The 239,732-nt window shown below is 43.0% G+C and overlaps 13 protein-coding genes and 2 non-coding genes across 22 annotated transcripts; 8 read left to right on the plus strand and 7 right to left on the minus strand.

The window, feature by feature from the left end:
- The first annotated feature begins 441 nt into the window (after window positions 1-441).
- On the plus strand, window positions 442-1,634 carry her5 (hairy-related 5). The gene is made up of 3 exons (XM_071923936.1): window positions 442-525; window positions 852-947; window positions 1,104-1,634. Exons 1-3 carry the CDS (start codon window positions 478-480, stop codon window positions 1,632-1,634), a joined length of 675 nt encoding a protein of 224 aa, XP_071780037.1. The 5' UTR covers window positions 442-477.
- Window positions 1,635-5,950: 4,316 nt separating this feature from the next.
- Window positions 5,951-8,022, minus strand: pfdn6 (prefoldin subunit 6). The gene is made up of 4 exons (XM_071923929.2): window positions 7,847-8,022; window positions 7,541-7,611; window positions 7,319-7,443; window positions 5,951-6,267 (listed from the first exon to the last, which is right to left on the minus strand). Exons 1-4 carry the CDS (start codon window positions 7,908-7,910, stop codon window positions 6,147-6,149), a joined length of 381 nt encoding a protein of 126 aa, XP_071780030.1. The 5' UTR covers window positions 7,911-8,022; the 3' UTR covers window positions 5,951-6,146.
- Window positions 8,023-8,311: 289 nt separating this feature from the next.
- mmgt1 (membrane magnesium transporter 1) lies at window positions 8,312-10,814 on the plus strand. Its single transcript, XM_071923925.2, has 4 exons — window positions 8,312-8,412; window positions 8,761-8,813; window positions 8,909-9,012; window positions 9,956-10,814. Exons 1-4 carry the CDS (start codon window positions 8,334-8,336, stop codon window positions 10,110-10,112), a joined length of 393 nt encoding a protein of 130 aa, XP_071780026.1. The 5' UTR covers window positions 8,312-8,333; the 3' UTR covers window positions 10,113-10,814.
- Window positions 10,815-13,729: 2,915 nt separating this feature from the next.
- On the minus strand, window positions 13,730-27,825 carry ints6l (integrator complex subunit 6 like). 2 transcript variants are annotated; one of them, XM_071923891.2, is made up of 18 exons: window positions 27,549-27,825; window positions 27,355-27,432; window positions 23,785-23,934; window positions 22,061-22,150; window positions 21,286-21,469; window positions 20,975-21,103; window positions 19,748-19,911; window positions 19,036-19,188; window positions 18,594-18,726; window positions 18,093-18,187; window positions 17,841-17,951; window positions 17,041-17,256; window positions 16,780-16,906; window positions 16,077-16,219; window positions 15,712-15,940; window positions 14,695-15,072; window positions 14,353-14,446; window positions 13,730-13,976 (listed from the first exon to the last, which is right to left on the minus strand). In XM_071923891.2, exons 1-18 carry the CDS (start codon window positions 27,657-27,659, stop codon window positions 13,874-13,876), a joined length of 2,688 nt encoding a protein of 895 aa, XP_071779992.1. In that variant the 5' UTR covers window positions 27,660-27,825; the 3' UTR covers window positions 13,730-13,873. The 2 variants fall into 2 exon arrangements, 1 of the variants encoding a protein (XP_071779992.1); XR_011785477.2 differs by lacking the exons at window positions 13,730-13,976; window positions 14,353-14,446; window positions 14,695-15,072; ... (2 more) ...; window positions 16,780-16,906; window positions 17,041-17,256 and having other exon boundaries at window positions 17,901-17,951; window positions 18,093-18,212.
- Window positions 27,826-30,095: 2,270 nt separating this feature from the next.
- Window positions 30,096-34,419, plus strand: mospd1 (motile sperm domain containing 1). Of its 2 annotated transcripts, none has more exons than XM_071923903.2 (6): window positions 30,096-30,193; window positions 30,934-31,209; window positions 31,313-31,388; window positions 31,760-31,992; window positions 33,264-33,425; window positions 33,607-34,419. In XM_071923903.2, the coding sequence occupies exons 2-6, from the start codon at window positions 31,056-31,058 to the stop codon at window positions 33,636-33,638; spliced, it is 657 nt and encodes a 218-aa protein (XP_071780004.1). In that variant the 5' UTR covers window positions 30,096-30,193; window positions 30,934-31,055; the 3' UTR covers window positions 33,639-34,419. The 2 variants fall into 2 exon arrangements, with proteins under 2 accessions (XP_071780004.1, XP_071780003.1); XM_071923902.2 differs by having other exon boundaries at window positions 30,104-30,193; window positions 30,914-31,209.
- Window positions 34,420-34,858: 439 nt separating this feature from the next.
- On the minus strand, window positions 34,859-42,341 carry pabir2 (PABIR family member 2). The gene is made up of 10 exons (XM_071923900.2): window positions 41,254-42,341; window positions 41,050-41,128; window positions 40,898-40,951; window positions 40,369-40,412; window positions 40,196-40,250; window positions 39,753-39,854; window positions 39,538-39,623; window positions 38,481-38,545; window positions 37,541-37,637; window positions 34,859-36,816 (listed from the first exon to the last, which is right to left on the minus strand). Exons 1-10 carry the CDS (start codon window positions 41,376-41,378, stop codon window positions 36,681-36,683), a joined length of 843 nt encoding a protein of 280 aa, XP_071780001.1. The 5' UTR covers window positions 41,379-42,341; the 3' UTR covers window positions 34,859-36,680.
- LOC139930698 (small nucleolar RNA U109) lies at window positions 39,943-40,094 on the minus strand. Its single transcript, XR_011785479.1, has one exon. It is a non-coding gene; the product is annotated as a small nucleolar RNA U109 (small nucleolar RNA).
- A 1,059-nt stretch (window positions 42,342-43,400) lies between the features above and the next one.
- hprt1 (hypoxanthine phosphoribosyltransferase 1) lies at window positions 43,401-50,315 on the minus strand. Its single transcript, XM_071923855.2, has 9 exons — window positions 50,121-50,315; window positions 47,270-47,376; window positions 46,573-46,756; window positions 46,066-46,131; window positions 45,383-45,400; window positions 45,207-45,289; window positions 44,935-44,981; window positions 44,651-44,727; window positions 43,401-44,467 (listed from the first exon to the last, which is right to left on the minus strand). Exons 1-9 carry the CDS (start codon window positions 50,145-50,147, stop codon window positions 44,420-44,422), a joined length of 657 nt encoding a protein of 218 aa, XP_071779956.1. The 5' UTR covers window positions 50,148-50,315; the 3' UTR covers window positions 43,401-44,419.
- A 1,199-nt stretch (window positions 50,316-51,514) lies between these two features.
- phf6 (PHD finger protein 6) lies at window positions 51,515-60,559 on the minus strand. 2 transcript variants are annotated; one of them, XM_078289174.1, is made up of 11 exons: window positions 60,456-60,559; window positions 57,800-57,961; window positions 57,321-57,422; window positions 55,521-55,654; window positions 55,366-55,412; window positions 53,985-54,145; window positions 53,723-53,866; window positions 53,499-53,603; window positions 53,240-53,373; window positions 52,511-52,637; window positions 51,515-52,333 (listed from the first exon to the last, which is right to left on the minus strand). In XM_078289174.1, exons 2-10 carry the CDS (start codon window positions 57,929-57,931, stop codon window positions 52,511-52,513), a joined length of 1,086 nt encoding a protein of 361 aa, XP_078145300.1. In that variant the 5' UTR covers window positions 57,932-57,961; window positions 60,456-60,559; the 3' UTR covers window positions 51,515-52,333. The 2 variants fall into 2 exon arrangements, with proteins under 2 accessions (XP_078145300.1, XP_071780027.1); XM_071923926.2 differs by having other exon boundaries at window positions 51,515-52,347.
- Window positions 60,560-64,325: 3,766 nt separating this feature from the next.
- cab39l1 (calcium binding protein 39, like 1) lies at window positions 64,326-71,855 on the plus strand. 2 transcript variants are annotated; one of them, XM_078289109.1, is made up of 9 exons: window positions 64,326-64,643; window positions 65,204-65,366; window positions 65,473-65,637; window positions 65,810-65,928; window positions 66,771-66,939; window positions 67,028-67,087; window positions 67,178-67,243; window positions 67,427-67,570; window positions 68,045-71,855. In XM_078289109.1, exons 2-9 carry the CDS (start codon window positions 65,250-65,252, stop codon window positions 68,234-68,236), a joined length of 1,032 nt encoding a protein of 343 aa, XP_078145235.1. In that variant the 5' UTR covers window positions 64,326-64,643; window positions 65,204-65,249; the 3' UTR covers window positions 68,237-71,855. The 2 variants fall into 2 exon arrangements, with proteins under 2 accessions (XP_078145235.1, XP_071780006.1); XM_071923905.2 differs by having other exon boundaries at window positions 65,220-65,366.
- A 6,998-nt stretch (window positions 71,856-78,853) lies between these two features.
- Window positions 78,854-165,685, plus strand: gpc3 (glypican 3). Its single transcript, XM_071923935.2, has 8 exons — window positions 78,854-79,016; window positions 86,994-87,155; window positions 129,666-130,351; window positions 137,317-137,459; window positions 138,045-138,170; window positions 141,602-141,716; window positions 153,713-153,899; window positions 165,510-165,685. The coding sequence occupies exons 1-8, from the start codon at window positions 78,854-78,856 to the stop codon at window positions 165,683-165,685; spliced, it is 1,758 nt and encodes a 585-aa protein (XP_071780036.1).
- A 6,357-nt stretch (window positions 165,686-172,042) lies between these two features.
- gpc4 (glypican 4) lies at window positions 172,043-202,108 on the plus strand. Its single transcript, XM_071923864.2, has 9 exons — window positions 172,043-172,756; window positions 192,330-192,488; window positions 197,969-198,366; window positions 198,963-199,128; window positions 200,094-200,224; window positions 200,321-200,467; window positions 200,817-200,941; window positions 201,065-201,237; window positions 201,331-202,108. Exons 1-9 carry the CDS (start codon window positions 172,600-172,602, stop codon window positions 201,558-201,560), a joined length of 1,686 nt encoding a protein of 561 aa, XP_071779965.1. The 5' UTR covers window positions 172,043-172,599; the 3' UTR covers window positions 201,561-202,108.
- A 4,251-nt stretch (window positions 202,109-206,359) lies between these two features.
- trnaf-gaa (transfer RNA phenylalanine (anticodon GAA)) lies at window positions 206,360-206,432 on the minus strand. Its single transcript has one exon. It is a non-coding gene; the product is annotated as a tRNA-Phe (tRNA).
- A 259-nt stretch (window positions 206,433-206,691) lies between these two features.
- Window positions 206,692-209,240, plus strand: hs6st2 (heparan sulfate 6-O-sulfotransferase 2). Of its 2 annotated transcripts, XM_078289045.1 has the most exons (3): window positions 206,692-206,842; window positions 207,041-207,639; window positions 207,820-209,240. In XM_078289045.1, the coding sequence occupies exons 2-3, from the start codon at window positions 207,041-207,043 to the stop codon at window positions 208,646-208,648; spliced, it is 1,428 nt and encodes a 475-aa protein (XP_078145171.1). In that variant the 5' UTR covers window positions 206,692-206,842; the 3' UTR covers window positions 208,649-209,240. The 2 variants fall into 2 exon arrangements, with proteins under 2 accessions (XP_078145171.1, XP_071779969.1); XM_071923868.2 differs by having other exon boundaries at window positions 206,692-207,621.
- Window positions 209,241-211,266: 2,026 nt separating this feature from the next.
- mbnl3 (muscleblind-like splicing regulator 3) lies at window positions 211,267-238,951 on the plus strand. Of its 3 annotated transcripts, XM_078288955.1 has the most exons (9): window positions 211,267-211,448; window positions 217,587-218,728; window positions 223,712-223,876; window positions 224,842-225,045; window positions 225,139-225,378; window positions 226,798-226,951; window positions 229,137-229,247; window positions 231,275-231,369; window positions 232,871-238,951. In XM_078288955.1, the coding sequence occupies exons 2-9, from the start codon at window positions 218,555-218,557 to the stop codon at window positions 232,871-232,873; spliced, it is 1,146 nt and encodes a 381-aa protein (XP_078145081.1). In that variant the 5' UTR covers window positions 211,267-211,448; window positions 217,587-218,554; the 3' UTR covers window positions 232,874-238,951. The 3 variants fall into 3 exon arrangements, with proteins under 3 accessions (XP_078145081.1, XP_078145080.1, XP_078145079.1); XM_078288954.1 differs by lacking the exon at window positions 232,871-238,951 and having other exon boundaries at window positions 231,275-231,880; XM_078288953.1 differs by lacking the exons at window positions 231,275-231,369; window positions 232,871-238,951 and having other exon boundaries at window positions 229,137-230,801.
- Window positions 238,952-239,732: the final 781 nt, after the last annotated feature.

The following is a 239,732-nucleotide window of genomic DNA, read 5'->3' on the forward strand; positions in this document are numbered from 1 at the left end:
AGACTACAACCCATAAAAACGTTTTTATATCTATGCTACAACCCTGTAACTTTACATCTTAAATTTTGCTTAATCATACCCTTACTTGTGGAGAAATTTTAAGGATTTCTTTCCTCCAATGCAGGTGAATTGTGCATTGATCAAGTTATATATAGGCTTATAGGCTATATTATATCAAGTTATATAGTAGTAGCCTAGTAGGTTAGCAGGAGGAGAAGGGGGTAATTTAAGTGATTTAATTAGTCAATTCATATGCTCGCTTCAATGTCAAGGGCGTACTCTACCTTTTCTACCTGTTCACGTGACCAGCAGCCTGCTGATCCAGGCTGGTTGTTTGGTTGAAGTGGAGAGGCGGGACCAACAGGGGCGGGGCTGTCTGATGGACAACTACTAATTTATTGCGATGGGGACGCAACGTGTGCCATTTCAGCTTTGGTCACACTGCATCTCGACTAGCCTACAGGTCTATTTTTTAAAATGAAAACGATAACTTCTGTGTTTCCTGGACAAAAGGATGCGAAACGGGTAAGAAAATGCTGATGCTCTCTGATGACTTATGTTTGTGGTGCAGGAATTAACTTTCCGAGGAAATAAGAAGTCAAAAGGCATATAGATTATCTTGACAAAGATGTAGCAATGTAATCACAAAAAGCAACTTGGTGTAAAGGTACGAGTGAAAAAAAACAAGGAAAAGAAAGAAGTGCCAGTAGAGAAAATGTTATGCCCAATATGCCTTTGACTAGACTGCTGCTTCAACTGCAGGTTCACCTAAAAAACGTATTCGAGATGATAGGTTAGTGTCTACTTGCCTCTCATTTCCTACTTGCCTCATTCTTAATTTTCAACCTCAGGTTCCTAAACCTCTAATGGAGAAACGCAGGCGGGACCGCATCAACCACAGTCTGGAAACATTACGACTTCTGCTACTGGAGAACACCCGCAATGAGGTGCGTCTGTGCTTTATTACACTGAAGTTTGCTACTTTGTTTTTTTTAAACCATTTTATATGTCAATTTTAACAGATGAGCTATGATGTTAATCTAATATGATTAGTGTTATTCCAAGTATTCTGATATTGTATTTTTTCATGTTTCTGGATTTAGAAACTAAAGAATCCCAAGGTGGAAAAGGCAGAAATTCTGGAGAGTGTTGTGAATTTCCTGAAGACTGAGACGGGGGTGGAGAAGGAGCACCGGGCCATGAAGAGGGTCCTGTCCCGGGAGCAGAGGCCGCCCTGCCAGCGCCAACACACCTACCGGGAGGGCATGAGGTCCTGTCTGCTGCGGGTGAGCCACTTCATCTCCTCCAAGAGCCAGGAGCTGGAGGAGGGCAGCGGGGACGCAGCGGGCTCCCTGCAGGCCTCGCTGGGGCTCCCGGACACCCAGACGCACCCTGCTAGTCCCGGCCAGATCCACAGGGCGTTGCTCACCACTTCTGCCTGTGACCCGGCCGCTTTGTCTGCTCAACATCTGCCCCTCCGTCACCCTCAGCTCTCCCTCCCTTACATGGCCCCCGGTCTGAGTGGGTCCACCCAAAGGACTGACTCCCACTGTGACCATGACACCAGGAAGCTTCTGTCCCCCAAAAGCAGCATGGACATCAGTGACCCTGTGTGGAGGCCGTGGCCCCAGTGAGAAACACTCCACAGATAGCTGTCTCCTCTCAGGCCGTGATGAGGATGGACAGATGACGGGCAATATAGGAGAAGACTTCTAGAGATGTTTATGATGCCAACTGTGTAAATATGTATCTTATAGTATATCTTTATATCCTATGGATTCTTTTGTACAGTGAAGCTATTTTTGCTATGATATGTTTATTTTTACCTCTTTACCTCTTGTGCTTGTGGAAATGCCTCTGCAAAGTTATACTGCACCAACTTTAGATTTTTTTTTAAAAGCCTATAGAAACAAGCCTTTTCTCTTTAAAATAAGATTTTGACTTTTTGCATTTGCTTTTTGCCTTTTTTTTTTAAGGAGAATATGTGTATAGCATCAGGTACGTCCATGTTTTGCACATCCATGAATGTTTTTGTCATTTTTTTAAAAGGTTTCAGTGAAATTGTTTTGTTGAGGCAGGGAAGTGTCCACAATTTTTTGTTGTTTGTAACACCGATGCTTGAATGTATTTTGATTTGAGTACAAGCTTGTTGAGGTGTAAATAAAACAGCATACCATGAATTATTTTTACATTACCAAGTCTCTGCCTCTAATTTTACAGTTTGATGAGGGATGCAGTTTTATAAAAGGAGGTCATGTGTTACAAAATACTGTTTATTTTAAACATGACACATCAACCTTGAACTTAATTTTCCAAAAGTTGCTTAAATGGTAAATTCTTTGCTCTGTCAGCAATAAATGCACCATTTCCTGATCCATCAGTCAAGACCTGTTTGCTGTGTGAAATACTTGAACAGTCTCAACGATTGCACACTCTTAGAAGAGAAAGAGGATCATCTGCAGGACAGTTAACACGTACTTTGGAGCTTGATAGCATTTATGACACATTCAAGTGAGCTTTTGAGATGTTGATGGTAGGGAATCTATTGCTGCTATGATCTCAAGTGCAGTTTTTTCAAATGTAGAAAGGCACACGAAGAGGCACTTCGATGACCATTCACACACTGTCCAGCATCCAGACAGTTTCTAAGTGTGGTACAGCCTCCAATCTACAAAACCACTTAAAATCACTGATAGAGCAATAGAGGTTCTGCTGGAAAACAGTGTCGACATGCATTGTGTTTCATCTGTTTCAGCATCCTCAGCCTATATGAAAATGAAAACCTTTTACCTTTCTCACATCGGTAGAATATAACTAAATCATATTATTTTACTCCTTTCTTTAGTGTGTTGTATCATCAGTCCACCCATCACTTCTAGATGAGTGAGATGAAACTCAAGTCTTGGTTCAACTAAAGAATGAAAGATGACTCTGTACCTTTACCCTCTGTGGCCATAACCACACACACACACACACACACACACATTCAGGTTGATTACAGATTACCAGTCTATGGATTGATCAATTTTGTTTAAACAAATAAATTCCTAAATATCATTACTTCAGATCAAACAGTTGGCATAGACTATAACGTCTTTTTTTTTACAAGTTCAATTTAGTAATGTCCTTTTACAAAATACTCATAAAGTCCTACTCATACTCTGTAACTGGCCTCCAGAAAGTGCTCAACTATTTTTAACACCTACTCAAACTGTGAAAAGGTGCTGACTTGTGGCCCATTACAGGCCTGTTTGTGCTGAAGGAGAGAGATAGAGAGGCAATCAGCATAGATGTGGATTTCAGTTGTTCTGCTCTTTCAGAAACAACAGGCTGATTAGGGAGGCTGAGCCAATATTGTGATAAAAACCTTTTTGCATAATTTCAGTTTCCAGAAATCGACGCCACTTTGATAATTCCTGGAATAATCCTTAATGTAACTGGAATTTTCGACTGCAGCCTATTAAAATCACACATTTAATAGTCTGGGGTGATTTTAGGATGGGTTTGCTGTATTCTGCAGCCTGGTTGCATTACAGGAACAACCTAACAATAAAATAGACATAAGAGCCATGCTTCTTAACACACAAACCTATAACGAAAAAATGAACTATATTCCTGTAGGGAATTATATGTACTTTCTGGTATTTTCGTCTCCTGTGGTATAATATTCCTAGAATACGGTTGCTGATATTTCCATGGGTCTAGTATCCTTCTAAAATGTATTAGATTACTCTAGTGCTTAAAGGGATAATGGACGTGTTTGTGCCATGCGGCATGGAGTAACAGAAAGAAGTGTCTGAACTCCACTACCAGGTAGGTGGATGGCAGCATTCCTGTTTGTGTCTCTGACAACATCCCGCATCAAAGGAGGCGTTAGTCCCGCTGCGCTGATCTCTGCACAGGATGCTCTTTTGTGTGCTTTAAGCTTCTCTCGCCCCCCGGAGAAAAGCCCGCAGGACTGAGTAAATGAATTAAACTGGGAATCAGATTAAGGTTTCATTTGAGGAGCATCTGTCTAAATGAAGATTAAATGGTTGCAACTGCAGAATTTATTGTCAGTAGTTAGGCTATAGCCTGAAAGGAATACAAGTATTAGAGCATTGCGGATGTATCTACTTAGAGGTTTCCACTTTGTTGAGTTCAAACAGGCGCTAGAGGATGACCTTAAACTTTGAAAGAAAGAAATTGGCCCAGTTTTGGCCCTAGATAGACAATAATACCACAGGTCTAAACATTTTAATCAGCAGCTGGTCCTGCAGGTTTATTTCCACCACAACGCAAACACGCGTGAAGAGGACAGAGTGATAAAACTCACCTTTTGGTTTCAGCTACAAAAGTGTCAGAACCATTTGGTGCCTGCAGTTCTCATAGGAACGCATGGCAAGTTTCCTGTGATATCCCTATAATATAGCCTACTGTAGGCTACTCCTGTATAGAGACTTATAGTGCGTCAATAGTGAGTTGATAGTGACTTTTTGTTATAGGAGTAGGTTTTGTTTTTTTGGTAAGGGAAAGTTGCAACCTAAGTTTGACACAACTTAAGTGAATAGCGAAATTGCTGAAACCAAGGCAATATAATGAGTAGGTTACAGTGATCACGTAGATAAATGTGAGGGTTTTTTTTACTTTCACTTAAACCAAACTTCATAGATTTTGTGAAATGCTAAGCTGAGTTGCTGTTGATAAGGCATCATCCGTCTGCCACGTGTCGGCCAGAGTTAAAGACACAGAGGTAGGCTGTTATAAAAACACTTGGCACCTTAGGGTGTTAATGGGTCTGCTGACACCCACGCGTCAGAGGCGATAGGCTCGTGCACGAAAACAGCTTCTGGCATTGCCTTGTGTGTTACTGTGGATTTTACACATCTGTGAGTTTGTGGTGTCACTGCTTTTAGCCCGACTTTAATTTGATACTAATGGTATTTCATTTGGAATTATAGGACATTAATAGGCAAACTTCATTCTACACAAATTTGAACGTGCTCACATTACATTTAATCTGAACGTAGGCGAAAGAAAACAGTGATGGGAGCAGAGGCATCTGATTGTCGAGTCCAATAAAACATCGAATTAAAACAATCTGTGTACACCAGTTACACAGAATTAATTCTAATTCTAAACAACTGTTTTCCTCGATTTTATGTATTTATTTGTTGTGCCTTGTGAGTAAATCTGTCTTGAGTCTGGCATCAAATGGCAGTTTTTGTGGAACGTAGCCTACATCTCATTAACATTAATCATCAACACTCAATACCTTCCACAAAATATGCAGCTGCAATGCAACAATATGTGTTTATAGTTTAGGCGTGCTGTGCATAATAATGGATGAGGACCTGTAACTTTCTAAATGCTTTATTACTGAGAACCAGGCTGACCCGCCACAGACCAAAACCTGTTGTTGATGGATAGCCTACTTTGCCTTGATTTGGAGGTTGCTATAGTAAGTCCTTAAGACCTCAGAGAACTTCTTTTGATAGGCTACCTATCGCCCCTTTGATTGTCCATGTTGCTTTAATCCTCCGTTGGAGGTTGACGATGGGGGAATTGCCTTTCAACTCTGGATATCATTTGCAATTAACGGTGAACAATGCGGCACCGCTGCGCCCTTTCTCTTTCTTGTTGCAAGAAGAAAAGGGCTGCGCGCTCTGGGCGGGTCAGCGACCGGCCAACATCTGCTCCGGTGGCTGCTGCCTGCCCCTCTAATTAAAGCAAATGTTTCGCAGAAAAGGTGTTCCACCCCGTGCTTTCACTCACTCACTCACTCACTCACACACACACACAGCCAAATGCAAAAGTAATATACGTTTTAGTGCAGAAGCCACCACAACACACTGAGCTCAGTTCACTATTGTTTGGTGGTTTCCTTTTATCTTTAATCTATCTGTCTTGAAGGGAAATGGAAGACACTCTCCATGCAAGGAACCAGGAGAATAAAGAAAACAGTATGACCTTTCATGAAAAACAAGTTTATTAGTTACAACAGAAAAGTCACAGTAACACTAAGCACTGCTGCAAATGACAGGAAAAAAGCAGAATCTATTCGGCCTTCTGTTCTCAGTTTATATCGTAGCATGAGATCAACTCTTTCTGCTGCATTTTCTCTCCCTCTGTGTGTGTGTGTGTGTGTGAGCATGCATGTCATTTGGTCAGACTTTGCCAGCAGCGAGGCCCTGAGCTCTCTGGTACTCCTGCTGTAGACTGGAGAGGACTTCCCGATGCTGTTCAGATTTCTTTTCCATATCTTTCAGGAGCGTCTCATACCTCTGACTGCAACAGGGGACAAAAAAAGATGTTAGAGGAACCTTAAAAAGTTGCAGCAGCACTAGACTAAGGTACAGTCTGCGTACATTAAATGCTTTCACATAATTATTAAGACTTGCTATAGCTCAGGTACTTTTGCTAAATGATATGATTGTTTGCCAAAGATATACAATCATGCTCAAGAGTTTGTGCATCCTTTGACATTGTGAACATTTTGTTGTGCTACAAAAAAAGTGCAATAATTGGAGATTAGTATTTTTTTTGTAGAAGAGAAACGAATATTAAAATAAATTATAGACCCATCAAAGCATAAAATTCAAATAGAACATCTAGTGTGCAAAAGTACACACAACTTTGCTAGCTGATAGCAGGATCCTAATAATTCATCTCACTGGGATTTGATGGTGTACAACGGACTGTAATAAAGACAACAATCACATAGCATAGTTTGTACAGTTCAAGGGAGGAAAAAAAGATTTCCACATTGTCTTCCATGGTAAAATTAGACAGGTATCAGTGTCACGGTGAGAGAGAGTGAAGTCTCTATCCACAGAGATTATATGGATCAAGCGACTGTGACGGAGAAGCCTTATCTATCCACCAAACTTCCCTGCTACCCCTTGTGTGTTGGATGGCGCAATAAAACAGTTAAGAATCCAGTCCAAAGACATGCAGCTCAGGTGGATTGAAGACTCTAAATTGCCCATAGGCATGAGTGTGCTTGTGTAGTATGGTATATGATGTATGTAATCTAGTAAAGTGATGTATACATAGTATATGATGTATAGTATGTATATGATGTATATGATGTATGTAACCTACATGACATAGTATAGGATGTATATGATGTGTATATGTAGTATGTATATATATATGATGTAGTATGTATAGGACATGTACTGTATATGATGCTATGTAAAGCCCTTTGAGACATGCTTGTGATAAAGGGCTATATAAATAAACAAGACTAGACTAGACTAGAATTAGGAATGACTGTTAGGTCTGTACACATTTACTGCAGCTGTTTACACACTCAGTAAATGACAGTGCAACTCACATTTCTCCATTAATGTACTCTAGCCTTTTTGTGACAGTGGCCTTGGCCTCGTCCAAGTCTTGCTTCACTAGAACAGGGCCAATAAGCTTATAGACTGTGTTTGCACTGTCCAGCAGATCCATCTCCTGAAAAGACACAGAGAGAGAACACGTCTTTAACACTGGACACAGTATTTTCAACAGGCTAATCACAGTAATCACACACGAGAAAATGAGCTCTTACCTCTTTGACGATATTATTCTCTGTCAGCTGCGCCTCCAGCTTCTGTCTGGCTGACATGCTTTTGCTAACGTCTGCACAACAAACAGGTGTTAGTGAGGAAACGTAATCCTTTTTATCACAGAAGTTATTACATGAATATAGCTAGGATAGGTATGGCTTAATGTTGCCATCGTTACAGAATAATTTAACAGCACAAGAAATAGCCGACTAGTTTATTGTAGGCTATAGCTGCCCTAATATGGCCAGTTAGCTCGCTACAACATGGCACGATCTGACAATCATGCACTTTAGCTTGCTAGCATTTACCTTTCTGCATCTGTGTGTATTTCTCTACCTCCGACTGCAGTTTCTTCTGAATGGCCTCTGCCATGTTTGTTTTTTTGTCAACGAAGTGCTGTGAATGGGATAAATAAATCAAATGAAGAATAAGTAGCTAATATTGTTAGGACATGAATGCTCAATGCTGTAAGCTAGCTAACAGGAAAGGGGAGTGGTGCTACCGGATGTCACGTGATTCCCTCAAAATAAGAACCCTCGGTACTTTGATGGTTTTGGAACATTTCAAACGAATTAGTAATTTAAAATGACAAAATAAAATCAACACATTAAACAACGTTACACTCTGCATAGCTGTATGTGGTTTTGATATCTTATTTTTTATCTAACCCAGTTAGTGACAGTAATGTGCTAGACACCAACCACCAAAAAAAAAACGTCGAAGAAGAAGGGCTGCGATTGTTTACGACATTTCTTTTTACGACAGTGAATTCAGTTCTCATCGTCCTGGTTCAAGATGGCCACCTCTTTTTGGAAAGGAGTTGTCGGCGTTGGGCTTTTTGCCTTAGCTCATGCAGCTTTCTCAGCAGCACAACGTAAGTTTTGGAGATGAAGTAAAGACACACGTCCCGGTGGTTTTATTTCCTGCCGGAGGGCGCGAGCAGGTCGATGAAACGGAGATACAGCTTGGGCCTTTCCGCCGGACAGCTAGCTAGATGCTAGCGCAGTTTAGCTCCGCTCAAAATCAATGGCATGGGTGCAAGGCTGAAAGATTTCAATCCTCATCTGAAATTATTAGCATAACAACACAACCATTACCAATTTAGCTCATTGAGTATGACTAAATATCTCGAGGGAAGGGTCTGTTCCAATTCGTATTTACGTTAAACATTTGGTGTTGCCGTGTTAATTTGGCTTGCTAATGTAATTTATTTCCCCATCAGATCGGTCTTACATGCGTCTCACAGAGAAGGAGAACGAAACACTACCGATCGATGTGAGTGATTTTTATCTTGGTATTTTCTGAATTCCTTTACAATAAAAACTCAAATGAATTGTCTATATCATGTCATTCATCTTTGTTTTTTGCAGATCGTCCTACAAACTTTGTTATCGTTTGTTGTGACCTGTTATGGTATTGTCCACATTGCTGGAGAGTTCAAAGACATGGACGCCTCTTCAGAGCTGAAAAACAAGTAAGCTTCATCTGTCACACAGGAGCCTTCACACACCTGATTCCCCTAGATGACATGTAGCCACAGGGGGAACCTGCAACACACTGCCACACCGTGTTTACAGAACATACGTTTGAATCAATTCCACTTGTTTTTGATGGCGCATATACAAAACTGTCTTCCGTTGCTATTAGTGACTGGATGCTCAGTTATTTTGTGGCCTATATGTGGCATGGGTAGCTATATGAATGTATGAATTTTGGCCAATTATCAGTCCAAAAAAGTCCAGGCACTTGTGTGGATTTGAATAATAAAAAGCCTCAATTACATTGGGTTAGATTGCATGTCGACAAACAGATCTTCCTTCATCAGAGCACTCTAATTTTTTATGCAACATATACCACTGATGCTCATAATTCTACCTTGTTGCTTAATAATAAAAGACATGCTAGAACATTGTTCTAGTTGTTCTAATATTCCAGCCGTCCAATAAAGGCTCATTCATTTTTCAAAATCCACACAAGTGCCTGGATTTGGATTTTTTTTTTTTTTTAGTCAAAATTTTGCTCAGTTCATAATTTCCTTCCAAGAGCACCTGTGGTAATGGGATACCTGAAGCGCTCTCTGCACAGTTTTCTGTTCGAATAGATAGATTTATTTTTAGGTGGGTCAATTTTTGAGTTGGTATGTGCAAGACCAGTGTTTAAGTCCCAAAGGTTTCATGCATTTGCTCTTAAATCTGAACCAGTGCCTTAGTAGAGGAGGAGATAAAAGGTGTTAAAATGTCCCAACTAAAGGGACTTGGGATCCACTATTGCAAGATGAGTTAGCCCAGTCTGAGATATGCAGTAATAACTATAATGCCTGCTGTAATAACTGTCTAAAACCTGAGTAACTGCCTGTTCATCTCTATGAATACAGAAGTATATTGTGCCGGTGTTTTCATAATCTTACCCTCTTTCAGAACATTTGATACACTGAGGAACCACCCATCCTTCTACCTTTTCAATCACCGGGGCAGGGTGCTATTCCGCACACCGGAGCAGGAGGCCTCCTCTGTACGCAACCAACAAGCCCTTCCCAACCCCTTACGACTACGCAAGCTGGAACATTTCCACTGAGACTGGCCTTTCCTGCCCTCGTGTCATCTTCTGTGCACAGATGAGCTTTTTGGTTAGATGGAGGGACAAAGTGAGAAGTCATTTTCCCTACTTTAATTTGTCTTTGTACATAAACTAATATGCTGTTCAGACATGCATCTCTGTTCATAAAAGTGGTCACCACCATATTTAACACTTGACTGTGCCAACCCTTCAGTTTTTCAAGCCGATTTGTTTGTATATATGTAATCGCTTCGGAGTCTTAAGGTTTTGAGACGTCTGCCCCCTTTTTCTCGTCCCTTCCGAACTGAATTGGGATATTGCTATCCTTTGTTGTGTAAGGGGCATAAAATAGTTTGTTTCATTAACCACACATCAGACTTGAGCAGCTGTCTTTTTATTTCATGTCAGCAGAAATTATATTTGTTGTATGAACTGAGGACCCTTTACGTCCTGGACTATTTCCCGGAGACATAAAGGCTAATCTGTACATTCTGTATGCAATAAAGAGTTACGGGGGTTTGTGTCACTGGAAATCAACTGGAGGCAAGATGTGACAACAGAAAACTGAGTAGTGTCGCAGCAAGTCTAATGATACTGTGAACACTTACGTAGAAAGTAATGGTACATTTATTTGGACAAAATTTTTTTTTTTTCTCCTTCATTTTACATTTTGTTAAGATTCAACAGATTGTTTTTAATTTAATAAAAGCATACTGATTTTACAAATGTGTCAGAACCTTTTTTTAATACTTAATATTTAGGGGTTTATTTTGTTTCGTAGTTGGGATGACATCTCCATCTTTACTAACCAAAAGGGATTAAATGCATCTACAAACTGGAGAGACTGGGGGAAATTGAAGGGCAACAATGCTTTACCTTCCTGACATCCTGCTTGCTGAATGGGAAGAAATGGCTGAATCTAGTATTTAATGTGTCCATGGGGGAAAAATATGTCGAATCACAGTAATACTGACTGTATACTGAGATTGTGCCTGTGACTTTTGATAATCAAGATGTTCCTCCAATACTGATTATGCATAGGAACATTTGCATAATTATTTTATATCTGTTTATCTGGGGTAGTTTTAACAGGAGAGACATGCATATATACTGTTTGGTGGATGTATTTATCCAAAGTGTCTCATAGTGCCACAAATGCGTTTTTGGTGGTTTTGTGGAAACCGGGTCGTGTCACTGAACACGGGATGCGCAGCAGAAAAAAACTGAGGAGTCAGGAAATTATGCAGAAAATAGTCAAAAATGTCCTGCAGTTGCGCCTCGCCGCCTCTAGATGTCACTGAAGCGCGGCTGAGCCTCCAGTCTCCCAGTCTGAGCTCCCGGGACGCTTCTCACCACCTACAGGCCTTCATAAGTCAGCTGATATAAATGTTATTTCACTGCTTTATGTCCAGCTCTCGTCTTTAATGGCTGAAGTACTTTTGCTGCATCAGTTTAAATGTGTTTCTTTTTGGAGTAGCATTAAAACACGTTTGCCTGAGGATTATAGCTGAGACAGTAACTTACTTGACCTCCAATATATTAACAATGACAATAGTTCTGATAAATAGGTTATGGGCATGGCTTTAGCAATTTTAACCATATACTGGTTAAATAAATAATACGTTTGCGACTGTATACTAGGCACTTTATGTGGTTATGGAGTTATTCAGTTAAATTAGTTGTTGCACCTTTGATTTACTCACGTGCAGTTGATTTGTTAACAATTACATTTTTCTGACAACTTATAGCCTATTTCCTATGGTTTTATATATGTATTTATTTATTAGGAATTAATTTAGTTCTATGTAAAGATAGTTTAGGTTTTCTGTTGATGGATGTGTTGATCCATCAAATGTAATAATTTAAGATGATAGCTGAAAATGTTCTGTCTTCCTTTCATGTAAATTTATAGTTTACTTTGTTTTTAAAGGCTGCAGAATATTGCAGAAAATAAACATATACATGGCAGCAGAAAAATGTTTCACCTGTTTTTTTTTCTTCTTCTCTCTGAAATGGACACTGGTTCATAACTATGGATTTAATAATGAAGAATTGGTGTGTAGTCAGTATTTGCTCACACCAATTTTAAGGCTTTACAAAGGATATGTGTGCAGATCAAAAGTAGATAATTAGAAAGTTAATAGTATGGGTCTGTTTTCCAAAGCTGTATCTTACACTCTGCTCCAACCTACTGCTCCTGAAATATTGGAACAAAGCTTTTCACTTCAGTCAGTTTCAGTCATAATGTATCTGTTGAGAGGAATATGATGTTTACTGAAGATTCATTATGTCTGAGTGCAAAAGGTGCATTTGTTTGGGCAGTATAGGCCATTAAACCTCATTGATAGGTAGAAACATACAAACAGACACACACACAGACAATAGCACATATTTGTAGTTTATTTTTTGTTTGTATTTTTGAAGTTGTTTTGTTAAAAAAAACTGGGGTTCATAAAACTTTCCCTTATATATATATTTAACAGTTTACAAAAAGGGCTTTAAACATTTCTTTCAAAATATTATTTTTTATACTCTGAAATAAACAACTTCACAAAAATAGTCTATATTCCTTATGAACATTAAAAAGTAGTGTACATCTGTCGTAAAAACAAAGGAAAACGAGGGAGGAGTTGGTAACTTGCGTTTTGTGGATGTAAAATGCAGCAGAAGGCAGATTACCAGCTGTGCAAGTTGAACAACAGGTGACCGCCAGCCGAGTCAAGGCAGATGCAGATTCCTTGGAACACAGTTAGTTATGGGAGGCATCAATGGAGTGACTGTGGTGCTGCGGAGGGAGATTATGGGGTGGTGTGTGTGTGTGTGTGTGTGTGTAGGGTGGGGGGGGGGGGGTCTTAGGTCAGGCTCCATCCCCTCAAGATGGACTCCAACAGCTGGCATCCTCACAGTCCTTAAGTTGAACTGAATATTTACTATTGCTCTAATGGCAGGTAAGACTATATTGATGCTGAATCAATAAACTGAGTACAACTGTCCTGTGTTAGTCCATGGACACAATAAGTCTGCTTCCAATTTGGCAGGGTACTGTCCAACCTGCCCAAAACATTTGGATATAACACTAAAGATATGAGGTAGACCAGATTTCTCATGTGAGCCATAGATCTATACGAGTGCACAACAGTTTATTACTTATTTTTATTAAGTATGCTTGCAGCCTTACATTACAATAACACTTAATTTTCAGACCAGCTGAACAAAGGTCCTTTTTTGCTCTCAATACTAATGAGTAGCTGTCTTGCAGCTTTAGTCCTGAACTAATCACGGGGATAGTAGTTGCAATACAGGCTTCACATGAAAAAATCCCGTCCCCTGCTATTGAAGGATCTGTCTGCTTATTGTGTACCTATTGTACGGAGTGCGTGCGTCTGTGGGTTGAATGAATGTGTGTGGACACAGACAAGAGCCAAACGGATGTCAAAGGCATCAGTCAATATGGAGAGGATTATATTCAAAGTCTCTTTGCTCATCCCCAGTGGATCTGTCCCCAGGCCCCTCCTCCAGTTAAACCCCTTAACCTCCACCTCTAGCAGGATGTGATGCAACGGCACAAGGACAGCAGGGGCATCTGCAGTCTGGGCATTTGTCCTTCGCCCCCCCCCCCCCCCCTCCATCCCCCCTCTTTTTCTTTTCAGGGCCAAACAACAAGGTCGTTCCTTTTAGGTGGCGATATCCCACACACTCCATGTCGTATTCCTCAGCAGGGAAGTTCCTTGTTCCTTTTTTCGGACAGTTTTTGATAGCAGGGAACCGCGGTCTCTTCACTATCTTCCGTGATCGTTGGTAAGCCGGGCGGCTGCTGCCTGCCTCTCCTCCAGCTCGGCAAGAGCCGTCTCCAGCTGCTGGATCAGGACCCGCTTCTTGAACCTGGGAGAGAAAGACAAAGGACATGAGAGAGAAGGAGGGCAATGGATGGGGAGAGGCAATTGTGCTGACTGTCTGTTCATTTCAAGGCACCGAGCTTCCAACTGCAACCCAGAAGACATGCCTTTTCATGCAGCTCAACCTGCTTCTATAAAAATGACTGCAGTGTAGTTGTGACTCAGTATTAATAGCTGCAGCGCTCCAAGGACACTAAATCTACACAATATGATGAGACTGCAGAGGCAGAGGTCTAAATGGCACATTGTTCAGCTGGATGATGCTAATGCTTTATGGTGATAAACATCGCTCGTACTGAACTAAATGCATAATGGGCTCTGATAAAACATTTGAACAAATGTATATGGACATCGTTTCTTACCTGGCAGCCTCTTTGATAGCATGATGGAGGAAGTACCTTTGGACATTAACTGGCCCTTTCACCTCCTGCAGTAGTCTGAATATTGCCTCATAGTCTGAGAAAAAGCACAGACATCCAAAAGATCCCAAATGTGACACTTACTTCAGCAGCTTAGAGTGAAAAAATGTAATACCTGCAATGTGTGTTAATCACAAATGTCAAGTCTCCTCTCAGTTATGATAGAACTACTATCATAACAGTATTGATTCATTTACTGAGTGTAGTGTGTTAAAACGTATTGCAGCATGTGACTGTGTACATCTCAAGCCAAGGACGAACAGGCTGTGTGCCTTTCATACTCACTGCGGCCGGGCTTGCGGACCTCCTTGATGACCCGAGTGCGCAGCTCTGCTTGGCTGCCATCTAGTGGCGGTATTACTATGGTCTCAGGCACGGCCGGGTCGTCTTCGGCGTCCTCCAGCGCCCCCTCCTGGCTCGGCGGACTCAGTTGTTCACAGTTGAGCTTCTCCTCCTCGGGCCGCTCATCCAGGCCGTCCTCCTCTAGTCTCTCCTCCATCGCACAAATGTCCTCTCCCCGCTCAGCTGCCCGCTCCTCCAGGCTGAGTGAAGCCGGGCTTCCTGCCACGGCGTCCACCTCAGCGGGCCAGCTGTCTCCTGACTCCGGTCCAAGAACGCCCTCGCCGTTACTCTCTGTGACTACCACATTGTTGCCATCCACTCCTGTAGGGGGAACCAAGAATGCATTCAATTAAATGACTTTAAGAACAACAACAAAGAATAAATTTAAACTACTTTCCTGTACAGTGCCATTCCATCAATATTTTACTATTAATTCCACAGAACGATGAAGTGTGCAACATTATCCCTATGATCTACACATACAAGTCTTATCGGTTCTGACCAAGTTGACTGTTTTGTTGTTGTTATTACCTCCGCCAAGGAGGTTATGTATTCGGTGCCGTTTGTTTGTTTGTTTGTTTGTCTGTTTGTCAGCAGGATTACGGAAAAACTACTGGCCCGATTTTCGGGAAACTTTGTGGAAGGGTGTAGCATGGGCCAAGGAAGAACCCATTAAATTTTGGAGTAGATCCATATATTGGTTGCGCTTGCACATTTGCATATCATAGAAGACTGGACTATTGGCCTTGGCGGAGGTCTGCGCTCTCCGAGTGCCCTTCTAGTTGTTGTTTTCTGTTTGTTTTCTCTATTAAATTGTCCTAGTTAATGTTTATGTAACCAGCCTTTTTGTATTATAACATAACACATTTACAAGTGCTCTTATATTGCTGTTGATTCATGTGTGAAAAACCCAAACAATAAAAACAAGAAAAAAAAGAATGAATCGGTTGTTCTGACTACCTTTGTGCTGTGGGACGGGCTTGATGAGGCTCTGCTGCCCCTGAACCCCTGCCGGACCTTTCCCCACCACATGGTTGGAGTTAATGGGTGGAGTCTGCGGCCGCCGCAACAGCGGGGACATGCTCCGCCTTCTCTTCAGAGCAGCACCCGAGTTGGAGTCACCTGAATTTCCTCTTTTCTTGTTTTGGGGACCCGCTACGAACTCATCTGCCTCATCAATCATCATCCCCTGAGATAAATAAATGAGAACAGAATTTATACATAAAAAGGTTAAAGGACTACATGCTGAATGAAGACATTTCTTAAGCCCACAGTATGTTTATATACGTTCTATCAACCAGTATTTTCTTTCGGTACACTATTACCTTCTTGTCCTGTTTGAAGGGATTCCCAAATGTGTGCAGGCGTTTCGGCTGGTCAGGGTCGATCTCTCTCAGAGGAGACGGCATCATCTTGAGAAACTCCTGATAGTTTCCCATCTGAGCCACTGGGATACTGTGCAGATAGTCTTACAACAACCACACGGCATAATTAGTATCCTTAAGATCTCAGCCTTCATTGGTAAATAACAGACATCTCAGACAGCAATAGATGACAACTGCTACAGGAAACGTAAACCCACATCAAAGACATTATGTGTTGCAAACATCACACTGCAATAACTAAATAAACTGTGATGATGAGGAAACTGATCTGGTTTTCAATATAATTCTATTTTTTGGTGTTTGGGGGTGTTTGGTGTTTTGGCTCTGTATGATTCAAGGTCCTCGAATGGCTGCCTGCCCCCCTGCCCATGATGCAGCACAGCCTTTGGGCCAATCATTAACAAAGAAAATTTCCATAATGTGGGTGATGTTTCAGTTTCAATTTCTAGAATATTTCTGAAGTTTCAATTTCTAGAACATACAGGGCTTGTTGCATATATGTGTGGAATTTCATAGTGGTAGCACAAAGAAGGCAGGAGCTAACACTTCCCCCCCCTTGACTAATGAGAGCCAGTTTCATCAGCATGTGGGATAATGGCCAGGAATAAGTGTTTTTTTTCCCTTTAATGTTAGGATGATATACCTTCGTCTTGCCCTCTGATCAGTTTTTGCGTCGTCCGCAGCAAATTGGAGCGCATTCGTGTGAGCTGATCCAGGAGGTTCCGCCTTGGGATGTCATAGGCGTTTCGATAGGCTTGAGGCTTTAGATCCTGTGGGCAGGTGGTAAATTTAGTGAGAAACAATCCACTAAAGACTGCACTTGCCCTGTTTTCACTCTCGACTTTGCCACCCGGGGGGATATATGTGATACATTTCCGAAGTGACCCCGCTGTCCCCGGTCTACCTTGTTGAGCAGGGCGATCTGGAAGCCGGCAAACTCTTTGAAGTTGATGTCAGCCGGGCGAAGCGGCGCCTCCCCGGTGATTCCCTGCAGCAGCTGTTTGAAGTCGCGGCGGTGGGCCAGAGAGAGCGAGTTGGAGTGGTTCTTCACCTTAATACCGGTCTCCTGGGGGGCCTTCTTCCCCACAGATACTATCAGACGGTCTGATTCGATCTTTGCCTTTATACCAAGAGGGGGGGCAAAAAGAGTACTTCTTATAGCTGTCTGATCAGAAGCTAAAAGTCAAACTGACATGAAAATTTGATGAGGAGTATTCTTGTTTAGAACATAGACAGATTAAAGTATTTCTGGGTAAACTGTTGTATTTCTATACTTGGAGCACCTGAGATTCAACACATATTTTGTTTTCCCAGTTTTTGAGTGATAACGTTTTAGAGTGAGTCAGAAACCTGAGTTTTGTGAACATCTGTTACAGCATCAGTGTTGATTATCTTAAGAACACTGACATTTTCCTGCTTTGATTTCAGCCCAAGTTTAAGTCACATGAGGGATGGTGAAGTATAATTTCCAACCTCACATTCTGGCAACAAGGGGGATTCATTCAATAATTTGTGTTCATAAGGAGGATGCTCTTGCCGTTCTTCCCCATCAAATCACCCAGTTTGACTGTTGTATTGTTCAGTGTACAATTCTATTCCTTACAGTCTTAGTCTTACAAACACGCGTTTAGGGGCGTTCTCCCTCACCACTAGGCCACCTGCTTGCAGACGGCGCAAGTCAGTCTGAGTGCAGGACGCATTTACCTGCTGGCTGAGCTTCTTCAGGTATGAGATGACACTGTAACTTAGACCACAGTCCATGTTGTCTGAAATAAGGTTGGGTGCTCCCATCATCCTCAGTGCCTTTTTCAAGGGCTGTGAGAAGATGGTGAGAGGGAATTTGGGATATTAGATATATGCAAAAACAATATATAAACATAAACATGCACATTAGTCCATGTGAATGAGGGATTCATGAAGGGCAGCAGGAGAAGTGGCATAACTATATTCTGTTACCAAGAGGAAGTATGGAGGCATGGTCTTCAGGTAGATCTCAAAGGCCTGTCGCCACTTCAGGTTTGGTTTTAGTTTGTGCACTTTAAACAAATCATCTGAAAGGAGACAAAGAGGGGTGGACTGTGACAAGAAAAAGTGTCAATATTCTGGATCAATGTCTCCCTGATCATCAGGTAAACTTCCCCCAGCTCCTCCCTTTTTGTTTTGCTCCTCTGGGCTGCGCAGGGTGCTGTACCTCACCTGCTGTGGGTAGACCCCACATTTCCCTTACTGGTATTGATGTATTTGTTGCATAGCATTGTTATTAACAATGTCCATGCTCTTACGTAAGAGCGCTGTTATTTGTGATCATGTTTAAAGCTGTTAACTATCAAAAAAGATTCCAGATTAGGAAGAACCCCAGAAAAGGAATGCTTTGATTCAAAATCTGCTCAGAGCCACTGACCCAAAGGTTTTATAATCATAAAAAAAAAAAGAAAGGTTTATAGCCATATTGCTTACCAAGGAGTGGGAGAATGACTGGGTAGTTGTAAGGCATGACAAAGAGGTTGACACAAGTGAGAGTGGTGCTGGCTTTAAGGTAGCCAAAGGGCTGGCCCAGGTCACTTTGCTTCCCACTGCTGCTAACAAACACCTGAGGACATTGGAGGTTAAACACAAGTTAAACACAACCAAAAGCAGAATTATAAAGTCATATATTGTTTTGGGTTATTGAATTTAAAAGCTAAACTTCAGAAAACCTTTGTAGATCTGCGCCTAGTGGCCAGGTTTCGTAACCATGACTCATTACACATTCACAACTGCCAGAAGGTTAAAAGATATTTTTGAATAAAGCTAGCAACCTAATTAATTCAGATTTTCAGGACAACGCCTAAGGCAACACGGGTGACAGTACAAACAAACACACCAGCAGTGCATATGGGTGTGTGAATATCTACCCTACCTGCCAGCACATGTGTGGAGACTTCCTTTCCAGAATGTACTGGGTGAGAGGAGAGGGCTCCAGCTCATACTTGTCAAAGGGCAGCTTGTCAATCACCATGGGCTCACAGTCCACACAAGAGAAACGCACCACAGGATGGGAAGAGCGAGGCGGCTGGGGGCAGGGGATGGAGAGAGAGGGGGAGAGAAGAGCAGAGGAGGGAGAATTGGAGAAACTGTTAGACATAATTATCTGTGTTAAGGACCCGAAATTAAATGCATCTAGTATTAGTATGATGTCCTTGTGACAGGAATGTAAAACAAAGCAATAAAAAAGTAAATGAGAAGGATTGCATTTCACACAAATCACAGAGAGAGTTTACAGACTTTGGCACCTCATCAATTAGCTCCAAGTCTAAAAAAGAGAGAGAGAGCGAGCGAGAGAGAGTGAGCGAGAGAGAGCGAGCGAGAGAGAGCGAGCGAGCATGTGTCTGGTAGATACACTGTAAGGGTCCCAGAGGGTAATAGCACACAGGCAATGTAATTATCAGGAGATTAACAGGGTCCCATTCTATTAAGTAAAACCAAGACCTGATTGTCAACTTACTGTAGATGAATATATGCTCAAACGGGTATACATATCATGAAAACAAACTTCCAATTCTATAAGACGTCATTTGCCAAACAACAAACAAAAGATGCCACTGAGATCTTTAAAGCCTCTGTCAGCTCACCAGAGCAGGAGAATTCTGGTCCGGCCAGAAGGACTCTGGTATGGGCCAATGCCCAACCGGCACCCCTGTCTTTGGGTTAGGCCGCACATAGATGAGCTTGTGGCAACTGTGCCAGGGCTGTGGGCTAAAGGACGACACGGGACGACTCGACTCCACTGAGCCATCTGGAAAACAAAAGAGGGACACGATAAGGGAAAAGACTAAAGACAAACACCTACTCTTGATGGGCGGTAGAGAGCAGCCATCGGTCAAACACAAGCAGAGTCACTTTTCTTTGATAAAATCTTTTTTAATTCTCTCAAATATCTCAAATTATTTAGATAAGAGTAAAAATCAAGCAAAAGAAGCACAGCTTTGGGTCTCTGGTGTTCATGAAGAAGACCTGCTTTGGTCAATACGTGTTGCTCTATTTTTAATATGTAGCCACGTTAATAAAGGCTTTATAATAACCAGTTCTGCTGTTTGTTGTTTTTCTTTAGATAAGTGTTTATCAAAAAATTGGGATTCTTTAAATAAAATGCATACAGCTTGGAATTTCTACTTTTACTGCTCAAGGTTGATGAATGTCCAATTAACTGGGTGGGTGTGCACATTTAGAGAGCACCTTCCTATACACAGCATCACCCTTATATTTCTCCACATTTGGCAGATCTAGTTTAGTGTAAAACATTACTGCAGTTAGCCAAGATTGGAAGATTCTCTACTGGTACACAAAACAAAAATGCCTTTCTTTTTTTATTGCAGGCAACTCATTGATATTGCAATGTGCTACAAGAATAGTTAATGAAGTGAGCATGAATCAAGATCATTAATTACAAACTTTGTGTACTTTGGCTGTGATGAAGCAAAGATGTGACAGTTGTTGAAAAAAAGTATTAAGGGGGATTAAAGATTAAAGAAGTAAACGAGGTGAAACAGATATATAATTGAGTTGAGGTTGAGGCAGTTTTTGGCAGTTAAAATGAATTATTCTTTACTACAGCAATGGCGCGCTTTGAAGAGTAGAGGCAAGGGATAATCTGGACTACTAAAAAGCATACTGCTTTCAGAAAAGCAGTGCATACGCCATTTGATTTATGTTTTAGGTCTTTGCCTGTGGTCTTAAGCAGTCGTACATTTTGTGCATACCAAAGTACAAATCCAAAGATAGCATTGATGACTGCTATTTTTACAAAGGTTCATACACATGTTCTTAAATTTGTTCTTAATGATGCTCTAAGAACTTACCTTCCCCTACCAGAGGCGGATCCGGCCCCGTCTTCTCAAAATTAATGACAACACCACTTTGAACCTTTTGGACCAGAGACTCCAGACACTGGTTTAACATCCTCTGTGTCCGCACGCAGTACGATCGTCCTGAGAGAGAAATACAATGAGGATTGTCATTCTCCATGACTAGAGAGACTACTAGTCTCTCTAGTCATGGAGACTAGAGAGACTTTTATGCACTCTACTAGAGAGAGTGCATAAAAGCTAGGATTATGAACATTGTGTTATCAATGCAGGAGCAAAGGTGGTCCAAAGCAAAAGTGCCGAACCTCCTGTGACTTCACACATCTGGGTGATGGCAGACTCATCTGTGGGGACGCTACCGAGCTGCTCGCTGTCTGGTATGGCTGCTCCTGGCAGCCTCAGCACCAGGGCGAAGAGGCGTTGGTCCCAGCGGAAGGGCTCTTTGGTCAGCTCACTGCCTGGCAGCGGAGAGTTCAGAGGCAAGTGCAGCTGGAGCGGGCAAAGAAAGGAAAGGATGATAAGAGAGGTGATAAAGATATGGAAACTGGCTTAGGTTTTGCAAGCCCAACCCTTTAGGCAAAATTACAAATTATCACAAAACTAGAAAAGGTTACATTTTCTGAAGAAAATCTGTGTGCTTGCTTCAGTTTGAAAAGTTGAATTCATTACAAAGGGTTTTAATGTCTTTAAAATGTGATTATTTGGAGCTTACTTAAGCTATTTATTTGTCAGCCAAAAGTCCTGTAGTAATCAATATATTGAAGAATAGGTCATAATGTTTTCAAATGTAGTAGTAGTATCAGCAGTGGTGAAAGTCATAATAGTAATATCATTAGTTCTAGTAGTAGTCATTGTACTAGTAGTAGTAATAGTAGCTATAATAGTAGTAGTAGTTGTAAAAGCAGCAGCAGTAGTAGTAATAGCATTTTTTAATTTTTAATTATTTAATTATATCAATTTAAGCATTTAATAGTAGTAAATTATCACAAAATTATGTGATATAACTGCTGCTAAAACCTGTGGTAATGCATTATTATAAACAGTATAGAGTAGCTCTAATGCAGCTGTCACTGCTCTCACCTCATCCGGCACTCCAGAGCTGTGCGTGAGCTTGTTCCCATCAGTGATAGTGATGATCACAGACGGCTCAAGGAAGAAGGGGTTACGGCCCTGAGGTGGAAACGGTGAAGTTCACCAATTACAAAACAAGTTCAGGCAAACAATGACCTCCTTCAGTCTGCCTTCCTCTCTACATTCCAGACCCAACAGACTCATCTGCTCTCTGTGTCCCAACAAATATTCTCACCTCAAATACAAAATGTAATTTGTGTCTCATGCTGTATGTTGGTATAATGGATGAACAGAAGTCCCACTTGAACACTGTAATTACTGTAACATTAGCAACAAACCTCTGATAACTGTAAGCTCATGACCGCCATATGGTTGCGGCAGTAATTACACATTGTGTATTGACATGAATTGTGTGCTGCAGCTTGTCATTTTAATGCTCCTTTCTTGATCTGCCTGTGAGCTGCTGAGTGTCTTGGTGTTGCTCTTTGAGAACAGAGGCCTCTCCCGCTGTACTGTAGGGGTCAGCCTTGTCTCATTCAAACACACAGAGAATACATAAGTAGATTTACACACTCCTGATGCACACAACTCGCGTCACTACTTGAGTGTGTTAATCCATCATTGCCTTCAGGCAGAGGTTTTGAGAAATTATGCCTGTAAGGAGCTGGTGACAATACTGACGGACAGGTTGGAGTGGAATAAGCCCCGAGGAAAAGTAGATATGCCCGCTTTTGTCTCCAGGTAAAGCCTTTGAGCAGTCAAGATCGCATTTTTTTAAACCCTTATTTATCCAGGGAAAGTTGACTGAACATGCTTGTGCTTTGTCAGCAAAGCCCCGCTTCACATTCATACAGTTACACACATTCACACCTAGGAGCTGCCCAGTACAACCACAGTCTTCTACTGCCAGCCACTGATAAGCTGCACTGGAGCAGCAGGGGGTTAAGTGCCTTGCTCGAGGGCATTTAACTTCCTCAACCCACATTTTTCCCAGCTTGTCTGGAATTGGAACAGGCAACTTTCCGGTTACAAGCCACCTTGTCTGTCCTCTACTGCCGGCCATATTCTGCTGACTGTGTAAAGGGTGAATTTCCTGACATGGTCTCATGCAGCCATTCCTTAGAGCAATGTTTTTCAAAGTCTGGGTCAGGACCCAAAGGTGACCAACAGGAAGATCAAACTGGGTCTGCAGTTTGCCCACCTCTGTTACAGGGCGGCCTGTCTCAACCTGTGCCTATGATCCCCAGTTTGAAAATCATCTCCATAGAGGTCAAAATGAATGCCATCAATATCAAAATATAAATCCTTACGAATCACCTTCACCCCATTATTCATTTTTCTTAATGGATGTGTTATGTTTCACAACAACGCCTCACAAAACAAAACCAATTTATCATCCGATGATAACAAAAACCATGTCATTGTCTTGTCACTCAGTGTGTATAGAAGATTCAAAAATAGTGCCAGGTGTCATGTTTACTAATACAATCAGTAATGAATTGACTGATTCAGTATCTGGACCTGTAAATAATCAAGCTGTTTTGGTGACATTCCACAATCTCCCACTCAAATACTCAATATTAGAGAGAAGGACTGCATTTGTCTAAAATCACTGTCATCCTTTTCAAACCATTTGCAGAATACTCATACCTTGGTCTTTCAGCAATAGCCATCATGGATGAACCTGCTGCCATGAGGAGAGAAATGCATAATAGGATGTTTGTGTCAAATACCTGTCCGTAGTTGTCGATGCCTGAGACGAGGCGGTTGAGGTTAAGCAGGTCAAAGGCCGTGCGAAGTGCGTGACCCAGTGTGGTCAGCCCAGATGCCTGCAGGTTCTTCAGCTCACACATGAAGGTGGCATGGTTCTCCTTCCAGCCTGCCTGAAATACACATGGATACTGTACTGTGAACACGCTGCACAGCAAATATCCTTACTCCATACAAACGGAGGAGGCCTAAAGTCACACTGCGTGGTGAACTGTCATATCTCCACCCAAAACAGACACACGCCCAAAAATACACATACTGTGCAATTACAAAACACAGAAGCAGTTTTGTACACTGACAACCGCAAACTCATTCATGTCAAGCATATGACCATCATTCTGGGTAAAGAGTTGAAAACTAAACAACCCATTGGTTCTAGGAAGCATCTTAACGTCTAAATTAAGTTATTATGTAATCATACACATATCCATAAAATGAGATTAGGTTACATCGAGCTCTGGAAAAAGGAGATAAATTTGTGAAAATTCAGAATGAACTGTTCGGTCCTACATTTAAGCAGGATGGTCTTGTTAAAGAATACAGTCTAATTTCATACATGACAAGCAGCCAAAAATACACTTGTCACTGTTGCCTCTGAGACAGAGATATACTCCCACGGGAGAGGATGTGGGTGTGTGTAACTGCTCTTGCTCTTTCCTCCAGTGAGGTCAAGTACCTTACTGCTACAGCTTTATGCTTAATCTAAGGATGACCTGCAAGCTTACCATCCTAATGGTAAGCACTACCACACTTCCTTTAAAGGCAGAGGGAGGGGGAGAGACAGAATACAGATGATGGAGAGTGTGTGAGAGAAAAAAATAGGGAGAAAAGGCTTAGAAGTGACAGTATCAACATGCTGATTTGCTCTGAATCAGGCCAGTGGGTAGATTTTCAGATTATCATGGGATATCATTCCAACATCATCATTCGGGAGAAATTTCTAGGAGGGCACAGGGTGTAACAAGAATGACATTAAGTAAACAGCTTACAAGTGATGCATGCAACATTACTGAGCAAGGTGAGGCAAAACAGAAAGTATAACCACACACACAGAGGTGGAAGCGAAATACTGACCCAGAATCAGATTGTTAGCTTGTGTTAAGTTAACTGAAGGCGGAAACCCATGTGTAGGCCTGCAGAAACGTTAGGCTTAGCATGCACTCAATAATTCAGACTACAGAATATTTCTATTTTCTTCCCACCCAACCTCCTTTCTCCCCATCCACATCAACAATTTATTAACTCTGTAACTGTGCAATCAGAGCAGTCCCATTCAGCATAACCTTGTCCTTTTATCATAATCCTTTGTGCACAAAGCAGGGAGAAACAACAAAGGAGAAGGCAACCAAGACAAAGAGAGGAAGGTGCAGGAGGAAGAAGAGTTGAGGATAGACTTTACAGTGAGGAGAAAGCGCTCCACAAAGCAGCACCTGGATGGTTTTATGTGCGGGGCAGGATCAGATCTTGGATTGTTTGTCTGATATGTTTTAGGCAGGACTATTTCAGTGGGATGTGTTCAGCCATGGTCTACATATACGGTGACTACTGCAAGGTCAATGACAAAATAAAAAAACTGCAGCATCGATTAAATGATGGATTACCTCATCCACACATAATGCACATTTCAAGTCATGACCCCAGTCCTACACACAGTGCTATGGCAGGACAGTACAAATTTCTCTTTATGAAGCTTATTTGACACAACACCTGTGAACGCAGATTCCTATGCACAGTCATGTATAAGTGCTGGAGCAGTGAGCTAAAACGGGTCCTTTTGCTTGTTTGTAACATGATTTAACATGGAGGTCAGTGTTAAAGAATCTGCCAATTATTTTGCCTCATTCACAGATTTTAATGTTAACACCATACAACACAGATTGGTTGATGGGAAACTATCCAAATTCATACATTAGAGACTGTATATTCCATGTTGCACTGACGGTTGAACCAAAATGTGACAGATTGTAGAATAAAGTAGCGAAAGTAAAGTAATTTGTTCAAAATTATACTTGAGAGAAGGGAACTATATGCTTTTAAACATAGGCCTATTAAAGTAGTAAAAGTGATGCGGTTACATCAATATAATGCCCTTGTGTGTCAGTGTGACAAAGCATCTTATCTTCGATTATTTAACTAATATACTGTGGATTAAGCCAAAATGAGCTAAACTGGCTATGCTTTCCTTGATTAAATGTCTGTGGTGGAAGTCATCTGTATGACCTTATAATGTGTTTTCTGTACAAAGCCTTTTTATTCAAAGTAAAAAAGTAGCTTCAGGTGTTGGATAAGTGCAGTGGAGTAGATGTGGGATACTCTGACATTGAGTTTTGAAATACAGTGGAGTAAAAGCAAGAAATTACCCTTGGAATTAACTACTCAAATATAGTACACGTACCTTATAACTTGTACTATATTTTATAACATATACCTCTATACATATACTCTAAAGCTGACAACTGTGCACAGTATTTAAGATAAAGTAATTGATTACTTTCCAGCTATGGCAGAACATAATATCTGGCCTTGAGGCAAGCAAGCAGAAAAAATAAAAATATACAGGAAAAGCAAATAGTTCTGTGTGTCAACAGAAGTTCATGACATGGGATGGAGTAAGCCTACAGCATACTGTGTTCAGAGCTCTCTTTGTAGAGTTAGGCAAGCCCAAAGACGTCTGATAGTACAGATCAGCCACTGAAGCAGACCAGGGGATTCAGGGCTTCATGGGTGCTATACAGAGTATTTTATTGGGCATGCAAAAGTTAAGAGAGATGTGCAAGGTCATAAACAACTCAATAGGTTTGTGCTGAGGGTGGCCTGCCTGACAGAAAGCCTCTGAAATGATTGCAGTGATTCACAGGTTGTATGTGTGTGTGTGTGTGAGAGAGAGAGAGAGAGAGAGAGAGAGAGAGAGTGAGAGTGAGTGTGTGTGTGTGAGAGAGAGAGAGAGAGAGAGAGAGAGAGAGAGAGAGAGAGAGAGAGAGAGAGAGAGAGAGAGAGGGAGGGAGGGAGAGAGAGAACATTCTGGGCCATGATGGGTTTTCTATAATGCTCATAATATCAGCATGACAAATGATCATGTGAATAATGATAATTTACTTCTAGCGAACTATCATGTTTAATAATAATTTTAAAAAAAAAAGAATCTCATGATGAATAGGGCTTATCAACTTTCAGTCCAGATTGGCCAATGGTAATGCATGGAGGATGCAAGGGGCGGGGTAGGGGGTGATGGGCGGGGTGCTCGACCAATCCAGACTGTGTAACGTCAAAAAAAGAGAGACGTCAGAGACGATAATAAATCTCTCCGCCTCCATCTCAACGCCCGAGACTTTTCTCAACACAAAAGCAAAATGTCCGCTGATGTTCAGAGGCAGCGCTGCTCCGGGTCTGCGGGTATTAGAGCAAAAAAAAGCCGTTTTCGCCACCGGGAAGCCGCCCAACCCTGGCTACAAATCAGAGGGACAATAAAGTCTCACTGACAGAAAAATACTTTCGACTTATCAAATAAAAAAAATGTACCAGTTGCTAATTACCTTTACTCCGTATGGTGGATCATCGAATGTAACTAGCATGTACCTGTCGCCTCTACTAGCCGGGTCTCGGGCACGCAGCTGTCAAAAGAAAACCAAACAGTACATATTAATTTCGACCGATCTTTTCCAAGGAACCCTAAGCTCATCAAAGGCACATACTTGCTGAAAAAAGTCGGGGTAAAATCATTCTTTACCTTCATAAAGACCTCAACCGCGCCTTTAGCAACGTCCAGATACGTCGTACCCAAATAAGTGCGCTGATTCATAGAAGCGGACGTGTCTAACAGGAAAAGTAAAATAGGCATTTTAAATGTATTGCCACGGCTGTATGCTTTCTAAAATAACTGTTATCCACATATGACCTATCGTGCGGCTAAGGCGTTCACACATGTGTGTATATATTTTTGTTATAATCAGACCCCCCCCTCTTGAAGAGGGTCGTACAGCCACCCCTCGCCGCTGCCCTCTCTATCTGCCTTTCCAAAGCACTGCCTCGGCTCGCGCTGTTGAACTTCTGCTCCTAACGGAATGGAACGCCCTCTTCCCCCCGCCGCCACGCCATTGGCTGAGCCCGGTCACACTGGCCACGCCCCGCCTATGCATAAATATGTAATGAGGTCGAGACGGTTTGTCTTATATCCGCCTATTACCGTTTCGGTTCCCACTTTATGCAAAACGGACGGATATTGAAAAGTGTGTGTGCCCTACTGTTGTCTCTTTTTTGTGATTTATGTGTTCTATTTGTGTTCTACTGCAGATCTGGCTCGATACCAGACAGTCCACAGTGTTGTAGGTTATGGAACATCATGCTCTCATAAAATTAACATTGATAGTTTAGCCACCCCCTCATCTCATCTCATCTCATCTCTCCCTCTCTCTCTCTCTCTCTCTCTCCCCTCTTCCTCGCTCTGGCTCTCTCTCTCTCTCTCTCTCTCTCTCTCTCTCTCTCTCTCTCTCCCTCCTCTTCCTCGCTCTGGCTCTCTCTCTCTCTCTCTCTCTCTCTCTCTCTCTCTCTCTCTCTCTCTCTCTCTCTCTCTCCTGTCCCTCGCTCTCTCTCTGTGTCTCTCGTCACTCTCTTGCTGCTTTCAAGTGCTCCTCGTAAGCTCCTAGCTCCTACTTCCCCGTTCGTGAGTTGTCAATACAACTTGTCAGTTTATGATCGAAAATAATAACAAAATAGCCCTGGTAACGAACGTATTGAAATCAATTTTCACAGGGAGGCTACTTTGTGCTGCGGTGGCAGAATAAAGAGGAGAAAATACACATCAAGCATGTAGGCCTAATTGATATTTTAATTAAGTTATTAAAAACAAAAATGTATTATAACTAAAGGTTACAGAGTGAAAATAGAACATTAGTAATAATTACACATAGTGGAACACATCACTGTACCACTTTACCAGTTGTGGATAAGGCTTCCTAATAATATGTAAATATAAATAATACAATACTTCAGTGGGTTTCCCCAGGCTAAACGGCACATCTCGGCAACTCGTGTATCACAAATGTCCCACTTTCTCAGTGGTATTTACCAGTTTGTGCGGTTGTTTATGCGCGCTTGTAATATTGTTACATCCGACAGCACTTGAAGGCAGCATCTCTTGTACAGTCTTGCGATGATCAGTGGGGGGTTGGGAATTATAATAGCGCTATGGTGGAGAACAGATCGCGCTCAATGTCCTTTTCATACAGTCCTGATGCTCCTTTGAGACTCCTACACCGCCGAAATGACAGGCGTGAGTGTTGGTTTATGGACGTTGGGAATCTCAATGTGTATTTTTCCTTGCCACTTCATTTTCCCACTTGACTGGCCTTTGCAGCCGCCCTCTATCTGTTCTTGCAGCCGTGCAAGACCGATTGGCGGTAGGACAACAGCCCTGCAGGCCTATCCCTAACGAAAAACAACCATAGTAATCCTGTAATACATTGTAAAATGCTACTTACTAGCAAAACTATAAGTTCTTATGCGAATAATATAACAATATTAGGCCTATAACATAAGAGATTTTAAAAAATGACCATAAAGTACGATAAGGTCACTATAAAGTCACTACAGACACACTAGATGTAGCGACACTACAGGAATATGGTCTGTTTATAGTTTTATACATGCATATGCTACAATATTAACAGAAAACTCACTCTTTAAAGTTGGACTTGATTCTCGTTTTAATTTGTTTGTTTCACAGGTTGGGCTAAAATGAACGATTTTTCAGACAGAGGAGTAAAGTAGCCTAACACGCAGAGCCAAGGTCTTTGTAATGTAGCGGTTGAGGAAATCATATTCACTCAGATTATTGTAGTTCTGCAGCAGGGCTGTTGATTTGTTTATTATCATCTGTGATGCAGGGGTAAATAAAAGGTGAGTGAACTATATGATATCCAGTCGGTGATCATCGTAAGGTACATGCACTTCAAAATTTATTATATTTTCAGAAATGCATTAATTTATGCCTTTTTCCTTAAAAGACACAATCTTTGCATAATTTATATGGGTTTTACTTGGTATGATGTATACTACGAATTTCGGTCATGAACATTAATGTCTGCCTATAAAGGTGGGCAGACTATAACACCAATAAAAAGGTGGATAAATTAATTTGCGGGGGTTTACCCTCCGCTACATCCCTGTTTATCAAAGTACATCTTGGCGTCCATTTTAATTGACGTCATGAACTTACTCTGGCAGAATTCCTTCGCCCTCCGGTATCCCAGCATGCACCGCGCGATCTGCGGTATATTATTGACAAAGAAAAAAGCGAGAGAGAAACAAAACAGGGTGGGATCAGCAAAACACTTGTGATATCGCTAGATAAACCCGTGTATTGACAATAACAAGGTAAATGCCTTTCACTCTCTCTTTATTCTGGCGGTATATCAACACTGTATTGTATTTTTTAATGATGACAATGCTTGCAACCAACGATAAGTGACTACCAGCTGGGTTTTCCTAGCCAGCTAACGTTAGCTAACGTAGACGCTCTATTATCCAACGTTAGCATTACAGTGTAACGTTACCTTTCTGTTGTCTGTGTGTCGGAGACAGGGAGAAATAACCGGGGGCCAGTAACGTTAAGCGATGTAGCTCTGATATAAATTACGTTAATGTTCACTCCAGTTAACAAACTTATAACCAACTTAGTCGCATAACGATGTCATCTAATAACATTTTAATTAAACTGTCTACTACAGTTACACTGCAATTTAATGGTGACGTTTAATGCTAGCTTTGACACGTTGATGTAACGTTAGCTAGTTGCTTGCATAATTAATTAATGTTACTACTCATATCATTAAGTCACCGTCAGTTATCTCTGTATTCGGAGAACAAAAGTGTTGCGACACCACGAGTCTGGTTCTCCGAGTATCCAAGTAAACACATGCACACGTGACCAGCCACGTGGAGTTCACTTTACACATGTTTGCCTTTTTGAACTAAGTTACTCGGCCCTGTTCGATTCTTGGCTTGGAGATCTAAGGAGTCCCCCCACACACACACACCCAGAGGCAGATGATGGCTCAAGCCCTTCTGCGTTTATCTGGTTTTTATTTATTACAGTGTCATGTCATGGCCCTAAGGAGCTGAGAGCGGGAAGTGCCATTTCCACCTGAGGGAGTTTCCGCAGCTTGAGAGCTTCTGGAGAGAGAAGGGGGGCCCAGCTAGACCGTGGACGGGAAGGGGAAGAGCTCAGCTGGAGCCAATGCAGCAGCAGAGTCGACAGCCTGAGCTAGTGGAAGGAAGCCTTCCCGTGTTCGTGTTCCCCACTGAGCTTGTCTTCTACGCAGATGAGCAGACATCTCACAAGCAGGTGCTCACCCTCTACAACCCGTATGAGTTCGCCCTCAAGTTTAAAGGTCAGTGGGCACAGCTAAAACACAATCTACATTGTTTTTGTTTCCCTGTGAGCAATATAGTCTTTAATTAGTCAGTATAATCAGTGTTTTTTCCCTTTGTCAGTGCTGTGCACAGCGCCAAACAAGTACACCGTGGTGGATGCTACTGGAGCTGTCAAGCCACAGTGTTGTGTTGACATGTGAGTTATCTTTGCATACAGGACTCTTTTTTTCCCCCATCTCTTTATTGTATTGTTACAGCGATATATGAGCCAGATGGCTTATTTATGAAGCTGTTGTTCTCTGTGGTTTCCTATCCATGTTTTTATTGTTTACTGCTTACTGTGCCAAATGTTAACTTGTAGGATGGGGAACGCCATCTATTGTGATTGCTGTGTCATATATTGTCAGTAGGTCAGGTGATTGTTCACATGGAGCTATTACACCACTCTTATTTCCATATTATTATAGCATGTTGTGTTGTTTATTGGGTTAGGGTTAATTTGTCGCTACTGTGACAGCGTATCTATAAACAAGCTGTCTATGAAACTTTCTACCTATGTCTGCTCAGAGTAATCCGACACAGAGATGTGCGGCCGTGCCACTATGGGGTGTATGACAAGTTCCGGCTGCAGGTGTCGGAGCAGAGCCAGCGGAAAGCTCTGGGTCGCAAAGAGGTGACGGCCACATTGCGTCCCTCGGCCACACAGGAGCCACCTAATCCCCGGCCTCAAGAGGAGGAACGCAGAATCAAAGAGCAGCTCGCAGACAGCGTGTTTTTTGAGCAGACTGCGTTCCAGACAGGTAGGAAGGAGGCCTTTTGTGTTGAGAAATTACTTAAAGGAGTGTGCCTCTGTTGTCACTAGATGGCGCCAAATACTCATCAAGTCATGAATTTGGGAACCGTGTACCATATAGTATCTGGTTGAGCATACCACATTACAGAATAAGTAGACATATGTTGAGGCAGATAAGTTTTGGCCCCACAGACTGAAAACATTTTGGGTATTGAGGGTTTCATAATTTATAATACTCTTTGATGATATACTGTTGTGTGATGGCAGCTCAGTAATAAATAATCCAATTATGTACTCTTTTTTTTTATGACTGACATCAAGGAACAGTTTGGGATCTTCTTTTAGCCGTGCTTTAAGTGATAAAAACTGCAGCTCATGAATGAATGGCATCTCCAAAACAAATGTTTTGGTGATTGTGCAAGACAGACTGGAACATCATTCCAGTTATACCAAGTATAGCTATGGTGATATCTGCACTGACACAGGCCTTTTCTGCTTTTCACCAGAAGCAAATGTATAGAGAGAGAGAGAATGTGGTGTAGCTAGAAAGTCATGTCTTCCTTCCTTCCATTACAGTCATTCTTTAGGTCACAGATATGGTAAGCCCACTGATAATGTCCAGGTTTTAACCATCTTGTTCTGATTCACACTCGACCCTGCAGCGAGACTGGATATGTGTATATATGTTCTTTGCTGATACTATGTTTGTCTGCTTATTGTTCTCATAATCAGATGACTTGATCGTTATTGTATAAAATACAACAAATATTTTCATGCACTCTAAGCAGTAGGAAAACAGTTGCTCTGGTAATGCTTGTCAGTCTGTCATTCTGAGGACAGGTCAAACCCCCACTGCATTCAAATTACATTTTCTTATTATTTTATCTATTTATTTATATGTTACAGCTACATTTACAAATACAGCATATTAACAAAATAATCAGTAACTACAGAAGTGTAGCAATACTCTAATACCATCAACAGCAGACACTTTCTGGTATTCTAAATATATAGCCACCATAAGAGATTCATTGAGAGGTCACAAACCCTATTTAACCCTATTTTTTTAAATTAATTTTTTTCAAAACATTTTTTTTTCACAACAGCAACATTGATCAAGCTGTAGCTTCCTCCCTTTCCTCAGATGTAAATGCAAGATAGAAGATTTTATAGATCTGAACTTGCTCTTCCATAAAATGTGTAAAGCCACAAAAGAAAACACCGATTGGCTATTCCGTGTGCCACATCTAACAACAGTTCCTTGTGTGTGACTGACAGAGAGCCGGCCTGTGTCCGGAGGGCCCAGTCTGCTGACGGTGCTGCTTGGCCTGGTGTGTATGGCTGCCCTGATGCTCCCGACCCTGGGGGAGCAAGAATCTACTGTGCCTGTCTACCTCCACTTAAGTGTTAACAAGAAACTTGTAGCTGCTTACGTTCTCGGTGAGTAAGAAGATGATACATGAGAGACTCGCGCAAACTTTGGCAATGAGTTGGGACAGAATTTCTATGATAGATTAAAAATCCCTTTTATATATGAACTACTCTGATTATATTTTTATGAAATCATGTTGAATGAGTGCTGAAGCTTCCAATTTCCAATTTTGGTTCTGTTATATTCTAGGTCTTCTTACAATGGTCATCCTACGCACATGAAGTGCTGTGAGCTGAGAGAGAGAGAGAGAGAGAGGGGAGGAGAAAGGGATTCAAAAGACGAAGAGAACATTCACCCACCCAAGGCTGTAATACGCGTCAATGGGTAGAGTTTGACAGTAGGGGAGTGGGGTGTGGAGCCAGTTCACCCCCTCCCCTGAAACATACATTTTAGCATAACTGTTTTCAAATATATATAAATATATACTTGATTGTGTTAATACATAAATTGACACAATACTGAACTGATGCAAACAACGGAGACAAAGGAGAGGTATTCTCAGAGGTTCTGTCCTCATTCGGGACTCTGAGAAGGGCTTGTGAAGAAATATGAGGGCATTGAATTCAAAATGTCCGGCCTCATATTCCCTGTGTCTGTCTGTATTTACAATGCCATTATGTAACAGAACATGGTTAACTTGAGTGCGAATGAAGTTACACGCAAACATGATACATGTGTACATAAAGCCATTAAAATTTTGTTATGGTCTTCACCTGTAACCACCATTATATTGATGTCTAATTAAAGCATTTTTTTTAGATAGTGTAGGCTCTGAGGACTAAATGCAGTTATTTGCATGTGTGGATACCTATCTGAATGAGTTTTATTTTTCCAGCAGCAATATGATACACTTTTACATGTCACCAAAGGAAATATCTTCTTATGAAAGACAATGGTTTATTTGTTGTACTATATCGATGCTCCATCAAACGTTCAATAAAGTCTCAACACATCTGTCTGGCATACTGTCTATAGATCCAATCTGGTCATTATTTCCTATAATCTTGCATGTGTGGTCAGGAGGATAAAAAAAAAGGGAAATCCGCACTCTAAAAGATATAAGATATCTTGATTGATTTCTTTTACATGTTTCAAATAAAAAATATGCAACTTGGCAAACCACCAATCATGGTTGAAAATAAACAGTCCTGGGGGCTTGATGTTGCCAGCTTTGACAACTAATCACAAAAAGATTTACCACTGCTCTCATAACACTTGGCTTTCAATGAGTAAACTAGTTTTAGTGATGACATATCCTAATGTGGTTCTGTTGTTGAACATTTTGAATGTGTATAATGTGTGCTTTTGTGCTTTCTCTTTGCAAGAAAAACCCCCTTGGCAATACTGACCATCTGTACTTTCTAGTGTAGAATTCGTCTTGCACAAATGTTCATGTATAAAGCAGATATATATCATGGTATTTAAAAAAAGAAAATACATAGAAGTAATAAAGAAATAATTTATTTAGTCCAGGTGTTTTGATATGATAGCAATCACAAAGGACACAAGCATAGGCAAGATGTTAACCAACTCAGAGGATTATAGCCTTTCCATTACAGACACTGTACAACTTCAGTCCATCATTTGCCGAACTCATGCCCTGGACACTCTTAGAAAGATGACCAAAAACAAAAAAAAGTGGAAAAAATACCACCAATGTTGACAGCAGGGCAAGCTGATTGCCTTTTCTTTTTTATCTTGTTTGTATAAAGGAAAAAGACATTCAGAATATGAACTGCAACCCCACGGTTTGAAAAAAAAAAAAAAAAAAAAAAGGGCACACAATGATTTACAATCACTTCCTTGCTTTTACATAAAGATGAAAGGCTGAAGGGCTTCAGACATGTACTAACGTAACACTGGCGACAACTGTCTAAACTGAAATTGGGTGCAAAAGCACAGTATAGGCTTCATTTCTATACACTGTACGTCTGGAAAATAACACAAGTGTAGTTTTTTAGTTCTTCCCTGCATAAGGCGAACATACAGCTGAAACATTACAAGATGACTCTCCTGCGGCAGAAGCTCTTACAAATGTGACCACAGCAGAAACAGCAGCCTCTTCACAAATGTAATGGCACCATTTTGCTTTGTTGCATGCTCCAGCAGTCAGTCCATTTGGTGTGAAGAACAACACAAATAGTAACTTTTACCGGGGATAGAAGTCTATCACCATCCATTTTTTATAATAAATGTTTCTTTTTTCCATAAACAAAAACATTGTGCCAGAGGGCATCTGAGGAAGAAAACTGAATCAACTATACTCTGCATATCTGCAATTGCAATAAAGTCCTGACACAGGATTCAGAGTAGCCTTTAGTGTTGCAACCCCAACAGTGGTGACCATCGTCTCATTCTGCCCATGATTATCTGCTAGGTGAGATGATTGCCCAGATTGGGCAATTCAAGTTGCAGCAAGTCAGAGAAGGGCTGGCGCAAGTGCCGAAAGTAGAAAATTTCACCACAGATAACAGCCTATACCATAAAAATATTCTGAAAATCTACTGAAAACGTAACTTCTTTTACAGTAAAACAGTGAGGAAATCACCATGTTGCAAAGTAGTTGCTTTTTTTCTCTCTTATCTGCTCCTTTATAAAGAAAATGTTCGCTGTTGAAGCCCTGTGCCCACATTCACCTCACAGCCAATCACAAACTTAAAACTATGTATGATATTTGACATGGTTAATATGTACATACTTACAAACAATAAAGCAGGAAAACAATAAGTTAAATCCTTTCATACAAAACCTGCAGACTGTGTACATACAAAGGCCTGTGGACAGAAGTTTTCCAGCACAAAACAGGGTATTCTACACATCCAAATAGTCATTTTTTTGTCCAGTGCTCAATGTCTCTCTCCAGTGAAGGGAACTGGTGCGATACATTTGCAGGATAGTCATACATATAAACACAATATCACTATGGGGCTAAGCACCATAAAAGATCCACAACTAGCAGCTGGTGCTCATAGTGTCTTCAGTCATCCCCCGTTTTACCAGGCTTACCTCTACATACAAAGAACACGTCCATGGCTTTCGTTTCCTTTAATTCAGACACAGCTAGACCCTCCGAAACGCGGCCATGAAAACAGCCTTTCAAAAGCAAACATGGAAGTTCCACTTTAAGTAAATCTAGGTGATGGAGAGGCGGAGGGTCTGAGAAGGAAACTCATTCTCTGGAGAGAGAGAGAGAGAGAGAGAAAGAGAGAGAGGCTTTTTGCGCCAATCTTTGTCCTCTTTTAGTGTCTCTTGCAGTCCCATGTTCACTTTGGGGACAGATCCTGGAGGGAAGCGAAGGGCGAGTTGCTGGAGGAGGGCGACACTCCCTCCATCTTGCCTGGGGAGCCGGTGGAGGAGCTCACGCTGCTGAGGCTGCCATCCAGCAAATCTGGGGAGTGACTGAGAGAGAGCCAAGTTCAGCCGAGACTGCAGACGGTGATAATGGGGCAGCAATCATCTGGTGCATTACAGTGTGTAGCGTCACTCTGGAGGACTCAGCTCACAAAAACCTCACATTTGATTCCAATTAGTAAAGTATTTCCTCCTGGAGAACTAGAGTTAAATCATTTATCCTGTGTCACTTCATAGCACTGCAGAATAATATGGTTGACAAAGATCCTAAACGCAAGTACTACATTTAAAACATGAATTACTTTAACATGCAGCTGAAGACATTTCTGGGGTTGTTTAGTCATATTATAGTGTAGTGTTCCAACTCATCTCACAAATCCATGATAAATTATGTGATGTACCAAAAATGTAAAACGACACTTGACTTAGACTGAAGACTTTTCACAGCATGTAAAAGGACAATGGATCGACAACTCCAACGACTCCAATTTCCAAAGCTTTCCAGTTCAAATTATTCAATAAATTTTCTGCAAAACTGCCCATTGCCTAAATATCAGCATTCCCTTTCTTTGCTTTACCTTAATCTGAATAAGTAATTATGTGAAATTAGCCACAAATCTCACCAACTTTAGCACTTCCATCCACAATGTGGTTGCTTGATGACGCTCGACCACATGTGACTGAACTATCATGTTGGCAGGAGTGCCACAGACCAAACAGGGTGGTTTTGGCCTGTTTATCCGACAAATTTAATTTCTCCATGAAGTCTTACCAGGAACTGAGATCTGATAGGTGGGAGACGTCGGAGGACAGCATGGTGGTCGTACCCTGAAAGAGCCTCTTGGGTTGGCTCTCAGTTTCCATCTCCCCTGCAGAGTAAAGGAAACCTGCCATTAAAAAAATATCCAACCCCCAGAAATCTTTTGCAATACATGACGTCTGTGGTGAACGTCGAGGGACAGTTGAGTGAAATCGGTTCTTTTTGTTGTCTTAGTTAATCTATGAAAGCACAGACTCAAATACTGGCTATGTCCATTTTGTTGATTTGTGGAATAATTTTTGAAAAAACTGTTTTTGTGCTTAGCCCCTGACATCCAATGAGCACAAGTGCTGAAGCAAATCTTTTAAAGCGAATTAAGTAACTTAAAAAAGTAAATTTCAGTTGCATCTCCCTTTTGTGCAAATAGCAGCATGCTGTTTGTGACCCATCTGCACTACTAGATTCTAACATTTTCTTTTGAGGGTCTTGGCTTTATAGGAACTAGGAAAATAAGGCCCAGGTTGAAAATAACCTGAATTATCCTTTCAGGCTTGAAAGGGTGCCTCAAAAGAAATTAATCGAGCCAAGTGATGTTCATGGGCCCCGTTCAGCACACAGTTCTAACAGAAATATTGACATGAAATGTCTTTAAATTTATTTTAATTTCAACCAATAGTTAAGCTTTGCATAAAGCAAAAAGAAGCCATTTCACATCACTGTCCCAGTATTTTCAGCATTGCCTGGAGGTGTACCTTTTACAACCTTTATTCTGAATATGACGTCTTGATAGGATTAAAGTTCACTGCTTTTCTTAAATGAAGTGGCTCTTGCCTTGGTGGAATTTCAGCAATTCACCGTGGCTTAAGTGAAAATATTCCTTTAGATGAACTGAGCGTAATTATTCTAAAAGCACTTAGTATATAGGATTTTGAAGGCATGTTAGGTACCCCACCTTTGCGTTTTATTGGCCCAAGTATGCTGGCTCTGATGCAGTTGATTGGGCTTTGACTCCGCCGGCTGAAGAACACAGAAAACCACATGTTGCCAAACAAATGTATTTTGAAATGCAGCCAGTATCAATGTGTTGGATGTAGCTATGGAGAGTTTTTTCAATCCAAGTTGGATGAAAGAAAAAACAATACACTCTACAGTCTATAGCAGTACCATATATGGTGTCCAGACTCAAGAAGATGCTAGAGGAGTAGTAACTGTTTACATATCAAACTGGACTGAGTGAAAAGCAGCAAGATTGCTGTATTGGATTAAACCTGTAATGTAATGGTAAAACTGTAAGTAATATTTTAAAGCACTGAAATTCCTCTACGTTCCTCTTCTGTTGCCCTGCTAGAGTGCTACAAAATGCTTTCACCTATTTATATGCACAAGAAAATAACCCAAGCTTCGCTGCAGCCATCGGGCCTCAGGCATTGCCAGGTATCGAGGGAACGCTTCCTTTGAAATCAATGAAAGCTGTTCCACTGCCGTGTTGCATTTGTATGGCCAAAACAAACAGCAGTGGGGATAGCAGATTGAATGATTATGCAACACAGTTCAATAAAGTGTTTTTACCAGGGTGCAGCTGCCACAGTGCTGTGATCGTCAAGATCCAAAATCAAGTTAGGGTGAAACAGTTCACACCTCTGTACCCAAGCCTCTATACCCATGATCACTCACAGCACCCACTGCACGCCTGACCGTCGTGGAAGGGAGATCCCTCTCTGTGAGGGCCTTCAAACTATTTAACTTTACGTGTTTATCTGAAATAGATAATGCAATAAATAAACTTAAACTGCGCAGACATTTTCTTATTTTCCCACTGAACAGACTGACAAAGGGAAACCCGGTTCATTCAACCTGGGTGAAATTTGGGGCCAGCTGTGCTACTGTAGTTCAGTAGAGAACTGAGAGGTTTTTAACATAGAATTTTATTTAGAACAAGAGTTAAGTAAAACTGGCAGATTATTAGGTTGTTAGTAACTATAGCTATTAATCAAAGACCAGGTGCTCACCTGAAGCGCCGTGTTGGGCTCGGTATCGGACTGGGTGTTAGGCCATTGCTGCTCACAAGGATTTGTAGTGAAGGGGAGAAACACTGCTGCTCATACGAAAGGGAAATAAAAGACGATCAGCATGGACCATAATGAAGACAAAGATACATTATCAGCTTTACCATCAAAACATCAACGCAAAAACTGCAGTGTCTCCAAAGATCCAACGGATATACCTTCTTTCCAATCCCTCTGGTTGGTGATGGGGCAGGAGACACAGGCACAAAGTCGATGCGCTTTGGAGACGATGATGCTGACTTCTCCAAATCATTGTCACTCTGCAAGAACACACAATTATCAAAACATGGATGTCCACTTCATCTGTTGTATCCCTATGGTAGCATGTACTGATAAAAAAAATGGAGCAAATGTTGGAGTATTATACTACCGACTCAGTCTGTCCTTGAGAGACTGGTGGCCCTGTTAACTCCAAGTGTTTTAATCTAGCATGTTTGTATTTGTCCACACTCCAGAAATAGAGAGTGTGGCCAACAACGGCCATGGGCCAAAACATGCAGCATGAAGGCACAGGAGAGCTGACTTCCAAGGATCCACAGCAGTGCAATATATCAACTGCTTATGGGGCTGGACATACTGTAATGGAAGAATCATTCTTTACCAGGCTGAGGCTTTCTTCCCAGGACTGGCTCATCTGCATGGCTGCTTGAACCTCCCTGTGATGCAGAGGAGTACGGTTGATTTTTGTCACTACAAAGCAATTGTGATTCAAAAACAAATCCCTTCACCCACTCATCCAAACACTCCGCCCATTCATACATAACCGTTACTTACCGCTCGTGAGCAGTCTCTCTGTTCATCACGTCTACGCCCTCTTCCTGCAGGAGTACACACAAAGCAAACTTTTTTTGAAGCACAGGTTTACCAAGTTAGTTTTTCTTTTCTAAATTGCACGCTTTCTTAAAAAGCAGTTCCATTACATTGACACTCTTTAAACATTCTTCAGTCTCACCATGTCATTGTGGTCACGACATGACTTTGACTCAAGGTACAACCTAATTAGATGTTAAAAACTAAACTTGTCAGGTTTATGCTTAACATATGATCAGGAAATACAATTCAGCTGGTAGACAATGTAGAGTAACCATTTGCATTGTTGGAGTCTGATACTACCAATTGATCAACTCTGTGAGATCGATGGCCCTGTTAACTCCAAAGACTGTGACTCTAGCATGTTTCCCAGTCACCATCACTCCCTATGGCTTGAGAGGGGGACAGTGGTCTGACATGCTGATCATCATCATGAAACATTCCTAAACATGGTCTATCACTGGTATGCCGATAACAGTACAGTTTTTCTTACTTGTTTTATCTGATGAAGTCTGGTGCTGGGGACTCGAATAGGTGACGAAGGGACCTGTAAAGAAGCATGTGTATGGAAAGGAGAATGCTGAACACTGAATAATTTAAAGACTGTTACTGAAGTGAATATATGCATGTGATGAAATTTAGTACCATATTGGGCCTGTTGACAACTGTAGTGCTATTTCTCCTGCTGCGCAGAACTTCTCTCTGGAACACTTGGGAATTATCACTGCAATGACAAATTCAGACCCCCAACCTTCTTAGTCAATTGCTTCTAGCTACAGAAGTTAAGAAATCTATGGAATTAAACGTGTTGCAGTTAACTCTTATTGTAACCAAGTCAAGCAGTAAAACCTTAAGCCATTTATCATGGGTGCACTGTTGGATCTTCTCAAGTGTCCATCGGTCTGAACTAGCGAAGATGGAATTTCCAGATCCAGCTCCATCTTTTCTTGTGGCATGACTCCTGGGTTGTTCATCTTGCTAGCTACCGCTGCCTACCACTAACTCATCAAACTAATTCAGCCGGCTAACCAACTCAATGTTGCTAGCTAGCTAGGCAGTCCAATTAACTATCGTAACTTTACATGTTTTCAAATATCGTTTATCAATCAAACAGATAACTGAGCTGACGTGAGACAGGCTAACTAGCTAACGCACTTCACTCACACCAATCTACAAGGCCCTTTCGTCTGTTTAATTCCAACGTTAACGTAACTTAACTATCAAACATTACTAGCTCGCTAATATCACAGCTGTGTAGTCAGCCAGAACTGGCCTGTGCTAACGTTGCCTATAACGTTATGACCAGTTAAGAACTCCTGATGGTGGTTAGCATGCCTTGGCTACATACCGCACAATGCCCGGTAACTGCTAGCTAACGACCCGTTAGTCTGCGGGTGCAAAGCAGCAGAGGCTGAAGACTAGACGCTACTAAACTACACTTGCATACTAACGTATGAACTTAGCCAAATTGACCAGCCAGTACGTTTACAACTGATTGTCCTCGTAAGTCTAACGTAGGTGACGTTAATCTAACGATGTCGCTATTAGCTAATGATAACGTTAGTCAATCTGTTGGCTAATACAACGTAGCTAGCTAGCTAATGTTGTGCTATTCGCTAGCTAGTCGATTCCAGCTAGAGCCAACTACCCAGCTAGCTAGCTACCTAGCCGGATAGGTTAGCGAAGTTAGCGTTAACGTAGCCACAATGCCATGTCCAGAGGCCGGGTCACCAACTAACTAAATGTCCCCGTCCATCAGCCTGATAGCTACCACGGCTCATATAGTTTAACTACACCGTGCCTGGTGTGAATATTGCACGATCTACAAACAATTTAGTTTGTCGTTTCTGCTTGGCGCCGCCGAAAATGAGTAGGATCACAGATGATCACACTGCGGCTAGCTAACGCTAGCTAACAGCTTCACGCCCCTTTCAGTTGAACGTTAGCAGAACTGTCCAATGAAATAGCTTCATTTGCCGGCGTGCACAGGATGAACTGTATCCGTTTTGTTACTATGGCTTCATTCTGGACAAACCTGTGTATATAACACCCATCCTACCTTTCCATGTCAGTGGTAAAAAATAAAAACGCCTAACCATACTTTGTAGCTTATACTTCATAGCTACAACAAAAATGAAAATGTAATTACTTCTGTTTTTGACCTAGAGTCTTCACGAAACAACTTTGCCCGCCAGAGGGCATTCCGTGCAGTTAAATCTGGGAGGCTAGAAGATAGCTAGGTAGGGTAGGAACTAGGACGATTTACTTTTGCTGGCAGTTTATATTTTCACTATTCAGTATTTAATAGACCCAAGACTTGTTGTTGTTATAGTCCCTATTTTGATCCACACGAATAACAAGTCATGTTTGCTAGTTGCAAACTTAACAGTTTGCAAACAATCCTATGGAGCTGTGTAGTTCAGATAGGCCTATCATCTTTACAAAGTCACAAAGTACAGGGATCAATCACAAATGAGTTAAAATTATGACTGGACATACAGGGAATGGATTCCACTGCGAAAAAGCTTTACAACTATAATTTATACCAAAACGAAACTGGCCATCAGTCAGTTTCGTTTCCAGGAGGTATTAAATTCCCCCAGGCAGTTGGATTGCATGTTTCTGTGCAGCCTCTTGCTGGCTCTCTGTTAGTGTTGGTGCAGTAGACAACATGCCTTTTCTTTGGCCCTAATCAGTGACCTACTGTAGGGCCAGGGAGCCTGGAGGTCATGCTCACATGACACCAACATTGGTTAAACACACTGAGTCCTTCTGTTGTCCTTCTTTATCAAGCTGAACTACTACAGCCTTTTGCCACAGCAGCTGTCTTTCCTAGAAAGCTAGGAGTTTTATTGGCTCTCTGACATGATCACATACAAATCCCAATTAATACACTTTGAGGGAAGCCCTTCACTCACTCTCCATTTGCACCATCCATTGGACAATGGACAGTGTTACAGACCTTTACTATAGACCTTTGTAGGAAAATCCATTGGTCACAGGAGGGGTGTGAACATTTAATGGCTGATATTGCAAACTGCAGTTGGAATTGGTTTACAATGATGGCACCATAGGATGAGACTCAATTATATAGTAAAGATAAAAACATTTATGAAATGTAGTTGATGGTAAATTACTTCAAACGTCTGATTCAATAACCTTTCACTTCAATTAAGTTAACAATGTAACATTTGCACAGCTGCAAACTATACATATTTTTCACCATAAAAAGGATCTATGTTCTCTATATCATAAAATGAAATGTAATGCATGGACACCAACTCCTGTTCAAGACAAAGATTTCTTTACTTTCTACACTTGTAAATAAAGGATATTTCATTTTCAATACATCTATGTGTATAGTTTGGGACAGCCTACATTTGTGTTACTTTTTGTGTTACCTTTCTACACAACATATCTTAACAGCAACATATGTTAACATACGTTAATACACGTTGCTTTAAAGTGACATAGTTGTCCCTAACTACACATGCAGACTTATTGAAAACTAAACATCCTCTTTAAGAGTGCCAATAAAACAGTTCTTTCCAAATAAAACTTATTAAGATTAAAGCAATATTTTATAAAATAGGAGGTTGTCGAAATATTGAAGTAGCATAAGATGTGATATTCTACTTCAAGCTAGCAGCATTTGCTCTGAATAAATTAAAAAAAACATATTGGATATTAATCAGTGAGGAGGCATAGATGCATTACACTAATTTCAGGCAAAGTTGGGCTCCATGCTGTTTCACACAGGCATGGCTCTATCAAAGGCAATCAAATTTCTCAAAAGTTGAATGACATTATTCATAGACTCTAATGCAAATATCAGGATTATCACTATATATCAGTGTATCCTCAGGGACCCTGAGCATAAAATCCACATGTGACATGAGCTGCACTCAGCTGAATATATTTTCATGACACAAATATAAAGAAATCAAATATAAAATGAACTGCAAGAATCAAAGGAAATAACCAACAACAATTAACAATAGTAATGAAGTGCTCTTCATGCCTTGTACTTCTCCTTCCCTGTTTCACTAATGACGCAGATATGCTGAAAAACAGAAAGGGAACAAAGACATTAAGTGCACTGAAGGTCAAGAATTTTTGGTTCATATTTGTTTCGAGGGTCTTGGTCTTGTTGTACCTAACAATAAAACACAGGAACAAACTGCCACTACTGATCATCAAACAGGCTTTCACTCATTATGTTTCCTCATTTATCTCGAATACTTACATTTAGATCTCTGAAGTACTCGTTGTAGTCTAGCGCATATCCCACCACAAACTTGTCAGGGACCTCGAATCCTACAACTGAAATAAATAAGTAAATAAAGAATAGATAAATAAATGAGTCCTCTTTGTAACAGTAAACAACACCAATATGAAGGTATGTAAAGCCTCATTCAAAAGGATATTTTGTGGCACAAATATAAAACATGAAATATAACACATGATCTACTGATTTTAAATTAACCAACCATAGTCTACTAATCATATTTATTGCTGTGCTAAACTCACAGTCTGGTCTGTAGCCAACGCTCCTCGGTGTTCTCTTCACCAACAAACTGAGGACAGAAACCAAGATGATGATGATCACATGACTGCATAGCTGCTAGAGTAGCTGATAAGAAGCATGGCTGTCTGAGGCGGCCTTTCAATCCACTGCAATTTATGGTTATGCAACACATTTACACATACACATTTACACATACACACATCATGATTCCTTATGGTGCCATAACAAAGGTATCTTGGAATTGCAAAAGGTAGTTGTGAAGGGATTAAATTACCTTGCTACTTTAACCATTTTAGGATTGTACTGTTTGAGAAGTTGCAGTAACGTCTTCATTGTCTTCCCTGTGTCGATAATATCCTGGAAACACAACGCAAGAGAAACTCACATTAGCAGCAGTGGAACGGCAAAAGTTCAATAGAGAGAGAAAAATAATAATAATTCAAAGCATACCTCCACAATCAGGACATTCTGTGTGAAAAGAAAAGAAAAGGCTTTACTTTAGTGCAAATAATGGACTGAACACATTTCATCTTAATATGTAATTGACCCCATTAGGAATGTGAACATGAATGCTCTCCGGTGACCCTCAGCTATCTGTGTCTCTGCGGCCACGGCCTCTTACACAACAGTATGGGAAAACCTTTGATATTATTGCGTCAGTGAGAAAGTTCTTAGTGAGAAACCGTGGGAGCCGTAGTGAGAGTGGTAGGGGGTGAGACATGGAAGGGATTTCTGCCAAATACTTCATGCCATGTATAATTGGTAGCGAAATGGATTTGTGTTTCCTCGCCCTGCAGGGACCCATGTGACCACACTTGTGAGAAAGACTATCCAAGGTAGAGGTTTGTCTAAATCGCCCCGTGAAGAACTGGGCTCACTGCTAGTGCTGCATAATCATACACAACAGTTTCAGTTTCCACAATTAATAATCAGTGAATATATGTAAACATTTCAATTAAAATGCCTAAGTCGAAAATAGTGAAAATGATAAGATATCTAGATAATAAGATGCAAAAAGTGCAGTAAAAAAATTATTCCTCAAATCATTGGGACTGATAATCATTATTAATATTCATGATCACAATATCTAGCAAAATAATCAGATTATCGTTTTAGATGATGGTGCTGCTCACCTTCCCTGTCAGTGTAGACAGGTCGTCCCCGCCGATTACTTTGATTTCACCTGTCGACTGGTCATTCTGTGAACAAGAAACAGCACAGGTCACATCATTCCATTTGTTGCAAGAGTGCAGAAAATGCATCCATGCACAAAAATGACACAAATCCATTAAGGTAATTATTGTATTATATAATATTAATTATGTACATTTATGCAATATATAACATGAATCATGACGTACAAAAGCAGGTATGCTGCAAAAGGAAGTTGAGGTCTGTGATTAACTAAAGCAATGACACATACAGAAAGCCATGCTATGATGAAAACAAATGGCCATCAACTCATTAAGGGTGATACTGAAAACCTGAATACAGACAGAAAAAAAGATTACACAGCACATTTTATTTATTTAACGGTTTTTGTAACTTTTGTTGACTCTTTGAATGACTCTGCTTCTCTTGTGCATATTGTAGTGTTTTTAAGGAAACAATAAAGAGCATAAAAAAAAGAAAAAGATTACACAGTAGCTCTTAAGGCGAATGAAGTCCACTGTCATTGGGATCGAGCGGTCGCTGTTCCTGTTGAGGGCCTTGATGTAGTCCAGCAGGTCTGCAAAGAACTTGTAGCCCCCTTTGAGCACACAGAGGGCCACGATGTGGTGCCCACCCATGTCCTTCATGATCTCCCTGGCCAGTCTCTCTGTCCTGCGTCACGTGGGGGAGAGAGAGACGGTCAGCTCAGTTTTCTGCTACAGTCAGCATTAGTTCCCATTTCCCTTCTCTGTTTGGATCAGCAGGCATAGCTGCCATTTTTAAGCACTCCCAGCTATAATAATAGGAGAGCTGGCTTTCGAAAATGAGTTTTAAAATAACTAGAATCATTTCCTTGACATGAATGAGATGTAATTGGTTTTCTTCGATTCAGTTTGCACTTGTTTATTGCATGAAGGGTTAAAGCCAAAATCTGGGATAGAAAAAAGAAATCAAAATAGTCCAACTGTAACTTCAAAAGGCATTTAAAATTCATGTTTGTCAATTCTTGTATCAAGAACACAGGGAAGCAATTTGAGAGGGAACAATGTCTTCAAGTCAATGAAATAAACGAAGAAAGCCAACAGTGGGGTGATATTGGAGTCAGATTTGGCGCTACACTCGCATCCTGGATTCTGCCTTTGATAGAAATTGCCATTGTAAGCCATAACAAATGTAGCAACCCACCTGTCCAAGATGAGTCCATGTGGGATGTAGACCCTCTCCAGGTCAGCAGCATAGTGCTTTGGTATGCAGAAAAGGTCCAGGTCGTACCCCTGCTCCTCATCACTGATCTGAAATAAACAGACAGATCACAAACTCAGAAAATGACACAAAGGGGTTAAAAAAATCTCGGGGGTATTACCCAACACGGGACATGAGGCAATCATTTGATGCAGGGCAGTAAAGAAGAGGGGAGGGGATGGACGGTGGTTTACTTTCCCAACCACTCCCCAACTTACTGTGGTTTCACTGTTGAAACAGACTTTTTGCCACAAAACACACACTTTGAGGACAAGGCTGGACAATTAAGTACAGTCTAGCAGTTCTAGCAAGTGGAACCTCCACTCAACTATAAATCAAGACGGTTGTAAGGAGGGGTCAATATTGACCTGAGTTTCTCTGAAAGAGAAATCGCTCCATTCCAATCATCATTAAGACGGCACTGAATCCTTCCCTCTGCCGCTACCGAAAAATATAACTGGACCTTCTGTCCTAATGCCAAGGTCTTGGAGGCTAAACAGACACGACGTCTTCCCAGGAATTCCAAACTATGCCTAACTCTATACAATGTTTTCAGTATTTGTTATATTTCGTAAAATCAAATTTCCAGCTCAGGGACAAATTGCCCGGCACTTGAACCCGGAGACATAACTGGCGTCATGTGATAGTTGGGAAGCTAGTCCTGAGCTTGAGGTGCTGAGGGGTTGAGGTGAGTGACCACAGGCAGACTTGCAGTATTTACAACACAGAGCAGTAGGCCATTAGATGTTCACATTGCAACCCAGTGGCCAGTGAAGCAAGATGCATGACCTCATATGTGGCTCTACTGAATTAGAATAAAACATTTCCCTCCTTATGCCCACCCAAATGAAAGCAAGTCCATCTGTTTGGGCTACGCCCTTTATTCCCAAAAACTAACGGTTGATAGTGAGCAGATGTCCTCAGGGACACGTGATCCGAAGGTGTGTCTATTCCTCTGGCGCTCACAGACTCGCCACCCGTTAGTGACTTCAAAAAACTTGGATGATAATCTGATAATCTAACACACGAAGAACACCCTGATGTACTAGGCTGAGGGAAAATGTCAGTGCTGTGTAACAAACATTAAGGGGGGGGGGGGGTGCTGCGCGAGCCTCAAACAACTTTGAACTTGGTGCAAACAATGTCCAGGTTTGGCAACATCACACTGCACAGGTAATTCTGCTTTCTCTCTCCAAATCTGACATAGAAGACAAGATGTGCCGCTGATTTTCTGAGCGCCCTTTAAGCAAAACGTACATTCAGCTGGCCTTGTTATCTGTGTCAGCGAGTGTGTCTGCCAGTCTGTTGGCAAGACTAAATAATAGCAAAACGCTGTCTTCCAAATCGTCTGCTGGAAATGTCATGGAAAATAGGACACTGGTTATTTATTTACCTCCTCCAGCTCAGAGGCCGTATCACAGGCTGCTCAGCTACAGACATACAGAATGCAGTGGGCATTGACCCAAACTGAAATAAAGTACCTACTGCACTGGGGTCAAGATAAGGAGAAATGTCACAAATGATTTTCCTGCAAACTAATTTAACCTTTTGATTTAATTCTTGATCTGATAATTTTCACTTTCTCATCCAAGCATGGGAGCAAATTAAGATTATCAGTTTATCATACTAACTTGCAGTTCCAGATATCAGTCTGGAATTACATACCCCATTACATAATCTCCTCCTCGTTTATTCTGCTCTGCACCTACAATGCTGATGACATTCCGGTTAAACTTGGACACACAAATATTTAAGTTGGAACAAAAGATATACAACATCAAGTCTTGTTCTTATAGAAGTGACAAGATATCCCTCTGTAGAGTCAACTGTATAACACAGGACTCTTTAATTTAAAATTGCTTATGGCACCAAGAGAACTCTCAATAATCTTCGATGCCATTCCCTAGGATAATGAAATTCGCTATAGGCTATCTTCTTGACTTGCCAGAAGGCACAATTTGCTTTTCTTCGCTTCCCAGAAACAATAATACAGCCATTCACGCTTCTAAGAAAAGTGGTATAGGCTACATTCTATACTGTTTCTTGCTCCTAGTTAAAAGGTTAAATAACTTATAAAAAAAAGGTCAAAATTCAAACTGTGTATTTTGTAAGGAACAGTCTTACTCCTATAGATAGATAGATTTTTTTTGTCCTGATAGAGGAAATCTGCCACTGCCCTCTATACCAAGAGGATATTGCAGGATGTCAGTAACGTTACATTCATAATTGTACACATTTGTATGGATAATGGACATGTTTCCACAGTGGATTTAGAATAATTATTATAAACATGTTGTTCCTATTCAATTAGATTTTTACACCAATTTTTTTGCATCGGAATCTTTCTGTCCTACAAGTTCTGCTGTTATTTGTAAATACCAACTACACACACACCTACATATAGAGTTCATGCATTTCGTGTTGCCTGTGTAACCTGTTGTCAATTACAGCACAAATACAAATGTTTTTAATGTGTCCAGCCTTATGTGAATGAAGCTCTAACGTCACATGTGCCATGCGTGGACAGCGCGTGTGTGTGACTGTCTTTATCATAGCCGCAGGCCGCGCTAAAACTGCAGTATCTACGGAAAACATGCTATCAAGGTGAAAATGTAGGCCTATCGGTGAGTAATTCACACATTTTTTTTTGCGTTTTGCTGATGCAATGGCGCCCATGTACAGTGTGTGTGTGTGTGTGTGTGTGTGTGTGTGTATATATAGCCTAGGCAACCTATGGCCACATTCTCCCAAAACCAGTCGCCGTTACTTAATTTTGGCAGTTGGGGGACCTTACCACAACACAGGGGCTGGATGTCGCCATGTCCGTATCGTCACCTCTGTTCACCTTGATGTACCGCAGGCTTCAGCCAAGATAAAAGACACAAAAATCCTCACAGACTTCAGCCTTGTGACAGCAGACACATGGAGGCAGCTAGCTTCGTTGCTACCGAGGGTGTCCTTCCTTTCTTTTCCGTGCTGCGGCTCTACAGTAGCTGTTGTGTACATCATGACGCAGCAGACGGCGGGCAAATCGAATGAACAGGAAATGTCTTAGCCCCGCCCCCTTCTGGGAGAAAACCAAAACCCGAGAGCTCAAAGTCTGCCATGCGGCCCTGCATAGCTAAAGGACAAGAGAGTGAAACTGAGGAAAAATGCTTCATTATCTTCATCTTCATTATCTCCTGTCTGGACACAAGTGTTCTTGGAACATTAGTGGATAATATATATGGTTTAGTAGCACCTATCTATTTTTTGTTTGTTTTGAAACTTGAGTCCTGATATTTGACCTTTGGAAAAAGAAAAAAAAAGTTACTGCTGTTTACCTTTGTAGGGCAATATAGATAAATGCATTTTGCCTTTCACAATGCTATATGCTGTGGATGGACAATGTTTATCTTTGATGACATCTACATTTTGTCATTCACCAACAAGTACTTTTACCATTAAATATCAGGGAAATTGTTGATATTTCCAAGACATAGGGACAACAATTTGAAGGACAATTTGCCAATGAAAGCAATACTGCCCATTTATACTGCCTCGAAATCTTACTTGTTCAGTTTAGGCTTTATTATAATTGTGCAAGTTATGATTTATAACATTAATAGACTTGCCGCAAACATATTATGGCATTACTGTAAAACAATAACATAAAAAATCTGGGCGCACACTATTTCAATACAATTTAACAGCAACATTTCAGTCTGTGACCTTCCTCAGGCTGCATCATTGCACTGCATCCTCATGCATTGCAAATAGTTGCATCTAAATGGTGTTGCGCCCAGATTTTTATATTTGAGTTTGAGAGTTTACTCCTGTGAGCAGCACCTTAAGCTGTGGTGTGCTGCTAAAACTGTTAAAAATGACTGTAAAACAATAATTCTGTATGGACCTAATGACTGCTTGTTTAAATCAATTACACTGTAAAATAAAACTGCATAAACCTTTAACAGTACACATTTTAATATAAAACACTACAGCTGCAGAATATGAACGCTCCAGATCGGAGCATAAGAGGCTCCAGTCTGGATGGGAACGTGCAGCTCGTGTGACATTCCTCACCCTCCAAACTCTCACCCCGAAACCTCCAAAACACCCTGCTACCAACCATATGAGGAATACTTTCTGACTTTGCACAAGTTTGTCCACACTTTCAGAAGTAAAGACTCAATTCACGCAGCAGATGTGTAAAATAAAATCTTTTCTATTTCCAATCATTCGTGGATACATTTGTAGAGATACAAGGAACAGTACAACAAACAAAGTCAAGCCAACTCTTCTAAAGAGCTCTACATTGCCCTTTAGCAGCCAAATAAAAAAATGCCACCTTTAACAGTGGGAAAATCCAAGTGCATGCTGGCAAAAACTTTAATTGTGACCGTCTGAAATCCAGATATTCAAAATTACTCATGGTGATAATACAGTAGCAAAATATTACATATCAAGAAAGAAAGGCTAACATGGAAAAGAGATTTCTTAAGACAGAAACAAAGTAATCAAACTGCACAACTTCATCGAGAGACTAGTAACAAATAGACCCCTCTTAAAAGTGAGTCCTTTAGAAGCTAAGGAAGAGGAAGAATGTTTCTGTTTTGGGCAAGTGTGGTTCATGTAAACTGTGGGGGGCATGGGCAGCGAGTGACAATCAAAAGATCAGTCCGTTCAGATCCTGTTCCATGGCAACATTACATGTACTCCAAATTGAGCCCTCATCTGACGCCTGGGAAAGATTAGCCATGGCTTTTTCATTATCCTGCAGCAATCCTCCGCTCTCTGCAGAGTGCCACCGGTCTGTGAAAAGCTCGTCCAGTTAACTCAAAGAAAAGTTCAATGAAGACGACAACCGGCGCGCTTCGGCCCGGTGTGTCCGTCGACTGGAAGAAACGTGTGAAGAAACTGCGGGAGCTTGTAGACCATGACTTCGTGAGCAGGCTATGATTCGGTATAAAAAAATATCTCTCCGCCATCTTTGAACTCTTCTTTTTTTTCCACATCCATCGCGGCAAACTGCAAAAAGAAGACTGGCATCAGCCAAATGACAGGAAATGTTTTAACTCCATTTTCTGCTGTAGTATAACATTGAATCCTCATGTTTGACACTTAATGTGGACAATTTCTAAGTTGTATCAACATTAATTATTCACAATAACCATATACGCTAAATAAGGTTTGTCAATATCCTACCTAGTTGCCATTGAGTTGCGACGGTGTCCCTCTGTGGTCGATCGCTGCCCGCTCTCTGCTGCGATTCTCTCGTTCCTCGTCTTCCTCATCCCTCTCCTCATTGCCACTGTGGTTCTTGCAGTACAGCCTGAAAACAAAACACAGCGGGGCTCATAATTAAGACATTATCAGTTATTCTGCACAGCTCTAATGCAAACCATGGATCAATTTCAAAGGTTAATGTGGTTCAATTTTAAAAAGGTGTAGAGAGTTACTCCATATAATAATCTCATAATTGTGGTATGAAGTAAGTCTCGAATAACTGATGTAAAAGATTACAGATTCAACACCAAATTATTTCTAGTTAGTTCCTCCAGGCAACCTAAAAAGCACCATCATATTTTGATTTTATAATGCATACATAATTATGTTAAAATTAATAGCTTATCAGAGTCAAGAGGTGAATTTGTGCATCTGCCATGACACACAACTATGACACAACTGTTTACTGTTATGTGCCAAGTCCTGTCACCTGAACAACCTTTACAACCTTATTTGATGATCTCATGTAAAACCAGAGTGCAAATGACTGAGTGTGGCAATAATATAGTGTAAAACGTGAAAAATTTCTGCACATTATATGAATTATATATACTATACTATAATGCACTATACTCTGTAATATTGTACCACCTGAGACATTCACTTTCCAACTAAAAATCTAAATTGAGTAGTAGAAGTTGAGCTCACTTGTAGATGCCACGCGCCATGTTTTCGATATACTTGGCTTTGTCCTGCAGGCCACAGTGATAGTGGTAGGTCTTCACACAGGCCTTGATTTCACATCCAATGGTCGCACCCAACTGAGTACAGAGCGTACATTTCTGAAAAACAACAAAGCCAACAATTTCTTTGGCAATGCCTACATTTCAAACACTCATCATTCAAAAAAAATATTTTTTTAAGAATTTCTGAATGATCAAGTTTATTTGAGGACAAATCTTCGCACCATTCTTTTCCCCCTCTTGATTTCCTGGATGACTGTTTTGACGTCAAAGTTCCCAAATTCAGCCCGTGAAGTGGTGGTCAGCTGGACCGTCCCCGACGAAAACAGCTGTAAGGGTTCAGGGACAACATAAAGCTCCAGTGTTGGCACTGTGCTTTCCAATATGTTGCACAGACAGAAGCTCCAACAAAACAGCATAACAACGTGGGATCTGGATACTATCTTACCATGCACTTGTAGTGTGCAGCAACCTTTTTTGAGTTATCGGCATGGAGCATGCCCCTCGTTTCATTCTCCTCCTCACCAGCATGGCAAAAGCCACAGCGCTGCCCGCCGTCTCCTGGACTGGCTCTGAGAGGCGACCTGTCCCGCTGCAACACACAGCAACAAACCAGAACAAAACTTCCATCAGAGGCCACATACAGCACAAACAGACCAACAATGCAAGTCAATTTCAGAGTGTGTTGGTGAACAGGCGTGTTGCCTTACGTGGGATGAGCTCTCCTCGTCGGCACCCTGTGAGGAGGTGGAGCGGGTGTCTTCTGATTGGCCACGAGATCCAACCTTGGCTCTCCCCTTCTCAAACCTTCCCCGGCCCCTACTTTGTGGAGGCGAGGAGTCTGAATCATTGGCCACGCCTGCCTCTTCATCTGATAACAAACCAACCATCATGCTTAAGACAGAGCTTTTACTGTTAATCAAAAGCTAATGGAAGAACGCAGGAGGACAAAACATATATTGAGGCCAAGATTTATTATACCAAGAGCATTAGATGGTATTGCGTGCGCATGGGATAGACCCCATGCCGTCGTTTTGATTCATTAGAGCGCACAAGATGCATATCGTTACCTCATTCTGGTCAATTCGTACCCTCATTTTCAGTTTCAAACTGATGCCAGAGAATATAATGCAGGACGGACACAGCCGGGTGTTGTCTTGAAGGATATTTTTTGTTTTAAAAACACAACCAATTACTGAAGCCATGAAAGACAAGGGGGAAAAAAAACGAAAACAAAAAGGAGCAGCCTTGTTACCGTAAACCAGAAACATAGTGTTGGAGAAATTTTGGTTTATTATGTCAGTAGCCAATTAATTTGTCAAAATAGTGTCAAATAGTGAATATAATAATCAGCTGTGTACTTTGTAGCCTACGAGAGCTGCTTTTTATCAGCATATATCATAATAATGTAAAGCTAATGATTGGGAGTGCTAGTGGTAACGGCATGTTTTTTGGTAGGATTAGAATTAAGACATTAGAGCCAATTTATATTTATATAATATATTAATGGAAAAATATAGCATGTAACATTAAATGTACTTTCAATCTGTTAAAGATGCCATGAAATAAGTGAGAACTCTGTGGCAATGCAAAAAAAAAAAAGCAGTGATGACATGTTTTTTGTGAAACTATTGATCCCCAAAAGACTAATCATCTTTTTCTTTACTCTCTTTATCAAAATCTTTTACAAGCTTGAGGAGCTGTATTAATCATTTCACTGTAAATAAATGAATGAATACATAACACAAGTACAGAATGACTCATTCATTTCTTCACATTATGTTTTACAGGACTACTGGAGAAAAAGATGCATTGATTTTTTGATAAAATTTCTAGTTAGCATAATTTTGGGTCTTTTGGGTTTGGGTGCTGTATCATCATCATCTTGAGTCTTATGGTACAAGTATAAGCATAAGGATACATTTCTTAACAACTGTTGAGTTGTTTCTTAACAACTGTTGAGTTGTTTTTTATTTCATGGGGTCTAAACTTTGCTTGTATTTATGTTGTGAATGAAGAGGAAAACAGACATTCAGTCCAACTGATCCAGAGTCTGTATAGTGGTATAACAGATGTTAAAGTGTACTTTACCTTGAATATCATCCTGAGAGGCGTCCCGGTGTTTGCGACAGTACACACTACGTTCAGGAGCAAAACAAATAAATGTTTTAAAGTAAGTCAGATGAACAGTGTCTTAATTTACTTTAGATTAACTTGCAAAAGGGCCCACAGGCAAAGTGACTTACAGGTAAATCCCTTGTGAAGGATTCTCTTTGATCTGGGCCCGGTCCTTCAGAGCGCAGTAGTAGTGATACGTCCTCCGGCACGTCTTCACATCACAGCCGATCGTAGCACCAGGCCGGTGACATGAAGAACACATCTGAGAGGGAAGGAAACACAGCTGCGGCTGTCAGAGAAGAAACAGCTCTACAATTATTCATGCTGCTCCTCAGCTCAGTCAAAACAGTTGTCAGCGGGTCATGGGATGCAAAATAAAAATTTGAAACATAGATATAAATATTACTTTCTCTACAAAAGATCACAGGGCCCTGAAAGATAGAACATGTGGGAGAAGCAGAACAGTCCTTAACTGGCTCTGAAAGGCTGTATGCAAATAAGATGAGATGAAACTTTATTGATGCCTGTGGGGAAATTAGATCGCTGCAGTAGCAAAAGAAATAGGAGTCAGAAGGGAGAAGGAAACAGAATAGAAGCACAGAACTAGAATATACAAATAAGCAATGAAAATAGCAGGGAAAAAATGAATTAAGGAAACAATAAAAGCAATAAATTAGAAGACAAACTGTTGTGAGGTTATGCAAACACAGGCTGCTGTAAAGAGACTGTAAAAGTGTGAAGTATGGGAAAGGAATGGGTTACGAATATTTACAGATTTACTTACAGTTGGTACCTGGTAACCAACAGTCTCAATTGCTTAGTTAAATATGGATTACTAAATATGAAACATTTGTTGTATATGTAGGTATAAGTAGATATAAGCAAATAAATATAAAATACATGAATATAAGTATCTATAAACAAACATATTTGCTATATTGCTATATCATGTATAAATACAGGCATACATTGTTAAACATAAAAATATCAATATGTACACAGTGGAACTATTTCGAAAGTGTAAATATAAATATAACTGTGTGAAACTGAGGAGCAGATATTAATTTACAGCAATATACATGGTGGGCAAATGTGCATTGTATTCACATTAACATGTCTACAGGAGGCCATACATATGCACAGTGTTATGTCATGTAGACCAGTGGAAAAAATAAATAAATAAAAACTATAAACCTTGTCAGATATATTCACTTTATAGATACTTATACAAACAGAATGTGCTATTGGGCCCATGAAGTACTGGCTGTCCCTTTAACAAAAACAGAAGAAGAAGCATGTGTACAAGAAAATTGTCAGCGTGCAAAAACGCATGTGCATTATTTTCTATTAAATAAAGCATCTACTCGATTTTTTCAGACATGCACAACATGTGTGGTGTTGTTATTGGTGGTACTGTCAGCTTCAACAGCATCCTGCACCACCAGACATATTTGGAGCAACACACCGTATCCCCTTCAACAGTCTACCTGTATAGTAAGCACACATCCACCTCCAACACTTAATTTGGCTGCATAAACTGACATATATAATAACTGTCGATATAAATTTTGCTTCAATATCCCAAATCAAATCCACTGCAAAATGTCTCCTCAATAAATAAAAGTGATCCATTTTATGCCATTAGACGCTGACAGTTATAAACACAAAAGGAAATCCCGCTGTCATTCAGCTTTTCGCCAAAAGTGTCTCACAAAATGATACAATTCTAGTAGGAAAAAAAAAATGTTTGAGCACCAAATTTTGTAAACTTAAAAACACTTCAGCCACGTGTAATTTGTTGTTCTCAGACGGCTTGTTGACAGCAGGAGAACGCGGAGTCGAAGCTCCGCCTAGTGGCCTTACAGGACGACTCCTCCACCAGCCTGCACCTCCTGCTGCGCTCACAGTAAAGGACAGTGGAAACTCACCAGTTTATTCCCCCTTTTGATCTCCTTTTTCACGTCCTCAATGGAAAATCCTCCAATGTTGTCACTGTCTGAGTGAGATGTAACCAGGGCAGAGGAGAAAAGCTACATGGGAATGAAAACATGAAGTGGTTAAAAGGTAGCCCATGCAGTTTTTTCTCTAATATACTACTAACAATGATAGCAATGATTGCTGCAGGAAGCACTCTACAGTTCCCTATGAGCTGCTATCAACAGTATCTGCATGTTTTTTTATTTCCCCTTACCACTTCTGATGCGTCATGTTCCAGTCTAGAGGAGGGAGAGCTCCCAAACTGAATTAAAGTGCATAACTAGCCATGCATTAGACGGTGTCATCCAAACTAATTTCACAGTGAAATATGAATAAGAAAATGCTACATGTGGCATTTTTATATTGAAAACAGGTTTTCCTGAATGGCATGCCAGTGTTTCTGTGGCTGTGGAGTCTGCACTCTCCTCACCATGCACTTGTGGTGGGCTGCCACCTTCTGGTTGTCCGACACCAGCAGCTGCCCACACTCCTTGTCCCAGTTGGTTCTGCAGAAGGCACATTTAGGCAGCCGTGCTGCGGCTCCTTTCCTCTGTCCCGACATGGCCAACCGCGCTTTTGTGTGCCCACGTTACTGAAAATGAACCACAAAAATGGGTAAATTGAGAGTGACAAGTTAACTTTGTGTCAGATTGGCTGGTAGACACTTTTCAAAGATATTATCAGAGCAGTTACATAAAAAAACATAATCCCCTGTATTCAGCCAGTGCCACTGCCTCACCATGTGTTCTGCCATGTCAACAACACAGCTTAGAGAAAAGCAAGAGTGATTAGGTGTTGATGCATAGGTCAAATTATAAGTCCAGCTCATGTACATTATATACTGTATCTGAGACAAGCCAGAAGCCATAGGACTTTTGAATATATAGGTGGATGATGCCCAAAGTCTTGGGCAAAGTAGGTAAAATGATCTTGATGAAAATGATGGCCCAACATACTGGTAGTGAGTAAGGTAAAATGATAACAAATCTGTAGTTCTGAGTTGTTTAGATTATTAATGTATTCAAACAAGCCAATAATATCTGAGGTTAAATCTTTGTAAATGTGTAGCTATGTGCGCAACTGTCCACATCCCATACAAATTCTGTTATTCAAGAGTAAAATGTTGTGCTCCTTAGTTCACCAACAGGGAAATCTAGTTTGTTTCTCAAGTCCACCCAAATAAAAGTGAATGTTGTGAAATAATGGATGAAAATCCCTGGAAACGAGCCACCGGAAGCCGTTTCCCAGAAACAGTTGGAAGCAACACTTTGATGCAAATACTAAAGTAACTCCAAAATAGAGCAATGGAAGTCACAAAAGAATTGCCCGTGTCCTAAAAACACTCCTAAAAGAGCTGACTTGCTCAGAAAAGCCTCTGCTGGATCACACATGGGACTGATAGATTTGCTGCAGGTCTGAAGCTCAACCTTTTTCCAACTTCAGATCCTAGTTAGTATAGCAGAGTTCTGGATAGGGTCCTATAGCCTGCTCCATAAAATGAATACTAAAATCCACAGAGCTACACTAAAATAGCTGGCCAGAACTGGAGTTTCACAAGATCTCGCTTATGGTTGGGGAGGGAGTCAATCGTGTTTTTTATATCAGCGTTGAAGCTCTAGACAGCATTGGCTTTAGTGGACAGAGGGTCCAGGTCAGTGGTCCTCGGGGTCCAGAGTGCTGCTGCTTTTCTATTCTCACAGGTAGTTAATTCCTTTCACCTGTTGTCCCAGGTGTAAATCAGCCTCTGATTAGAGGGACAGAATGAAATCTACCTGGCAGAGCAGAAACCCAGCAGCACTCTGGACCCCGACGACTGGATCTGAGGACCACTGACCTAGGTGCAACCCAGTGTTTACCATGCACAGGGGCTACAATTATGTGGGGCATCTTCCACAACATCAGACAAACCCACCAGAAGTAGTTTCCCTCAAATGATACAATAATTTCTTGTTTTGCAAACATCTGTTCCAATATTCCACTATATCTTGTCTGACCCGACTTGCCACCACCTCCAAAAACCTTACATCTTGTGGAAAAACTGCAATTTTAGTCTGTATGGCCCATTATTGTGACAAGTCACAGGCCTACAGGACATACTGTACAGATTAACAGTTGAAATAGGCTGGGCTGATTTCAATTTGCATTAGAACAACTGCATTGGAATAAAAACTTTTAGACATTAATTATGCATAATTTGTTTGACATTCATGCAGAATTCACCACTTACTTTCACTGTTTGATTAGATTAATTATATATTCTTTAGAGTAGATGTGGATCAAACCTCTTAAATCGGTGTACTGTCATTTGCAGAGATATGAGCGCAGACTGCGCTTTTAGGCATTTAAAGATGCAACAGAGATAAATTCAATATTAGGATTAAATAGATGTAGTGAATCCTTAATAGTCCACAAACGAAAGTGGGTGTTTTAAATCACAATAGCAGTCTGCTGCGACGCCTTGATATAGCCATTACTGCCATGACAGCAGGGCCAGGATTTCACTGCGGCGGCAAAAGCAACGGAGCCCAACGTGCAAACACACAATACTATCCAAGTAAATAACAGAATATATCGGCTATTTCTACCTAAGCTGTTTACTGAAATGTTCTCATGTCACAATCCCATACTACATGGCGACGGCGTTGCCGATTTGAGATCAGACTAGGCGGAAACATGAAAAGTGCCCAAATTTCTCCTACAAAGTTTTGAATTAAAGGGGGTGTGTGTTTCTCCGTCAAACTATATCTGAAAACAATTTGCAGTATGAACATCTCAACGCCCCAAAATCAATCGCAAGGCCTTTTGATGCAGGGAAATAAAAGGTCGATCGTAGGAAAATATGATACTCCGACATGTTTCGGTAGGACGCCGAATAACTGCGAATATTTCCCTTTAAATTGTGGGAAATTATAATGACAGGCGCGGGTCTTTGCTACCCCTTTCGAAGTAAAGAGCGCCATACGTGATGTATCCCTCTGAAAAGAGAGGAGCACCGCTTGTACGCCAGCAATACGGCCTAAAAACGACAATAGGCCGTAAAAGACAGTTGTTATTTTCCAGCCGCAGAGACACATTTCACATCTTACCTGGTACACTAATCTTATCACGCAAGGAGTGTTGAATAGGTGGAAAAATGTTCCCGGGAGTCAGTGTGTTCCTTTCCGTCCTTTCTGAAAAGTGATCGTGCTTTTCACACCACCAGTGTCAAGCCAACACGAATCAAAAAAATAGAGCTTCCGGTCAAGACTTTCAAAATAAAAGCCTGACTAACGAACATAATGTTGCAACGTTTTTTTATTTTGAGTATGTCAAAGTACCACAGCACAGTGAAAATAAAAGAATATAGGAGGAGGAGTCTGCAGAAATGTACAGTATGTTTTGTTTTTGTTTTTCCAAAATGTACTTTTTGCAACATATATTCACAGCCATAAAGGCCTACAAGGGGTATACAAAATAACGGAAATACCACATGAAAATGACTTTAATTTTGAAGTAACTATGTCACTATTACAAAGGCAGTTATAGCCTACAGGCGAGTCATATTAAGTGGAATGTTGATTAGCTCTTCTTAAGCAGTCAGCTATAAAATAAGTTTGACAAATACCACTTTTTTAGGTCAGATTTCTGAGCAAAACTAACAGAGGTTCAAAGGCCAAATAGTATAGGTGACCAAATTGCAGGTGCATTATTCACAAAAACTGCTAAAATTATTTCATGCGGGAAGAGGTTAATTAGTCTTAAAAATCAACATATTTGCCAACTACAGACAAACTGCACTGGCAAAGGTGGATAGTGTTTACAAGTCAAAGACTCCACTGACAGGGATGAACTGACACTTGAATAGTTGCTAAACACCACAAAACTTCAACCTCAAACATTAGAACAGACTTCAAACTAGTACCTCTGCACCTAAGGAAAAAAGCAGTATGTCTGATGAGTAATTTCTCACTATTTTTCCCACATCCTGATCGATTTACTATGGATAAAGCCAATGCATGCCTTCAACCCATAATGTCTGTTGCCAACTGCTTAACATGGTGGTGGATCTGAGATGGCATGGGCATCTCATGGGAGTCATTAGCTCTGCAAGGTTATTTATCGGCCAAGGGCTATGAGTCCAGGTAACTTGCTTTTACAGGACCGGGTCACCATGGTGCAAACACTGTTCCCTAATGATGTTCCCATATTCCAAGATGATACTGTCTCTTTACACACTGATAAACAAATTCAAGAGTGGTTTCATGAGCACCAGGTTGAAGAGAAACACTGCAAAGATGGGAAAATGCAATTTTAGAAATATATTTGAATCAGAGAATAGGAATTAATGTAATGGCAAGATTTTTGATAGCAAGACACGCAATTGTCAAAATTTATCTTAGTATCCTTGAATAGACTGTGTCTGGTCCAATAACCTACATCTTGTTTTGTTGGAGCAGGAAGTTTGGGGACCTCCATCGTTGCTTCGGATGAGCACGCCTCTAAGTTTAGGAATTAGGAGCGGCCATTCGGTTTATTGGGATTGTAGAGTTGAGTGTCGTCGGCATAGCAATGAAAATAAATGCCAGATTTACAGAACTGAGCCTCGTGGTACACCAAAGTCACCATTACAATATTCTGAGGTCATATTGTTGTGGAGGGCGCAATGCGTTCTTTCTAATAGACAGGACCAAAACCATAAAGCCTCGAATACCAATGTAATTGTCAAGACAATCTAAAACCGTATCGAAAGCTGTGCTCAGGTCAAGTAGTTTATAGCTCTGTTGAATCAGAATCAATAGCAAGCAGGAGATCATTGACCAATTTTGTGCGGTTTGAGTAGAATGAAAAGATCTAAAACCTGATTTAAATAGTTCACATAAATTGTTAATCGGTATAAGTTTGTTGGCTACAATCCTTTCGAGTATTTTTGAAAAAAGGGGAGGAAAGTGACAAATTTATAATATTAAGCAGTGGAAAAAGTTCTCTTCAAAAATGCAGGTCGTGGGTTATGAGGCCGGTACTAACTTGGAAAGAGTGTCGAATAAGGAAACTAATCTGAACCGCAAGGATATGCAAACAGCCTGAGAAACATCAAGTGAGCTTTCAGAGTGGAGACAGCACCCTAATTGGAAAGTAGGCGATACTAGCCGCATCTCTAATTAGAGCGATCTTACAAGTGAAAAAATCCATGAAGTCATTCATAGAAAATTTTAATTTAATAAGGTAATGGTCAGATAATGGTAATATGTAGGAAGAGACTAATGCAGAGACAGCAATGCCACAGGCCAGGACCAGATCGAGGGTGTTACCGCTGCGATGGGTGAGTTCATGAACAAATTGACTAAAACCAAAGCTATCAATAAGTGCTGAGAAAGCCTTGCTAAGAGAATAAGAAGTGTTGAAATGTTGAAATGACTGTTAAAATCAATGTTAGTGGCTCAAGTTACTAGGTTGGAGATAAAATCACAGAATTCATTGAAAAAATGAGAGTAAAGTATGGCTAAATAAAATGATGATGGGAAAATATTTACTTGGCAAGAGTTATTCACAGTTATAAAAGGACACAAGCAATGCAAATGTAATATAAACATTGGGATTAAGATTAAGATTAAGATTAGAGTTGAATATTAAGGCAATGACCCTGCCTTTTTTGTCATCAATCACCAGATCTAAACATCATTGAACCTTTATGGAAAATTGTGGAGCACAGAGTAAAGTAGATTTCCGCCTCCTTCATCTATGAAAGTGGCTTTTTTGTTAAAGAAAGGTCCGATATCCCATAATACACAGTTCAGGGCTTGCATGGCAATCCAAGGAGGACTGAAACTGTGTCCTATTTCTTAGTAGGTACTTGTATTCATATATTACTGTTTCTGTTATTTTTGTCTACCCCTGTACATAAACTGACATAGGCCGATACCAAAAAATAAACAAAGACAGACTCAATTACAAAACCTATACCATACAACTTGGAAGAATGTCTGCTGCCTTGGAAATGTCCATGTTTACCCATAGCTGTGGTACAATGGGAGCTCCAGTATCTGATGTCAAGTCAGCCACAAAAAGTCACCACTGCAATGCCCGGTGCTTGCAAACACTAAACAGATACCCCACAACTTGGAAGGAAGTCCATACCTACACTGCCCTCCAAAAACAAACAACAGTAACTACTTTTTTGGTCTTAAAGGTCAAGGTTCTAACTACAATTTGGGTTTCATATCAACAAAAGTATTCCCATAATAGCCTTTAAAACATATACAGTCCACTTCTGCACCAACAATAGTTTTTTTGGGCACAAATGAAACACTGAAGTCCTTTTCACTCATCATACAATCAATGCACTTTGGCTTTGTAAGGCAGCGTAGACCATAGCTCAGTAAACAGTAAACTTTTTAAGAATTTTGGATAATTTTTGCTATTTCATGAGTAAAGTAAAAGTAAACGTGTAAATATCCCAAATGGAAGTATAACTTTTAAGGTAGGATGGGGTATGTTATAAGAGCAATATTTTTATAACACCATTTTTGCTTTGAAACAATGAAAAAATATCATTAAGGCTTGTCTTGTGGGAAATGCAATTGTTGGGGGAGGTACATTATGGAGTAATTTCGTTGTTTCAGTGTTTCATTAGTCTTCGTGAGTAAAAACTGCATTCCAAAACTTACAGTGATGCAGCTTTAAATGGACACGATACGGATCAACTTTTTTCCCAGAGGTTAGGTGCGCACGATTATGTGTCTGAGGTACACCGGTGAGCGGAGCCTTCGACATCATCACTTACTGTAATCTCCCGTCCTGCTCCTCCCACACGAGATATGCTGAGTGCTGAATATGCGCACCTATAATGCAACGAGAGGGCGTTGCCACATTTTAATTTGGGCAAAGTGATTGGCTGAAAAAAGTGTCAGTCATTTTGTACAAACGTCGCAAACAAAACATACCCGCCCAATGTCCCTTGGATGAGGAGAGAACAGGAGCTTCAGCAGAACAGGGAAATGAAGTTGTCAGACAGGCCAGCCCAGCAACACTCTCTACAACTTAGCCAGCTAGCAAGTTAGGTGACGGACGGTCACGAGTAAAGAGATTTACATGAAATATCATGGCTATCAAGGTCGTCCGTTTGAGCGGTTTGTAGCTACATTTAGCACACGTTAGATAGCTAACGTTAGAGATCCCAGATAGAGGCATTTCTCAGTATTGTGGAGTAAGTTACTGGTAACTACTTGCTAGCTGACATTAGCTAGCTAACCTTTAGCCACCGAGCCTCCTTCAAGTTCAAAACTAGTGGTCACTTGGTGAGTCTTGTCAGCCTGAATTGAATAATATTTCGACAATTTGTGTGTTTTCCTATACTGTTCGCTATCTTCTTACTTAACAGAAACGTAAACGTTAGTTTGCTTGTTTCTACAGCCAGCTCACAAGCTAGCATGCTGAACTTTGCTGATGAATGTTGCTGTAACTTCTTGTTCTTAGTGTTTGTTACCGTGACATCCTTGTTTTGGTTAACAACTTAACGTTAGTTTTTAGTCTTCTGTGCTAACGTTAACATCACCTAGTGGAATCAATAATGCAAGCACATTATTCAAGTGTTACTTGGTTATTTTAGCTCTAATGTTACCTGTTTGTCTGTGGCAGGCCATGTAGCAACGTTAGCTATGTGAGTTGTTTATAGGTTTTAACACACTGACTTTATAAATTCCTTTCAACCAGTGTCGATTTCACTCAAGTAACATAGTAAGCTGAAGCCTTGCTCTCTTCAGGTGAGCTTTTCAGCCATTTCCTGTCTCTTAGAGGTACAGGAAGTTAAATGTTTTAATTACACATTGCAGTTGGCTCTTCTCTCCTTTTGAAACAGTGTCTTACTTCATCAGAGATCAGGCTTGGATTACTTTGCCTCCATCATGCCTTTTCCTTTTGGGAAGTCTCAGAAGAGTCCAGCTGAAATAGTGAAGAGTTTGAAAGAGAATGTGGCATACATGGAAAAGCTGGATGCTACAGAGAGCAAAAAGTGTGATAAGGTCAGCAATGGTGTTATGTGCATTTTTGTCTCTGGCTCTCTGGTTGAAAGTGGGCTCTTACTCTTAACTGATGGTCCCAGTCATTGATGATTTTTCTATTATTAAGGTTGCAGAGGAGGTGTCAAAAAACCTGGCTTCTCTGAAAGAAGTGCTGTGTGGAACAGGTGACAAGGAGCCTCAAACTGAGGCAGTGGCTCAGCTTGCACAAGAGCTGTACAACACCAACCTCCTCATTGCTCTCATTGCAAATCTGCAGAGGATTGATTTTGAGGTGGGGGAAATGTACTTCTTTCTGTCATGACTTTTATGTGTGTATTGATTTCTTTGTGCAGACACTGAAGGGCCAGTGGGTGTGAATGCCTGATTGGGATAGCTAAGCCCAAAGCAAAAATGTCTTTGCATGTTAGCACCCAGTCAGCTATTCATTGCAGTGACTTTCACAGGGGAAGAAGGATGTGGTCCATTTGTTCAGCAATATTGTGCGACGTCAGATTGGTACTCGCACACCCACGGTAGAATACATCTCTTCACACCCACAGATCCTCTTCATGCTTCTGAAAGGGTAAGTTCCACCTTTCCAGGCTACAGGAGTTTAGTGTTTGATGTGCCAGATATGTGTGCCTGGACTGTTCAGCTAGATGTATTAAAGGGAAATTCCACCCTCGGATACTTTTACACTGTTACATATCAATTTATGAGCAACACATTCCATAAGTTATTTTATGATAAAGTGTTGTAGTTTGCTTTTTTTTGTGGGCCCGCTTTCCCTTAACCTGCCTCGTGATTTTCTGCATTTCCTAGAATGTCTTTTGACAACTCCCAGAGAACAGGCATGAACTTGTTGCATTCAGCTGTGGTTTATATGTGCAGGTGGAGGGAGTGATAGCGGAGCGAGAGTAACACAGTTGAGGAAAAGTGCGAGTCACGCCACTTACTCAAAACATGTCTTATGGCTGCATTGCATTATGGTCTATTGAGGCTACTGTCAGTGGAGACATTGGTGTCTCTCTGCCACTTCTATGATGGATTTCTCCTTGTATGATTGTTGAATATTGGTGCAACATGTCGAATTTAGAAAGAAACCATTGCTCTGATTCTGAGGAGCTGACTGCAAAATCTGATGTTTACGTTTACATTTTCGACGTAATGCATGCTGTCTACATTTGGCCAGTTATCTATGAGAATAACAACAATACATCACCATACAACAAAATAGGTCCATAAATGCAAGGTGCATCACCAGTGGCAGTTTTTTTTGTAAGTGTTTTAGGGCGGATTTTTCCTGCAAGTGACATAGATTTTGTGCTTTGCATCTTTCATTTGTGTTGCATCTAGAATTTATATTTTATGATTGGTAATGTACATTACTTAACTGGAAGACCTAACATGTATAAACCTGTACAGATATGAGAGTGCAGAGGTGGCCCTGAACTGTGGAATGATGCTGAGGGAGTGCCTGCGTCACGAGCCGTTGGCACGGACGGTGCTCTTCTCTGAAGAGTTCTACTGCTTTTTCCGTTACGTGGAGCTGTCAACCTTTGACATTGCCTCAGATGCTTTTGCCTCATTCAAGGTACACCGCTAAATTTGCTTTCTGATTACATTATCTTTATACTAACAAATCTAATCTAACATCCTGGTCTCTGTTTGTGCCTTATCAGGATCTTCTCACAAGACACAAGATTATGTGTGCAGATTTCCTGGAGACCAATTATGACAGGGTGAGTCTTCTAGTGTGGATTTTGAAGAGAAAAAATGCTCATGTTATACTTAACATACACATTTGGAAACTTTTTTTTTTTTTCTATCAGGTGTTTACAGAATACGAGAAGCTCCTGCATTCGGACAACTATGTCACCAAGCGACAGTCTTTGAAGGTACTATCACCAAAACTATCAAATCCAAAACTTTAACAGCTATTTGAAACTATTATCAAAATCCCTTTCAAACATTTATTTGTGCTAATGATTCATCAAGGGTAACTGACTTCACTTGATTTAACTGACTGTACATTGAATCAATCAAAGTGCTATTCATTCAATTGCTTAACTATTTTTCAGCTCCTTGGGGAACTTCTCCTGGATAGACACAACTTCACTGTCATGACCAAGTACATCAGTCGGGCAGAGAACTTAAAGCTGATGATGAACCTGCTGAGAGATAACAGCCGCAACATCCAGTTTGAAGCATTCCATGTCTTCAAGGTGTGTATTACTGTGATGGGACATTATAAGAAATTGCAAAAACTTTTCCTGGCCTTATGGGGTATACTACATGTCATCATTCCAACGATTTAGAGTACAGTGAAGTTTTATTGCAAAATGCTACATATCTTTTTTTGGGGAGAAAATCATTAAATGGAGTTCATCATTCAGTAGGTTTTAAATCTATACAATACCGTCTGATGAAAGTTGAGCACATTATGGGTTAGAATTAGGAGTCATCTTAAGATATTTGCTTATAAAATATCATTTTTGAGGGCAGAATCATTTTTCAAATATTGTCTGATGAATTTCAGCTAGCAAACTTTTTTCAAAATGGATATAGCATTTTGGAATGAAACCCTTCATTTGTTGTATATTTGTGCTAGCAGTTATATTTTTTCAAATGGTGGATATCTCGTTTTGGGGTGAAACTGTTAAATTGTATGTTCCATACATCCCTCTCTGCTCTCGCAGGTATTCGTTGCAAACCCCAACAAGACTCAGCCCGTGCTGGACATACTGCTGAAGAACCAGACCAAGTTAGTGGAGTTCCTGAGCCACTTTCAGACAGACAGATCCGAGGATGAGCAGTTCTGTGATGAGAAGAACTATCTGATTAAGCAGATCCGGGACCTGAAGAGGCCCACGGCACCGGAGGAGGCGTAAGGGCACGGGGACGACCGCTCTGGCAGGTGGTGTTAGTTTTAGAGGTGGCGGTTGGAGCTATAGCACACTCGGAGAAGGCGAAGTGAGAGTGTAAGAGACGTGCTTCTTTAGGATCCAATATAAAGTAAAAATTACTTCCTTCACTTTTTTTTCCTTAGTGTGGATGTGGAGGTGATTTCCATCAGGCAAACTGTGAGTGGGCCAAGAACTGTTATTTAAACCATAGTGCTTCTTTAGTGATAATGAAACGCATCTAGTCAGAGCTTGTAATGTTGGACCTTTAACTGTTACCCTTAGATAAGCAATTTCCTCATATGTTGTCGCTGGCAAAGACCTTACAATGACAGAAGCGTTGCCCCATCCACAGCCAACACAAGCTCTGAGGTGTTCTTGAAAGCCTTTTTCAGAAAGATGTCAATATTTTAGAGATTCAAAAAATTGAGGAAGAAATAAATATATTATTTTGCTAATGTAACTTTATGGTTAACATTTTGAAACTTAATTCTTCTTTCTAATACATCGCTTAGTCTAACTAATTCCATAGTATTGGTTTATTGCCTTATTGTAAGCTATTCTGTTCTTCTGGGACTTAAGTGATCTTTAGAAATATGACTTCTGGATTATATTAGCCAGGTCAGCGCATGGTAATCTTTGGTGATTAATAGGTGGTTGGTAGACCTTTGGTGCGTGTGTAAGGTTACAGGGGTCGGAGGTCATCCTGCTGTACTTGCTAATGCATTAGCTGGCACAGGAAGAGAAAATCAAAACCATAGAGGAATCAATTTATTGCGCTGGGGTTTTAGTTAGGCTGTGGTCAGCAAGGCTTACGCGACTGAAATAGAAACGAGGCATCAGATAATGCTGCAGGGTTTCAGGCAGACATCAGTTCATTGCTAACATGGGCAGTCAGGATATACCAATTGATCTCAATGGGAACACTCCATTTCATCCCCAGATACTGAGTATAGATAACAATGACTTTATTTTTAAACAATGATTTAACTTTTTTAAAACTATTTAAAAAAACAAGTGGAGTATGAATATTCACTATGAATAGCAGTTATTTCTTCTTTAAAAAAATGTGACCAATGGGATGAATGATGCCACCCGGCAACAGACTGTAGGACAGAAATTCAACAGAAAACAAATTTCAATTTCAATTTCATCAGATTGAAGCATTCATGGGTTTATAAACTGCTTGATGTATTCCATCTTAGGCTTTGCTCCTTTACAGCATAAGCACTGCTAAACAGAAGAGATAATAATATTGCAGTTTACTTGAAGTGTTGCTGATAAGGCATTACAGTGCATCATAAGCATGTTATAGGTGTTACATTCATATCAGAACATGACATAATGTGTTGTCATTTTAATTAACTTGGCATGTCAAAGAGACTATTATGATATGCTATCTGCCCTTAGGGGTTACTTTTTTCCTGGATAATTTCACTATGGATTTCAGTGGGGAGTTGAAGCAAGAGAAACCCAACCATCTGTATCTTAAGATATTGTGGTAGAAGGGTGATTTATTTTTCATTTGACACATGCCAACCATACTATAATGGGCTTGAATTATGAGGCAGAGTACATCCTACACCATCAAAGACAAAGAAGACGTATTGAAGATCTTTGTTTTTGAGTTAAAACAATATAGATAATAGTTGAAACAAATTTCTTTTGTCTCTTTTTTCAATTCAGTTAAATTCCAAAAATTTGATCACCCTGATTTCATGCAAACAAAATCTCCTGTCATACAATTTGAAATAATTGTGCAAAAAATCAAGAGGGTGGCAAATGCTAAGCCACATACACATAATTCAAAATGTCATATTGCATTCTGTATCATGTTTTCTGATGTGATTATAATCTTATTTAGAGTACGCTATAATATGCTTATGATGCATTAGTATGCTCTTGTCAAGTGTCACCACACTCAAAATAACAACATGCACTGTTAAAACAAGCACGAGTCTGTTTTGGATGATGCGCACTGAATTTACTGAGTTCCTCACATGGGTCACCTCTCTGTTAAACAACTTCAAAGGATTCTGTTGAAATAATTGCCTTAATCGTCACTGTCACTAAAATTGCATAGGCTATTATTTAGATTTCAAGAAATATGTTGTCTGTTCGCACAGTCTTCTAGTATATACCTCATGGGATTTGAGTTTGTAAATGCTGTGTTATCTTTCTTTCCTTCCTTGACAAGATATTTTATTTGACATTTTGGATACAGAACAGTGGTTTGTATGCATGCCTAAACTTGATATATATGTTCTAACTTGAACAGGGACTGCGACCTGGTTTTCGCAATGGAAAACTAGACTTTTAAAACTAAATGTTTTATTGGGTGGTGCCACACAAATGTTAATTCATAATGAATTGCAATATGGTACCGTATAATGAATGTTGCCTTACTTAAAGAAATTTAATGGATCGTAATGATCATGTAAAATTCCAGACCTCTTAATTTGTTTTTTAAACCAAAGTCAATATGAAAGGGAAACAAATATGCATTTCAAGTCCCAAATGTAGCAGTAGTTTGTCTGACCCACATCCAACAGAGTGTAGGTTTATAGCCAAATGAATTATGCTACAAATGTGAGTGTGTGTGAAAGTGTGAATAGAGAGATCGCTAGACTACACTCAGGTTAGGTTTTCAGTTGTAGTTAATTGGCATTTTTAAATCGATGTGCACAGCACCAAATAATCACAGGGTCAATATCAGGCCTTTCTGGGTCCATAAAATTGTTTGGGAAATCTGCTGTGGATGTGGTACATAATGCATAAATAGACCGGTGCAGTCCTGCACACGGTGCGTTGTCATGACACCCAGCTTCTGAGAGAAAGTTTGTAGGGGCGTCTCTGATGTTTCTCTAAACATCCCTGGAGCTGTGAAATTTAGTAAAGATTATGTAATTTTATCAAACAAATGTGAAATACACAATTTTCAAACATAATAGTAATGCATTGGACTTAACACTCATACCCATTAGCTGGCTTATTAGTCCGCTAGTTATTAGGCTGGTTCTTTGGGATTGACATGTTGAAGTTACTAATTTATGCTGTTCTTGGTGACACTTTAATATCCCAAATTGTTGTATAACTTAATTACCACCAGGGTTGTTTTAAGAAATAATTCCATGTGAAATGTGTTAATGGTTAGACATCCATACAAACTTTCTTGAAATACAAGTCCAATCATGATGTGCACTTTGGCAAGGATGAACTGTATATACAGTACAGCTGATCCGCCAGAGGGAACTATTGGCATCTTGTATTGGTTGTACAAAGAAAACATTTCATGTTTCTAAAACCCTACCTCTGGTTACGTGAGTATAATATAATTCACTGGCAATTTTGTTTAGACATCAACACAAATTCCTTAATGTAAGATCCAGACTATATATTTGGTGATTTAATTCCTATTTGAAATTTAAATGTTTGTTGTGCTTTACTTTTTCACTCTATTGCCTTCTTCCCCCCAACCCCCCCCCAACCTTCATACTCTGGATATTTTCTTTATTTACCATGGGAGAGAATTGTAAGTGTACATAGCTTTATTTTAAAGGACAAAAGTGTGAAAGCATTCATGAAAATAAAACTTTATGGCAAAATATTTTTTTGTGGCTCCATCAATTAAGATTATGTTAGATAAGTGAACTCAGCTACAAATGGAGAGCGTGTTTGAAGCACATCAGAGTTCAAGTATTTCCTTATGATAGGTTTCTGAAATGTGTATGAAAAAAGGAGATCGGAAACTGTAACTGCATTTGTGTCTACTAAATTCGTTTTGCCTTGTGTTTTGACTATAAGGCATTTTCTTAACTCTGTGGCTCAGTCTTCAGCTGGTTGTAATGTTTAGATTTTACAGCTTACAATGAGTGAAAGAGTAGAAGAGTAAGAGCTTATATAAGATATTATATAAGAGCTTATAAATTCACAGATTATCAAAATTACAAGCAACCAAAAAAACAGGAGAGCAAAGGGTCTGAGATCCTTTACAATATTCCTGTGACTAAATAATCATGTTAGAGCAAAGTGTGTGGGAAAAGAAATAGAAAAGGAGTCAAGGAGAGAGCAATAGATTGAGTAGAGGATATTATCCAGTAACCTGGTGCCTCATTTATAAAATTAATTTATACAATTGTTCATTGACCTTATCCTTATTTCATAACAGAATCATTTCAACATAATCTATACCATGCATAATCTTAGTAATGAGAAGTTAAGTTTTGTTTTTGAATTACAGATTTATTCGCTGATTTTAACATCAAGGTGGCTTTTATAGAACTTAACTTTGGCTGGTATTTGGTTGAAAGCACAAACCTTCTGTCCGTGAGAACCTTAAGACTGAGAAACCTAGATTGTAAACTGAGTTCTGGTTCTTAGCTCGATGTGTTTGCTCTGTTGCTTTTTTGGTCTCCCTCCTGTCATCTCCTCCATCATGCCTTTGGCCTACATATCCTCCTTGTGTTTTCCCACTCCAGCAAACACATCACTCAGGCTAGAAGGTCTGTGAAGCTGCACTGCTGCCCGGCTCTGGCCTGCAATTAACTCACTCCTGAGGACTTAATACTTCCACAAGGACACGGTTTTCCTCGTCATTCCAGATGCATCTACTGGTCTCTCACCTGCGTCCTTTTTGATCTTGCTCTGAGGATGAACTGAAATCACCTGAATGTTCCCAACTCAGCCCAAATCTTCTCCCTTGAATCCTCTCTGTTTGTCCTCTTCACTGCTGCCTCCTCTCTCTGCTGCAGCCACTTCAGTGTGAATCTGTAGACGTCCTGTCTGGTCTGACGGCCGAGATCTGGAGAAGATGTTTTCCTTCTCAGACTGCTCACCCCTCCAGAGAAATACTTACCTCCTGTAAGGTTCATCAAAGTTCAAGAGAAGTGAGGTACAAACAATGTCTCCACCCAGTGGCCATCTGATTGATCTGTTTCTCCAGTTTCACTCAGACACAGTGTTATTGATTTAACTGAGCCTATTATCTGAAAGCATACTCCAATACTGACTGAAGTGTCCATCATGATATTCCATATTATTCTTTTGACAACAAGCTCTTACTATTGAAGATATGCAAACATATTTTGCATAGCTACTGTCTGTAGTTGCTCTGAAAAATCCTTCTGAGCATTTTGAACAAAAAGCTAAATGAAACAACTGATTAAATGATGTAGCAGCAATTTAAGGCAATGCAAACGATCGACTTTGACAACATTTATGACTTGTAATCTATTTGTGAACATAAACAACTTTTTCTAAAAGCTGTAAATCCACAACTGAAATTATAATTTGTTATGTGATGAAGGTGCCAAGTTGGAACTGCCAATATTTGCATAACCTTTTTACATCTAAACGCACCCTTACATCCAGAAAATCATCTTGGATGCTGTCAGTCACCCTTTCCATCTTTTCCAATTCATTCTCCCTGTAGCGCAAGTTAATATTGGCAATGTTTAAATCACCCACCCCCCTCCTCTTTGTGTAGCTATGGAGCAGCAGTGTCATTGAGTCCCCAGCCTAGTTCAAAACACTGGGATGCATTCCAGCCTACCAGGAGGCAGCCTGAGTGACTGAAGGCAGTTCAGTCGGCTGGCAGTCTATTTTTTCTGCAGAGGTCAAAATCCCCCATTTGGAATTTGTGTAAACCTACTGAAACAAAACGTTACACGTCTTGAATCTACCAGGCCTACCTTTTGTTTGATGGTGTAATTGCTAAATTCATAATGGAAAAGGATATTCCACCTAGTTTGAACCGTGGAAGTATTATATGAACTAACCCTAATTGATGTCTGCTGCAAATGAACTCAAAATGTCACTGACTATCTCAACATCCCCCCACTTTTAATTAGTCTAACCTTCTTCCACTAGCAGCAGTAGGTTATTGCTTCATGAGATGATTTTTTTTTTTTTTTTTTTAACATAGGGCAAATGAATAAAGTCATCTGGGCAGCTGCAATTTTCTTTCCGTTTAACTCCACCAATCGCAGCCTATAGCAGCAGAGAAAAAGCAGTCTGGGAAAGTAGGTTAAAGTTCAACCAGGGAAGAAGGCAAATAAGGCTACGATGAAGCCCATTCTCACAGCAGAGGACGTCCCATGGCTCGGGAAAACGCATTGTTCGCCTGGTTTAAGGTTGGGATCACCAGAAAGCATGTTGGAAAAAGGGAGTTGTAATTTTTTTTTTGCCTCCAAATGAAGCGGGAGTGCTGCTGCAGACAGGGAACAGAAGGCTATGTGGGGGTAGGGTTTAGGGTTTACAGGGGTTACAGGTCACAAGCCTTCTGGGTCTCTTTGACCACCGCGCTGAATGGAAGCGCGAGATGGGCAACACAAACTATTCACTTCTCAAACTACTAATTCTAGATTTGCAGGGGAAACTTTCAGGGCTGCTGCACCACAACAACAAAAAAAGAGTCTGAGTTTTAATGCCAAAGCGAGGAATATCATGTTTGCGTGGATTACAAGAGGACATCTACAAGATCGCGTCGTGTTGCGCTCCTTTCCCCACCCCCACAAAGGGGAAAAACAACAAAAAAAGATGCTCACACAATTTCATGCATGAGAAAACTTTTTGTTGGTCAAAAAGGACGGCGAAGAGGGCTGCAGAGGAGACAACATCTGCGTGGTAAGGTACGTTGTAGTGTTGGAGTATCCTGCATGGCTGTAGCATACAGGCTACTTGCTCCATACAAATTCTAATGCAACTACAAAATCCGAAGGCTTAGAGGTAGGTGGTGTGCATCTTTCCCCCTTTATCCCATTACAGCAGGACACATTTGATCATTGGACTGGTTTTGAAAGTGGTTTCTCTCCAACCGTTTTGTTTATGTTGTAGAGAAATACCAGCGCGACTTTATTTACCAGTAATTTCTCGATATTGTACTGATGATTTGTTAAAACACCTTATTGAGAGGAAGCACATTCAACATACGTCTCTAATGCAATGGTATTTCCTGTAAAAATGTATTTCTAGTTATTTCGGAAGAGTCAAGTCCTTTATAGGTTGTACTTCAAAAGTCACACACGCTTAATGTGTCTTTTTTTTTAACTTGTTTTACTGAGATTTTTGATAAGGCTATTGACACATTTGGCTTATCCAGGCTCAGTTTTAGTAATCCGTAAAAACTTCTAAATTCAGATACCTACTGCTTTAGAGCTGGAAATGGCTTTATACGTTATGTAATTGAATAAAAGCGGATGTGATTTCCATTGAGATCCATTTTTTTAATTGACCGGAGCCGAGCAGCTCGTCATCAGACTGTTGGCGCCACTTTCTCCACACTGAAACACCTCGAGTGGCTCTAACCCCATTTATACACTTCTTTTATAATAACACGGGGAAATATCTCCAATTAAATGTTGACTATTGTATGATTAGCTCTAACTTTTTGTATTACATTTAAGTTTAAATCTTCTCTAGTGTTGTGCTTTGCATGCGATGATTATGCAACGTTATTAGCTAAGGGAATTCATATTTTCATTGTGCTTGGACTAATTGTTTTAAACAAATCATTAGCAGCCAGCCAGTGCATTATAGGCTATTATAGGCTACACAAATACTGAACTGTAGGGCTGAATATATAGGCTGTAAGGAATCGATATTGCAAATTTAAGGAACACAGTATCTATATATGTGCATTGGAAAATCGTTTTTCCAGTAACATACACAGTAAGTGAAATGGTGAGAAGTGTCTGAACGGCCAGTATTATGGCATTTTGAATGTAAGAAGTTTGCACATCAGTTGGAGTTTCAGTGGAAGATATTTCCACAATGTATCAGACTGAAAGTTTCAACTCTTTCAAGCTACATCAAACAGTGATGTAACCTTCAAGCTGAACCCAGGCTTTATAAAATAATTATATCACAACTGCAATATCCAATGTGATATTTTGAGCCTATGCAGCTCCGCACAATTCAAGTGAGAATATGTTTGTTACTGTTTATATTTGCAAGGTCTTGAAACAAATATTTTGCAATCATTGTTGGCAGTGATGCAGTGGCAAAAAATGAAACTGTGGGTAAAATAATCACCTCCAACCACCAGTTTTAAGCAAAAAACTATTTTACTTTCAGAAAAGCATTTATGCATTATTTCATTAAAGTCCACTTACATCAGTTTGATATTATATATTATGATACATACTTTGGATTTAAGTTGTAAATATTCGTCAGCCTTAAAAGATGGGTGAACTGATTGTAAGTCTTAATTAATTTTCCTCATAGCATAACAGGCAAATAACTTCATAGGGCCCCGACTTGAACTCTGGTAAAGGATGTGTTCATTCTCAAATCAATTTAAGTTAAAGGATAATTTGAAATATTTATATTTATCTGCCACTCTTAATCAATTTTGTTCTCTTTCAGATGCTCCAGATTGAGAATTTCCTATTTGGAGCTGGAAGTAATCTAAAAGACATCAGTCCCGACTTCCCACGCCTCCGCTGACCTTATGGTCCTCCAGCTAAGGTGCATCTAGTGTAGTTAGTGAAGTAGTCCAGTATCTACTGCCCTAGTTGCTCCTTCTGGCTGGAGGGCTTGTTCTGCCAAGTTCTGAATGTACTTGGCCACGTTTTTTCATTACATTTATATTGGCAAACGACCACAACTCTGTGATGAAATGCGTGTTCTGTCTCTCTTTTTAGGACATCATAACTGCATATTATGTTTCTATTCAGCAAATGAGACTTGTGCAGATATCCTATTACCAACATGCAGCTTTGTTGCAGCGTTATCCCAAAGAATCCCCCATTGAAAATGAATGGAGTTATAATCTCCATGGGAACAAAACTAACCTAATTAGTCTTTTTCATTAGTGTTTCACTGTGCAGATAAGAAATCAAGTTCTTTTATGAAACGCATTTATAGTGTAACTGCATTTGAATATGTGTGTAGCATAAACAGGAAGATGAGTTAATTAGTGTCACTGCGCACCACAGATCCCATTCATCACTGTGATTCTTGCACAAGGAGTCTGAACAGTTCCCTCTGACTTTTTCAGTGACTCAAATAAATTTCCCACTCATAAGCTGAACATCTTGTCTTGTGGACCTGGCAGTTCCAAAGTGCTCACAGTGCAGTTAGTACACATTGATCTACTGCAGTTTGCGCACTTCAGGTATTGCTGGTCACCTTCTCTTTCACACCAGCCCGTTCATTTTCCTGCAGGTATAGACGTGGGATGGGTTTACGGAGAGTTTTGTTGGTTTGCTCTCAGCTTCTGCCTATCTCTGCTGTGCAAATCCATGCAAAGCTCTCTGTTACTCAGAGATGCAGCCAAAGGAAGAGATAAAACCTCCCCGAAATGGTTTTGTTTTCTGTTGTTCAGAGCTTTGTTATGGTAGGCACATAGATGAATACTTGAAAGGGAAAGAAAATCAATTCACTGCAGGCATGAGAGAGCAGCTGTTGTTTTTTTTTTCTCTTGCTGTCAGTTTACAGACCAATTAGGCTCTACAGGCATCTTCACATTAAGTTATTTTGGCATTGCTGTTTGTCTTGCTGTTTTCGGGTGGATGACTTCGCAATTTTAATACTAGACAAAATCTTAAAAAAAAATTGCACAGTATCCATCTGTAATCCGCCAGAAGTGAGCAGCTACTCATGTCTTAGATTGTCCTCTTAAAACGTTTTTGTGAAACTGCCCCCAATAAATGTGAATTATCAACTTTCTCCAAGAGTGTATGTCGGTCTCTATGGTGTCTGCTGACATATAAACTGAACACTAGATGGCACCAGTTCAACTTTATTGGTTCTTTGGGAGCAAAAGTGGAACTGAAATCCCAGTCTACTCAAAATGGGATGAGGATAACTGGAGTCATCAATGTGAAAATAAAATGTTATTAGGTAATGCTGCTTAAGAAAGGCCTGAATGATGAGATTACTTTTTTCGTTTATACAAATCTTTTAAGTTAAGAGTTCTTCTGGGATTTTTCCCTTTTGCCTCATATTTCTGCTTTCTGCACCTGTGTGTAAATAATAAAAACACTTGCTGTTCATAAATCACGCTTATGTGTCATTTTCATTGTAATGTATATGTGCGTCCCCGGCTACAACCACTGCACCTCCTCTGCCGTGTGAATAGCGCTGTGGCCTAATTGCATCCCCGCAAATATTGTGCCATTCATCTAACAAGACAACAACACACGCACCGCATTAATTCCCCCCTAAGCTTAAGTCCTGCAGCCACAAAGGGCAATGCATCAGCTCGGATCATTACTACAGGCGAGGGGAGATTTCTACACGCGCGTAGTTCCGCGCTGTGGTGCGCGCTTTGGGGGAACGCGCAGATTTATTCGGGGCTCGTTCATCTGAGCAGCCAGCCGAGAGTCAGTGCTGCAAGTGAAGAGGGGACTCTTTAAGTTATCAGCATCAGGATAGCTTTACCAAGAGGCTTAACCAAACAGCTCTCCAAGCGGACGGACCGTGCAGCCTCACTCTGGTCTTTGGCTTCCCTGCACGCAAAGCGGAAGGATGCTTATCAGAGCAGAGCCAGGAGCTGCAGTGTCACCTAATCAGCACAATCACAGGATCCTTCTGTAACTTTTTTTTCCTTTCGTTTGGGAAGTTTATCTCAGCCGTTTCTACCCTGCCCTACACTCGTATGCCATGGTCGGCGTGTCAGTGTCTAGTGCGCTCTTTCTGTGCGCTTTCCTCCAGCTGTTCCCGCTGCCCGGCGGACAGGTGCCTGTACCAAACTGCCAGGAGGTGCGCGCGGTGTTTCAGTCGCAACACCCGGGGTCCAAATGGGTCCCCGAAACCCCAGTTTCAGGTAACTATCATCAGCCTAAATCTTTTACCTGCAATCTACCGTTTTACGCATAGATCTGGCAACTGCATCTTCTGCTTGTCCGCAGTTTTTTAGGGACATTGTAGACTGAAATAATTTCTCATGAGTGAAAATTGATGATTGCTATTTTTATGACCGATTGAGAACATCCAAGTTTCATTTCGGGATTCCATTTGTGCCAACGAGCGGAAAATCTTTACCATAGTTCCCTAACGAGCAATGATTTTCAGAGTTTTTTTTTTTTTTTTTCCTATTTTAAGGCTACTGACCTCTCCAGTACCAGCAGTGAGAGCCAACCCACACATATTCTCCAACCCTCTGGCTGAACATTTACTAACTTGCTCTGACCGTGTTTAGTGCCTCGTTTAAAATGCTGGTTTAATTATATGAACCACCAGTTAACTCTAAATAAAAAAGCTTAATGAACCGATTCATTTCACTGCACATTTTGATCCTACTATAAAGCCAAGTAGAATTCCCTGAAATCTGCCTAACTTTTCTCAGTGCTTTTAAGTGGGAATTCAGACGTGATGTTCTCCTTTAGTATGTGTTTCTTTTAAGAGTTTAGATCTTTTGCTGCTGCTGAGTGTTGTTGATCTAACTGTATGTGTAAAACTTCACAGAGTAAGAGTGCTGATAGGGGATCAGCTGAAAACAAAGAAAAAGATCAGCACTCTTATTCTATAAGGCTTAATTAATAGGTTCTGTTCAGCCCGGCATTGGCAGCCTTTCCTCTGCAACACTCATGGATTATAGATCAGTGATGAAATAACATTTTGCCTATATACCCTGAAAACAATCTTCTAAAAGATGTAATCATTCAAACGGGGTAATTATTGTTCCTTGGACCGTGGGAGCTCAAATGTCACCTGAATCTGTCTCAGCTGAAAGGAACGAACGCGTCTTGACAGAAGTGATCTGAAGACTTTGAGACATGAACAAGAAATACATTGAGCTAATCGTTAAATAATTCAGGGCTCGTGGGATAGAGGAACAACTTGGATCTCCCATCCTGCTTTGCAGAATACAGCAAGTTGACCGTGTAATTGGTGCACTGATGGAGCCTGTTGCTTGCATTCTGATTCAATATGTAAATTGATATCCCTCTCATGTGGCTGAATCACAGCCTGCTGCAAATGTTAATTGGGTGTTTTAGTGTCATGTCAGCGAGGGGAAGTGCTTCAGGTTAACTGTTTTCTCTCCCTCCTTCGCGTGTGATTCTCTCTCGCCTCGCTCCCACTAGATTTAAAGCAGTTTATCAGCAAATAATAGTAAATGTGCTGTGAACATGTACGAGTGTAACAAAACAAGGCTGTGTCTTGCCTGACAGAAAATGTTTGGAAAAACAAACAGCAGGGAGAGATCTGCAACAGATTTTCAAGGATCTTTTGTTATGCACCTTCCACCCCATGTTATTTCCCCATCTGTGGATGCATGCAGCTCTAACCAATGAGCCCTACATTTCTCCATGCATCTATCTTTAATCAGACAGAGTCAAACATCTTCCACCTAGGGCATCAAGCATTTATCTGTCAGAAAAAGGGGAATCATAACAGGCCAAGATAAATTTTTAGCCTCCCAGAGTCTCAGGCACAGCTGCCCAGCTACACTTTCCCAGAGAAATGTGTCTGTGTTGGGCAGCACACAGACCAGACAGATCAAAACCTTCACTTTCAATGGAAATCAAACATGTGCCAGTCAGCCAAAGGACAATTCTCCTTTGCAAATTCAGGGATATTTTGGTTTCCACAGTCCCATTTTACCCCGACAACCCATGACTCTGCTGTTACGGATTAAAAGTTGGCCTTGCGAATGACATGGGTGCATTGTTGTCATGTGCTTTTACTATTTCAGTGACTGTTCATAGATAATAACTGTGATGAGGCCTGTCTTAATGGAACATGATGGGATATGATGTCAGGACTCCCGGGCCAAAACGAATCGGTCAGACATCTGAATGAGAAATGAGCCGTGACGGAACCGGTGTGTTAATTTTAGAGTGCCTTCGTTTGCTGAGAGGAAACCCTTTTGTTTTTCAACGCATCCCCAAAGCACCTCGGTTCACGTGTCGTCGTATTAATCTCCCCTAACTGGAGATAGCTGTGGGCCTGCAGTGAGGACGTCACACGGATTGTGACTGTGCCACAGGAGGTCTTTCATAAATTAGCCTAACATCGAGTGCGGTCTCCTCCCTTTGACACGAGCTCCACTGTAACAGAAGGTCATGGATCTGGACAGCAGTGCCTTTAACCTCAGGAATTTAGCGATTAACTATATTTTTTGTTGTTTTTTCAGTTTTAATACATAAATTAGCAAACATTACAGCGTTAGCAAACATTACACACATTCACTCAATCACTCATTAATGCACACAAGGCAACATTCAACTCTGTAGGGCATTTTTCTCTGTGTAGTTCTATGTACACTAGAGGAAAAATAAGGAAATAATAAAGGAACAGAGGGAATAAAGTACTGCAAAATAATGTTAATACTTCATGTGATTGTTTGATCGTACTTCTCAAAAACGTATAATGTCATATGCCATTACTGACTAAATTGTATTCCATTTTTTTCCAGTGCAAGATCTTTTTTGTACTGGAAAATGTCAAAAATCTTCAAAAACATGCAACTTTCTAGTGAGGATTAGAATATTTCCAGTATTTTCTTATAACTAGTGATGACACTGACTTGTCATTCATCACCCTGGTCAATATTTAACCATTATATCAAATTTAATATCCTGTAAGAGACAGAGTTATGGCGCAGTGCTTGTACTTACCGTAGGACTTCCATAAATCTCTAGTTCTCTGTTTCTATCCATAATGAGCTGATGTTTTTTTCCAAAAAGCATGAAATATGCAGTCACTTTTCATATGACATTTAGTACATTTCTTTGTCTTTGTTTTTTTTCCATCTTGCCTCGTGTATAATCAATCCTTGTCATTAATTTATACTGAATAAGTCAGAGATTTTCAGTTACTGTTCTATCTACTCTAATTGTTCTAAAATAGTTGACGCTCGCTCATAATTTTGCAAGTAAGCGTGGAACAAAGGGCTTGTCATGTAGCCTCATACAACAAGAGTTCTTCATTGAGGCATACAGTATATGAAAGATTGATGAAATTAAACGTTCAGGATGGCTAGTTATAATCAAATTGAGGGAAGTACAGCTTGCTTTCTGTGTGTGTGTGCGTGTGTGTGTGTGTGTGTGTGTGTGTGTGAGGTGAATGGGGAGACGTGAAGTAGTATGTATTGATATACTGTGTGGGGGAGGTGGCTGATTCAGAGATGGCCGCAGGACGGCAGAGCAGAATTCTAATAATGCTGCATGTGGTGCCAGGGGGGCAGAACACCAAAAAGCAAGCTCAAGTTTTTTTCCCACTAACATTATTCAAAAGAACTCACTGCAGCGATCCAACGTTACAGTAAAGAAGAGCTTAAGATATAAAAAAAAAGGAAAAAAAACAAAACAGCTGTGGGAGTACTACTCATGCCTTTTGTTATGGCTGTTGCTGTGGGTGGTTGTAGTGTCTGAAGGTGAAAGGGAAGCTGAGTATCAGTGCTTCGCAGTGTCATAATACATGTGCAAGAGGCACATGAGCAGCGCCGAGCACTTACCCCAGGACATAAGGGTTAAAGTAGCTCCATCAGAGGCAGTAATGGTTTGTTTGGACGACTTTGTGGGTCTCTGACAGCAGCTGACCTGATTCATGAGAGGAGGATCAGATTCTCGCTAAATGGAAGACTAATACTAGTTTGCTGGAGGCTCAGCTGACAGCTGGCACTTATTTCAACAGAAAATCCTGCATACTGTACTTGCAAGCAAGGAGGTTTTTCTTTTTTTCTTTTGGAGAAGAAACAATTATTGCTTGTATATTGTTTGATATTGTTTGTAGGACGCCAGCAAAAGGCCACGGGACATTGACCCGTTAGTAATTAGTTGCGGGGTCAGGTCGGCATGGCGACGTGCTGTCCTGGGATCCAAGAGAAAAGGGAACGCTGACCAGACATGGAGTCGTTAGAGGATGCGTTTACAATGCAAACGCCGTGAGAGACAGAACAACAATGAACAACATTCCTGCCTTTTAAATGGCAATGGGCACAACTAATTGGCGGATCAATTTGACCCGAAGCGATAGGTCCTTCTGTCTAATTAAACACTGATCTTTTTTCTTTTTTTATCTGTTCCTTTTGAAAATTTCAGTTTAAAAGAAGAGCGGCTGTGGCTGTTTTGTGTACGCAAAAAAAAAAAAGAAATGAGGGTCTTTCACAGTCATGCTACCAGCTTTCAAATTATTGCTTCATCAAAAGACTAAAGTAGAGCAGCATGCGAGGCACTAAAAATACTTAAGACAATTGTAATCCCCAGTAGCTAATGATATTATTATTCCTTAGGTTGGTTGTAATTTGTGCTATCTTTATTTCATTTATGCTTATTGTCTCTGCAAAGTGTCATTGGCTTATTTTGCCCTGGAGAGAAAGCCATGGATTCCCACACGCTTCAACTCAACAGTGGTAGTTGATGTATAATTTATGCTCATAATGAACAGTCTTTAACATATTCTATATCTTAATACAACTTGTTTTTCCCCCCATGGTCTCCGTCATTAAACTTGCATAGTGATAGCTTTCTAATTGGTGCTGAGGAAGTAAGAGACATACTTGTGCTTGCCCCCATTCCCTTGGCTTGGAGTCTCTGAGCTTGTTAAAGATGTGAGGAGAGGGACTCCACTTTGTTGTGTACACAGGACTTTCTGCCGCCCGACTGGAATCGTCACCCATGGCATTTCTGCGAGAGCCAGAGAAACAGTGGTTTGAGGATTTTAAAAGGCGGCTGTGACAACTCGTAGGGCAATCGCTGCATTTGAAAAAAGGCACTCGGAGACCTTGACACTCGTGAAAAAGCAATTGTTCTGCATGTAGAACTATCTGGCCGACTGTTTCAGAGTATTGACTGAAACTACATCATGATTAAAAGGCATCACCTTGAACTGAGGTTGTATGCTGAGGAAATTTACATCTAAATTGGTCCTAGCCTGCACCTTGTCTTTCTTCATTTTGTCTGAGAGAATTGACCATCAGGACACAAAAATAGACCAATTAACCAATAACAGACTGATAGAAAGGTGCTCTCTGTGCCTGATAGCAATTAGGCTCAAGGTAGGTGGAGTGAAACGAGCTCGGAGCAGAGGTGTGTAGGGGATGACAAGGAAGGGGGAATAAAGAGATGGAGGAGGTGAAAGAGAGCAGAGCGCACAGAGCAAAGGAGAGGAGCGGGAAGCTTATTCCCAAGTGGTCTGTCAGTCAGAAGGAAGGCTTTATTTAGAGGGTGTCATTTTATTATTTGTGTAACTCCGGGGGGAATCATTTTCCCGCCGAAATCCTTTGCTTATTCCTCGCCGCGGTGGAACTTCTGTAATGAAATACATTCATCATCTGCAAAACGGCAAACGGGCAGATGAAACTGTCTGTTTTGCCGGAGATAATTGCTAAATCCCCGTCTCTTTCTCCCCCAACGTGCGCTCACCTCACCTATGGCGGTATTGACAGCTTAATAATTTTGCCCCTGCAGCCTGAAATTAACTTGATCTTATCTGTCAGGAGTCCTTTGTAGGTATTGATTTAAGATATTACGCCTGTCAGTATGCATAGAAAAGGTGCCGTGTGACAGTTTTATTGCTGTTTCACAGTCATTATATACCTTAAGCCTGTTGGGAGTCGGCAATAACCAGGGAGTTTGCACTTGTGTAGCCGATCACTGAAGCTGTTCTCCGTTTGATTGCCTTATTCCCCAGTAGTTATTAATTATCAAGAGCTTCTCTCTTTTGCTTCTCTTGCTTGGTTTGACTCCTCTCCACGCCTGCTGTTTCATCATTACAGTCTGAGCGCTGTTTCTGAACATCTATTGTTCAAGCGCTCAAAGAGACGAAGCCTCAAAACGATAGAAATATTCACTTTTCATATTACAATAAACCCTCCCTTCCCACCAAAGGCCTCTCCGCTGTCTTTTGACACGCTTGTTATCTATACTTCTTTTCTACGATATCCTTCTTCCAAATTCATCTCTCTGCTTCCCCCCCCTGTCTATCCTTCAGCTCTCCCCCCCCTCTTCCCCACTAAGCAGGAGCTGAAGCTCACAGACTCCCCTGACATTTGTTTACTATGCTATCAATCAGGCCCTTGTCACTTAAGCTTCTCAGGTAGAGCCTGTAGACAACTGCTCAACCCACCTTGGCATATTACTACTCCGGCTTTCATTGAAGCTTACAGCATCCACATGGAGAGAGGGAGTGAGGGACAGAGAGGGAGAGAGAGAGAGAGAGAGAAAACTAAGCAGAGGGATTCTCAGAAGAATTCCTCTTTGTATTTAAACATTAGATGGTTGTGCCCTATTTATGTCTGTGATGTCTGTGTGTGCGTCATTTTAGGGCAGTGATGGGATTGGAAATCAGCTGGAAATTTATATCTTGTTTCTACACAGCACATCTTCCACTGGACCTTTTTTTTTTCTTTGCCTTACAGCTATTTTGACACAGAATCATAACTATCAGAAATGTGCATTATTCCTTTTTGGTAAGAAACTCACATCATGTTGTTAAACTCTTTTCGTTTCTATTCCAGTGAATGACCATTTTCACTACACACTACTACTGTTACAGGGGCATAGTAGGTAGCTGCATGACCAGAGAAATAGAACGTGAAATAATGTCTCTTTGTAAATGATGTCTTTCAGTGTATCACACAAAAGCTGCATTTCATTTGCCACTGTTGTGGTCGCAGATGAGATACCTTGGCTATCCTTGATGGAAGTGAATTCTAACCCTTTAGTCTTTATCTCTCCCCACACTTGTTTTTTTTTTTTTTTTTTCCAAATCGAAATAATTTCTTTAGGGCATTTCTTCTTTGATCCGGTTGTGTATGGCTACATTGCCCAATGAAACATCCTTGTCACCTCAGATTCTCTTTCATTGGCTTACATCTCAACCTTTCAGAAGAACTCTGGGAATCCAATTATTTCTTCTCTGTGTAAACAACCTTTAGTGTCGGCGGCTAGGTGCAGAGATGTTGTTTTATCACCTTCCATCTTACTCATGGCTGTTTTCATGTCATACATACAAGCAGTAACTGTGAAAGTATGGTGAAACCCGGGTTGTTTGTCTGTCCAGTATACTGCTCCCGGCTCTCTTTGTGCTTAAAAAAGACTTTTTGATCTCTGGTGTGAAAAGTGTAGCCCCGAGTGGTGGGAAAGTTTCTGTTGACCAGACCGATCTCTGAGGAAAGCAACATGGCCTCGGTGTATTGCCTGAACGTGCCTCAAATGACTCATTTTTAGCAACAATTTATTTTTTACTGCAGCGCTGCTAAATCACAAAGTCTGTATAATCACAAACTCATTAAGACTGCAGAATATGTTAACAGTATAGACGGTGGCTCCTGTGCTTAGCATGCAGAGGATGCTCAATCTCTTTACTGTGTGAAAGAACATGCTTTGCACTGCAAAAAATGTCATTTAATCTCATATTCAGCCTTCAAATCTTATTTTTCTTAAACCAAGAGAATAACTCTGCCAATGAGGTGAGATAACTCCACTTGTTTCCAATGCAGTTTCACTTGTTTCAGGAATTTTCTAGAAATGAGTGTCAGTATGTTGAAACAAGTCAGAATAAGGAAGACTACTGCACTACTATCAAGAAAATGACACTTGATTCTGCACAGTTCTTGAAACAAGTTGATTTGCATTGGAAACAAGTGAAACTATAATGCCATTGGCAGATTTTCTTTACTTATTTTAGGAATATTACGATTTTAGGACTCATATAATATAACAGATAACAGATTAAATGACTTGCTAGGATGAACATTTCTTACAGTGCGCTTTGCAAAATAAAAACAATAGTGCCATTGCTGCTCCATGTGCTGATCCACACTCCTGTCCTGTCTCTCCTGCCTTTCTGCCAGGTACGGATCTGCAGGTTTGCCAAACCAAAGGCCCGACCTGCTGTTCCAGGAGGATGGAGGAGCGGTATCAGGTAGCTGCCCGCAACAACATGGAGTCCGGCCTGCAGGTTGTCAGCGCCCACCTTAAACGCCTCATCATCCAGAACGCTGCCATATTCCAGGGTAAGAAATGAGACCGTTCCAGTCGGAATACGTCTCTAATGGATGAGATGCTTATGATTTGGGGGCAGAGGTGGAGACTTGAGTCAAGTCGGACTCGAGTCACAATTTTAGCTGCTTGAGACTTGACTTGACTTGGGTTCTGGTGACTTGGGACTTGACTTTGACTTGTACTTTGATGACTTGAAAAGGTTTCTAAAGTCTTGACAAAAGATCTTGTGTGTGCAAATTACATTGAAAGTGATGAGATTTGTTCCAGCAGATGACTGAATGTATTTATTTTTTTAATTTGTATGGAATGATTTAATTTATTGAAGTTGAAACTGATTATAGAAATCAAACTCATGATGCTCTTACCAAGTTTTTATCCTATTAAAACCATATTGCATTGAAAAGTAGGTATTTTGTTTTATTAAATTGATACTGGATTTGTTCTGACTTGACTTGGTGTTGTACATTTAGACTTCAGACTCGACTTGAGACTTGTGCAAGATTTGAGACTCACTTGGGACTCGAGCAAAGTTGACTTGGTCACACCCCTGGTTGGTGGAGAGGGAAACTGATGTGAAAATCACAATTATGTATCTTGTGATTTTAAATCAATTATTGACATCCTACAGTCAAGACAAAAAGCATATACACCCACTATCCACTTACACCGAACACAACCCTGTCCATGCCAACTGCTCACTCCTCCTGACAGTGAGTCTCATATAAATAAAGCATAAGTATAAAGCACACAGACAGGGTTGAGAGGTTCAGCTACTGTTCAGCTAAATGTTAGAATGGGGCAAGATGCGTGCTTTAAGTGGTTTTGGATGTAGTGTGATTGTTGGTGCCAGACACGTTGGTTCCAGCATCTCAGAAACTGACGCCCTCCTGAGATTTCAGCGCACTACAGCGTCTGGAGTTTGCTGAGAACAGTGTGATAAACAAAAAAACACCCGTCGGCAGCAGCCCTGAAAACCCCTCGTTGATGAGAGATTTCAGATGGGAATGACGGGACTCGTTCAAGCTAATAGATGGGCCACAAATATGTAAAATAACAGCTCAGTGCAACAGTGATGTGCAGAAAAGCATCAGAACGCACAACTCATCAAACCTTGAAGCAGATGGGCTGCAGCAGCAGAAGATATTGCTGGGTTCCAGTCCTGTCAGCTAAGAGCAAGAAGATGAAGCTACAGTTGACACATGATCACCAAAACTAGATGACTGAAGAGTGCGAAAATGGCACCTGGTCCGATGAATCATGGTTTCTGTTGGCCACAGCGTACCTAAACCTTGTTGCTGACCAGGTGCATCCCTACATGGCAACAGTCTACCGTAATTCAAATACATCAGCTCCAGCAGATAATGTGGCATGGAAGAAAGCATGCATTGTCTCAAGATGGATCCAGGAACATGACAGTGACTTTAGTTAACTCCAGTGGCCGACGTAATCCCCAAATCTCAGCCCAGTAGAGCACCTTTGGGATGCAGTGGATGTTCCCAGCATGAATGTGACTCCAAAAAAATCTGCTGGAACTGTGTGATGCTATCCAGTCAGCATGGACCAAGAATCAAAGAAACCAAGAACTGCTGAAGCCTTGCTTTGAAGAATTTAGGCTCTTCTGGAGGCAAAATGGGGTGCTACCTGGCACTGCTCAGGTGCACCTAATAAAGTGAATACTGAGTGTATTTCCTCCATTTTAATGTTCTCAACTCAGGTTTTAGCCTTATTCATACTTACATGGTCATCAGATCAGTGTTGAAGTTATAGTCTCCCCATTTCCTTGCCTATTCTTGTCTGAACCACAGTCTCTCTCAGCTCTATCCAGAATTATAGATCAGGCAAGGCTGATATAACCAGGTACCAAGAGTATTTTGGGACCTTGAAGCAGACTTCAAGTGCACTTGAGGAATTCTTTTATCAAGCAACAATAGCAAAGACCATTAATGCGGCCTAATAATTGTGGTAGTACAGGTATTCAACTGTTTACTACTGGAAATTGAAAAACTGTACTGTTATTAAAAATTAAAGTCTATAAAGTAAAGTTTAGTTGAAAACAATCATTATTGAACTATGAGTATTGAGAATCATGATTATACTGAATCCCAACTTTAAGACCTGGTTTCTAATAATTTCTACTAATCCCCTGGTTCTGAGATGCCCTCCTGACGACCAAGAGGTATATAACTTGTATTCTTCCACTTTGCAGACATAGTAGCAACAGTTTTGAAATATCCATTTCACATTAACACTGAGCTTTTGTTATCAAGCTGTGCAGGCCTTTTCAATCCAATACAGAAACTCTGTTTACCGTCTTGGGGTTTCGACTTGATGTGGGATGTGCGGACTCACAGGACCAAACTTTTGAGACGGTACACTCATGGGTTGCGAAACACGGCACCATCCTGACATGCCAATTAAAACTTGAAGTTTAATGGGGACCAAGGGGTTTGCTTGACTTGGTTGTTACACACTAACTGTGTTAGAGACTGCCACTGTGGTTTGGCTGCACTTTCCTAGAAGGGGTTCAATACTAATTGCTTTAGCATAAGGCTTGAGAGAACTCCCCAAACAGCCCACGGACTGAAATCCCTTTAACATCCTGGTCTTATCTGCTTCATTTTCATCCTCTCTCTCTCTCTCTCTCTCTCTCTCTGTCTCTTCCTCTCTTTCTTCCTCTCTCTCTGACTCTCTCTATCACTCTCTCTCTCATCTCTGTTTCGCTCAATCTACTTTACTCTCTCCCTTTGTCTTCCTCTCTCTGTCTCTGTCTCTCTTTTTCTTCTCTCATTCGCGCTACTATAGGGAATTGAGTGCATGCCTTGTTTGCAATCTTCTTTGCTGCTCTCTGTCTCTTTTATTCTTCAGTGCTCACTTCTGCCAGAGATCAAAGGGCTTCCCCTCTCCACGCCTCTATCTCCCATCTCTGAGTGCTCTTTCTATCCCCGCATCCCCTTCTCTTTCTATCTCCACCTGCCCCTCTCCTCTTTCCCAAGCCTCAGACTACACCAGAGGTTTTACCCTTTTGAAGTCAACTTTTCCAAACAATAGAAAAAGTAATGGCTCTCTGTGTCTCTGTTTTTAAGCAATGAGATGACAGGCTGCTTTAGCATTAGGCCTTTCTTCAAGATCAATACCAGGAAATAGCTAAGGCATTAGGAATTTCTAATGATGCGTTGCTCTTGCACAGAATGTTTCAAATGCCATTTGACAATCTAATGAGCCTTAGCCTGAGCTCTTTACAGTATACCAGTGAAAGACGCCCGAGAAATACGTAATGAATAAACTGCAGCATGCACTTTGATTTGTGACAGACTAGCAGGTTTCATTTTGATTCACATTAGTGAGATCATAACACTATCTTCCCTCACTCTCCATGATTGCTTCTCATTGAATGGCCTGATGTTGTCAATTTAGTTTAAAATGAGAATCTCTCAACCTGTGCAGGATGCTCATCTTTAAATCTAATCTTTTGAAATGAGAAGCTGATCTTGTGCATGCTGAGAATTTAATTTTGTATATTATGAAGTCAGATATTTCTGATGAGTATATTAGTATGTGATGCTGCACGTCATTGAGCAGCCCTGGAGATAATTTAATATGTTATTTTCGTCGCCTTTGTCCTGAGTGGATACTGAAGGGAGAAGAAAGTGCTAAGCCGGTCAGTGACATTAAAGAGTGTGTAAATGCACTGTTTTCAGCTACTCTCCGCCTAATACACAATTTTGTACACAGTTTTGAAAGATGCGAATAGGTGGGACGGGGAGCGAGAGTGAATAGGGGTGTGTGTCTGTGATAGCGGATCACCCGTCACTGCTTGGGGAACGGTAGCAATTTTCTTATCGCAAAGCATTTGACGCTGCCAAAGGCGAAATACCTACCTTGACATCACTGATTGAGGTGTGGCCAGATGTGCAACATGAAAGTTGAAAGTTTCATCCCATCGAGTGCAGTGCAACGACGATTTTCTGCCCTAGAAGCGGATGCAGGACTTAATTCAAAAAATGTTGAAATTAAGTACAGGATTAATGCTATTCATGAAGCCATATAACCATGTTTACAGCTCAGAAAACATGATTGAGCGCTGATTCGCTCTTTAAAAAGCTTGTCAATGGGCGTAAAGCTGAGTAAGGCACAGAAAATAACTTGTGAGTCCATCTTATGACATTCTGTATATTGCATGTCATCCCCTCTGCTTCCCCCGTCTCTCCTGTCCCTCTCCGCTGTATAACTGCCCAATGAAGCAGAAATACATCCAAAATCATCTTTAAGTGAGTAGCATTTTGAGTGATTGGAGGCTCTAATTGATGTTATTTCCAGAGCCATGTGTGTTTCAGAGCGGCAACGCTGATGTGATGAGCAGGGAGTGGACCCCACAGTCTCAGCCAGAGCCAGAAGATTAGAAATTCGATTATCTTCTTTTGTTAAACATGTGTTCTATAAAAGATTTGAGATGCTTTTATTTGACTTTTTTTTTTTTAAATCACTGAATGTGTTTCTTAATGGTTTGCTTCGGTCATTACAGTGTGTTTGTAAGAATTGAAGACTGGCTGATTGGTATTTCAGGCGGGGTCTGGGTGTTTTTTCGTTGTGCGCAGCTTGTGTAAAACAACACAACACAAAACAAGCCTCTATTGACCGTAGCGCTGGTGGAGAGTACGGTCGACACCGCTGTCTCTTCAGTTTCATCACACCCCATTGCCTCACTTCAGGGGAGTCACGCCGAAGTCCAAAGAGCACAGCCAATTAATAAACATGAGAGGACCGGACTGGGCTTGATTGCATATAAAGTCAAATATGTGGGGTAATATGTGGGGAAGCAAAGTGTGCAGTGCGAGTGTGTAGATATCAGAGAGTCTCTGTGATATCTACTTATTTCCCTCTTCTGAAAAAAAAGTGGGACAGCCAGCCTAGCGCCCCTGGAATGACTCAATGAGTCCATAGAAGGCTGGCACAGTGGGGTGTTCGAAAACAGGTCTGACTTGGACTACTTTCAGGCAGCATGAGGGCGATCTGTATGTGGCTTCACTCGTTGCTTCTAGGCAGGGGAGCTCTCTCCACTTTACTCTGAACTCACAGGGGCGATGCTCTGTAAATGATCGGCAGTTTGGAGAGAGCTTGAAAGGATGCTCATATCTTTTTATCAAACATAAAGAACCTGGGGTGTGTACTGCTCAACAAACTCGCTGAATATCTATGAGGACGCGCGTACCGCCGCAGCCACAATGGCGAGAACACACCGTAATTTAAATGTTCACTGAGGAAAAAAAAAAACTGCGAATAAATCTTCTTTTGTGTCCTTGAGTTCCTCATACCTCATTCCTGGCGGGCCAACAAATTAGCATCTCATTAGCAGTCTAAAAAAATTCTATCGACTTCCTTCCTTCTTCTAGATGGGTTTTAATTACTCTAAGTGTATAAGGAATTAGAATGGCAGACCCCCTGTGGCCCTTGTGGAGGTGGTTGTTGACCTTGAGAAAGAGTTTGCCCTCGTTTGTCTCCGATAGTGCTGAATGGACATTTGCTGTGGCAGTAACCCAAATGAGACGTGGCAGGAGGTGGATGATGCTGGACCTGGCAGGCTGGAGCTGCCTCTCTGCCCAGCAGCCAATAATCAAAATCAGACCTCGCTGCCCTCCGCATCCATTCCTTGTCTGCTGCTCGTTAGCCGTCCGCTCGATCTTAAGTGTTCCAGGCGTCTTGGCCCGAGCAGAGCCTCTCCTCTCTCCTTCCCATCATCTGCTCTCCAGTAATAATCCCCTGCCTCCCTCTCTCCATAGAGTCATTTTGTTTTCTGGAGAAGTTTGCCCCAGTAATCCAATAACAGCGAGGACTGGTGGGATGTATGCCTGCTGCGAGATGTCTGAAGTTGTTTACTTGCTGCCCCAGGCTAATCTAATAACTTAATGATGGGTAGAGGCAGTTGTACTCTGTCCAACGGACTCCTTCGAGCATCGTTTACCAGACATGATGGGATATACCAGCCATTATCACATCTTTCTCTATCAACTTGTAATTAGGTTTTAACTTAATTGCTATGTTTTATCATTATGCGTCACTTATTAGTTTGGTTGTAATGAGATTTTCAGGACTTCCTGAGCACTCTGCTGGGTTGGCAAACTGTTGTGCGGATACTTAATAAAGCAGTGTAATCCTAGGAGCGCTCTATCTTCTTTGAATCCTGTGGTTTCTTGTGGGGATCCGGAGCCACAAAGGAAAAGTCAGCGCAGAAGGAGGAGGATAGTGTGTCTCTTTGCACTGAAAAGCCTGAGTGCACATTACAGCGTCTGTGAGCTCTAGGGAGGAACATCAGCTGCAGCTGCGGGCTCGTATGTAAACACCAGCCATCCGGGTGCTTGTGTGGCACAGCTAACACACTAGTGATGCCACCCGTCTCTTCTATGCCTGTTAGCATTGCAAAGTTATTAATTGTTCTCATTAACCAGTCTGCTGTTTATGGGGATAGTCAAATATAGTATGTGGCAGTCAACATGGCTGACATCACCAGAGGCAAATGAAAATACAAATTAGATGTTTGGCTTCGATTCACTAAAATTACATGGTTTGGATGTGAATCTACAAGCAGTGGACACGTGTGTCCTGCTAGCATGTTTTTTCCTGTTTTTGTCCCACTTTTCCATGTGTATATAGGACTGAGAGCAGGAGGCCTCTGTGCCAGAGGGTATATAATGGATCCTGTTGCTTCAAATGCTTTCCAGATTTAACAAAGCTAGAAAAAGACATGCATGTGACAGGCACTGGCTTGCTGGAAGTGGCTAATTTAATGTTAGTGCATCAACCCAGGGATAAATAGTATTTGCAAATAATTCTTAGTATTTGGTTTAACTTGCTTTGAGTACTAGATGGGCAGGGTTTTCAGTTAATATCAGTTAAATCAATCATTGAAAAAGTAAATTGACTTTGAAACACTTTGCTGTGATTGTCTAAGCTACTACTGTTTATTTATTTAAGTCTGTCCTTCTACTGTTGCTGTGAGACATCCTAATTTCCTCTTGGGGATTAATAAAATATCTACCTACCTACCTATGTGCCAAACTCCAGCCTGGGGAAACCATAATAATGGATGTAACTGATCACTATGCTCATCATTCTTTAGATGGAGAAGCGGTAGAGCAGATTGACCATGAAATCACCTCAGCTAATTCCGGGAATCGCAACATTCATTTCACTTTTTGTTCCACCAAACAAACCTTTCTTTTGGGTTTTATGTGTGCTCATTGTTTGGCTTTCCAAAACTGATTGTCTTATCGCTCTGGGCTTTATTTAGGTTGCTAAGCGCTCCTGTCTCCATGGGAGGGCCCGGCATCTTATTCCCAACGGGGTTGGCAGCCTTTTTAAAGTGCTCCTGTTGTCTCGCGTGCTTCACAGTACACGTTTTTAATCATGCCTCCGTCTTTTGATTTGACCACACTCAAACCCAAATGCAACGGCTGTCTCTCTGCTGATAATATGTCAGCCAGTCAGCACCCCATGGGGTGGATATTTGCATATTATTTCAGCTGTGACTCTGGAAATCTTCAATAGCAGAATTATCACCCCAGACAGAAAAGAGCCAACTCGCTGAGACGTTTGGGCAGTGGGGGTTGAGGGCTGTTCATCACAGGCATTTCCTTAACAAAAGCTGATTTCCGCACTAAGACAAAGTGTTGGTGTATTATGGTTGCATGCAGCTTGGACCGACCTGTGGAGTGGAGGATTGGTTAGCTGTGCCGCTGAGCTTGTTCTGGGAATGAAGGGCAAAATGATGAAAAACTGACTTCAAAAGTTGCTGGTGCATTTTTTTGTCAGTGGTCTTGCTTCCTCGTATTTTTTTGCTGTGAGCTACAGTGTTGTAGTCAATAAAGAAAACATTATATAAACGACTTGAGCGGTGCTGACATTTTCACTAGGAATTGTATCTCCAAATAAGACTCGCCTTCCCATTTTCTAAAGCTTTAAGGCATATGACAGGGATTTGTGTTTTACTGCTCCCAGACCATAGACTACATTTGGCTCTGACAGATCTGGCTTATTAGATTCATTTATTCTACTTCAGTCTTTGCAGACAGAGTTTTTCTTATGCTTTGGTGTCTCTTAAGTCAAACGTTATCTGCAGGGGGAGCACATGATTTGTGTTCGTCTCTACAGACAGAGACGATTCCTACACCACCTACTCTGTCGTGTTCTTTACGCCAAAATGACAAAAAATTGTCATCACTGCTTTCTAAGGACAAGCACGGCTCTCCGTGTTTGAGCCACATTTTAATGATGTGCCCTGTTGCATGCCTCTCTAGCTGAATTTCATCATAGAGGGAAAAACAAACAGTGTGGAGTGAGGATCAAAGTGTCATTTGAAATGCTATCATCAAACAGAGTAGAGGGGACTGACAGCTCCTCCCAGCTCCAGCTGAGAAAAGGAGGCTTTGTTTCTTCACTGTCTGATGACTAGTGCATCAGCAGGGACAGAGGAGGAGAGAGGAGAGGAGAGGAGAGGAGAGGAGAGAGGAGAGGAGGGAGAGGAGAGGAGAGGAGGGAGAGGAAAGGAAAGGAAAGGGAGGAGAGGAGAGAGGAGAGGAGAGGAAACAAGGGAGAGGAGAGAGGAGAGGAGAGGAGAGGAGAGGAGAGGAGAGGAGAGGAGAGGAGAGGAGAGAGGAGAGGAGGGAGAGGAGAGGAGAGGAGGGAGAGGAAAGGAAAGGAAAGGGAGGAGAGGAGAGAGGAGAGGAGAGGAAACAAGGGAGAGGAGAGAGGAGAGGAGAGGAGAGGAAAGGGAGGAGAGGAGAGAGGAGAGGAGAGGAAACAAGGGAGAGGAGAGGAGAGAGGAGAGGAGAGGAGAGAGGAGAGGAGAGGAGAGGAAAGGAGAGGAAAGGAAAGGGAGGAGAGGAGAGGAAACAAGGGAGAGGAGAGGAGAGGAGAGGAGAGTGAAGGCAGCATATTGACATGTACACATCTCTCACTGGGCTAATGGGCTCTTTTAAACGAATGTGGGATCATCCAGAGTCTCCATACATCATGTGAGACTTTTTCAACTTAATGGATGATACGGAGCGGGCTTTCAGAACTGCCCACCGTTCTCCTTAATCAAAGCCGGTTTTGTGAGCTAAATCAATGCAAATGCAAGATCACATTTGAACGGCTACATCTATTAGCGAGACGTGTTTTAGAAAGTACACATTTGTCTTTGTGTTAATTCAAATGGAGTCTATTCTTGGCTGTCGCTTTGTTTTTGTTTATGCTGACTCCAGGGTAGGCATATTCAGTTATATAAATTTAGAGCTAAAACAATCCCTCACAATTGATGTGTTGTGATAGCGAATGTAGGAATGGTAATGCTCCCTCTCGCTTTTACTCCAAACTCTCATCCCATCAATCTGAAGTTATTTGAGTTCAGCTCTGTGGAGCAACACCAGCAAGACCTGAAGGTGTTTGCCTGTCTGTCTCAGTTTGTCTTTGTGCAAAATGTTTGGCAGCGTGTGACATGGGACAACAACTCCGGAATTATTCAACGTCTCATTGTCGGTTTTATGAAAAGCATCTATCGCTTTGAAAAACTGCACTCTGCACTTGGTTCACTCCCAAGACTAGTTTGTTTGCAGGGAGCCTAATTCAGGTAAAAGTTTCATGATTTTGATATGTTTCCGGATAAAGGTTATCGCACCATTTACCAGTGTCCCATTTATCTCGGCTCTATCTCTTTACTTTCATAGCAGGTGTTCCTCTGCTCACCTCTCGACCCTGCCAGATTGCCCTCTCCCTCTCTCTCCAAACATGCATTTATAGTTCAAAGCGATGTATTTTTCATTCCTGGCCATGAAATATTGAAAAGCTTACGCAACATGAATGCAGCCGTGCAAACATAACAACCGTGTCAGGGCTTGGGGTGGAGCAGGGCAGAGGGGTTGATCTTACATCTCCGGGATCTCATGGCTTATTTACAACAATTAACCAAATTTAACCTAGATTCAGAAAGAGCATGTTTCAGGCGGGTAACATTCAGCGTGATCTCCTCTTTTCTGGTGGGACCTTGTACGTGCTAACAGAGAATTGGTTGGGGTTAGGGGTTAATGTCACACAACATCCATCATCCCTTAGTTGGAGCTCACATTGTTCCCAAAAAAGAACACAGAGCAGAGGAGGTCCGGTGGAGGTTTTCAGACTCTTCCGCTTAACACAAAACCATTTCCACCGCGTAGGCTGGTGGGCGAAGACGCTCTCATCTAAGTGATTGACCCTGCGAATTATTGATGAAGCAGGACACCATGTTAGCCCAGCAGGTGTGTGTGAAGAGGGTCCTGTAGCCCAAGGGCTGGCTAGGCCTGAACGGCCTATAATGAAGGAGAGAGAGGGGGATGGAGGAGTGCGCACGGCTGTCTGCCTGTGCGGCGTGACTGATGTGAGGAGAAATGTTTGGGTGGTGCAGAGCGGGCCGGTCTGCTCAGAGTCCCAGAGGAGCTTCATCAGTGGAGCACCTCTGCCCCTCCCTGAACACCCCCCTCCCCTCCACACACACCCCCACACACACACACCTCCCATCCCCCCCCCCCCCCACATCTCCAACTACCCCGGCTGGACGAGAGGCTAAGTGGTGTGATGGAGGGAGCTCTCCGACAAGCTCCATTACTCCTCCTCAGCCAATTCCCCCGCTCTGCCTGTCAGCAGAGAGGTGATGGGGTGGGGCGGCGGGGAGAGTGAGAGGTGGGCTGATCAAGGCGGTGGGATAGAATGGAGCGACCCGGTCTTTAGTCTCTTCCGTTTACCGGCTTCCTCATCAAGTGTAAACTGAACTATATAAGCCCCTTAGTAACTTCATAACGAGTGCGGTGAAAGCGGGCGATTCTGCCTCAGTAGACTGACTCGTTAGCATTCAGATAAAGGTCGGTTGGAGCGTCGTTTCTCTCCTCCTGAGAGGCAAACTCACAGAGCGAGACGGAGGAGTGGCAGGGAGATGGGAGGCAAACAGGGAGGAAAGAGAGAGAGAGCGCCAGGGAGAGCCGTGGCATGGAAAACTCGGACCTTGTTAGTATCGATCCCCTCGGATTGAGCACCCTTTCATTTATAATTCATCTCTGTCTGATGGGCACAGATGAGGGGAGAGGTGGGGGGGGGAGAGGAAGAGACATGCTGGGCGAGGTGCTGCGTTTTAGTATGTTTTCATTAGCAGTCTGAGATGTTTTGTTGTGTTGGCACTGAGTATAATAATGAGCCACAGGGGGGATGTGTTTTAGTCTGTGGGGAGGGCCTATGATCTTCTCCGAGTCGCGCGGCGTCCCAGGGCAGCGCCTGGCTCTGTCAGGTCTGACGGGTGCTCGGCGGGGCCCCGCCGGACTCTGCTGGGTGGCAGGGGGCAGAGTGTCTATTCTGAACTGTGGTCCACTCCTGGGCATGTCAGTTTGAACAAGGCGGTGGAGGGGATCGCTCCCTATTAATATTGGAGGAGCTCTCGTCGCTGCAGCTGTTTACTTAACAGAACACGCTCGGGGGCTCCCCTGAAGAGCGCACCGCAGAGGAGCTGACAGCGTCACCCTGTCACTCACTCCTCTTGTCCTCCACCCACCCGCTCCCTCTCTCACGGGAGTCGTACTGCCACCTCTCTCCTTCCCCCGGCACCGGCTCCCCCTCATCCATCACACTTCCATCGTGCAGCTTCCTACCTGTCAACCTCTGTTCAGACTGTCATTATTTTTCATTTGTGCAGCAGTTTTATCCAAGGTAAATGCAGGCGCTTCCTCAGTGAGCGATTTCCCATGCAGGCGTATTATCATGGTTGTTTTCTCTCTGTGTCTCCCTCTCAATTTGTAAACACATCTGTATCAGTGATCTGCTCAGCAGATCTTGGCGATGTGTTACAACACGGGTTATTTGTCACCTCAGTCGTCAAAGTAGATTAATGGCTCTTATGATCAAACTCTGTCCTCCTCCGCTCTAAGATGATGACAAGCATCTCCCATGCAGGCCATGCCAGTCCCAGCCCCACTCGCCTCTGTATATCACTGTGTTGTGAAGTCAGGGAGAGTTCAGGGGTTCATGCAGTTTTAATAACTGAGAAGTGTTTTTTTTTTTCTAATTTCTCACTGTCGTGTGCAGTTGTGACACAGTTCACACTATGTCCTGCACACCAAAGCAAAGGCCCGCTGTCGACAAGGTCCCTCTCACCTCCAAAACACAGAACTGAATAACAGAACAACAGAAAAAAGATAGGATTTAAATGGCCTCTTTATACTGTTGGGTCGACCGTTCTTTTTTGTCTTTCTCTCCTTTTTTCTTATTCCATCTCTATACCTTCATACTATCCGCAGGCTTTCTGTTCTCCTCAGTTGAGCAGGATTTGTCACAGGTGTTAGGAAGAAGCTCTCTTTCCCATTATACAGCAGAGTCTTTTTCTGTCCTGCTTTGAACCCAGTTTCATTCCGGCTTTCTTAGTATTGGAAGCGCGAGCGGGCTTGATATGCTTGAATAGAGCGTATGCTCTTAATAGTCGAGCCCATATCAGGCTGAGAGGTAAGACCTCTGTATGTGTGTGTGTGTGTGTGTGTGCGTTTTTTTTAGTATCCCTGAGCTTGTGCAGATTTCCTCTCATGTAGAACCTTGTCTTGTAGAGCTTAATTTGCACACCTTATGCCACGCTGTTAGCTCTCATGTTCTGTTTTTGTTTGATGCCAGGCTGTGTTCTCTAAGTGGGCTCATTTGTTGAACAAAACAGCACAGTCAGATGCACCAGGGAAAGTTTAGAGGCTGGTCACGTGTCTGTCTGCATGCAGATGCTGTAGGTGTGGAAGTTGGTACCAGTTGAGTTTGAAATATTTCTCTCTCTTTCTCTCTTATCCTTTCTCTCTCTATCTCACACACTCGCACACAGGCAGACACATGTACACAGACAGATGCTTGTTTCTGACATTTCCGAAACATAACAAAACATAACAAACAATAGAAGTCCTCTGTGTAGCAAGTGATCAGTTTCACTGCTGCATGCATTGTGAGAGATTTCAACCACTTCATTTACTGTTGTAAGAGAGGGTTTAACTGTACGTTGTTATCATGCTTCACATATTTTTAAAGCACTTGTAAAAGCAAGAATAAGTGCTGACTTCCTGCAGTAAAGTGTAAGGAAGGGTGTTCTAGTTTTTGAAAGTACTTGGGATCATGAGCCGTTATGTTAAAGGTGGAAGAGGGAGAGTTTCAGAGTTTTCAACCTTACTCGTCTTTTCCGACGAATAAGGTTTTGGTTTTGTTTGGTGATTTTTTCCTTTTCACGCCTTATTTTCTCTTTTCTCTTTGGATTTGTGCAAGGTATAATAGCAATGTGACCTTGTGACCGTTTCGACTATGACAAAATTATCATCACATAGTTTGAACTCGCATGGTTTGACCAAGGCGTGCGTGAACAATCATTACAGATATTTGGAGGGTTGGACACAATGTTCCTGGATACCAAATCAACACTCCTGACATGCCTGGCTGGAAGAGAGTGTGCAGCCTCGCTTTAAAGGACAATTCCAGCGTGATTGGAGTTTTTGCTCATTTCCTGCATTCCCTTAATGTTTTGCATCACTGCAGATTGTTTTCCAGTATTATGAGCTATTTGTCCCTCACCTTAGCTGTTTTTCAAAGTAAATATCTTGAAATAAACAGTCTAAATGTTATGAGGCACTCCCAGTAAAGGCACCAATTTTAAGCCGGGGTGAGTTAAGTGAGTAAAATCAAGCTTTATTTTCTCTTCCTTTGGTTTGTCTGTTGGCTTGAATGGGTTGTGATTGACAGAAGGCGGGTCCTAATATAACCTCAGAGAACATTTGCTATTGGTTGAAAGTATTTTGGAGAAGAAAACGTGGAAATCAGAGGAAGCAGAAAACGGAAGTAAGACGCCTTCCGTTCACTGTTTTAATATAAAACAGTGAACGGAAATTCTTTCAAAATGTAAAAGTTTTCTTTTCAAAATGCGATTGTCAGCTTCTCATTCACAGTGGTGGATTACCTGAATTAGAAGTCTCCAGAGTTTTTTTTTCTATGCCATTTGGAACTGAATGGGAGTGAATGAGCCCCAGAGGTTTGGCAAAACCGATTTAAAAGTATCTTTAATCGTGGCGCATGCATGTAAAAACTGTCACAATAAACATTAAAGGGATGGAAAATGTAAAAAAAAAATGAGCAAAAACTCAAATCACGCTGGAATTGTCCTCATGACAAAGATGACAACACTCTCATCAATCGCATTTTTCAGCAGAGAAAATACATTTTTCTTGAGAAACAGAATAGTTGGCAAAGATGACACACACACAGAGAGACGGAGTCTGTACGCTGATAAAAACCCCAGGAGGGGTGTTCAGTTTAACCACGACACTTCAGAGCAAACTGAAGACTAGACCCAGGGGTGCAGTGGTGGCTGGATCCGCTTACAACACTCCAGTACGAGTATCGATGTCCTCATGAGGTTAGAAGGTAAAAATAAGAGGAGTGTCTATGTGGGCTAATTACTCTGGTGAGCTGCTCATCAAACCAGGGGAGAAGTACTTTTATATGTGATGGTAATGATTTTTTTTCTTGAATACTGTCAAATGTCACAAAAAGCTGCAGCTGCCTAGACCTCCCTGTTGGAGGAAAATATAGTTGGTTGCTGACTTAAGTTAAGATAATATTAGAATGCTTGATTTTAAAGTGAAAAAGAAACTAATACTTTAAGTTAGTGTAGCTGATGGTTACTTTTTAATTCAGTCTGATCACAATTTGGTCATGGAAACGTCAAAAGGAGTCATTGAGAAGTCATGGAAAGGTTTTCGAATTTCATCAGTGAAAAGGTGTGGGAGGTTAGAGAGGCGGGCTTGTGACCAGAAGGTTGCCAGTTCCAAAATGTGGGTAGAGAAAGTGAGTAATGCAGGAGCCAACAGTAGAAGACTGTGGCTGTACTGGGCAGCTCCCAGGTGTGAATGTGTATGATTAATAGTTACTCCATTAGGCTTCAGATCAAACCAGGAGGACAAGTGCAAGGACCGAAAATGAGAGACGAGATAGATTTTCTGTCTTGTAGTTTGATTGATTTTGTTGTGGAGTATTTTTGGTGTTTGAATTTGTAGTTGTTGTCACTTAATCAAAGTAAAGGTTGAAAGGCTAACTATTTCTTTAGCTCTGTGTTGAGTTGGGAATCAGACTGGTGGACTTCTGCATGTTAAGTGAAGGATGATGTACAGTGAGCCGGTCATCATCCCAAAATAATCCCCAACAGGGTGAATCAGGGTCTTCATCACCCTGCAGCGGCTTATTTTGCAATAATGACTGGCTTGCTGTGCATTATCCCGCTTATTAAATGGCTATTCACCGAAGACATTAACCATTTAACACAAAATATTGACAAGTAATAAAATGATTTTATTGCAAGCTAAAGCAATTTACAAGCCAAGCAGGATTCCAGCAGGATTGTTTTTATGGTCTGTGAAAGTAACCAAGGACTAATGTCTTTTTGGCACAAGATGTCGCGAGTTAATTTGATTAGAAATCAACAAAACCCGACTTCTTGACTCCAGAGTGATATAATTAGAAGTGAAACAGCGGACAGCAGACTTCAGAATGTGTCCAATTAGAATTGAGCATTCAAAGCCATGTAATAAATACTTCTACGATCAATGTCACTCACACTCTGGGATAAAGCACAGCAAGCGTAGAGTAAGACATTTGAAAGACATATTTCCGTCTAGCCCTACAGAAGGCTTGATCCATCTGTGTGAGGCCGGTCCTCACACCTTACAGAATGTGTTTTTAGAGGCAGAGTTTGGCACCAGTGCAGAAGCGCTCAGTGGGAGGTGAAGATGGGCCAGATGAGCCTGATGTGTCACCGTGCCTCTCCTCCTCTACAGTCCTCTACATCACTGATTCTCAACTTTTTCATATCAAGGACCCCTAATTTAGTCCACATTAGAGCCTCGGACCCCCATTTGATGAGATTTTGTCTCTCGGACCCAAATCTGAGAATATTTTTTATTATTAGAGATGATTTTGTCCAGAACTCCATCACTATCTGTATTGGAGGTAAAGAGACAACAGTGAATCTATGACCAAAATAGTCATTCTTCTACATTCTTGAATTGTGTTAAATCTTGTAAATGAAATAATGGTGAAGTTTAACAATTTATGAATTTGCCAGGGGCCCCCCTGGAACCCCCTCAAGGGCCCCTGGTGGTCGCCCGGACCCCACGTTGAGAACCACTGCTCTACATCGGTGGTTCTCAAACTTTTTGGCTCGTGACCCATGCTGCATGTGCAGAGTGGTGTGAACAGTTCACCCAAAAAATTATTTTCTCTTTTCAGGTCATTTCACAGGAGCCCCAGAAGCTGAAAACAGAAAGAAAAAAGCAAAAATATGTTTTTGTCCTTATCCCATAAATCAAATCGCGACCCCCCCAAATTATCTTGTGACCCCCTGGAGGGTCCCGACCCCCAGCTTGACAACCACTGCTCTACATAGCGAGACAACAACAACCTCCACACTCATTCTCCCTCATGGCTCTTCTGTGGACTCATTTCCCAAATCTTTACACACAGAGATGCTGCTAGTGACACACTGTCTCCATCTGTTTCTCTGTTGTTTCTTCTACAGTATGTCTTCCTCTCTGTGTCTTTTTAACCTCACAGTGTTTCTTTTTGTGTGTGTGTGTGTGTGTGTGTGTGTGTGTGTGTGTCTACCTGTCTGTCTCTATGTATCTACCTGTGTGTAAATCTGTTATTTTTTATCCCATGAAGCAACGCAGCCTCTCTATTATCCAATGTAACTTTGATATATGCAAGTTTCTATGAGTAATGTGTATCTGTGCTGTTTTGAATATTTCTGCAGCCATTCATTCAAATCAACTCTATCTGTGCAGTGGACTTCAAACCAGGGTTGGCTTTGAAAAGATGAAAATATTCATACCTGGAGAATTTCCTGGTCTTGGCCAGTGGAAACAACGCTTTTGTGTGGTGTTTGATGGTGGATTGGCCCTGGCCAGCTTTTATTCTGTATATCCGTAGTTCATCTGGGCAGAATGCTCTCTTATTCTTTGAAAAATAATAGGCAGCCTTGGGAACGTGCTGAATTGAGAGGACAAGACAAGGCATGTCAGGAAATTACTTTTTCTCTAAATTATTTTTAAAGAATTTTCTGAAGCAATATTTCCTATTGAGTGTTTCCCTTTGGGGTTCACGTGGGGGCCCTGTGTGGCTGACATGAAATTAAACACAAATTGAATGAGGTTTAAAGTATGAAATAAGTTTCTTTTTAAGGAAAGCACATCAATAGCTCTTGCTGTCATCTGCACTGCAGGAAAGACTGACTGTCAATGTCATTTGAAAGTCTGTACCGTTAGCATGACAGTGGGGATGTGAATGCTTTGAGGGCATCTGTGAGGCATTGAAGTGAGGAACACAGAGAATTTAATTCTACAATACAGCTCGCTTTTAACCACCATGACACTGCGCTCGCACCGCTGAGTCACCCAGTTAGCGAACTACGTCTGGAGCATAGAGTTAAGCTCTGCCACAAGAATAAGGAATAGCCAAGGTGGGTTGCTTTTTCCTGTAATGATTTCTCCGAAGAGAACCGTGGAATAACAGAGTTTCTGTTAAAGTAGTCGTGTTTTTTTTTTGGCTATTATGGGTAATGCATGCTTGTTTATGTGTGTGTGTGTGTGTGTGTCTGTGAGAGAGATAGAGATTGGGAGGCGGTGCTGGTGTACAGCCCCGGTCTGTGTCCTGCTCTTGCGGTTGTGGGTCTAATTATCTAGCCTCAGACAGAGCCAGAGGCCAACAGGTGTCTAGAATAGGCTGCTCTGACACTCTGGATCAAAGCCAGTGAAAATAATTACACAACCCAGCTCTCTCCTCTCCCAGATAAGACTAACTGCCTGCTGCCTCTCACTCGGACACGCTCTAACCACAAACCACATATCTCCGGCCCTTTACTTCCAGGCAAAGTGGCACAATCAGTTAAATTCACACTCTGCGGTGCGATGGCGCAGTTGGCGCGTCGGTGGGCAGAGTCTTGTCTTTGTGTCTTTATGTTTTGTCTTTGTGTGTGTGTGTGTGTGTGTGTGCACATATGTCTGGGTGTACACTGGGTGTGCTGGGGGTGAGGCGGAGGCAGACAGATGCAGAGTAATGCCACCCAGTTGAATATTTTATCTGTTCATCATTAACGCACAGCCAGGAAGCCGAGAGCAGACTTTAAAGGACAGACGCACGCTCCGCCAGCGCTCTGGCATTTTCATGGCCTAATTTCAAAGTGCTTCTTTGATGTCGCTTAACTAACTACAGTAGAGCCGCATGTATCATCTGAACCTGAGATGATAAAACTGATCAGTTAATCGAAAAGGTGTGATAGCTCAATTTGGTTTAATTTCATTTTGTTTCATTTTGTTTTATTTCGTTTCACTTCATTCGACTCGACTCGACTCACTTCACTGTGACTCGACTAATAACACAGGCTTATTTAAAGGTATACATACATATACTGACTTATATAGGTATACATGTTAAAAGAGTTAGATGTATGCATAACTGTGGCTGGAAAACAGCAAATGAAAGTTATGAAAACACTTATTTGGTCCTCCATCAACAAAATATGCAGATGCTGATGCTCTTACACAGTGATTTACAGTGAGTGCATCATGAGAATGATGCTCAAATTCCTTGTGTCCATCAATATTACAAGCAACCAATAGTAAGGACAGCAAGGATCGCAGCCACACCACCCTGACAATAGATAACATGTGTCCCTAGAAGGATCATATGTGTTAGAAAAGGTGTAGAAATATGAGGGTTTTTTTCCCTTTCTTAAAAGCTTCTAATTTGAAGCCTTTAATGTGCTGATTAGATTGAACAAAGCACTGGGGAATATGGATGCATGTTTTGAATTTTAGAGGCCCACTGTGTAATTGCAGTATGTCACCCACTGTCAAGCCACTGTTCATTTATGCAGTGCCCTACTCAGACCCTTACTTAAAGCAGTAATCTGCGAGGTTCTTATTTTTGTTTTTTATTTTGGCAACAAGAGTCATTGCTGTGGTGTTTATGTGCTGCACTTCACCAGTCCTATGATGTCTATTGAGGGGGTTTGGGTTTTTGTAGATACTGGTTTTTCTATGTCTGTTCAGCCATGATGACTATGTAACTACTCAGTTCTTTTTCTGTTTATTTCAAACTGCCGGCAACTTAAAACGTATCACTTCCTGTGAGCCAGAGCATTTTTCCTGGGAAAGACCTAACCGACACCGGGGGGATTTAGAGTAGTAAATATAAAAGCTTTCATGAACTAGGCTGAAACACTACTGTGTTGTATTAGTTGGTGATAGAGAGAAGCAAAGCGGACATTTATTTCTATGAAAATATTGCAGGTTATTACTTTGAGTGCTGCACAGTGGTGCTCAAGTCAGTTTTTATACGCACGCTCCACTGCACCAATTCCCAGCCTGGAATTCCACACAGGGATCCGGAGCCTCCTGCAAGATGCACACCAGAAGTGATGAATATGTAAATCACGGCATGTCGACCTTCACATTATGATACTTTTATTCTGACTTTGACTTGAGTCCATTTGTATGCTCCTTCCCTTACAGACCCAAAACCCTGCAGTACGTCTAGCTCTCCCATCAGTTTCATGATGTATAAGAGGAAATCTGCACATAATAAACAATAAAATGCATCAAAAAAGACATTAACTCTTGGGTGACAACAATTTGGAGGAAAGGGATTAGACTGTGCAATGCTGTTGACCGGTCTATGAGTAATTGGAATAGTATTTAAAACAATTTCAGTCTTGCGACAACCAAGAAAACAAGATGTTTTTGTGCCATTTATCTACTCAAGCATCAAAGGAGACACACAGAGAGTGCCAGGACCAAGAGTTTAACAGACACCTAATGCACCCAACATTTACGCATGGACAAAACCTTGATCATTGTGCTGTGTCACCCCTCCTGTGTTACTCCTGGTAAAAAAAAAAAAAAAAAAACGTTTTCATCCTGGTGGCGGGTGCTGCTTCAGCCGGACAGGGTGTCCAGGGATGCTGTGGGAATATTTCAGTCCTCTGTCTCCTGTTGCCTGGCGCACTTCTTAATAATAATAAGCCAGAAAATATATTTGCCAAGCATTGACGTGCAGAGATGCGTGATCATGGACAGATTCCATTGTAAACGTCATGGGTGCCATCAACTGTACACATGTGACCAAGAGGGTGCAGAGTGAATTTATAGAAAAAGTAAAAGAGAACATTCCTTAACACTCAGTTGGTTTATGATGCAGACGTGGTCATAACAAGTGTTTGTTTCAAGGCAATGAGTATTGCAAGTGTAGAGTGGCGTGAGTTGAGTAGAAAGTAGGTGTCATTAAGGAACTCATTATTTATTTATTTATTTATTCTTATTTTTGATATAAATCATTTCAGAGGTTTTTTATAGGAAAAAATGTGAATTAGCATACTGTGAATCAGTATAATTTATTATGTTTTTATCCAATTAATGCCACAAGGGCAAGGTTACCAATTCAGTCTTTGTGTGCCCTTGTCCTAACCAAAACTGAACCAATGCCATCGTCCTGACCAAAAGGCAATGGAGAAAAAGACATGAAAAGGAAAAAGTCCATGACCTGATTTTCCACCGTACTGATGAGTACAAAAGAAGCCAAGGTCTCAATCACACCAAAGGCATGCATAAAAAACATATTTTCAATGTAACTATTATTTCGGGAATAATTTGGAAAGTGTGGAAAGTGGCTCATGATCATTCCCTGCTATTACAGAGGTTTTCATTCATTGGCCCAGAGCTAACTATCAGACAGAACTCAATGTGTCGGGTGATGAACGTTTTAAACAAAACTAAGGGATTTCTCCAAGGCTCAATATTCAGTCCAGTCTTGTTCACTATATACATGAATGACATTGTCTCGTCCATAAACACTGATAATATATAACTCTACACTGATGACACAGTTCTCTTCTGCTATTCTGATTCAAAACAACCGGCGATGGAAAACCTGCAGCTCGTCTTCAGTGCTCTACAAAAGGTTCTTATCAGTCTCAAACTTGGGTTCAACATTGATAAGACTTAATACATGTTGCTCTCCAAAGCCACACATATAATTACAGTGACTTGCAGATCAGTACTCTAAATGGTGCTCATTTTGAGAGATCTTTCAATATAAATATTTAGATATATGGATAGATGGATAGATGAAAAATGACTTTTGATACCTTGACCAAACAGCTGAGAATGAAGCTTTTGCATAGAAACAAGTTTTGTTTCTCCATGTTCTGTAGACAGAAGATTGTGGAAGCAACCGTTCTGTCTGTTTTAGACTATAGTGATAGTCTAAGTCCTGAGAGAAGAGATCAGCATTTGTTTCTGTTTATTTATGAAGCTCTTCTCCGAAACTGACCTCACATTTTAGGTCACTTATTGACTGGAGAGTTGGAGGATGTTGTTGCTCCAGGTTCCCTGAGTTAGCACTGACCTGGGAAAGACTGCTTTTAGATTTTGTGCTCCACATACCTGGAACAAATTGGAGCAGGCGCTAAAACTCGAAGCTTTGAATGCGTCGGGATATTAACTTAAAACGTGAATGTTTTACTTAATGTTCAGTGAATCTTTTAATCAATGATTGTAAAAACTGTTAGTGTGCCTTTCTTCCCTTTGCCTTTTTCTCTATGGATATAAAAAGAGGTTCAATTAAATAAATCCGAATGTGAGGACCATACTGTCTATATGGGTGCGCAGGTGTTCATTTGAATGTGTGGGTGTGTACTGTGTCAGAAGACCTCACTCCAGTCTGTCCCGGCTTTAACTGGAACGGAGCGGCTCTCACCTCGTAGCTGTGATTTCACAGAGAGGCTGGGCTGTGTCATGGGGAGATCAGGCATCAGAGGGCGGTTAAGCTCGGCTGCCTGATACGCCCGCAAGCCAGAACTCCTCCCCGGGGTCTCCATGCCAGGCTCGGCATAGACTGTGTGACAGACAAACAGGCTTCTGCGGCAGCCCACAGCGGACCAGAGCAGTATGAAGAACGAGGCCCAGTAGGCGGGAGTGTGTGTCTGCGCGTCTGGGCGTTTTGCCTGTGTGCGTATGTGCGTGCACGCTTTGTATACATATAGTCCGAGCCATGCCTGAGCTGCTTAATGCAGGCAGAAATGTGACGGGACCCCCTGGTGAGACCTGAACTTTCGGCCCCTTCTGGCTCAGGCCCACGGCTGTCATGGGCAGCTCCAGCGTCTCTCTGCTCTGTGATAATAGGATATCATAACAATAAACTTTACTTACACAGCAGCACTCACGACTGAGCTACAACATGCCTTACGTCGAGAAAAAATTATTTGAATATGTGGGGTGATGTAAAAATCTAAAAAACGAAAGTAGACCTATAGCCAGAGCTGGAAGCTGAATGCGATAAAAAAAAAAATCTGTAAAAGTAAAGGTGATTTAAAAGAAGTTGAAGATTTTGGTTCTCTAATCTTACTTGGGCAGGTTGTTTCAAAGAGCTAAATCACCTTTAGTCCTCAGTCTAGACTTCGGCATGACTAGAACTAGCCTGTGGGTTTCAGCCTGTCATCTGGTTCATAGGGGATTAAAAAGTCTCTAATACAGCCAGGGGCCAGCTTTATCTTAAAGGTATTTTTTTAACTGAAAGAGAAAAAAAAAAAAGTATGCCTCATATTCTTTTGGCAGATAAATAAAGATCCAGGCTATGGGTTTCTTGAAGAGATGTTGAACCACGGCATGTTCAAGTAGCAGATGAAATAGATAAAATAGAATAGATAAAATACCAGGACTGACTGTATCAGGGAGGTCTTTGAGGAATCTAAATCCAGTGGACAAGTAGAGAGCTTCGTATGAATTCTCCATAAGACACAACGATGTGATGGTCGCAGAACGGCTCAGCAGAGAGTTTTTGATGCTCAGACTACAAAACTTTATCCATGCGCTCCAGTCTGTCCCTCTGCTTTCATTCAAACATATTGTTGAACACATTGTTGAAACACGGATTGAGATATACATGCTGGAGCTGCTATTCTGACTTGGACTATTCCATGATTTCAGGTATACGATTGCTTGTGCACAGGTTTATTCACAACATTGGCTTCTTCGTCCTTCCCATTGGTATATAGTGGAAAATTGAACCATGGACTTTTAGCATTGTCTTTTGTTGCATTCATGTGCTCATTGGATGCACTTTTCTCTGAGGTGTGAAGTCAGACCCTCGACTTGCTCGCGTTCATGTGCATTTTTGGTCGGAAATAAAAATAAACATGATGCTGATGAAGCATCTGATTTCTGTCTGGCTGGTCATTTCTTTCATAAAAAGCATCTACCGAGCTGATACCAGTGCCTGCGTGAGAATAAGGAGGAAAGGAGACACGTTAAGTCATTTATCAAGTTTGAAGTAAGCAGTTATATGTTGCTGTTCTACTGTATGTTGTCAGCCATGTTGGCTAAGGCAGCTAGATCACAACTTGGCCAATTCATGTGCCATCTAGAAACCAGATTCCTCCGATTTCAGTGTCTGATTTGGGGAGGCGTTCAGGCGGTGCTTCCCTGGTGGGAAAGCTGTATATCTGATAAACCTGACAGCACATGAATGCATAATTTCTGCTGAGGCATCACCTTTAAATGCCTTTAAATTAATTCAGTTGTGTTGAGGATGACAATGCACAAAGAATTGGAAACTTGCCCATGGGACATTAGCTCAGTAAAAACATAATAAAACATACCTGCTTTACAGGATCTGGAGTGATTTAGGCTATTCCACAGTTTTGCCTGTTTAATATCAAATATGATAATGACAACTGCTTTCTAATCAACACACTGACAAGCCGCTCTCAAGTTGCTTTGCTCATTGCACTGAAACTTCACATGAACACACAATGGGCAGGTCAGCATCACGGACCAGCAGATTGTTCATGGATTGTTGGCTTTCTCTGATACTTTAAATTTCCACTGTTGATGGTACTGATGATATTTGGAAAGCCACAACATGATGACATCCCCCTAACACCAGGATGGATGTCAGCACAGGAGGGACAGCAGGGATGTAAATTCTGTACAAATCATCATTCAAAAGGCGACACAGCTGAGCGATCGAGGCCCGGTCCGTGCGTAAATGCCTGATGCACTGAGCGCCTGTTAAGCTCAGCACGTTTAAACGATTTCTTGGCACCCTCCGTGCGCCCTGGTAGTGCCGTCTCCTTTGATGATGCCTTAAAAAGTCAATCGACTTGTGTGCGAGGCGAAGCTGTGTATTAGAGTGCGCAGAGAGAGTGTGTGGGTCGGTGGAATAAGGCGTAAAAGCGCACTCCAAGCATTTCATGATGGATTTAGTGGACTGAGACTGCTGTGATTGTTTTTTTTTAATGCTCAGTTAATTTTAATGATACTGATTATTGCCTATTTGTGTTTCGACCTCTTTAGCGTTCCTAATTTTGCCCCATATAGTTTCATAATATTCAGTGGCCTGATACCTCCGAACATCGCTTGGCCACAGAACTGTTCTTGATTGCTCAGTTGTGGAAAGTCATCAAATTGCTATAAATCCAACGTTGCACAGCCAACTTTTAACGTTTTTTGTGATTCAACCATTTATATCCTATTTGATGTGGTGTTTATTAGAGACCAGATTTCTTGTTTTACATCAAGAAACCAATAGGAGTCATTTTATCTCCTTTGTAAGCCATTTTGCCACGAAATAAGTCAATAGTTGCAATGGTTCCAAAAACCTCACCAAAAAAAAAAGCATTTTCGAGCTTCTATTGACACGTGAAAATGAAAACAAGTCCAGAGCGCACATGTCAAGGTGGTTTGACGAGTCACCTGATGCTTCAGTGTGCACTGAGCCGCTGAAAACCATCAGCACATTTGAAAATGCGGCCATCTGACACTTCCAGTGCACCGCTGCCTGAAGCCTGTCAGTCATGAGCGGTGACACTTAGCTGTCATGAGTTTGACACGTTGAGGTGCCGAGGTTCATTGTCTTTCTATGTTTACATGCATCCCTTCAGCAGTGAATAACTTGAGGGAAGGTTACAACAGATATGCCACGGGAGCAATATGCCTGCAGCTTATGACAGAGGGAAATTGTTTATATCATTTATAGTCCTTAGAAGGAAGGAGGGTGGAAGAAATTGACATATTCAGTCCATAATCACAGTGTGCAAGACTTCATGAAAATGGGGAAATACTAACAGTGCATTCTTTTTTTTTGCTATGCATATAAATGACTTTATTTAATCATTCTCATAATAACTGCAAGGCCAATAATGTCAAGATTTGCATGTACACCTAAGCAGCATAGCCACTGACCAGTAGAGCGGTCTGGAAAAATAAACAGTTTTAAGAGTCCATCATCCATCTAATTTCAGTTTAACTTGTTTCTTTCTTGTTTGTTTATTTTGTTTGATTGATCGAATACAACCCTGATGATTTCTTTGCCCTGTCACATCTCAGTTTCATTAATTTCACCAGTCCACGTGTTGCATCTTTATTTGTCTGTCTCAATTTCATTTTCCCATTTCATTTTTCTTTCTGTTTACGTCTGTCACTCGCTATCTTTCTCTCTCACACAGATGCAGACATTTCTCACACCACCTCTGACAAACATTTCAGAGAAAACAAGCGCTAAAACAGAATGCACAAATACTACTCTCTCAATCTTAGACTGTTTCTATCACTATTTATGAACTAGTACAACTCCCGTCCAAAACTAGAAAGTAGAGAAACATGTCTCTATTCTCTTTTGTCATCAACAGACAAAAGTGCTAATGACTCTGAACTGGTGACTGACTTTGTAGATTATAATGTCTGAGCAATTACATGCAAATAAGCTTCCTCTCATGCTAATGACCCTGGGTTTTGTTACTGAATCCACAAAACTTAGAGTGAATATCAAATACAAGAGCGCTCGTGAACGATTTTCACAAGTTGTCTTGGAGAGAGCAAACTTCTCAAGAAAGCGAGTTCAGAGAAGCATCCTTAAGACGTACAGCTCTTCATTCCCCCAGCTGTTTCAACCGGCTCTGTACTAAACTCCATTTGGAAGTGATGCAGCGTTTTGCAGTGAATCTTGGGTCTTCATATTTGTTCTCATCAACCAAGTCAGCATCTGATGCATCCTCATGAACTTCCACAATCTTTTTATGTCCTCCATCTTCACATTTTCTTGTTTTGGAATCGTACTTCAGCCATTAGTTATTTCGTCAAGGAGGACAGAAGAACACATATCGAGAAAAAACATGAATGTAGATGAAGCAGCCGGAGCCGCAGTGCGCAGGTCCGGTCTCAGACTTTTTTGTCAGGCTCAAGCCAATTTTGAGGTGTTGTTGTTTTGATGGATCTTGTTTGCTTGTGCTCGTGAATGTTGGGCTCATTATTGAAAAGAAATATTATATTACTTATTATTCCTTACTCATTTCAAATTATCACTTCAGTTACTATGTCCTGGGAGCCGTAGTTTCTTACGCTACTCGTTATATTATATTACTTTTAATTTACAATCCCAAAATGGGCAACTACATCATTTCTTACTTTCAAAACTCTGGATAACTGAACTAACTAATAATTACTGTCGCCTGTGCGCTTCTGTGTGAACGACAACCAAAACTGTGTTGATGTTCAATCTTCTTGTCATCCTGTTGCTCAAAGTAGTGAGAATACTTCCACCTTGAGAAAGTTTACTTTTCTCCCATTTGTCATCCAAGCCAGCTTAGTGTGTGCCAGCGTCAACTGAGAAGATGACAACCAATTATAAGGAAAACAAATCTGGGGGAAGAGGGTGGGAAATACTGTAGTTTTTGAATAATTCAATTTAAATCTGGCATTTAGAATGTGTGACAGCAAAATAACTTATTTTTGGATTGGTAACCTTAAAATTATTAATGAAATTGAAATAGTATTTTGTTACATTACTTGTTGCTGGGAAAGGTAGTATTACTGGAAGACATTACCACCCCACACTGACATTCATTGCACAAAATTGACATGTACTACTAAATAATATACAATAATATGCATTAATACAGGCAGCCACGTTGTTAGTATGTCCCACTAACTTCTGTTGTCTTCAAAAAGGCTCAACCCCCTCAGGTCTTGGTCTTGACTCAAAGTAAATTTAGTCATGGTCTTGGATTTGCCTGGTGGTCTTGAAGACGGCGCTTGGCTCCCTGGAGAGACTTGTTCATGCTCACAAATCAAGCCTGAACTGTCCAACATCATATAAATGGAAAAACATGTAAATCATGTTTTAGGCTGGATTTTTCCTTTCCCCCCCCCCCCCCCCCATCACTTCTTTGTCAAAGCCCATTCTCATCTTCAAACTCTGTGTAACTCTCATCCCCCTTTCAACTCTCACTCTATTTCCTTTCAGTTACACCTTTGCTTCTGATTTCTTGTCTTCTGCCTCCTCAAGCCCTTCCTCTCCACCTTTCGCCATCATCCACACAGTGATATACATCCTTCTCTCTCTCTCTCCTCTTTTCATCTCTCTCTCTCCCCCCCCTTTCAGGCTTTTAATGTCAAAGACATTAAAGAGCTTTCCTGGAATGATAAATGTTTTATTAGGTCTCTCTCTTTTTTTTTTGAAGGGTAAATACAAAGAGGAAGTGAAGGAAAAGTTCCTATCTCTCTCTCCCTCTTGACTTCATTTCCATATCTGTCAGTCTACTTTCCCCTCCGCTGTGACCTCTCTCCCCTCATCTCTTTTCAGCTCTCCTCTTTCATCCAATCTCTGCTCTTCACCGCCTTGTCTCAGCGTACCGGAAACCAGCGGCTATGTGCTTCTTTCACAAAGGTGCTATTTCATTGGTCCAGCGGTAATCTCCACTAAAAAAAAGGGTCAAACGATGAAACCCACATTAAAACCATGGAGAACAAGCTGATTCTGTCTTTCCGCAGTTATAATACTGTGCATCGACAACTGTCTTTGTTAGGTGGGCAGGTGTGTTTGATAAAATCTTCCAAGTAGCTCAGACATGCGTAAGAGCAAGAGCGGGGTGTGTGTGGGGGAGGAGGGGTGGTGCTACAACTTAAAAGGGACCCAACTCATCTGCTGTACTGTTGCTGAATCTTATATTTAGCCTCTAGGCTCGTAGATGATTGTATTTCCTGTGCTGTAATAGCTGGCTGTCCTCTGGGACTGTGTGTGTGCTCCCTGTCTCTGGCACCCCTTGGCTGTGCTGCTGATTGCTCCTCCCTCCTCAAAAAATGGGTCACGTTATGTGGGCTGCAGCGCTACACCTAGTTCTACCTGTATCCAGGACACGTAAACTCTTATCGCTAGACAAAACCTACCGATGATTAAGGTGGCAGTTGAGGACGCTATGTGAGAACACTGAAACGGTATATTTTTTTTTTTTGGTGAGGCAGCCAATTTCTCAACTTTTAACCCTTTATTAAAACCGTTACAGCGCTCACGTATTGAGCTGCTGGGCGTTGAAAGCACGCAAAGAGAAATTTCTTTCCAAAACCCTCACTTTTTAATAGGCGCAGACAAAAGCCTGTACTGTCAATGAATGTGAGTGAACAGACCCCCCCTACGCATTTACACACACACACACACACACACACACACACACACACAGAGACACACAGCCTCCGCATGTTTCTCATGTTTTCCGCAAAATCCAATATTTCTCAGCTATGTTCCATTCAATTCCGGAAGGTTGACATATTTCCTTTCCAGCTTCATTTATCCAGTAATTGGCCCGGCCGCGTCCATTAATACTCACACACATCCCGGGAGAGACCACACACTCACAGAGAGGCTCTACAGCATCGATGCTATTTCCCCTCAGTTATCCTATTAGGCTATAGGGACATGTGATTGGTATGCCGGGCTGGGCCACGACTAATGATGCATGGAGCTGTAGCCTCTGGTTAGACGTCATGGACCAGAGGAAACCAGCCAGGCAGTTGTGTGTGGCGCTCCACGCAGCACTAATCGGTCATCCCCCGAAACGTTAAGCACGTCAAACTGGGTAATGGATTGGCCCAATTAACACGGTACTTTGATGGAGAACACACCTGTTTACACATACAACTCCTACACACATCTTTCATTTGCCTCATAGTTGCGTGGGAGACATTCTTATCGGGGCGCATGCAATTTAATTTGGAAGTCCACCCTCCCCGTCTTCAGACAATTAGAGTTTAGCGATTATTCTGAGTAACAGCGGTGACAATAGATTTACTCAAACAAAGGAGCTGAAATAATAGCTCAGTTTTATTCTCACATCCCCCTTCACAGTTTTAACAAGGCTCTCCCTAGCCTCATTTTCCATCCTCACTGATGCTGAAATTCACTGTGGGTGTGTGTGTGTGTGTGTGGATGTGGTGTGTGTGTGTGTGTACGTGCGTGTGGGTATGTTTGTGAGTTTGACCCCAGAGTTCAAGGACAGTCTTGTATGTGCTGCCTCTGGCTGCTCCTGTCTGTACCCAAGTGGTGTTTATTTAAAGAGCTCATCTACCCTACCCACACACACGCACACACACACACATACACACACACACACACACGCACACCCACACAAGCCTAACCTTGTGCTCCGAAACACACCACCCCCAGTTCTGCACAGACAAAAAAACTCTGTCTGGAGTTGCTATCCTCTGGTTTCAATAGAGTACTCCCAACACACACACACACATGTACACACACACACGTGCACATACATACACACACACTATGTCCTGAAGCTCACAGTATGTCCTGCAACCCTGCCTCCCAACCTACTGGATTAATTACTCTCCTCCCTGCCTGTGATCCCCGAGAGCGTCTGAGCCGCGTTAGCCGGCCTCTGCCTCTCGCTGGTGGGCATGGAGATGGCAGCGCTCACCCATTCATCACCGTGACTTTGGGAAGGGAGACACGAGGGACGGGGGGCAGGGGGGGGAGGGGGGAAAGGGAGGGAGAGGGTAGAAGTGAAGGTGAGAGAAAGGTGGTAGGAGACGGGGAGCGGAAAAAGCCAGGTCCCCTCTGACCGTGGCTCTGATTAAAAATTAAAAGTGTTGCCTTTTCATTGGTTCCAGAGGTTCAAATTGTAACGTATGGATTGCTGAGGCGATTCCCTCGGAGGAGAGGGGAGAGGGGGGAGGGGAAGGGTGGGGGCGGGGGCGGGTGGGGTGGGGTGGATGCTGATGAGGACCACTGGGGCCATGGGAGGAGGAGGATGAAGAGGGGGAGGAAAAGAAAGGAAGGCATATATAAGACACATCTTCACCTGGAGATAAATAACCTAATGTAGCAGAGCGCTGGGACTCTCCCCATTGTTTCGCCAAAACAACGTCACACTCATTTTTTATTTCACCAGAGATGTCTTTTTCAGAGTAGATGGATGAAAAGGTGGTGGTGTGGTGTGTGTGTGTGTGTGTGTGTGTGTGGGGGGGGGGGGGGGGGGGGACATGACACCACTTGGGGTTAGAGCAACTCTAATTAATGGAGAAGAAAGGGAAAGTAAAGACAGATAGAGGAGAGAAAGACAAAATATGCGGCGTGTGTGTGTGTGTGTGTGTGTGTGTGTCTGGGTGTGTGTGTGTCTGGGTGTGTGTCAGCCTTTGATCAGCCCAGGAACTTGTCAGAGTGTTTGTGAGTGTTTGCGAGCCCTATTTGTGCCTCTGTGCGTCTCATTTCTGTTCCGGTGACTGAGGCGCACGCCATGCAAACTGGCATCAACCTTAACAAGGGAGAGAGGGGAGGAAAGCCAAACAAGGGAGTCCTGTTCTGCTGGCAGGGTGAGAAAGATGAGAGAGATGAGGCAATGAGGAGATGGGGGAGGAGATGGGGGATGAGGGGGGAGGGAGGGGGGGTGGTAGGGGGTGAGGTGTGTCTCAGCCATTCAGGCAGCGTAGGCGGTGTCTTTCATCTCCTCTCTCGCACAAACAACAAAGAGGCTGCAAGAGTTTTTTTCACACACACACCCCCCCTCTCTCTCCATCATTTACAATACCCTTTCTTAACTCTTACCTATTTATAGCACCACAGGTTGAGAAGTGCCATACACCTTGCAGTATCATTTAATTAGGCACTTGTTTACCAATAAACTGCATCTGATGTAACTGTCTCTTGTGCTATTTAGGGTGAGCGGAAGTGCAGAGAGTTTCTACACTTTTCTGCTGTTGGAGGAAAGAGGCACAGGTGAGAGTGAGTGTGTCATTAGGGTTTTCAACTGGGCGTCTCCCATCATAGATGTTTCATTGAATTAGGACCAGGCTCGGCCGTTTGGGCCTTGAGATAATTCATTCAGCAGTTCAGAAACTGACACTACCAGTCAAAAGTTTGTATTTGCATTTTTCTGTATTTTTACTATTTTCCACATTTTACAATAATAGTAAAGACATCAAAACTATGAAATAACACAAATGGAATCATGCAGTGACCAAAAAAGTGTTAAACAAATCAAAATTCTATCTTATTTTTTAGATGCTTTAAAGTAGCCACCCTTTGCCTTGATGGAAAAGCAAAGGCTTTGGATAGAAATTCATACATAGGCATCAACTTCACTATTTATATTTGTCTAAAAAACAAATTTAAAGCATTTAAGCATAAGCCTTTAGATAAAAATGGCTTTAAGATAATGAAAAACAGTAAATTCAATCAGGTGTGTCCAAACTTTTGACTGGTAGTGTAGCAAACAATAGACATAATCATGTCAACTATGTGTCTACCCACTTCTGCTGTAGTCGTAAGATGGATTTCCATACTTTGGACCCAACTAATGTCAGAAACTGCCTCTTTGGCCTGATGTAACACCTGAGCTTCCTGAATGCAATGTCTGTGGATGTGGCAACAAATCCATGACACCAATCGTCCGCAGGGTGTACACAGGCTTCAAAACCTCGCTGTTCAGCCTCGGCTGCCAGTTCGGTTTAACTAAACTTCCCCCTTTCTTCTTCGGTTCTCTTTTCATGCCTTATTTACCATGTCTTCCCATGGCAATGTGAGCTCCATAAAGTATAAACACACACTGAGTTTCGGACCACAGTTCCACTTTAGGTCTTAGGCTGGTGCTGAGCGCCTTGGGGCGGCTGTGAGTTGCTGGCCTGTTTGCTTGCATTTCCCAATCCCTAGCCTCACCTAGCTCCTCTTAGTTGTGCAATAATATCTATTTTTTCTGATTTCTTTCCTCATGAATACCTCCATCACCTTGGTGAATTTTAAGGGGAGATTATGCACCTGGCCATGATAACAATTTCCAGGCGCTGCGATGATGTGGTTGTGAGACATATTTGTATGTGGAAATAGGCTCTAACCAGGTTTTGATGTTTGGTTCGCTAAAGCAGTGGTTCTCAACCTGAAGGTTGGGAGATAATTTATGGGAACTTATGGGAAAAACATATTTCTACTATACAAATTTATTATCATGTCTACTTTTTTCAGATTTTCTCAAATTTTTGCTTTTTTCTTGTGAAATGCTGAATAGTTTTCAGCCTCTGGATCTCCTCTGAAATAACTTTTAAGGGAAAATCATTCTTTGGTTGAACTGTTCACCGCTCTGCATATGCAGCCTGGAGTAGGCAACGCTCTGGGGTCCTGAGGTAAAAAAGAGAACTGCTGCTCTAAAGAAATTGAATGCTACACATAGCGGTACAAAGCCAAATGCATTTTTTACGTGTGGAAATGCAACATGGGGATCTCTCCTCTGTTGTTTTGCTGATTGAATTTGGTGCCAATCATGCTTGTGTTTTCTAAATACCCTGAGAAGCCTGGCATTGCTGCTTCTTGCACCGAGGTAAATTAGCTTTTTTGTTTCTAAATAGTTTGTCCACCTCTGCACTATCACGCTAAAGAAAATCTCTCCTTCCAGATTGACGTGGCATATGGGCTGAAATTGATTTATTTCTAAAGACTTCCTCCTCATCTTTGCCACGATCTAAGATTAATTGTTTCACCCTTTTGTTTCATAAACTTCCATAACCCCAAAATCTCAAGACATCTGGTGCTTGTATACCCAAGGTGGCGGACTGGGGGCGTTGTTAAAGTCATTTACTGGGGCATGTGTCCCAGTAATATTTTACTGTGCCCCAGTAAAATGATAATGGAAAATGAATACTTTGTTGCATTGTGTCCGACATGCCAAGAGAAGCGTGGCTAATTTGGTGGTGATAACTTGTAAACGGCTGCGTTTAATGCTTTAGTGCTTTACTGCTGCCTTTGTTTTGAGCTGCTTCATTCAGCTTTCAGCCGGTCCGCAACGATGGCTTTGTCTGTGTAAACTATTCTAATTATATGGCTGCACATGACTCAAAGCAAGTTACAAAAGTTGTACTGATTTTGATGCCATCTGATCAATTTGCCACAATTTCAGTCACAAAAACATTATTTCCCTTGGTAGACCGGACATAAGGAGATTCCTTACGGGCGAGAAGGAGGTAATACCAGAAGCTGGACAGCAGTCAGGGATAATGAGAGAGGTAACATTAAGATTAATGTTGTAACCAACTAGCTATTTATGTCAGTTAGCCAACTAGCAACTAGCTAACATCAAAGAGCAATGTCTGCTTGTCAGTTAGTTAGCTAACTGACATTCACTTCAAATATTTCCTCAAGTTTGTTACATCATGCAGGTCTCAATAAGTGTGGAAATTGAAAAGCATAAATGTTACTAAATGTAGGGGAAAACCCTGTTGTGTGTTTTATGTCGGCTAGTTTTAGACCCCAATGTCATTTCACATTGGGATGATTTTGTTGTGTAGAAACATATTTAGGGTTAGCATATATAGCAGCCTAGTTGACAGTCTTGCACTGTACTGTCAGTACACATATCTGATATTATAGTATCATCATAGTATCACTGACCACCAACTAAAATCTTCAAATCTAGTCAAAGAAATGAAGGTTTGGAAATATTATGAACTTTTGAAATGGAAACATACGGTGACCTCGTCTCTTGAAAAGTTATAAAGTTTAAAGAGTTATAAAAGTTATACCTGACAATTCCAGTTATGTTTTGCTGTTTCAATAACAATGTGTGATTTCTTCATACTGAGCTGCCTGTGTGAGGTGGCTCAATGGGACTGAAAAACACTTGTGCATGTGTGTTTGAAGTTAATTTTGGTCCTTTTTAACTTATTTCGGCTTTTTGTTTGTCACTGACAAAAGGCTGTAATCTTCAGTTGAGTGAAGTCATTGAGTTTTTATTTTCCGGTATTTTGTCTTTTTGTGATTTGTCCTGCTTTGTCCTGATTTGTGTATAGCATCCATTTTGGTAAGCTTACTTTGCCAATGTTCATTGTTCCTGGATAGATGTAGATTTGTTTTTTGCAAACATTTTTAACAAACAAAGATGAACAGTATCGAACCATTTTGTTTCTGATTTACAGTTCCCTTTACAATTATTGGCACCCTTGATAAATATGCTTTCACTGCTGAACACCATTAAGCCCTGGCATTTTTCACCTGTTTCCATTTCTGTTGGCTAACATCCATTTGTTGTGAATGAAGCCCTGCCTTCCTTTGTTTCTCCCTGTCTGTGTTTCTTTTCTAGGTGAATTTTCCAGCTCCTACTTTGTTGCTGCCTCTTTTGTCCATGGTGAAGAATGATTTAGCAAATTTTAAAGGAACCTTGTAAAATGCTGTTTTAGCTCATTCTTTTTTTGTTGTTGTTTCTTCCTAAGATCCTCTGCTCTCCTCAATGTTATAAACGATTCCTCAAGTTGACTTGTAGTACACTGATTCCTTCTTTCTCATCTTCTGAAGCCTTTTTGAGCTGTTTTCTACCTGCACTAGTGGATCAACTTGTTGCTGTTGACTTGACCTCTTTGTTTCTGAGACAGCCTGCTCTCCGTTCATAGACTCCATAACTTTTTGCTCCGTAGGTTTAGTCAGATAATATTCCCATTTTTTTTTAATTTCTCTTAGTCGTTCTGTTTAGCCTGTTTCGCACTGTTTTCCAATCAGTGTTAATCAATTCCTACTCCCTGGTTTCAGTAGCCCTTTGCCATTTCAATCCTGGTTTTTGCCCGCTGATCCCTTCCTCCTCGGCTGCCTGATCCTCAGCGACAGATATCCTGTGAGCTGCGGTTTGCTACCTGTTGCTGAACTTCACCCAAAGAAGTGCTGATCAATGCCGAGTCCCTGAACTCTTTCCACCAAACATCTTTTGTGGTATTTTAAGACCCTTGAAGGTTGTAACTTTCTGCCAGCCACAAAAGCGCACCTGGAGCTTCTCTCCTTTCCACTGCTGTTTTACCTTCTGCTGGTAAAATGCTTTCCGTTTTCATGCTCATGCTGTTGCCATTATCCGTTGTCTGCCCCCGAGTCGTCTTCCGCCCTTGACTCAAGTGATAATAATCCTCCTGAAAGCGACTTGTTAATTTGAATTCCTTTATTTTTTATATGCTTTATACGTTTATTTTTAAGGCATCTCTGGTTTATTACACACTACACACATGCCACAAATGTTATAAGTCGCATTTGAACCCACATCGCCGTGAGTGTGTGATAAACACTCTGGCTTACACTGTGCTCTGTAGCTTTTAATGAAACTGTCAGTGATGTCCTTCAACCTGCAGGAGTTCAAGCAGTCAGTTACCAGCACAATACACACACACACACACACACACACACACACACACCTTCACATACCTTCTGACAAAGGATAAGAATAAGTGATCTTGATGTACCACAACATAGTGGATACGTGGCAGTAACTCAAAATATATCTACATCTCACATATTGTGGAGGGGGAAGATGTATGATCATATAAGAAAAGGCCGTAAAAGCCAGTCTAGCTCACAAATCATTATTAAATGTTCTGCCAAAGCAGCAAGACATCAGCATTTCTAATGCTCTATTAAATTATACTGTATTAATGAAGAAGTAAGCCTGAATTTGTCCCATCACAGGCTCATGCGTTTTAATTTTAACCTCACGTCTGATATTGTGAGGTCAGCATACTGAAACACCATTACAAAGCACTGGAGCTTTTTAGCTGCGGGTCAGATACAGAAGATAAAAAGCTGACATGATAGTTTAGCTTCTTTTTTATGCATTTAGTCATTGGTGTAAAGACGGGATACTCTGCAACTTCATATTCCCAATTAGGCACTAGCCATCCATCTATCCCTCCTGCACCCTCACTGTTTCACTCCCTCTTTTTCTCCCTCTCTCTCTCTCCATCCCTCTAACACTCCTTGTTTCTCTCTCTCACACTGTGCACCCATCTGTTTCAAGAACTTCAAAAACACTCTGTATCCCCTCGCCTCTCTCCTTTAAAAGTTCACTTCAGTTCACTCCAGTTCATTGCTCTTTTATGTGTCTTATAAGCCCATCTTCAAAAAGGAAAGAACTCCTCTTTCATTACTATTTCAGCACTTTATTAAATGGCAATGCAAATATTTCATCTATAACATTTGTTTCTGTTTGAAAGCGAGCTATGCTGAATTAGGCCACTGCATGGGCGTGATGTGTGCAAGCAGGAGCGTGATAGATAGATTGAGGGTGAATGAGTGGGAGTGTATTCATCATAAACCACAGGATCTACTTAGAGATGCATATTGGATTATTAGAGCTTGGATGCTTGATTTGGAGTGGAGCACTCAAGCTGTGTTTGTCATAACCTCTCTCATCTCTGGCTTGTGTCTCCTGCTCCAACCTCTTCACTTTAGATGGGCTGCGGGCTTTTTATCCTCGTCCTCAAATCACAACCCTGGAGAGCAACAAGAGCTGTGTGTGTGTGTGTGTGTGTGTGTGTGTGTGTGTATCTCTGTGTGTGTACGTACGAGTGCGTGCGTGCATCTCTGCGTCTATCTGCGTCTGTGTGTGTCTGTCTGTGTGCTGGAAATGAATCCATTATTGGAATAGTCTTTCACTCAAGTATCAGCTTTCTGAGTAGTAAGATTCCTCCGAGTCCGAATATGTATTTTGTCTGTGAGACAAGCGTTTGATTGGGGTGTCAGGTCTCTCTCGCCCGTGGCTGAGTTTTGGCGAGAGGTGTACTATGTGTCTCTCAGCGCTGGCACTGGTTGACTCCAGCTGCCTTTGATTGCAGCTTCAAAGCCTGCCTCTCTGAATGTTTCTCTCCACACGCTCTGGCACTCTCCGCTGCCCCCACCCCCTCTTTCCCGCCCCAGAGCCCTCCGCTGTGTTATTCCAGTTCACTCTTGCCCCTGACGTCCTCTCCTACCTCACCGCGTCCTCTACACCGTGCCCTCTAACGGCGCCTGTCTGCTGCACTGAGACAGAGTGGAGCTCAACTTTGACCTTAGCAGGGACCACAGCACCGGAGATCAATGGAGTCAATGGCGAAAAGGCAGAAATATGGGAGCAGAGGAAGCAGCCCGGCATATTCTGTATCAGCTGGGAACAGCAGTATTGGTCTGTGTGTCCAGCGTTTCATGTAGGATATTTTGTAGATATGGGATGGTGGGAGTCATTTTGGTTCGGAGATCCAGGTTTGCGCCTGGCTTCATTTCAGGATCAGTTCCATTAGGTGATGTGTTTTAAGAATTGCTCTCATTTGGATATTTAGATCATGATATATGGAAAATTGTGCTGTAATTCAGTTATTTTGTTTAGTAATGAGACAAGATGATGAATTTTCATTGTTCTTTCTTTTTTTTCTAGCTGTGCAGGCAATTTTCCAGCGGCTGGTGGGGGGCGCAGCTAAATGAATGAAAAGGAAATACTGTGTGTGTGTGTGTGTGTGTGTGTGTGTGTGTGTGTGTGTGTGTACGTGTGTATGTGTGTGGGTACCAAGGTGAGGCTCTAGTCCTCACACCTGACTCACACCTTGCACTCTCACTGTGGCTTGCCAAATGTTCGCCCACACTGTCACCACCTGGCTACTAGTGTGCGCTGTGTGTTTGCATTGTGCGTGTGTGTGTGTGAGTGTGTGTATGTGCATGTGTGTGTGATTTGGTGCTCTGTAACAGATGGAGTAACCCAATACATGTCTCATTTCTGCCCCGCTGTCCATTGGCCCTCGTGGTCGGCTGGTGATGCTATCTGGGCCTTACCAGCATCCTGTCTGCTTTGTTCCTGGAAGCAGCCCACCCCACCCTGCCTCCCCACCCCCGTCCCGTAAGCCCCTGGCACCCAGACTCCAACAGACAACGGGTCCTGGAAAAAGGAGCTCCTCAGGTGGAGCAGCTCTCAGGTTACCTGGGACAGGTCGCTCTGATGCGGGTGAATGAAATGTGTTGGGAAGAACAACATATTGTTTACAGTCGATGGCATGGATGAACAGATATTGATTGCTTTTGTTGTAGTCAGGGTCATAAATTAAAGGAAAAACTGATAGGAATGTGTGTGTGTGTGTGTGTGTGTGTGTGTGTGTGTACAGCCTGTGCATATGCCTACGTTTGCCCCTACAGTATTCTGGCATGTGGCGTTGTGAATGGTTCCAGTCCGCTCTCCTCCCAGTTCTCTATCTGTGTCCTGGACAGGTTCTGTTTTGTCACCGGGACCAGGTGGCAGTGGCTCCTCCATCCGTCTCTGTGGCGGCTAGAGGTGACACTCCATCAGGCAAATGGATTAGTCTCATTGGCTGGGTAATTTATTGATGTTTCCCTCTCCTGGGGATAATGAGTGTATGGCCCGCTGATTGATGACGCAGCACAGTGCATGTCTGCCTTCCCAGCGTGTCAACCGCAGTCAGTGGGATCGTCTTCTATGTTATGGATGCCACAGACTTGACTTATGTAACAGCCAGACTGATAGCCTTGTGGAGATCAAGCATGTTCATATGACAGCCATTCATAGTTTATGTGAAAAGCTTGTTTTATGTCATTGTTGGAGTCACTCAGATCTTTTGGATGTCAGAAATAAGTGATACTGCTCTGCTTTGTGGCACAGATTTGATGTGTTTTACACTTTGGATAACCTGAAATCTGTTGCAGCCTTGGCTATTAATGTGGCGGCTATGGCTGATGCAGCATTTGATTACAGTTTAATTGACGTCTCTGATTAATGACATGATAAGTGCAGAAAGTGGATATGCCACCCATTATGATAAAGCATTCCTTTGCAATATAACACTGCTGACTTACGGTATCCTCAATGACAGGGTGACAGAGTACCTGTTGAATATTGGACTTAATTCAGGGGATCCAATATCCATATTTTAATGTCCAAGCAAGTTGAGAGCCACCAAATCCTTGGAGTAAACATTAGCTGGCTGCCAAAGAAAGGGGATTGAGAGAAAAGCGAGGAGAGGCACAGAGACTTTTTCCTCTGCCTTGTATTGCTGATCTGCCTGTGGAAAGCCTCCAGTCTCAGAGGAGGAAGATTTTTCCAATAGCCAGATGGACCCAGCTCCATCTAAGAGACTGCTCCTGACAAAATAAATGCTACTGCTAATTTTAAGTGCGACCCAATATGTTTATGTGGGTTCCTGCTCTGTTAATGTGTGCTCTTGACCTCCTACGGTCATATCCAGAATGTCATAGGTCCTTGACATACAGCCCCTCTCCCCTCCATTAGAGGACACCTGATCCTGCTCAGGCTCTCGCTGATGAAAGGGAGCGAGCAACACACTCAGGAAATGGGCCCGCAATGGTTCTTACAGCGAGCTTCATGACCCCGGCTACTTAGAGCCATTGTATTGTATTTATGAAGAGCCCTCTAGTCTTTCTCTTTTTACCATTACAAAGTGGCTCTCCTCTAGTGGTGTAAGAGATACTACAGGTACCATTTGAGTTACCGGGTCTGATGTAAGAGGCTTTCACAGAAACCGAGAAAGGAGTAGGAAAATGGCTTTGAGGTGGCTATGTATTCTTCTTTCACTGCCTTCAATTTGTGATTTCAGTATGACCAATTATATGCTACTTCCACTTGTATATTACCATGCATATATTACTTTTGTGCGAGCATACTTTATGTGTATGAGTGTGTGGGTGTGTGTGTGTGTTCCTTCCTCCCAGCCTGTCTCCTTGCCCTGGCTGGCATTCTGCACATCTGTCTGCTCATTGATCACAGAGGGAAGTGCTTCGCAGGCACAGCAGGACAGCCGTACCCTGAAAATCTAAACAGATGTGCACTGCACCCCTGCATCCTCATTCACTCCCCCAAACATCCTCACACACTGCACCCAAACATGCTCATACACTCCCCCAAACATCCTCATACACTCCCCAAAACATCCTCATACACTGCACGCAAACATCCTCATACACTGCACCTAAACATCCTCATACACTGCACCTAAACATCCTCATACACTGCACCTAAACATCCTCATACACTGCACCCAAACATCCTCATACACTGCACCCAAACATCATCATACACTGCACCCAAACATCCTCATACACTGCACCCAAACATCATCATACACTGCACCCAAACATCCTCATACACTGCACGCAAACATCCTCATACACTGCACCTAAACATCCTCATACACTGCACCCAAACATCATCATACACTGCACCCAAACATGCTCATACACTGCACCCAAACATGCTCATACACTGCACCCAAAACATCCTCATACACTGCACCCAAACATCCTCATACACTGCACCCAAACATCCTCATACACTGCACCCAAACATCCTCATACACTGCACCTAAACATCCTCATACACTGCACCTAAACATCCTCATACACTGCACCTAAACATCCTCATACACTGCACCCAAACATCCTCATACACTGCACCCAAACATGCTCATACACTGCACCCAAAACATCCTCATACACTGCACCCAAACATCCTCATACACTGCACCCAAACATCCTCATACACTGCACCCAAACATGCTCATACACTGCACCCAAACATCCTCATACACTGCACCCAAACATGCTCATACACTGCACCCAAACATACTCATACACTGCACCCAAAACATCCTCATACACTGCACCCAAACATACTCATACACTGCACCCAAACATCCTCATACACTGCACCCAAACATACTCATACACTCCCCCAAACATCCTCATACTCTGCACCCAAACATCATCATACACTGCACCCAAACATCCTCATACACTCCCCCAAACATCCTCATTCACTGCACCCAAACATCCCCATACACTGCACCCAAACATTATTTATCCAGGGAATGATTTTGCTGAGCACGCATGCTGTTTTTCAGCATCGCCCTGCTTCATATTCATAGTTCGACACATTCAGACCTGGGAGTAGAGACACAGTCTTCTTCTGTTGGCTACTGATGTAGTTTGGGGTTAAATGCCTTGTGCAAGTGCACCTCCAAAAGTAGTTATTTAGGGCAGGGAGAGTGTCACTCATTCATTTTCCTAGCCCAAACATCCTCATATTGTCATATACTCAAAATTGCACATACACATTTTCACACACTGTCAGAAAACAAGGAAAAGAGTTGTGCCTTTTGTCACAAAGCCCCAGTGACCTTGTTTCCTGACAAAAAAAACACACGCACGCACACACACGCACAACATCACAGATACGTTCAGGTGCTTGAAGCAACACAAAAGAGTGAGTTGTCACATTGTTTCTCAGTGCTATCCCAGGTCCCAATGCTCTCTGCCAAGGCTGATGAGCCTCATTTGACCTCAGAGAGGCATGAAGAGAAATAAATTAAACTATCCAAGCAAGAAGAAATGAATAGGAGAGATGAAATGGCTGGCTGTTGTACCACGAAAACCAATAACTTCTCAAATGTCCCCTAAACCAGCAGTTCCCCCCCAATGGAGAAAGCAGTTGTGGCTATCACTCTCAACAAAGTGATGTAGTGGACTAGCCACAGTATAAATGGGATTTTGGTATCCCCGGCTATTCTCCTGTCCAAAGCTTCATTTCACTGACTCTCAGCTCCCCTGCTAAGTTCAGTAATGGAGCCTTAAATCCCCTCTGTTGTTGGGTCCTCGCTCACTTTGCTACTGGGTCGATGATAGAGCTCTTGCTTCTTTGCCACCTTGTTGATAAGACTTCACTTAGTGCCTTGAAACGCCACTGATTATTTCTCCTCCTCACATCGGCTGTGCGTCCCTCCCTCCTGCCTGCTCTGTATGCCTTTCTCCCCCCCAGACTTCCTCATGGCCATGCTTCTCCAGTTTGGCTTATATATTGAGATTAATACCCTCCTTTTAAGTGACTTAAGACTCTGTGTGCTCTTTTCTAGTGTGCTCTTTTGTAGTACTGAAAGGTCAAACCCCAAATCTTGGCTCTCATCTGATGCCGAAGCTTTGCTCTCTTTATTTTACAAGTCATCATTTCGGGCGGTTAACAGAGGTGTGTGAGTGTGTGTGTATGTGAGTGTGTGTCTGATGCATGTGTGTGCACACCCATTAGAGAAAACAACAGGGAAAGTGAGATGGAGAAACAGAGACTGTGCGTGGGAAGGTTTCTCTGACTGTGATCGTTAGAATGGGATGGGTGTTTGGGGGAATTTGCATCTGTTTACGTGTTTGATGTTTTGGAGATAAGTGCTCTGCCTTTTTTTGACAGCTTGGCGCGGTTGTGGTGATTGTTGAGGCGCATCATCACGCTCTAAATACAACAGATTTCAAATCCAAGATGGTCTAACTTTCTCCTTGTCTCCCTCTTTCTTCTCTCTCTCTCTCTTTCTCTCTCTCTCTCCGTCTCTCTCTGTTTCTCTCAGAGGCCTTTGACCTGGTGCTGCGTCACGGCCGTAACTCCACCCTGTCGATGCTGAAGTCAGAGTTCCCAGGTCTCGGGGGCGGGGCCCAGGGCTCAGTGGGCCAGCTGTTCCTGGACGTGTCGCTCTACATCCTGGGCTCAGACTCCTCGGTGGACCACATGGTGGCAGCCTTCTACGGCCGCCTCTTCCCTCTGGCCTACCGCCGCCTGCTGGGTGGCGGAGCATCCTCCGTGTCTGAGGAGTGTTTGAGAGGGGCCTGGAAGGACTCGGGGGCATTTGGCCCTTATCCCAAACTGATAATGACACGGCTGTCTCGCTCCCTCCTGGCCACGCGAGTCTTCCTGCAGGCGCTGAACCTGGGCATCGAGGTTGTCAACACCACCGACCACCTGCGGCCCGGACGGGACTGCAGCCGCGCCCTGCTGAGGCTGTGGTACTGCCCGCACTGCCAGGGGCTGCTGGAGCCACCGGCCTGCAGAGGCTTCTGTCAAGCAGTGATGCACGGCTGCCTGGGGGGAGCGGCGGAGGTGCAGCCCCACTGGAGGAGTTACGTGGACGGACTGGGGAAGCTGGCCGGCGCCATGAGGGGAGAGCAGGACATGGAGGCCGTTGTTCTCAGGCTGCCTTTACTGATCAAACTGGCTCTCAAACACGCCGTGAACGCACGCAGCCGCCTCAACACCCTGGTGAGTCCAACACACAAACACATACACACACACACACTTACTGACTCATTTGCTCACTCAGTGACTATCCCACTCACATGCACACAAAAACACACTGGACAAATGAAGGAATTAGAGAGAGTGATGAAGTACAGCCGCAGTGATCAAAAATTGGCAACACAGAAAGACTTGATGACTGTGACTCACTACATGCTGTCACTATCTGACAAGGGGGGTAGAAGCAGGAAGACTCTTCATTGACTGAAGCACTGCAGGGTAAGAGATGCTTAAGTGTGAAGACAAAATTGAAATTGAAATAAGGAATCACACACACACACACACACACACACACACACACATACAGATCACCCCTATCAAGCAGGGGACAGAGGTTATTAGCTACAAAATGTTGATTATTTGTATTTCAGTGCAATATGGCAATGTTATTTTCCCACATTCAAGCCAAGAAAGCACTTAGAACTGAATTGAATAGAGACAAAGAGAAAGCATAAGAGGGGAAGGGAGGGTGAGAGAAGAGAGAGGGAGAGTAGTGTGAAATACATGGCTGCTCTTACAAGCATGTATTTCTCAGGCAGTCAGACAGATGCTCCCAGCATGTCTGACTGAAACTCGTCCTGCTCAGCAGTGGCGACCCGTTATGTGTGGTTTAACCTGCGATAAAACAGTCGAGTTGGTTCCTAGCCCACATGTGAAGTCAGGGAGAAGTGCTCATGAAATATGAAGGTCTTCTCTGCCGAGGTTATAGCGCTGGATGGTGGTGGGGGTTTTTTTTCTTCTTTTTGCTGCTGTATATCCGCTGAACTTTTCACTCTAACACCCAGAATCCCTGTGGTGACCAGGTTTCCACTCTCAGAACCCATCATTTATTAACACAGAGGTTGACCTCACTTACTCTGCACTGCGAGGGCGTGGCTGGATGCAAGGATCGCTGACTTAGGGGAAATATCCCCCCCCCCCCCCCCCCCCCCCTCTCTCTCTCTCTCTCTCTCTCTCTCTTTCTCTCTCTCTCTCTCTCTCTCTGTGTGCAAAAGGACTGAGATCCTTATCCATGAATTAAATCCTTTGTGGGTTTATTTAACACTGCATTGCCAGTAGTCACAGATGACTTTACTCTGTGTTTATGGGTCTGTGTCGAGTTCCAGTATATAGGATTAAAGCCTGCTATGGCAGTTTATTGTTAAGCTCAGTGGCAAGGTCGTGTGTGTGTGTGTGTCTCACTGTGTGTGTGTGTGTGTCTGTGTCAACTGGAGTGAATGTAATCTTGCAGAGATGCTCCCTCCTCAGCGCTGTCATTGAGGGGACAGAGGCATCATTTCCCTAATGGCTAATTCTATCCCATCGAGGCGTAATGAGAGATCAACCAAAATTAGACAACAACTTTCTGATTGCTTCACCTCACATAACCATTTTAGTATTCGTCTAAATGATCTTGCTTCAATGTGACTTTCTACAAGAGCAGGGACTAGAGAAGAAAGCTATCTATTAGTAATATTTCAATATTTTCTACTTAGAAAGAAATGTAATCCCACACACTGTCTACACTTGCATCATACTTTATTGTGACATTTGGGTCATATAGGTCCTATGACCAAAACATTGCTATAAAGTATGATATGGGATTATATTTCTTTCTCAGTATCTGCGTTTTCGTTTTTTGTCCTACACACCTGTCACTTAAAGACCCCATGAAATGGCAACTTTACTTCCTTGATTTGCTGCATTTCCAGTTGAAACAGGATGTTGGGGGCGGGACATAATGCAGTGCAGGATCATTCAAAAGTCTAAACCAATGGAAAATGAGTCAGGGAGAGAAAGGCAGTTTTATTTGATGGGAGGGGTGCAGGAGGGGCGGGTTGTTCAAAAATCTGATGGTTTAGAAATCTATATTTATGCCTACTAGTGCAGCATGAGGTCACCATGAAAGATACTTTGTTTTCCAGAAAGTAAAAGTAATGGGAGTTAATTTCATGGGGACTTTAAAGACTTTTAGGTGTGCAAAAATGATTTTTCTTACTATACTGTAAAATAATGGGCCTACGAAGGCATGTGGCTTTTTTGAAGGCTTTGTGTGATTGTAAGTGCTCAGGTTGTTTCTCCCTTACCTCCCTGTCCTGTGTAAGTGCAGGACCTTGTTAGCGAGGGTGACAGACAGATTGACTCTCTCCCAGTAAAACAGTCCTTGAGGTGTGAGAGAGACGTCCCTCCTCGCCTCTCTGCGGGCTCGAAACATGTACTCTGCCAGCTAGACGACCACTCATCGTCCAGCATGCCCGTTCCCCGGCATGTTAACATTCATTTCCTCCGCCCGGCGTAACCCCGGTGTGAATCAACCGATGTTCCCGCAGCTCGCAGAGACGGAGAGGGCGGCCAAGAGCCTGCGGTTTCAATCCATTCCCCTGTCAACTTCCCGCTCCCTCTCCTGGAGTGTGATGTCATCCACCTCCTCTCTCCTCCTCCTCCTCCTCTTCTACATCTCATCTTCAACGTCCCTCTCTCTCTCTTTTTTCCCCCCTTCTTTATATATTTTTTTTTCTCTCTCTCTCGTTCATACATACTGCTGTGAGAGAAGATGCATGATTTATGAAGCTCTATTTTTACCGGTTACTGAGGAGAAGTGAGGGAGAAACGGCGACAAAGAGATGGAGAGAGTGAGAGAGAGAGAGAGAGAGAGGGAGAGAGAGAGAGGGAGGAATGGAGGAGGCGTGGAGATAGTTTGAAGAGAGAGCCCAAGGGGAAGCAGGACAGGAGAGTGTGGTGGAGACATCCATCAACCTCCGACCCCTCGGCTGAAAATGAAGATGGGAAGTAGGTTGAGACAGAAATATGATGGATCTGACCAAATATGGAAGATATAGAGGGGAGTGGATGAGTTGTAACAGACTGTGCACCATTACACACTTTGACACAGTTTGGAAGTCGTAATTCTACTATCATGTATCAATTATTTGTGTGCCTGTAAGATCTTTTTGTCGATAACACAGATTTCACACTTTTTATCAGCCCTCTCTCTGTTCTGTTCCCTTTGCACACAAAAATAGCTCGAGCAGATCAAATCACATCCAAATTGTTTCTTTCCCCGATGAAACACGAACACTAATTAAATCTCTGTTGCATTTTTATTACTTATTAATCCATGCAAACATGTAGACACAAAATAAATGCGACTTTCACTTTTTAAGCTATAAAAGCCATTCGAGCTTTCAAACATAATTCTGCAAATAATTCTCGTAAATGCTGAAACAAACTTACCTACATATGTAATTATTTATTGATCAGCTAAAATGTAAAGAATATTTAAAAGCTCTAAAAAGGCTATTTTAATTTAAAAATAAATAAATAAATCATTCCAGATTAAAAACACACAGACTGGCATGTTTATTAAAAATAGTGATTGTGATATTAAAACAACTTAGATCCAACCAGCATGCCTCTTAAATATGTAAAATTTGTCATTGCTACTGTAAACCCAGAAATGAATTTGCTCAAGTTAATTGCGTCTTAATGACTTTGATTATTAATTGTATGCTGTATGATTTGTAGTTACAGTTACAGCTATAAAACATTTGTCAAATGTGAAATATCATTGCAATGCAAACAAATCGTCCCTTATATAATCACAAGGCATGATATTTTCCTTTTTCCAGCATAAATTAAAGAGTGCATTATGTGCCTACTTCTTCAGAACATCCTGTGTCTCATTTGCATCTGAATGCTTTCTATAAATTGACAAGGACATCATGTTTTTACAGCTTTTCACAACTCTGAATGGTTTAGGGATTGCAGAACTGATCAAAATACATGAAATTCATATTTCCCACAATCCTCCCCACAATCAACTAATGTCTTTACGTTGATTTTAAATTGCACTCTGATCAGTGCAGCTTACTTATCTATTTTAGTGAAATTAACATTTTTAATTCACTTCAGTATTCACTTGCATGTTTTAATAAAGACAACTTTTGGATTTACCATGCAATGCAGCTTTTGTTAGATCCAAACAAGGTTAATCTGCAATCTGCTCAGACTAAATGATCCAAGCTTGCTGTAAAACATTGACAAAATGTCTTTTCAAAATGATTTGTCGTCGTAGCTCATTAATCTGAACCCCAGATTTCTGAACTGCCGAGCTTATTAAACAATCTTATTGAGCTAAATTGATGTGAAAAGAGATTAGAGTCTAAACTTTAACTGAGGCTGTACAGAATATTTCAGTTACTGGGTGTGAATACATGTTTAATTTTTTTAACCAGCTTTGATCAATAATTTCAATATATTTCACTGCTCCAAATAATTCACAATGAACAGGATTCTCCTACATAGCATTTCCACCTTTTGGACAAAACAAGTTTATGCGTGTGGTTTATATACCTTTGTTATTAACTTACATTTTATTCTTAGCTAACTTGATCTAAACTCTGCAATCTTGATTCAAATGTCAAAATGTTCAGGCATATTAAAACTACAATTTAAGACATTTTGACACCTTTTTACCATTATGTGGCCCAGGAAATGGCCACCAATCAGATATAAACACACAATTCTCAACCTAGACACTCTGTATGAATTTGAAAATACAGCCATGAAAGCAGACTGGCAGTATTTTTTACTTTTGAGACATAGTGAGACTTTTTTCCCTTCATTTTCACTTCACTGGGAGAAATTTGAAAGGGAAACTGCTTCAACTGAAATTGGATGCTTATAATGTCTGCGTTTCACCAGAAGTCAATTCTTATGCTGGTGACAACAGAGCGGGGGGAGGAGGAGGAGGAGGAGGAGGAGGAGGAGGAGGAGGAGGAGGGCTGAGTGCAGTGTGCTGCTGACTCAGTCTCTCCCAAGAGCTGCAACTCCCCTGGAACACAAACATTACTCACCAAACATTTTCAAATATGTTGTTCCAGCTGTCCATGGCATCGTTCCAGCTTTACATCTAAGCTATGCAATTTAACTTGTAATCTTTCAACCAGAAACAAGGGCGTAGCTTTCCTCAGGTAATTAAGCCCTTTCTGGTTCACTTGTTAATTGATCGTAGCACATGTTGTGATCACGATTATAGCCTGATCATACAAGCAGAGTGGCATGATCCACACGTGTTTCCATTGATTTGTTTTGGCTGTATCATTAGAAAATGTTTGCACCGGCAGAGCGGGGCATGGAACTTGAGATGCAGGTGTGCATGTGCATGGACGTGTGGATATGTCTCTCTGTGTGTGTGTGTGTTTCTGTCTGTGTGTGTGTGTGTGAGTGTGTGTACATGTGTGTGTGTGTGTGCACGGCTGCTGTACTACTGGTTGTCAGGACCTCTCTCTCTCAGTGAGGCGGGCTGCTCGGTGCAGATAAAAGTGTGCAGATATTTCGGGGCTCTCACGCTGAGGCAGGCTTTATCTGCAGACTCTCCTGTTGGTTGTGTTAGTCCAGCCCTGGGTGATATTAATACCCCACTAATGAGCCCCTTCCTTGAAGATCCGGAAACAATCGGCGGGGAGGTGGTGGAGGGCTGCGTGCTGAATCAGTCTCTCCCTTGTGCCACAACTCCCCTACGGCTCCCTGGAACACACAAACAAAAAGAGGAATGAAGCTCCAATCACATTAATCATGGCCTGTGGGAGCACCAGCTCGCTCCAGGCTGAGGAGAAGGGGAGAATTACATGGGAGGAAGATCTGCAGAGAGAATGGGCTGGCAGGGAGAATGGGCTGGCGTGTGCATGATCTGTGTGTGTGTGTGTGTGTGTGTGTGTGTGTGTGTGTGTGCATGTGAGTGTGATTTCCCCCAAGTACACAGTAGGGGAGTATTAGTGGGGATGGCTGGTCAGGGATGCTGGGTATTAGCGAATGCCTGGCTCCTGCCATCTGTGACTATCAGGATTTTGTGTGTGTGTGTGTGTGTGTGTGTGTGTGTGTGATGTTCTCAACACTGAGGGGTCTCTCCTGTGGCTCCCACTGTATCCTTGGGTAACAAGGCTGTATTGATTAACCCTGACGACTATGTCTTTCAGCTAATCAGAATTTCTGTGTGTCAGCATGCATGTGATAAATGAGTGTGTGTGTGTTTATGTAAACGTGTGTATTGTACACCATTGGCAATGAGTGTATTATGTAGGAGTGCATGTTCATCATGTTAATGGGCTTATGTGTATTATGTTCAAATGAATAATTACATGAATTGATTCATTTTTGTAAATGTGAGGAAATGCGTGTGCGTGTGTGTGTGTGTGTAGGTGTGTGTGTGTGTGTGTGCATGTGCGTGTGCCCTCCCTAGCCACCAGATAAAGATGTCCAGTGCTGCTCTATCAGGTCCCATCAGTATTCAGCAGCAGTGGCGCCAGCCTATTCACTTAAGGGGAGCTGGGCACAATTAGCTGTTAACATTACAAGGCAGAATTAAGCCTTGGCCAGTATCCCCAGGGGAAATTAAACCACCAGCAAATCATTAAACCACAAGCTAAACATTAACAGCCATTTGCATTTTTATTGCACCTGAAAAGAATGGGCCAGGTCCATTATCTCTGAGAGACAGAGAGGGACTTCTTATTTATTATTGTTATGTTGTCCCGCGTGGAAACACAATGGCATTTATCCGGGGGAAGAGGCAAACGAGAGGCCTCATTTTCACGCTCGCGCTTTTGGAGGGTTATGATTACAAATTTGAACAAGGCAGAAACGGCTGGCAGAGGATACAATGACTTGTTTGTTATGCAAATCCCCCGTTTTCATCCCTCCCAAAATAAACAAACCCAAACAGATGACAATTTGCAGAGGGGCTCAGCTGAGTAAGGCCAATAGTTTGGCTGTTGACAGGTTCTTACTGTCTGCCGTGTCCTTGCTATTAGAGGCTGAATAAATAGACTTAGACAGGTCCAGGAATTGATAGCAATATAACATAAGTGGGGTGCAGAGGCTCGGGAAACAGCATTTATTTGCTCATGGGCAGTTTTTCATTTCCTCCTGTCCCCTCTGCTCGTCTCCAGGTGAGCGGGATGTGCGGCCACTCTCCTCAGCGGGTCTCTCGCTCAGTTGCGTCTCCTCCTCACCGGGCTCCCGCCGCCTCCGCTGCCCGCAACACCCAGCCGTCACCCTCAGACGCCGATGAGACGCTGGCTGGCCTCCGCAGGTGAGTAAATCTGGCACCGGACGCCTGTAATCCAGAGTGAGACCCTTACCGCAGATGAACTGACAGAGGAGACTCTCTCCGCTACAGACAAATATTGCCCCTGACACCGTGGACAGCTCTCCTGTTTCCAGTGACACTGAGTCTTTCTCCACTCGAGTGTTTTTAACACCCACTATGCAGTAACAGGCTTAAATGAACAGTGTAATAATGCCCAGCAGGGCCGCTGGCCTCGGCAGCACAGTGGCCAGATTAATGTCAATTAGGAACAGACACTTTGTACTGCTGATTCTCCCCCTTTTTCTCTCTCTCTTTCTCAAAGGGAATCTCATCTGCTTGCTTTCCCCATTATCTGGTTTAATTCCCTCTCTCACTCTATCTCTCTCAATGCCGCCGCCGCACTTTCTCTCCCTTTGTCTTTCTCTCTTTGTCTTCCTCCCTATCTCTCTGTAAGACAATTTGTCGTTCTGCTCTTCTCTCTGCTGACCAGTGTGAGTCGCATCCAGATTACCATAACTAAAGTCTCTCTCCCCCCCCCCCCCCCCCTCTCTCTCTCTCTCCAACTCTCTCTGTCTTTACCTACCTCAGGGAGTTTATATCCGGCCTGAGGGGCTTCAGCTCCTTCTACAGCGGCCTTGGGGAGGCGCTGTGCAGCCGTGAGCCGGCTCCAGCTAACCACTCCCTCTGCTGGAATGGGCAGGAGATGACAGACAGGTAAATCAGCAGCTGATTTGTCTGGACTCACAGCTTTAGAGGGCATTTTAAACCCTAACTGCACCCACAGACAGATAACCGCACACAGTAACACACTCTACAGCCTGCAGAACGGCTCTGCTCAAGTTTATTGTGTCTCTGACTGATATTGTGTATTCTGAATCCTACTGAGTTCCACATATTAAACCACCACATCTAGGAGAGTGTAGGTGAGTTGAAGGGTAAGTTTGCCTAGAACTGATGAGCTTCACAGGAAGGCCCTCCCTCCCGCTGAGAGCGAGTGTAAATCTTGACTTTGGCTCTATGGGATGTTATTAATGTCAGTCGCGCTGTCACCTTCCTCTTGCTTAGTTAATTGCCGCTTCGATCGCTCTCTCCTCCTTCATCCCGTGTCTCCTGCGCGCCCCGCAGAACCTAATTTGGATTTCACAATATTTCACTTCACCCCCTGTCCTTTGGCTCCACATCATAACTTCTTCCCTTCCACTTCCACTCTCAGCTGGCCCCGATTTCAATTTGGCTTACTTAGTCCATTTTCCCTTTCGCCTCGTAAAATGTGCGTTGAATTCAATCAGTGCGGAGGCACAAATTTCAGATGACATTAGAAGTGCTGGAAGTTAATGTTTTTACTTCAATTTTGCCTTGGAGGACTCGCCTGCTTTGGAGACTCTGACATAAATTCGGTGCTTTCTCAAACTCCCACATAAAGTCTTCCTCCAGTAATACAGTCTCTCATATGGAGGCTGAGGACAAAGATAGAAAACAGCCAGTGTCTGAGGAGGAGACAGGTTGGCAAGGGGGCAGAGTTATCCTGAGGGGATGATTACAAGCCAGACCAAATAGTGTGATAGGGAGGTAGGGAGAGGAATTGATGGAGAGATTACAGTGTCTTGCAGCAAGCAATTCTCCATGTCAGCTGCGAGGGCATATGCCTGCGAATTCCCCTGGGTACATTTTCACTCCGAGATTTGTTCTGGATCATCTTCCATTATCCTCCCAGATAGAAGGTTCTCCACAGCCAAATGTGGTACTCGTTCTAGTATTGTCTCGTACGGATAAATTTAGGAAGGGTGGGTGGGGAAAAGAAGGGCTGGGGTGGGTGGGTGGGGGCCGGGGGGGGGTGCAGCATGTCTCCGATGCTTGAGGAGTCATCTCGGAGCTAAATGTGGCTCTTTTTATCAGGCGTGTTTACCATCCCACCTGGAGCAAAGATCAGAGGAGCGAGACTTTTGCAGCATCAAAGAGCGCGTGTGATAACTGCGGTAATGGATACAACACTATGTCAACTCAAAACATTTAATTTCCATTCCTTTTTAGATATCATCATATGACAGGTGTACATTTTATTCTCTTTTGTGCGGCGTGATTACACCGACAAGCAGCCAGAAGCAACTACAATGAACAGCAACAACCGTCTGATCACACGGTTTACAGTAGCCTCTTACATACATGTCACAACCTATACCGACTGCTAATCCCATCCGTATCCTATATGCTCCTGTGGAGGGGAGGTGTGAACAGGTGGTGGGTGTGTGAAAAGCATCAAACCCCATTATGTAGTCCCTCACCACACGGACTCCTGAGCCTCCTCTTCTGCTGCTGTTTGCTCTCATTTCCCAGTGAGAAGTGGCTGGAGGCTCCGCTGTCAGATTCACTCACCGATCAACGTGCCGTTGAGTCAGACCGCACATAAGAGCACGTTAATTGGTGTTAGATTAGATTAGATTATTGCTAGAGTTAACTGATCAGTCCTGTTAGCGGGAGAGAAGATCGGATAACAAATTGAGAGCTGAAAACTGAGACTATCAGTGGTGAAAACAGTTCCACGGTGAATTATGTTTCAGCAACATTACTGGCATACATCATTTTGAAACACTACCTGACTCCGCTGCTTATCCCCTTTCAAAATCTCTCACCCCTAATCCTCCTTCCTCAACCCATATTTCCTCTTTCCTCTCCTTAATGGATCACACATCTCTCTATTATTAATGTGATAATTAACAGTGGATGGGGGTGAGATCATGGCTAATAAGAAGAATAAATAACTGTGGAAATGTGATTTGAGTTTAATGAAAAGTCAGACTTGGGAGGGAGTGAGAGAGTGATGAATGAACGCGGCAGGTGAAAGGTGGGGGGCAGCGGCAATGTGTGCGTGTGTGTGTGGGCGAGTGTGTGTGTGTGGGGGGTGGGGGGGGGGTGGGGGAGGTGTTCAGGGGTGTGTCGCCGAGATGAGAACAGAATATGACCTCATACTTTGCCTCCACTGCCAAAGGGCAGAGGCTAGACGCACACTTTTTCCAATGCCCTTTTCTCTCTCACTAACCTTTTCTCAGCAAATCATCACTTCCCTCTCTGGCCCATTTTGTCCTTCGTCTTCCCAACATTTGCTGAAATATATAGATGACATTTAAGTTGAGATATGACCTCAGCCCTTATCATCACTATGGTGCCTGAGGAAGATATGTCGTAACTCGGGCAGTCAATCCCGACCTCATTTGGATACGAGCTGTGCTAAAATCCAGCTGTCTAAACACGCCTGTCTGTCTCATCGCGTGCAGGAATGGAGTCACTCTTGCCTACTTAAAGCTGCGATAGTATCGGTCAGAAGGGGTTAATGCCAGGCGTTGCCAGAAGCGGAGGAACACCTGCAGGAACGCCTCAGCACAAAAGAACAACTGGAGAGAAATCTAGCTTTCAGACTCACCACCTCCTCCTCCGCCTGATAACACACACAGGCATGGACAGAGCAGAGTCTGCTCAGCCAAACTGTTAAACACTGAGGCATGTGAGCACCTGCCTGTTGGCTGCCTGCACCCACCCCCACCTCTACAGCAGGATCTGATCCTACTCTCCACTAATGTTCAAAGTATTTACTCACATTAACCTCAGATATTAATAAAAAGCCACTAATTGACCAGTGAAATGCTTCTTATGTACATAAAATGAATCACAGACCAGACTTTGCATAGAGGTTAAACTCCTTATCTGAGGATGTTTTCACTTTCTGGCAAAGCCTCAAAAATGTAAAAAAGCAAAATCTTATATCTTTGAAAATGAAATGTTATATCTTTGAAAATCAAATCATGATTAAAAAAAAAAAAAAAATTCTCATCTCTAATTAATTTTAGGCATAATGTGAGGTCAAAGTTGGTGTTAAGGTTAGGGTTGGGTTTATAATCAACTTTTATGTGAGAATTATAAAGTTCCAGCCTATGGTTCTAGCTTTGCAGATTGGCCTCAAACTAACAACCAAAAGAGCAGTCATTCATCCTATCAACACTAGATGGTGATAAACCCTTATTTTGGAGAGATTGGGGCAATGGTCAGTTAATTATGTGCTTCCACTCATGAAGCTTACTTTGAGCTTCTCCTCCAAACAATTCAAGTCAGCTGCATTAAGAACTGAGTTACAGTTTGTCCCGTCCTGTCAGGTTCCCTGGCCCGGGCCTGAAGCGATCCCACCCCCATGGGTCCGAGTCCCGAAACAACAAGCCCCCTGAGCCCGTCATCAGCCAGATCATCGACAAACTCAAACACATCAACCAGGTGAGCTGTGTGCATGTGTTTTTCAGTGTGTGTGTGTGTGTGTGTGTGTCTGTGTTCACGCCAGTTCTTGTGTGCTCCTGTGCGTGCTCAGGGAAGTACCAACACTCTTCTCTCTAACAAACTGTTTATCTCGGGGCACATGTGCTGCCCTCTCCTCTAAGGACTAGCGCACCCATTAGGTGTTCCTGCTGGCTTACAATCAGACAGTGACTCCCGAGACACTGCAAGACTCGCTCTGCAGCTCCTGCGGGGGTCAGCACAGGACAAGTGAAGATGTGAAGTGAATAGAAGCGGTGAATAGAGTGGCTTCCACACTATTATAGTAATGGAGACATTTTGTGGAAACTAGACTGGACACCCAGATGCCACAGCATTATTGTTTTAATCACAAGAAAATATTGTTGACAGGAAACATGTGAATGGACTTTTGGCAATGTGTTTTACTTTGTCTCTGGGAGTGTCGCTCATCTATATTGCCCCCAAAATTGCCTTGTGTATCACTCCAGTCCCCTTAGCGACCTCCATAGCGACCGGAGGAGGAGAGTCTCTGACGGTGATGGAGGTTGTTGTGACGGACAGGACTTATATGTCTACCTTCCACACTAAGCCCCAGCTGTCGTCAAGGCCAAAGCCCAGTTTTGCTGCTGCGTTTCCATGGAAACCACCTTTTGGAGTGGGTTGGCTGTGTGCAGAGATGCTTGTACGTAGGCTCAAAGTCAGTCTCTGTAGGTACATGTATCAGCCCACAGATCTGTCTGTATTTCCTGGTTCCCGGTGGTTGCACTTGTAGCTGTCAACACGTTGGATTGCCACTGACCACCTACATCCCCCCCACCGTCTTCCAGCAGTCAAGTGTGTGTGTGTGTGTGTGTGTGTGTGTGTGTGCATCTTTGTCTGTGTGTGTGTGTTTGCATCTGAGCTTGTGAGTACTGCAGGCCTGTCTCGGTGGATTACCATCCTTCTCTCCTGTTCAAACAAACTGGGCAAGGAGATCTAAGCAGCGACTGTGGGCCGTCCTCCGCTCCCCCTGACAACCAGAGTCACTGCAAGAGAAAATACAGAGGGTTGCTCCACCTCGGGGAAACGCTGTAATTTTCTCAATTACTTTTGCTGTATTACCTCATGCACGCTTAGTCCTGTTGGAAGCGAGAGGACTGATACTTGATCGTGAGTGTAAGGAGTTTTCTTACCCCCCCCCCCCTTTCTTTCTTCAAAGTCACTCACACATGTGATTTGTCGTAGAACTGTTTTTCAAGCGCTAGTTTAGAGAGAAACCAGGTACAGGTTACATACAGGTTTTATTTTACAGACACACAGGGCACGTACACACATCCACTCTAATGCAATAAGGCTTTCAAAACTTCATGCAGTGACAGGGACAAACACTGTGGCCACATGATTACAAGCAGAGCTGCTTCAGTGGAGCTGTTTACCATGTGGATCGTGTTCCTGATTCCTGATGGCCTTTTGATGAGATTTTTCTAGAAACTGCAGTCTGGTGAAATGACTAGGCTCATTGTGCTAGAACCATCCGCAATCCCTTATAAACATGGAAACACACAAAGTGGCTTTCTCTCTTTCTCCATCTATCTCTCTCTCTCTCTCCCTCTCTCTGTTTTTTGCATGTGTGTGTGGGTGTGTGATTAGATGCTCTCAGTAACCTAATACTTCTCATTTCTGCTCCACTGTTGATTGCCCCCCATGGTGCACTGATGACGTTGCATGTATATGAACGTATATGTTTGTTTGTGTTTGTTTGTGAACATTTATGACCTTTAATCTCATATCTGATAACCCATTACTACAGCAGAGCCAAGAACATTTTTGCTTAAACTGAACCTTCCCTTTAGATCTCAACTTCAATAGGCTGGATTAACATCTGACAAAAATCTAACTGCACTCAATTGCACATTTCATGTGCAGTAAAACTGTTTCAGACTCATAACAATACTTTTTTCACTCGTGCAGAAATCAGAGTAAATGAATATTTTTTTTACTACAAATCACTATAGAAACAGCCTGAAGTTCATCTTACCAATATCTACAAAATATTTATTCATAGATATTCTTAAGATACAATTTCTGCAAGTTAAACTGCATTTGTAACCGCATTACCTCAAAGTACTGTTCAGTGCTACTGTAGGGAAAGCACACATGTCAATAGAAGCATTTGATGGTCGAATGTGGCCAAAGACACAGAACCTCAACCATGCTTTATGGCTGTGGTAAAGGTTGTTGAATACATAGTCTATCAAACAACACCTTCTGTCCAAGCGGCTCTGAACGAACACGGTGTAAACAAACTCTGAAGGCCCTGGAGAAGGTGGTGTTGTTTAGTCGGAGGAGGAAAAGCAGTTTTACAAGGTCTCCGCCTCCCTGCCGGTTGAAAGACCACCAGTTCTGGATGCTGCTAGGCTTAAGCAAATGGACTAATTAACCATCTGATATGAGAGCGTAGGCCAGCACTCGCAGATAATTACTTTCATCTGCCCTGTTTATGTTGTGTTTGAGGATAGGCCAACAATGAGATAGTGTGCTGATGTGTAATGTTCCTGGATGTGCACCAGCAGTGTGCCATGCTAATTAAAAGCGCAGTATTTCAGTCTTATGATGTCTGTGTATTTGACGTATGTGCGTGTCCAGCGCTCCAGGCTGCAGAATGTGTAGAATATTGTTCTGAAAATACACTCAGCTCCAACTCCACATTTGGGACATGGGTCACTCGCATATTCGCCTTTACAAGTCCTGGAAGGCCCTTTTATCCTGCACACGTTTTCCATTTGAATGAACATTAGTCTCCTTTTGGCTCGACTAGTGAACACAATCAATGGCTCTTCCAGCTTGAACTGACCCAGTTTCTAACCATGGGCCTGTCCCAACCCACTGTATGCGAGACTGTGTCATAAAGTATAGGGGCTCACAGCTACGCTCTCCAGCAGTGAGGGGAACATGGGACCCCTCTAAAGAATCCACTTCCTTCCAACTTTAATCCCCGTGATGTTTCATTCCTCCACTCTTAAGTGCTCCGTGACGATGGCCCTGTGAAACGCAACTATGCAGCGGAAATGTGTCATTTCTCACGTTGTCAGTGTTGATCAGAGTATCTGTAGATACAGAGACAGTCTGGCAGTGAGACTCCGGCCCTTGTGCCTCTGTGAGGCTAAACTAAACACCCAAAAAAATCACAAAGCCTTTCCTCTGTGCTCATAAAACAACGCTTTCTCACGCCTAAAGCAGCTGATGTCATGACTGTACCATGGCCAAGTTTAAAGTGAGCTGTGCCCTATAAATGGATGAGGAGAAATGACTTTCTGCTTAGGTTATTCCTCTCAACTTGGAATCTCTAAACACTATAGGACTGCAACCAGCCATGGACATTTTTGTACATGCAATGCATTCCTGTGTGAGGTCCTGTGTATGTGTTGGGTCTTGTGTATGTGTATGCAGAGTCCTTGTGTGTTACCAGGCAGTGATAAATTGATATCGACTCTCTCCTCGGCACGGAGGTCAAGGTGATGATATTCTGTGATGCCATGTGACCAGGAGTCTCTCTGTTTTCTGAATGAGTACTTCAGTGTGACAATGACTCTGCATTACTCCGTGAATGTTATTGTGTTGTGCGAATGGGCCGTTTGAGTTCCTGCCTGGTGACATATCTAGTGTTATAGTACTTACATTAGAGCGTAGTCCATATTTTGATGATCTGTTCTTGTCCTCAGGAGATGGTTTGTTTTCCTGAACATCTGTTTAACTTCCCAGAGTATCAGGTTTCTGCTCTGAACAACTAATCTCGTAGGAGACGGTTGAGCTAGTGGCAAAATAGAGCAATTATGTGATTGGTCTTTGATTATAGAGCGTTTCCCACTCATTTGTCAGATGAGTTTGCCATTTGGAGGGTCAGAGCTCCTGGGATTATTCTGCTAGGCTCTTCTCTTCGGAGAAATATATTAGAAATGCATTGTTTATGAAAGACATCTTTGTTTAAGAACTTTTAGAGTCCCTATGGGGAAAAACTGTTATTTCTGTTACCATTCACCTTATATTGTCTAATTTCTCTGTCATTTGAGACATAACACCCATCTACATGCTGCTTGTCAAACGTTTTCTTTTTCTTAGCGCTCTATTCAAATGTTTTTGCTCTTGTTCTTCTTGCTTCCATCTTTCTTTCATCCCTCCATTCTGTTTCTCCCTGTTCTTCGCCCTTCTTTCCATCTCTCCAGCTGTGCTGAGTTGTGTGTGACAGACTCCAGCTCTGTCGCCCTTCCCTCTTCCAAATTCCCCCCTTCTCCTTTCTCCTAACCCTCGGCCCCCCCTCCGCCCCTCTCTCCTTCTCGCTTCCCAGCCTAATTGAAGCCAGAACCTGGGAAAATCCTGCAGGTAGGACAGGAATCCAGGATGGAAAATAAACCAGATCCCGAGCGCCACAAATTCCATCACGCAGTCTCACTTCCTCCGAGCCACAGCAGTCACCAGAGCCTGGGCAGCGTGCGCTCAACACCTCATGCGTGCTCGTACAGAATACACACTTACATATAACTCACACACACATTTGGATGGACAGTTTTTACTGCACACACGCAGCACATTATCTTGCACACACATAGTTAGCAACATAACTAAAGCAGACACTTCCATAGCTCTTTCAAGCATCAATGTAATAATGCACAATGCAAGTGGCCATAAAATAAAATGTTTAAAAAAAGCACTGTATTCTAATTGCATTGGAAGCCGATTCATGGGACGGGCCAACGTGCGGTGGCCTTCCCCACAGGTTGTGCTTACAATCAGACTAATGGACACCATGGGTGTCAGACCAGGCCTGCTGTTTTGTAAACTTACACTCACTAACCTAGCCATTATGCCTGCTCCGCTCAAAGAGGTGACTTCTGTTTGATGTTATTTACTGAGGGTTTTTCAAACGTTATTTAATATACCCCCTCAGGTGCTTCGTCCTCTCGGCCTCCTAGTTTTTATGTCTGCGTAGTGAGACTCTGGAAGTGGAGGAGGGAGGAGGGCTGTTATCCCACTCTGTTCGGGAGCGGGGGGGAGGGGGGGGGGGGGCATGAGGGTTGTTCAAATGAAGTGTGACACCTGGTATAAACCTCTGAGGAGCTGTGGGGTGTTGCTGAGGGAGAGTCGGTGTCCCTGTTACAGCACCACACACCTTTTATCCTTTCGTTTTCTGGAGCCTTCTAACTCAGTAACTTTAGGGTTGAGGAGTTATGGTCCCTTAACTTTAGGAATCCAACTACCAACTAAACCCCCACCCACACACACACACCCACACACACACACACACACACACACACACACACACCCTCCCCTCTCCCACCCCTGCTGGCTGGGAGGTCAGACAGAGCATGTGAGGGCCCTTTTCCTCCCAATTAGTCTGCCTGCTAATGAGGCCCAACCATCCCTACTACCACTGCCACCCCTTCCTTCTTACCTCCATACCTCCATGCCTCCGTCTCTCCCTCCTTCCCTGTCCCCTCCTCCTCCACCCCCCCAGCCCTGAGGCCCAAACCAGGGTCGCCTCTCTCTCTCTACCCACGCCGCCCCCTCGCTCCCGCACCACTACCACCCCACTGGGTGTAATTATCACACAGCCGGCTTATAAAAACCCTGCTGCCCAATGCCGGGGACCCAGCTCCCTCTTCAGCAGTCCCAAACCAGGAACCACAGCAGTGTGCAAAGAGAGAACAAAGTCTAAGCAAAGCATCATACAACTTTTAATCCTCTCAATCTATTATTCCTTTGTTGATTCCTTGCTTTTTGCTGCATCAATATATGTAAAAAGAGCTGTCAGGGAGCAGAGATGCAGAGCTGAATCTTCCTGCTGTAGTTTCTGATCTCATCCACACATCCTGGGAACTGTTGTCACGGTGCAGAGTCACGTGTTGCTGTGTAACAGGAGCCCCCCCAGGAGGTCAGGGGTCACACTTCCTGTTTCCTGTCTCTGCTAGGTCATCAGAGGGTCTCCCTGCGAGGGTCAGAGACCTCCTCTGTTCCTCCTCTGCCTTTTGTTTGGGGCAGCGGTGTGCTGGGGGGCAGAGCGGAGAGAGGCTCCCCTCTGGACCTGTCAATGTGTTAGCACTCCCTAACTTTATCATTCTCCCATGCGCTCGCCGCCTTTTCATCTTGCCAGACCCCCCCACCCCCTTTTCAGTCTCTGGCAGTTTTCTTCCCCATACCTCTCTGTCAGTCTCTCTCTGCCTTTGTTGCTTTTTCCACCTTTTCCCATCTCTCTATCTGTTTTTCTGGCGCTGTCTCCCTCTCGTCCAGCCATTCTCTCTGCGTCTCTCCCCTGTAAGCTATAAGCTGCTGCTGGTTTCAGCCCCGCGGCCCGCTGAGGCTTGGATAAACACGGGCCTCGTCCATCCTCTCTTATCCGCTTACCCACCCGAGCGGCCGCCTGCTCCCGGTAGGTGTGATCATGGGACGCACAGTGACGGTCTGCTGATGCTGGAAAGGAGGGTTTCTTAGCAACACATGACTCTGGGAACCACGGTGATAACGTGTAAAGCAGACGAGCAGAAGACAAGAAGAGATTGTCTGAGGGAAGTAATCTGATTTAGCAACCAGCAGCCTGTGCAGGAATGGGACTTTTTAAACTATTAAGCCCCATGCAGACAATCAGCCACATTCACAGACATAAGTCAAGATTTTCATTTGGTTAGCCTCAAAAAAAGAGATTGAAAATTGTTGTCATACCAGAGATATTTATTACCAGGGGAATTAACCCTCTATATTCATATCATTTCCTTCTTTGTCTTGGTCTGAACTCAGTACTTTGTCCGAATAAACAAAGAAGACACTGTTGGGCTGCTCTTTTCCTCCAAAATTTTGCTTAGAAGAATCAACAACAATTTATATCCTCAGCCGTCCAAAATGTATGTACCAGTCTCAGGAATTTAAGCTAGCTTTGAGAGAATTATCTTACAGAGGAACAAGGCTCCTGCCAAAGTCTAAACATCCATTCAGGATTCAGTCCAAAGTATAGAAATCTGGAAATAGCCTTATGGGTTTAGTCAGAAAGGTGGGGTGGACACACGCCCAGTTTAACACAGGATTGGAGAGCTCCTTTTTTTCTGTGTTCTGTTCCAACTGGAATTAAACATCAGGAAATTAATCTTGTCTGCATTAACTGTCTGAGGCTGGGCTCCCGTTGCGTGACATACTCTACCACGGACAGATAGAGGGAGACAAGAGGGAGGGGAAAAAAGAGAAAGAAGAATGAGAGAGCACAGGTCCCCCTCCTCTTTACACTTCAGATTCAATAAAAGTTGAGTAATGAGTCGGGGAGAGCGGGTGGGACTGCAGGGCAGGCTGTGTCGTCCGGACGCCACTCTGCCTGTCAGCATGCTGAGGAGCTTTCCATGACTCACTCGGTGGAAAAGTGCCTCCTGTCGTCTCTCTCTCTCTCTCTCTCTCTCTCTCTCTCTCTCTCTCCCCCTCTCTCTCTCTCTCTCCCTACTCTCCTGTGGTGTCCCTCATTCATTCCCACTCTCTTGGTCTCTTTCTCTTGGCTATGCGAACCACACAGCATGGCTGCAAACTTGATACATGGGCATGCAGTCCTCGCCTCTCTGTGTGCATGTGGGGATTAGGTATGAGGAAAGACCATTTCCTTCATTAATCAAGGAAAATGGTCTGTGCTGAAAAGTTATGTGTTTGTCAGCTTTGATTCGTCTAAGTCACGGTGACCCAGGCACGGCTTACTCATACGCTGCTTTAAAAATAAGACGAACAATGTACAATGTACTGTGCATCCTGGGTTTGCAGGAGCTGTGAACAATATAGGAACCTATTGTAACAGTATATATGGTGCATAAGGTACACATATGTATATATAAAAGTGCAGCGGTTTTTATAATCCAAGCTTTAAAGGCACATTATGCCTACCATATAAGACTATAAAAAGACCATTAACTTTGTAGCAACTCCCATTTAAGAACCAGACTTTGTCCATGTTTAGTCTTTCTATCACAGAAATCCCAAGAAAGTCTTTACACTATCTCACCCTACGAGATGATGCAGACTTTTCATTATTAAAATTAAGCTAGTATTATATGATTGGAAACCCAAACATAGCTCAGTAGTTTTTGTCATTTACATTCTCTTTCTAAATGATAGCAGGTGATTTATAGCATTCATAGCATAGATAGAAGCTTTAGTCTGTTTTGAGAGAGAGGGCTTAAGAGGCTTCAGTTATGTAGATTAGATTTGTAGACGAGATGTGTTGAGGCATTGATAGAAACATTCAGAGCAGCAGATTCCGTCTGGGCCGAGTCATGAACGACTAGTTCAGACATGTCCTCTCCGGGAGCGGAGGACACAACACAGGCCCTGATCCCAATCACACACCGACAAGAAGCCCTTCTTTTCCCTATATGCTCTCTGTCTTCATTACTCATCCTCTCCCTTTTTCACTCCCAACATCACTCATTCTCTTCGGCGCTTCCTACATTAATTCTAGGCTTTTACGTTTTCTCATCTATCTTCAGATTTTGTAGCATTCCTTTTGCCTTTGATTTATGGTAAAAATGTGTCTATATTTATACAGAACCTGCAGCAAAGAACATCAACTGCTGCAGGTTGATTTTTAGCACTGCAGGTCAAGCAGTGGCGGTGCTCTGGTGCACAGTTGCAGCTGTCGTGTTGAACAGTGACCCTATGTGGAGTTCATGTCATGTGTGGGAGGCAGTGACAGACTTGTGGTTTCTGTGTCTCTGTCTGGGCTGGCCTGCATTGAGCAATCCGCCACATGTTTGGGCTTTGTGTGCAGCCTTTGAGCCTGTGTTTCCTTGGTGTGACTTGTGCTTTTGTGTTAAGGGGAGGTGAGCCCTTGTGGCCTGTGGGATGCCTAGCCACGCTGATTACATGTTCCGTGTCCTGTAGCTCTGTCCAGCTGTCTGCCGAAGCCAGCGCCGCAATGCAGCTCTCGAAGCACAGGGAGAAAAGAGGGGACCAGATTTCCTCTCTTAATGGGAAACATACCGAGTATTTCTCAAAAAATGTCTCTTTTATTTGTTTCCTCCCTGCTTCCTTTTGCTTTGGGGTTTTTTGTTTTATTGCAGAAGATTCCAGCCCAGAGTGACTTGAGGTTTCTCCCTCTTGTGGTAAATCTGGAGGCTCTTGTCGGATCACGCTGTGGCTCAGCCATGCCAAGAGCGCAGCGTCACTTTCGACACAAACATCCCCCCCCTGCGACCGCAGCCGTGGCAGAGGCAGCCAGCCAGTGGGCAAAAGCCACAGCACCCTGCCACAGAGCCTCAGAGAGAGGCACTGCCCTGCCACCCTCTCATGGAGAAGGGCACGGCTCAGCGCTGCGGCTCATTTAAGGGTACTGCTATGCTTATGCAGCCGATTTCTTTTTTTATTCCCAAAAAGCTGCTATGCCCATTTTTTTTTATACTGTTTTGTGTGTTTCTTTGCTCCTATTTTTAGCTGATACTGTTCTTGACCCTGCTGCCCTAGCAGTATGTTACAGTCGACTAAACAGGCGTACTGAAACTGGATTTCAATTCTAAAAAGTAAAATACTCATATGCGTTTCTTCCTCCTAACATTAGCATACAGTGTATCAGAAGCCAGCGTGTCTGTTCATGTGTTGAGGAGAGCTGGAGAGCGTGCTGGCAGGTGGTCAGTTGCACATGGCAGTGTTCACAGTCTGCTCTAAACATGGGCACAGCAGTTGCTGTCAATGTTTTCCCTCGCTCCCCATACCTTTTTTTAGGTTTTGTTCTAAAATACCCCCAACCACATCTTCCTCTCCCTGCTTTACGAGTGTTTGTTTTCAGTCTTTTTTGCTTTTAATTTGTTTGCGGGACACCCCTCCCCTCTGAATGTCCTACCGAGTTGCCAGGATACAGACCATGAGAAGGAATTTCGGGGACCTCAGTAAATCTATGGCGGACTCTTGCAAATGCAGACAAACATGGTTCTGTCTCGAACAAAAACGTTCAGTACATTAAACTCCCATTCATCGTGGGGAGGAAAGACAGGAGAGTCCATAGGCTTTTTTTCATGGACTTCTGTAGATAAGAGCGATTTAGTGCAACACCTGAGGGCTTCGCTCTCTCACCAGGTGGCGCTTTGCTAGACACTCGCAGACGCATGCTGCTCGCACAACGCTGCATACCAAAACACATTTTATTCCAGGGTGGTCAGAGAGAGCCGCTACCAGAAGTCAAAATGTTCCTATGGATCAGCCATCCTGTCTATGAATTACTGTTTGTCCATCCCTTGGCCTAAGTGACCAGGCTTTTAGAAATGTTGTGGTCATCGGCCATGTATGGTCTCAATGTTGGGAAATGAATAGAGGTTTGTTGGGCAGCCCATGCTAGGAACAAGGTGTTGTGTGTTCCCTCTCTAAACTTTGGAGTTTATGTCACTTGTAAATCCCAGATTGACTGGTTTGTATATGCGGGCAAGGCAAGGGAACAGGGTTGTTTATCTTCTGACTGACGTAATTCTGTGATTATCTCCGGGGTTTATTCCTCCGCTCAGACGCTGCTCTCCGCCTGATGGCAGCTGACCTGAGACGAGGCCCATATGAACTCAATTTTCTCCCACAGACAGCCAAACAACCAAAAACAACAACAACAAATGCATGCTGACGTATGCAGATAGGAAGGAAATCAATAAAAAACAAACACGGCGGCAGAATGGGAAGATGAAAGGAGGGTTGGAGGGAAGGCGGCTGGAATTTAGCACATCTGTTACCTTGGCAGGGCTCTTCATCATGTGCGGTGTGGTGGAGGTTGAGAGATGGTCAGAGAGCAGCCATGGAGCCTGTCTCCAGGCTCGCTCACATGTTTTCACCACTGGATAGAAGGAAAGAATAGGTAATATTGATGAGTTTTCTTTCATTTCTGTGATGTTGTGCAGCAGTGCAACAAAATAGCTGCAGTCAAGGGCAACTAGAGTTTCCCTAGTTAGTCCCTATATGTTTCTTTCAAGTTGTTTTCTTTCTTTCAAGTTTCAAGTTTTATTCAATTTTTGGCAACTAAATGTTCACATATGAGCTCTGTCTGTATGTTTGCTATTCCCCCATTAACACTTGGTCAAGAGGAATTCAAAGATTTTTAATAAAACTGATTTACAGCTCTTGGACTTTTCTGAATTATTTATGAGTTGATTAGTTTACCGCAGTTCTCAATAAACACAATTCCGGTATGTGTTGCACAACACATTATAAGCTCCTGTAAGTCACTGGGAAAATATCTGGGTAGAGCATGCAGCTGCTTTTGCAGCCCAGTGGCCAAATTGGATTACGGTTCTGTAGCAAATGATATTATGCTTCTTTTAAAAATCCATCACCTCTGCCTGTATTAGAGTCTGTGCTGTATGTCTGAAGTAATCCCACATTACAAACATAGTGTAGTTAAATCCATTCATCTTTGACTTTTATGTAGCTTTTTCTGTTCAAATGTGTCATTTAATCTCAATATTTACAGCAACGACTTCCCTGTTGCAGTGTGATTTTTACAAGTCAGGTCTTGATGTCCACTGTTGTGTAGTGTTACTGTATCCAAGTTGCCCCGAGACAACCACTCAAGACAATGATGTTTGCCAGTAACAACACAATCGCACTAGTCGGCTTGTCCCAAGGATTGTTTTTCTACCAGTAAATTACATGGAACGACTGCCACAGCCCTTTGAATGAATCACATTTTGACAAAAATAACATATCTGGCACAGATAACAAAACTGTTTTCCTGCCTGGTGATTATAAGTAGAGTTTGGTAAATACCAACCCTTTTAGGTCTCACCATGTTTTTGTCTGGAATTCCCCTTATAACTGTTATAATAATACAGCACAAGCTCACATCAAGGTGAAAATAAATAAAGACTGTCTGTCTTTATTTATTTTCACAACTTTGTTATGGCATTAATGCACCGGCACATTCCTACCGCAGAGTGAAAAACGGTATGGCGAAGGTCCGAGTACATTTTAACGGCATTACCTTTAACCGCTTCCTGTTTGTCCCACAGCTGCTGAGGCTGGTGACAGTGTCTGAGAAGCGCTGGAGGGCCCGGTCGCGTGGAGGTGGAGCGGACGGATGGAGCGATGAGGAGGAAGAGGGATTCGAGAGCGGAGACTGTGATGATGAGGACGAGTGTGCCGGGGTGTCGGGGCTCGGCCCGCCGCCACGACGCAAACGGCTACGCATCTTTGCAGGTCGGACACCCGTCCACACGTTTATAACACTTTTATTGCTACAGTAAATCTGAAAATCTGTAAATGTGATTACATCGGTACTCAAAATTAACTTTAATTGTCACTTGGGTGGTTTCAAATGAGGTACTGCATCCACATTGATAACTTAAATTACCTTAAATTAAATTGCATTTATGAGATGGGCTGTGAAAAAATGTTGGGCACAACCTATTAAGTTGTTTACTTTTAAGGCAGCTAACCTCCAAATTGAAGCTATTTACTTTAAAATTGGTAACTGCATGAAAAGGTTTGGCTTCTTTTGCAGTGAGTCAGTGCAGCACAGTCCAAACACAGGCAGTGGGCAGAGCGGAGGGATGTTTACATGACTACTGTACATGTTGACACCACCATGACACTATGCAGCAGGAGACGTGAGACTTCCTCAGGTAGCAGCCTCACCTCAGCCTCTTGACCTTCTCACCGTCAACCCCTTGAAAACGGCAGACGGCCTCTCCGAAAGCCAAACAAAGAACAAATGAAGCTACAAACTGTTTGAAAGAAAAGAAACCAAACAGAGAAAAGGGGAGAAAACAGCCAGGGAGCAGGAACAAGGGGGTTCGATACGCCGACACAAAGCCAGCGCAGCTGAGCAAACATGGCGGAGGGAGTAGTCCTCCTGTCGAGGATGTTGTGGCAGGGATTTGGGTTCACCGGGCGAGGGAGCGAGACCGGGAACCCGGGGTTAACACAGGAATCCTGCAGGTCCATCACTTCCAGCAGGCTGGGCCGTGAGAGACTGACGGCCTCTCCTACATGCTCCTGTTGGGGAGACTATACAGCTCTGCTCCAGTAGTGGTGTAATGTAACATAACATGGAGACATTATACACTCTCCTCTTGTTTACAAGCGACTGATGGCACACACACTGGGAAATTAAAGCTGTGTATTTCTCTTTATAATCTCTGACTTCTATCTCAATCTCAGTATCTCCTCAATTTTCCATTATCTACTATTACCAGATTCTTAGTGTTCTTAGTTTGTGTGTTCATCCCATGTGTGTGTGTGTGCATTCACGTGTGTATCTGCCTGTTTGTACGTGAGCCAGTCATGTTTGCAGACCTTGGATCGTCTCTGCTCATTGGCAGATACAGAGATAGCTGCTGATAGCCTGTGATGACCCAGTAAAGTGCTGACCTGGCACGACCCGTCGTCCCGTTTTGGTCAAACAGGGGGCTGGGGGTTCAAAGGTCGCCCTGCAGAGCACAGGGCCTAATGGGCGGCCTGTCTGTGCCTGGTGCTCCGAGATGGACGAGGCAGATCTGGTTTCACAAAGCCTGTAGAGGAGTAATGGTCTGGCAGAACACAGGCCTCCCCCAACACACACATACACACACACACACATACACATACACACACACCAGAGCCATGGGAAAGGTGACAGAAGCCACAACAACAAGGTGCAGACAGGACAGAGGCAGGGCTGGGACCTCTCTCTCTCTCACACACACACACACACACACACACACACACACGCCATAGCTGTCAACCTGCCGATCACACAGTGGATGTTCCCAATCATCCGTCGCGATTGATCTATCTTTGCTCATTCTCAACACAGATTCCATAACCTACTGATTACTAAAACTACCCCCTCCACCTCCCACACACACACACACACACACACACTTCCCCTCCCCGGCCAATCGAACTCCGCGCCACACATTCCCCAGAGCATTCCAGGCCAGGAGAGCTATTCCAGGACAGGGACTGTGTCGTGTGTCTGTCCTCCCCCAGCCAGACGACACAGCCTGCTTACTGCTGACATCACACCAGAGAGACGGATCACAACTGCCCCGGCCGCTCTGGCGATGTGTGTGTGTGTGTGTGTGTGTGAAGGCTTCGGTGGGTGAAGGTCTCTCTGGTGAGAATTAGTGAACATAATGTGTGTGTGTGCACCCAGAGGAAAGCAGCATCCTAAATAAGATCCCCTCTTCCTCTCGTTTACTTCTCCAAGACACAGAGAAGTAGATGAGTTTTATTTAAAATCAGTGTGAGATTTTGACCATTTTCTCATACTTTTAAAATTCTGAGAAAGAAGCCTTGGATTGGCATATCATACTTCTCACTTGGCTCTTTAATTGCTTTTTGGTTTTTTTCCCACATGCCTTAATACGCACTCATTCTATTTGAAGTCTCTTATGGATCATTAAGAATAAACATGTCAGATATCTATCAGCAGTCTGTGAGTGTAGCCATGTACAAATGAGATATCACGCTTATTTGCCTCAAGCACTTCTTACAGTTAATATAGATGTATATCGTCATGTGCATGTTGCTCCTAAGGGGGTGTTCAAGAGAAAGGATTCAGATATCTACGATCGTAAAGTAATACAATACTGAGATATGCTATATTTCTCTAGAGATAAAGAAAACATGATGTTAAGCAACAGATCTTTCCTGTGGGTATGCATGTAAAGATAAGTGTGTGTGTGCAGCAGTATATGGTGCTGTGTGTGGGGTTTTTTTTTTCCACCAATAATCTGTGATATACCATAGAAATGTGCTAATGATGAGGGCTCACCTGGGCTTCTATACTTGCATGCACACCTGGCCTCAGACTGTACACAGTCTCTGTGGGAGACAAAGAACCTGCAGCAGCTTCACATTAAACCCGCTCACCCATTGCTCTCAAAGCCTTTCTTCACTCCCTCTTCCTCTCACTCCGTTCTTTCCCCCTGTTCTTTCACTTCTGACAGAAACTGTGAGAAAATGCCATGATTTAGCGACCTATTAACAACTTGTATTGCAATGTTTTTATAACGCAGCTTCACGTAAACACCACTAGGCTGCAAAAAATATGGAGTAATTAAGAGTAATTTAGTCAAGTATTGAGTCTTAAAATTCTGCTTTCCTTAAAGAAAAGTGAAAGAAAATCTGCCAACGGAGTGAGAATATTTAAAGCTGTTTCCAATTGAGTTTGAGAATCTCTGTGAAATAAGTGATAATATATTGAAATAAGGCAAAACACTCCACTTATATCAAATTAATGTCACTTGACTCAAGTCAGTTCTTGAAACTAAGTGATTTGCATTGGAAATAAGTGAAATTATCAAAGCCCAAGATTTGAATACTAGACTAAACTACTTGTTAAGAATGCTATTTAAGATTTTAAGCCTTACTGCTTGACTAAATGGCTTGTTAAGACAGGTATTTCTTGCAGTGTAGAGACGTCAAGCCCTCTGAGAGCCAACAGTTGGTGGGCTTTGCCACGGCCAAACAGCCCCGAGCTTTGCCTTGTGTGTTTTCTGCTGAGCTGGACGGGCCTTTGCTCTGTGCCTCACCACCTCAGCGCGCCCAGCAGGAGCGGTGTGAATAGACCTCTTGTTATGTTCCTGCACTCAGACATTCGGTCACTGTAAGCACCCCGAAGGAAAGCTGTTCTTTTGGAGGCTTCTGAGCGTTTTATCAGCGCCAGGGGTTAGCAAAATACAAAGTGGAAATATTCCTGTAATGCGAAACATGCAGCTTACTACGAGAGGCAGGGCTGGGCTCACCTTTCAGGTCTGCTACGAATTTTGTGGCTGGAACAAAGGAGCGAGTAAAGGAGAGAAGAAGGTGATGAGAGAACGAGAGGAACGAGCAGAAGAGACAAAAACACCTTTGATAACGTTAAAGGCTGATACACAGGGAAACGTAAACACGCTTTACTCTGTATGTGGGTTGAATTAACAGGCGTACATGCTGCCAATAGGAGAACCTGGTATGTTAATTAGCTCCAGCTGTGACCCCTGACCCTCGGCACCTGATAGGTGAGTCACACGGCGCCGGTCCTCCCCAGCGGTGTTTGCCACATGTCTTCATCAAAGCAGCCGTAATCCAGACACTGTTGACACTCGGTCTGCCGGCTCTGGATGCACCCAGCGTATACGCAGCTTCCTCCTCATTTAAGCTCCATATAGTTTCATTGGCTACCGTGTTCACGAACGTGCTTCCAGTTAAGTGTCTCCCACATGTGGCGGCCACGTCGAGAGCCTGTGTGCCACAGGTTAGCGTGAGACAGAAGGAGACGGACTCAGATAGATACAGATGTGCGTGGAGGAACGCAGGTGCTTGGGTGGTGGGGAGGATCGACGGGGGGATCTGGGTGCCCACATGGCCTCCGTCCCAAAAAGTTACAGGCTAAAACTAAATCATCACTGTAAAGGGCCATCCCCCGCTAGGACTACTCTATTAAAACACAGAATGGCAATGAGAGGGACCATGAAACTGTTAAGTGCGTTTTTTGTTGGGGTTTTTTTGTTCACATGCTGGCATATCTATTGTGTTGCTATGAAACTGCCCTGACTGGTCTTTGCATGAGAATGATTTATTTGTCAGGGAAATGAAAGCAGTAAACAGAGAGCAAAACAGATGTTGTTGCTCCATTTAAGGCGAGCAGCAGCCACACTCGGTTGCAAATGAAGAGCTCCGTTCCTAAATGAGACATCCACCATTTGGAAGGAAAAAAAACACCCACTGTACTCGTCCGAGATTAAAAACCCGTTATTTTTGAGATATTGAATGAGGAACTTCAAGTTTGCTTTCCAAAATGGATATGTTGTGTTTTGTAATAGAATTCACCAAATTGAGGAAGATAAGCAAGCAGGGGGCCGAGGAGGTGTGGAAAAGATGGCGGGGTGGGTGTGGGATAAAGTCAAACACGCTGGAAGGGCTCTGACCCAATGTTCTCTACCCTCATCCCTCCTCGAGCTTATAAACAACCTCTGTAAATTCACCCAATCCTCCTCCTTCCCCACCTCCTCCACGCCCCTCACAAAAATAATGAAGCTTGCCACCATCTGTGTAAACAGGCTTGGCTGCAGTCTCTCTCTCTCTCTCTCTCTCGCTCACTCTCGCTCTCATTGGGCCCAACCACAAGGCCTGTGAGTCCCCATTTACAGGCCGAGTGTGGTGACAGAAGAGAGAGCGATGGGAGAGAGGAGAGGAAAAGAGAAGGAGGAGAGGAACGGGGGGATGAAGTTACCCCTCTTATTGGACCCTTGTTGGTCTTCCGCCATGGAGCTTTCTCAAATCAATCCAGGGATAAAACCCTTAAGAACAGCCAGAAGGCAGGAAGAAGAGCCCTGGTTTTAATTTCTATGGACACAAGCACATAGAGCCAACTGGGATCCGTAGTTCTCATCATCTACATGAGGGGGGCCCGCCAGTTTCTGATTCATTTTGTAGGCCTATGCATTTTTGTGTGTTTGTGTGTGCCTCTCGGAAAAGCGTTTGTTTGCTCAAGAGCTTTATTTACATTCACAGGCACTTTTGGACGCACTAAATTGATTCCAGGCTCATTCCTGGGTCTTGTCCATCAGCTCCGCCACAGTCCACAAACACTCTGTACACAGCGGGCCCATTCTAGAGACCCACTGCTCCTCCGCTCGCCGCCAGGGTGACACACAGCAGCCATTTTGCGGGAATGTCTTGAATGCCTGGTTGAGGGTTTGGCCGATTTGCATTTCATGTGTTAACCCTCTGCTCTCACCTGTCTCGCTAATTCCCCCTGTATCCATCTCGCTCTCTCTCTCTCGCCAGCTCTCGCTCTGTTTTTCCAGCCCATCCTCAAAGTAACTCGACGACGCTCTGAATGTTGCAGGAGTCATGCTGTCGATAGACTCCGAGCTGCTGGAGGAAACCGCAGGCTAACCACTAAAAGGGCTTGGATAGATAGCGTAGCTGCACAACAGGAGCTCTCTGTGTACAGTCAGACAGACCAAATTGTCACTCTTGGCCATATTTTCTCAACTGCCTTTCCATGACAGGAATGTGAAGAGGATCTGCGTGTTTGTTGGCAGGGACATTTGCACAACAAACACACACATCTCAATCCGCCAACTGCATTTCCCTCTCTGGATGGATTACTGGACCCAGGAGGAGAATGTAAACAGATCTGTGTGGGATGTCAGCTTCCTTCATTATTGGAAGATAAAGATAGCATCCTAAGAATGTATTCCTCTGAGGCTCACTGACCCCTCTTCTAGGCTGTCCTGCTCCAGACCGGGACGTCCCCCAGGCCAAACTGGAATGCAGACCCGTTGGTCATCAGCTCGGCTCCGTCCAAGGCCACTCCTGTCTCTCTCCCTCCGTCTCTGTCTCTGTCTCTCTGATAAGAACCACTATTGTTCCATCTCTCCAGAAACTGCCCCACCCATCGCACCCTGCCAACCTCTGACCCTCAGTGAGCACCGACCTCTGCGCCGCCTCAGAGCCGCGGAGGGTTACAGGCCTCCTCTGTAGCCGGCAGGGCTCCCACCCCGAGCGAGCCCCTTGCCCTCAGCACAGAATCAACTCTTTGTATGTTTGATTTGTTATGGTTTTTACCTCGCTCACACACTTTCCACCCTCACGGAGCTGCTGACGCTATTAACCGAATCCGTAAGAATTCTCAGCTAAAATTTATGTCTCCGTTTCTAGCTGTTGTTTTTTTTTCTCCTTCTTGCTCTTTTTCTTTCTCCTTCAGTCTCTCTCATTCTCTCATTCATTCTCTCTCTCTATCATTTTAGCTGTTACTGGAAGCGGAGACTATAAATACATCGGAGTAAATCTAATTTGGACGGCAGAGGGAGAGGCCAATGGGTGCTGCGTGTTGGTCATCCCTTCACTGACACCAGCAGGACTCACCCAGGCTGACCATGTTAATTAATAGGTGTTGACTTGCATTTGTCCCACAAAGCCACAATTGAGAATGTGACCGGGAATGCTGGCCTACAGCTGGGGGTATCCCTCGTCATCAGAGCAAACCCACGTATGTAGTTTTACTCACCATGACCAGTGAGTTTTAATCTAGATTTATTAGAATTTCAACCCATCCATCTCTTCTGTCTCTTTCTGCTCTCCTTCTATTTTGCTGTTTCTACAACCCCTTTCTCAACTTCCCCTTGCCTCGTAACCCTGTCACCCCTTTTTATCATTTCTGCGTCTTTCCTTTTTACACTTTGCTAAGCTCCCCCTATCTGTTTATGTCCCCATTCTATTGCTCTGAATTCACCCTTTTCACTTCTCCCCTGTCTATTTCTTCTTATCCTCTCTCTCTCTCTCTCTCTCTCTCTCTCTCTCTGCCTTGCCCTCAGTGTGGGAGGGTTCCTCTGCCTAGAATAACAGTGAGTGTTGTGGAGGTTGGGAGGCCAGAGCAGCTCACAGAGCGGTGCTGTTGCAAAGGCTCGGGGCAGGGCCTCCTCTGGGCGTCCCGTTTGTCTTGGCCCGACATTCCCAGCCTCTCTGAGCGCCCCTGTGGTCGGCCCGTGGGTGTGGAGGCAGACGCTCGCATTCCCGCCAGCCCATGGACAGAACCGCCCCGCTCTGCTCCCCCCCACCAGTCCCTTCCCAGCTCTCAATCAGCAATGTCCCAAGACAAGCTGCGGCCAAGTCACATGACCCCTACAAGAAGTAGCAGAATGTGGCCAGAGCTTTGCACAACAAGCCAATAAACACAATCCAGCCACTTATCTGTTACCTTCTGCAAGATAAGGGCTACTCAATCAATTCAATAGTCTCTATCATGTTTTTACAGAACCATTGTCTCTATGTAGTGTTTGCAGCTATTAGGGCAGCCTCCAACAAAGGCTGTTAGGATTGCACAACACCCTCCGCCCCCCCCCCACCCCCCACCCCCACCCCCCAATTTATAAATTTGCTGAGTGTAATATCCAAGTTAATAGATTGCTCCATGGTAGACTGGTAGATAAATGATAAAATATTTGCTTTACTTAAGATACCATAAAATCTTTTAAGCTTTTGAATCTTGAAAATCTTGATCAAATTTGACCAGCTCAGGTGTTTTATGGGCTCACAGTGTCTGCCAATGTAGCTGCAATCTAAACCATTTCCCCACTTTCATAAGAAGCACCTGTGTTTGGAGACTTAACATTCCACATACTTATCTGACCAAAAAAAGGCCCTTGTGCATAGCACACATGTACTGAATAAACTGTACTGGACCATGAAGGTACATATTTGTCAGCGGGGTAACAATAATGTGTAAAATGGCTACTTGTATTCACCTTCTTACAATAGCAATTCAGCTGCATTTCAGAAATAGCCTTACTGAAAGTGCGAGAGAGAGAGAGAGAGAGAGAGCACAAATGAACCATTTCCTATAATTATGTGACTCATAATCATCACCTGTAGTTGTGGTACAGTAAGAGCTTTGGCATTCCACTCACTGTAGCACTTTTTCTACATAGTTTGCTTGTTGTGACAACTGTACAGTGGCTAACAGTAAACGACAAGCCTCAGGCACCGAGCTCTGTTGACTGCTTTTGAAAACAAAACACCAAATTTCCCTCTCTCTCTCTCTGTCTGTCCCTCTTCCCCTGTTTTCTTTTGCACAGACCAACAGACACATACACCACACACACGCACACACACACACACACACACTCCAGCCACTGCTTGACCTTATAGGGGATCCAAACAAACATCAGCTCCCCGTCCGAAACCGCAGCGTCTGGATTCGCTCGTCTATTCTCCTCCTGAGGAACGATCTGTAAAAAGAAACATAAAGTTGAAGAGCAAGAACGGCAACGTGAATGCTTCCCCGCCTGTTGACTTGTGTTTGTGAGGCATAGTGCCCTGCCTGCTCGCTCTTAGTCCCGGGCCTTGGCGTAACCAATCAATGGGTGGACTGTTGACCTCTCCCCTGGGTCGTAACTCGAGCTCATAAGGCCGTGATAAAGCTAGCGGGGTACGCTAGCAAGGTGGCGGCCTTTGGGGAGTGATAGTCTCAAAATGGATCTGCGGTGGGGGGTTGAATGGACGAGCGGGAGGGCTCCGCTCCACTGAAAGCCACAAGGGCCCACATTGGTCACATTAATCACAGTAGGAGTTGTGGCTCTATTTATAGCCAGGGGGTTATCCATCTATCTGCCTAATTGTCCCTGCCTGTCCACCGTCCCGGCTCCTCCCTAAAAGGTCCCGAAAGAAAAAGAAGTAGAAGAAGGAAGGAAGCTAAATCTGTTGCTTGTGGGTTGTTTGGGTCTTTCTGTTTCTCTCTCTCTTTCTCTCTCTCTCTCTATCTATCTCTCCTCTCTCTTACACATCGCACACACACAGGTGTTCATCACTAATTATACCAGGATATTATTAGTCCCAGCCCTGCGTAGGAGTGCAGGGGCTCTAAGTTTGCGTAGCGCTCAGTCCCCGTTGGGTTGTTTTTAAAGCCTGCAGAACAAGGCCCCTCTGTGGCGCTGCTCATGTAGAAGTGTTTAAACTAGCAAGAAAGAACCGTTTTTTCCCCCCTATGTGTATTTGAGGGATTTTTTTCACAGCCTGAGACTTTTTTCACTACACACACACACACACACGCACAGACACACACACATACACACATTATTGCTGCTGCAATGCACACCACACAATGCTCTCCCACTTTGTCTCGCTCTTTTTCACACAAGCAGACAGGCAGGCAGGCGCACACACACACTCACTCAAGTCATTCACACACACAAACACACAAGCGCAGACACACATTCCCCTCCCTTATCCACAGTGTATATAAAAGCTGTATCGAATTGCACCTTGAGTTTAATTGGCTCGGCAGTACAGTGCGCCGCTGTCGACAATGACAAATCGTTCTTTCAGAGCCCCAAAGAATGTCTGCCCACTGCCATGTCAGAGGACAGGGGGGGGGGGGGGAGTTAATTGTCCCCTGGCCGGCGTTCAACTGATGTCGTAATTGCAAAGAAATTCATAGGAGATGTGGTTTTCAGCGTTGGAGGTTTATTTATTTGCCTCCTTCCTCTGTTTTCGACGGTGCCTGGCAGCGCGGGGCCTGTGGGCACCAGGGACCCGGGAGGAAGGGCCCCGCTCTCTCTGTTTCTCTTTGAGAAGGGAGAGCGAGGCCAGAGCCGGAGCGGAGCCCGGTCCGGGTCGGACTCCTGACAGCTCCCTCTCTGATCACACAGAGGTTTAGATCAGCCACTTCCTCCCGCTGGATCGCTCCCACCGGGGAGAACAGTACACACAGATCAGATGGGACAACTAATTCAATTTGGGGCTATCTGTTATTTTAGGATTGCATTGACAGGGTGTGTGTGTGTGTGTATGTGTACATACAGCCAAGTCACCAAGGCTGTGAAGGGGGAGGTATGTCAGCAATGCACTGCTTTGTGTGTGTGTGTGTGTGTGTGTGTGTGTCTGGGTTCTGGAGAGGTGCTCCACAGCTGGCTGGACAGGGGACGGCTCCGCACATAGCTGACGTTCCTGACCATAGTGCTGCTTTATTACTGATATCCTCCTGCCTTTTCTCATAACTCGGCCTTCCTATTTCAGTCTCCCTCACAGCTTTCTGCCAGACAAAGCAGCACAGAATGAGCCCTAAGAGAGGGTCACACACACACACACACACACACACACACACACACACACACACAGGGAGGAAAAAGCAGTGTTCAGCATCAGTAGGAGAACAGCTGTGGTCGCAGAGCAGCAGGTGACCATGAAGTCATTGCGATGCACAAGACAGATGGAGTAACACGGTAGAACATAGGAGCAACAGAGAGGGTAACACAGGATTCACATGAAAAAATGAACACCTTTTATATAGAAAGTCATCATTTTTTTAACATTTACTTACCCCAGCAAGGTTTTCTGAGCTCTTTCTCAGCAACACTCTGCTTCACATTCATATAGTTGGACACATTCACACCTGGGAGCTGCCCAGTCCAGCCACACTCTCCCACTGTTATCCGCTGAACAGTCCCACCGGAGCAAATGATTTAAGTGCCTTGCTCTAGGGCATCTTGACAGTAGCCGTTTAGGGAGGGGACGACCATTAGTCATTCTCTTTTCCCCACTTTCCCCATTTCCCCAGCTGGTTCGGGGATTCGGACTGGCGACTTACCGGTCACAAACTGGAGATGCTCCACATTTGTTCTTGCCACACTTGCGCGAATTAAAGTAGGCTAAGGTGGTGTGTTTATCTTGTAAACTATTAATCTGTATTAAGTTTTGTACATTATGTGTTTCCCAGTTGAGACAACAATGTTCTACTTTATGTGAACAAATCTCTTCTATTGTATTGTATTGTATTGTATTGTATTGTATTGTAATGTATTGTATTGTATTCTTCTCTATTCTATTCTACTCTGTTCTGTGCTGTTCTAATCAGAGACAGGCAGAAAATATAAATCAGTACACATAATGGTCCTGATTACACAACGCAGTATAAAAGGAAGGATTGTATTTCAGGTTTTGACACATGACCTTACGCAGCCTCCATGCTTGTTAAACTTCTGGTTTTCAGCGTCTCACCACTTAAATTCATATTTCAACACTCAAACTCTGTAAAACATATATCTGTGTGATTCAACATGTGTCTGAAACAGTAACATGCGACATCTGGATACGTGGAGGTTTCCGTCTCTTCCGTTCTCCCGACGCAATGTTGTTTTTACAGCTGTGCAAGGCATCATGCAGAAGGAGGACAGACATACCACGAGTGTTATTCAGCTTGTGTGACAGTGTTTGTTCTAATCATCTCCATCCCTTTTCCTGCCTCTCCCATATTTTTCATTCTTTCGCCCCCCCCCCCCCCCCCCCCACCACTTATCTCCCCATCCATCTCCTCCGTCTCTGTCCCTCTCTCAGACCTCGCTGATAACCTGGCCATGGACGACTTCACCTTCCAGGAGCAGCTGCTGACCCCTCGCTTGGCCACGGCCGGGGTCGGAGGCGTCTCCTCGTCCGCGGCTCCGCTGTGGAGCGGCTACCTGGTCCCGGCCCTCCCTCTGACACTCCCTCTCCTCCTGCTGGGTCACCACTGACCGGTGGCCGCCGCTGCCTTGCACACTCACACACACTCCCGGTCGCCTCCCCCCCCCCCCCCTCCCATTTAATACAAACTCTGTGGAATGTCACAAACCTATTCAGCTGGTGTGTTTTGTTTTTTTTTAAAAGCGGCCCCTCTGGTTCCCAATGTAAAGTTCAACGACTCATCGAAGCAGGCATGAACGACATAAAATGCTTCATTTTATTCTACAAGTGTTCGAAATCACTGGATGTTCTCAGCAGCCCCATCGAAGCGCTCCAGATAAACCCATGGCATTGTGTAAATACAAAAAAACTGTGTGACTCTTGCCCTCTGGTCTACTCCAACTGTGGTTAGATCCAGCCATCGCTACTCTTCAGTCCTCCCTGCCCTCCACTCTCATGCTGACCTTTGTATTGTGACAAAGTGGAGCCTCTTATCATCAGCCTCACCTGTAAGTGGGGGCGACTTGGAGAATGGACACCCGACAGACTCTGAAGGCAGCCCTTTAAAGCGCTCCAAAACAGCTCTGTCTTCCCACTCTCACTCTCTCACTCTCAGTTATCGCCCTGCAGGAACAAGCTGGAAGAAACTGCCACTCTCCTCCTTGGCAGTAAATGATTCCTGTGCAGGAACTTCAATCAGCCGGGGAGCTGTAGTGAACTCCTTGTCCCCCACAGGCTGAGGTGAAACTCTCATTTAAAGATATACCTTTAAATGTGCTTCCTAAAAAAAATCCCCTCTCTCTCTCTCTTTTCCCTCTCTGTCTCTCTCTCTCAATGTTTGTTTCCTAGTGATTGCTAAATTATTTCTGCTAGATTAAAGGTTTGCTGTGAGTGTCAAGCCCCCTTGATCTCCGGTGTCCTCCGGTCTGCGCCGATGAGTTACCATGACGACTGCAGACAAGAGATTTTGGTGATCAGAGTGATTCTCTCGGCTCAAGTGGTCCCCCCCTCCCCCCATAACCATCAGTGTTTGCTTTATTTTTGTAACGCTGGTGCTTTCTTTTCAGTAACAGCCCCGCGACAAAAAGATTCAAGGGCTATCATAAGAGCCTCATTCTAAAATTCAGCCTGATAACTGTACAGATGTATGTTCCTCTGTGTTGATGCCATGTTTACAAGATATTTTATTGCAGTATTGACATATTTCACAAGAAAGTGTGGTTTGTTACCAGCTGGTCAATACAGCATTGCCGCAAATTTCTATCTTATTCTTTAGCACTGTGGGCAAAGTGAGGAGTAATATGACAGACAATGTAAATATGTGTAAATTATTTTACGGTGGTTTGCATTAGGCTCAGATCTTCTCCAGGTCTGGCCTTTGTATCTAATTGTATGTTCTTTCTATGTCTGGTCTGAAACCAGGAGTCAAATGTTTGTGGTTTATTGTTTTGTTTGATTTTCAAAACTAAATGAGATGAAAATTGGAATCAAGCTCCCTTGCTATTTTGGAGTGGAGGGCCTGCGCTTATTAGAAGCTCGATGGGAGATAACCTGTTTGGAAAGACACTAATTAGGAACTAAATGTCTGTTTACTGCCGCCACCCAGCTGACTTCACAGCAGTGAGTATCACAAACCATTCGACAGGCCAGGCTCAGATCTGACCAGGGAGCGGTGCTTGGTACCCGGCTTTTACCTCGTTAGTCTGAAATTCAATGCCCAGTAACATGTTTCTTTCACTTTAATGTTGATGGGGAAACTATACTATGATGTACAATAAACACAAAACATGTTTTAATGTTTGGGGTTTTTGTCCATGTTCTTGTCTGTGAATATGAGCAACATTAGAGCTATTTTGAAAGAGGCTTGTTGTTGGTAATAGTCTTCATTGAATGTCTTTTCCATAACAGCCACAAAGGAGTTCCTGCAGAGGCGGCAGGTTTAGTGTCTTGGCTTATTAGGAAAGAATCTATTTATTTTCTATTGATAAAGTCCTGCAGGTTTGCATATGTCATAATTACTGGGCATAGATAAAATAATGCATAGCCATGATTTTAAACAGCTTTCTAACATTAGATTTATATTGACTGTTGTTTAAAAGAAAAACACTTTGACACAGCTATTGGCAATGTACCTTGTATTCCTGGTGTATTTTTTCCCACGGATAACCGGCCAAATGTAGACAATGTGACGTCACATCAAAACATGTCTATCATAGCTAGATTGGAGTTTAATAGCAGAAAACATTCAGCTATTTAAAACATGAATGGTAAATGTCAGGCTTGGGTGTCAGTCGCTCAGAATCAAAGAGCGAGGGCTTCTTGCTAGACTTACCATTTTGCACCGACATTTAAGAATCATACAGGGAGAAATCCATCATAGAAGAGAGACCAATTTCTCCACTGACAGCAGCCTCAACAGACCAGAATGCAATGCAGCAACAAGACATGCTGCATTTTGAGTAAGTAGCACGACTCTTGCTCTTCTTACTATGCTATCACTATTGCTCACTCAACCTACACATAACAGCTGAATGCAACAAGTTCAGGCACATTCTTTGGGGGTTGTCGAAAGGCATTCTGGGAAATGTAGGAAATCACTAACTGAGGTGGACGTATAGACGAGGCAGGTTGAGGGGAAACTGGCTACACCAAAAAAGTAAATCACAACACTTCATAACAAAATAACTACTGGAACGCATTTGAACATCAGATTGATGATATGTAGCAGTGTAAAAGTATCCAGGGTGGATTTTTCCCTTTAAGCGCCAGGAAAAATAAGAAATAGAAAAGGGATGACATATAACACAGAGGTTATGAATAGGACACACAATGTTACAGTATATGGTACTGTATGTGCTTTTTCGCCCTCTGATCCACTTCAAAGCCCTTCATGAATCATGTAATTTATGTGTCTCTAGATTGCGCTCGTAGCTCACCGACCCTCAAAGCGGCATGTGAATCATGTACGCTTGTCTGTAGTTTGTCTCTAGTTTGTCTCTAGTATTGTATTTCTCACTCCCAGCAGAGGAGAGACCACTCAGCTCTCCTCTGCACTTCTCTGTGGGGCATCTTCACATCGAAACCCCATTATTTTTGCCCCTGGAGTCTCCAGGTGACAGACACTCGTCCACCATTAAACGAAATGAGGTTCATTAGTCGCAAATTGTTTGTGTTTCGTCTCAATTAAAGCCCGCCAACTTTTTCTAAGGGCTTTGAGTTCCCTTAACAAGGGCCATCACTTACAGCTGCACACGTAACACGCCTGTCACCACACAAACACACTTCAAGCCCCGTTTCTGCTCTGCTGTAACTTTTCACACCCACACACCCTCTTCTCCCCGGATCCAGATAAAACAGCATTGTTATCCAACTGTGCCTTTCTCTCCTGAACTGGATTGCACCTTTTAAGATGGAAAAGAGAGGCTGATTATGAGGAGATGAGCAAACGCTGGCTGCAGAGAGAGCAGCCAGGCAGCTGACCCAGGACAGGGGGGGGATACTCTGAATGCTAATGCGAGGCTGGAGAAAGGGCAAACAGGCCCATTGAAATGCAGAGTTCTCGTGTTTTCTTAGGGTAATATTGGGGCAATGTTGAAACAGCACGCATTATGAGAGTGAAAGGTCAATTTGATGTTAGTCAGCAGGAACAGTGAGAATAGCTGACTATCAGGAATTGTTGAATTTTCTGCCTGAGTGATTGACTCCCTATGAATATGTATTTGCGCCGAGCATTTCATGGTCGCACATGAAGATGTTCCGGCTCGGGTACGTTCGGGGGTCATCAAGCAGTGCATATAAATTAAAATAACAATATAATTCATGCCCTTATATTTGTATACGGGCTCACAAGTCCAGTCCAATTTTTACCAAGCTGGATGTTGGAATTCCTCTGTCAGAGAGAAAAGCTTGAAACATGTCATGTCGTTCAAAGCTCATTCACGTTTAATTACCATGGCAGTGGACCATTTTCTTACCTTTTGTTGGCCTATTGAGAGCAGCGCCGGGCCCACGCTCTCCCATGCACACAGCTCCAGCATCCTCCTCCCGCTCCTCAGCAACCCCTGGCTTCCCCTGCAGCAGCCGCAGTCACACGGAATGAATGGAGCCGCCTGTGGAATGTGGACACAAAAGGAGGAATGTCATTTTGCTGAGTGCTACCCCCAAACCAATGGACGCGTGCACGCACACACACACACACACACACACACACACACACACACGCACACACACGGACATAGACACACACACACACACAGACGGACACATGCGCTCCCCACAAGCCCAGGCATGTTTAAAAAAGCAGGGGGGCAAAAAGTCTTAATATTACATTTTTCATCAAGGGATTTGTTCACAGGACAACACTGTGTGCAACAATTTGCGCACTATATCAAGTTCTGTAGTCTCACATTTGGGCTCAGAGACATTACGAGGAAAATATGTCTAAATTTAAGTAGGTTCTGATTCAGAATGATATACGGATGATTATGGATGAAGAGAGGAAATAAGAGACATGGATGTGGCCATGAAATGTTCGGTTATGAGGGATTTTATAGAGATGATTCTTTACAGTTTACATTTTATTGATTTAGCTGACACTCTTATCGAGAGTGACATACTGAGTGCAACTGCAGAATAAGCTTAAATTCCTAGATTGTCAATATTATAAGCAACCAGAAGTAAGGAGTGCAAGGGTCAGAGCCACAATGTCCTGACAGCAGATGTAACACACTTTTCCTGTGACTGTACAAAGATCATGTAAGATAGAAAAGTGCAAGGACAACAAATAAAAGAAGCAAGAGAGAGAAATAGAAATGATTTTTAAGCAAGTAGAAGACAAAGATATGGGAGGGGGATTTGAAGTATTTGTTGAAGAGATGACATCTTTAAGGGTTTATATTATGTATTCCATATGTATTTCCAAATGGACAGACAGAATACAGTCACATTCCAGGATATATGCAGATACACACACATATACACACACACACACACTGTTAGGATTAATTGTTAAGTCGTAAAGCCTGAGAAAATTATACAGAGATTGTTGATCAACTTACCGTTTTGCGATAAAATAAAGGATTGGTAACAGTTTTACCTTTGTGTGTCCAGTATAATGCTTTAACACAAGTCATGTGTTTAGCAGATGGCATTAGCTAGCTTTGCATCACCTAAACTGCACTACACTACATACACACACACACAGAAACTTATACTATTATTATTATTCTACTTCCCTTAATTTCCCAGTGACAGTCCTATTGTTCTGTGTGGCTGCAGTGTTATTTTCAAGCCTACAGTAATCTGTGTTGTGATTGTTTTCTAAATCTCCCGTTCATATCCGTCATCTCTGTCCACCTGTACCGCTCCATCACGGTCCCAGCAGGCACTTTACTTCTAGTTTGCAACACTGCAGCCGTATTAAAAACACAACCGCCCCACTGCCAACAGGATACAGTCTAACCTGTGTTTCTGTAGGGAAATGAAACAGAGATTTTGAGTTCTTGGTTATAGTAATAGCTGGGGGATTTCAATCCAAGGATTTTTATGCAAACTAACTCTGAAAGGCTGAACAGACACAGCAAATATTGATAAAAATGTCTTCAGTCAAATACATTTGTATGGAAAAGGTTTTTGTTGAATAAATGATGCAATAAATAGTGATGGAAAGGCAAATAAATAATGCTGTAACATAATAGTTCTTTCAATTAATTTCCATTTTTTCACCGTATATTTATGAACCAATTTTAATGACAAGGAATTGCCTTCAGTTACATAGCCCAGTGGTTCTCAAAGTGTGGTCCGGGGATCCCCAGGGGCCCTTGAGGGGTTTCCAAGAGGTCCCCAGCAACGTGATAAATAGTTTACTTTCACTATTTCTCACTCTCACTATTACTACTTTCACTACAAGTTATGACAGTGAGAGAAAGACATGGGAATGCCCCTTTTGATCACATGTGTTACTGTTATCTCTCCACTACAGTATACAGACAGATTAAAAAAATCTTCTCAAACAGGGGACAAAGCCTGCATCAAATGGGGGGTCTAAAGTGTATCTAAATTGGGGGGGGGGTACTTGATGTGAAAAAGTGATATGAAACTGGTGTATGTGTAGGCCTTGTGTAAAGCTATGTTTCTATTTATCAGGCATACTCTGCAGTTATATACCTATTTCTGTGCAGCTCCCCCTTCTGCTCCAGTCCTGATTTTCTACACTGATTTACCATTAGACATAGGGCAGAGAGAGAGAGAGAGAGAGAGAGAGAGAGAGAGAGAGAGAGAGAGAGAGAGAGAGAGAGAGAGAGAGAAGCCTATCCAGGTGCCTGCTCCAGGCTCCGGTCCTGGTATTCCCTCTTCCCGGGTCTTTGTCCCCGGAACTTGCAGTCCTGCTTGTCCACCGGGGTTTTCTACTCGCATCTGGATCTCAGTACGCGTAGCATACAGTTTAGTGTCCTGTCCTACAGAAACCACAGCGTCCTGAAGACTGAAAAAAAAAAAAAAAAAAACTTTTCCAGCAACTTTCTCATGTCTGCTCTCCTATCGCGCTTTATTCGTCGAAATCCAAGTGGTGAACCAGCAGTTTGATTCTGAAATCCTTGCCTGTGAAAAAGTTTTTTACTTTTGTGTGTGTGTGTTTTTTTTTTAAACCAAATGTTTTCTTGCTTTCTTCATGTTTTCTCGACAGAGTCTGGAACTCGACATTTATCCTAAACACCCGCTCTTTAAACCGGACGACTTTTGAACTGTGTTTAAGGTTATTTTCGGTGTGTTTTTTTTTTCTTCTCGAAGTATTTCAGCGGTGGCCCGAGAGCCGCTGTGAATGAAGTATCTGTTGAGCTTTGCTAAAGAAATCAGCGCGTCTCCATGAGGAAACTCAACGTGGGAGTTGTTGAAACTTTGTCCTAGTTTATATCTACGCCTGAGCGATTATTTTTTCATTTTTTCAAAACTTTGCTGGTGCCGGTAACTTTTTGTTTAAACCGACGCAATGAAGACGATGTTGGTGTTCTCCGCAGTTTACACGTTGGTTGTGTTTTTCATGTCGGCGAGGGCAGAGCCCAAGTCGAAAAACTGCAATGAAGTTCGTGCTGCTTACAGCTCCAAGGGCTTCAACGTCAACGATGTTCCCAACAAAGGAGTACAAGGTGAGTCTGAATTGTTGCGTTTTCAGGCCTGTTTCCAACGTGATACAATGTAGCCGAGAGCTGCGGTTCGCAAAGTGGGGGCCGGGGACCTCCGGGGGTCCCTGAGAAGTCTCCAGGTGGTCCTCAGCAAAATGAAGAGTAGTTTAATTTCGCATAAAGAGACAATGGGGAAGGGGATAATTTGCTCATATGTTTTCCCACTGTTAACTTAGTTCCCCATCCTTCAGTATGGACAGTTGTGCAGCTCTGTACTTAATCATAACTAACTGCAAAAGTCTCCTCAGATGGTTTTCCTTAAGACAAAATCTTCCCAAATGCAGCAAAGCCCATAGTCTAATGTATTTAGGCGTCTTTGACTTTAAAAAGTTTGGGAACCCCTGGTCTGGTCTGGACTGTTTCCTTTAAACAGTTGCTACTGTCACCTTGGTAAAAGCATAGTTTGTGCCTCTGTTAAAGCCTACATGGAAACTCAGTTAATCATACACAATCATGCTGCTTTTAAATGTCAGGAAAGTTACAGTGTAACATCTCAGGGAAGTTTACATTTCAACATTTTGGGATACATTCCTCGGGCAAATGTGCAACTGGCAACTGCTCCCTGCTCTCTCTCCGGTGGGCAAATAGTCTTCATTTAGGAAATACTTGGAGGTAATTCACAACAATAAGAGCTGTTATTAATATACAAACGCTGCAGCAGGCAGACAGAAACCAGGCCTGTGTTTATTTCCCAGCTTCCTTAGTAGTGTCTGCTGTGCCTATGAAGTGTTGGCTGCCTGCAGTGATTTAGTAAACACTCCTGTGCGTTGGGAACTGGACCTACAAGTTAATACTGTGTTAGCATAGTCTTGTTTTTTGTGGTTTTAACAGTTTCTGTGTATAGGTGAGTGTCCCAGCTCTGGTTTCCACGGCAGGATGTTTTGAGCCAAAGAAGAGCACTTGGCAATAAATAGGAGCTGTTATGTTAATAGTGAGAAGGAGGTGAGAAGGCGAATCCATTTAGCTAATAATCAGTTAAACTCCAGTAATGGAAACTTATAGGGGGGCTTACAGTGAAGGCTTGAGGGGAGCAGGAGAAGGGGGTTGGGGTTTGAAATTCCACTGTGCCCTGCATACTTTAAATCCCTCCCTTCTCTCCTTTCCTTTTCATTTTTATAGTGGTTAAAATCAACATGCACACACACACACACACAGATATATATATTCAAACCCCTAAGTTCAGTCCATTCAGGCTGCCAATTTTGGAGTGGCTTTGGGATGTTCTTATTTCAAGTATAGAAGTAGGTCAGATCCAGGCATGGTCACTGTCACGCTGGAGTCTTGTTTCCCCTGTTTAACGCATTTCCTACTATAGGTCTATTTCAGAGGTCTTAATGTGTGTTTAAGTAGTCATTGTTACCACAGCGAAATCAGCTATTCCCTCATTTTTCCACTTACTTTCTCACTCTAAACCTCACAGGCACCAAACTTTTCTTTTTTGGCAAAATATCCAAAGCATTAAATCAACTGACAACTGTGACCAATTTGTATGTGGTCTCCTTTTTGTACCAAAGTCCATTATGAGTTTACTTTGCATACTAAGAGGATGCTCAAACTGTCTTTTTCTGCTCAGGCCATGATGGCTCATTACAATTTGAGTTGGACTTAACTGTCACAGCGGCCGAGAACTTTTTTTTTTCAGCCTATAGGTTCTTTGTCTTCCGCCTGTATGTCTTTGTGATGCTAAACGTCATTGAGAGTACCCCAACATGTCTGCATTTGTTGTATTTAATTGTATTGCATCTCTGGGTCTTGAATGAGGGATCTGAATGAAGCCAGTTGTGTTGTGCAGGTTTGTGTGCTATACACACACGTGCCTTTTCCTTACAATAGGTTCCCGGTGTATGCCCGGGCCTTAGGCAGGGCCAACCTCAACGAGCAGCTCTTTGTCATTGATAGAGACTGAGATAATTGATCCGTAGAAAGCAACAGGGTCTACTGTCATCAAAGAGAGTTGGGGGGTCTCCAAAAAGCAAAAAGAAGATACAAAAGCTCTTCGCTCAGGGGAAACAGGGCTTCGTGTTGCTGGGGAGGAATTGCTCCAGATGTGCAATCTAATCAAACTTCTTCTGTCATGTTTGTCAGAGTTTTACCTCTTCACCTTGCAATGGGTCCAAACATTAATTCTCCTCTTACCATAACACAGTCTGTGTTTAAATTGAATTGGACGTGAGGTTTCAGTCGGGCTGCACAATTCATCATGTGCACATGTGTATCTTAGTTTCCACGATTAATAATCATGGAATATCAGCATATTGGCAATGTTAAACAGTTCATTTCAGTTAGAACATCTGCTGAAGTTGTAAATGGAGATATATGATGCAAAAAATTGCAGTAAAACAATTTTGATCCCCGAATCATCAAGGCTAATAGTTGTGATCACAATATTTACCAAAATAATGGGGCTTTTTATTTTAACCATAATTGTGCAGCTGTAGGTTGCAGAGCAGACCTACATTAAAAATTATACCTTCTCTCTGCCAATTAATCAGCAAAGGTATTATTATTATTCAACAACACCTACCTTTTTCCTGCGGTACTTTCCAGCTCACCAAACCCCTGCGTCACGAGAAGAGCAGTTTATTTATCTGTTCCGCCTCTTCTGATAAAGCAGATTGGTGGAATGTGTGGCTTATTGGAGATGTGGCATTCAAAACTGCCTTTTCGTAACCACAAAGATCTTTTGTTATTGTTGGCGGCACGGAGATAACAATGTTTGTTACCATTCAAATTAGTGACGGGCTCAGCTAAAGCCAAACTCAAGATTCAATAAAGATGTTTTAATGCAATAAAATTGTAATGGAAAACCTCAGTGCTTCAGCATAGACAAAATTAAGTGATATAGAGGAACAGCAGACTCGGTTGGTAAATTCCATGTGGATCCCATGATATCAATCTTTTACCCCTCACGTGGAAACAGTTCAAGACCTGGTTTCTAAATCTCTTGTCAGTTGGATGATGATTTGTTTAGGGCCTGTGGTTGAATACCTCACTTTAATGGGAAATAAATGAGGCTCACAGTCCTAACGATGACAGATTAATATTGTCAGTAATCATACAGAATGTAAATGGCGGTTTGAATGCGTCTGTGTGTATATCTGTTTGTGGTAGGGCAGTTCTTTTTTTCTGGCAGTTATATTTGATACTGTGATACGTGTTAAAAGGTATCTGCTAAGTGCTGCTGCACAGTTGCAAGAGGGACAAGCTCTTCAAAAGAGCCAGAAAACAGAGCGGTTAACACTGACCAGATTGGTATCTGCCATGTCAACGGCTGCTCATTCCGGGGCCGGGCAACGGCACTTCTCCTTTTGTAACCCTTCAAGCAAAATCTGTTTTGGTTTACTCTGGCAGTCTGGCTTGATGTCATGCCTCAGGTATGGGACAATGGCAAAGATCAAAGAGGAGAGGGGAAGAAGGGTCGTTTTCCCTCCCTTCAGCAGGAGGAACATCCCCGACTCATAATCAGTTCGGCGCATTATGACTGAAACTCAAAGCGCGTATGACCTCAGCGCATTGGCCTCTCGGTAAGCTCGAGACATTTTGCAGTCGAGCATTGTGAGGGCTCCTTCCCCCTTCGCCGGTGGCTGCGCGCCCTGCATCGTTACGGTTTGGGAAATAACAGGTTGTGTTATTGCAATGACATTCAGCAGATAAGATAAGAGTAGGGAACTGGGACGCAGGCAATCTGTCGAGGCTTTTATAGCTGGAAGGCCAATATTTGAGTCTCCCTGGTCTGCAGGACTGTGGCCCAGTATTTTAACATCTGTAATAATTAACTAATAAACTGTGGGCCGAGTGTCTTGCTTGACTCTCAAGGTCAGCCTCATGAAACCACAAAAGACTTTCTCAGTTTTATGTGAAACGCAACACGACGACTAATTTTCTAAAATGATTTGCTGCATAAAGAATTGCAGGATCGCAGCCTGTGTGAAAGTTTTCCCTAATAGAAACGCTCCAAGTAAGATAAGAAGCCGTTTGCAGATCTGCACAAATTGTTTAACGATCCTATTTTTAGTCATTGCTACATTGCTGTTGTGACGACATATTCCCAAACATCAGTGTTACAATCAATACTACCCACCTCTCCCCCATTGGTGCAGTTTGGGAGTTCACAAGTCCAGTACCTCCTAGTTGATTATTGGTAAGTTGCACATCAAAAGCAGCATGGTAAGGAAGTACTGACATGTGCTGGTAGAAAGTAGTTCACAGGCTATATATTGTAGGTGATATTGAATAGCAGGATGTTATCACATTTAATTTGACAGTGATGTATTTATAGAAAATCCCACATCGGTTACGCTTATAGGATACGACTAGTAGACACCAGATGCCCCTTGTGTGTCCTGGAGTGAGAAGTCACATCAAGTCTAGATGTTGAGATTTACCATTTTAAGCCAGGATTTGTTGTAAGAAAAGTAATGTACAGCAAAACATCAAAGAAATACAAGATAATACTAAGTACATTAAGGTTTCTAAGACAGCATAGTCCAACACAACATAGTCCTTGTGCATTTTTAAAACTTGAAAAGAAAGTTTTTCTACACAAGCTGTAGTGATGTCTTTTTACTTACTTTGAACTGAGATCCTCAACTGATCTCAACAAGTTTTTCACCCGTAGGAAATGAAATGCTAAGTGACAAATGGATTGACATTTCCCTACTGCAGGCGGTGGCACTCTGTACTCCCTGTTGCTCCCGCTGCAGAAGTTCATATGTGACGCCCACCACCTGTTTGCAGAAGACAGAGCTCATTATCCTTGGATATTCCAGATATATCAATCATGCATCAGTGCTGAGCATGCTGTATCTTCAGGTTTCAACTGACAGGATCAGCTAGGCTTGAGGTGCTCAACTTTGACCAACTTGTTTTGATCTCCTTTTTTACCAGCCTGCAGTGAGCTGCCATAACAACTTTAAAACCTAATAATGTGGAAATCTGGATTATTCAAGAGCAAAATCATGCCAGCAGTTACTTTAGAGTTAAGTCAGTTTAAGTCATCATCGGAATTATTCATAAGGTTTCTTTCAGTCTATAAAACAGCATTTTGTCCCAAGGGTTATAAGTTGCTTAAGTTGTAAGCCAACTTGTGTGTCAGTGATCTGTGAGACAGTTTTTCCGATGTTAGCCAGTGAATGCATCGTCATTTCTGATAACATTCCTGAGCAATGGGATAGTCCACTGTAGCTACAGTACATAGTTTGAAACTGTTCAAGCACTCATTTTCATCTGACCTGTACTGTCTCTGCCAACATTACCATAACCCCCTTTATATCGCCAGATATTGTCATCTTGATTATTAACCGCAATTATTCATCTCATTGATTTGAGGACCAAAAGTATTTCATTGGACTATTTTCATATTTCTATACATTTTTTTTTACTTTTCCATTACAACAAGTGCTCCAAGTGAAATGACATTGTGCAAATATACAATTATTCACCATTGTGCAGCCCTAATTGCTGACATTTGTTTGACTGCATCTGGTTACCTGAGGAGGTAAAGGAGGAGCTTCTGAGCAAAAATGATGCAGGGAATGGTTTGGATTTTAAGGGCAGTGAAGAGAAGTGAATTATGATCGATGCCAAAATCAAGATTTACAAACACCGGAAATAATAGTTTTCCAGAAAACTAGCGATGGGCTGATCAATAAGTAGATCGCGAGCACTTGGACGGGCAGCACAGACCTACACCTTTTAAGATCCTCTGTTGAAACTAAAGGGATAACAGTCTATTTGTCATGGACAGTGTTCAGTTAAAAGCAGTGCCAATGAGACGGTTCCTGTTGCTCTCAGTCCTCTGTGACGTCTCCTCAGTAACTGTTGACGAGGCTTCAGGATAATTGAGTTTAGGTATCATGAGGCTAAGGTCTTGTGAACCCAGGGGGAGCCTGCTTGGGACCGCTAGCGTCCAGATGGGGCAGAGGAGGGAGGCAGGGGGAGGGAGGGAGGGAGGGCCGCTACACGTGCCTGCCAACTCTGCGGTGCCTCGGTGCTCTTATCAGTTTCCTGTGATCGCAGGGCGGCAGCTCTGAGATCAGGGTCTCTCGTGGCGTCCCGCGCTGCTCTGCCAGCAACAGCTGCCTTATCGTCCGCTCAGAAACAAATGAGCTTATCGCAGCCCACATAAGAAAGTTTGGGTTGTGCCTGGCAGACGTGGCCGTACAAGCACAGTGCCGAAACTGCCCGGGTTTTGTTGTTGCCTGGGCCGTATCTGGTGGATAACGATACTGTCATTCTAGACCTGATTTGGTCTTCGAGGTCGAGTTGCCTTCTTTACATTTAGGGCTGTGGAATGTGGAGTTTTCCTCTTATGCTCATTTAGTATGCTCTATGTGTAGCAGCAGTTGAATAGTGTGTGTGTGTGGACCGAGTGTCCGCAACTCCATCTCTCCGCATCCTTTGCTTTGGCCTATCCCCTCAGCGCCCCCCCCCCTTCCACCCCCCCAATGGCCGAGTGAGCGACAGATCAGTGGGGGGTGGATGCTGTGTGTGGGAACAATTGAGCACCCCCTTTTTTAGGCCAGTCTGCCCCCCTCCTCACTGCATTCCACACCGGACCACCAAGACCCGCACACAGGGAGCCGTGGAGCTGGGAACACACGACAACAAAGAGAGCGCTGGAGGGACTGACTGAGGCACACAGAGAAAAAGAGAAGGGGGGATTTGACTGACAGAAAAAGCGGAGCAAAGAGTTTTGTACGAGGGCGAGTTTTACTGAATATCCAGGAGAAACGACCGGCCGGGAGAGAGAGAGAGGGAGAGTGTGTGACACAGGCTTAGGGAATCTGGGGAGGTAGCATGGCTCTGGGCTAGATGCATGAATGCTCTGTGACTCATCTCCTCGCAGTAATGCAGGCATGTACATATAGCCTGCTACTCTCAGTAACCCCTGCGAACGCACGTTTTAGCGAGCACACGTGTCTGTCTAGCACAACATATGCCAGTTGGCGACCGGTTTTATCCGAAGCGCCTCACAGTATCCAGTGCATACATTTTTGGCACGGGTGACCACAGTTTAGCTACCAGCTCGGTCGTATTCTTTGGTGGATCTGTGTGGGACTTTGTCTCAGGCAAACTGTGAGAAATCTGGATCTGGCTTTGTGGTTTTCCGCACTTTGAGTTGAGGGGGAGCGACCCCTGAAAGTCCTTGTTAACACGTCCTGTTTGCATGCTGTTAAGTCGGCAGTCTCTCTCTCTCCCCCTCTGTCCAGACTGACATATCAGTTCATTTTCCTCTGCCTCAGCCCGCGCTGCAGCCGCTCCTCTGGGAGGTTTTGTTTCAGTCTTAGTCTTTCCTTCCTTCCTCATCCCTTGGTGATTTCCTCTCTTTTTTTCCACCGTTTCATAGTGGTTTACCGGTATTTTTCCTGCCCCACTGCATTTAGCCCACTTCTCTTGTTCAGCTCTTCTCTTCTCTTCCCCCTCGTCAGGCTTTCTCTGCGTGGGAAGGCTTCCAGATGATGTACATGCCAAAACTAGACCACGTCTGTTGTTTGCACACATCTCCCCAAGGCTTTGCTATCACACCTCAATATACCAATGCTATTGTCGCAGAGCTACTGCTCCTATGCCAAGGCTTTTACTATCTCTAATAAGTTACCCCACCCCCTCTCCATCGTTTGACTCCTCTGGCTGCTGAATTCCTTTTGTGCGAGTGATGCTGGGTGGTGTATTTTTTTGTTCCTCTGATATTTGAGCCGCTGTGTGTCTCCTTTGTGTTGATCACCTCAGCGCTGGTGTCACTCAGCCAGCTGTGAGGAGTGTGGCGAAGGGCCGCGGGCTCTGATCCCAAACTGCAGGGGTGGAGTGTGAACCCCCTGCCTGGCAGAAGTAGGCTACACGCTCGCTGAAGTCATCGCGCTGCACGGCTGCCAGCGAGGGAATGTGGTTATGATGTAGGTGTAACGCAGCCAAGGTTTATTGATTCCTGTGAAGACATCGTGAGCATGGTGACCGCGTTGATAGTCACGATCATCGTTAGGACTGCTGCGACTCGCCAGAGGCCTGTGTGGTTAGGGAGAGGGGTGAGGGACTGAAGCCAGGGACTTGCCTGAGTGTTTGGGCTGAAACCCCAGTGCTGGGTCCAGGCCAGACGAGCTGTAATCCCTGCTAATTACTCCCAAGGCCTACATCAAGACTCCCACTGACGAGGCAGTCACTCACACTTAGCTCACTTTTCCAAACTGCAGTTAGCTTAATAGGTCTCCTAATATTTACCTAATCCCTCTGTGTGCTGCTTTCTCTTGAACTTATATTAAAACAATTGCCCGAGACCAAAAACCCAGGTTACTCTGCTTTGTTTTTAGAAGTCTTTTTTCGGTCAAACTAAAAAGCTGTGGGCGGGTCTCTGGCTTTTTCACATGGCTCTGTGAATTTGACTGACGAGGCGATGCCATGTCTTAAAAACGGGTCATCAAAACTAAAATTTAAAATGTGAAGAAGCCAATGGCAGAAATCCTGCTGGCTGAGGGCCGATTAGGGAGGCAAAAAAAACACACACACACTTGAAAAGATCAAATACTCATTTTTAAATGAAAGCTCCAAAGCTGCAAATCATTTGGTCGGCGAGTTTGAGGGTGGTTCTTGCTGGCAGAAAAACGAGGCTCTATGTGGGAATGCAAGTCGACCCGCTAGGAGTTGAAATATTGTACATCATCGGAATGGCAAGTAGCTATGATTTACTGACACATTCACTGCATATCATCAGGAAAAGGCCTGAGCCATCCATGACTGAAGCCCATTAAACCATTGTACCATTAGGTTTAGGCTTTCTGGTCCCTTTGACAGTCGGCTATGAGTGGTTCTCTTCCCACCGCCCTCGCTGGTGTCCAGTTTCCTAAGGCCCAACAGGTATATCAGAATCATTGTTGCCCTTTTGTAGCTTTGAGGTTCCAGAAACCTGATCTTGTACCTGACCTCATTCTGCCTGGGGGGCTTCGCCGGGCCCCGTCCTGCCTCAACATCTGGTGGACTTCAGCTGCTTTTGGATGTCTGTTATAAACATTGTCAAAGAGCTCCCTGTCCTTAGGAGGGGCTCACTGGCTTTTACTGGCAATGATGAAATGTATTGTTTGTGTGTTAAGTCTTTTAAAAGCTCTCATATGTTTCAACAGAGATGGATTTTTTGAATTCTTTTTTGTGGGGGATGGACGGGGGGGGGGGGTCATACTCTGCTATGTGCAAGTTGTACGTGTAAATGCATATGACCCTGCAACAAAGAAGGTTTTAAATGTAAAGCCTCCCTCAGTACTCCAGCCTGTGGCTCTCAAGCAGTGAGTGAAGCAGATCTCAGAGAGGACTTATTTGCAAGCTTAACAGTAGTCCATTTCTCTGACAGCACAACACTGTTTGCGCAGGGTCCCATGGTAAAGCACTTGGCCTTAAGTAAAGAGTGTTTTTCATCTTCTCTTTTTAAAGTCTGTTTTCATTTGTGTGCCGTGAGTCAGTGGAAAGAGGGAGGGCTGGTGGAGAGGGACAAGCCAGGAAGGTCTTTTGTGCCTCCTTTTTTCTCCTCCCCTCTTCCCTTGTGATAATCACGCTGTGCTGTAACTTGTCCTCTCCGTTTGTCTGCAAAACCTCTGCCTGTCTCTGCAAATCTCGAAGATAACACTGTCTTCTCTCTCTCTCTCTCCCTCTCTCTCTCTCTCTCTCTCTCTTTCACTCACTCACACTCACTCGCTCACACACATGCACACAGCCAAAGCGTCAAGGTGTAATCCACAGTAAAGGCACTAGATCAAACGCTGAAACTCGGCAGCTCCTAAAGAGCACATACCTGAAAGAAAGATGTGGAGAGAGTGAAGGATTAGACTAATTGTTAACGTGAATCATTGCCTCCAACTCCCCGCATAGATGACGCGGATGTTAACAAAAGATTCATGCTTCCCAGCAAAGTCGTGGTCAGAAGAAAAATAACATGCTTTTACTCGGTTCAACATTTTTCTTTCCCTGTTGGCGTGAATTTGTAGTCTATAAAATATGCCACATGGGCACTTAAACCACCTGGCTGAATACACACATAGATTTGAATGGGAGTCAGGTGGCCAATCACCAATGGGTGCTGTCTTTGCCAGGAGGAAGGTGAACAAGTTGCAAGAAGTTTGTGTGCAGCACGGCATCAAAACAGCATATCAAACGCCACACACACACACACACACACACACACACAGACCACTTCTGTTTGAAGCATGAATTCCCCATAACTCTGTTAACATGAATCATGGCCTCCAGCTCCCTCCATAGTTAGAGCAGACATTACTTGCGCAAGTGCTTGGAGGTTTGACCCTTTTATTTGTATGATCTCATTGCTTGGCTGCTATGTTTGTATATTTTTTGACCCCTGGCAGACCTCGCTGGTCCTTTTTGGGGCAGATGTTTACTGTTGTCTGTCCCGTTGTCTGGCAAAGAATATCATGATGGGATGTGCTAGGGAAGTGATTGCCCACTCTTTTGTATGACGTTACTTGACTAATTAACACAGCAGCAACGCTGGATTAACTTGTATGGGTGACTGACCACAAAGTCCTTGTACCCCATACCCCCCCCAACCCCCATCTCTCGCACCCAACGTCCCGTTCTCTCACTTTCACTCTCTTATTCACTCCGTTTCACTCTCACTTGCAGAATAGTGTTTTTTCTTCATTACCTAGTCTTACGTAGTAGTTGAGGTTTTAGTATCAGGGGATTTAATTGCTACCACCTGAACCTTGCCCTGCACAGTTAAATCAACACTCTCCCAACTCCCTCCTAAAAGTCCGCTAGCTCTAATCCGCTATCAGAGACTTTATGGAAATGTCTTTCATGTTGCAAACGCAATCCCTAATCAGGAGCTATATTTACCTCACGCTACTTTGCATGCAGAGGTCAGAGAGTCTAAGACTGTTCACCAGTAGTTTTTTATAGTGACTCCAAGACATGTCGTATAATTTCAAGTGTGCAACAAGTGGAAATTGCAGAAGTGCTCCGTGAATAGCCCCTGTGGTTTGCGTTGGTTGCTGACTTTTTAAATGTACTTGGGGAAGTGCAGGAGCGAGTTAAATCATTGACAAAGCAGTGACCTGGGAAGTGGTGTAGGCAGGGAGCTTTTGTGTGAGGAGACAAAGCCGGAGACGCAGGGCTGGGAAGGGAGAGGGAAACAGACAGAGCGAGAGGCCAGGGCCATGTTGTGGAATCTCCCCAGGGGCTTCTGGGTAAATGTTCATGGATGACAGCATTTTGGAATGTTCACAAATGGAGAGTTTTAATTGGCCAGAGGCCCCAACTGGTTTAGCAATCAGAGATGGACTCTGGTGGCAGAGGGCTCGGATTTATGAATCCCGGTGTGTGCTTGTTTGTGTGATCGTGTGCCTTTTGGGAAAAATAACTCACTCGTGCCTGTGCAGTGTTTGACGAATGTGGAGGTTTTTGCACAGATAAAGATTTTTAATCTAGCTGACTCTCACACTGAATAAGTAATTGGCAGCCAGCATTGACATTAAGGGCTGTTGCTGTGGCAGTTCAGTACTGCGGTGCTGAAGGAGCAGACGGGGCGATGGTGATTGTAATGAGTTCTGCCTGCCTTCTGCAGCAGACATGCCTTTCTTTTTCATCGTAGTCATGCCATCTGAAAAGCAAATTTTGGCAGTTTGGGTGTTTTGACAGCTGTGTGTTGGAAGAGATTTTAATTCCTGATTTATTTAAGGAAACATCATTTCGCACAGACATTATCCAAGTTCTTGTGGCTGGCTGAGTAACTTAAAATATTCACTCTAGAGAGTACTCAAAACCAAAACTCCTGGCCTCATAAATGGATGGTGAGCATTCTTGTAAGTGGATTAACTCTCATGTCACAAGCAATGCTGATGTTTCCCCAGTTCACCACTACTGAGAGGCTTTTTTCTAGTAAAGAGGCAACGACAGAGATCACATTTTTCATGGATGTTACTGAAGGTCTGTGATCATTATTGTTTCTTGTATTAACCTCTGATACTTCCTGTTAATGCTGAATCATAAGTTGACATCAACAGAAGTGTCATGACTCATCATGTGAGGCATGGCTGCTTTCTGGTCAGCTGACTTTACACAACAAACAAACAAAGCTACACACGTGTAGGAGTTGCTAGCATGCATCCTTGTGTCACTTCTTTATTCAACCATATTTCCATGTAACTGATCAACTCTTTTGATTTTTTGGTATTGTATTCTATCCATTATGCTATATGCATAATATCTTCATATAGCTGAACTATAAACTATAATGTCTAGATGTAGTCTGTCTTATTATACTATATGCATAATATCTACATTAGATGAAACTTTAATGATCCTCATGAGGAAATTGGGTTGATGCAGCAGCAAATAGGATAAAGCAAAGAAAAATAAGAGTTACAATAGAGCAAATAGGGGCTACATAACACCACCAACAATTTCAACACTAGAACATACTAATTGAAATGTATATGAATTAAAAAATATATAAATACACAGATTTACACCATATGTGCAGTGTGTGCAAAAAGACAGCAGTAGAACAAACTGAGACGAAGTTATGTAGCTTTGAGTCTCACATCCAGACATTTAGGCTACAGCTTATAACATTTTCCAACTGAACTTTCAGTGTTGAAAGCCATTGCCCAGTTAGAAGTTGCAGGCTTTACAGACTACAGGTCTGGCTCTGGGTTGGCTGGAGCGCTGCGCTGAAAACAGTTTCCCGCTGCCTGCGAGGGTCAGCAGATCTACGCGGCGTGGGACATCCTGCTCGTTAGCACACTTCCTGGTTAACACAGCACCTGCCCCCCCTCTGGGGGAGATGGGTGGATGTCTGTCCAAACGCTGACCTCTCCTACGGCTCGGCCAACATGAATTCCACAAAGATACTAAAAGATAATGATCATCGTCTTGGTTTTCCAAATGTAGGTGGGATTTCTGACATGCCCTTCATGACATGTTCATTATAACAACTTAAACTACACTGTCCTTCACTTTACCAGTTCCATTACACTGGGAAACACCGAGCAGACAAGGGAGCAGAAAACTTCAAATTATACAAAAGTAATGGACAGGTTTTGGAACCTCTCCGTACCCACCATTTTGTTGAAGCGCTCCAGGCAGATTCAGAGGTCCCCTGCCAATCTGTTCAGGCTCTTTTGGACTCTCCTTGTGAACTAAGAGCAGAAAAGCATTATTGGTTTGGCCAAACTGCTGTAAACTTGTCATTACTCTATTTTTGCAAGGCGGTGAAGTGTAGAAACAGAGTAGGTGGAAGTAATGCCCTACCCTGATTATCTCCATATGAGCAGTTGAGTCTCTAATAATGGTTTCCGCTTACAGCATAATGTTGTTGAACATTTTCCCCCTTGCGGTGATTGTATCCTAGCTCTGTGTGTGTGTGTGCTCGCTTGTGCATGCGTGCACGCACTCGTGTACAGATATGCGCGGGCGTGTGTTACATTTATCTTGGCTTTTTAAATTGCTATATTAATAGTTCCTGCTGTTTTTGAATGAGTGTGACAGTGGTTTTGCTCTCTTCAACATGCTTGGGAAAGCTGAGAGCTAAATGGGGGAATCCACGCTGGAAACGGGGGGCCCACAAATCTCTGGCTCACTTTTCATCCCATCCAACTAAGGATTATGCCTTTTCTGATATATGTTTCGCTATTTGCTTTTTTTTTAATCTCCACAAAATGTATTTTAAATTCCCTTAGTAACTGATTATAATAAGAGAACATTGGTTAGATCTAGCATAGCCCAATATCCACAGCCATATTCTACCTAGTTCCCACCAGTTGCCAAACCAAGCTTGACTAATAAAGTCTATGCATCTTTTTCTGTTTCACACTCACATGTAGTATAAAGAGCATTTCTTATCCTGATGCAAACTGTTTAGTCTAGAGTCCTCAGAGCTCCTAATACAATGTAATTGTTATACTTTGGCCATGATGCGTTAATATTGTGATTCATTTTCTGTTTGACTGCTGCAAGTCTATTAGGATTTCATTTGACTGTGAAATGGTTTCCCTTAGGGCAGAAAAATTCCACACATTGAAGCATGACGTTTAATCACCTTTTTTTCATTTTGAAGACCTGGCAGAACATCCATATTTGGTCTTTCGTTTATTGAATGTACCCCCAGTATCAATATTAGGTTGCCTGTGATCAGAAGGTCAATAGTTTGAGTCCCCAGACCAGCAAGCAAAATCTGGACAGGGAAAGTGAACAAGACGCACTTTCCCCTCCTTCAACAACTGCTGGCAAGACGCCCCTGAGCAAGAGACTGTGGTTGTACTGAGGAGTGGCCTGATGTGAATGTGTGGATGTTTGTAACCCTCGCCCCTCCTGCTGCTACTCCCCCAGGTTGTAAATAAGAACGAGCTCTTAGTCAGCTCGCCTAGTTAAAGGCTTTTTTCATAATGTGGGGGAAAATATCACATTGTGCTGGAGCAGTTTCAATTACTGTGCTGTGAAAGTACATAGCGCAAAAATGGGACATTAGTGGCCTCTGCTCAGATATGGGTTTCACTTCACAGTTTTACTTTTCTGCATATTTGTGTGCATTTTAATAGCCGTTGCCGGATCTCATAAGGGAGAGTCCCCTGCTAAACCAAACAGAATTAGTACATTATGGAGACTTGGAACATTTATACCGTCATTTTGAATAGATGGCAGGAAATGAGCTTCATTTCAAAATGAGATATCCAACATTAGAGCAAAATGATGCCTCATCTTACAAAATGATTGCTGAAAGCTGATGAAAGCAAAACATCTGAAGGTTGTTGCTTTCAAATTGGTGATGTTATTGAGAATAGAGTCATCAGAGTTGTTTGAAATGTTGACTGAAAAAGCAAAATCTTTCTAAAATGGATACCTAGCTTTCTCGAAACCCTTCAAATGATATTTTTAAGTGAATGGGTAAAGGGAAATGCTAAAACTTATTGTAAAAATGCTTGTTTTTTTAACTTGGTCCAAATAAGGACCACAACTGTAGACTGTTGGCAGACAGCAGAGTGACAGAGCGAGAGAAGAAAAGGAGCGGATGGCGTAGAAGACGACTTGACAACATGCCGCAACAGGAGAGAACCTAAGGAGTGAATGAGTCTTAGAAAAAGTAATTGCTATGATTTTGGAAATGAAATATCCAGCGGTTTGCTGCCTTTTTATCTCCCCTTTCAAGCGGGGGATCATACTCCACGCCCCTTTAATTTCTCTCCTCCAGACAGTTGACGAATATGAAGTTTATCACAGGCCGTAATGCTCGTTACTGAAACCTCACATCTGTAAGCAACAACCCGGACTCCTCAGCAGACCACAGGTTCAGCCGGTGCGACTGTGCACGGCAAGATGTGGAACAGAACAGAAAGCTACCCAACAAATGGCACCACTCCCCCACCCCGAGGATAATTACACCCTAGACAGAGGTGAGGAGCGAGAGGAGAATGTTATGGCTGCAGGGTGTGTAGATTTACACCAGTTTCTGTCAGCAATGCTCCGCAGACTGGCAGCCCTCTTCTTTGGATGTGACTGCAGGGAACAGATTATGCCAATTTATGTAGAGATAATCAACCTTTTTTGCATTTGCCAGTTTTCCGTCTAGGTGTGTGACGCATTCGCAAGTGTAACCCTGAATTATTTAAGTGATTCACGACTTTTTTTGTTTCTTATGCTTTTCCCACCGCTGAGTATGTCGGGTGCCGGGCTGTGCAGAACGACTTGGAATGTGCGCACGCATTTTTCATGTTTTGAATTGAAATTGCTCCAATATTGTGTTTCCATCATCCAAACATCTCACCGGTTCGAATTCCCCGCATTCCGAGGGTTTTGAATTCGTATGTATATAAACGATAAGTAGCGTACAGTATATCTTCTAATTATTTACAAATGTTGATGGCCGCGGCTCAGTCGCAGACCACCGGGCTCATTGTAGCTGCCTCCAATTAGTGACAGCCGTCGGTGAATGGTTCGGGGCATGCGGTACCCCCGGGCCTCCTTCACGGCTCTCTTAGCAGTTTCGGTGGTGACTTGAGTTCAGGAGGCTACGGAAATAATCCTTCTGGGCCTTTTATGACTTGAGATTGGAGCGTGTGGCTGTTAAGGTTTTCTATTTATATGTATTGTGTGCGCCTGTGACTTTTATGGCTCTTAATTGTGTGTATGTGTGTTTTTTTAATTTGTGTGGGTATGTGTGTTGTTGTTATTATTGGAGTGAGTGGGGTGGTGGTCGGGGGAAGGGGGGGGGTGAGTTACTGTGTGTGGTGGATGTGCTGGCTGGCGGACAGGGGGGGGTCAGAGGACAGGACCTCTCTCAGAGGAGTGGCTGTTAACCCCTGACCTCGCTGGTTAAGCCTGCAGGGTGGTGGTGGTCGAGGCGGGGGGGCACCCCGAGGTCCGTCTGGTTCAGGGGCACATGATGGCAGGCAGAGGGGGCGGTGAGGTGTCTAATCTGGTTTTTGTCCATGAGGCGTTTTCACCTCCCCCACCATCCTTCCTCTGAGAACACAGTTTGAGAGGCAGGGCAACGTCAAAGGGAAGTGACTTATTTTATGAGCCATTTAAAGGGGATGGTGGTCTCCCACAAAGGGAAAGCAGGGAAGCAGTGGACTGCTGATGAATACCATGACACACAGTCTCATGTTTGTTTACAAGCTGCTGTTCTCTTGTTTTGACCGCCATAAATGGCAGTTTTTCCTCTTCTGAGTGACACTTGAACAATGTTCTGTCTCTGTGTCCTATTAGATTTTATAGTACTTGTGAAGCTGGAGGGCTGAGAGGCCCCTAAAAGGAACTCCATAAGGCAACTGAGAGTCGTCCCAGCTCACCCGTCACACAAAAGACTATTCAAGACAGTGATGGTGAAGAAACTACCGATGCATCGACTGATGCATCCTGAAGGCTTATTGTGAAATTAGGAGGCTGAAACATGTCACACAAGGTCCAGCGTGATGGTGATTTTTATAGGAACCAACTCTTCTTGTAACCGTTCGCCTCCTTGTGTTTCAGCTTGGTGCGTGCCGTTTTCTCTCGGTGGTTTGAGAAATTGGCTGCCACAATGTTTTCACAAAGTATGCATTAGCTAAGAATCTTCAGTTTTCAGAGACTTAATCCTTTGAGCTAACAATGTGACATTTGTACAGACATTCCTGTGAAATATTGACCATCTCACTTTTATTTGTGTACTTTGGTAACTGTGGCTATTTTCCACGTGGATATAGCCCTTTTGATTGTGCGCCTGTGCTGTGGGCAAGCAGGGGCCCTGGTGGAGGAGAGACTGGATGGCTGTTTCACCTAAAAGTTTAGAGTGTGTGTGTGTGTATAGTGTGTGTGCACCCACTGCTCCCTGTACCTCCAATCATGCTGGTACAAAGAGCTATGTGTTGAGCAGTGATGTGATGTGTGAATGTGTTTAGGTAGGGTCTGCCAACTGTGCCTGTGTGTGTGTGTGTGTGTGTGTGTGTGTGTGTGTGTGTGTGTGTGTGTGTTTGTGTACATGAGAGTGGGGGTCGGGTGGAATGAGTGACAGAGGGGAGAAAGTGAGAGAGAGTGAGCGAGAGATGAGTTCGGGGAAAGGGCCGAGTGAGAGAAAGAGTGACTTGGGCCTTATTTGGACTTGATCCCAGACAGAAGGGTCTAGTTTATGGGACGAGGGTAGGTGGTGCATCCCTGCCTTTGGTGCCCTAAGGTGATCATATCATTATACGTCTAACTCTAAAATGTCTTTTTAAAGCTTTAGCCCCTGTGTCCAACATGGAGGGATCTATTGTAAAAATGTTTTGTTGTTTTTTTCAGTTACATCTAGCTGTTCAGTGTGTTAAGTTTAACAACACCTCCAGCTTTTAAAGAAATATTAAGGAACAAGCATGATTAGTTCACATCAGTTTTAATGTCAGGTGTAGGCTAAATTCATCTAGAATGCTTCATGAAACTTAAGAGTCTTTCAAAAATTGCAACAAAACCTTCATTTTGAAGCTCCATATATGGGATGGAAGCACTTTAAGTAGCGGAGACCTGCGGCTGGCTGTGCAGGCATATAGGCCCCGAGTCAGTGAGCACGAGCTGGCGGGGAAAACTAAACAGGCCGTTGGTGCCTGGGTGGAGTGAAAGGATCCCTGTGTTCTCCCTAAATTCCAACAGCCACGTTTAAAACAAAACATTATTGCAGCTGCAACTTTGCATTCGTCCTCCTCTGCCCAGTGCTGACCTGACCCTCCTTTTAATTGGATGTTAAACTCACTTTTGTCAAAGTTGGCAGTTACTCTTGTACCAAAGGCTGTGTTTGGATTTTAAATGATGGCTCTGATTAGAAAACAGAGTGGTACCTCAGGTTAAGTTGTATTGAGATTTCAGGTTGTTTTGCTTGGACTCGGTCGGCCTTCTCACCTGCACTGAGGCTGAAGCTCGTCTTATCAGTGTCATACTGGGAACTGTTAAAGAAGCCCTGTGTACAAACTATCAATCATGACAGTGAGTGCCAGGATAAGAGCGAAGCTCTATAAAGAGGCAGACTAAAGACCGCCTTGAGCTGAATGATGTAATTAATCCACTTAAGTGCAGTTAAGGGGCTTTTTCTCACCTAAAGTGCATTTGATTTGGTCAGGGGCAGAGTTGTTAATTAACAGTTGAAGGGGTTCATTCTAAAACGCTATATATCTACATTTAAAAAAAAATGTGAGCTGATTTTTTCAATGTATAAAAAAATAAGATTACATCCAAGTGAAAGGCTCAAGATGGATAATAACTATAATGGAAGTAGACAGATTATTCAAATGGTGTATGTCTCTTTTTGGAATGAAACTCTTTTTTTTCTTTTTCTTTGCTTCATTTTGGTTTCTAGAGGACAAATGGCTCATACTTTATATAACCAAAGCCATGTGGTTGTAGAGATGAGCTGCTTCTTTAAAAAAAACATGGATTTATGACACATGTAATGCTGTTTTCATTGTAACTTTCTTTATAGGTTGTTTTGCATTGCCAACATTTGTTTCTAAAGTTCTTGTGATTTATTATCAGGGCAAGTCAATTGCTAAGCAATGGTGACAGTGTTAGGAGATTTCTATCAAAGAAAAAGCAAGACATTGTGGTTATGATACATGTGTTCAGAGTGACTAATATGAAACAATATGTCAAAATGTCCACTGTGGCCAATGACCAATCAGCTAAATTGAAACCCTATAGATTTTAATTGAGCTACTCTGCAGGTGTGCAGGTCCTGAAAAGGTCTTAAAATGTCTTAAATTATATTATCTAAACTCAAGGCCTTAAATAGACTTAAATACAGTTAAATGTAGCATTTATGTCTTCTGTTCAGGTTTTGTGAGATCTTTATTTCAATCGCATAATTGGTCTCATATTTCATTCTAACTGGCATTTGAAAAAAAGGTCTTTAAAAATCTGAAATGTAACCTGATGAAACTTGCAGAGACCCTGCAAATAAGACAGGTGCAAAGGCTCCTTAATCTCTGATGGGGTATTTTGTAGTGGCGATATGATTCATGATGACCAGCAATGACGGACGGTTTCTTGCTGAATGTAGCGTGTAACCGGGTTTTCTCCTCGTCTCTCCCTGCAGGAGCCCCCCTGAAAGTCTGTCCGCAGGGTTTCTCCTGCTGCACCGTGGAGATGGAGGAGAAGCTGAGCCAGCAGAGCCACTCGGAGATCAAAGCACCCGTCTCCCAGCTTAGCACCAACTTACAAAGCACCTTCAAACAGAGGCACAGCCACTTTGACCGTAAGAAAATACACTCACACAAACAAACAGACAGGCACAAACACACCCCCGCCATGTTTGCCACCGTGTGCGTCAGTCTACATTGCGGTGCTTGCCGTAGCGTCCCGTCCCCATAGCAGCAGCACTTGTGTTGCTGCGCGATTTTGACAGACGCTCCCACCTGCCAGCGCACCGCACCGGAGCGGAGACAGCCAGTCTGTGTCCGTTGGCCCGTCCACCTGTCTCTCAACGTCTCAGCTCCCTGCCTCATCTCCCCCTCACCGCCCAGTCCCCCGCTGCCCGCTTCCCCTCACTCCAGAGGGAGAGACGTGCACGCTCCCAGACGGACCACACACATTTCCAGATCCAGTCTTCTCTGTACTTCCTGTTCCTGCATGTGTGTATGCCTGTAAATATTGGGATCAGGTTTCCCTTGCCGTGGGTGGGAGCGCATGGGAACATGCGGCAGTGCTGAGTCACCGAGGAAGCGGGGCGGCTTTGAACACCCTCGGCCACCCAACCGTGCCACCGCTGCCGCTCCGCTGGAAAGGAGCTTGATAAGATAGGGAAGAGAGGATGACATTTTTTTTTTTTTACCTCAGCGGATCAACTGAAGGAAAGAGGAAGAGTGGAATTCCAAATGTCTAAATACACTGGGACTCTACTTGTCCAGAGGGGAAGTGATGAAAGGGTTCTTGTAAATAGTGCAGAGATGTGGGGTTACTCCAATTATGTGTGTGTGCCTGTGTGTGCGCGCATGTGGGTGAAAGACCTTAAGATCTTATGTGTCTGTGAAAGGGAGAGAGGGATAGTCAGTAACAGGGAGCATGTGTATTGCAGCCAGATGTGAACAGGAATGTGACGTGTCGGAATGCAGTGGCTGCTTGAGCCCTCCCGCCCCTCGTTCTCCCTCTCACTGCCCTTTGTCCCCATCTCATGCCTCACTCACTCCTCTCCCAAAAATCACTCTCTGTCTCCAATGGACCCCTCTCTCTCTCTCTCTCTCTCTCTCTCCCCCCCCCCCCCCTCCTGCGTCTCACTGTTTATCATGTTTCACTGCGCTCAGTTCTCAAATTCGTGTTCTTGTTCTCGCGCTCGGCTCTATCCTCCCCCGTCTCATGTCTTCGCTGCTGTCTTATATGACTCAACTGGGACTGTCTGCAACATTTCGCAAAAATTATATGGGTGGCTTGAAGTCAAAGAATTTAGTCACAGTCCAAATTCTTAGATGGCTAATCATCACGGGGCTTTTTCGACTAATCAAATCATCCATTTAATTGAGAAATATGCAATTGCATGCCATCATGCAAAATTACACTATATTGCACTACTCAACCGGTTTCATCCAGATGTACTGCAGTTAGTGATTTCCTACATTTCCCAGAATGACTTGGAACAGGCGTGAACTTGCATTCAGCTGTGGGTTGTGGGTGTAGGTGGAGACAGCGATAGTGATAGCATATTAAGAGCAAGAGAGCGAGAGTTTTTGTGGTCGAGAAAGTCGTGCCCCTCACTAAAAGTACAATGTGTCCTGTGGCTGCATTGCATCATGGTCTATTGAGGCTGCTTTCAATGGAGAAATTGGTATTTCTGCCACTTTAATGATGGATTTCATCCTCTATGATTGTTTAATGTTGGTCCAAAATGGTGAGTCTAGAACAAAGCTCTTGCTCTTTGATACTGAGGGGCTGACACCAAAACCTGAAGTTTTTGACAGCTGAAAGTTTTTCTGCTATCAAAGTTCATTGTAGCTGCACTGGAAATATCTCAACTTTGACGTCAAGTGGTCTATGTTTGGCTAGTTACACATACAAATATACCACCAAACAACAAAATGGGCCCAGAAATGCAAGGTACATTGCCATTAACTGTTTTTAACAGTGTTAGTGTAGCATTTAAAACTCAGTATGTTTACACAAAATACTCATTAAAACAGACTAATCATACAAAAGTCTTACAGTAGTTGGCAAAAACACCTGAAAAGTCAACTAATTGACCAAGACGGGGCAGCCCTACATTCAACAGTGAAACTCTTGCCTGCGTTTCGTTTACCCTCCTCCCCTTTTGTGCCCCCCACCCACAATCACCACGGGTTCGGTCTGCCGTCTGGGTGCAGACCTGCCTGTCTCTGAATTGTTAGATGTGGGATCCCTTTACAAAGGCCTGCTGTGCTCTCTTCCACCTGGGCCATTAGACCATTCTCTCACTGGATAAGGTGACAGGCTCGGGTTGCTGGCCTATTATTTCCTCTTCTCACATCGAGACACCCAGAAGCAGGCACTTCCTGCTGGCGGAACTGGGACGGGAAGTGGTTATCATCGAATTTACTGTGACTGGAGAGGAGAGTAACGACGATGACGTGAGCCAACTGCTCATGTGGAGCGGCGCATACACACGTAAACACAGCTGCAAATGTACATGTTCGCAGACGCACCGACACGCACTTGCACACTAACAAACTCAGGAAGTGGTGTGTGTGATTAAGCAGACTCTCATCATGCGCCTGGAGGTAGGAGTCATGGCCAATTAAGACCAGGGCCAGAAATAGTTCTCCCCTCTCTTTCTCTGCCGAGTGTGTGTTTGTCCTAGCCTCAGCCTGTCTGTCCTGTTGCACTGACCCCATCCAGCAGAGCAAGCCTATGTCTGGGAATTAAGCACTTGGATTAAGGCCCCTTACCTACACACACACACACACACACACACACACACCAAGACACATCCATCCCTACCAGTGCAGCCTAACAGCAGGAGGGATGGAATCCCATAAGAAAAGGGAGAAGCGCAGGGACTAATTGGCACAAATAGGATGCAATTACTGCCTGGGCTGGGATTGGGAGGAGCAAAGTTTATAGGGACACGGGTGGGGGTGGAGGGGGTGGAGGGGGTAGAGGGGGGGATTTCAGCGCTCCTTGAAGGAGGAAGGGGAGGGAGGAGTGGGAGGAGAGCGGTCAGCTCCTCTGTTGATGTGATGGATTGGGCCTAGCATCATCGCTCATAATTTAGGGCTCTTCTGCAACATGTGGAAACGCTGACAGAGTGAGGGAGGGGAGCAAAGACAGACACTCGCAGAGGCAGAAGTCGTCCTCGTTCCCCGAGAGCATTTGCTTTTCCCGCATTTTGCTACAACTTGCGCTCTCTCCCATGTAACCTTTCACCCACATTCTCTCAGACCATTGGCTGAGCGACAGGCGCATTTTTTAATGGAAAAATCCTGAGGGAGTGTTCAGCTCCTCGGCCTGTTGGCAGACGGCTGCATGTCATAAACCGTTTTTAATGACAATGCAAGATGCCTGTGTAATGCTGCTCATACTTCAGGCCCTCGGCTCGGGCCAAAGAACCCCACACCCTCCGCACCACCCCCACTACCACCACACACACACACACACACACACAGGCTACACTCCTTTTTAAACCACATTCTGGAAACGAGCAGTGGGTTTGTCCAAACTCATTACAGGGCTTATCTGTCTAACATATAGGCTTTGCCAGTTTAATGTAGAAAGGAAGTAGAGGAAGTGTAGGGTTGTCCTCCTGCCTCCTCCTCTTCCTCCTCCCCCTCCTCCTCCTCTTCACCTCCTATGTCTCCTTTCACTGACTTTAAACTTGTGGCTACTATGACATTCCAGGGGTGGGGGTCGGTCTTTTGTTTTAATCTCTGTCAATGGAGCGTGGAACTTGGTGCCCTCTCCCCTGTCTTTGTGTGTGTGTGTGTGTGTGTGTGTGTTTGCAGGGGGGGGGGGGGCAATGATGGTGGGGAGGTAAATGGAGGGGCTGCAGTGTTTCCGGTATCCTTGGCGACACAGTGGGGATTTGGAGTTAAAAAAGCCCTCAACTTAACCCGCCCCAAGCCGCCCTCACCCCTCCCCTACCTCATTTTTTCTTTTTAGTGTGTCAGTCTGAAGTGGAAGTGACAGCGCTACTTGGGGACTGTGTGCGTGTGTGTGTGTGTGTGTGTGTGCGCCTGTGTGTGTGTGTGTGTGTGTGTGTGTGTACTGGTGGCAGATTCAGAGAGCGTTTAGTGACTCCCTCTGTGAGAGCATGGGAACTTTACATTTCAAAGCCGAGCAGAGGGCACCCAGAGAAACTGCAGTGGAACAGAAGTTTTGTGCGCACGGGGAAGCGAAGGGGGAGAAAGGAGTTGATAAAAAGGGAGAAGAGTGAAAAGGGGGTGAGTGTATGCTTGCATGCACGCGAGACTGAGGTGAAGCATTTTTCAGAGACTCTGGAATTCTCATTTTGTTCAGATTAAGAAAGTGGGGGGGTGGGGGGGGAGGTGGGGTGTGAGGAGGGGTGTTCGTGGGAGAGGGGGCTGGATTATTGGGGGGCGGGGGAGGGGGGTGATGGACATTCCTCAGGATGAAGTAGGTCATTGTTCCCTGTCTCTACTGAAGAGAGCTCTCTGAAGGAACTGATGAAGTGAAAGCAGTGGAGGGAGAGAGATGTGGGGCTGGAGGGGGGGTACAGGTCCCTATACGGGACGGGGAGGGGAGGAGGGAGGAGGGGGGGGGGTCGCATTATTCAGTAATCCTATTGAAAATGCCTCTGAAGGACAGTCCAAGAGAAGCCGGGAGAAAGGAAGGCGAATGGAATGTGACAACAGAAAAATGCCATTGATGGTGGTCAGTTTGAAGCGGCTTGATGTGGAGAGACGTTTCTGCTGAATGGCGAGTCTACAGGGACGAAGCGCTTGCCGCCGCTCCCATACTTGGCCACTCCGCTCAGCCTGACAGAGACGCCCAGCTCCACCTTTCACCCGTCCCGCTTCGCTCCTCTCATCCTCTCCCTCCATTTCCAACCGCTTCCCTTCCCATTATACATTCCTCTGCATCTTTTTCTTCCAAGATTTTATGGCTTGAGCTGGTTTTTTTGTTGAGATTCTCAGAATGTCAAGAAATGGGCACAGGTCAAGAAGAATAATCATCAATCTGATTTCAAACTTGCCTTTTTGGAAATGGTAGCAGGTTTTCAGCAGCTTGAGTATAGAGTTAGAAAACATAACCTCTCCTGCAATGCAAAAGACATACAGATATAATGTAAGTTAGTAGTAATAATACATTATTGAAGTGGTCATTTAGTCAAAGAATTGTACAATTGTAATATTTTACAGTCATATTGCATAATGCACATTATGGTCATGGAGTTTCAATTTCAATAACCTGATGTGTGTCGCCTATAGCCTAAAGTTTTGTCATAGGATCCTCATATAGTGTAGATCTGCTTTGCCCAAACAAGTCAAATGAAAAGCTCGAGTATTGAGTTAAGGATTGATAAAATCAGTCTTCAGTCTGTGTATTTATAACATGTCCCAAGCAATATGTTATCCATCATACTGAAAACAGGGCAAATTCAATTTCCTTCATAACATCTTTAAAATAAACCCTTCCTTATAGAAGCCCACTGAAATGCTAACAATGTAGAACTGTTTGCTCTGGATCTTTGGCAACCTTTGCATTTAGTCATCACACTAATCCTCCCCCGTCTTTTCTCCTCCTCTCCGCCAGAGTTTTTCCGTGAGCTTTTGGACAATGCCGAGGGCTCGCTGAACAGCATGTTCGTGCGAACGTACGGGATGATGTACGTGCAGAACGCAGAGCTCTTCAAGAACTTCTTCCAGGCCCTGAAGCGCTACTACCTGTCGGGCAGCGCCGCCGTCAACCTGGACTCCATGCTGTCGGACTTCTGGGCCGACCTGCTGGAGAGGATGTTCCGGCTGGTCAACGTTCAGTACGAGTTCAGCGACTCCTACATGGAGTGCGTCAGCCGCCACACGGAGCAGCTGCAGCCCTTCGGCGACGTGCCGCGCAAGCTCCGCCTCCAGCTGACGCGGGCCTTCGTCGCCGCGCGCACCTTCACGCGCGGCCTGGCGCTCGTGCCGGAGGTGGTCAATAAAGTCTCTACGGTGAGTAAGAGGTGCATGTGAAACTTCGGGGCTTTGTTGTGGAGGCTTACAGAAATCTGCGGTGACGTCGTTAATTTTAATTACCGCTGGATACTGAAAAGTGTTGCCTCAGGCGGTTTTTTTGGCATGGCAGCTCTCATGTCAGGGGAAGTTGGTATGAATCTCTGAGTACACAGAGCTTTTCACTTGGCGCAATACAGAAGCTCTGCGGTGTTTGAGCAGGTGTGGGGAGTTCAGGTGAAACATGAGAACACATGCAGCGGGGAGTTGCCTCCATCCCTCCCTCCTGTGTTTTCTGACTCCATGCCTCTCTTGGGATAAGAGGTCAAGGTCCCACTAGAGTGTGTGTGTTTGTTTTTGTGACTCTGTCTGTGCCTGATAACATAAACTACTTTGCCTGTTCTGGTATGACATGTTTTGCCGTGGTAGTGAATAATTCATTAATGATTAGATTATACTGCACGCTGGACTTGGGCTATAAAACGGGTTGTGCCTTTTTAGGGTCTGAGTGTGTGTGTGTGGGTGGTGGATGAGTGTTTTTCCCGTGAACTGCGACAGAATGATAACAGACTGCTTTCTGCCCTCCTCCCCCTCAGGTCAGTGCATCTCCCAGCTGTGTGCGAGCAGCCATGAAGATGCTGTACTGTCCCTACTGCTCGGGCCAGGTGGCCCTGAAGCCCTGCCAGAATTACTGTCTTAACGTGATGCGTGGCTGTCTGGCCAACCAGGCCGACTTGGACACAGAATGGAACAACTTCCTCGGTAAGTGGCCTTCATGTGAACACGGACACGTTTTGTAGCCTTCCTGAATGAAAACTTGACCATGCATGCACCCTCCAACAACCGTGATGACTTAATGTGTCCAAATCAGAGCATTGGAGTTGTGGTCGAGTATGTTTGTTACCCTCATGTACTCTATTCTTAAACTATAGCTTATTCTTCTATGATACAGTATATCCTATTACTATTTGCTGCAGTGCAAAGTTTAATTTAATCTAAGCATGCACCCCTGTATACCCTTGTGGGCACAAAGCCAATTTGACGTGATGGGATTGGTGATCAATGTGGTGTAACTTTCAGTTTCACCTCTCCACTTGAATAAGATATTTTTTTGTTTTATTATTATTATATTTTCTTTTATTCCCCTGGGTATATTCAAGTAGAGGAGAGTGTGAGAACTTGTACAACTTGTGACCCACAGGCTGCATGTAAATATATTTTGTAAATATAGACCCAAATCAAATTCTTCATGCATACAGTGGCACCGAAATAACTTCTCTGTTCGGCAAGTATATCATTAATTACATTCATTAAATACAGAGTGGTACATATATCCACTATTCTCTGTATATATTCTCATAAATAGTATTCTATATGACAAACTCCTGTGACAATAGTGGTTTTTTGGCCTCCTGCCACCATTAAATGTGTCCATCCCTGGCTTATAGTGGCTGACTGCTGACGCTGCTGCTCTGTGTGGGGGCGTCTGGTTTCTGCTGCCCCCTCCCTGTGTGGCAGCTTTACTCTGCCGTAATTTTAGGGCTGTATTCCATCCCCAACTGTTTAACAATCTCCTGCTCCCAGCAAACAGCAGCAGACGGCTTATGCTTCCCCCTAGTGGTAGTTTCATGTAACTGAAATGGCCAAAATAACTTCTGTTTTTGTTCTTGAATCAATTTCTAATGTTTTTTTTGTGTGTGTGTTCTTATAACTCGTTTGATTTTCAGATGCCATGCTAAGCCTGGCTGAGAGGCTCGAGGGTCCCTTTAATTTTGAATCTGTCATGGACCCCATCGACGTGAAGATCTCAGAGGCCATCATGAACATGCAAGAGAACAGCATGCAAGTGTCACAAAAAGTCAGTTCCTTTTTTCATAATCGTTTTGAGTAAAAGAGAGAGAGTGAAATATATCCATTCGACTCACTTGCCTCTGCACTCGCCCACCTCTTCCAGGTCTTCCAGGGATGTGGCCAGCCCAAGCCAAGCAAGGCCTTCCGTTCCCGTCGTTCCGTCAAAGAAACGGGCTTCACAGGTCGCTTCCGCCCCTACAGCCCTGACGCCAGGCCTACAACCGCTGCTGGGACCAGCCTGGATAGACTGGTAAGGTCTATGAAAATCTACATCACAACTAAACTTCTTTTGCTCTATTTTAAATAGTTGTGACCTACCTTTGTCTTTTCCTTTTTATGCCTGTTTTCTCCCACACACTGCGCTCTTGCGTTACTAGTGAAAATGTATCAACGTTTCTGTGTTAAAACCTTTATCAGCATACACAATAAATTTTCTGATGAAGGTTTTAACACAGTAATGTCAATAAATGTTCACTAGCAATACAAGAGAGTGTGAAAGTTTATTTGAAATTTGACCTCATTGTCTCCCATTGGTGCCTGCACAAAGATAAGGATAGGTGTGTGATAGGACTTGTCTCATATGCCTGTTTTCTACCCAGACAACAGATGTGAAGAAGAAGTTGAAACATGCTAAGAAGTTCTGGTCCACGCTGCCAGACACTGTGTGTGCCGGGGAGAGGATTGCACCTGGGGACGACTGCTGGAACGGAACAGCAAAAAGCAGGTAAGAGCGTTACACACACACACACACACACAAATTAGAAATGTTATTAACAGTATCGTTAACTACTCAGCTCTGTACTTACATCTCTAGCTGCACATTCACATTCACTCTTACTTTACATAGGTATGAGTCAGTTGTCATCGGCAACGGATTGGCCAATCAGGTGTCAAACCCCGATGTGGATGTGGACATCACAAAGCCAGACATTGTGATCCGTAGCCAGATTGCCGTTTTGAAGGAAATGACAAGCTGGCTCAAGGCAGCGCACAGCGGCAATGACATCTCCATCGATAACGGTGAGGACAGTCGACTTCTGATTCTCCTGCTCTCATCATTTCCCTCTTCGCCGACCTCTGACCCCCCCGTGTGTGTCTTGTCTTTTTTTCCAGATGAGGATAGTAGCGGAGGAGAGGAGAGCGGCAGCGGTTGTGACTCTGCATCGTGCGAGACGGACCGGGACATCTACTTCTCCACTCCACCCAACCCCGTCAAACCCCGCGTCGTCCCGGTGGTGGACAGACATCCACCATCAACCGACGGCGGCCGTATGTCGCAGGGGAGCGTGGCGCTGGCGCTGTGCGGGCTGGGCCTCGCCCTGCTCGCCCCCCACTTGAGATAAAACTGCTCCAGGCGGGGAAAAGGAAGAGAACAAGAAGGAACGACGGAGCGAAGGGGAAAAACTGTCAGAGAGACTTTAAAAAGACTGCCTTCAGGACCTTGGTCTGTCCGCCATTGGGGGGGAAGACTCTTATTAATATTACAATAACTTCACTTTTAATTATTTGTTTGTATGTTTTTTTTTTTTTTTTTTAAAGGACATCAGTGTACAGCGATACGATTTTCTTCCCAAAAAAAATTCACATCTTTTTTTCCCTCATTTTTTTTGGATAAACCTTTACTCCTTAAGGCCCTTTGGAGCTATGATTCCTCTTGCAACATTATGAACAGTGTGTAATTTTTTTTTATTTGGCAATTTAATCCCACGATTCATTTTTGTGCCTTCCTAAATGATTGTCGTCAGAGTTAGATGAGTAGGAAGCAAGACGCTTGGTTGAATGTTGAGTGCCTGTGGTGGGACACATCTGCGTATTTCTGACGACATTTTCTTCTGCCTTTTCACCAATGCATTTCCATTAACCAGAGATCAACAAAGGAATAATGTAGCAAGTAGTGCTTTTATTTGTGATTGTTGTGTATGATTGTGTCTGCGCATGTGTATTCTTACATGTGTGTGGCTGCGCTACCATTTAAGATGTCAGCCAGTCAGAAATTATGAAGCTAGTCAGGATCAAGGCTATTGATCCTGACTCAAGAACACTACAATAGCATTTTTATGTTTTTTTCCAGTTTGCTTTTTAGAGCTCTTCTCAGAGCTGCAGAGTGCAGAAGTCGGCTCGTCTGTCAGAAATACTATGAAAGAAATTACAGCACAGGCATTTCACTGGTTCACCTGGAGAAGGAATCATTCTTTAGAAGAGCTTTTGGAGCACTCTGTGTGCCCAAACATGCATATTGTATGTATACTATAAGGATTACCACAACCTAAACAACAGCTAATGTTTGTTTTGTTTTGTTTTTTTCAAATTTTCTCAGCTTAAACCAGTTCACTAGTAAGATCATACCTCATGCATGCTCTCATTGTCAATGCAAACTAGCAATGTTCGAATTGAAAATGTCTGATAGAGTTAGATATGTGGCAGACATCCTGGTGCATGGTAACCAAGGAGAGGGACTCCCCTGGCATTACCCCTAAAGAAGGCAAAGCTGACAAGTCCTGAATGCCGTTTGGTACTGTAAGCTCAGTTCAGCAGAAGAGTATCTGACTCTATACAGTCTTACTTGTTTGAAGAGGATAGGCGGCGGCTTGTATGTTCAGAGCGTTTCAGATAAACTAGAGAGGAGGAACAAAAGACAGGGCTTTGATCAAATTAAATCAAGATAAGTAAGATTATTTTAATACAGGGTTTTATGTTGAAGAGGTGTTGTAATTTTTAGCTATTTTTGGTATGAAGATATATATTAGGTACTACAGTGGATTTTACTGCTAGTTTTTTAGGCGCTGGTGGGAGTGGTCAGTGTGCACAGATTTGGGGGCACTTTGGTCAGTGTGCACAGCTTTTGGGGCTCTTCTTCGCCCCTCACCCCCCGTCCCACGATACACACTTGTACCTCTCTACGTTGATGGCCTGCGTCAGTGTAAATGGACTCATCCTGAACCATTTGACCTATCTACCTTCATCCTCACATTCTGTCATTTCAACTCAAATGTTGAATGTTGAAGTTTTATCACAAGTGCTACCAAAATTGATACATGGTGCCTCGTATGTTTTCTTTTTTTTTTTTTTTTTTTTGTAAACCTTGGTACACTATTAGCTACTTCTTTATGTCAAAAAAGAATGTAGATGTTAATGACTGGTCAAGGCAGACACTTGTATCTGTTGTCTGTTCAAATTCTCTGTAGGGTTTTTTTTTTTTTTTTAGTATGTTGTAGCCGACTGACAAGCACAACATAGGTTTTTCTTTTAATTTGATAATCTGGTCTGTAAGTTGCATTGCCTGGCCATTTCATCTCTAACATTATATGCTGCCTCAAGTTGCTTTTGTACAGTAAATTATGCATGTATTTTTAATGCCTTTGCAAACATGCTTCTAGAACTGACAAAAGTATCTCCAAAATACAGTATTCAGAATGTATTGGTATACATAATTTAGATGATAAATATTAATAATTTTACAAAATAACTGATTTATTTGTACCGGTATCAGATTTGGGGGAGGGGGGGGGTTAAATATGCATTTTGTAAAAATGTAAAAATGGATTTGCATGTTTCAGGTTTGTTTGCAGGTCTAAGAGAATTGGCTATTGTTAGGATGTTTGGTAAATACTGGACATGGCAGTTTGCTCACAACCTTTGTGCCTCTTGTTTGGCTTTGAATTTGTCAGGCTGATTCTAAGCTCACATGAGATTTCCTTCGTTAAAAAAGTGATGTTCCCAATGATCAGTCCAGTTGTGAAGACTCGGAACAAATCAGTGAGGACATCGACAGTAAGAATCAGACTTTGAAGGATTTGGTGTCCAAGCAGCAGAAACATCTATGCAACCCACATAAAATATTGAAGCCTTGATTTAAAATATTGAAGCCGTGATTTGACAGCTCAAATTGACATTACTTCTGTATGTCACTGGTTCAATTCTTTTGTTTCCGTGTACCGCCAACATTTCTACAAGGGCTTGTGCATGTGTTAGTGTCATGTGGGAGAGTTGTGCTGTGTGTGATGAAACCCAACTTTCTAAAACTCGGAGAGGAAATGTTTTGGGTGATGATGGCAAATGTCTGTGCTTGCGGGCCAGGGCAGCAACATTTTCCGGCTGGCGGGAGTTGGTCCGGCTGCTGGATATTGTTCATCTGATCTATAGAGCAACTACAGTCTAGCGACTTCAAAGTTGATCTAGACAGTTGATGAAACTCTTCATCTGCCTTTGGCCCACAAGAACAGAATGGACTCATATTCTGAGGAGAGAATGAGTGACTGAAAAGAATAAACAATGTGTAAATAAAGAGCAGCCGTTTTAGATGTCTCTAAAAGAGGCCGTAACAGTACACCAGATTTTTACTTGTCAGAGTATCTCCTAAATGTTATGGAAAAACAAGATGAGATAGATGTTAAATTGTAAGAGAAAATGTATATTAAACAACATTTCCTAGTCTTGTTGAAATAAAGACTGCCAATATTTAAATGGTTGTGGATGTTTTAATTTCAAGAAGTTACTAGAAAGACCTTTTATGTTTTTTGTTTGGTAATTAACCACTGATACCTTCTGAAAAAGTTACACAGTTAAACTGCCTTCAAAACCATGATTAAGTGTGGACTTTTTGAGTAGATAGGTGTGAATTTGTAGAGGGGCAGACATTATGCTAATTTAGTTGCAGAGCTCTTGATACAAGGACCGGCATGCTTTGACTGTTAAACAGAGATTTAATAGATTTACTTTGTAAGGCCTTGGCTTCTTCGGGGCAATAAAAACTGCAGTCCAGTATGATGGGACTGGTACATATCTGAAAGGAGGATAAAAGTGTCACCCAGAGGGCCTACAGCAGAGCCCATAAGCCAATTATATGGCATTTAATAAAAAGGTACCGAATGTAGGTCCCACACTAAGGGTGATGTCATTGTCACGTATTATTGGAAGCAGGAAGCCCACAGTATTCAGGTTTACACTAATTTGTTTTGTCAGAAAATCAAACCTGATAGACAAAAGTTAAACAAACATGGAATATTCATAGCCTAAATTTAACAAACCTCATTTAAACAGAAGTGTTGGTCATCATGGCTAGTCTGGCTAACTACAAATGTGTAATAAAGATACATGTGTATATGTGTTTTATTCCCCTTGACAGGCATAGGTTAAAAAGATTATCGTTCAGTCATAGGTAGCAAAATTTTCTCAGACTTTCCGACTTTATCCAATTTTGATGATGGCGATCATGTGAAATTTCCAAGTAGGAAATTCAATTTTCCACTATATCCGATAGCACGTGAATGCAGGGCAAGAACGGGTCATGTTGTCATTGTTTCTCAGGTGGCGTCACGCCTTCTAGATAGGCGGCCATATTGGAGGTCCACAAACAGTATTACAAATAAACATCTTGTGCCAGATCATGTTGCTCTGACAAACCTAATGCTCAAGAATATCATAGATAACTGACAAAACAGAGGAAACCTCAGTACAAAGCATCTTAAAAGGAATTTAGACCGCTATGAGCTGCCAGCACTAACAAAAATCAATGTATATTCTTATAGGAAATATCACACTGTGATACAACTTAATAGTGAGTTTGTGCTATTTTATTTCCTATGGTATCTCTTAACATTTCCTGTATGAACTTAATAGTCTTGCTATGATATTTGTACCTTAACCTCCTAAAATTTATTAAAGGATTAGTTCGTTTCCGTAAGGGAGACCAGCCTCAATGCACCTTGGCATAGACATTTTATTTTTTGTTACTATATTATTAGGGAAATTCATATTGGAGACATCAGCACCATTCTTCCAAGAGAAATGCCATTAGGCCTATTTGGTGTTTTGTTGATGGTGGTGAAAAGTCTTAATTGTTCAAATGACCTTTAATTTTGTCAAACCAAAATCCATTAAACCATGAGTGGACACTGTCACCCTGAAAGAGACTTCTATCTCCCATCATCAGGATAGAAATGCTTCATTGTTGAAAGAAGATTAGCAGCACCCCAGTTGGCGTTGCGTTTATGTACACCTCGCCCTGCAAATACTGAATGAGACTTCATAAAAATGCTGCCATATTAGCTTCACTAGTTAATCATAAATTAAATAGTCGCTTCGTTCGGTTTTGCCGTAAAGCAAACACTGACAATATTATCGCTAAATGCAAAATGCAAAATGCCGAAACCCGGGATCGAACCAGGGACCTTTAGATCTTCAGTCTAACGCTCTCCCAACTGAGCTATTTCGGCGGTGAAACGCAAACGTAATGCAAGCAAGATATACACATTCAGGGGCGATAAAGCCTGTCATCAGCTATGTGATATAAATAAATCTTTAAAATATCAAAAATACACATTCATGTGATTAGACACGGCGTGTAACACCTAAAACCAGACATAGCTAACGGTTGGGCTGTCAGAGCCACCACCCAAAACATTAATGTGACGTAATTCTCACTCCCACTAACAGATCCAGCGCAGAGACTGCTGGGAAGAAAGGTCAAGGATCGGTAACTGTGATGGAGGAGGAGACGGGGAATTCATATTGGAGTGTTTGGCAAGATAATTGCCATTTAACTGTTGCTACAAACAAGCTACAAGACGATCTTCAATGAGACTCGAGTGCTGTGGTACTACCGTACTACAAATACGGTGATAACGTAAGGTATTATAGTCCTTTTGTTTGGAATCAGTCGACACTCTGGCTAGCTAATGTTAGCAGGGCAAAGGGTTAGCTAGCAGCTGCATTGTTATTGTTTTGGCCGCTGCTAGCCAAATAAACAAGATTCTCCGAGTTTCCCCAGCCGAGGCAGGGGATCGGACTGCCTGAGTAATGTTTTTCTGTCTGTCCCTGGAAGATGGATGAAAAGTCCAGCAACAACCATCGGCTGTTGATCGTCCTGCTAATGGTGTTGCTCTTTGGCGTCATTGTGATCCAGTATGTTTGTCCGAGTAAGTCCGACTGCCAGCTGTTGCACCTGGGATCCTTGTTCACGTCGGTCGGTGCTGGCAGTGCCACTGGATCCCGGAGTGGTGTCCGTAATGAAATCCGAGACGGGCTCTCAAAGGATCCGTACATTGCAGAGGACGGCGCTCTGGTCCGCTTTGTTCCGCGCTTCAACTTCTCAAAAGCGGACTTGAATCGCGCTGTAGACTTTAATATCAAAGGTGACGATGTCATAGTTTTTCTGCACATTCAAAAGACTGGCGGCACGACTTTCGGCCGTCATTTGGTGCGGAATATTCAACTCGAGAGGCCTTGTGAGTGTCACGCAGGTCAGAAGAAATGTACCTGTTTCCGGCCAGGTAAAAAAGAAACATGGCTCTTCTCCCGTTTCTCCACCGGTTGGAGCTGCGGGCTTCACGCGGACTGGACTGAACTAACCAACTGTGTCCCATCACGCATGGACACGCAGGAGGCTCCCAAGACCCTGCCAAGGTTGGTGACAGAGCAAGTGTGAGTGGAAATGACTCTATGAAAGTTTTATTGTGTCTCAATGTAATAATACAGGTCAAAACACTTCGGTGTTACATTGTGCATGTCACAGCCATTAAAGTAAACACTTTGCGGTAACATCATTGTAAACTCCTTGTTAGGCTGACTTGCTGCTAAATGTATGTCCTCTTTTCTCTCCAGTAGGAACTATTATTATATAACCATCTTACGGGACCCGGTGTGGCGCTACCTGAGTGAGTGGCGCCATGTCCAGCGCGGTGCCACATGGAAGGCCTCCCTACACGTGTGTCATGGACGTGCGCCCACGTTGACAGAGCTTCCTAGCTGCTACTCAGGAGACGACTGGTCGGGTTGCTCCCTGCAGGAGTTCATGGACTGCCCCTACAACCTGGCCAACAACCGGCAGACCCGCATGCTGGCCGACCTCAGCCTGGTGGGCTGCTACAACGTCTCTGCTATGAGCGAGGAAGAGCGCTGGGCGGTACTGCTGGAGAGTGCCAAACGTAACCTGCGTGGCATGGCCTTCTTTGGGCTGACTGAGTACCAGCGCAAGACCCAGTACCTGTTTGAGCGCACCTTCAACTTGGAGTTCATCGCGCCCTTCACGCAGCTCAACGGCACACGTGCCGCCAGCGTTGACGTAGCTTCCGAGACGCAGCGCAGAATCCGGCAGCTGAACCGGTGGGACGTGGAGCTGTACGAGTACGCCCGAGACCTCTTCCTGCAGCGCTTCCAGGTGGCGAGGCAGCAGGAGCGCAGGCAGGCCAGGGAGAGGCGGCAGCAGGAGAGGAGGCGGCTCCGCGGAAGGCTCACACCGAGGCTAGGGAGGCCACCGAAACCTACGGAAACGCCCCGTCAGCCTGAGAGCCACTCTCTACAGACCGAGGGGAGGCAGAGGGGGAAGGCTGAGGGAGAGACTGTGGAGGCTGAGGTGCTGCTCCCAGACTGGTGGGATCTGGAGGAGAACAGCACCATGGAGGACTACATGGACAATGTAGAACAGTGGTAGTGGGGGGACCAAGCAGGGGCAGCTGGGTGTCTTAAAACTTTGAGTGTGCCAGGTTTGCCTTGTCTATTGCCAATGATTAGTAGCTACCGTTAGCATAGGCCTTCCATTGAACTGTTTTCTTTTTTCACCACGGACAGTTTTAATTGACGCACATCTATTTATTGATCTTGATTGTATTTCTTTGTCATGAATGAAGTTTGTAGTCGACACATTTCCTTGACAGAAAGGAAAGGCTGGTCTAGCTACCCCCAGTCCCAGACCTTCCTATGATCACTCACGCCTTCCAGAGTTACACAGAACTGAGCTCTTTTGATGTAGCATTCTGTAAATGGGGCAGTTTTTTTTTCTTAAAAACAAAAAAAAGGACTGACATGACACTCGTTTGAATAAGGAAATATGCTCAAAATCTGAAATATGCTACTGTTTGTGATTAACTACGTGTATGTATGCCAAATTAATGTGTATGAAATACATTTTAAAATGTACTAAAGTTTTGAAGTGATTGTGTAGCGGTGGAAAAGGAGAATGGAGTTTTGATACTTACCTCAATGTGTAACATACTTGCTAATGTTATGTGTTTACTGAATGTGTCCCACGTTTTATATAAAAAAATACTTTTACATTTACTGAATTACTGTGTTTTTTACTTGCCATACTCAAAGATCCCTCCCTCTCTGTCTAATGTCCTTTTGCCTGATCATGTGCACACAAGACTGACTTCAGGCTTTGTGCCGTACTTGCAAACCTCTGCTACACCAGCAGGGAGGGCTAAAGTAATTTTTAAAGAAATCCAAACTTCCTGTGTGGACATTTGTTACAGGCTGACATTACAATGAGATTGTTCTTTTTTAGGGTTAGGTAAGAGGTGAAACGTTTTTTTTTTCAGTCTCATTGTCAGAGGTGTTGATAGAGGAACCAGCTGATGGCTATTTCTGAGTTTTCAATCATTATTTTGCAGAAAAAACATTTTCCTGAAATTTCCCAATATTTCTTTTAGATTGTTTTGGGTTAGTAGCTCTTAAACAAGGAAAACTCAGTCCAATATCATTCAAATTGCATTGCCTGAAATGGTTGATGGTTTAAATGGAGAAAATGGCATGTACAGTCACCTGCCAACGATGTAGAGTATGAAAACATGGGCAATATATAGATGATAAATATAGGTACTGGAACATAGCTGTTAATATTTTTTTCTCTCCACCATTCCAGGCAGTGCAGTTCAGTGTGACACTGAATTGTATTGCAATGGATGGTCCTTTTCAAACTCAGAACGACAGAGATAACCCTTGGTGAATTTTAGGAAGCGTCTCCTTTTGCAATATAGAAACCTAAAAGCCACATTTAGTGGGATTTCCCTTTAAAGTCTAAATACAGTCTACACTACAGTTTCGTTGTAATGTCTGTTCGCCAAATTTAAAATCTGATAATGACAACTATCATAATATGTAGAGCAATATATCACTCTTATTACACACACAGATAGTGTGGAGCCATCAGCCCGGCCTTTGGCTGCATGTTTATCTGCTAGTCTCTTGTTTTGGATCAGCTGTACCTCTTCGAATAAAAAGTGCTGGAAAGCAAATATTTGTGACCTTAGCTGCCTCTCCCTGGCTGTAAGGTAGTGATTTTTATTTAGCTGTGCGTCGGTCATATTACACGTTTCACATTAAAGGTTTAGTGGCCAGGTAAATGCGATGCAGCCTGCCTCTAAGGGCTTTTATTGTGAAGCAGAGTGGGGCGACCGGAAGCACGACAGTGTTGGTCGAAAATCTACCTTGCAGCTGGGAAAAGCCGTGCAGTTGTCCAGCGCCCATCTAGGCCTGCATATTTTTGGTTCGCATATAAGTGTAGGAAATACAAAAAAATAAAAAATACTTTCGTGCTAGGCTCTTGAACATGTTAAAATATTGACTAACATACATCAATACATCACCAATTCTTCAGTGTAACTTTAAATGCATTCTGAAGAGGGTGACATCTTTGTTTACATTCAAATTAAATATGAATTTGAACAGAATAGCCCTCTGCGTGATAAGAAAAGTGCAAAAAAAAGATTTTCATCTACGAACCCTACTGTTAATATTTCAGTAGCCTAATGTAAAACAGACATAAGTGATTTATCATTCGCTCAAAGTGACAGCATGCAGTTGGCCTGTGGATGGATTTCTACTATGCGCAGTAATTTCACCAGGTTAACCTAGGTAGGGTGAAATATCTTTAACAGTAAACTGTAAACCCTCAGCGGCGGCCATGGGCACAGCCTAAATTATAGCTGCAGGAAATGAGTCATGATTCAGGTCCAGAGAAACCGTTTTCGCCGCCTTGCATGTGTAATACGCAGTTTACCTGCTCGTGACATATAGCCCACCTTGATAGCTGCTTTTGTTGTGAAATTGCTTTCGCTCAAATGGGGTGTAATGATGTTATCTAATAGACGAAAGCAAACACTTTCTCTCCCAACTCCTCCCTCACGATTTTGCCCTCCCTCTGTTTTTTTAAATCTGGTATTGTGTTGTGTTCAGTCCGTGTTGCTGCCGAGCAAATTTAGTTGCAGCCACATTTCAGCAGCCAGTCTCCTCGCTTTGACTTCACTGCACGCGCTTTTTTTTTATGTTGGGGCACCGCCGTCGACTTGGCTTTTATTATTTCTGATGTAATTTTTTTTTCTATCACGGTGGATCAGCTCAATGCGATGTTGTGTGAATAGTTCAGAACCTGTTTTGTGTAAATAATGAGCAGATATTCAGCCAGCGATAACCCACGAGAGGACATTTGAATTTGAATCGGATTTGACTAACAGGTAAGGAGCTGAACATGATCTCGTCTGGCGCAGTTGACTTTGCAGCGTGTGTGCCTCATATATTAATGCTACTTGACGCATTAAAGCAACTAGCTACCAGCTACATATTTATCCCAGGATGCAGTTATTATATTTAGAAGTTAAAGACGCCTCTTCCATTGTGCCTGTTGCTCGGAAGCTCGAGCTGCCTTTATTATTGAGCAGCGTAATTGCTACGACATAAAAATATAATAATTTACATTTGACCTGCTTTGTGTAGGCCCGTGTCTACTGAGAACTGACTGCTATGCTGGTGTAATTAAGCAAAGGTTATTACGACAGGCAATATGGACACAACATGAAGCTGTAAGGAGCTGTCATATTCCACTGCAGTGTCAAATCTGGGATATTCACACAAGGTTTGGATGGATATACTATGTTTTATTTAAAGCGTTAACCATAGTTTTCAGTTGTGTAAGTTACACATAGTTGGGTTTAGCTATTATAGAATGTGAATAGCTAAAAATCAGCGTTACATTACTTTCTACGACGCTACTAATATTGGATTTAAATATATCACAGCAACTGTAGGCTACTTCCTGGTTATGTTGCTGTTGGTCTGGAGGATATTGCACCCAGTCTGTTTGCAGGCAGCGCAGTAAGGTTGAGTCTGTGTTGTCGTCTCCCTACATGGGGACCAGGTAAGGGGTCAGTCAGACTCACAAGCCACCATTGCTCAGTGTTGTCACTATACCTGCTTGTGATATGCATTTCCAGTGGATGTATTACTGTTTTGCTTCACTTAACAGCACAGCGAGTCTAGACTCGTTTCTGCTCCCTCCAGGCTGTGGACTCTGCACCAGTCCAGCTAGTTTTCTTTCACTCAATATAAACACTGATAAAGCGACACGCACGCACGCACACACACACACACACACACACACAGAGGCGTAAAGCCACAACTCCCACACAACCTGTCCTCATTTCCCCTCTCGTGCACGCCTTAACTGCCCAGGATACTCCATCTTTTATGGCGCAAATAAAACCTTACACCAATAATGCAGCAGCATTAACAAATCACAAAATGCTATGCTGGCAATAAGGTATTGATTCAACGATAATATCTGCTATTTTTCCACTCAGTTAACTATCAGTATTATCCATTATGAGGGGTGTGAAACCCCAGGCTCATCAAAGCCAGTATTATGGTGAAGTAAAAAGAAATTTGTTGGGCCTACGTTTCACAGTAAAACCTATTGAGTCAGCCTCAATCTATTTCTTGAATCCAAATGTTCAGTACAACAGGCTAGTTTAGCATTCAATTATTAAAGCATTCATGTTCTGTGTAGGCTATATCCTCCTGTATGATCAACTAGGCTGGGTGTATGTTTTTTTGAATGGGTGCTGTGGTGCTTTAATGAGCTGAAAGGATTACAGATACTTAACCTAATTACTTTGCTCTCTCCCTCCAGGCTGTAGGCTTTCGCTCTCATTGTGATTCATGGCTACATTTGTTGGATCTTCCACCTTGTGCTTTTTAATCAATCACCTGATCATTGTTGCTGCCCTGCTGCTCTCGCCCCGCCTGTCCCTTTCTGTCACTGCTCACAAGAGTTGCCTATTTAGTGGAACACATCACACAGTTCTTGGAGGAAAAGCTGCTCATATGATTCTTGTCCTCGCAAGCTTGGTGATCAGACGTGTTTTCGCAGCTATCTGCTATGGCCGCCTCTGCCTCATGCTCGCTCTGAAAAGGAATAAGTTCACTTGGCTTTTGGATGTGTTTGGTGTAAGGAAGAGATCAAGGGGAAACTCCAGCGAGCCTCTTGTGTGAAACTGACATAAAGATCTGGGCTGAAATGTATTCAGATCTATTTAAACATTTGAATACTACTGCTAAAATTCTTCACTGGCTTTCCCCAATACATGGAATAGGCTGACTCACTGTTATATGATGAACTTTTTGTTCTCCCTGTGAACCTGCTGTGATAGCTTATCACATTTTACATTTACATTTTACACATTTTACCTGACGCTCTTATCCAGAGCAACTTACAATGAGTGCAACAGTAGAATAAGCTTCTTAAATTATCAAAATTGCCAGCAACCAATCCAATGGTAAGAAGTACAAGTGTCAGGGCTCCTATAATCTTCTACGAGCTAAAGAGAGAGAAGGGATTTTTTTTTCTTCTCTCAAGTGTTAATGTATTGCCCTACCATTTGCTGAATACCAGGCTGATACTTTGCAGCAACAGTTTTTTATCAGTATAAATAAGGCTATCTATTAGTGTAAGCTGATAAGATGCGGTGAGGCTGTCTGTCTAGGTGGCACCTAGCCTATACTAGCCATAATGCAGACGTCAGCGCTCCGGTGAAGGTTACACTGTCATGAAGCCCTTTGGTGCACCATATTTGATGAGGGACGCAGTGCGCCGGAGTCAACAGCAATCCCCCTCCATCCCCCTTTTACCTCCCCCATCCTGTCCCACCTACATACTGACCCCTACCTACTGACTGCTGGAGTCCCCCCACCCCACCCCACCCCCCCTCCTCCCACTGCAGACACCTGGAGGACAGGCAGCAGCATAATAACTGTTATAACTAGGCCACTCTATATTTATTCACCATGCAGCATCCCTGCAAATGACTGTTTATGCTGTATTGTTAAGGTCAGACAAGTTCAATAGAGCCCGAGGATGATGGAATAGTTCTGTCACAAAATTTACAGTTTATTGTAGTTGCCTTTATAACTACATGGGAATACAGTTGAGAGTTTTTGGTGGAATTTCTGAGTAGATTATGTTATAAGGTTATATTGCAGATTTGTAGGTCATATAGTATAATGGCAGCATAGCTAAAGCTTATTTTCATGCTTCCTTAATTTTCATACTTCAGAGCTTAAACCCATTCATCAGTGTTAAGAGGGACACAACTGAGAGTAGCTGTGTGTGTGTGCATGTGCGTGTGTGTGTGTGTGTGGGCTGCCAACGCACAGTAACGTAGCCTACAAGTACATGTAGCATCAAAAATACTTTGTTTCTTGTCCATCAATGTATAGGCCTAGAAGTAAGAGTAGCTCCAGACAAATTTCCCACTCCCTTCTCTCACTCTTATCCTTTCACTTGTTCCACTCATGCCTTTTGATCTTTTTCTGCTCCGCTGTTTGTTATTCTCATGTATCTTCTGTATCCCTCTTCATGTTTTGTGTTTATGGTTCTCGCTCCAGAATCAATCCATTAATTTTACTACTGTGACGTGTAGTATATTGTGCAAGATTGTGGCTCGGCACTTGAAGCATTACATTCCAAAATGAGAGATCTTCCATTTCAAAACTGTAACATCTCCAAAAAAACAAAAAGAAAAAGAAAGAAAATGACTGCTGACGTGGAAGTAAAACTCTAAATTAATAAGAACAAGCTTCAGTTTCTAGATAAACATTACAAGCAACCACGTATTGGCATATTTATTTAAAAATGCTTGCCTTCTTTAGGGCTTTGCTTACAAGTTAGTGATGTCTTTGAAGATGCAATTCTGTATTCTTTTTATTCCGAACAATGAATGTTGGGTAACTCTTTTCCCCCAGGTGGACATATTCCATTTTTGTAAAGAAAGCAATGTACTGCTGGATTTACCCTGGTGGTTTTATCGGCCTACTGCTGCTAAATAATTCACTGACTACTGTGCTGATCAGTCCCATGATGTGCTTAGAGAATAGAGTCAATCAAAAGACTTGGTGAGTTGACTGTGTTTTTTATGTGACAATAGACATTCACTACAAGCTATGGACTAGTAGAAGTGAAGTTAACAATAAAAACTCAACATTCCCTCTTTTCCATGTTGCTACATTTCTGCATTTGACTGGGATATAGTTGTTATACTTACTTATGAGTAAGTAAGTCATATACATTTTCCTTCTGGCTTGAGATCTTGTTAGCAAATCTGTTAGCTTACACATAGATCTCGCAGGTCGTGCTCTCTGTTTTGAACATGTTCAAACAAACACTAAACCCATGGGGGTCTGTCACATTTAACCCACTTATTCATGATGCCATGATATGGCTCCTCTATTTTTAACTGTCCCCATTGTCCTGCGATATCTGTAGAGGCGCTGATAGAGGACTAAAGGCGAAGTAAAAAAAATATAAGCTTGGAAAAACAATTGTGTTGTTTGGGAGGGTGAGGCTGCTGGAGAGCAGAGTCATGGCAGCATACATCAGCAAGTGAAAGGTCATTAAGCGGCTAGCGTGTATATTCAAAGGGACAGGGTGCAGTATAGACTAGAATGGTTTTGGAGGAGAGCCAGTGTCCACTGTGTAACTTTCCAAGAATGGCTGTAGTGGGAACTGTGTGCCATTTGGTGCCTGGTGTGGGGAGAGCGAGGAGAGGAAGTGAGGAAGGCGTGCGTTGCTGAGGAGCGTTTTGATGATGCTGGCTGCAGTGTTGCATATTGCTGAGCTGCGCCGTCAGGGTGTGCGTAAGCAAGGGCGCTTGACGCTGATGTGGACCTGAATGCAGGATGGGCAGAGCTGCAGGAAGAGTGCTTGCTCCCCTGAGGAAACTTTCTATCGATCTGTAGGTAGGCTGGGAGGGGGAGGAGGGGGGAGAGGGGGAGGAGGAGGAGGAGGAGGAGGAGGGATAGACAAGCATCATGGTTAAGCAAGCAAAGCAATTGCTGTACCCGCTCATCTCTCATTCCTGTTATTTTTTTTTTTTGCCGGTTTGTGTCTTTGTTCTTGTGTTTGAAGGTGGGTGTATCAGTTTAACTCCCACCTCCCCCTCTCCCTCTCTCTCCCCCTCCACTGCGGTGCTCTCCTCCTGGGCTGTCTATCTGCCCGCTCTCACACACACACACACACACACACTCGTTCCCTCACACTCGCCCCCCCACCGCTTCCTCCGTCTGTGTCTGCCGCCATGAGACACAGGGACCGATAATATCTGCTCCAACCCCTTCTCCTCCTATTTTTTTTTTTTTTGTACTCCTCCTCTCCTGCCTCGAGCCTTTTGTTTATTCACTTTGTGCATGAATGTACCGCCCTCATGTTTTATACAGGCTAGCCCTCCTTTCTCTTCACTCTCTCTCCAGTCCAGCATGCTGTCCAGACTTTCTCTTCCCTGTGAAGCTCAGTTGCAGGTTGTGGTTCTTCTCTGTGTGCAGGTTTGGTTTACTGAGCTAACCAGCTCGCTGATTGCTATCTGTATTCAGTTAGTGTCCAGACTCGTCACTCTCCGCCCTCACAGCGAGCGATACAGTAGGCAGTATCTCCCCCTCGCATCAGTCTTACACACTGCAGAAAAGTCCACTGCATAGGCTTCCACACCTGCGAGAGGCAAAGCTGTTGCAAGTCTGACAGTTTGGACTTGTACAGTTTGAATCTGGGCATGTGGCTCAGCCATGACAGTGCTGTGCCAGAGAAAAGAGGCTGGGAGGAACAAGGACGGCTCTGTGGAGGGAGGAGCTGTCGTGGAACCCGCCCCGCTATTGGCTGCTGACGTATTCTGCCTGCCTGCAAAAGTCCGTCTGATTGGCCGTGGCCTTGCAATGAGCACAGCAGCTGCAGTTGTGAAGAAATACCCCTTCTCTTTCTTCCTTGTCTCTCCCTTTCTTCTTCTTCCCCCTCATATTCATAACTGTCCGCCGTGGCTGCGAATCGCTGGTGTTGACCACATGCAGCGGCCTGTGCCATCTCAAGGACATTGCTTTCCACAGTATATTGCAATATGATTCATGTCAAGTTAGTCAATTACTTTCTGCTCTGTGAAGCTCAGGGGAGTTAAAGTGACGTCTCTGTCCTGCCCGCAATCTCCCTCATCCTCTCTCTCCCTCTCTCTCTCTCTCCCTCTCTCTCTCTCCCTCTCTCTCTCTCTCCTGTATCACTTAATCAAGACATAGCTTGCCCTTTCCTGTTCATTGCTGCCTCCCTCCCTCCCGTATGCTCGGCTCCCCTGTTTGTTTCTCCTCGCTTTTATTCTCTTTCTCTCTCTTTCCCTTCCGCCCTCTGCCTCGTGTTCCTCATCACACTCCGTTTAGCCTTGAAACAAGCTGTTGACGTGGTTCCAGTTAAATGTTAGCAGTGCATTTTTAACCTTTTTTTTCTTCAACAGGCTACCACCTTATTCTTTTATTAATATTTTTTTTTCTGCTTTTACAATCCACAGCAAGGTTATTGCAACAAGCAAGGACATGCAGAAGAGAGGTCAGTGAGGAAGGATGACAACCGAAGGATAGAAGAGTTCCCCGGTCAGAATACGGAGAAGGAGGGATGAGAAAGAGACTGAAATAAGAGGAGGAAGTGGAAGTTCAAAGTGCCTACTGTGAGGAGTCTTCTTCTGCTGTTTGGCTGCTGCACTGCTGTCCGACTCTGCATCCAGCTCCTCCACTGAACTGGCCTGGCTAGGTGAGAGCGGGGCAGAGCGCGGTGTGTGTTTGGCCTTGAATGGGGCGATATTTTACCCTGACAGCCAGAGAGTCATCCATCCCTCTGCTGATCTGCAGTCCCCACCTACCGCGAGCCGCCACCTCGTCTCATCAGAGCAAGGACACCGTTCTATAAGGTTCTGCTTTTTTTTTTTTTTTTTTACAACAAAAACAATCTTTTTAGTTTCGCTGTCAGCAAGTGCGGACATAACTAGCGCTACAGTGACTGTCCCGGACCTGGCCATGTTGACGTGAATGTGACAGTGAGTTACCGTGTGCATCAGGTGATTCAGAGGCCGGGGGAAGAACAAGAGTCAGAGGGCAGAAGACACACAGTGCCTCCCTCTCCTGGACGAGTGTCTGTCTCAACTACATATCCCAGCATGCCAGAGTAATGTCCTCAAATTAGTTTCTGTTGTTTTTGCATGAGACAGAGCTGGCCTCTGCTCACCGTCGAGCCCCACTATCTCACCCCACGCAGTGAACCTTCAGCTGTCACTTTTCCCAGGAACGACTTCAGTATATCCCTTAAAATCAGCCAACCAAAAGGACCTGCTGTCTGTTTGTGCCAAGGAAACTGAAAATATTTTCACTTTGTTTGCTTTGCCTGGAATTTTTTTTTTCTGCATCACTACTATAGTTGCCCTTGCACTCTCCCAAGCAGCGCCCATCTGCCCCAACTACTGCTCAGTGTTTGTGAGAGGCTGTAATGGCGGTCAGTATGACCATGGGACGGGACACCAAATGGCTGACCCTGGAGGTGTGTCGTGAGTTTCAGAGAGGCACCTGCTCGCGGTCTGACGCCGAGTGCAAGTTTGCCCACCCCTCCCGGAGCTGCCATGTGGAGAATGGCCGAGTCATCGCCTGCTTTGACTCACTCAAGGTAACAGTGCAACAGACATCACACACCAGGCGCTGGCTGATTACGAAAGCCAGACAGGCTCTTGTTTCTTTCCACGCTTTCACTGTGGTCCATGTCAAATTCGTTAATGCCTTTTTGGCTCTGCATTGTACTGTATAGTCACGGAAGTTAAAGTGCCGCCCCCTTATAGACACAGACAGACTATTTCAATTGGAGAGTTGGTCAAGCCTCTGAATAAAGCTGCAGTAACATTTTTACCGCAGGTGCTTTTTTACCTCTTTCTACACTTAGATTTGAGTGACCTCTATGTAGATTTTTCGAAACAGCTTCCTTCCTAACCTCAGCTATACATCCTCATGTCTCGTAAAGCCATTTTGCTGACGGTCTGTCCCTCCCTCCAGCCCGTCGCCCTGCCCCAGCACCACTGCAGCTGCTTCCTGAGTCTCGTCCTCTCTCCTCTACCGCAGAACCCAAACACTAGCACTACTCACAGGCAGCGGCTAAAACTAACACTCTGCGAAGTGATGATGCCTTACTGTATTTTAGAAGCGCTATGGCGTCAGCTATCAAAGGCCAATTGTGCTAAAATTGAGAATAGACTGTTGCTGTGTTTGTGTGTGTGTGCGTGTGTGTGTCCCATGCATGTGTGTTTGTGAGCGGTTTTGCTTGACCAGCTTCCCTGCAGTGAAAAAGTGCGACCCAGACAAGGGGCTCTCTGTCTGAGTGCAGCTGCTGTCTCCTCGTTTATTGAGTTAGAATTTATTATTCAGCCATTTTTCTGTGTTATGTCCTCCAGAGCAGGAGGGAGATGGGGAGAGAGAGAGAGAGGGAGAGGGAGAGAGAAAGAGAGAGGGGGGCCTAGCAACAGCACAGGAGTGCGTACCCATTGGATAGTTTGATCTTCCTGAGTGGCACGGCTGTTTTTAGCACAGAGCAACAGCCTGGCTCTGTATTGGTTGAATTGATGAGAGAAAGAGACAAGCTGCTTTGTACCAAAGGCGATGAACGTGCATTAAAGGCCACGTTTGGCTGTCTGAAGCCCCGGGGTCGCACTGCCGGTTTGAGAAAGTACTGAAGTTCGAGACGGCTGAAGGTCAACGCGGCTTTCTTTATCAGGAGCCACAGCAGGGCTTTCACGCTCACACAGTATGTCAATAACCAGCTCCTTACAGCAGTGTTTCTATGCTTATAGTTGTTCAGGCTAGATTATACCGTTCCTCAGCCGACAGCAGTTCTGCTGGTTGACTAGAAAAACAAAGCAACCAGATTCTACAGCATCATTCCTTCCTCTCGCTCTCCACCTCCCCCTCCCTTCTTTGTTAATTTTATGGATTTATCTGCTAATGGTCTGCCTCCTCACTGTCCCTCCCATATCTGGCATCTCCTGCCCGGTCCAAGCCGCTGTCGTTCCCTGTTGCTCCTCCATTAGCTCTGTCTGGTCAGTCTGAACCTGCTTGGGGAGCGGAGAGGAGGGGAGGGGGGCAGCTCTTTTTACCTTGTTAACTGGAGTGCTGCTGTCATCTAAAATGATGAGGCTATGTGGCTACCACATCTGCCCTCCACCGCACGTTTTAATATAAATGCTGGAGATTCTATGGCAACGTCTCATTTGGATGACATCATTGTCACACATGGAAATGAACCCAGACTTGAGCTTGCTGATCCTTTAGCTGAAGACAAACTTCATTTTCACCCCAAGCTTCCAATAATTCAGTTTAAAATGGACACAACAGTTCAGCTTTGTGCAGTTAGCAGTTAGTGTGCCTTTATAGTCTGTTGTAGTCTTGTTATAGCCTCTATTTAGGCTAATGTCCTGTCTCTATTCTCACTGAATGCGCAGACAGCACACTACTACTGTACTAAGAGGGACTTTCTCTCTGTTACTTAGTGTGTTGCTATGGCTACCAAAAGGAGATTCCTGACCCAAAATTCGCCTCCACTCCACTTTTGATTTGCGTCTTCCTCTTCCCTAGTTTACACTCCCATTTTGTTTTACTTCCTGTGTTTTTTAAAATCTTTATCTATGTTTATGCTACCAGAACACAAAAATTCAAACACACTCAGAGGTGACGGACTGCTCATTTGGTTTTTGTTTTGTGTAGCACACCATGTACAAAGTAGATCATTAAGCTCATTAATAGGGCATGCACCTTTGTGTGTTCTTTCCCTCTGAGTTTGGGCTGGTTTACCAGGCCTGCCGGGCTCATGAGACTCGCTGCTCATTACAGGCTCATCCCTAAACACACAGCTTGCTGACGCAAAGCTTGCACCCATCTCCAGTGTAGGCGAGAGTCGGGCTATGTTTGTCTGGATATAGGGCCTATTTCAGGCTGCTACATGTTTGCTTTATGCTTTCAGTCTGGCATGTGAGATCATGTGAATCCCTCCTGGGGTTCAGCTATAGGAGACACTGCGGTTTCCTCCTGTCCTGTATGGTGCTGCTCGTTCTGCCGCTGCTAAGCTCCTCTACACAGACATCTTCTTCCCCGCGTCCCCTTCACAGCACAACATCATCCATCACCATCAGTGTCTCCGCACCGTGGCATCACAACTTCACCTCTCCGTAACGTGTGTGTCTTCGGTGGCAAGGTCGAAAGCACGATAAGCAAAGCCCCAAACTCCATAGCATGGCTTTCTGCTCTGTCGATCCCGTGGCGTAATCATTCGCACCTAATGAGAGCCGGGGCAGGTGGGCGGGGCTTGATGACAGGGCACGAGGCTGAGGCTTATTGGAGGCAGTTTAGGGGGTTAACAACTCATCTACAGGGGGAGACAGCTGCTGGCAGCCCAGGGGTTTAATGGAGACTGCAGTTTCTTTGGAGTCCGTGTTAACCTGCAGTGTTCCTGCACCATCTTCATCTCCCCCATAGACTCTGACAGGAGAGCAGAGAGGAAGGACATTGCTTTAAGGTCATTTGGGGCCAAAAATGAATTGCTTTTAGATAAATGGCTAAAATGAGATTTGGGGTTTGTCAAGAAGCCAGAAGTGACAGGTAAAAGGGACTTAAAAAATTACTTCTGACCAAAATGCTTTGTGGCCGAGATCGCTGATGCAGAGCAAGCCTTGGCTGACTAAAAGACTTTACAGAATTACAGCAACCTCCGTTAGTATTTGGGCATTGAGACACTGTGTGATGTTTTGGTTCCATACTCTCTCACTCATATTTTAGATCTAAAATAATGCATTTAAAGTGTAGACTCCCTGATTTTCAGGGAATTTCAGAGTATTTTGATTATTAATCAGATGAGCAGGTGAAGAGTTACAGCCCTTTTGTGCATTTCAAGGTACATTTGGTCAGATTCAATCCACTAGTCATTTTTAGTTTAGTTTATATTCCAAATGATTATTATGCAATGACCTCTCAAAGTTTCAACATTTGTTTTATAGCTATTGCTTGATGTTTCATTCATATTTTCATAAAGTACATATACTGTACTCTGCTCGAACAAGAGTATCTCTTGGCTTGTAGTCACACAAACGTTCTGTTATCACTGTATAAGCCCCTATGTGTTGACCGAAGCTTTGCATACAGGACATATACAAAAGGAGTTTGCTTGTGCACAAAAGTCGTCTAGTCTACATACTGCCTGTTTAGCCAACATTTCTCTTGCTGCTTTTGTTTCTGCCTGAGTAGTCCTAAGAGTGCTCCATGTTCGCTCCATTAGCATGTCTGACAAGGTCATGGTACAGCAGGCCCTTTTCATGACCAAATAGATAGTTAGTATTTAGTACTATTAGTCCACACTGCCCTGATAGAGAAGTTTGACATCCATGTGTGTGTGTGTGTGTTCTTTTGGGGCGGCTGCGTGACCTAATGTTTATAGAAAATGTCCTTGAAGTGGTTGATCTGGGTCCAAGCCCCGTGTCAGCATGCATCCCCCCTGCTGAAGTGTCCTTTAGCAAGTCACTGGATCCTTACCAGCTCCAGGCTGCTGCTCTGAAGCTGACAGGGCTCTGACCTCTCTGGAGGTGGCAAGTGAAAGAGAATTTACCTACAGGGATCAATAAAGTATCACATTATTATTAATAGAGTGGGCTTGCCGGTCTCTCTCACCCCATCTCCACCTCCAATCCCTACTCTTTGCTGAACAACATGCCCTCAGAGTCACACACGTTGAAATGTTTGTTTTTTCCCTCTCTGGAAAGTAGCACATTTGTTAAACTGATAACTTACCAGGTAGTGATATGGAATCTGGCTTGCAGGATGGTGAGAGCGGGGCATGTGTTTTCGCTGCTCCAGCTTTATCTTTTGTCAGTGCGGTTTGCTTGACTCCACTGTGCCGCTGTGGAAAAATCCAAACTCTGCTCCAATACTCCATCTGTCAATTCACATGGGCAACAGGCTTTGCAAAAGGACGTGATAATGAATTAATAGTATAAAATGAAAAGTACAGTTTGATTGTAATGAAATGTCCATGTAATTTTCTAATTGCGCTAAATTGCAAATTGTAATCACTGAAATACATTTGCGTGTAATTGCAGTTAATGATAACTTACGAGTGCCAGTTAAATCTCTTGTTTATTTTTTGGCTCAGGTCTTTGATGCTTCCAGTATAGCACATTTTAATGATGGAATCATTAGAAAGTGGTTTCATATTTCTCATAAATTATCCATCATACAATCTCCTGGGCCTTCATTAGTACTTTATTTCAACAGTAATTATGTTGTTGTTAGACTGTTATGAAAAGCCCGTTGATTCTTGATGTTTTGTATAACAAAATGAACAAATTGTACTTCGTTGTATGGTTAAGCCCTGAACCAAGGCTGGATCAAGTGCTACAATTAGATGAGCGTTTCATCTTTGGTGATGGAGAGTCCTGTTGTGTTTGGGGTCCTTGTCAAGGCATGCCCCTGACTGACTTATCCTCTCAATTACATTATTCTCATCTCCCTGCTACATGGCTTCATCTCTCTTAAATCTAATAACTAAGAGTCACAGTAATGCATCACTCTGCCTACCTGCTCCTGAGCTGATCGTTCCTCCCTCCTCCCCCTTTCTCAGGGGCGTTGCACGCGTGAGAACTGTAAATACCTGCACCCCCCTCCGCACCTGAAGACCCAGCTGGAGATCAACGGGAGGAACAACCTGATCCAGCAGAAGACCGCAGCGGCCATGTTGGCTCAACAGATGCAGTTCATGCTGCCCGGAGCACAGTTGCAGCCCATAGTGAGCAGCCCACACTTGACCTTTAACTCTTCAAACCGTTTAATGCATTTGAAGCAATGTCATTTACCAAGCTCTGCCTGTTAAACACTAATGCTGCATCCATACTGTGGAGGTATGTGATAGCCAGAAAACCAGATGGTAGTTGTTTTCAATAGTAGAATGACGGTAATCTCTGCCAACACTCGCATGAAGTGCCGCCTGCCGCGCCTGCAGATGGAACTTGCAGACAGAAGTTGAATTTTTCCAACTTTTGCCTCCTAATGTAGACAAAGACATGCAGGATGTTGAAAAATCGAGCAAAATGGGTGTACCCACTTGCATTTGTACACCTGCTCTTCTCGCCTTCCAGCACAGTTAAAGTAGCCTAGTGAGTAAGCAAGAGCTATCTTCAGACCGTCTATTCTAGTCCGGGAGAAAAAAGATGTAGGCTACCGCTAAATTTGGTTTTGGCTGGGTCATTCCAGTTACCTGCTTTAGCCTCCCATTCATTTACAATGGGAATCATATTTAATATTTTGTGCAAAATGAAATATTGAAAATAATCATTCGCTCAATACTATTTCGCACAACAGTTTTTATTGTATTAATAGTTGAACCTCTTGTTTATCCAAATCACCTAGAGTTCTACAGTTTTGCAGTTTGCGGCTTATATGACTTTATTCATCCACAGTGAATGCAGCATTGGAAGGCCCACCAAGTGTTATCCGACCTTCTAAAAGAAAATGTGAAATTTCCTGAATCCCAAAAATGTCCTGCAACATCTTTTGTATTTTTCCATGCATAAGGCCTCTAAATGAGTTCCTGCTCATATTTGCTTCTAAAAGTAATCACATAGTCCATCTGCATAGTCCTCATTCCTGTGCAAAACCCACAACATTGGTGATGTCACCACCAAAGCCTCTGGTGCCATATCTCACTTTGTTTTGTCTCCCTCCTCTCTATCACTCTCTCCCTCACTCCCTCAGACAACATTCCCAGTGACGCCCTCCCTGGCAACCAGTCCCAGCATGGCGTTCAGTCCATATCTGAGCCACATGGGTCCAGGCATGGGCTTGATGCCTGAGCTGCTGCCCAGCACTCCCCTGCTGGTCCCCGGGAGTCCCACCGGCCTGGCAGCCATGGGCAACGGCACCTCCACACAGAAACATGTGCGCACAGACAAGTTAGAGGTATGCGGCCTATGTGCAGTTGGTGTGTTTCTATGTTTGGTCGAAGCACGATGAAAGGTAAATGTTGATCAGCGCTTCCCCCGGCCTCGCCAGGTTTGTCGAGAGTTCCAGCGTGGCAACTGTACGCGGGGTGAGAGCGACTGCCGCTACGCTCACCCCCTGGAGGCCGGCATGGTGGACTGCAGCGAGAACTCGGTCATCGTCTGCATGGATTACATCAAGGGCCGCTGCAGCCGAGATAAGTGCAAGTACTTCCATCCCCCTGCCCACCTGCAGGCCAGGATCAAGGCTGCGCAGCACCAAGCCAGTCAAAACGCCGCATCCGCAGGCTTGGTGAGTCCCTCTGAACATAGTGACAGCAGCAAATACTGTTACATGAGCCTGGACTCTTTGTTCCTCTCACCAAAAACAAACTATGCTGAACTTCCCTAGAACAATAGAAACAGACCGCTACTGCTTATCTTATTAAAAGATATATCTCAATGTCTGCTCAACAAAACACTGCCTTCCACTGTGGAATATGTTTGTGTTCTCCAGTTGGATATTGTTTACTGATGCATTGAAGGCTCAGGGCATCACACTAGCACTCGACCGACTTGAAATTTGATAATGTATTCTGGGGATTATGTTTTGTTTTTAGTGAGTGTCTGCTACTGTGCTTGTATTTGAGTCTGTACTCTCGGTGAAACAAGCAACAGGGGCTAAAGTTAGCGTTGTGAGCAGCTGTAACCTAATCAGGTCAATCTGCAATGCAGATGCAGAAAAACAAGAAACACGGTATTAGAAAAAGATACAAAATAGTAAAATGAAAGGAATAAGAGAGTAATGCCTATTTATTTTGGCAAATTGACTTCATTTTTCATTCATTCCATGTGTTTCTGTTGCAGTGGCTTCTAATGCCGTATGCTGTTTAATCATGGTTGCTGTGACTACCAGTCTCTTATGTAATGCTGCATGTTATGATCTATTTGTGTCCCCTGTACTTTCAGTAACCCAATCGTATTTTGATTTCTAAACTGTGGACCTATAATTATTCATTCGTCTTCTCTCTGACCTCTCCCTTCTCTCTCCTCTGGCTTACTCTCTGTCTGTGTTTTTTGCTTGGTCATCACTGTCTGTCATAATGTGCTACTGCCTGCTAACCCTGTCGCAGCCACCTTAAGTGAGACCTGCAGTCATCAGGGTTTCGCTTTTTCACTTATTTAAACTTAATTTAACCAGGCAGGTTGATTAAAACCAAATTAATTTTTACAGTAACTGGCTGGTATCACATTCTACGATGTGATATGGTGAAATCTTGCCTCGTTCATGTTATATTTATATTCCTCTGTCATGAGTGAAAATGTTCTCTTGGTTATCTTCCATACCTATTTGATGGTTCAGCACCATCCCCATTAGAAAATGGAATCATAGCAATCCCATTTTGCTCTTGGCCTGACCTCTGGGCTGGCCTACATCACTCCAGCTGGTCGTAGATACTGCAGTGTCCTCTTGTGGCGGTATACAGAACCATCAATAACAGAGGATGCAGAGTCTGAGGAGCACTTAAGGAGAGTTTGTATTTAATCTCAGGTAACATGAGATGCTGCAGTTTGTTGTTGGGAAGTTGTTTATATACTGCAAGGACCTAAACTCAGATGTAGCCTGCAGGAGCCCATGTTGTAAGACGATTTCCGCTTCTGTCTCTCTCCCTCTTTACCTCTCCTCTCGCTCACCTCCCTTTTTTCTTCCTCTCGTTCTCTCCCTCCCCAGGCTCTGCCCCCGGGTGCCATGCAACAGCTACCAAAGAGGCCCATCTTAGAGAAGAGCAACGGAGCCGCCGCCACTGTCTTCAACCCCAGCATGTTCCACTACCAGCAGGCCCTGGCTAACATGCAGCTCCAGCAGCCAGCCTTTATTCCCACTGGTGAGTCTCATGTACGCACATCAGCAACACCGAGACACACTGCATATAATGTTACCTAAAGGCTCATGTATGGGCTAAATTCGGGAACCTCAAGGAACCATGGACCATGACCCCTTGGAGCTTAATTCGACCAATTAAGCTATGCTCTGGGCAGACAGGTCAGTGTGATAAAAAGAGCTGTGCAAAGGCTTTAATACTGGCCAACTAAGTATTACTGTGGAAAAGAGGTTGTTACATGTGTAGCGCTAACAGTATGCATGCTCTGTCTGTGCAAGGCTTCTCTGTGGTGCAACTGCTCGCCTTTGCTCCTACTCTTTATGTACGTTTCTCGCTTTCTCCCACTTTGTCTGTTGTGTTCTGTGCATTTGGTTCACTCTTGATTGACGTGTTATGAAGCCATAACAAGAACGAAGACCGCATGGTAAAATAACCAATTGCTTTAATCAAACAAACAAAAACACATAGACAATAAACAGGATGGGATGTGCGTATCAGTATACCAGTGTGTGGGTAAGGTGGTGCATGCATTGCAGGATGCAGGAAATTAACAAAATGAAAGTAGCAGCAGCCACTGAGCCACAGCAGGCAGGGGAAAGGCAGAGAGCAAAGAAGCCTCTATTTATAAGCCCAGACAACATTACTCTTACTGTATTAAAGAAACAGTGGTTAGAAAAAAAACAGAAGGCTGTCAGACATGAAATATGCCATATGTCTACATTAGGGCTGGGCGATATTGTTGAAATCAATATCACGATAATCATTATTATTAAGGATTATGTTTGATATCGATATATATCACGATATGGCTTACGTATGCAAAATAACGTCAATCAAATGAATGTTCATCCCATTGAACTGAATGGCAATGTTAGGGTGTGATGTCAAACAAAACTGCAATTTCCAAATTTTTCATACCTGAATTTGTCAGTTTTTAAATAGAAATTGCTTATTATCATCAATTTAGACAGCAGAATTGTGCGTCAGGATATCAAAATATCATCATATCATCACGATATGATTCCACTGAAAGACGATAAATGATAATATTGAATTATCGCCCAGCTCTAGTCTACATTATACAACATAGAGGTCTTAGATCCAAGATGTCTGCATATTGTTCTGTGCTGAAGGGAGAATTTATCACACCTGCACATTTATTATGCACACGTTTTTATCCTCTATTCTTGCTGCTAGTTGGTATCATTACTACTCTATACTGATCCCATTCTGAGCTTTGATGTCTTGTCTGTGCATCAGTTGAAAGCAGTTTGCTTTTGCTCTGTATATAGCTCACCTTTGAGCTGCAGCTCATGTCCCCCACTGGTTAATGCCTTGTTTTCATGTGTGTGTGTTTGCACGTGTGCACGCTCATGTGTGCACGCGCACGCACCTTTAGGCCTCCACAGTGTCCTCCCTGTGTTCTTGTCTGACTGTGACAGCCTTGATGTCACTTGCATCGCCCGCACTAACCTGAACCTGTTGACTTGTCTTGACCTGTTGTTGCCAATCACACCTCCTTCCTTTCCCCTTTCCTTTCTCTTTCTTTCCCATCCACCTATCCGCTTTCCTCTTTGTTCTCCTTATGCCATCTTCCTCCTCCTTTTCTCCTCCCATCCTCTTTCTCTCGTTCTCCCCACCTGTGTGTGTGCATGATGTGGCAGGCTCAGTTCTGTGCATGGCGCCCTCAGGAGCCATGGGTAGGTCAGCTCTCTCATTGCAGCAGATGTTAACAATAGGTTGTAGTGTACAGAATACTGTGTGGATGGGCCAGTAGGGAAAGACCTTGATTGGTGGACAGCTTAGTCTAGCCAGGTTATCAATAAAGAGCTAAATCCACAACTTTAGAGGAACACACCATAGCTTATTTTGGGCTATATGACAGACAGTCATTTTGGAACTATTTGATTGCTTTTCAGGCCTTTTGCCTGCTTGTCTGTGTGTCTTTCCATCTGCTTGTCTGCTTTCTTGCTACCAGTTAGGAATTCACATCCATTTTCTATTTATTTTACAATTCTTGTTTTGTGTAGGCAATTCACTGATTCATTTTAAGTCTGTGCGAGCATGCCTGGTGTGTGTACACGTGGTTATGTGCGTGTGTGTGTGTGCCAGCTCAGACAGCTCAGGGAGAAGGGCGAGGGCTAGCAGTCGTTGGTCTTGCAGTAAGCCTCCCTCCTGTCTCTTGTAGGGCTTATGAAAACCCATGCCCCGCTGGCAGCGGAGGGCCGCTGGGAGAGGCGGGACTGGAGCAGCTGCAGGCAAACCCCCAGCCGCCTCCTGTCAGTGCCTGGATTCACTGGTGAGGGGACTCCCTGTAGGTTCTCCCTTCCCAGACCCGACCTGTATCAGCCCTCTTCAAACACTCCACAGCTCCAGTTGAGCTGTAATTACAGGCTTGTAGGGAGCGGTGTGTACACCAGCGTTCCTCAGTCTGTGCCGGTGCCGTGGGATGCAGATATTCACAACACGTATTAGAAATGTAACTATAAATCCGAGTTTAATCATAGAAAATAGGATAACGGATGCGATGATCTGCTGAACAAGGCCCACGTTGCATTAAAAGGGAGAACAATTCTCTCACTTCATGTTATTTTTATCAAAGTCCATAAAAATAGTCCAGTCAGTATGTAAGAAAATGAATAATTCTCTTCCAAAGTTAAACACCAGAGAACCAGAGCCAGATCTGTGATGGTCTGGTGCTGGTCCATTAACGATGAATAGAGTTTTATTATAAATGAATATAATATTTTAGATTATCCTAGTGATATCACTTCAGAACCAGAAATATATCCATATCCCCATAAGGTCCCATTCATCTTTTATAATTCTTTGGACTTTTATAATTCTTTGTGGAGTAGTATGGCATCATACTATTCCCCCCCTCTTACACACATACACACACACACACACACACACCATTGTAGTCAACACTCTGGTAGATGGTAATCATTAAAGGCTTCTCAAGAGGTGTCTGCAAGCGTGTGTGTGTGTGTGTGTGTGTGTGTGCAACCACCTGTTTTTATGCATTTCCTGGCTTGTCTATGTGTTCTTCATCCATGGCCCTTTTACCCCCTCCAGCATGCTGATAATATTATGATAACAATACAATACTGATTTCGGGAATATTTTCATTCTCAGTAAAAGCAGGAAATCAGGAGGTATGAAAAGAAAAAAGGTGCTTTGTGTAGGATTTTCTTATCGCTGCAATTTGTCACTGTGAAATAAGTTGCCAGGATGTATTATGTTGTTAGCAGAAAAAAGAGAATAAAACAGCAGCCTAATTTTCTGCTTTTGCTTTCGTTTGGTTGTGTTTGGGAGATCTAGGGCTCGATTTACTCCAGAAGCTGAGAAATCCCTTCTAATATTCTGGCATTTACACAAGACAATATACAGGATTTGGTGTTATTTTGCGTGAGCAGCTATAGAAAACCTATCTGGGATGGTAGAGGGAAGAGGGGGCGGGAAGAGAAGCTTTAAAAGAGAAAGAAATGGAATACGCCGATAGGAAGCAGGTCACATGATTTCTCGAATGTTGCACACAAGTTCTGTTCTATCTGTGAATTGCAATTCATTTGTCAATGATTTATTTAGAGGAAATTCTTCACTTGTACCCTTTAAAGTCCAAGCCTGCATTGTGTGTTGAGTGTGAAGTGGAGATGTTGAAATTTTATCTTGTAAAGCCAGAACGTTTTAAAGGAAAATGTCACTAAAAAAAAAGAATTAGATAATGTTTCACGAAAAGCATCAAGTGAAGTAGAAGTTGTATTATCTTTCCATATCTGCGATCTCAAGAGACTTTATCATATCAAGTCTCAGGACTGTTTCCTCTTGTCGTTTTTGAATTCTCTGATCATTTGAGTGTAAATAAAAGATAAACAAGTGTCACATTCTAGTTGTGTGGCGTTACTGAAAAAGCTTTTGCTTCTATATTCTCTTATTGTTCATTTGCTCCCTCCATACACACGCCCTGTTCATTTGAATACAATTATCAGATACTCTAGTCTGATTGGATTGTATGACTATATATTGCCATATTTTGTTAACTACCATTTGTTGTTGAACAATACATTTCCTTTTGTTTTATAGCTGGTTGGCTCTCCTCCGATTGAATATGTAATTTTCTTTATCTCTTTATTTCGTTTGCATGTGTCTTGATTCTTGTTCAAATTCATCCTGGCAATATCACATGACTTGTGCCATGATTTTTGGTCCTACACATTTTGCCATGGTAACCATATCATTCCTATTCCCCTCCCCCCCTCCCCGCCCCCCCTCCCCGCCCATATCCTCGTCCTCTGTCTTTCGTCTGACTCGCCTGAATAAAAGTTCCCATGATGCACGGTGCCACCACCTCCACTGTTTCGTCGGCCTCGACCCCAGTCACCAATGTTCCTTTCGCTGAATCCGCCGCCTCGAATCAGGTTTGCCCTTTCATTTTGGGTTCTCTTTTATTTTAGCTGTAGGTTCTCAATCCTGTCCACAGTCTTCTTTTATCAGGAAAAGAAAAGAAACACACCTGCCTATAATTTCACACATGTATTATGTTCACATTTCATCTTTCTTCACTTTTCAGTCTGTTGTGACATGAGCAAATGAAAACAGAATTTATTTTGAGAGGAACCTTAAAATAGGTAACTGTTTTCATCCAATTGTCTTAGTTTCGTGTGGAGCCATATCACGCCAGGCTGTCTGTCTCGGTCCTCATTGTTGCTCTATGTAACGTACGGACACACACTACAGTTTGTGGTCTGGCACTGGTACTGCAACTTCAGCCCTGCAGTAGTTGAAATGCCTCTACTCTCCTCTCAGCTGTAGGGAATTTCCCTCGACTCGTATTCTGAATTTTCCCTCCATCACGGGGATTCTCACACATTTCACGCCAGGGACCCAAGTAGGTAGATATTTGGCCGAGGAGCCACTCATTAAATTCATCCATTTGGGTAAAGATTCATAAATAGTTAAGGACTTGTCTCTTGATCCACTCTTTTGAGAATTGTCTGTTTTAAGGTTTGATTCATCACACTGTCTACAAGTGGGAAGTTAATGGCTGGAAAAGTGAAACCAATGATCACTATATATCCATATTCTCCTAGTGTGTGATTTGTCAGCTGGAAATATAAGATAGCAATTATAAAATACAAATGGAAAGGAGCCGTATCAGTAACAGTACCCACTACTAGGATTAGACCGATAAATCAGTTTGCCAATATTGGCCTTTCAGTAAAAATCAGATATTGGTGAGTCAGTGCTGCCCACCGTCGATATGATGAAGGTGAGGATATGATTTTACTCAACAGCTTCGCGATGGCATAAGCAGTTAATTTCAAGCTAGGTTTGACACCTTAAAGGTTTTTATTTTAAAAACCCCAAAAACAAGTAAATGTTAAATCTAATTACATATGCATGCATTGCAAAATGACTGGGGAAAATGTAAACTAGATGTAGACGTCTAGTAAATAAAAATAAACAACATGGGTTTTTGTGTCCCATGATGGTCTGAATGCTGTTTCAGAGGCTTTTCCACCCTGTGAAGAATCAAATTCTGGGGGAAACTCTAAATTAGTATAATTTCTTTCTTTTTTTTTTTGTTTTTAATGGTCAAATTTAGATGTACAGAATACTGGCTATTGGCAGTTTCAATCCAAAAATGTCGGTATGGGTCATTTAAAATCCATTTCCCTACTACCCACTGCTATTGCCTTGCTATTGCCTTAATTTGAAAAATAAATACTGTTATTGTTTAGGCTCAATTGTCGTGTTTTATCCCAAGTTAAATTTTTTATTGGAGAATGCAGGCTTTACATCATGAGTATTTTGTACACTAACTTACTGAATCATCGTCTACTGAAATCCGCTGTTTGTGTTGTCTTTGTTTCATCGAGGGGTTCACTGTCCCCCCCCCCAACTCTCTCTCTCTTCCAGTAGACGCCTCGGAGCTTTTGAGTCCTGATCCAGTGGAGCTCCAGTGCATCCCCATGGAAACCCATTTCTGTCCCGTCCCCAAACTGCTGGTGGCGGCTCCAGTGGCGCTAAACTCAGTAAGCCTCTCCCGAAACCCCAGTTAAAGTACCATCGACAGTCCTTTTTCCTATTCCCCCCCCCCACGCCCCTCCCCACCCCCCCGCCCCGAAACCTGCGCCCCACCTGGGCAGTCATCTCTCTGAATGCAGCAAACATGTGCCTAACCTCCAGTGACACACTGACTGAGTGGCAATGTGAACCTCCTTTGGGGATTATAATTATAAAACGTCATGAAAGATCTGTCGGTTCACGCAATATTTAAGCTTGGACCCGTTACTGTTGCTATAAGGCAGGCAGCCGTCCTGATGCATACGGACTTGAAGATCAGGCTTTGTTCTTACAGCCATACATGCCCACACCTTAAAAGCGCTGCAGACATGCACACACACACACACACACACACACACACACACGCACGCATACACACATATATACATACACACACTATTTGAGACTGAAAGCCCTTTAGGGTTGGAGCCATTATGTAAGGCGACCCCCCATATACATTTGACTGTTCCAAAGTGAGAAAAGCTAATTATGGAAATTCAGATCAGACGACAAGCAGATGGACCGGCCACTGGTCTGCGACCATCATGTGTTGTTGTCACCTGAAAGAGATGTGTTTCATATCATGTCTTGTTTACGTTTCAAGATGGCTAGAAAAGTTAATGTTTCAGTTTCAACCGTACCATGTATACCACACAGTTTGTTTCGTGGTCTGTTCTCTTGTCTTGCCTGATGAAACATTAAGTCTCTCATTGTTAATTTGTTTGTGCCTTTGATTTATCTGCTCAGCTGTAGAGGAGACTTCATACCCCAAAACAATTCAAATATTAGATTACACCATACAGTGAAAGATGTCATGTGCAATTAAAGGCAATATTTGTAATTCCAAAAATAGTGTATATTATGGCTTCTGGTCTGAGAAAATCAAATAATTACAGTGACATCCTCTTTAAAACTAAAGTTTGAAAAACTGTTAAATAGGGTTTGAATCCTTCTGTTATTTTCTCCAGTTTCATATTCAGTATCTGTTAATACTGGATCACAACAGAAGACGAGACGTTACATTTCTTGTAATGGTCACAGCCTTTATAATTAACATGTGACAAATCAACTTCAAATTGACTTAGATATAAAGTGATGATATTATGACTACTGTACTGCTAACGGAGCTGAGTTGAGAGATCTTTTAAGAATGTGGTTCTTAATTCCTTTCCTGAAGGAACAAACTGCCTTAAACAGGCAAGGTGTCGTCTGTGTGAGGGCCTGAGTCTGTGTGACAGGAGCAGACCAGACAGCTCAGACTATTAAAACTACACATTGAATTTGAGTGACGAAGTGTCTTGAGCGGTGATGTCGGATCAGTGATTGTTTATCGGTTTGTGCTGGTTAATTGTACGACGACTGACAAGCCATTTACTGTTCGAAAAAGAGGTTCGTTTTTTGTATTTTCTCCATGATTTAAAATCCAAACAAGGTGTTGGCTTCTTGTGCAATGTAAAGAAATGACAATCTATGGGTGTCAATTAAAGTCGAGGGAACTTCTTACTGTAGCTGCGAATCTTGGCCTCCGTCACAAGCCCTCTGTACCCGATTCCTGCCCTCAAATCATCTGAGATCATATTGTGAAGATCAGATCTAAAACGAAAGACTTTTCAATTGGTATTTCTTGAACTTTCACAACTGATGTCAGAATTGTTGCAGAAAACTGGAAGCAGGATTTTCTTTTCCTGCCTTTTGCGCCCGTGATTCCTTCACCAAAGTCTGTATGTGCCAAGCAGCGGTATATGCAAGGAACTGCCCCAGTTAATGCGATACCCGAATAATTCCTCCAAATAAATAGATGTTTCAAATGTCAAGATGTACAAAAAAAAAAAAGCAGCGTGTTTGTGTAATTGTCTCCTTTCATGAGGCTCTTGGAGTGAGCAAGTGGCACAAGATTTTTATGTCATATGGCTCTTCAGGGAGAAAGCTTAGAACTTGAAAATGTCCTGTCTGACTTTAAAATGTGTTGTTTTTTTTCACTGATTGTGTCCTTTCTTTGAAAGTCGTCAGACTCTAAATGCTACAGCCACAGTGGTTAAGAGCGGAGCCAAGTCGTGGTCAGGTCAGGAGATGGAGGAAAAAAAAGAAACGGACCTTTTGATGTCTGGTGGTAAAAATTTCCTCACCAGTCAGATTTCTGGTCCTCAAATTTCTGTAAAGGAATTGCTCTGTAGGCATATAAAATTGAATGAAATGGGTATGGAAATTGGGCTGAAATCACTTTTAGCCAAATTCAAATGTGCCTCTTTCAAGTCTCCTCAAACCACCGCTGTCCATACACTGTAAGAAAAGACCAATCCTCAAAGATAGATGTGTTATTTGGCATCGTTATCATAATAGTAAATCACATCTCTGTAGTTTCTTCTTTGAGACAGCTGTGCTGTCTTATCGTTAATAATGTAAAAAAAAAAAAAATACTCTCAGTGAGTTGTGTGCATACGTAAATGTGTTGAAAGAGACAATGAATCACATATTTGGTTAGTTGAAAATGCTGCAGATGTTATGGCATTTCCCACTGAAAGTTGTTCATTTTAAAAGTCATGTTATTGTGTCGTGAATGTATCTAATGCAAAAACTCTAAACCTGCCCATCTAAAAGATAGGCATGTTGAAATGTAATGATTCACTATATATAGACTATTTCTAAGAGGTCACATAAATACCATGTTGATACTGTGTTAAGACATATAAAAGTATGTGTATTGTTATATAGATTTATATTTAATGTCAATGGGTGGTGTGACTACTTTTAGAAATGTCCTTGAGCAACTGCAGTACCTACATTTTTTTTTCATCTCTTTGAAGAATTTAAACAGAAATGTTCCTCTCTTACTCAATGAAATTGATAATTAGAATGTCCAGGCAAATTATTTTGTCTAAATCTTACAGCTTTGAAGGACTAGCTTTGTCCAGCCAAGAAAAAAAAAACCTCCCTCTAGCCTCTGTCTCTTCCCTCTCTGTCACATCATTATGCCTTCACTAACTGCTATCCAGCTGGAAATAACAAAATACTTGAGTAATAAATTGTGCCTCCTGGGGGCATTTGAATTTTAAGTACATTTAGAAGTATCTATTCCTTGTACGAGAGCATAGTTAGCTAGGGGAATTACCGTGTAGGTACGAGAAACCTTTTCCTCTGATCTGTTTTTACCTCTCTCTCTCTCTCCCTCTCTCTCTCTCTCTCTCTCTCTCTCTCTCTCTCTCTCTCGTACCTGATTTCCTTTAGGCCCCTCTGTACTTTACACACCGTCATGAACCACCTCTGTCTGCCTAGAATATGCAAAATGTTCTGATCATTGCGTCCAGTGACCAGATCCTTTAGCATGCGGACAGCTAATTCGGTCCTGAGCATCGTTCTGTTCTCCAGGACACGGACTAAGGGCCTTATTTCTCGATCACTGTATAAAGACGTGATAGCTCTGTATGGAAATAACATGTATTAGTGGTAAGTTAATACTTTTTATTTGACATAAGAAACCATTGCATGGAAATAAAATCTTTCATTTATACATAATTAATAGTTTGTGTAGACCGACAAGAAAAAAAAAAAGGTATAATATGAAAATCTACATTTGTATACAATGATGGAGTCATTGTTATTGATAATAGTTGCTGTTGCTATGGCAACAAAATGACAACATGGCTACCTTTGTATTATCCTAATTGTGAATTTTTTTTCACATTAATTGAAATAACATACACACTAACTTATTCAGAAAGGGAATGTCTAGTTTGTCTTGGATTGCAACGTGATTGAATATTTTGTATGGAAAACAGATAAATCCTTGTAATATCCAAAGGTCCTTTGGGGAGATCAGGTGTTTATTTTGTTTTGTTTATTTGGTCTTAATTGGTTTTTGTTTTGGTTTGTTGTTCTTGTACATTGTTTTGTCTTTCAAAAGTAAGAATGGATGTTGGCTTTTAAAGCAAACACCTATCTGTCAGGGAGGTAAAGAGGCTTTTGGACTGAGTGCAAGATTTAAACGCTTCAGCTTTTTGTATGAAGTCAAAGTAGACAACAGCCACCCGCTGCTCACCTCCTCTAGACACCGGGGCCCTCGCTCAGGTGTGTCTATTCAGAGGTGTGTGCTTTCATTATTTAGTGCTAATGTTTGGTTGGCCTCCCAGTCTTGGCCCAGAAGAGCTGATTTTGGAGTCTCTTGGAGCGGTCCATCACGTCTCTTTCCCCCCCCGGCTGCCCAGCTGTGCTGGGTGATGTCGATCCTTGCTGGGGTGTACGAATGTGTGATATTCACCTTGTTTGCACTTATGTACATAACTATGTCAAAATACTCAAAATTTATTTTGAATAAATATAGATAAAAGAATTGATAAAAAAAATCAAATCACTGTATTGTTAAAGATATGAGTATACAGTTATCATTTTATTACGGTATAAAAAGATTGTTTTGAGGGATCTGTCTTTTCTTCTGTTTGCTAGAGCCCTATTCTTTGCCAAGCATGACATTGCCTAGCTGTAAATGGTGAATGGTTTGCTTCAAAACAAGCAGGGTTTTTTTTTTTATCATTTAGAGAAGCATTTTATTGGTCCAACTATATCTGATCCTGACATCAAATGAGAAAGGTGGATTTATAGATTCTTTCAGTGATTTAAGAAAAAAATCAAAGTGGGATATATGTGAGAAACCAGTCGTGATCTTGCCCATAAATACTAATCTTGAATACGCAAAATGCAAACCTGGAGTCCCCACAGGCGGGCCCACACCTTTCTGCTCAACAGTAATGCACCAAAAACAGCACAGTACAGTTCCACCTGCAGGCTGTCTGTGGAAAAGCAGCCAAGGAAAATAAAAAGGAGCAGATGTCAAGATCAGAGAATAGAAGGACATGGATGTGAGCAGTGTACAAAAGGGTTAAATTATCAAATTATTTTCTGTTGTTTGTGAAATGGGTTATTCTTTGCTCACTCACCGTCATTATCCAAAACAACAATAAATCTGAATTCTCCTCAGGATTTTAGTCAAAATTGTGAACAAAGACCTGGTTTTCCAACGTTGTTCATGTAGCAGCAACATAACTTACAAAAAAAACCCTGTTCTGCAAACTTGGACATTGAACGCTCTTCAATTGCTCTTGAAGCCAACGATTTTGTTGCCATGGCACTTGTCCTAGTGGTGGATTGACTGAGTCATCCTGGTGAAGTGGTTCAAGGCCCTCAGGTTGTTGAATATAAGAGTCTGTGCTCAGAGACGGTATAATTGGGTATGAACTATGCCTCTGTACGACGTGATGTGTACCCAAAAACCACCAAAAGCCTCTCTGCTGTGTCTCACCTGCTCTGAATCCCTCTCATCATCACTACTGTCTCAATATACGGGGAAAACACTTGTGGAGCCGGCTCTGTGGAGTGCACTTACACACTATTGGGTCTCCAGTCACCAACAAGTGAATATTAGGTAGTGCTTTTATTCTGAAATCAATTTATTGTTACTATTATTTGAAAACAATTTAGTTGTAATTGTGCCTTTATCATGTGAGATGTGTTTTTTCCCTCTAGTTTCTACATTTAAGACTTAATGTTTTTTGTCACTAAACAGCACATGCAATGAGTGTCTGTACAATTTGTCCCTTTATTTAAAATCCCTTTGAGTTGGTGAGCCATCACTGAATTGGGTTCGATCGCTTAAGTGCCAGACTGAATGGCAACTTGTGGAAGGTGATGAGGGCCAAAGACTGTTCAGGACAAAGCCATATGAAAAACTCCTCTTTCTGCCACTCTAGGACAGACTTGAAAGTGACTGCTGTTTCTTAGTCGCCTATCGTTTCACTCTATATTTTTGCTTGTCGTGCTTGTATGTGCTACTGTGCTACATGCCAATTTATTTTGCTGTGTATAGGTATTAAAGGTAGGTTACTGTGCCTATGATTAATTCTGCAATTTTTGTTTTACCTTTAATAAATCACTTAATTGTGATCCTCTTGTGCTGTGTTTTGTTGTTTATAATCTTTTTGCATAATCTACAATTGAAGGAGACTGCTGTTAGTGACCTTGTGATTTGTGCTTACTTCTGTTTGGAAAGGTGAACTGACTGACTAATGAATTATGAAATGAGTTTGGATAGATACGGTATGTGCCTTTTGTAAAAGCTCAGCTCCAATAATTTGGCTTCTTTCAAATATCAGGTTTGCATTTCAAAAATATAGCAGGTCAAGTCATGTATTTCACATGTGAATAGAGAATAGAGTTGCAATAACAAGAAAAACGAGAAGAAAATAGGATTGCAATATGTAAAATGTTGCATAACAAACCAGTAACATATCAGTTAGGCTCGTGTTTTGAATCAGTGAAAGCAAACATGATATTATTTATGAAAAAGCAGAGATGTATACCTAAAACAGTATTCCTCAATTCTGCTCAATGTTTAAATGAAATGGGCCTTTGTATATTTGCACACCAGGCCAAATCAAATGTATCATTTGTTGATTGACACTGAAATAAAAAGAGAAATTGTATGTAATTTTGTATTTTTCAATCATGTTGGGAGACCTTTTCCAGGCATTCATGAGTTGAAAAGATAAAACAGGAACAGAAACATGAACCATATCAACGTCAAAATCTAATCTATTGTTTTTTTCTGCTTCCTGAAACGTAAAACACATCACTCAGTTTAATCAACATAATACTTTCATAATTACTCCCTTTGCACCAAAGGATTATCCGGCAGAGAGGTAGGCTACCTGTGTGTAGGCGTTAT

This window comes from Centroberyx gerrardi, chromosome 16 (genome assembly GCF_048128805.1).
Source record: "Centroberyx gerrardi isolate f3 chromosome 16, fCenGer3.hap1.cur.20231027, whole genome shotgun sequence".
NCBI classification, from domain to species: Eukaryota; Metazoa; Chordata; class Actinopteri; order Beryciformes; family Berycidae; genus Centroberyx; species Centroberyx gerrardi.

Excerpts from the sequence above, each read along its gene's own strand:
- phf6 (XM_078289174.1), bottom strand. The coding sequence starts at position 57,931 with ATGTCGGGACAGAGGAAAGGAGCCGCAGCACGGCTGCCTAAATGTGCC. Across the intron at positions 55,413-55,520 it reads CCTTCACAAGGGATTTACCT|TGTGTACTGTCGCAAACACC; the intron begins GTAAGTCACTTT and ends TCCTGAACGTAG. Across the intron at positions 53,867-53,984 it reads ACGAGGAGAGCTCATCCCAC|CGGGACAGGTCGCCTCTCAG; the intron begins GTAAGGCAACAC and ends TGTGTGTTGCAG.
- hs6st2 (XM_078289045.1), top strand. The coding sequence starts at position 207,041 with ATGGATGAAAAGTCCAGCAACAACCATCGGCTGTTGATCGTCCTGCTA. Across the intron at positions 207,640-207,819 it reads AGGTTGGTGACAGAGCAAGT|TAGGAACTATTATTATATAA; the intron begins GTGAGTGGAAAT and ends TTTTCTCTCCAG.
- her5 (XM_071923936.1), top strand. The coding sequence starts at position 478 with ATGAAAACGATAACTTCTGTGTTTCCTGGACAAAAGGATGCGAAACGG. Across the intron at positions 526-851 it reads GACAAAAGGATGCGAAACGG|GTTCCTAAACCTCTAATGGA; the intron begins GTAAGAAAATGC and ends TTTCAACCTCAG. Across the intron at positions 948-1,103 it reads TGGAGAACACCCGCAATGAG|AAACTAAAGAATCCCAAGGT; the intron begins GTGCGTCTGTGC and ends TTCTGGATTTAG.
- pfdn6 (XM_071923929.2), bottom strand. The coding sequence starts at position 7,910 with ATGGCAGAGGCCATTCAGAAGAAACTGCAGTCGGAGGTAGAGAAATAC. Across the intron at positions 7,444-7,540 it reads AGAATAATATCGTCAAAGAG|GAGATGGATCTGCTGGACAG; the intron begins GTAAGAGCTCAT and ends GTGTCTTTTCAG. Across the intron at positions 6,268-7,318 it reads GAGTACATTAATGGAGAAAT|TCAGAGGTATGAGACGCTCC; the intron begins GTGAGTTGCACT and ends CCCCTGTTGCAG.
- cab39l1 (XM_078289109.1), top strand. The coding sequence starts at position 65,250 with ATGCCTTTTCCTTTTGGGAAGTCTCAGAAGAGTCCAGCTGAAATAGTG. Across the intron at positions 65,367-65,472 it reads AGAGCAAAAAGTGTGATAAG|GTTGCAGAGGAGGTGTCAAA; the intron begins GTCAGCAATGGT and ends TCTATTATTAAG. Across the intron at positions 66,940-67,027 it reads ATGCTTTTGCCTCATTCAAG|GATCTTCTCACAAGACACAA; the intron begins GTACACCGCTAA and ends GTGCCTTATCAG.
- mmgt1 (XM_071923925.2), top strand. The coding sequence starts at position 8,334 with ATGGCCACCTCTTTTTGGAAAGGAGTTGTCGGCGTTGGGCTTTTTGCC. Across the intron at positions 8,814-8,908 it reads ACGAAACACTACCGATCGAT|ATCGTCCTACAAACTTTGTT; the intron begins GTGAGTGATTTT and ends TGTTTTTTGCAG. Across the intron at positions 9,013-9,955 it reads TCTTCAGAGCTGAAAAACAA|AACATTTGATACACTGAGGA; the intron begins GTAAGCTTCATC and ends ACCCTCTTTCAG.
- gpc4 (XM_071923864.2), top strand. The coding sequence starts at position 172,600 with ATGAAGACGATGTTGGTGTTCTCCGCAGTTTACACGTTGGTTGTGTTT. Across the intron at positions 200,225-200,320 it reads GCATGCAAGTGTCACAAAAA|GTCTTCCAGGGATGTGGCCA; the intron begins GTCAGTTCCTTT and ends CACCTCTTCCAG. Across the intron at positions 200,942-201,064 it reads AACGGAACAGCAAAAAGCAG|GTATGAGTCAGTTGTCATCG; the intron begins GTAAGAGCGTTA and ends TACTTTACATAG.
- mbnl3 (XM_078288953.1), top strand. The coding sequence starts at position 218,555 with ATGGCGGTCAGTATGACCATGGGACGGGACACCAAATGGCTGACCCTG. Across the intron at positions 223,877-224,841 it reads GAGCACAGTTGCAGCCCATA|ACAACATTCCCAGTGACGCC; the intron begins GTGAGCAGCCCA and ends TCACTCCCTCAG. Across the intron at positions 226,952-229,136 it reads GCCAGCCTTTATTCCCACTG|GGCTTATGAAAACCCATGCC; the intron begins GTGAGTCTCATG and ends TGTCTCTTGTAG.
- pabir2 (XM_071923900.2), bottom strand. The coding sequence starts at position 41,378 with ATGAACAACCCAGGAGTCATGCCACAAGAAAAGATGGAGCTGGATCTG. Across the intron at positions 41,129-41,253 it reads CCCATGATAAATGGCTTAAG|TGATAATTCCCAAGTGTTCC; the intron begins GTTTTACTGCTT and ends TTGTCATTGCAG. Across the intron at positions 39,624-39,752 it reads CCAGAGGGATTGGAAAGAAG|CAGTGTTTCTCCCCTTCACT; the intron begins GTATATCCGTTG and ends TCGTATGAGCAG.
- ints6l (XM_071923891.2), bottom strand. The coding sequence starts at position 27,659 with ATGCCTATTTTACTTTTCCTGTTAGACACGTCCGCTTCTATGAATCAG. Across the intron at positions 22,151-23,784 it reads GCATCGACAACTACGGACAG|GGCCGTAACCCCTTCTTCCT; the intron begins GTATTTGACACA and ends TTTCCACCTCAG. Across the intron at positions 21,104-21,285 it reads GATGTGTGAAGTCACAGGAG|GACGATCGTACTGCGTGCGG; the intron begins GTTCGGCACTTT and ends TTTCTCTCTCAG.
- hprt1 (XM_071923855.2), bottom strand. The coding sequence starts at position 50,147 with ATGGCGACATCCAGCCCCTGTGTTGTG. Across the intron at positions 47,377-50,120 it reads CATCCAGCCCCTGTGTTGTG|ATCAGTGATGAGGAGCAGGG; the intron begins GTAAGGTCCCCC and ends TGTTTATTTCAG. Across the intron at positions 44,728-44,934 it reads CGTTGGCTACAGACCAGACT|TTGTAGGATTCGAGGTCCCT; the intron begins GTGAGTTTAGCA and ends TATTTATTTCAG.
- mospd1 (XM_071923903.2), top strand. The coding sequence starts at position 31,056 with ATGCAGCAGCAGAGTCGACAGCCTGAGCTAGTGGAAGGAAGCCTTCCC. Across the intron at positions 31,210-31,312 it reads GTTCGCCCTCAAGTTTAAAG|TGCTGTGCACAGCGCCAAAC; the intron begins GTCAGTGGGCAC and ends TCCCTTTGTCAG. Across the intron at positions 31,389-31,759 it reads CCACAGTGTTGTGTTGACAT|AGTAATCCGACACAGAGATG; the intron begins GTGAGTTATCTT and ends ATGTCTGCTCAG.
- gpc3 (XM_071923935.2), top strand. The coding sequence starts at position 78,854 with ATGGTCGGCGTGTCAGTGTCTAGTGCGCTCTTTCTGTGCGCTTTCCTC. Across the intron at positions 130,352-137,316 it reads GCAGCCGCCTCAACACCCTG|GTGAGCGGGATGTGCGGCCA; the intron begins GTGAGTCCAACA and ends GCTCGTCTCCAG. Across the intron at positions 138,171-141,601 it reads GGGCAGGAGATGACAGACAG|GTTCCCTGGCCCGGGCCTGA; the intron begins GTAAATCAGCAG and ends CCGTCCTGTCAG.